The 288,358-nt window shown below is 45.1% G+C and overlaps 6 protein-coding genes across 6 annotated transcripts; 4 read left to right on the top strand and 2 right to left on the bottom strand.

The window, feature by feature from the left end:
• Window positions 1–10,691: 10,691 nt before the first annotated feature.
• On the top strand, window positions 10,692–65,628 carry LOC145358900 (uncharacterized). Its single transcript, XM_080213274.1, has 13 exons — window positions 10,692–12,089; window positions 13,109–13,305; window positions 15,745–15,916; window positions 19,554–19,604; window positions 21,854–21,966; window positions 32,369–32,449; window positions 37,500–38,283; window positions 45,962–46,123; window positions 55,149–55,282; window positions 58,869–59,063; window positions 60,653–60,824; window positions 61,280–61,321; window positions 62,435–65,628. The coding sequence occupies exons 1-13, from the start codon at window positions 10,935–10,937 to the stop codon at window positions 62,540–62,542; spliced, it is 3,366 nt and encodes a 1,121-aa protein (XP_080069400.1). The 5' UTR covers window positions 10,692–10,934; the 3' UTR covers window positions 62,543–65,628.
• Window positions 65,629–67,424: 1,796 nt separating this feature from the next.
• Window positions 67,425–83,726, bottom strand: LOC145358798 (transmembrane 6 superfamily member 2-like). The gene is made up of 10 exons (XM_080213099.1): window positions 83,500–83,726; window positions 80,463–80,566; window positions 79,937–80,034; window positions 78,332–78,435; window positions 78,015–78,097; window positions 77,304–77,428; window positions 76,687–76,788; window positions 73,068–73,160; window positions 71,605–71,724; window positions 67,425–70,174 (listed from the first exon to the last, which is right to left on the bottom strand). Exons 1-10 carry the CDS (start codon window positions 83,589–83,591, stop codon window positions 69,965–69,967), a joined length of 1,131 nt encoding a protein of 376 aa, XP_080069225.1. The 5' UTR covers window positions 83,592–83,726; the 3' UTR covers window positions 67,425–69,964.
• A 2,292-nt stretch (window positions 83,727–86,018) lies between these two features.
• On the bottom strand, window positions 86,019–116,899 carry sugp1 (SURP and G patch domain containing 1). Its single transcript, XM_080213205.1, has 14 exons — window positions 116,843–116,899; window positions 112,691–112,892; window positions 111,596–111,690; window positions 107,389–107,631; window positions 103,417–103,540; window positions 102,752–102,894; window positions 99,017–99,140; window positions 95,301–95,623; window positions 94,087–94,193; window positions 92,486–92,663; window positions 90,337–90,443; window positions 89,319–89,464; window positions 87,695–87,824; window positions 86,019–86,708 (listed from the first exon to the last, which is right to left on the bottom strand). The coding sequence occupies exons 1-14, from the start codon at window positions 116,862–116,864 to the stop codon at window positions 86,682–86,684; spliced, it is 1,971 nt and encodes a 656-aa protein (XP_080069331.1). The 5' UTR covers window positions 116,865–116,899; the 3' UTR covers window positions 86,019–86,681.
• A 287-nt stretch (window positions 116,900–117,186) lies between these two features.
• LOC145358470 (SURP and G-patch domain-containing protein 2-like) lies at window positions 117,187–147,307 on the top strand. The gene is made up of 10 exons (XM_080212550.1): window positions 117,187–117,229; window positions 123,228–125,123; window positions 125,626–125,911; window positions 128,795–129,006; window positions 131,286–131,409; window positions 136,175–136,392; window positions 137,817–137,875; window positions 141,673–141,809; window positions 142,982–143,108; window positions 145,681–147,307. The coding sequence occupies exons 1-9, from the start codon at window positions 117,208–117,210 to the stop codon at window positions 143,106–143,108; spliced, it is 3,081 nt and encodes a 1,026-aa protein (XP_080068676.1). The 5' UTR covers window positions 117,187–117,207; the 3' UTR covers window positions 145,681–147,307.
• A 33,809-nt stretch (window positions 147,308–181,116) lies between these two features.
• LOC145358492 (microtubule-associated protein 1S-like) lies at window positions 181,117–201,787 on the top strand. Its single transcript, XM_080212603.1, has 7 exons — window positions 181,117–181,231; window positions 182,978–183,079; window positions 191,204–191,286; window positions 191,855–191,995; window positions 192,631–196,306; window positions 196,935–197,155; window positions 198,053–201,787. The coding sequence occupies exons 1-7, from the start codon at window positions 181,117–181,119 to the stop codon at window positions 198,206–198,208; spliced, it is 4,494 nt and encodes a 1,497-aa protein (XP_080068729.1). The 3' UTR covers window positions 198,209–201,787.
• A 25,719-nt stretch (window positions 201,788–227,506) lies between these two features.
• LOC145358544 (F-BAR domain only protein 2-like) lies at window positions 227,507–285,359 on the top strand. Its single transcript, XM_080212693.1, has 27 exons — window positions 227,507–227,571; window positions 249,504–249,595; window positions 250,047–250,118; window positions 251,226–251,367; window positions 251,521–251,673; window positions 252,103–252,207; window positions 253,964–254,062; window positions 255,626–255,722; window positions 255,892–255,936; window positions 257,986–258,058; window positions 259,076–259,100; window positions 260,549–260,606; window positions 262,822–263,000; window positions 263,578–263,602; window positions 264,041–264,103; window positions 264,822–264,873; window positions 265,199–265,287; window positions 267,943–268,347; window positions 269,262–269,374; window positions 270,669–270,798; window positions 271,662–271,773; window positions 273,148–273,303; window positions 275,242–275,374; window positions 277,209–277,402; window positions 278,825–278,889; window positions 281,217–281,381; window positions 281,867–285,359. The coding sequence occupies exons 1-27, from the start codon at window positions 227,545–227,547 to the stop codon at window positions 281,887–281,889; spliced, it is 2,892 nt and encodes a 963-aa protein (XP_080068819.1). The 5' UTR covers window positions 227,507–227,544; the 3' UTR covers window positions 281,890–285,359.
• The last annotated feature ends 2,999 nt before the right edge of the window (window positions 285,360–288,358 follow it).

A 288,358-nucleotide genomic window follows, 5' to 3' on the forward strand; every position in this document is an offset into this window, starting at 1 on the left:
GGCCAATGGCAGAGACTGGCCATCATTAGCTGGTACACACTGCCACCTGGTGTTCACTACAGAGACTTCTGTTCCAGTATCCCAGTCTAACAGTCCTGGTACCAGTTGTTAAGAATCATTGAATCCCTACAATGCAGAAGGAGGCCATTCAGTCCATTAAGCCTGCATCAACAACAATCTCACCCAGGCCCTATCCCCACAGTGTTTCGCATTTACCTTGCTAATCCCCCTGACACGAAGAACATTAGAACATAAGAACTAGGAGCAGGAGTGGGCCAACTGGCCCCTCGAGCCTGCTCCGCCATTCAATAAGATCATGGCTGATCTTTTTGTGGACTCAGCTCCACTTACCCTCCTGCTCACCATAACCCTTAATTCCTTTACTGTTCAAAAATTTATCTATACTTGCCTTAAAAACATTCAATAAGGTAGCCTCAACTAAGGGCAATTTAGCATGGCCAATCAACCAAACCAGCACGTCTTTCAGACTGTGGGAGGAAACCCACGCAGACACGAGGAGAATATGCAAATTCCACACAGACAGCGACCCAAGACTGGAATTGAACCCAGGTCCCTGGCGCTGTGAGGCAGCAGTGCTAACAACTGTGTCACTGTGCCACCTGTTAAACTGACACCAGGAACTCCAAGGTGTTTTATGAAGTTAGCCGGGACCCTAACTTTTACATTTGGTTTTGGGATTGGTAAGCATAATATGTTTCGCTCCAGGAATGATTCAAATGACCCACTAGGAAGCTTTTATCAAACAAACTTTCTTTAAGAACACAGTTAAAATATAATAAAAAGAAATGGGCAAAACCTTTACCAATTACAAGATTTAAACATAACACAGTATAAACCTTAACAGTAAGAAGTCTCACAACACCAGGTTAAAGTCCAAAGGTTTATTTGGTAGCGCGAGCTTTCAGAGCACTGCTCCTTCATCAGGTGAGCAGGAATTGGGTTCACAAATAGGGGGCATATATAGCCACAAACTCAATTTGCAAGATAATGGTTGGAATGCATACCTTAACAGGTAAACATATCTTTACAGCTTCTGACAATGTGAGTGGAGAGAGGGTTAAGCACAGGATACAAAGGTGTGAATTGTCTCCAGCCAGGACAGTTAGTGAGATTTTGCAAGCCCAGGCAAGTCGTGGGGGTTACAGATAGCGTGACATGAACTCAAGATCCTGATTGAGGCCATCCTTATGTGTGCGGAACCTGGTTATCAGTTTCTGCTCAGCAATTCTGCATTGTTGTGTGCCTTGAAAGCCGCCTTGGAGAATGCTTACCCAAAGATCAGAGGCTGAATGCCCGTGACTGCTGAAGTGTTCCCCGACTGGAAGGGAACACTCCTACCTGGTGATTGTCAGGCGCTGTTCATTCATCCATTGTCGTAGCGTCTGCATGGTCTTGCCGATGTACCATGCCTTGGGACATTTTTTCCTGCAGCATATCAGGTAGACAACGCTAGCCAAGTCGCAAGAATATGTACCGTGTATCTGGTGGATGGTGTTCTCACCTTAACCTTAACAGCTAGCTATCTCTGCTGTTCCAAGTCAAACATCATCCCAGAGACACACACCTCTCTTCAGACTTGGCACAGAAAGCAAGTATGCTCACCTGATGCTCGATCTTCAGCTTTTTAACACCTGCTGTAACTGCTCCTTCGAATGTTGGCACAATTCTCTGAAGCTTTCCAGTCCTGGATCGTCCAGGAAGCCTCTGGAGAGAGAGAGAGAGAGAGAGAGAGACAGAGACACCACCTGCCTCCAGCAGCTTCTCATAGCAACTGAGAAAATGAAACTAAAACTTGGACCTTTCTGTGGAAAAATAACTGTACCCAGGCATCACCTGACCTGTGAATCATTCCCAAATCAAGCTCCACTTTGGGGCGGCACGGTGGCACAGTGGGTTAGCACAGCAGCCTCACAGCACCAGGGACCCGGGTTCAATTCCCAGCTTGGGTCACTGTCTGTGTGGAGTTTACACATTCTCTTTGTGTCTGCGCATGTTTCCTCCAGGTGCCCCAATTTCCTCTCACACTCCAAAGATGTGCAGGTTAGGTTGATTGGCCATTCTAAATTATCCATTGTCTCAGGTGAGAATAGCAGGGTAAACATGTGGGGTCAGGGGATAGGATGGGCTTGTTGTCGGTGCGGGGTCAATGGGCTGAATGGCCTCCTTCTGTACTGTAGTGATTCTATGATTCACTCAGCAATCCCAAAAAGACCATAAAATCCCAGGACACTGCATTAGGCCAGATTAAAATCAACATGATATTAATTATACTGCCTCAACAGCAATAAAGGTCACTGGTCACAGACATCATGGTGCCAATAACTTTCAGGGCTTGCTAGAAACATCCTGCAAAGGAACATGATTAAAATACATTTCTTAAAGGCACATTGTTGTCACACAATTCAGCGGGAATGCCACACTGTTCGAGGTGCCATCATTCTTTAAAACCAAGCCTGCTCTTTCAGGTAAACTTGAAATTCCAACAAAGGAGGGAGCCAATTGGCTGTTGTCCTGTCCCAATATTTAATCCCTCAACCAACAACACTGAGAAAAGATAGTCTAATCTATTATTTAATGATTGCTTGTGGGAGCTTGCTATGCACAAAAGCCAATGCATTTTCTCTAGAAAGGGTATTGCATGGGACTCGTTGAGATGCAGAAAGGTGTTATAAAAATGCAAGTCTTTCTTCCTGATCACCAGTTATCGATCTCAAGCTGACTCAGGTTTGTAAACGACATCAGACTGAAAATCAATAAAATATTTGGCTGTGAGCTCAATTTTATTTTACACCCTCTAAATAAACACAAGTCAAACTTGTGGTTGATATTACTGGACATAACCCAGAGATTGTGTGAGTTCAAATTCCGTCAATTATTTCTCCTTTATGTTTCAACAGCAAGTTAGAAACTCAAACTCTGACTTATCAGGGCAGGCTCTCAGCTTTAGAATGTGCAAATAAAAAAGCTAACACAGACACAATGGGCCAAATGGCCCTTTTCTGTACTGTAAACTTTGATGATTCTCTAACCCAGTGTTGAGTTTCAACGTTCAACAAACTTATGGTCACCATCTCCACAAAATAAATTCAATATAAATGAAACAAAAAGGCTGGAGGCAATCAAGACCGATACTCACTACCAGAGCCTGGAGAACAGCTTCAAACTGGTTTTGTAATCCAACCGTTCCACATAGCAAATCTGCTGTTAACCTCTTAAAGGGTGGTGACAATCTGTTAACTGCGACTTCTGTTTCTGACAGTCTGCTCCAGTCAGCAATAAAATGTATCTATGTTATCAGAATTAATGTATTAGGAGAATTAGTGTAATGTCCTGACTATGTCAGGGATTGTGGCTTTTAAACAAAAAGAATCAATGTGATTTGCACAAAAGGATACCAGCTCCCACACAGCGGGTTTATTGAAGGACCTGCTACCTGCACAGACCACAATCTGAAACTAAACAGGAGCCTCCGAAAAACCCAATGACATCACCATCAAATCATGTGACTGTTCTTAAAGCAATCATGCAACTGCTTAAATATATAACATTTGGGGCAGGAAAAGAACCGACATTAGGTACTGCACTCAGTCTTTCCAAGATTCTGCTACCTGCCATTTCTGAGCAGTGTTGGGACATTTAACAGATCATAAAACCATAAGACCATAAGATATAAGAGCAGAATTAGGCCACTCGGCCCATCAAGTCTGCTCCGTCATTCAATCATGGCTGATATTTTTATCATCCCCATTCTCCTGCCTTTTCCTCATAACCCCTGATCCCCTTATTGATCAAGAATCTGTCTATCTCTGTCTTAAAGACACTCAATGACCCGGCCTCCACAGCCTTCTGTGGCAAAGAGTTCCACAGATTCACCACTCTCTGACTGAAGAAATTCCTCCTCATCTCTGTTTTAAAGGATCATCCTTTTAGTTGGAAGCTGTGTCCTCCAGTTCTAGTTTTTCCTACTAGTGGAAACATCCTCTCCATGTTCACTCTATCCAGGCCTCGCAGTATCCTGTGAATTTCAATAAGATCTCCCCTCATCCTTCTAAACTCCATCAAGGACAGACCCAGAGTCCTCAACCGTTTCTCTTGGCCAACATCCTATAATGTCCCCTTCAATCACTCATTTCCACAGATCTATTAAGATGAAGGTTGAACACATTTGGATGTTGCTGCTTCACTCTAAGCTTTGTCACAATCTAACGCTCACTGGCAACCATGCAGAGTCAGTCTGTTGTTCACACACCTCCACTGTTCTGTAAAAACTGCCAACTCTCTGGAATTTAGAAGAATGAGGAGAGATCAAATTGAGGTATACAACATGATAAAAGGTGTGGATCAAGAAGACGTGGAGCGGATGCTTTCTCTTGTGGGGCATTCTAGGATGAGAGGTCCTAGTCTTTGGATAAGGGGCAGCAAATTTAAAACAGAGTTGAGGGGAAACTATTTCTCCCAAAGGATTGTGAATGTGTGGAATTCGCTACCCCAAAGTGTGGTGGACACTGGGACAGTGAGTAAATTTACAGAGGGAGTTAAACAGATTTTTAATTGGTAATGGGTTGAAGGGTTATGAGGAGAAGGCAGGAAAATGGGGATGAGGAGCATATCATACATGATCGAATGGCAGAGTGGATTCGATGGGCCGAATGGCCTAATTCTGCTCCTATATCTTATGAACTTATGAACCGACCTCTTAACGAAACAAAGTTCTTCAATCCCCATCTCCTGAGTCACTGGATTCCTCAGGAAGATTTGGAGAGATGTTCTTCCGAAGGCTAGTCCTGCTTTACCAGTGTCTCACACAGCGAGAGCCACAGAGCTAAATGTATCAGTGGTTAGAGGTATCCAGAGGCAACAGCAACAACACAAGTAAGAAACAGCCGACTATTTCTCTTGTGTCATCAAGTAAGCAGCCCTTCCAGATCTCTAGAAACCTGATGACTGAATGAGACACATATAGACAAATTAGAGGGAGCTTAGCCCTCTGAGCTTGGCTCTGCCATTCAATAAGATCATGGATGATCTGATTGTAACCTTCACCCCACAATCCCACATACTCCCGATAACCTTTCACCACCCCCTCCTAATATATTCTAATAAACATGGCTGTGTCTCAATGAAATGTCTGTTGGAGAGAAAATCCTAGTGGTTGAGAGAAATTTCAAATAATCAGGAATTTAAGTCATTAATAAAATATTAGCAATAAGTGAACTGACCTCAGATCAGACAAACAGTCTCGCAGGGAAGCTGCCCGTATAAAGGCACAATAGAATGAGATTTGAACAAGTATTCATGATTTAAACATGTATTTTGATATTTTAAATGTATTAACTGTAAGTAATAGTACACTTTAGCCAAGAGCAGGCAGCTGCAACGAATGATGGGATGAAGGCTTCGCAGACAGAACCACATTCTTTGGAAACAATGAAACCTCAGAATGTGCCAGTTCTTACCAGCGTAAATTCTCGCAGTAAAGTTGTCAGGGCTACTTGTGAATAGTGTTTCCCCCTGTCCCAGATAAGATAGGTTCCTTCTCTGACATGAGAATGTAGAACTGTCTCATTTGGCCAGCAGGAGTTGGTGAGAACTTTAACTTTGCCCTTTGTAGCTAAGCATCAGGGGTTACTAGGCGACAGAGAAAGAAGCATCGGCAATAGGGGGAGGAAGCATCTGGATTCTACGGAGCAATGAAATCCTATGAGGTCAGAGAGTAGAATGCAATTGGCTAAAGTATATGATAGGATTGATTTACTTTGAAGCTGATTTGATTATAACTAATGAAAAGCGGGAAATTTAATTTGAGAAATGTACAATTGACCAGTCCGTGCATTGTAACTTCAGAGTTATTTTGGAAAGTTCAGAGCTTTCTCTGTAGAGAGGCATTGGATGGACTAATGTGATCTGTCCCATCGATCATTGGTTGATGAAGATATGTCTTTAACTGGGATACTGGCTTTCGTGAGTCTATATTGGCTGACGTTTCGCCGATATCTAGCTTCCATAGAATCCCGCAGTACTGTCTACCAGCAAATTGGTTGATTCTTCCTTGATCAATAAGGGACAGAGGACAAGTGGTGATCTCTTGAGTGACACCCACACTCATTGTCATCAGTGAAATTTTAATTCAGTACAATTCACTCTAAAACTAATCATCATTAACTCAGCAAATATCTGGCACATTTGCCACACATGAACAAAGAACAAAGAAACTTACAGCGCAGGAACAGGCCCTTCGGCCCTCCAAGCCTGCACCGACCATGCTGCCCGACTGAACTAAAACCTCCTACCCTTCCAGGGACCATATCCCTCTATTCCCATCCTATTCACATACTTGTCAAGATGCCCCTTAAAAGTCACTACCATATCTGTTTCCACCCTTTCCCCCAGCAGTGAGTTCCAGGCACCCACCACCCTCTGTGTAAATAACCTGCCTGGCCCATTTCCTTTAAACCTTGCCTCTCACATCTTAAACCTGTGCCCCCTAGTAATTGACTCTTCCGTCCTGGGAAAAAAGCTTCTGACTATCCATTCTGTCTATGTTCCTCCTAATCTTATAGACTTCTATCAGTTCACCCCTCAACCTCCGTTGGTCCAGTGACAACAAACCAAGTTTCTCCAACCTCATCTCATTGCTAATGCCCTCCATACCAGGCAACATCCTGGTAAATCATTTCTGTACCCTCTCCAAAGCCTCCACATCCTTCTGGTGGTGTGGCAAGCAGAATTGAACTCTATATTCCAAGTGTGGCCCAACTAAGGTTCTATAAAGCTGCAACATTACTTGCCAATTTTTAAACTCAATGCCCAGCCGATGAAGGCAAGCATGCCGTATGCCTTCTTGACTACCTTCACCACCTGCGTTGCCAATTTTAGTGACCTGTGTACCTGTACATCCAGATCCCTCAATACTCTTAAGGGTTCAGCCATTTACTGCCATTTACCTTGTGCCAAGTGGACTGAGTGACGAGGTTCTAACATGAGAAGGGAATAAACGCACATCAGGCTGAACTTCCCCAGCAGCAGGCCCAGCGGGCCTGGAAGTTGGAGGTTGGAGGGTGGAGGGTGGGGAGTGGAGAGTGGAGGATGGGGAAGGGCAATGGGAAGGGTCAGCTGTGCTCGGAAAGCTCCCAGATGCAGTCCCACTGTGAGGGAGCTTTCTTGGTGTGAGGTATGAACAGGGACTGGTTGCTCAAACAATGGAGGCAGACAGCCAGTTTAATACCTGAAAGAAAGCCCCACCAATACGGAAACAGTCCCTCAGTACTGACCCTCTGACAGTGCAGCACTCCCCCAGTACTGACCCTCTGACAGTGCAGCACTCCCCCAGTACTGACCCTCTGACAATGCAGCACTCCCCCAGTACTGACCCTCTGACAATGCAGCACTCCCTCAGTACTGACCCTCTGACGGTGCAGCATCCCTCAGTGCTGACCCTCTGACAGTGCAGCACTCCCCCAGTACTGACCCTCTGACAATGCAGCACTCCCCCAGTACTGACCCTCTGACAGTGCAGCACTCCCTCAGCACTGACCCTCTGACAGTGCAGCATCCCTCAGTGCTGACCCTCTGACAGTGTGGCACTCCCTCAGTACTGGCCCTCTGACAGTGCAGCACTCCCTCAGTACTGACCCTCTGACAGTTCAGCACTCCCTCAGTACTGACCCTCTGACCGTGTGGCACTCCCTCAGCATTGACCCTCTGACAGTGCAGCACTCCCTCAGTACTGACCCTCTGACAGTGCAGCACTCCCTCAGTACTGACCCTCTGACAGTTCAGCACTCCCTCAGTACTGACCCTCTGACAGTGTGGCACTCCCTCAGCATTGACCCTCTGACAGTGCAGCACTCCCTCAGTACTGACCCTCTGACAGTGCAGCACCCCCTCAGTACTGACCCTCTGACAGTGCGGCACTCCCTCAGTACTGACCCTCTGACAGTGCAGCACTCCCTCAGCACTGACCCTCTGACAGTGCAGCACTCCCTCAGCACTGACCCTCTGACAGTGCAGCACTCCCTCAGCACTGACCCTCTGACAGTGCAGCACTCCTTCAGCACTGACCCACTGACAGTGCAGCACTCCCTCAGTACTGACCCTCTGACAGTGCGGCACTCCCTCAGCACTGACCCTCTGACAGTGCAGCACTCCCTCAATACTGACCCTCTGACAGTGCGGCACTCCCTCAGCACTGACCCACTGACAGTGCAGCACTCCCTCAGTACTGACCCTCTGACAGTGTGGCACTCCCTCAGCACTGACCCTCTGACAGTGCAGCACTCCCTCAGTACTGACCCTCTGACAGTGTGGCACTCCCTCAGCACTGACCCTCTGACAGTGCAGCACTCCCTCAGTACTGACCCTCTGACAGTGCGGCACTCCCTCAGCACTGACCCTCTGACAGTGCAGCACTCCCTCAGCACTGACCCTCTGACAGTGTGGCACTCCCTCAGCACTGACCCTCTGACAGTGTGGCACTCCCTCAGCACTGACCCTCTGACAGTGCAGCACTGAGTGTCTGCTTGGATTACTTACTCAATTATCCCTGAACTAAGCCTTGCTTTTGTAAATTGCTGCTTCCTGGGAGTATTGAAAAGAATCCGTTACTTCCTAACTTTAATAATAATCGATTATTTACACTGCAGTAAACTCTGTAAATCCCTCCTCCTTTCAGAAGCTGCTTAAAATCTCACCCCTTTGCTCACTCGCCCTGAATCTCCTCATGTTCCAGCTCTCAATATTTCTGTCAATGGCTTTGGTTAGCGAGGCTACAGAAATGAAGCTTTTGATTGTAGTTAATGTTTGTTTTCCTCCTGTCTATTTAACTCCAGTTTCTGTCCCTGGTTTAATATTCAGTGATTTCAGTACCCCTGCCCTCTCCCTGCAATAACCGACTCTCTGACTCCCTGGTTAATATCTAACTCGCTTTTATTGATTTTCCTGTGTCACAGTTTCTCTCCCGTTCACTGCACTGACTCACACCCGGGAGATGTTTCTCTAACCCGGGACTACAGGGAGCTCCTGTCCACCTGGGTTAAACCAGTGGGTAAATATCTGCCGTGAGGTTAAGTTTGGCTCAGTTTAATTCTCCTTCGGAATTCCTTATGTCACCAGCTGACCTGTCTGAATCTGGGTGTGAGCAACCTCTCTCTGTCTCTATCTCTCTCTCCGTTTCTCTCTCTCCCTGTCTGTTTCTCTCGCTGTCTCTCTTTCTCTCTGTCCTCTCTCTGTCTCAGTTTCTCTCTCTCACGCTCTATTTCTCTCTTTTTTTCTCTCTCTGTCCTTCTCTCCCACTGTCTCTACCTCTCTCTCCCTTTGGTTCTCTCTGTCTCTCTGTTCCTCTCTCATTCTGTCTCTCTGTGCCTGTCTGGGTGGGAATGGGTTTATTTTTGTCTGGGTTACTGGGTCACTGAGTGTGAATGTTCTTGGCAGTGAATTCAGTTTTGCCAATTGGTTGGGGGTTGGAGCCCACTGTGCCAGACAGAACCCGCAGTGAACCTTGTTATAGAACCGCCAGTAATAGGAGCAAGAGCTCCTGCTGATTAAACCAGGCCAATGAAAAGACACTCCATCCCTCACCATGGGGCACCTGTGTACCCACTCCCTCCCTCACCATCAGGGCACTCACGTACCCACACCCTTCCCTCACCATCAGGGCAGTCACGTACCCACACCCTTCCCTCACCATGGAACCCCCAGGTACCCATTCCCTCGCACCATTACGTGAAACTCAGAGTGGTTGATATTTGGCAGTCTTGGTGATATTAGGATATTAGGTCTTGGGATTCAGTCAGTTGCTCTGCAGTGTGTGTGTGGGTGTGTGTGTGAGTGTGTGTGGGTGTGTGTGTGTGGGTCTCAGTGTGTCTGTGTGTGTGTGTGTGTGTGTGTGGGGGTGTGGGGGTGTGGGGGTGTGTGTGTGCCTCTGTGTGTGTGTGTGGTTCTGTAATACTGTGTGTGTGTGTGTGTGTGTGTGTGTGTGTGTGTGTGTGTGTGTGTGTGTGTGTGTGTGTACGCAAGTGTGTATGGATTTGTTTCGGTGCGTGTCAGTGTGTGTGTCTCAGTGTGTGTATGTCTCAGTGTCCCTATGTATGTGTTTGTATGTGTCTGTCTGTGTGTGTGCGTGTGTGTATGGATTTGTGTCAGCGTGTGTGTGTGTGTCAGCGTGTGTGTGTGTGTGTGCACGCGCAAGTGTGTATGGATTTGTTTCGGTGTGTGTCGGTGTGTGTCTCAGTGTCTCTATGTATGTGTGTGTGTGTTTGTGTGTGTGTGTGTGTATGGATTTGTGTCAGCGTGTGTGTGTGTGTGTGTGTGTGTGTGTCGGTGTGTGTGTCTCTATGTGTGTTTGTGTGTATTACGTGTGTGTGTGCACGCGTTCGCGCATGTATATGGATTTGTGTCAGTGTGTGTCATTGTGTGTATGTGTTTGTGTGTGTCAGTATGTGTATGTGTGTGTGTATGGATTTGTATCAGTTTGTGTGTGTGTGTGTCACAGTGTGTGTGTCTCTATGTGTATCTGTGTGCGAGTGTGTGTATCTCTGTGTGTATCTGTGTATCTGTGTGTGAGTGTGTGTGTACATCTATCTGGTGGGGATACCGATTAGAACAAAACTAAAACATTTTAAAAGTTCTGAAATGAAAGGAATTTTGTTCTGTTTGTGTTTGGTTTAGGATTGTGTTGGAGATCTGGCCCAGCACAAAGGAATTGAAGCCTCTGAGGTCACTATGCCAATCTCGCTCTCAGTCCTGGCATCACAGAAGCAGAAACTCATTGGGTGATGCACTGAAGTGGTTCAGGCAGCCAGCAGATTGTGAGAGTGAATGTGGGACAGGATTGTTCTGATTGAAGCCTGTTACTCCCTTTGGCATTCCCCTTTCCTGCTTTGTGAACTTGCAGTGGTTAACAGGGGAATAGAGTCATGCAGTCTTCACATTGGAACGCTGTAACCGATGGTTACGACAGCTATGGGACAGCCGCCAGTGACGGAGAGGCTGAGTATTCTGGCCCACAGAGACAGACGCTGCCCAGACACTTGATGTCAGACACCGCGATATGCACCAGAGAAGACGATGACACCTACAGGGCCATGGAAAAGCCTCCCCCTTTGCCCCACCTGCCACCAGTGGGTGAACTGGAAATGGAGGTGTCCGCACCCACCATCAAACCCAGGAGAAAATTCATCCCTGATTCTTGGAAGGATTTCTTGAGGGGGCATCGTGGACGTGCAAAGCAGATATTCAACTTCAATTGGGGTTGGGCAGAGGAATGCTCCCCCCCAGTGTCACCTCTTCTGAACCGCCGCAGAGCCACATCGACGGACGGTGATGCCTCTGAGCTGGATTCGCAGCAAGCAGCCAGGTGGAAGGACTCGAGTACGTACAGTGGTGGAACGGGGACAAAACATGAAATGGAAGCAGACACGTTTCCTAGCGAATTCGCAGAGAAACAGCCAGAGTCGGCTCAGAGCTACATGGAGAGGATCCATGTGTACAAGCTGAAACACGCTTACATGAAGTCATGGCCAGGGTTACTTCGGGTACTGGGGGTGATGGAGCTGCTCTTTGGAGCCGTGGTGGTTGCCTGCATATGTGCGTATGTTCAGAAAGACAGCCAGTGGTACAATATCATTGGCGGATCTTTACCGGCTTATGGCTTTGGGGACAATTATTACTACACTGGACCCAAAACCCCCTTTGTCCTGGTGATGGTTAGCCTGGCCTGGGTTGTCACATTGGGGGTCCTGATCTTGGGATTGACACTGTATTATAGAACCATTCTCCTCGACTCGAATTGGTGGCCCCTAACGGAATTCACAATGAACACTTGCCTTTTCTTTCTATACATGGCAGCTGGTATTGTTTACGTCAACAGTTTCAGTCATGGGGGCCTCTGCTATTCCATGATGGTGACCAGCCCCCTGTACTACCAGCTGTGTCGGGTGGACAGTGGGCAGATCGCAGCGGCCGCATTCCTGTTTGTCAACATGCTCCTGTATCTGATCAGTGCGGGTGTGTGTCTCAAAGTCTGGCGTCATGAACAGATCAGGAGGGCAAAGGAAGCCTTTCGGAACAAGGTACATGTTGCTACGTAGTAAATGTGACAACAGTGTCCAGCCTGAAATCATCTGAAGATATCATTTTGTACAGTGTTAGGGACCAGACCAGAAGCTCCAAGGTATATTATGCATTTAGCTTAGACCCCAATGTTTGCATTTGATTTTGGCATTAGAGTGAGCATAAGATGTTTCATTCCAAGTATGATTTGAGTGACCCACTAGGGAGCTTTTATCAAAACAAACAGTATTAAAGAACACAGAATATAACAAGAATAATTAGCATAACATTTCCCAATTAAAATACTTAGACATGACAAAGTGTAATTCTTAACAGCTAGCTATCTCTATTGTTCCAATTTAAAACAATGCCCCATAGACATAAATCCCTTCTGTAGGACCAGTCAGTGCAGAAGCCAAAGATGCCCACATAATCCTAGGCTCTCAGCTCCTCAAACTTCTGGACAGAGATCTAGACAGCAATCGTCAGGGAAAGATATATCCCCAAAGTAGCAAAACCTCCAAGAATAAACCCATCCTCCACCCTCCCACCAAGCCAAGGGAAACACAATATCTACATCCACAATGTCACACTCTAAGAATTTTGTAAAATCCTCTTGAATTTCCTCCTTAAACCTCTCCACCTCCTTCCCTCTGCTCCTCAACTCTACATCATCACCTGTCTCAATATTCTTTGTAACTGTGTCTAATTTGATCTCCTGTGAAACACTTTAGAGAGTCTGGTTACATTAAAGCTTTATAGGTGTCAAGGGGAATCTGGATTGAGATGGAGAGCTGAGTAGGAGAAGGGGTGGATACCAGATATCAGGATATCCTGTTCCTGATATTTACTCGGTGACACCTTGCTGGAAGATATTTCTGGATATAGTGTGGGGACAGGGATTGCCAACATTGTGATCCAATGAATTTTGGGTATGAGGCTTCTTTACCCCAGTCCAGCCCCAAGTCTCCAGTCACCATGTAAAACAATTGCTTTCATCTAATAGGATTTAACTTGGTGGGTTTTTTTTCTCTTGTAGCGTCAAACGGCTGCAGCAATTGGACAGAAACGACCATTCTCGTTCAGGCGTCTGTCATTCCGGAGAAACACTCCAAAGTCCCTGGAGGAAAGGGTCAGTAAAGATGTCCAGCTCAGCTCCAAAGGTCCCAGCACCCTCAACAAATCAATTCCAGCCGGCTATATTCCAAAGCCCCTCATCATTCCTGATTATGTAACGTAAGGACATTTGCCTTGTTCAGTAACACAATGTTATTATTGGCAGTTAACCGAAGCTTCTCCTGTGATCAGTATAACTCTGGATCTCCCCTCGGAAACCTGTGCTTTTCATTGTTCCCATGGACAGGCTATCAACTTCCCGGCTCCAAACTCTGGAATTCCCTCCTTAAACCTTTCGACCTATAACACTATAAGAAATAGGAACAGGGAGTAGGCCATTTGGCCCTTCAAGCCTACTCAGCCATTCAATAGGATCATGGCTGGTCCGATATTCCTAATGCCCACTTTCCTGCCCTTTTCCTGTAACCCTCAGTTCCCTCACTGATCAAAAATCTCTCTCAGCCTTAAATATGCACAAGGAGTCTGCCCCTCCCACAGCTCTCTATGGCAAGGAGCTCCAAGGCTCACAAACCTCTCTCTCCTTAGAGCTTACCGTACTTTTGGATAGAAAACTGGTTGACAGGCAGGTAAAAAAGATTAGGGAAAAAAACGGATCTTTTTCCAAGTGGCAGGTAGTGATTAGTGGGATATCGTAGGGATCAGTGCCGGGACCCTAGCTATTCAGGAAATATATTAATGATTTTGATGAGGGAGCTAAATGTAATATGTCCATATCTGCAGATGACAGAAAGCTGGATGGGAGGGTGAGCTGCGAGGAGGACACAGAGTTCCTTCAGTGGTATTTAGGCAGACTGAGTGAGTGGGCAATTGCATGGAAGATAATGTGGGTGAATGTGAGGTTATCCTCTTTGGTAGCAAAAGAGAAGGGAGATTACTATCTGAATTGCTGTAAATTAGGAGAGGGGAGTGTGCAATGGGACCTGGGTGTTCTCGTACACCAGTCACTGAAGGTAAGCATGCAGGTGCAGCAGGCGATAAAGAGGGCAAATGGCATATTGGCCTTCATAGTCAGCGGTTTCGAGTACAGGAGCAGGGATGTCTTGACGCAATTATATAGGGCACTATTGAGGCCGCACCTAGAGTATTGTGTGCATTTTTGCGCTCCTTATCTGAGGAAGGATGTTCTTGCTTTAGAAGGAGTACAGTATAGGTTCACCAGATTGATTCCTGGGATGGAAGGACTGATGTCTAAGGGAGATTGAGTTGGATGGGTCGTATTCACTGGAGCTCAGAAGAATGAAGGGGGGATCTCATAGAAATCTATAAAATTCTAACAGAACTAGACAGGGTAGATGTAGGGAGGATGTTCCCGGTGTTGGGGATGCCCAGAACCAGAGGTCACAGTCTGAGGATACAGGGTAGACCATTTAACCCAGAGGTGAAGAGACATTTCTTCATCCACTGAATGGTCAGCCTGTGGAATTCGCCCCCACAGAAAGTAGTTGAGATGAAACATTTAATGTTTTTAAGAAGCAGTTAGATATAGCAATTGGGGTGAAGGGTATCAAACAACGTGGGAGGAAGGTGGAATCAGGCTAATGAGTTAGATAATCAGCCATAATCATACTGAAGAGTGGAGCAGGTTTGAAGGGCTGAATGGCCTCCTCCAGCTCCTATTTTCAATATTTTTGTCATCTGACCTAATATTGTCTAATGTGTCAACTAGTCATAGAATCCCTACAGTACAGCACTGACCACAACCCCTCCCAGCCCCTATATCCATAACCCCATGTATTTACCCTGCTTGTCCCCCTGACACTAAGAGGCAATTTAGTATGAAAAATCAACCTAATCCGCATGTCTTTGAACTGTAGGAGGAAACCGAAGCACCCGGAGGAAACCCACACAGAAACGGGGAGAACATGCAAATTCCGCACAGACAGTGACCCAAGCTGGGAATCAAACCTGGGTCCCTGGGGTTGTGAGGCAGCAGTGCTAACTACTGTGTCATAGAAGAATCATAGAAACCCTACAATGCAGAAAAAGGCCATCTGGCCCATCGAGTCGGCACTGACCACAATCACACCCAGACTCTACCCCCATATCCTTATGTATTTACCCACTAGTCCCTCTAACCTACACACCTCAGGACACTAAGGGGCAATTTTACCATGGCCAATCAACCCAACCTGTACATCTTTGGACTGTGGGAGGAAACCGGAACACCCAGAGGAAACCCACACAGACACGAGGAGCATGTGCAAACTCCACACAGACAGTGACCCAAGCTAGGAATCTAACCCACGTCCCTGGAGCTGTGAAGCAGCAGTGCTAATCACTGTGCTACAGTGCCAGCCATGATAGTGTTTGATAATTCCTCCTATTTGATTTGATGATGTTAATGTTGCTACAGAAATATCAGTTATAATTGAGTTTAACTCAGTAATAGCCTCACTTGTCAGTGAGGATAACCCAGTTGAAGCATTGCCAGAGGTATACATATCCCTGCGATGTGACACTGTGAAGGGGAGTAGGCTCACAGACTGCTCCATTCACTGAGCGCCTCTCCACTCTAAACTGTTCTTCATTCTCTTATAGAAAGTACCCAAAGATTGAGTGTGCGGAGGAACGGGAACGGTATAAGGGTGTGTTTAATGACCAGTATGCAGAATACAAACAGCTACACTCCGAAATCCACGCGGCCAACAAAAAGTTCAAAGAGTTGAAGGTTCTGATCGAAAAACTGCCTCGCTACACTGAGAATTCAGAGGTCAGTGAGTAACTGGATCAGTTCAAACGCAGGCTGCTTCCATTTCTGGGATGGGGTAGCCAATCTTCCAGGAATTGGAGATCAATTTCCAGGAGTTTTCTGTGAGAAACCAACAAAAAGAACTATCAAGTTGTTAAAATTGTGGCTTTTTCATTTCCTTTGAACACTTTATTGTTTTTATCCCCTCGCCCCCGATTCACAAAGCTCAGGATGTCTGGCAATGAGGTGAAAACATGAGTAATCTAGAATTCTTCAGTTGCCCACATCTCATTTGGCTATTTATGTTACATTTTCTCTCCCCCTTTCTCTCTCCCCTTCTCATCCTCCTGTGCTCTTTCTTTCTCCTGCGCTCTCTCTCTCTCTCCCATGCTCTCTCTCCCTTTTACTCTCTCTCCCCCTCTTACCCTCTCTTTCCCTTTCTCTCTCCCCCTTTCTCTCTCCCCTCTCTCTCTTCCCCTCTCTCTTTCCCCTCTCGCTTGCCCCACTCTCTGCCCTTTCTCTCACTCCCTCTTCTTCTCTCTCCCCCTTTCTCTCTCCCCCTTTCTCTCCCCCCCTTTCCCCTCTCGCTCCTCCTTTCTCTCCCCCTCTTTCTCTCGCTCCCCCTTTCTGTCCTCTCGTCTCTTCCCCTCTCTTTTCCTCTCTCTCTCTCTCTCTCCCCCTGTTATCAGGGAGGGAAATACAGCAAGATGCCACAAACAATAATGAATAAATAGTCAGATTATCTGTTTTAGGAGGAAAGCAAAATATTGCGAATGCTGGAAGTCTGAAATTAAAAACAGAAAATGGTGGAAATATTCAGCAGCTCAGGCTGTGCTTGTTCAGAAGAGTAACACAGACTCCAAATGTTGGCCGGAATTTTAGTGCAGAATGGAATTCTCTGTTGGCCACTGGTGGGATTTCACGAGCCTCACCCAAGCGAGGTTGTAAAATCCCACCCGTTAACTCTGTTTCTCTCTCCACAGATGTTGCCAAACCTGCTGTGTTCATGCAGCACTTTCTGCTTTTATTCCTGCTTTCAGTGATGTTGGTTATGGAGTAAATATTGTTGGAATATTGGGGGGAACGCCACTGCTCTTCAGCAACTCTCACTAGACTATTCAAAGAACAAAGAAAAGTACAGCACAGGAACAGGCCCTTCGGCCCTCCAAGCCTGCACCGATCATGCTGCCCTAACTAAACTAAAAAAATCCTTCTGCCCTTACTCGGTCCGAATCCCTCTATCCCCTCCCTATTCATGCACCCGTCCAGATGCCTCATAAATGTTGCTAATGTGCCTGCTTCCATCACCCACCACTCTCTGTCTGAAAAACTCCCCCCACACTTTCATTCACAAAATATAGGCAGACAGGAGTGCCACATTGTGAGAGGGTCAGTACTGAGGGAGTGCTGCACTGTCAGAGGGTCAGTACTGAGGGAGTGCTGCACTGTCAGAGGGTCAGTGCTGAGGGAGTGCCGCACTGTCAGAGGGTCAGTGCTGAGGGAGTGCTGCACTGTCAGAGGGTCAGTGCTGAGGGAGTGCTGCACTGTCAGAGGGTCAGTGCTGAGGGAGTGCCGCACTGTCAGAGGGTCAGTGCTGAGGGAGTGCTGCACTGTCAGAGGGTCAGTGCAGAGGGAGTGCCGCACTGTCAGAGGGTCAGTGCTGAGGGAGTGCTGCACTGTCAGAGGATCAGCACTGAGGGAGTGCCGCACTGTCAGAGGGTCAGTACTGAAGGAGTCCCGCACTGGTAGAGAATCAGTACTGAGGGAGTGCCGCACTGTCAGAGGGTCAGTACTGAGGGAGTGCCGCACTGTCGGAGGTTCAGTACTGGGGGAGTGCTGCACTGTCAGGGGGTCAGTACTGAGGGAGTGCCGCACTGTCAGAAGGTCAGTACTGGTGGAGTGCCGCACTGTCGGAGGTTCAGTACTGGTGGAGTGCTGCACTGTCAGAGGGTCAGGACTGAGGCAGTGCTGCACTGTCAGAGGGTCAGTACTGAGGGAGTGCTGCACTGTCAGAGGAACAGCTCTGAGGGAGTGCTGCACTGGTAGAAAATCAGTACTGAGGGAGTGCCGCACTGTCAGAGGATCAGGACTGGGGGAGTGTCGCACCATCACAGGGTCAGTACTGAGGGAATGCTGCCTGTCAGAGGGTCAGTGATGAGGGACATTAAAATCCAATTAGCCCAATGTTTGAAGAAGAGCCGGGGATGTTCCCAAGGGTCTGACTAAAATCTCGGAAACGGATGTGAATATCTCCTTGTTGATTCCGCTGTCTGAAATTGGCCACCCTGCTTCCTAAGTTACTAAAGTAACAACAGTTTATAAAATATTTAATTGGCTGAAATCTACTTTGTGTGACATTTCAAGGTTATTGAAGTTGCATTCGAACGACAAACCAGTCTCCTAGCTCGCCATTGGGAGTGTCTGGTAATACGTCAGGAGCTGATGTTCGAGCGAGGACTCACCAGCACAGACTGTTAGCAGCAAATATTTAACAACTCCAGCTTTTGTTTCTATTCCCCAAGCTGCTGATAAGGAGCTGATAAAGGCAGGAAAGTTTCCACTAAACACTGTGGGTTATGTAAATTCGGGGTTTGTCGAGGAGAGGTCCAGTGTGTTTGCTTGGGTGAATTCATAATCCCTGGCACAGCTGCAGGTGCCAACTCCCACTGGGGAAGGCTTCCAACCTGTGCCAAGAGCCCTCAATCAAGGCAGTGATTGGTGGAACAATGTGAGGCCTTGGCTGTGAGTCAGATTCGGCTCTGTCCCGTTGGGGCTCTCCAGGAAGGTTTACTGGATCAGGGAACCAGGACTGACTTCTTTTGTTCTCCCTTCCCCCACCTCCAGCTCTGCCCCTTTGCAAATTACCAACGTTAACTGTAACAGTCCAGTATCTCTCCCGCAGAGATCAACTACCCCTGGCACCTTAATAACCTTCTTCTTATTCATTTGTGGGACATGGGCATCGCTGGCTGGGCCTGCATTTATTGCCCATCCTTAGTTGCCTGAGGGCAGTTGAGAGTCAACCACATTGCTGTGACTCTGGAGTCACATGTAGGCCAGACTGGATAAGGGCAGCAGATTTCCTTCCCTAAAGGACATTAATGAACCAGATGGGTTTTTCGGACAATCGACAATGGTTCCATGGTCATCAGTTGATTCTTAATTCCAGATTTTTTTTAATGGAATTTAAATTCCACCATTTGCCACGGCGGGATTTGAACCCCGGTCCCCAGAACATTAACTGAGTTTCTGGATTAATAGTCTAGTAATAATACCACTAGGCCATCGACTCCTCTGCGAGGTTCAATATTATGCAACCATTGCATTTATCCATTGAATCCTCCCAGTCACAATCCCTCACTGGGCCATGAAAAGATAGCATGGAGAATCTGAGAGAGGGCGTGGATGAAGGGAGCTTAAGGCACCAAAGATAAAAAGGGTTGCCCTCCAAGGTCACATGTGCTTGGGAATAACATGGGAGAACTGACAACACAGGGATGTCCAGGGCAGGTGCGCTCAGTCGGTACTGAGGATAGTTCAGGTTTGTGAGCAGTTATAGAATGTCCCAGACCAGTGGCATTCCTGGCAATGCTGTTAAATACTGTTCCCATTACATTATCATCCCACTGATTTCCCATTTTATCCTCTCCCTTTCCAGGAACACAAACGGATAATGAAGATCCTAGAAGATTATAAAGAGAAAATCAACGTAAGTATTCACCGTCGCAATGGGTAGACTGAATAAATGAGGCTATGAAGCTGCAGTTCACATAGACCATTACTGATCTTTATCTTATTGAGATACCACCACCTGGAAATTCTCCACCAAGTCACTATCCTGACTTGGAAATTTATTGCCATTCCTTCACTGTCCATGGTGCCCAGGGTGTTGGAAGTAGTTTATTGGCATGGACAGAGAATAGGATAGGCCAATGGGCAGGAAACAGTGAGTGGGGATAAGGGGTTCTTTTTCAGGCTGGTGACCTGTAACCAGTGGGGTTCCACAGGGATCAGTGCTGGGACTGCAACTGTTCTCAAGGTATATCGATGACTTGGTGGAAGGAAGTGAATTTACTGCAGCCAAATTTGCAAACGACACAAAAATAGGTGGAAAGGCAAATTGTGAGAGAGACACAAACCATTTACAGAGGTATTGATTGGTTCAGTAAGTGGGCAAAAAATTGGCAAAAAGAGTATAATGTCAGAAAATGTGAAGTTGTTCATTTTGGGAGGCAGAACAGAAGAACATAGTATTATTTAAGTGGAGAAAAACAGCAGAAAGCTGCAACACAAAGCGGACTTGGAGGGACCTGTGCACAAAACACAGAAAACACAGGTACAGCAGGTAATCAGGAAGGCTAATGGAACGTTGGCCCTTATTTCAAGGGGGTTGGTGTATAAGAGTAGGGAAGTCTTGCTGCAGCTGTACAAGGTACTGATGAGACCACATCTGGAGCGCTGAAAGCAGTTTTGGTTCCCTTATTTAAGGAGAGATATTATTTTGTTGGAGGCAGTTCAAAGAAGGTTCACTAGGATGATCCCCGGTACGGAGGGATTGTCTTATGAGGAGAGGTAAAGAAGACTCTACTCATTGGAGTTTAGAAGAACGAGAGGTGATCTCATTGAAACATATTGGATTCATAAGGGATTTGACAGGGTAAATGCTGAGGGGATGTTTCCCCTCATGGGAGAGTCTACGACCAGAGGACAGAGTCTCAGAATAAAAGGGGCACTAATTTAATACTGAGATGAGGAGGAATTTCTTGTCTGAGAGTTGAGAATCTTTGGAATTTCTGGGCACAAGGAGCCATGGGGGGGAAGAGTCCTTGTTTGTATTTAAGGTTTTTGATCAGTAAGGGAACTAATGGTTATGGGAAAGAGCAGGAAAGTGGATGTGAGGAATGTTGGGATCAGCCATGATCATATTGAATGGTGGAGCAGGCTTGAAGGGCCAAATGGTCTATTCCTGTTCCTATCTCTTATTGCCATTCACGCTGCATTCCTGGATTCTCAGGTATCACTGAGTTTGTTCGAAAATTCAAAGAAATTCACACATTTCTGTTGGACTTTTCATAGCATCTTTAAGTCAATGAAGCATTTTCAAAGAATCATCACTGTCATAATACAGCCAAATTGTGCACAGCGAGATTCTATAAGTAGCAAAATGATAATGCCCAGATAATCTGGTTTAGTGACATTGGTGAGCTATAATAACTGGCAGAGCTCCCCTGCCCATCTTTGAAATAGTGTCATGGGGCTTTTAACACTGGTTGGGTGTCTCCTCTGAAAGACAGCAGGTGAGAGTTTCCAGCCTGCTCGCCCAAAGGCTGGAAATTCCCACCCGAGGCCAATGGACTTTTGCAGGGTCCACCTGCTATGCTTCCTGTGACAGGACTGGCAAGATGGGAAGATCCAGCCCAGCATCTGTGACAATGCAGTACACCCTCAGTGCTGCGCTAAAACTGTTGGCCTAGATCATGGGGTGCGAGCTCAATGTATAACCTTCCGAGTCAGAGGTGAGAAAGTGTTAGCCGACAGCTGGCTCTGTTTTTAGTTCTTAAAATCTCCTTCAGAATCCTTGCTAAATGAGTTAAAAGAATTCTTTTAGCTGAGTTTCCAATCAATGTAATAACAGCTAGAACAAAGAACAGTACAGCACAGGGACAGGCCCTTCGGCCCTCCAAGCCTGCGCCAATCACGTTGTCCTATCTCGACCAACCACTTATACCCCTCTATTCCCCGTCTGTTCATGGGTCTATCCAGATAAGCCTTAAATGTTGTTAATGTATCTGTCTCAACCACCTCACTTGGCAGTGCATTCCAGGCTCCCACCACCCTCTGTGTAGATAAACTTCCCCTGCGCATATCCGCTGAAACCTTTCCCCCTTTACTTGAACTTGTGCCCCCTTTGTAATTGTCATATTCTCTCCTCTAATAAAGGTTTATTTTCTTGAGCAGGATCCAACATTTCTGGAGAAGAAAGAACGGTGTACATATTTGAAGAATAAACTCTCCTACATCAAACAGCGAATCCAGGAATATGATTTGGAATGCAACTCCGTGGACAGTTACTGAGAGTCCGATTTGAATAATGGAAATAAAATATTTGCATTGATATAGCACCTTCCTCAGCCATGAGCCATTCACTTTGCAGCCAATAAATTGCTTTGGAATTCTAGTTACTATTATGTAGCCAAAGGATCAGCAGCATGCTATCAGCAGGTATGAAGTGTATTTAGTTAAATTACTGGGTTAGGAATAAGGCATCATCATACCGAAGGATGGTTAATGATGATGAGAACAATTTGGAATTTAGAGAATAGAGCTATAGAATCCCTGCAGTGCAGAAGGAGGCCATTTGGCCCATCGAGTCTGCACCAACTCTCCAAAAGAGCACCTTATCCAGGCCCACTCCCATAGCCCTCATGCATTTACTGTAGCTCCTCCACATAACCTACATATCCTTGGACGCTAAGGGACAATCTATCATGGCCAATCCACCAAACCTGCACACCTTTGGAGCGTAGAAGGAAACAGGAGCATCTGGAGGAAACCCACGCAGATATGGGGAGAATGTGCAAACTCCACACAGACAGTGACCCAAGGCTGAGAATTGAACCTTGGTCCCTGGCGCTGTGAGGCATGTTTAAACAATTTAAAAGTGGGAAAAGTGACCATGATGAAGGTGGAAAAACTCAACTAAAAGTTCACTTTGGGGGGAAAAAACTTGCTATTTGTCAGCCTGGGCATGTCTGCTTGTCCTAACAGAGGTTGACAGTTTGCCAACTGAGCAAATCCCAGGGCAAGTAGGGCAGCACAGCAACACGTGGTTAGCACTGCTGTCTCACAGCGCCAGGGACCTGGGTTTGATTCCCGGCTTGGGTCACTGTCTGTGCGGAATCTGCACATTCTCCTCATGTCTGCATGGGTTTCCTCCAAGCTCTCCAGTTTCCTCCCACAGCCCAAAAAACTTGCTGGTTCGGTGGATCATCCATGCTAAATTCTCCCTCAGTGTACCCGAACAGGCGCCAGAGTGTGGCGACTAGGGGATTTTTACAGTAACTTCATTGCAGTGTTAATATCAGCCTAGTTGAGCCATTGATACATAAACTTTACCTTGAGATGGAATAAATGCTGGCTTTGTTAAGGTTACCCAGTATGAATGAATCAGAAACGAGGTAAATAATTTGATGTTTTTTTGAGTGGTGTTGGTTGTTGATTCACCAATTACCAAATAGGTGGGGCTTGGATTCAATGTCCGTCCCACCTGATTAATAACATTACACTGCAGTGTTCAACCTCCGTGTTCAGCCTGGAGTGCACAGCTCACAGTTATGTTGGAACTCTGTGTTGAGCTTCAGTTCACTGAGTGTTACCTCCAGCTCTGAGCCACAGGGTTATGGGAACAAGTCCTGCTCCAGGAACTTGGGCCTGGAATTTAGGCTCACGTTCCCAGTGCCAGTACTGAGGGAGTGCTGCAATGTCGTTCAACTGAGATGTTAAACTGAAGTCCAGTCTGTTCTCTCTCAGTGCGCCGGATATAATCGAGTAATCATTGCGGACAAGTCAACCCCAAACTTTCCAAGGACACTGTGCTCTAACCCAGCTGTCTGCACCAATCTGTGATCTGAGTAACAAAGCAAACATTTCACATGGCCTCCACCAGGCATGTTTTTGGATAGAATCTCTTGGAATTCCAATTCACATTTACCCCTTAAAAAAAAATCACCATAGGCAGATTATCTGACCATATACTTCATAGCTAATTATGGGATCTTGCTGTGCACAAACTGGCTGCTACATTTCTAAAAGTGACTGTACTTCAAACTTGGTTCTATTGACTGAGGTTCAGTGCGCATCCTGAGCTTGTGAAAGGTGCGATCGAAATAGTTTCTTTAATGGTTTTTCATTCTGGGTTCATGTACTGTAAATTAAAAATAAACTTTTTGAGATAAATGGTGGTTTCTTCAGAAATTAGGTTAGATTTGTAACAAACTGTCTAATAATGTCTACATCAAACAATACTGCATCAGGTACAGCACGGGGTTAAATACAGAGTAAAGCTTCCTCTACATTGTCCCCCATCAAACACTCCCAGGACAGGTACAGCACAGAGTTAGATACAGAGTAAAGCTCCCTCTACACTATCCCAATCAAACAGTAAGAAGTCTCACAGCACCAGGTTTACTGTGTTTACCCAAGTCCAACGCCGGCATCTCTACATCATGACTCCCATCAAAAAGTCCCAGGACAGGTACAGCATGGGGTTAGATACAGAATAAAACTCACTCTATACTGTCTGCATCAAACACTCCCAGGACAGGTACAGCATGGGGTTAGATACAGAGTAAAACTCCCTCTACACTGACCCCATCAAACACTCCCAGAACAGGTACATCATGGGTTAGATACAGAGTAAAACTCCCTCTATACTGTCCACCTCAAACACTCCCAGAACAGGTACAGCACAGGGTTAGTTACAGACTAAAGCTTTCTCTACACTACCACTCTACACTACAATTAAACACTCATGGGACAGCTCAGCACAGGGTTAGATACAGGACAAAACTCCCTCTACTCTGTCCCCTTCAAACACTACCAGGACAGGTACAGCATGGGATTAGACACAGAGTAAAGCTCCCTCTACACTGTCCCCCATCGAACACTCACAGGGCAGGGACAGGGGAAATAACTCCTAGTTTTCAATTCCAGGTGCTGTGATGAATGAAAGTTATTCATTTTCAATAGCTTTAATGTCCATTTTCTAACGGGACTCTCAACACAGCAGCTTGTCTGTAACTATTAATATTTTATATTAGTGCCTCCCTTCTGTCCACTACATTCCTATTTTTGTAAAATTCTAATTGCTGATGCCCCTTTTCTATGCGTTTATCTGCCCCTCTCTTTCAGGGAATTCTCTTCTGAACCCTTTGGTCCTGTGTATCTTTACCTATCGACACATCCTCACCTTCCTTTTCAGATATAGGTTACCTCACACAAAAAAACACTTTCAATGTTGTTTGTGGGAGTGAGCGCAGAATCGGAATCAGAGGTGGGGTGGTTTTCAAATGGAACCTTCCAGGCTCAATGTTAAGATGCTAACCCAATGGATTGCACCAATCTCATTAATATTCCCAGGCTGAGAGCCACCGAGTGGTGTGTCAATGCTGATCTGTGTTCAGCCACTAGGAGCTGATGATGAGCTGACAGTTGGTGACTCATCCCTCATTGTCTGTGTTGTTCCTTAACATTGAGAGCTTAGTGTGAGCTTACAGGAGACAGGGACACAGAATCAGTGCCACATCTCATCAGACTTTCTATGCTTTGAATTGATTGCTGCCTGATGTTTTTGTTGAACCCCGCATCTCCAACTTCCCCCTCTCCCCAAATGCACTGCCCTTGCTGGCACAGTGATAGTCTTGTGACCCCCTCTAGATGTGTGCGAACTTGGGTAAAGTCACACCCAGGCTTGACCCTGTAGTGATTACCTGGTCATTAACACATTGCTGTTTGAGAGGATGTCGAGGGGCGGTCACAGCGTTTAAAGGCACAGTATGTGGCCCTTTGGCCCATCTGCGCCAACATCGAACTGGGACTGGAGTCACATGTAGGCCTGTAAGGTTTTTTGAAGTAGGGTGATCGTTCCTTGACACAATAGGTACAGATCCCGAATGCTTAGAGCAGCAGCAGAAGTTTATTGAGCTCAATTAACATACACAAAATCGATATTTAAAACAGTGACCTTTACTCTTTGCTCTCCACAGTCACTGGCGGATTATCTCTTGGGTTATGTTCAGTTGACTGACTCTCTGAGGCCAGAATTTCACAGATCCAGGTGCACGCATTGGCCACAGTTTTACCTCCCCGCCTACCCGGGGGATCGGAGTGGGCGAGAGGCGGAACATGGAAAGATCAGTTGACCTTGGGCAGGATTTTATGGTTTCGGGACAGGCGAGACCATAAAATCCTGCCAAATACCGTGGGGCGGCACGGTAGCACAGTGGGTTAGCACCACTGCTTCGCAGCTCCAGGGACCTGGGTTCGATTCCCGGCTCAGGTCACTGCCTGTGTGGAGTTTGCACATTCTCCTCGTGTCTGTGTGTGTTTCCTCCGGGTGCTCCGGTTTCCTCCCACAGTCCAAAGATGTGCGGGTTAGGTTGATTGGCCATGCTAAAATTGCCCTTGGTGTCCTAAGATGCTTAGATTAGAGGGGTTAGTGGGTAATAATATGTAGGGATATGGGGGTAAGGATTGTGGTTGGTGCAGACTCGATGGGCCGAAGGGCCTCTTTCTGCATTGTAGAGTTCTATGATTCTATTATGTGGGAGCGGATGTGAACCCACTTCCCTCAACTTTCCTGAAAAATAGGATATTGTGCTGGAGGACCCTCGCTGTGTGGACTGCGGGTTGGTTCAGTCAGCTCTGTGGCGACAGGGCGCTCGCTGGGTGTGGGGGGTGGGGGGGGTTGGATGGGGGGATGCCGTGTTCAATAGTATCCCCCAGAACTTTGGTAACTTCAATTCAACTTCCATTGGGAAAATAGAGAGCTCCCACAACATGGGGTTAATCATGCAAATTCTGGGCTGTGAACTGATCTTGGCTAAAACCTTCATTGACCCAGTGTATTTGTGTACAGTCGCACTGAAATACACACCTTGAGAGTCTACAGGTCCAGCCCGGCATCTCCCACTGACCCAACTCAATTTTGTGGCAGCAGGGAGGAAGCAGTGAGTGGAGGGGGAGTTGGGAAGGGGGCTTCACTTCACCTATAGGCATCAGTGAACAAAGAAAAAAAGAATGAAGAAGCAATTCCTCGTGACCTTGAGACATCGTAGATTGCCTTCCTGCTTTCTGAAGTGGCCAATCACTTTGTGCACAGCAAGCTCACATGGACAGTGATGTTGGATCTTTTACTGAGAGGGTAGACACGAGGCAGTCTCACTTGACCCCAAAACTGGAAAATCCTGCCTGAGGTCGGAGGACCTTCCCGTTGCCCTTCGCCTGCTCCAGTTCCTGTGCCAGGTGGTGACGATAGAATTCTGGCTATGGTTTCAGATTATCACCTCACATGAGCACTGGCAGTGCAGCACTCTCTCAGGACTGCACACCCATGTTCTCAACTCACTGGAGTGGGACTTGAACCCATGACCTGTTAGAATGTAACCAGTGACAAATTTGTATTGAATGTAATGTGACCAAGATGTAAGGGTCAGCTGATGCAGTAAAACATGGAACCAATCATAGAGTGATGTAATAGTCAGCTGACCAATTGATTCACTATAAATAAGGAACTATTCAGAGTTATGTGAAGTGTGGAGTGGCCTAGGGTGAGGCCCCAAGTTTGGAGTAATGATGTGCCTTTAGAATCATAGAACCCCACAGTGCAGAAAGAGGCCCTTCGGCCCATCGAGTCTGCACTGAACACAATCCCACCCAGGCCCTACCCCCATATCCCTACACATTACACCCACTAATCCCTCTAACTTACACATCCCTGGACACTAAGGGGCAATTTCTTAGCATGGCCAATCAACCTAACCTGCACATCTTTGGACTGTGGGAGGAAACCGGAGTACCCGGAGGAAACCCACGCAGACACGAGGAGAATGTGCAAACTCCACACAGACAGCTACCCGAGCCGGGAATCGAACCCAGGACCCTGGAGCTGTGAAGCAGCTGTGCTAACACTGTGCTACCGTTTATTAAACCCTTTCTTTGATTTATAAGTTGGAGTAAGTTTTTGTTGTTGTTTCATTAGCTGCATTTTGAAGAGTTCCTTCTGAAGAAACATGACCTACTGAATCCCAGAGAGTTGTGGTAGACACCCATTGCCATCCAAGGTGCATCTGGTCCCACAGGAGGGTCATCAAATCGGTGAAGGACACACTTTGGTCCACCCAAAACGTGCTGATTTTCCAGTTGAAAGATTTGTCCTCAACCAAGTGTTGCAGACTGGAACATTCCAAGGTCCAGGACTATGTGCTGAGGGAAGCACTCAAGCTTGAGACAGCCACTGCAAAAGCACAATGGGGAAAGACTACTGTCTAAAGTCTTTCAACCGAGGCAGACCGAGGGCCCAGTAACTGCAGGACACCCTCGGCCTGCGTAACTGTGTGCTAATCTGAAAAAAACAACAGCACACAATGAAATCTGATTAATGTATATAGTTTAAAATACAGATATGTAACAAGTATAATGTCGTGTAAATAAGTACTGTAAAAATAACTTTTTTTCTGCACTGTTTGTAATTGTTTGATATGTCATTTTGCAATGGTTTATTTGAGAGTTTTTTATAAATAAAGTATATTCTTGAAATTAAAAAACTGCTAATGCAGCAGCGCTGGACTGTCCAGCTGAGGTGGCCAGCTAGAGCTAGTGACCAGGGTCGGGGGAGCGCAGAGAATGAGGGAGGAGGTGCTGGGGGCTGCGAACAAATTGTGTTTGTTCCCTTTAGTGGGGGAATCCTTTTCAAAAAGCTGATGTGAATTACGCAGGGGTCGGGTCATATCCAATAGCCACTGCTGAATCAGCTGGGAAACTGCCAATGACAATCCTGCAGTATCTGTAAACAGGTCATAACAAAGGTCTGGCTCATGGGGAGTCTGACATTCAGAGAGCCCCTCCCTCAGCTCAAGATCCCACCACCACCCCCTCCCCACCCACTGCCCTCTGCATCAACCACCTCCCCATAATTACAATGGCAATATCTCAAGTGGCCATGGATTTTCAAGACGGACTTCTTTTGTAAAGGTCATGGTCTGTACAGATTGATCTATTTTGATCGAATTTTGGCGTGGGGGTTTGTTGGTGAACCAGTTTCGAAATGAAATCAAAAAGAATTCTGGTAAAACTCAGAAATATGACAACAGCAAGATCACAATGAACATAACCGTGCTCCAGAACCTTCTATCCCACCCTTGGATAACAAACCAATGAACACATAACACCCGTCTGCCCTGTTTGATCACACGGTCAATGGCAAATCTTGGTCAGTCGGCTTTCTAATGGCCTTACTTGGCCCTTTAACTGTTGGCGGGCCCAGCTTCAACTCCTGTGTGTATATACCAAGGTCAATATTGCACGTGTATCTGCAGATGTTTTCAATGTAAATATAACTCGATACTTATGGTCAAGCCAACGCCCAGAGGATTCAAGGCTGCTCAGAAGGCAAAGGGTTTGGGGTTATAATGTACCCACCCTGAAGGTTTGTGACCACATTCATGAGGTTATTATGCAAGAAATAAGTAAACTTAAAGAAGAATCAAATATTAGAACTTAAGTATGCTTCTACTTGTACAAGTGTCAAACAGATTGAGAACATTTGAGGATTTTTGATCCCCTCATACAGTGAGTGACAGAGTGTCCTTGGAAAAGTTCAGGAAAAGTCCATTCCATTAACATTTAGATGAAAAATAAGTGGGACTGTAAGTTGTGATGTCAAAATAAGGAATTTACAAATGGAAAGGTTAAGTGAATGAGCCAAAATGTGGCAGATGGAGTTTACATGAATAAGTGTGAAGTTTTCCATTTTGATAGGAAAAGTACAAAGACAAATTATTAGTTAAATGGAGAGAAACTTCAGAGCGATTCAGTGCAGAGGGATCTGGGTGTCCTTGTAGATGAATCACAGCAAGCTAGTGTGCAGGTACAGTGGGTAATAAGGAAGGCAAATAGAATCTTGGCATTTATTACTAAAGGAATGGAATATAAAAGTGGTGAAGTGTTTCTGCTGCTGAACAAAGCATTAGTGAGACCACACCTGGAGTGCTGTTGACAGCTTTGGTCTCCTTACTTGAGGAGACAGGGAGTTGCATTGGAGGTGGTTCAGAGAAGGTTCACTAAATTGATTCCAGAGATGAGGGGTTTGTCTTGTGAAGAGAGATTGGGCAGTTTAGGCCAATTCTTGCTGGAGTTTAGAAGAATGACCTGAGATCTCATTGAGGTGTATAAGATGATAAGGGGGATTGCCAAAGTAGATGTGGAGTGGATGTTTCCTCTTCTGGGACAATCTAGAACAAAAGGTCACAGTTTTAGGATAAGGGGTGGCAGATTTGAAACAGAGATGCAGAGAAATTACTTCACTCAAAGGGTTGAAGTTGTTGTGAAAATTCCCTAGTTGCCACACTCCCGGTGCCTGTTCAGGGCACAGTGTTTAGCACTACTGCCTCACAGCGCCAGGGACTTGGGTCACTGTCTGTGTGGAGTTTGCACATTCTCCCTGTGTCTGCATGGGTTTCCTCCCAGTACTCAGTCTGAAAGGCATGCTGGTTAGGCGCACTGGCCATGCTCAATTCTCCCTTAGTGGGATTGGGTAGTGGTGATTAGGATGACTGTAGGCGGATTTTTCTGGTGTTATCACAGTGAGAAAACTAGAGCACAGAACGACACAGTCCATACTGCAATCGGCCCACACTCAATCATTTGTTGGGAGAGTGGTAAGTTGCGTATCGGTTCTGGGGAGCGGGGAGACCTAAACACGCTGGTGAGTGCACTACAAAGTGATCAGGTGCCATTTTGGAAGGGTGCCCTGATCCCACAGTGCACTGGGAAACCCCCTCATTCTCCCCACAGACATTGTGATCCACCCTCCCCCTCATCAGTGACATGTTCTCCCAACCCTCCCCAACACAGGTCTCCAGCATCAGAGCATTGACCCTCCCACTGGCTCCCTCTTCATGACCCCCAACATGCCACCCCTTAATGCCTCATGCTTCATGCCCTGTCCCCTTATGCCCCACCTCACCATGCGCCACTCCTTCACGGCCCCCCCTACATAGACTGCCCTGTGTAGTCCCACCTCAGACCCATCCCCTTGGCTCTGCCAAAGTGCCAGGCAGGCACTGGCCAGATAGATCCCTGACCACCTGGGGGCTTCGATGCCTCTGAGCCGCCCATCACCCCCTCAGCATGGCCACCATGTCCGGTTTCCACTCATGGAGACAAGTAGTGATTCTCACCGGTCTCGCGCCATGCCTGAAGGATGGAACTGGGAATGTCTGGCATTGAACCGGCTATGCATATTTAATGCTACTTTAAATATGCTAATCAGCCTCATGTCCTTACTGCACGCAATCTGGTTTGCGTCATTAGAAAGAGGCTGGGACATTCGCAAACTGTTTGATACCGGATTTGGAGCTGATTTTTAGGATTGCACACAATTTTCCAGGATTGACACGACCTATGCCTGGTGCAGCGAGGCCGGAAAATCTCCCCTAATGTGTGTGTGTGTGTGTGTGTGGAATTTTTGTCTGTGCATCAGTGTAGCTTTCTGTGTGTATGTCTGTGCATATGGAATTTCTGTGTCTGCAGACTTTGTGTGTGTAGCATGTCTGTGTGTGTATAATTTCTGTGCATCAGAGTGTCGAGTTTATATGTGTGTTTGCAGAGTTCTTGTATGTGTATGTGGAGTTTTTGTGTGCCTCTGCATCATTTATGTGTGTTTGTGTATGAAGTTTCTGTGTGTCTGTGTGGAGTTTATGTGTGCTTAGTATATGTTTGTAGATTTTGTCTGTGTCTAGAGTTTATGTGTATTTATGTGCTGAATTCTTGTATATCTTTGTGTGTTTGTGTAGTTTGTGTGTGTGTAGTTTCTATGTGAGTGTGGAATTTCTGTGTGCGCATAGTTTTTGTGTGTGGAATTTGTGTGTGTAGTTTCTGTACAAATGTGGAATTTCTGTGTGTGTGTAGCTTCTGTGTGTGGAATGTGTGTGTAGTTTCTGTATGAATGTGGAATTTCTATGTGTGTGTGCGTAGTTTCTGTGTGTGGAATGTGTGTGTAGTTTCTGTATGAATGTGGAATTTCTGAGTGTGGAATTTCTGTGTGTGTGTATGTGTATGTGTGTGTGTAGCTTCTGTGTGAGTGTGGAATTTCTGTGTGTGCGTGTGTGTGTGTGTAGTTTCTGTGTGCCTGTGTAGTTTCTGTGTGTGTGTGTGTGTGTGTAGTTTCTGTGTGCCTGTGTAGTTTCTGTGTGTGTGTGTGTGTGTGTGTAGTTTCTGTGTGCCAGTGCAGTTTCGGTGTGAGTGTGGAATTTGAGTGTGTAGATAAGTGTCTCTTTGAACTCCTTGTGTATGTCTATGCAATAATGTAAACAACACGGAACCAGCAAATCCTTATCTGTACTGTTTGGTTTATAGATTTATTTTTAGAATTAGTAATTGATCATTTACTCTGGAACTCTGATATACACAAATCAATAAAACCCTGAGTGATTGTGTGTGAGGTTGGTTACTGCAGTTTGTACAGGTGGAGGAGGTGAAATGGCCTTTAAATCCGTTTCTGCCGGATTATTTTGCATTGTTGTAAATACTGGAGGGGGGGGCGGTGGATTTAATCCCTTCCACCGAATTGCTGCAGCAGGAAGGATTTAGGGGAAGTCACAATGAGTGATCCTGAACTTTCGCCTTCTCACAGACTGCCGTGTGTGTTTCTCTCGGGTGAATGATTAACCTTTCCTCGCTGCCATTTTCTTTCAGTAACGGGACCGGAGACCGAGTGTTGGATTCACCCCGAGAGACTGGCTGGGTGCGTGTCAAACTCCTGGGCTTGCAAGAACAGTATTGGATGTGGGATACAGCTGCCTGGATTTAGGGATTCCTGTCCGGGTCAGGAAGAATCAAACGTTGTTTTCCCCGCCCCGAGAACAAGTCGGATTAAAGGACAGCAGATCCCCGCAGGGAGCCCAGCCTGAGAGAGTGGGAAAGGTAAGGACGCTCTCAGAGTGAACGGGAAATCTTCTCTGGGACTTTCGCACCTTTGAAGATTTTTACTTTCGTCTGCTTTTAAATCCCATCTTTTGATAGTTGCCATGGTAATGAAAAGCAAATTTTTAAACTGCGCAAACGAGACTAGAACAGTAAGAAAAAGGTTGAGCAGATGCTTACTGTAGGTGAGTGACTCAGAGAGGGAATAGTTACGCAAATGTTGCAATTTGGGAATTACTGGTAGCAGAGAGACAAAGAATCTTATTCACTGGGAGATTATTAAATGTATAAATGTCATCGCCCTGAAAATGAAACAGTATGTGTGTGTTGGGATTCAGAAATCACATTTAATTTCTGACAATTGATAAAAATCTTACAGAGTGTTTCCATTTAGTTTCAGGATTTGGCGGGGGGGGAGGGATCTCATATATTCTGTGATTTGTTGTATCACTTTTTGCACCCCTCCGTTAGCAGTTGGTGTTAAAAGAATCGGTTAGTTTGTTAATCATTCTGGGAAGGTTAAAATTAAATTGTTTTGACTAACACGAGAAGCTCTAAGGAACAGAATTACTGCAAGTGGTTCAGGGCAGTTATTTTTTAATGTTTTACAAGCCAGAATCAGGAGCTGTATTGGAGTAGATTGGATTGGGAATGTGTGAGAGTTGCAGTCCTGACAGGGGGTTTATATCACAAGGAAAGAGATTTGCAATCTGTTCCTAGTATCTATAATTTAACCGGATTACCATCTGAATGTACCAGGCGCATTCCTCAAGCCTTCAAATCCCAAGGAATTCCTGTGTTTTGTGTTTTCTAATGGGATGAGTTGGAAGTTCAGGAATCTGCCGACCCTGGATTGAGGATGAACGTGTCAGTTGTGATAAAGTGACGGTGATAAAGTCCAAAGATGTGCGGGTTAGGTTGATTGGCCATGCTAAGAAATTGCCCCTTAGTGTCCAGGGATGCATAGGTTAGAGGGATTAGTGGGTATAATATGTAGGGATATGGGGGTAGGGCCTGGATGGGATTGTATTCGGTGCAGACTCAATGGGCCGAAGGGTCTCATTCTGCACTGTAGGGTTCTGTGATTCTATGAATAGTATTCTGGTCCTTTAGATTCAGAAAATCCTTATTTCAAAGTCTGACTCCAGAAACCGGAGTCCATAATAAGAACATAAGAACATAAGAAAATAGGAGCAGGAGTAGGCCATCTAGCCCTTCGAGCCTGCCCCGCCATTCAATAAGATCATGGCTGATCTGTCGTGGCTCAGTTCCACTTTCCCGCCCTCTCCCCATAACCCTTAATCCCCTCTCTTATCAAGAACCCATCAACCCGCTTCTTAAAAATATTTAGCGAGGCAGCCTCCACCACTTCAACGGGCAGAGAATTCCAGAGATTCACCACCCTTTGAGTGAAGAAGTTCCTCCTCAACTCCGTTCTAAACCGCCTCCCCTTTATCTTGAGGCTGTGCCCCCTAGTCCTACTGTCTTTTTTGAGCGGGAAGAGTCTCTCCACCTCTATCCTATCCATCCCATTCATCATCTTATACGTCTCAATGAGATCTCCCCTCATTCTTCTAAACTCTAACGAGTACAAGCCAAACCCTCTCCTCATAGCTCAATCCCCTCAACTCTGGTATCAGCCTAGTAAACCTCCTCTGCACTCCCTCCAGGGCCAAAATATCCTTGCGCAGGTGCGGTGCCCAAAACTGCACACAGTACTCCAGCTGCGGCCTCACCAATGCCCTATACAGCTGCAGCAAGACCTCCCTACTTTTATATTCAATCCCCCTCGCTATGAAGGCCAGCATCCCATTCGCCTTCCTGACCACCTGCTGCACCTGCAAGCTGGGTTTTTGCGACTCATGCACAAGGACCCCGAGGTCCCTCTGCACCGTCGCCTGCTGCAGTTTTTCGCCACGTAAGTAATAGTCATTCCTACCATTCTTCCTACCAAAGTGGACCACCTCACACTTGCCAACATTAAATTCCATTTGCCATTTCCTGGCCCATTCGCCCAGCCTATCTAGATCCTTCTGCAGACTCTCCACACCCTCCGCACAATTTGCCTTTCCCCCAATCTTGGTGATCTTGGTAATCCAGGTTAACATCCCTTAAAAAAACATCTGTGAAGCAGCCAGCATTTATTGTTCATTTCTGCCTCTGTTGAGAAGGTGGTGGCGAGCTGCCTCCTTGAACTGCTGCAGTCTATTTGTGGTGTAGGTACACCCACAGTGTTGTTAGGGAGGGAGTTCCAGGATTTTCATCCAGCGACAGTGAAGGAACGGAGATACATTTCCAAGTCAGGATAGTGAGTGACTTGGAGAGGAACTTCCAGGTGGGGTATTCCCAGGTAGATGGCAGTGTTCATGGATTTGGAAAGTGCTGCCCAAGGAACCTTGGAGAATCCCTTTCAGTGCATCTTGTAAATGGTGCACACGACTGCACTGTTCTTCCACAGTAGAGAATGTGAATGTTTGTAGAATGGGTTGCAATCAAGCGGGCTGCTTTGTCCTGGATGGTTTAAAGTTTAAAGTTTATTTATTAGTGTCACAAGTAGGCTTACATTAACACTGCAATGAAGTTACTGTGAAAATCCCCTAGTCACCACACTTCACACTTAATCCAATAAGGTTGGCCAAACATGACCTCTGGAATCCATATTCCTTTATTGCAGTTTCAGTTTCTTAAATGTACTTAGGGTACACTGAAGGAGAATTTAGCACAGGCAATGCATCTAATCAGCATGTCTTTCAGATTGTGGGAGGAAACCAGAGCACCCGGAGAAAACCCATGCTTACATGGGGAGAATGTGCAAACTCCGCACAGACAGTGACTCAAGCTGGGAATCAAACCCATGTCCCTGGAGCTGTGAGACAGCAGTGCTAACCACTGTGCCACCATGGTTGGTGTTGAACCTCTTGAGTGTTGTTGGAGCTGCCCTCATCAAAACAAGTTTTCCATCACACTCCTGAGTTATGCCACCTGGACGGTAGATGGTCTTTGGGACTCAGGAGGTGCGTTACACACCATGGGATTCCCAGCCTCTGACCTGCTCTTGTAGCCACAGTATTTATACGGCTAGTCCCAGTTGAGTTTCTGGTCAGTAGTAACCCCACAGGATGTTGAGGAAGTTTTTATGCCATGTCAGAACAGAGCCAGCTAGGTTGGTGTGGGATTGCAGTTCATAGAGGTCCAGACTGGGTAAGGGTGATGGGCTTCCTTCCAGAGGAACACTAGTGAAGAGGAAAGCAAAAAAGTGGTCACTCTTTCAATAACTTCAGCAGAAGATGAAATGAAATGATGGATCTCCACTTGAGTGTTTCCAGTGATACTTAATTTGAGGAAACCAATGAACAAGCAGGTTTGAGAAGGAACGTGCAATGTTAAAACTAAACTAGTTTGAAAAAAAGCTACAAGTTCTGAACTAGTTTAAGTTTAGTACATAACCAACAAGCCTAAGCTACACTCTCTACAGATACAGGCTGACTTGGTAAGTGGTCCCAGTCTGTTTCGGCAGTTAAGTTTTGTCAATGACTAGCAACATTAGAAGTATCCTTGATAAATGATTAACAAACAAAGCCACTACTGGTTTAAATCTGACAAACTCACTCAACCATATGGGCAAAATATATTTGATAAAAAATGGTCAAGACTAAATAAACAGCAGGTTTGTTTTGGTAGACAATGACTTGACTTTAAACTCAAATGAAGTTAAATTTGGTAACTAGCACCAAGTCAAAACTAGTAGTCAATTATTTTATTCCATGATTAGTTTGAAAGGTGATGGGGACAGACTAGAGGACTGGAAATAATTGGATATCTTTTTCAAAGAGGCAGCATTTGGGCCGAATGGTTTCTCTCTGTGCTGTGATTTTCTGTGACTTGCATTGAATTCCAATTTAGCTAGTTTGAAAATTCTTCATTGGTTAACTTGTTCAGATCCAATCTCTCACCTGTTGGAGTCAGCCTGTATCCAGGTCTGTGATGCTAAGCTTTCCACTAGTGGACCCTGGGACCATTCACACCCAATATCTTGGATTACTTAGCACCTATGATCGGGAGCAAGTTGAAAGAGAGTGAATGTGAATTCAAGCAGAGTGGATTGCTGAGTAATTTTAATCCAAGTTAATTTAGCTTGGTTATGGGATATGTTTGTACATGAGACATTGTACACCTCTCTGAACACATCTTAACCACTATCACTAAGAAGGCGTACGGTGTCTTGGCGTTTATTGGTAGGGGGATTGAATTTAGGAGTCGCAGCATCATGTTGCAACTGTACACTACTCTGGTGCGGCCGCACTTGGAGTACTGTGTGCAGTTCTGGTCCCCACATTACAAGAAGGATGTGGAGGCTTTGGAGAGAGTGCAGAGGAGGTTTACTAGGATGTTGCCTGGTATGGTGGGGAGGTCCTATGAGGAGAGACTGAGGGATTTAGGGTTGTTTTCGTTGGAAAGAAGGCGGCTAAGAGGGGATCTTATTGAAACGTATAAGATGATTAGAGGTTTAGATAGGGTGGATAGTGATAGCCTTTTTCCTCGGATGGAGAAAGCTAGCACGAGGGGGCATGGCTTTAAATTAAGGGGGGGTAGCTACAGGACGGATGTCAGGGGTAGGTTCTTTACCCAGCGGGTGGTGAGGGATTGGAATGCCCTGCCTGCTGCAGTTGTAAATGCGCCTAGTTTGGGGGCGTTTAAGAGATCTATGGATAGGTTTATGGACGAAAAGGGATTGGTATAGGCTAGTGGGTCATTGTTTTTGTAACTGGTCGGCGCAACATCGTGGGCCGAAGGGCCTGTTCTGCGCTGTAATGTTCTATGTTCTATGTTCTATCACCATCTCTTGATGTGGTATTGTTGACTTTACTGATGCAGTTTTCCTCCTTTTTATATTCATTTACAGATTTCATCAACCACCTTTAAACAATTGCCTGGGATTTACTGTCACGATGTATGAGACCCGGCCATTGGGGAGCCCACCCGCGTATAGCCCAAACCAGTTCAACCAGCCCTTCCTACATAGACCCTCTATGACAAGCTATGAAATTGACATACGTTCCCCCCCTCCAGGGTCTTACTACATTGAGGATAAGCCACAGCACTTCTACAAATGGAGCTCCCCACCAGGGATCATCCGTATTTTAGAGGGCATTGTGGTGATCCTCTGCCTCGCTACTTTTGCCTGCGTGGCATCAACACTGCAATGGCAATATGGTTATGGCTATGGCATGGGCGGAATAATGGGAGGCGGGTTTAACCCCTCTGGGTATGGAGGAGGGTATGGAGGAGGGTACGGAGGAGGGTATGGAGGAGGATATTACCCCGGGATGGGTTTTGGTTATAGCGGCCGCACTGACCCCAGGGCTGCCACTGGCTTCATGATTGCGATGGCAGCCATTTGCTTTATCGTTGCCTTGGCCTTCTTCATTGCCAGTGTCAGCAAGTCCCAGAGCTCCAGGAGCCGGAAGTTCTACCTACTGTTGCTGATATTCAGCGCTATCCTGGGTGGGTTGGAGCTGATTGCCAGTATTGTATACATCATGGGGGTCAACCCCATGGCTGGAAGTGGAGGATCCATGTACTATTCTCAAATCAGGATGTTGTGCAACCAGATCTACACAACTGGAGGTGGCATGATGATGACTAATCAATATCTCTATCACTATTGTATTGTGGATCCACAGGAGGTGAGTCACAGTTTATTATTGGTGTGGTGTGTTTCTTTGTAAGTTTATTGCTAAAACTTGATAAAGTTTATGATTTCGTAATGTCTGAATTATGAACTGTACATTCAAGGGAGGGTCCTGGTTTCGCCTCGCTTTCCAACTCGATCATTGGAGTGGAGTATCAGAAGAAGGCCGTTCTGCCTCTCACTTCTTTTCTATAAATAATTTCACTCTTGGCTAATCTGTAGCTCAACTCTATTTAATCATCTTTGCTGCATTTTGTGTACACCCATACCCAACAGGAGCCTATCAGACTATTCATTTTCAATGGTGTCAGTAATGTTTTATTCATACTTTCAGGGGCTGTAGCTTTGCTGGCTGGGCCAACATATAATGCCCTTCCCAAGGATAATTGGGGATGGACAATAAAAGTTGGCCTAGATATCCAGGGTTTCAGTAGATGTCCAATAATGACCTCAATGTAGTCATGGAGTCATTGAAGTTTACAGCACAGAAACAGACCCTTTTGGCCTAACTTATCTATGCAGCCTTTTTTTAAATCCCTAAGCTAGCCCCAATTGCCCGCATTTGGCCTATATCCCTGTATACGCATCTTACCCATGTACCTGTCTAAATGCTATTTAAATGACAAAATTACACCCGCCTCCACTACTACCTCTGGCAGCTTGTACCAGACACTCACCAGCCTCTGTGTGAAAAAATTGCCTCTCTGGACACTTTGGTATCACTCCCCTCTCACCTTAAACCTATGCCATCTAGTTTTAGACTCTCCTACCTTTAGGAAACTATATTAACTATCTGCTTTGTCTATGCCCCTCATTATTTTATAGAACTCTATAAGATCACCCCTCAGTCTCCTACGCTCCAAAGGAAAAAGTCCCAGTCTATCCAGCCTCTCCTTATAACTCAATCCATCAAGTCCTGGTAGCATCCTAGTAAATCTTTTCTGCACTCTTTCTAGCTTAATAATATCCTTTCCATAATAGGGCGACCAGAATTGCACACAGTATTCCAATTGTAGCCTCACCAATGTCTTGTAGAACTTCAATAAGACATTCCAACTCCTGTATTCAGTTTTCTGACCGATGAAACCAAGCATGCCGAATGCCTTCTTCACCACTCTGTCCACTTTCAAGGAGCTATGAACCTGTACCCCTCGATTTCTTTGTTCTGTAACTTTCCCCAATGCCCTACCATTAACTGAGTAAGTCCTGCCCTAATTCAGTCTACCAAAATGCATCACCTCTCATTTGTCTAAATTAAGCTCCATCTGCCATTCATCAGCCCACTGGCCCAATTGATCAAGATCCCGTTGCAATTGGAGATAACCTTTTTCACTGTCCACTATGCCACCAATCTTACTGTCATCTGCAAACTTACTAACCATGCCTCCTTTATTCTCATCTAAATCATTAATATAAATGACAAATAACAGTTGACCCAGTGCTGATCCCTGAGGCACACCGCTGGTCAAAGGCCTCCAGTTTGGAAAACAACTCTACAACTTCTGCCAAGAAGCCAATTTTGTATCCATTTGGATACCTTGCCCTGGATCCCGTGAGACTTAACCTTATAGAGCAACCTATCGTGCGGAACCTTGTCAAAGGCCTTGCTAAATTCCATGTAGACAATATCAACTTCAGTGTCCTTATCTACCTTCTTAATTACCCCTTTGAAAAACTCAATCAAATTTGTGAGACATGATTTTCCACTCACAAAGCCATGCTGACGGTAGCTAATAAGTACTTGCGTCTCGTGCTAGAGAGAGGTCAACCAGCCTCCCATCTATTCATTCTGTCCACAGTTCCTCAGAAAAGCAGCCAGCGTAATTAAGGACCCCACGCACCCCAGACATTCTCTTTTCCACCTTCTTCCGTGGGGAAAAAGATACAGAAGTCTGGGGTCATGCACCAACCAACTCAAGAACAGTTTCTTCTGTGCTGTTGTCAGACGTTTGAATGGACTTGCCTCACACTAAGTTGATCTTTCTCTTACACCCTAGCTATGACTGTAACACTACATTCTGCACTGTTTTGTTTCCTTCTCTATGAATGGTATGCTTTGTCTGTATAACATACATGAGGATGTGCTGAATGTAATATACTTATGTTTCGAATGGATGCAAACAGGGAAGAGCAATGCCAGGAAGGGTCCGTTCAACATGTGAACATGTAACCTGATGAGTATCAAGCTGGCAGGGCAAGGCGGACAGACAAGCAGGAGTATCTGCAAGGCATTAACAACATGGCAAAGATTCAGTAAATAGATAAGAGTTTTGATAGCACACTTGAATCTGATCTCCAAACCAAAAGCCAAGCACAGGAAACAATACTTTTCATTGTATGTTAATACATGCGACAATAATAAATCAAATCAATAATAAGTGGCACAGGATTTCATGTGAGTGCCTCTAGATTAGGATTGCCCTGAACTCTCCTGGAATTGGCAGTTTATCTCTTCAAAAAATTGCTATGAGCAACCCAGGAGAAAAAAAAAACCAGTGGAACAACTCGCTTTGTTTCTCAAATCATCAAATGTGAGAAGGAAAGACTGACCGGAATCCAATGAATAGTTCTGTTCACTTTTCAATTGGTTGTGTAATGATGAGGTGCCTCCAGGGTGTTGATCAACAACGAGCTCGTGTTGCTGCCTGTGGAGGCATTGGAAAGGGAGCAGAGGAGGTTTACCAGGATGTTGCCTGGTATGGTGGGAAGGTCTTATGAGGAAAGGCTGAGGGTCTTGAGGTTATTTTCATTGGAGAGAAGAAGGTTACGAGGTGACCTGATTGAGGCATACAAGATGATCAAAGGATTGGATAGGGTGGACAGTGAGAGCCTTTTCCCTTGGATGGTGATGGCTAACACAAGGGGACGTAGCTTTAAATTAAGGCGTAGTAATTATAGGACGGATGTCAGAGGTAGGTTCTTTACTCAGAGGGTAGTAAGGTCGTGGAATGCCCTGCCTGCAGCAGTTGTGGACTCACCAACTTTAAGGACATTCAAATGGTCAGTGGATAGGCATATGGATAACATTGGAATAGTTTAGGTTAGAGGGCCATTAGATTGGTTCCACTGGTCGGCGCAACATCGAGGGCCGAAGGGCCTGTACTGCGCTGTAATGTTCTATGTTCTATGAGTAACCCAGAGGCTGATGCTCTGGAGGCAAGACTTCAAATCCCACACGAGGAATTTAAATTCAATTAATGAATAAATCTGGAATAAAGTGCTAGACTCATTGATCATTTTATTATAGGCAGCTTTGGCCTAGTGGTATTATTGCAAGACAGTTAATCCAGAAGCTCAGTTAATGTTCTGGGGACCTAGGTTCGAATCCCACCATGGCAGCTGGTGGAATTTAAATTCAATTTAAAAAATCTGAAATTAAGAATCTACTGATGACCATGAAATCGTTGTCAATTTTCAGAAAAAACCCATCTGGTTCACTAATGTCTTTTAGGGAAGGAAATCTGCTGCCTTTCCCCGGTCTGGCCTACATGTCACTCCAGGACCACTTCAATGTGGTTGACTTCAACTGATTTGATTTGATTTATTATTGTCACATGTATTTACAGTGAAAAGTATTGTTTCTTACGCGCTCTATAGACAAAGCATACCATTCATAGAGAAAGAAATGGGAGGGTGCAGAATGTAGTATTACAGTCATAGCTAGGGAGTAGAGAAAGATCAAAATAATACAAGGTAGGTCCATTCAGAAGTCTGACAGCAGCAGGGAAGAAGATGTTCTTGAGTTGTTTGTTATGTGACCTCAGGCTTTTGTATCTTTTTCCTGACGGAAGAAGGTGGAAGAGAGAATGTCCGGGGTGCATAGGGTCCTTAATTATGCTGGCTGCTTTGCCGAGGCAGCGGGAAGTGTAGACAGAGTCAATGGATGGGAGGCTGATCTGCGTGATGGACTGGCCATTCATGACCTTTTTATGGCCTTGGGCAGAGCAGGAGCCATACCAAGCTGTGACACAACCTGAAAGAATGCTTTCTATGGTGCACCTGTAAAAGTTGGTGAAAGTCGTAGCTGACAGGCCAAATTTCCTTAGCCTTCTGAGAAAGTAGAAGCATTGGTGGGCTTTCTTAACTATAACATCGACATGGGGAGACCAGGACAGGTTGTGGGTGATCTAAAAACTTGAAGCTCTCGCTCCTTTCTACTTCATCCCTGTTGTTGTAGATAGGGGCATGTTCTTCACTACACTTCCTGAAGTGAATGACTATCTTCTTCGTTTTGTTGACACTGAGCGAGAAATCAATTCACCAGATTCTTCGTCTCATTCCTGTACTCTGCCTCTGCTGCCCTCTGAAATGGCTGCACATTTTGCCATCACCATCTCAAGGGCAACTAAGGATGGGCAATAAATGCTGGCCCGTGTCTCATGAATGAATTTGTGAAAAAGCACCATCTCAAAGCCAATTCTTGGTTCACTCTTGTTCCACGTTGGACAGTGCATTGAATCAGCTACTGATGTGCTGGTTACGGAGTGAGTCAAACCTGATAAACATCAGCTTCTAATCAGTAGATTCCGAGATCACTCCTGACACTTCCGTAATCTTAACAGACAAAGGTAGGAATGAATCGAATTCGGTCCTTAGCCTGTCCAGGCCTGTGGGGGAAATGTTTGAGACAGGTTTATGGGAGACACTAAAAACATTCACTGGATGGGAAAGTGTCAGTAGAGTTTGAGAAAGTGGGTCATGCCTCACAGGTCTGTTGGAATGAACTCTCCAAAGTGGATGAGGGGCTCTGTGGTATTTGCATATTCAGCAAGATTATTTTGTAAAACGCTGTGCTTTTATGTTCTTTGGGAAAGGACCAATGGCGAAAATCACAAGAAAAGCACAAAACCTCACATATTTGTAAGGAAACCAAGAGATTTGAGGATTGGAAGGGAAAGTGGAGTTGAGATGGAAGATGTTATTGAAAGGCAGAACCAGGCGGAAGGATATGTGGCCCGTTCTCCTCTATTTTATGTCATTAACAAGAGGAAAGTAAGTTAATAGCCACTGCAAAATAGAAGTGTTTAAGAAAAACACAATCTCCTCAAGTTGCCATGCCAACCTGCACTCTCTCAAGATACTGACTCCTTTCAGCATTTACTGTTTCCATCTGTGGGATCCGTTCAAATTGGTAGCAGCCCCCCGCTCAGTGAGCAAGGTGTGGGCCCTGTTTAACAAACGAGACCTTTATCGGGGAGCAAAGCAATTCTTAAATAGAACAGGAACTCCGTGAAAGCAATTATTCACATGTCAATGAACTCATTTGGAAAAGAAGTAGAGGCATTTCAACGGTGATTCTAAAGATGAAAACAGACTCTGTGATTAACCACGCCTTAGTGGGCAGTGCACTCTCGCTCTTTTTCTCTTTCACCTCTGTGTCAGAGGTCATGGGTTCACTTAGCCCCATTGGGCACACAATCCAGGCTGACACTCCCAGTACCAGATGAAGGGAAGGCTGCACTGTCTCAGATGCCGTGTTTTGGGTGTTTTTTTTCAGTTTTTATTTTTAGCTATTTTCATTTATTAGTTCTAAAGATGTTGGAGATGAGGCGAAATGTGGATTGAACAATTAAGTTTATCGATTAGTGTCACAAGTAGGCTAACATTAACATTGCAATGAAGTTACTGTGAAAATCTCCTAGCCGCCACACTCTATTTGGGTGCACTGAGGGAGAATTTAGCACAGCCAATACACCTAACCAGCTCGTCTTTCAGACTCTGGGAGGAAACCGGAGCACCCGGAGGAAACCCATGCAGACATGGAGAGAATGTGCAGACTCTGCACAGACTGTGACCCAAGCTGGGAATTGAACCCGGGACCCTGGCGCTGTGAGGAAGCAGTGCTAACCACTGTGCCATCGTACTGCCCCTTGACTACTAATTGACTATGGGAAGGTGGTGGGTGGATCATGTTGATAGCCATGTCAGGCAACCAATGGTGGGAGTATGGGGGTAGGACATTTGGAGGGGGGAGAGATCATGCGATGAATTCTCTATGAAATAACCAATCAGAATTGGTAACACTACTCTGGGCCAATCCACATTAAACTGGGCAAAGCGACCCATGTTGAGAGGAGAAAGGTGCCCATGGTGTGTGGGTAACCTAGATATATAATTGGCCAAAATAGACATTGCCAAGAGGGTCTGACCCATGAGCTCCTGTCCCAGGAAGTAGATGAATGGTCTTGATCCTCTCCAAACAAATGCTTGCAGTCAGATTGCTATTAGTGGAGTTGTTCAGCTGTTCAGAGACTGCTTTCTTTAATCCTGAGTCAACTATTGATCAGGTTGAAATGAGGCTCTTGACTTCATAAAACAAATTGTTAGAAGAACGAGGAAAGGAGCAAAGATGTTTTTGACGTGAAGTCCGTACAATGATCACTGACCTACTTTAACTCTATCCAGAAAAACCTCAATGTTGAAAATTTTCATCCTTGTTTTCAAATCCCTTTAAAGCCTCACCTCTCCCTACCTCTGTAACCTCCAGCTCTATAAAGCATCTGGAATCCTCCAATTCTGGCCTCTTCAGCATCCCAATTGTAATCCCTCCCCCCCCCCCCCCCCCATTCTTTCCCATTGCTGGCCTTGAGCTGTCCAACTCTGGAATTCCAACCCTAAACATCAGTGCATCTTTATCTCATTCTTCTCTTTAAACTGAACATTTGACCACCTGTCCGTGATAACTCCCAGGACTTGCATGGGGAATCAGTGACTGACCTCTCTGTCGGACTCAGAGTATCAGCTCCCTGGTGATTGGTAATTACCTTACCAGGTGGAACTCATATCGAGCCCTATATAAAGCAGGCCCCTGAGCGGGTCCATTATTGTATTATCCTGTTTGGGATCTTTTTGTGTTCACCACAGACTTGTGATTTTGCTTTATTTCATTTTGTGCAATAAAGCACTGTCCCTTCACAGCTGACTCCTGGAGCTATTATGTTATACTTATATCTCCTTGTCAAATTTTGAATGATAAGACCCTTGTGATGCACCCTGGAATTCTTTTCAAGGCACAATGAGAAAGAGTGTTCGGGAAAATGTGAGAGAGGGGAAAGACGGAGCAGAGGGAGCAGTGGGAAAAGACAGAGACTGAAAGGCAGAGAGATGTAGACAGAGAGAAGTAGAGTGAGATAAAGCCACAAGCAGAGCAAGATGGAGAGAGATCCAGAGATAGAAATAAAAACAGTCACAAGGATAAATGACAACATTGACACAGAGACAGCGAGGAAGAAGAAAAGATACACAGACACAAATAGGGAAAGGGACAAGAGTCAGGGACTGAGAAACTTGGGAGAGAGAGTGACAGAGAGTAAGGCACAGAGACCGAGAAGAAGAAAGAGACAACGGTTGACAAACAGAGAGATAGAGACAGAAACAAATATAGGGAGAGACATTCAAGACAAAGAGAGAGAATAGATGGAAAGAGTGAGACATCAACAGAAAAGCAGAGACAGATGTGGAGTAACAGTGACTGATGTGGTGTGGGCTGGCGGAGTCAGATGTGGAGTGGCGGAGTCAGACCCCCACACATTCAGACTGCGCAAAAGGCATGGACAGAGAGGTTTAGAGACTGAGAGAATGAAAGGAAATGAAAAGCATCAACAGTTTTGCGAGTAATTGTGTACGTTATGCAGACAATGCTAATCCCATCCCTGTCTGTTTCCTGTCGATAGGCTATAGCGATTGTTTGTGGATTTCTGGTGGCGCTGATGTTTTGTATCATTGCCTTCTTCGCTCAAAGAGTGCGACGGAAAATCTGGAAATACGGCAAACCGAATATCCTCTGGGAAAAAGGCTTTGCTGACGAAGAGGTGGGGCCGAACGTGGAAGAATGGGTAAGCAAGCCCTTGAAGCATTCCTGGTTCAACTATCGGTCAGCCCTGAGTTGGTGAATCTCAGCGAAACCATTTTGATTAAAGGAGAGAGCTGGCTCCCAGAATGAGGAGTTCGCACAGCGACTTGCTGAGGTTGACCTGGGTGTGTAATGTTCAGCCCAGCAAAAATGGATAAATATTGAGATTAGAGGGTGGAGAGATAGATCAGATATCATGGAGGACGTGCTGAGTCTTGCGATTGGGAGCAAGGGACAGCAATGGAATGTTCTCCGTGGCCAGGATCCAATATTTGACAATTGGTGGATTTCTGGAGTCTGCTCTAATCATTTTGGGAATCACAGATCATTTACCCAAACTCTAACACGCAAGACCAATGGCTGGATAGGGTTCATGATAGCACTGAGTATGCACAAGGCCAAGAAGGAGATCTGTTGGATGTAGAGAGTCTATGATAGGGGAGGGTGGACATGGGATTTGGAGGGAAAGGATTGATAAGCCAATTGGACTTTCTCAATCCGTGTTTTCTGAAGTTTTGTGCGTGAGGCTGCTAACTTCTGCCAAATTCTGTTCACCAGTGTTGAGTCGAGGCCATCTTTGACTCAAGACACAATTGATAGGAAGAGAAAAGTTTTCTCTTATAGTGTGATAAATTCACAATTGGTTCCAACAAGAGAGAACACTCCATCTCATTCAAAACCAAAAAAATGCTGGAAAATCTCAGCAGGTCTGACAGCATCTGTGGAGAGAGAATAGAGCCAATGTTTCGCGTCTAGATGACCCTTTGTCAGAGTTGAAGACACAGGGTGACACAGGCTGTTAGACCTGGTGAGGTTTTCCAGCATTTTTCTGGTTTTATGTCTGATACCAACGTCCGCAGTATTTTGCATTATCCCATCATGATCCCCAGAAGGGTAGGAGGTTTTAGTTAAGTTCAGCATTTTGCATCTAGGCACAAAACATTGGCTCTATTCTCTCTCCACAGGTGCTGTCAGACCTGCTGAGATTTTCCAGCATTTTTTTTTGGTTTTGAATGAGATGGGGTGTTCTCTCTTGTTGGACCCAATTCTGAGTTTATCACACAATAAGTTTAACCTTTTCTTCTCCTATCAATTGTGTCCTAAGCTAAAGGCAGCCTCGACTCAACGCTGGTGAACAGAATTTGGCAGAAGTTAGCAGCTTCACGCACAAAACTTCAGAAAACACGAATTGAGAAAGTCCAATTGGCTTATCAATCCCTTCCCTCCAAATCCCATGTCCACCCTCTCCTATCTTAGACTCTCTACATCCATCCAATCTCCTTCTTGGCCTTATATATACTCAGTGCTATTGTGAACCCTATCCAGCCATTGATCTTGTCTCATTCCAGGTCATTGAGTGTCATTAAGACAGAGATAGATAGGTTCTTTATCAATAAGGGCATCAGAGATTATGGGGAAAAGGCAGGAGTATGGCAATGAGAAAAATATCAGCCATGATTGAATGGTGGAGCAGACTCAATGGGCTGAGTGGCCTAATTCTGCTCTTATGTCTTATGGTCATTCCTTGAGACAAAGGAGCCTGGAACTCGTTGCTGGGGGAGGTAGTGGAAGCGGATATGGTAATAACTTTTAAGGGGCGGCTTGACCAATATATAAATAGGGTGGGAATAGAGGGTCCCCGGAAGGGTAGGGGGTTTTAGTTAAGCTGGGCAGCATGGTCGGTGCAAGCTTGGAGAGCCGAAGGACCTGTTCCTGTGCTGTAATTTTTTGTTCTTTTCAACACAAGACCCAATACCAATGTACAGACTTCCAAACAGAAACATTCATTGGTCCTCCCACTTTGCTCGACTTGAGGTCCTGGTAGAAATACTTGGAAGTTGTTTGTTGTTTGTGAATTGGCACAGAGGTCAGTGACTGGATTTATCAGCTGCCTGTACACACACACGCAGGTGAATTGAAATCACACGCAAGGACGTGCTGTCATTTAGGCTCACCTTGCCGATTCCGAGCTTTTCCCCTCCTTGAGGATGAAACTCACACCCCCTGAAACTGCACATTTTATTATGTCAGAGTCTTTATAAAAACAGTAGTGGACCAGTCTCAAATTTTCATTACTCAATTTCCATTATTCAAATCAGAGTGGGAGAATATCATTCCACACCTGCTGATCCTTCAATACCTCACCTAAGAATGGTGGGTGGATTATTCAACCAGCGTACGTTTGTATAGCACCTTTAACATTGGTCAGAAAGTCCCAGGGTATTTTACAGAAGTGTAAAACGGGCAAAGACATTAACAAGAACGGGAAATGTTGAGCAGCTCTGAAGCAGAGTTAACATTTCAGGCCGATGATGATTCGTCACCAGGAGAACTGAGATATTGTTCTACTTAAAGAGATATTGGGACAGGTGAGGTAATCAGAAGTAGATTTGAAGAAGTGTCTTAAAGGAGAAGAGAGATTTAGAGAGGGAATTCCAGAAATGTCACAGTGAGTTTAGATCCTGCTGTCCACAAATGAAAACTTTCCAAGACATGGTTAAAGTGGAAAGGTCAGTTACAACAGCTAGCCTACTGCCCTGCCTGTGATAAACCCATTCAAACTGTGAGTAGAACCTGGGCTCATCTTAATCTGCAAACAAAATATTCGATCAGTGACAATGCCAACTGAGCAATCTGCCAGACCCATTACCCTCCCTGCCTTATTCCTCTGGCAATTCCTCCACTAATCAGGCTGAAACCATCAAGAGGTAAAATAAAGCTTATTTATTAGTCACAAGTAGGTTTACATTGACACTGCAATGAAGTTACTGTGAAAATCCCCCAGTTGCCACACTCCAGCGCCTGTCCGGGTACACTGAGGGAGAATTTAGCATGGCCAATGCACTTAACCAGCACATCTTTCAGACTGTGGGAGGAAACCGGAGCACCCGGAGGAAACCCATGCAAATACAGGGAGAATGTGCAAGCTCCACACAGTGACCCAAGGCAGGAATTGAACCCAGGTCCCTGGTGCTGTGAGGCAGCTGTGCTAACCACTGTGCCACCGTGCCAACAGGCCGGAACTCAGGCCGGATGGCGGTGACTTCCCCTCACCACCAGCTCCTGCTGTTTGCTGCTGGGAGATAATGAACAAGGCCCATGTTGATGGAGTTCACACTCGCCACCTAGTCTTATCAAGGTTGAGCTGGAATGCCTGCCAATTGCCCCATTATAACACTAAACTCTGTTTGTATTTTGATAAGTTTAGTTTCTGCTCAATTACTGATTAACCTGACTGTAACTTTGGTTTCACTCAGTCACGTCACTCATTGTGAGCGATTAAACAGCTCCCACTGTTCACCCAATTCATGCAGTTTTACAATGATGTCAACAAGACCACGGAAACTGAGCTGGAAGGTCAGCAAAGGGTCACTGTTTAATTGCTGCTGTTTCAGGTTGAGTCCAGACCCCCTTTGCCCAGTTTACAGTTCTCCGGTTAACACAAGTCATCTTTATTTTAAAGGGTTAAGGCACTTGAAACATCAACATGGCTAAATAGCAGGAGTGGACACATTAAGTCAGGTAGCAGTGACGGAGGGAAATGGTGGGGGTGAGGAGTGATGTAGCTGGGAGAATCAGAGGCCTGTGCTGTCAGTGCCCTCCCTCTGCAAGGGCACATCATTCCCCCTCCTAACCCCATTGTAAAACTCAACAACAACTTGCATTTATATAACACCTTTTAACTTCATAAAATGTCCCAAGACATTTAACAGGAATGATCATCGAACAAAATCAGATACTGAGACACCGAAGGAGATATAAGGGGAGGGTTCTAAAAGCTTGCCAAACGGATGGATATTAAGGGGTGTCTAAAGGAGGAAAGCAGAATGGAGAGGTTTTGAGGTTGTGGGGAGGGGAGAAGGGCTTCCAGATCTTCGGGCCCAGGCAGTTGACGGAACAGCTGCCAATGGTGTAAGATTAAAATCAGGGATGTTCAAAAGGCCATCGTTGGAAGAGTGCAGAGATCTTGGAGTTTTGGGCTAGAGGAGGTCACAGAGAAAGTAAAGGGTGATTTAACCATATGGATGAGAATTTTAAAACTGAGACATTGTCTAACTGGGAGCCAGTTGTTGTCAGGATGATGGGCGAACAGGATTTGAGGTGATTTTGGATATAAGCAGCAGAGTTTTGGGTGAGTTGAGATTTACAGAGGGTGAGGCATCAGTGAGAGAGTGTGGAACAGCTGAGTTTGGAGATAACAGAAGCATGAATCAGGATTTCAGTAGAAAATGAGGTGAGGCACAGGTGGAGATGGAGAATACTCTAGAATCATAGAATCTCTGCAGTGTAGAACGCAGCCATTTGGCCTATCCAACTCAGGCCCTATCCCTGCAACCCTATGCATATATCCTGCTAATCACCCTGACACTCAGGGGTAATTTACCATGTCCAATCTACCTAACCCACACATCTAGATATAGAAGAAGGTGATTTTTGTGACAGAGAGGTTATGTGGTCAGAGAGCTGGCCGGTGGTGAGTTAACCTGAGGGTCAGTACACCTCAGGCAAGGGGCAAGGTTGAGAAATTGGGGCCTGCGTGAATAACGTCAACTGGTGCGAGAATTGAAGCCATGCTGTTGGTGTCACTCTGCATCACAAACCAGCCATCCTAGGGGGTGGCACAGTGGTTATCCCTGCAGCCTCACAGCGCCAGAGACCTGGGTTCGATTCCCAGCTTGGGTCACTGTCTGTGTGGAGTTTGCACATTCTCCCCATGTCTGCATGGGTTTCCTCCCACGGTCCAAAGATGTGTGGCTTAGGTGGATTGGCCATTGTAAATTGCCCCTTGGTGCCAGGGGACTAGCTGGGGTAAATGCATGGGGTTACGGGTTTAGGGCCTGGATGGGATTGTGTTCGGTGCAGTATCGATGAGCCAAATGGCCTTGTTTTGCACTGTAGGATTCTGTGATCCTGCCAACTGACCTAACCAACTCTCCCAGTGCAGTACTGAGGGAGCTCTACACTGTTAGAGACATGTAAGATAATGAAGGGGCTAGATAGGTTAGAGGTAGAGAGATTCTTTCCACTTAGAAAGGAAACCAGAACTAGAGTGCACAGCCTCAAAGTAAGAGGTGGGGGGGGGGTGCGGTCAGTTTAAAACAGAGTTGAGGAGGAACTTCTTCTCTCAGAGGGTAGTGAATCTCTGGAATTCTCTGCCCATTGAAGTGGTGGAGGCTACCTTGTTGAATATGTTTAAGTCACGGGTAGATAGATTTCTGATCAATAAGGGAATTAAGGGTTATGCGGAGCAGGCAGGTGGAATTGATCCACTTCAGATCAGCCATGATCTTATTGAATGGCGGGGCAGGCTCGAGGGGCTAGATGGCCTACTCCTGCTCCTATTTCTTATGTTCTTATGTTGGAGTTGCTGTCTTTTGGAATGAGATGTTAAGTGAGGTCCCATCTGCCCATACAGGTGGATGTAAAATCTTGTGATAGAGATCTGAAGATGAGCAGGGGAGCTCTGTCCCGTGCCCTGGATAGGATTTATTCCTCAACCATAAACCAGGTGGTGTGGCCATTATCACACCCCTGGTTGTGGGATCTTGCTGTGTGTAAATTGCCTGCCTTACAGCAGTGGCTACATTTCAGAAAATATTTTGTTGGCATTTGGTGACAAGATTATGAAAAACATCATAAAAATGCAAGTCACCTGACAAGACACTTCTACAATTTAAATTTGGTTTCACTTAACCCCTTTGACCTGATCCAGGTTAGATTTTCGAGGATGTTGCCAGGGCTAGTAGGCCTGAGTTATAGGGAGCAGTTGGCCAGGCTAGGACTTTATTCCTTGGAACCTAATAGAATGAGGGTTGATCTTATTGAGGTGAATAAAATCATGGGGGGCAAAGATAGGATGAACGCACATAGTCTTTATCCCAGGGAAGGCGAATTAAAAACTAGAGGGCACAGATTTAAGATGAGAGGGCAAAGATTTAAAACGGACCTGAGGGGCAACTTTTTCACACAGAGGGTGGGGTGTGAATGGAATGAGCTATCAGAGAAAGTGGTTGGGGCAGGTTCAATAGCAACATTTGAAAAACATTTGGATAAGTACATGGAAAGGAAAGGATTAGAGGGATATGGGCCAAACGCGGGCAATTGGGACTAGCTGGGAGGGTACCATGGTCGGCACGGACCGGTTGGGCTGAAGGGCCTGGTCCCAAGCTGTATTGCTCTATGACTCTGCAATACTAAATATAATAACAGTGACACAATCACATTGACCCAGCACCGAGTATCCATCACACGTGAGGAAGCGCCTTGGTCTGTCGTTCTAGGCATTGCCTCTGAGATGAGGTTTTGGATCCGTTCCAGATTCATTCCCTGCTTTCTTTCAATTGGAGTTCCTCAATTCTCTTTGTGATGTTGATGGCCTCTCCTGTAGTGAAGAGTTTGTGTCTCGGGACCAGATCTCCACAATGAGGATGCTGAGGGTCTGAAGATGAATCTTGCGAGACCCTTTCAGACAAATGGAATTTGCATTTGACCCAAGCTGCTGATATCGGAGAGTTTGTGACTGTAATGGGCAATGTTTCTGTTCAGTAAAGGTGGCAAAGGAAATGGGATTTAGATGCAAATCAGTTCTGACCGAATTGATTGGCGGAGCAGAGTCTAGGAGTTAAAAAGCTTCTTCCTGCTCCTCTTGTGTTTGTTGAAACACTTCATCCAAATGGGAATCAAAGAATGATAGGGAACGACCTATGAAATTGACTGTAAGTGATTTACAGGTGGCACAGTGGTTGGCATTACTACCTCACAGCGCAAGGCACCCGGGTTCGATTCCTGGCTTAGGTCACTGTCTGCACATTCTCCCTGTATCTGCATGGGTTTCCTCCGGGTGCTCCAGGTTCCTCCCACAGTCTGAAAGATGTGCTGGTTAGGGTGCATTGGCCATGTTAAATTCTCCCTCAGTGTTCCCAAACAGGTGCCAGAGTGTGGCTAGTCAGGGATTTTCACAGTAACTTCATTGCAGTGTAAACGTTAGCCTACTTGTGACACTAATAAATAAACTTTTAAAAGAGAGATGGTTGGATTGAGGGACATGGGGCAAAAGGTGGGTGGCCTGGGTTTAAGAATGAAGTGAGAATCCAGTTTTGGGATGATATTATGGTTAGAATGTCAGGGAGGGTCAGTATCGCTCTGACTCTCACGCAGAAGTGAGTTACACAACTCATTGAGATCTGTGTTTGGAACAACAATCATTCGTAGGACTGACTCAAGTCCACACACCAATAAACAACAGCTCGATTGTAGAGTGGAAGCTCTGCCACTCCCCTGAATTTGATTAATGGACAATCCCAGGTTTAATTAGCTGATCTTGACTTGATCAAAAGCAGCAGAATTGAGAATGAGAACAGGGCAGGATTAATATTCCTGACTGCTGTCCAGTGACATCAAGCTGATACTCAGCCTGACAACTGGGCTGAGCTGTAAGACATCACAAGGTTGAATAGTCCATTATCACTCACTATTTAGTTTCATTCACAGGAAGGGGCTGCAGTTGGTTGAGGCACAAAGCCAGTAATCCACACTAAAACCAATCCCAGGACAGAGTAAGGAATGTGGCTCATGGAGGTAACACCTTGATTCTAAAATTCAAATGCTTTCAAAGCCCTCCGTACCTCGTCCAGCCTCACTGCCCTCTGAGATATGGAGATCTCCTTTCGCTTTGGCCTCATCCATGTCCCCCTTTACTATCACTGCGCCAGTGGGGGCCGTGCCTTCAGCTCTCTTGGCCCTAAACTCTCCCTAAACATCTCTAACCCTCCACCCCTCACTCCTACTAGAGGAGCTTTTTAAAATCTGCCTCTCTGACCTGTCCAAATATCCCTTTGTAGTGAGATGTTGAGCGATAATTACTCCTCTGAGGCACACTGGAATGTTTTCTCCCATTAAAGGTGCTATAAAAATGCAAGTGCTTGTTTGAGGTAACAGCTAAGTGTTTGTTTAGCTCCGTGGACAGCAATCTCGCTGTTGAATCTGATGGTGGTGAGGTCATATTTCACTCCAGAGAATTGAGTCAATAATCCAGGTCAGCATTGCAGTACCACAGTGAGTGCTGCACAGTCAGAGGTGCCACTTTTCAGATGATATGTTAAACTAGAGCTTCTGCTGCTTGTTCCACTGTTTCAAAGAGTTCTTAAAAGGTACAGGGTCAGCGGAGATGGAGAGCACAGCGTGATCTCCTGATGTCCTGGCCAACGTTCCTTAGTCCAGCAACCCAGTGCCAAACACATTAATTGATCAGTTGCTCTGACTAATACAGGGGTGTGACATGATTTGAATCCTAGACTCCCTACAGCACAGAAGGAGGCTATTCGGCCCATTGAGTCTGTACCGACCACATCCCACCCAGGCCCTACACCCATAATTCCACACATATGTGCTGCTAATTCCCCTGTCACTAAAGGTTAATTTAGCATCACCAATCAACCTAACTCGCACGTCTTTGGACTGTGGGAGGAAACCGGAGCACTCGGATGAAACGCGTGCAGACACGAGGAATACATGCAAACTCCTCACAGACAGTGACCCGAGCCAGGAATTGAACCTGGGACTCAGCTGCTGTGAGGCAGCTGTGTTAACCATTGTGCCACCGATGAGCTATGATGTAAAATACAACTGTCTTTCTTGGTTTAAATTTTGGTGTGAACCACATAATGTTCCAGATTAGAAGCAAGCCATTCAGCCCATCAAATCAGAGCTTACTGTTTTTCTTCACAAGCCACCCAGTCTAATCCCCTTCTTCCCTTCCTCCTCCCCTTGGTTCCACACACACTTCATCGCCCTACCCAGTCTAATCCCCTTCTTCCCTTCCTCCTCCTCCTGGTTCCACACACACTTCGTCGCCCTACCCAGTCTAATCCCACTCGAACCTATTCCCTGACCCTGTTGTCTTTCACAACCCTCTTCCCAATTCATCTCATTAAAATACAGCAGCTCAGTTTATTATGTGTAAGTGATCCATCAAGTTACTCACTTCTTGCCCCTTTCTGCTCATTCAGGTGAAGACTGTTCCAGATGGAGGTCACAATGAAGTGGAGCCAGTCCAGTACTTCGATAAACCAGCCAATGGTATCAGTGTGATGAGCGCCAATGGATATAATTCACCTCCATATAATGTGGAAAATCAAAATCAGTAAGTGTCAAGTGTGACCAAATTATGCAATTAATAATCTTGTAATATAGAAGGAGGCTATTCAGCCCATCATATGGCACAGCGCCAGGGACCCGGGTTCAATTCTGGCCACTGTCTGTGTGGAGTGTGCACATTCTCCCCGTGTCTGCGTAGGTTTCCTCCAGCTGCTCCGGTTTCCTCCCACAGTCTGAAAGATGTGCAGTTTAGGTGGATTGGCCACGCTAAATTGTCCCTTAATGTCAGGGGGATTACGAGGGTAAATACATGGGGTTACAGGGATAGGGCCTGGGTGGGATTGTGGTCGATGTTGGCTCGATGGGCCAAATAGTCTCTTTCTGCATTGTAGGGATACTATGCCTGTACTGACTCTTTGGTAGAACTATCCAGTTAATCCTACTTCGTAGGATCAAATTGTAGAATCTCCACAGAGCAGAAGGAGGCCATTCGACCCATCGAGTCTGCACCATTTCTCCGACAGAGCATCTTACCCAGTCCCAATCCCTGCCCTATCCCTATAGCCCCATGCTTTTATCCTATTAATCCTCATTGTCCCCACATGCTGGGGCCCTAAGGGGCAATCTGAAATGGCCAATCCACCTAACCTCCACATCTTTGTACTGTGGGAGGAAACCCGAGCACCCGAGGCCAGAATTGAACCCAGGTCCTTGGCGCTGTGAGGCAGCCATGCTAACCACTGTGCCCCCCATAATTCTTGTTACTCGATGCTCTTCCTAATACTTCAGAGCTCTTTCCCCATAGCCCTGGACATTATTTCCCCTTCAAGAGTTATTGAAACTGCTTCCACCACCTTTTGAAACTGTAAAAACTCATTACATCAAGAAAGATTCTCCAAATCTCCTCTCTGACCCTTTTACACAAAATGTGGGGTCGGATGATGGGGACAAGACTTTGGTTAGTAATAAGGATGGAATTTTAAACTAAGTTCACCTTGTGGTAAACTGATAGGTAGATGATGCGTCCTGTACCTGCCCAATTTTACACTCCCAATTGAATCAATTTCTCACCATTTTGAACAGATCAACTAAATCTATTAACCTTCTCTGCTCTAAGGAGAACAATCCCAGCTTCTCCAGTCTCCACATTAACTGAAGCCTCTCATCCCTGCTCCTATTCCCGTAAATCGCCTCTGCTCTGTCTCCAAGGCCTCAACATCCATCCTAATGTGCCCAGAATTGGTCTCAATCCTCCAGCTGGGACTCTCACCAACTTTTACAGATGCACCATAGAAAGCATTCTTTCTGGTTGTATCACAACTTGGTATGGCTCCTGCTCTGCCCAAGACCACAAGGAACTACAAAAGGTTGTGAATGTAGCCCAATCCATCACGCAAACCAGCCTCCCATCCATTAACTCTGTCTACACTTCCCGCTGCCTTGGCAAAGCAGCCAGCATAATTAAGGATCCCGTGCACTCCGGACATTCTCTGTCCCACCTTCCGTCAGGAAAAAGATACAAAAGTCTGAGGTCACATACCAACCGACTCAAGAACAGCATCTTCCCTGCTGCCATCAGACTCTTGAGTGGACCTACCTTGCATTAAGTTGATCTTTCTCTACACCCTAGCTATGACTGTAACACTACATTCTGCACTCTCTCCTGTCCTTCTCTATGAATGGTATGCTTTGTCTGTATAAATTGCAAGAAACAATTCTTTTCACTGTATGTTAATACATGTGACAATAATAAATCAAATCAAATCAGTGTTTTCTGAATGTTCAGCATAATTTCTGCACCTTTGTAGTTTTTGCTTTTCTAATGGTGTTCTCAATTTGTTCTGTCGCCTTCAAAGATATGTCTTCATACTCAGCCCTCACCCTCTCTGTTCCTGCCCCCCTACTTCACCCCCCCACCCCCACCACCCCACTGTTAAAATTACTCCATTTGTCCAAACTGTCTGTCCTCATTCTTCCTTCTGAAACCTTTCACTTCACATTTCCCAGAACCGCGATTTTCCCATTTCTCCGGTATGTTTACAGCTTCCTGAAGTTTAATTCCTATCCTTCACACTGTTCTGATTTGAAATGTTGTCCTGTACCCGAGAGTCCACATCATCATCAAACACCAAAAAGAGCAGAGCTCTCGACACTGCCCCCTGGGGGAGGCATGAGTGATTAACCAGATGCAGTTACAATTTGCTGATATAATGGCACTACATTAGAAGGACATGATTAGGATATAAAAAGATTTGATAGCTCCTGGAGACTTTTGAGCTCAGCTTACCGAGGCTAGAATAAACAAAGTGACACACTCGCCAGCTCCTGAAGGAGTATTTGGTTTGTGCGTCTGTTGGTGCTTCTATGTCACATCCGCTTCATATAAAGGTTTATGTTTTATTAACTCACTGATTTCACTTGATAAAAAGGATTAGAAAGATCCTTCAGTGTTTTTTCAAATTAATATTATAGTTAGAGAGTGTCTGACAATAATGTATGTCAGCTAGTTACAATTTATATCAATGACTTGGATAAACTGCAAATATATGATTGCTAAGTTTGCTGGTGTCACAATAGGGTAAGAGAGTAAGTTGTGAGGGGGACATAAAGGATATAAACAGGTTAAGGGATTGGGCAAAAAATTGGCAGGTGGAATATAATGTGGGAAAACGTGAGCTGGTCCATTTTGGCAGGAAGAATGAAAGAGCAGAATATGATTTAAATGGAGAGAGATTTCAGTACTACAGAGGGATCTGGGTGTTCTAGTACATGAATCACAAAGTTAGTACAGCAAGTGATTAGGAAAGCAAATGGAACAAGTCAGGAGGTTTTGTTGCAGTTGTACAGGATCTTGGTGAGTCCATGCCTGGAGTACTGTGTACAGTTATGATCTCCTTCCTCAAGAAGATATATAATTATATTGGAAGTAGTTCAGAGAAGATTCACTCAACTGATTCTTAGGATGAAGTTATTATCTTATGGGGAAAGGTTGGGCCTTTACTGATTTGAGTTGAGAAGAATATAGAGGTGACCTTAATGAAATATATAAGATCCTGAGGAAATTGATAGGCTGAAAGGATGTTTCCTCTTGTGAGAGAGACTAGAATAGGGGACAGAGCTTAAAAATAAAGGTCTCTCATTTAGGAGTGAGATGAGAAATATTTGCCCTGAAGGTCACTAATCTGAGGATTCCATTTTCAGAAATCAGTGGAGGCAGAGCTATTGAATATTTTAAAGCTGAGTTAGATTCTTGATTGAAAAGGAATCGAAGGAACGGAAAGGAAAGAGTTGAGGCCACAATCAGATCAGCCATGACCTTATCAAATGGTGAAGCAGGCTGGAGGGGCCAAATGGCCTACTCCTGCTCCAAATTTGAATGTTTGTATAATACCTCCATTAATGGAAATGGGGATATATAACAATGCTGTAACAGCCTAACCTGCGCCCCCCTAACCAGCAGGGCACAGTTCAGGAGAGGAGAACACTAGGAAGAGTCCCGATGATTATCTTTTTTCAGTAGAGTCTCTGATGGGGTTTTATAGAATAGGGATCGTCACAATCTATACCCTGGGGAAATGTACCTGTGTTTATGAAAAGCAGTGACTGTTTTACTCTTTGTGCTTGATTACCAGGTACCACCCCGACTCAAACCCCTCGAGGAATTTCAGCTCCACTCCATCTGAAGACACAGCAAAGAAGCCTCCAGCCAATCGAAGGAAGAGGAGGAGGAGACGGGGCAAGTCCGAGGTGGAGGAATCTCAATACGAAACTGATTACACAACAGGGGCGGAATCCTGCGATGACATGGATGATGAGGAATGGGAAAGGTGGGTAGCAGATTCCTCGGATATTCCCAGTGTTGCTGTTGTAGCCGTAATGCAGCTTCTTAGACTTAACCTGTCTCAGCCTATTCCATGTCGATTAACTGCAGCAGAGCTTTGCGTTCCCACAGCTGGGCACAGTGGGTAGAACTCCCTCTCCCTCAATCACAGGTTCTGAGTCTGAGTTCAGCTCCAGAAAGCTGAGCTGCTAATCTAGACTAGCGCTCCCAGTACTGGGGGAATGCTGCATTGTTGGAGGTACAGTCTCTCAGAGATATTTCCCAAGGCTCGTCTACTCTCTTCGGTGGATATAAAACATCCCAAAGTATCATTTTGAAGAAAAATTCTCGCTCAAGCATCATCACTAACACCAACAACCTGACCGTTATCACATTGCTGTTTAATGGGATCTTCCTGTGTATAAATTGGCAGCTGCATTTTCTACACGACAACAGTGACCATACTTCAGTAAGCACCTCATTAGCTGTACAACAATCGAGGACCAACTGAGCTCATGAGAGAATAGAAGTTCTTTAGAAAGTGTCGCTCCTTATATGGAGGAGTTCTGACCGATATAAGAAGCTTCATTTCTTTCTAGATGGAAGGTTCCCACCTGTGGCGGTCTGGTCCCTTTAAGGGGCAATCCTTCACATGTCACATGACTGAGCCAAGGCCAATGGAACATGAGCGCACAAACCTGGGCCAATCAGGATTGAATCGCGCATTGCTGGGGCAAGGCTTTAGTTGGAGTCAAGACATTGGAATAGACTGTACGGTTGTGATGTAAACCCCTTCATCGTATATAGTTCTTCTTTTCAATAATTTTCAGTCAGTTATTTGCCACATTGAGTCACCTGGAGTAATTACATTCCCCTTATAAATAACATCATTTCAATATCCAGGATGGAGTTGCCAATTCTGGTCACATTCCTGGAGGAACTCTTGCCTCTAATTTTGAATCATGACTGCGGACAGGTGGGACCTCACTATAATGTCTCATCTGAACAATGGCACCTCCGACAGTGCGGCACCCCTATCAGTACTGACCCTCCGACAGTGCGGCACCCCTATCAGTACTGACCCTCCGACAGTGCGGCACCCCTATCAGTACTGACCCTCCGACAGTGCGGCACCCCTATCAGTACTGACCCTCCGACAGTGCGGCACCCCTATCAGTACCGACCCTCCGACAGTGCAGCACCCCTATCAGTACCGACCCTCCGACAGTGCGGCACCCCCTCAGCGCCGACCCTCCGACAGTGCGGCACCCCCTCAGCGCCGACCCTCCGACAGTGCGGCACCCCCTCAGCGCCGACCCTCCGACGGTGCGGCACCCCTATCAGTACTGACCCTCCGACAGTGCGGCACCCCCTCAGCGCCGACCCTCCGACAATGCGGATTCCTCTGGGACACCCTGGGTTTGTGAAAGGCCATAGATGACAGTAGATTCTACAGCCTAACCTCTCCCTCACTTTGCCTTTGTCTTGTTTGTGGTCAGGGTGCTGACAGATAGATAGGGGTGTGGGTGGCGGGGAGGGGGTGTGGCAACATTCGGGTGGGTCGTGTTCTAACCCCATGTCCTCTTGTCCTATCAGCTTGTACCCGCCCATAACCTCTGACCCCGAACGACAGGAGTACAAGCGGGAATTTGATGCTGACCATCGGGAATACAAACAGCTCTGTGCCGAAATGGATGAAACCAACAATCAGATCAATTTCCTGAGCAAGAGGCTGGACGTTCTGACTGAGGATGACCCCAGCTATCAGGTGCAAAGATTCTCCTCCCTCTGCCCTCCCCCTCCCCATTGCCTTCCCTTGCCCCCCTCCTCCCCACCCTTCCTCTGTCCCCCTCTCCCTCCTCCCCTCTCCCTTGCCCCCATGCACTCTGCCTCTCCCCTTCCCTCACCACTCCCTCCACCGCACCCTCACCCCTTCCCCCTCCCTCCCTCGCCCCTTCCCCCACCTTTCCCTTCGCTCTCCCACACTCCTGTTCCCATTCCCAGTATCAGGTGACGGGGAGGGAGTGCTCCAGTCTGTGTTTTGTGTGCTGTTACTGATCCGCCTGCTTCAGAAATCCAACCCCAAGTCTCTCAGCTCAGCGTTTTCTCAGATTTCTTTCTGTTGCTTTGTTTGTGTTTAAAATTTGTGATTGCTTTGTTATCGCTATAGCGTTTTATAATCACTTTCTAGTCTGTCTCAATGCTTATTTTGCTTTGTTACAGGGAGTCGCTGAGGAATACAACAGATTAAAGGACTTTAAGAAGGTGAGTCTGTCTCTCGCAGGCCCCGTTCTGTCAGTGCAAAACTGCTGCTGATGTTGGAAATCTGAAATTAAAACAGAAAATTCTGGAAACACTCAGCAGGCCTGGCAGTGTCTGTGGAGAGAGAATCCGAGTTAATTTGTCCGAATGCTGACATTTCATCAGAGCTGAGAATGGAATCCTGATAAAAGGTCACAGACCAGAAACATTAGTGCTTGTTTTGCCCTCACAGTGACTGCCTGACCTGCTGAAGGCTTCCAGCATTTTCTGTTTTTATTCCCATTTAATTCACTATTGATTGCTCAGTCTGCATTGAACATCCAATAATATTCCCAACAAACAGTCTCCAAACATCGCCTCTGGTCTGACACGGATGTGGGCAGCGTTCTCACCTTAGACTGGAAAATTGTAATATCGCAGATACTTGAGCACAAAATCCAGGCTGACATTCCTGGAGCAGTATTCCAATAGTCCGGCACTATCTGACACGGTATTCCGAGATCCAGCGCTGTGTGAAGCAGTAGTCCGAGAGTCCGGCACAGAGTAAAACAGTAACTTTTGGATGAGACATTAAACTGAGACTCTATCTGCCCTGAGATTAGACATAAATGTCCCCAGACTACTATTGAAAGTGGAGAAGGTGTGATCTCTGGTGTCCTGGCCAAGACTGATCACAAAACCAATTTCACTAAAAGCAGACAAACTGGTAATTTATCATTGAAGTGCATAACTTGAAGGCTAATAGCAGAGAATGAGATTACCTGGTAATCTAACCCCATTCTGTACCTGTCCTGGGAGTGTTGATGGGGACAGTGTAGGGGGAGCTTTACTCTGTATCTAACCCCATGCTCTCCCTGTCCTGGGAGTATTTGATGGAGGACAGTGTAGAGGGAGCTTTAATCTGTATCTAACCCCGTGCTGTAGCTGTCCTGAGAGTATTTGATGGGGATATTAGGTACCAGAAATATAAATACTCGATTCCCAATCACTGATGTACCTTGTCTTCTTGAATATTAAGCTGGTGTTTTAAAGGAAAAACAGATATTGACAAAGAAATAAGTGCCTGTACGTTGAGTTGGATTTTTCCTGATGTATTGTCTTTCCTGTTGTTTTCAGACCTCTGAATATCAAAGCAAGCGATTGCAGAGCAAGCGACTGAAGCGCAAACTCTCCCACATTAAGCAGATGGTCAGTGACTATGACCGTCAGCGAGAGTACATTTGAGGGGGGAGTACTCTTCATCCTTCAGCCTCTTCTGCCTTTTCCCCTTTCTGCTCCCCCCATCCCACACCCCAAACACAGCCCCACTACATGAAAACCGGGAAAGGTCCTGCAGACTCCAAACTCCAGTCAGGAATTCGAGCTGTGGACCGATTCCCAGCACTGGAATGTTGCAACGTTCATGGTGAGTCTGAACTGAAGCAGACTTTGAGTGGGAGAAGGCTGGTGCTTCCATTCCTACATTAGTTTATGTGAGAATTTTACACTGAATGAGGATCTATAAGTGGTTTTCTGTATGTTGGACAATCAATAAATGGACAGTTGACTCTTGGGTGAATGAAACATAGGGAGAATAAATCCACAACTAGCCACAGCGTTCGGTCCAATCGAAGAATCAATCCACCTCATCCAACACCTGGGAAAAATCAATCGTCATTAAAATACCACGTCATTGACCTCGTTATGATGGCGCCTTTGGTAAAACATCCCCTCCGACTTCACAGTGATGTCATGAGGTAAAGATTGACACCAGACCACATAAGGAGAAACATCACGAAAAGCTGGATCAAATAGAGAGATCTTAAAGAGATTTTTTGAAAGGAGAGAGAAGCAGAAGTTTAGGAAAGGATCCCACAGCTTAGGACCCAGGCAGCTGAAGGCATGGCTGCCAAGATGGAGCGATGGAATTCTGGGATACTGGAGAGGTCAGAGTTAAAGGAGTACAGAGACAGCAGTGGGACATTGCTGGATTGGGAGTCAGTGGAGTTTGGAAGCACAGGATTGACGGGAGACTGGCAGCAGAATTTCGATGAGCTCAGGTTTGTGTGGGGTGGAAGATGAGAGGTGATTCAGGAGAGAATTGGAATAGTTGCATCTGATAGGAGACATAGAATCATACAGTGCAGAAGGAGGCCATTTGGCCCATCGAATCTGCGCCAACCACAATCCCACCCAGGTCCTATCCCCACAACCCCCCTGAATTTACCGAAGCCAGTCCCCCTAACTCTAAGGGGCAATTTAGCACGGCTAATCCATCTAACCTGCACATCTTTGGAGTGTGGGAGGAAACCGGAGCACGCGGAGGAAACCCATGCAGACATGGGGAGAACATGCAAACTCCACACAGACAGTGACCCAAGCCAAGAATTGAACCTGGCACCTTGGCACTGTGAAGCAGCAGTGCTAACCACTGTGCCACCGTGCCACCCATATTAACGAGGGTTTCAGCAGCAGCTGAGCTGAGGCAGGGTGAAGACGAGAAATAGCATGGAGGTGGAAATAGGTGGCCTTGGGAATGGGGAGTAAGTGGAGTCAGTGGTTCAACTTGAGGTTAAATAGGGCATGGACGTTGTGAATGGCAATGGCTCAGACAAGAGACCGGGAAGAGAGGGAATTGAAGGGTGAGGGAACAGAAATTGTAACAGGGACCAAAGACGAGGGCTTTGGTTTTCTCTATATTTAATTATCAGATGTGTTAGTATTCATTCTCTGACATTCAGCCCATGAGGGGCGCCAATCCACATCGAACCCAATACAAATTGGGTTTTGGGTGATGATCATTCAGGTGAAATAGTGTGGACTGTGGCGGGAACAACTCCTGACCAATAGCAAAGTGCGATCATTTTCTGTCTTAACAACCACTCCCCAAATCTTTACAATTACAATAGCTTCACCAAAGCTTCACTGTGCCGTCAGTGATACACCTCTTCAATCTTTCTTATTTCTTTGAATTATTTTTTGCTCTTTACTGATTGCAGTGTGAGTAATCAATGAAATCTAGAATTTTAGAAATAATTACGTGTTTAATCGATTAAAGAAAGTCTTCAGCCAGAAGAGGCAGATTTTGTAGCGCAGGCAGCCAGTCTTGTTTCCATTTATGTACATTCTCTGATTAATTCTGTAAGGTTCCACTGAGCCTGGAGATGTTTTTAAATTGTCTTTTGATGAAAAAAATCTTAAAATCAAAACAGTGAGATCATTTAATATTCGCAACTTGAAATGTACGGGAGTTAACAGGAATTTAAACTAGATGCGTGCGCTGAATTCTACCACCCCGCCCACCACGGAATCAGAGCGGACAATGGGAAGAGCCATCAACCTCAGGCGGGATTTGCCCGTCTTGGGTCCAGCGAGGCCATAAAATCCCACCCATCCCTAAAGGTCTGAGATATTGAGCTGGATTCACAGTCAATAGACAATGGTTGATGGACACAAATTATTCATTGCACTGATTCTAACTGACAACAGGTTTTACACTGGGATCCATTACAGACAGAGAGTCACTGCAGTGCAGTGCCCTGTACAGGGATCCCGGGGCAGGAATGATCAGGGATCCCAGGGAAGGGGACCAATCGGGGATCCCGGGGACAGGAGCGATTGGGGATCCGGGATGGCGCGATCCAGGACGGGAGTGATCGGGGATGGGAGCGTCTGGGGATCTGGGGCAGATCTGAGTAAACAGGGCAACCAACTGTGTGTCTCTTAAACCAGACTTTCAAACATTGTTAATGAACAATCCAGAATCTAAGCAGAAATGTTGGTCAAATTATTTAATACGATGTAAAAATCAGATACAGAAAGCAAAATAAAGGGAAAGTAAAGCAGGATTAAGAGAGTTGAAAAGCTTTAGTAATTAAAAAAGCAATGATTAATATCTGCAGGAATGAGACTGCAGGATTTTGCGGCTTCCAGGATCAATGGACATTTCCGTTGTTCGTCCCTCTCCCGCTCCAATTCCGTGATGGGTGGGGTGGTGGAATTCCGGGTGCACGTGTATAAATTAATTTCCCATGCTGGGATGATTGCTCTTTAATAATAGTTGGCCCAGTTCTGAGATGTTCACTGATTTTGACACTCAGTCCCTGATATTGTTACGCTGTGATTCCAAGGCTTCAGAACTTTACAAGGAGATGTCCAATGTTTTATTGCAATGCTTTCGTTATTCTATTACAGGTTATTTGTACAGCAACTACCCCCAATCACTGTAAAGTTTTGCTTTAATCTGGTTCTGCTTATTATGATTTTTTTTTAAGGAAGACTTTTGTATTTTTGAATGAATTGTATCATAAATATATTTAATATTAAGTTCACTCAGCAGCAGTGACTGTGACTTATTGTGTTAGAGAGGTCAGTCATTATTCCTAATTGAACCAGTGTGTTTATCCAGTCACAAACTGGGTCAAATTATAGAAACATAATGCTGCAACACAGGAGGAGGCTATTCAGCCAGTCATGGTTGTGATAGCCCTTTTAACAAGATATCAAATTAGTTCCACTCTCCCTGCTCTGCAAGTTTTCCTTCTCAAACTCCCTTTTTGAAAGTTATTATTCGATCTGCTTCCACCGCCCTTTCAGGCAGTGCCTTCCAGATAGCAACTGCGTAAAACAAAATTCTCCATTACTACTCATTCCTTGGTCAGTAATCATAAATCCAGCTCCTCTGGTTACTGATTCTTCTGCCAGTGGGAACATTTCCACCTCTATCAAAGTGCCTTGTAATTTTATTAAATCTCTACATCTAATTAAACTTCCCTTTAGCTTCTTTGCTGTAAGCAGAATGATCCCATTCAACATTCTGTCCCTGTAACTGATATCCTTTAATTCAGCCATCGTTCTGGTAAATCTCCGCATCCTATCCAAAGCCTTAACATCTTCCCTACTTGTGCCATCCAGAGTTAGACACATTACTCCAGCTGAGACCTTACCAACATAGAAACTAGAAGCAGGAGTAGCCCATTTGGCCCCTTGAGCCTGCTCCACCATTCATCTTTGATCATGGCTGATCATCCAACTCAATACTCTGATCCTCCCTTCCCCTCATATCCCTTGACCCCTTTAGCCCCAAGAGCTCTATCTTATTTCTTCTTGAAATCACACAACGTTTTGGCCTCAACTACTTTGTGTTAGTGAATTCCACACATTCACCACCCGCTAGGTGAAGAAATTTCTCCTCACTTCAGTTCTAAAAGGTTTACGCATCATCCTCAAACTATGACCCCTAGTTCTGGACTCCTCTACAACTAGGGACATTCTTTCTGAATCTATCCTGTTTAATCCTGTTAGAATTTTTCAAGTTTCTATGAGACTTAGTCTCTCCTCATATGACAGACTTGCCATCCCCAGAATCAGCCTGGCAAACGTTCACTGTACTCCCTCCATAGCAAGGACATCCTTCCTCAATAAGGACACCAAAACAGCACACAATATTCCAGGTGTAGCCTCACTAACACCCTATACAATTGCAGCAAACCATGTAATGAGTACAGGAGAGTCTTGCTTGAGTTCTGAGGGAAGGCCAACATGTCTGTATTCTTCCAACGAGAGAGAATTTCTGCTCCAAAAGAATTCCCGACTCTGGGATCTGCGAGAAAAGCGGTGATTGACACAGAGACACTGAACATCTGTCAGTCGCTCAGCACATGCGGGTGTATCATCAGTCAGTGTGGATGGAGGGCTGTGACTCACGACTTTGTGACACAATGGCCTAACTCGTTCTGTTGGTTGGATTTTGAATTGATAAAACTGATGGGTATTTTTGTACCAAAAGGGAATTTGCAGTTTATTATCTTGTAAAATGAAACATCACCAATCTCAAAGCAGAAGACATCCTGATTAATGTTTAAAAAAAAAGAGCTTTCTTCAAAAAAAAACAAAATTTTTTACAATCTTGTGTACATAATAAAGAGGCAAAATGTGACACTCCCAGGCAAACTCAGCTATTCAACAATTAAAATACAGACAGGCTTAAGGAGAGCTGCAGGGCGTGAGCGGATTCCCCTGGGGTCAGATAGTGATTCTTTTGAGAAAATTCTCTCGCTCACTTTCTGTCGCCTTGTCAACTGTGGCTGAATGTATTCCAGGAGGTTTCACCAGGTAACCTCCTGCCTCTAACAGCCTGACCCCGCCCCCCCCCAACCCTCTGAACCATCGGTTAACCAATTATCCTCATCCTCCTCGTGTCCCAAGACTCTCTGACTCAAGAATCACTCAATTGGTCAAGAAACAATCTTTTCCTCCCATCTTCAAATGTTCAAAGAGAAAGAAAAAGCATTTTGAAAGGTTAATCTTTTTATGACTTGTTTCTCTTTGTGAGTCGCTCACTGTAATAGCCTGGAGATTAATCTTCAATTCCTGTGGACTCCACAGTGCAATCCTGGAGAGTTGGGAACTCTATCCTATTGGAGTGTGGTGTCCACAGGAGAACTTGTGGGTTTCAACATTGATCATCAGGAGACTCTCTTAACTGAGCTGCTTCAGCTCCTCCACTGTTTCAATTTCCCACCAGGTTTAGGTGGACAGTGCTGAAGCATTAAGAGCCCTATACGTGGACTCTCTTTCTTCGCTGTCCCCAGTTCAGAGGCACAGAGCTCATTGTCATATTCTGACCACTCGGCTGTTTGATTCCCCCCCCCGACTGTGAGACAATGGCAAGCTTTAACTCCAAGAGTTCAATACTTTGAACTGTATCAGGATCCCACGGGAATTTCAACTATAGTCTGAAGCTTTGGAAAGGTCTCTCTCTGTCCCAGTGCAGCCCTAACCTTCTCAAGGTTCGTCAACTAGTAAGGCCCAATGGAAGGAGATGCTTCACAAGCTTCATAGGAAGAGGAGGAGACCATTCAGCCCATCAGGCCTGTTCCACCATTCAATTAGATCATTGGCTAATTTGTACCTCCATACCATCTGTCCATCTATAACCCTTATTAATCTTACCTACAACAATCAATCAACCACACGTTGACATTTTTAGTTAACCTCCAGGCCGGAATTTTCCAGCCATTCCCAATGGCTGTCCTACCGATGGCGCTCCCTCGTGGCGTGTTTCCTGGGAGCTGAGGGTGCAAGCCACGCAAAACCCGGAACATCCTGCCGTCGGCCAACGGCAGGCCACCTCCGCCACTGGAAAACTCACTAGGGAGGGACTGGAAAATCCTGTCCTTGGTCTCAATCACTGTTTTAGGGGAAGAGAGTTCTAGATTTCCACTCCCCTTTGCACACCTCCAGGAATGCGTGAACCTGGAGTTGATGACCCTTCCCCTGAATGGCCACACTCAAATTTTGCTCATGCACTGTGAGCTCAGAATCTCAGCCTAGGAGATTCTACAGGGGGGACATTAAAATGCACGTGACGTGTCCATTCGTGACATTAAGACAGCAAAGGTGTGCTTCACAAAGGGTGGGTATGGGTTTGAGTAGAGAAAAAAGCCCTGGTGGGAAATTAAGCTTTGGAGAGAGTGCAAAATGGGTGGTAGTAGGTTGACAAATTGGTTGTATGCCAATGTAAAACAGAACATACATCTGGGTGGTGTATAAAGGAATTAAATGAAGGAATTTGCAATTATGTATTACCATATATAAACACAGGATGTTCCAATTCACTTTCAATGCAGGAGTTGGAGTGTCTTGTTGAAGTTGTACAAGAAATTGGTAAGGCCACACTTGGAATACTGTGTGCAGTTCTGGTCACCCTATTATAGAAAGGATACTATTAAACCAGAAAGAGTGCAGAAAAGATTTACTAGGATGCTACCGAGTCTTGATGGATTGAGTTATAAGGACAGGCTGGATAGACTGGGACTTTTTTCCCTGTAGCGTAGAAGGCTGAGGGGTGATCTTATAGAGGCCTATAAAATAATGAGGGGGCACAGAGCAGCTAGATAGTCAATATCTTTTCCCAAAAGTAGGGGAGTCTAAAACTAGAGGGCATAGCTTTAAGGTGAGAGGGGAGAGATACAAAAAGGTCCAGTTGGGCAATTTTTTCACACAGAGGATGGTGAGTGTCTGGAACAAGCTGCCAGAGGTAGTAGTAGAGGCGGGTGCAACGATGTCTTTTAAAAAGCATTTAGATAGTTACATGGATAAGATGTGTCTAGAGGGATATGGGCCAAATGCAGGCAATTGGGATTAGTTTAGGTGTTTAAAAAAAAGTTGGGCCAAAGGACCTGTTTCCGTGCTGTAAACTTCTATGACTCTTTACAACCAATGAAATACTCTGTTGGTGTGAGGTCACTGTTGTGAAGTAGGAAACTCGGCAGCCAATTAATGAAAGATAAGATCCCACAATGTGCTGAAGACTAAAGCTGTTTTGGCAATGTTGATCGAGGGGTAAATATTAGCCAAAGTCTACCTTCCTTCAAATACCAACCATGGGATCATTAACATCCCCCTGAGTGAGCAGGCAGGCTTTTGGTTGATAGTTTCATCCAAAAAGCAGCATCGCTGACAGTGCAGCACTTACTCAGGACTGCACTGAGGGATCAGCCTGGTGGTGCGCTTCAGAGTCTGGAGTGTGGGGGTTTGAACCTACAACGTTCTGACTCGTGGGTGAGAGTTCTACCCGCTAGGCATTGAAGATCATTTAAATTATTTTAACAGCACGAACATTTCGGGCTGCCCCTCAGCTCTCGCTCCGCTTGGCCTATCCTCTCAGTTTGCTTTCTTCTGCAGCTCCTCGTTCGTCCTGGGCCTGCCTTTCAGAAAGAGGTTGGAGCACATGATGCAGCGAAGTGCCAGGAGCTGGGCACCGACAGCATAGAGGACGTTGGCGTACAGGAAAGATGAGACGATGTCCTGGGGGACACGGTATGTGAAGGCAGTACGTGGGTGTATAGATGCGCCAACGTGGGAAAACTGAGCCTGGAGGTGGGGAGAAGAAGCCAGTTTAAAAAGGTATTATCAGAAATGGGAGGTCTTCCCCACACAACAACAACTTGCATTTATATAGCAGCTTGAACTTAATAAAAATATTCCTTGGCACCCACACAGGAGGATGAGGAAGAATTTCTTCTCTAAAAGAAAGGTGAGCCTTTGAACATAACATAAGAAATAGGAGCAGGAGTAGGCCATCTAGCCCTTCGAGCCTGCCCCTTTGGAATTCATTACCCCAAGATGATGTGGAAGCAGAGTCTTTAAACATAGAAAATAGAAGCAGGAGGAGGCCATTTGGCCCTTCAAGTCTGCTCTGTTATTCATTATGATCATGGCTGATCATCCAACTCAATAGCTTAGTCTTGCTTTTTCCACATAACTTTTGATCCTATTAGCCCAAAGTGCTGTATCCAGACACCTCTTAATTACTTTGAACATGGGTGGCACGGTGGCACAGTGGTTAGTTCTGTTCCTCACAGTACCAGAGACCTGGATTTGATTCCCAGCTTTTTTTTTCAATAATTAATCATAGAATCCTTCAGTGCAGAAGGAGACCATTCAGCCCATCAAATCTGCACTGACCACATTCCCACCCAGGATCTACCCTCATAACCGATGCTCGTCTCCCTGATACTAAGGGACAATTTAGCATTGCCAATCCACCTAACCTATACATCTTTTGGACTGTGGGAGGAAACCGAAGCATCCAGGAGAAACCCACGCAGACACAGGGAGAATGTGCAAACTCCACACAGTCACCCAAGCCGGGTCCCTGGCACTGCGAGGCAGCAGTGCTAACCACTGTGCCACCCTGTCACCCATCAATGATTTGGAACATGGTAAAAGAGAGGGGTAGGTAAACACATTAAGTAAATGGGAAGAGGACAGTCAATGATAGAAGATTCTCCACTTTAGGGTTAATCTGAATTCTCAGGCCTCTTACTGGGGCAGTGACCCTCAGGTGAGAATAATTCTTTCTTCCCTATTGATATCTTAACCACACGATAAAAATTGCATTTGGCTAATGGAGGCTTTCCTCTCCATTCTAGTGGAGAATGCCCCTTCTCTGGCCCCGTTAAACACATTCCTCACCCCCCAACAATCTCAACACCAACCTGCATCACTCTCCATGGCCACGCTTGGGTCACTGTCTGTGTGGAGTTTGCATGTTCTCTCCGCGTCTGCGTTGGTTTCCTCCGGGCGGTCCAGTTTCGTCCCACAGCCCAAAGATGTGCAGGTTAGGTGGATTGGCCATATTAAATTGCCTCTTAGCTAGGGTAAATGCATGGGGTTATGGGGATAGGGCCTGGGTGGGATTGTTGTCAGTGCAGGCTCGATGGGCTGAATGACCTCCTTCTGCACTGTAGAAATTCTATGCTTCTAGTATTGAGTTAGAAACACTAACACCAGTGACTTACCTGGGCTATGGCTCCTGCAAACACCACACTCAGGTCAGGCATCCAGTCACAGCCAGGTACAATCAGGCCATACAGTGCCAGGCTAAAAAAGGGCACCAGGTAGAACATGTTGACCAGTAACTGAAAGAGAGCATGAAACCCCTCTTTAAACCCCTCGTTTAAAGAAACAACAAACACAAGTCCCAGAAACTGACCAACTGGACACCAGTGAGAGATGTGAATGTGTGAATGGGGGAGTGAGAATTGTGTATGGGAGAGAGAATTCATCTGAGTGAATGATGACGTGAACTTGTGTGATTGCATAACTGTGTGTGTGTATTAGTATGTGTGTGAGTGAGTGTATGAGTGTGTGTGTGTGTTCATGTGAGTGTGTGTGTGAGTGTATGTGTATGAGTGTGTGTGTATGTATGTGAGTGTATGTGTGTGAGTGTATGTATGTGTGAGTGTGTATGTGTGTGACAATGTGTGTGTGTGTGTGAGTATGTATCTGTGTGTGTGTGAATGTGTGTGTGTGTGTGTGAGAATGTTTGTGTGTGCGTATGTGTGTGAATGTGTGTGAGTGTGTGTGAGCATGTGTGTGTGTGAGTGTGTTTGTGTGTGAATGTGTGTGTGTGCCTGTGCGTGAGTGCGCGTGTGTGTGTGTGTATGAGTGAGTGTGTGTGCGTGTGAGTGAGTGTATATGAGAGTTTGTATGTGAGTGTGTGTGCATGCACGCATGAGTGAGTTTGTGTGTGTGTGCATGTGCGTGTGTGTGCGTGTGTGTGTTGCGTGTGTATGTGAGTGTGTGTGCGTGTGTATGTGAGTGTATATGAGAGTTTGTATGTGAGTGTGTGTGCATGCACACATGAGTGAGTTTGTGTGTGTGTGCGTGTGTGTGTGCGTGCGTGTGTGTGCGTGTGCGCGTGCGTGTGAGTGAGTGTGTAGCACAAAGTGTCCACCTGGTGGCAGTGTGAAATGCAGAATGAGAGTACAGGAGCAGAAATATAAGTTGCATTTATATAGAATGTTTCAGAAGGAAAATATCCCAAAGTATTTCACAGAAGTGATTATCAAACAGAATTTAACATTGAGCACTATCAGGAGGTATCAGGACAGGTCAAAGAGACAGGTTTTCAGGAGTGTCTTAAAAGGAGAAAGGCAGAGAGGCTTAGGGAGGGATTAGCAGAGTTCAGAGGCCAGGCAGCTGAAGGCACGGCGCCAGGGGTAAAGTGATTAAAGTCAGCAGAGGCGATGCAGGAGAGGCTGGAATCAGAGTTACACAGAGATCTGAAAGGTTACTGGGCTGGAGGACATGTACAGACATAGGGAGGGGCGATCCCTCATGGAGAGATTGAAATATAAGTGTTGAAATTTTAAAATCCTGGTTTTGGCATAGTGTAGAGTTCAGTGTACCAGAGATACCCACCACTCAGCCTTTCCCCACAGCCCAGGTACACTCTACCCCATAGCAGTCAACAACTTGCCTGGATCTTGCCGTACATCACCGGGTCCAACAGGTAGGGCTCCCAGTCATAAGCATAGGTGTCACATGTATCAAAGGGACAATCGAGGACAATCTAAATCAGATAGATCACATTACAGAGTCACAGAATCGCAGAATACTACAGCGCAAAAGAGGCCCTTCAGCCCATCAAGTCTGCACTGACGCATGAAAGACCCTGACCTGCCTACCTAATCCCACTTGCCAGCACTTGGCCCGTAGCCTTGAATGTTATGGTGTGCCAAGAACTCATAAGAACATAAGAAACAGGAGCAGGAGTAGGCCAACTAGCCCTTCGAGCCTGACCCACCATTCAATAAGATCATGGCTGATCTGAAGTGAATCAGTTCCCCTTTCCTCTATGCTCCCCATAACCCTTAATTCCCTTGTCTATCAGAAATCTATCTACCCGTGACTTAAATATATTCAACGAGGTAGCCTCCGCCACCTCAGTGGGCAGAGAATTCCAGAGATTCATCCAAGTCACAATTACAACAAACATGCGCTCATGGTTAGGGGGTGGGAGGGGGTATGTGTGTGTGGGGAAGAGAAGGCAAGGGGGTGAGAGAGTAACATTAAACCTATCTCACAATGCAGGAAACCCATGGGATCAGGTTTCACATTCTGCCCACTATTCCTCTCTGCTGATTTCAATGGAACATGACTTTGAATGGGGTGGAAATCCAACAGTTTGTTTTACACTAAACCCCACCCCCCTCCCCGCACTCTGTCAGTAAATGGAGCTGTGATATAACCAGAGCAAACCCGCACAATCCCCAGACTGTACACAATGTATTGTATTTTTGACAATCCAGACAAACTGCGTCCAGTTCTGGTCGCCACACTAGCAGAAGGACGTGGAGGCTTTGGAGAGAGTACAGAACAGGTTTACCAGGATGTTGCCTGGTATGGAGGGTCTTAGCTATGAGGAGAGATTGGGTAAACTGGGGTTGTTTTCCCTGGAAAGACGGAGGATGAGGGGGTGACCTAATAGAGGTATATAAAATTTTGAAGGGCAAAGATAGGGTGAACCGTGGGAAGCTTTTTCCCAGGTCGGAGGTGATGAACACAAGGGGACACAAGTTCAAGGTGAGGGGGCCAAGGTTCAACACAAATGTCAGGGGCACATATTTTACACAGAGGGTGGTGGGGGCCTGGAATGCACTGCCAAGTAGGGTGGTGGAGGGGGACACGCTGGGATCGTTTAAGACTTATCTAGATAGCCACATGAACAGACTGGAAATAGAGGAATCAAACGAATGACCTAGTTGGTGCATGAGCGGTGCAGGCTTGGAGGGCCGAAGGGCCTGTTCCTGTGCTGTATTGTTCTTTGTTCTGTGTAATGTGGAAAGGAAATCTGCTGTCCTTACCCAGTCTGGCCTACATGTGACTCCAAACCCACAGCAATGTGGTTGGCTCTTAACTGCCCTCTAAAATGGTCAAGTGAGACATTCAGTTAAAGGGCAATTAGGAAAGGGCAACAAATATTGGTGCAGTCAGTGGCTTCCACATCCCATGATTTAAATCCTACCCCTCCTCCCCCTCAAACCCAACCATCCCCATTTAGCCCAATCCTCATGATGTTGATCTTTCTCGAGTGATAACTGCCCAAACATCAGCCTGGACAGTGGGTTTGGTGCATAGACTCCGAGCACATCACCTTCCCACAGAAATCCACTTGCTGGATCACTGGATGATGAGCAGTAGTCAAAGATCCCTCTTACTGAGGCTGCCTGAGCTGAGCTTATTCACGGTAGAATAGCAAGCAAGTCACAAATGAGTCATTGTCCGAACCAGGATAAATACCTCACTGGGAAATAAATCAAACACACAGAGTTATCCCAGAATAGGGACTCAAAGAACAGTACACAAATCTAAAAAAAACAGTTACAGCAGCTTCTCTAAGCTTCAGAGTAGTTGCATTGTTTTTGGTGCCATTGGTACAGAGACGTGTAGGGATAAGACAACCCAGAGAATGGCTCCTGTTCCACTTCCAATAATCTCCTGAAATCTTTAAGATCAACCTCAGGGGGCAGACCAGTCGTCAACTGAATTTTTCATCCAAAGTGTCATAGCTCTGACAGTGCGGCACTCCCTCAGTACTGACCGTCTGACAGTGCAGCACTCCCTCAGTACTGACCGTCTGACAGTGCGGCACTCCCTCAGTACTGACCCTCTGACAGTGCGGCACTCCCTCAGTACTGACCCTCTGACAGTGCGGCACTCCCTCTGTTCTGACCCTCTGACAGTGCAGCACTCCCTCAGTACTGACCCTCTGACAGTGCGGCACTCCCTCCGTTCTGACCCTCTGACAGTGCAGCACTCCCTCAGTACTGACCCTCTGACAGTGCGGCACTCCCTCCATTCTGACCCTCTGACAGTGCAGCACTCCCTCTGTTCTGACCCTCTGACAGTGCAGCACTCCCTCAGTACTGACCCTCTGACAGTGCGGCACTCCCTCAGTACTGACCCTCTGACAGTGCAGCACTCCCTCAGTACTGACCCTCTGACAGTGCGGCACTCCCTCTGTTCTGACCCTCTGACAGTGCAGCACTCCCTCAGTACTGACCCTCTGACAGTGCGGCACTCCCTCCGTTCTGACCCTCTGACAGTGCAGCACTCCCTCAGTACTGACCCTCTGACAGTGCGGCACTCCCTCTGTTCTGACCCTCTGACAGTGCAGCACTCCCTCAGTACTGACCCTCTGACAGTGCGGCACTCCCTCAGTACTGACCATCTGACAGTGCAGCACTCCCTCAGTACTGACCCTCTGACAGTGCGGCACTCCCTCCGTTCTGACCCTCTGACAGTGCAGCACTCCCTCTGTTCTGACCCTCTGACAGTGCAGCACTCCCTCAGTACTGACCCTCTGACAGTGCGGCACTCCCTCAGTACTGACCCTCTGACAGTGCAGCACTCCCTCAGTACTGACCCTCTGACAGTGCGGCACTCCCTCTGTTCTGACCCTCTGACAGTGCGGCACTCCCTCAGTACTGACCGTCTGACAGTGCGGCACTCCCTCAGTACTGACCGTCTGACAGTGCGGCACTCCCTCAGTACTGACCGTCTGACAGTGCGGCACTCCCTCAGTACTGACCCTCTGACAGTGCGGCACTCCCTCAGTACTGACCCTCTGACAGTGCGGCACTCCCTCTGTTCTGACCCTCTGACAGTGCGGCACTCCCTCAGTACTGACCGTCTGACAGTGCGGCACTCCCTCAGTACTGACCGTCTGACAGTGCGGCACTCCCTCAGTACTGACCGTCTGACAGTGCGGCACTCCCTCAGTACTGACCGTCTGACAGTGCGGCACTCCCTCAGTACTGACCCTCTGACAGTGCGGCACTCCCTCAGTATTGACCCTCTGACAGTGCGGCACTCCTCAGTAATGACCCTCTGACAATGCAGCACTCCCTCAGTACTGACCCTCTGACAGTGCAGCACTCCCTCCATGCTGACCCTCTGACAGTGCGGCACTCCCTCCATGCTGACCCTCTGACAGTGCAGCACTCCCTCCATACTGACCCTCTGACAGTGCGGCACTCCCTCCATGCTGACCCTCTGACAGTGCAGCACTCCCTCAGTTAGTGGCTGTTACTTACAAAGCCCCTGTAGAGTGTGTAGGCAGTAGCAAACAGCAAGTACACGATGAAGCAGAGATCCAGGGGCCGCCGGTGTAACCACCTCCTCTGTCCCATGGCACTCTGAGGAAATAGCCACAGCACAGCCCTCAATAAATAATCAATCCAGATTAATTTCATTGTTCTCTTCACACTGAACATAGAAAACCCACCAATCTAATTACTGAAGAACAATAAATAGGTAACAGTCTTTTGGTAATTAAAATAATACAATGAATAATAAAACTATAGCTAATCAAAAACAATATTCACTAATATGTAACCTTTGTGAGTATTCTCTACATGATCAGATAGAGTAAATCTCCCTCTACACTGTCCTTATCAAACATTCCCAGGACAGGTACGGCATGGGGTTAGATATAGAGTAAAGCTCCCTCTACACTGTCCCCATCAAACACTCCCAGGACAGGTACAGTACAGGGTTTGATACAGAGTAAAGTTCCCTCTACACTGTCCTCCTTCAAACACTCCCAGGATAGGTATAGCACGGGGTTAGATACAAAGTAAAGCTCCTTCAGTGTAACTTTGTTACTACCATTAGGGTATGACTTCTCCAGACTATTCCAAAAGTTCCTTACCTGATTTGCCAATGTCTGTGGCAATGCTCTGGGCATCCCATAGATTCTCTTTCCAGCCCAAATCAGGATCAACACATATGGAACATTGAGCAGGAACGCAGGACGGATTTCAGTTCCAAACTTACCTTCAGAATTGAATACAAGAATGAAAATCCAAACTATTAGCTAATCCCAAATCAGTCATGCTTGTTCTCTTTGTATATCATTGCTTTTTGTTTTATAGCTGAAATAATAACCTGATTATACTGAAATAATATTCATGGGAAGTTAGGAGGACAATCCAACCACATTAATCCACTTACTGAATAAAACACTCCCAGGACAGGTACAGCACGGGGCTAGATACAGAGTAAAGCTCCCTCTATACTGTCCCCATCAAACACTCCCAGGACAGGTACAGCACGCAGTTAGATACAAAATAAAGCTTCCTCTACACTGTATCAGTGAATATTTCTATGGTCAGAATGTATCTTCCAGGATGGGGATTATCATTTATCTCTATGTTTCTTTCCTTCTTTTAAAATCTCTTTATAATCCACCTCTTTGACCTTTACATTGACATTAGTGTGGCTCCGTATCAAACTTTGCTGTATAGTGCTCCTGTGAAATGCCTTTGGTGCAATATTCTGGATGTTATTCACAATATCCCGCCCCTGTATCCTCTCTCTCCCAGTTTCCTGGGAATAATCCGAAGCATTGACAGTCACTTACCAACAATGGTTCCAAGTAAGAGGGTGACAAGACTCATGGCAATGGAACCCAGCCAGTAAAGGCCAACAGTCCGGTAACTCCACCTTTGGGTGAAATCATAAGGTTCAGTGATGACATGTGACATCCATCCTCGCCGCGACATGTTTCCGTTCCAATACAAGTGCAGTTCATGCAATCAGTTTAAACCTCGGTGAGGTGCTAGTCAACCTGGGATGTACTTTGTCCAAAGTCAGCACACCGTTCCAGAGATGTGGTGCCCAGAATTAAACACAAGTGCTTCAGATGTGATCAATGTGGGCTAATGCTTGGTGCCTTACCTCAGTGTTATGGCTGCTATCATCATCAGGTAGAGCACATAATGGACTGTCCCATCCCAGTAACAGATCAGTATACCATAGGCACTGCGGAGATATGGTTCCCCCTATCAAAGGAGCAGAGCATGGGCATGAGCCATCGATCTCCATCAATCCATCTCCATTCTAACCACCACCCATCCAACCCCAAACACAGCCAGGTTACAAACATAAAAAGCTGATCAAAATTGATGAATATTTGGGATGGAGGAAATAAATATGCTCAACACTGAGGCAAACACACACTTCATCATGATAAACAGCACTAGCACTTCCCATCCAACCCACCTGGGTCAGCATGGAATTGCTGATTGGAAACACAGACCTTAGCATTCCTGGATTTGGGAAGGGGAGGCCAACCAGGTTTCACATTCCCCATCACTAACCAATGGATTCATACCCCCAGCAGACAGGACCTCACTCTCCAGTTTCATCCTCCCCCCTCCAATCCCATGTCACCTCACACAGAACTGGGTAAACCTTCTCACCAAGGGACAGTCCCCAGGGAAGGGTCGCTAAGGTCTGTGGTGTGATAAGGAGCTGAAATTGCAGCAGGAGGAGGAAGAGTGAAGAAAGAACTTGCACTTGTGTAATGCCTGTCACATCTTCAGGATGTCTCAACGCGTTTGACAGCTGATGAAGGGCAGAGACTATCGTCAGAACCTAGTTAGCTCAACTGGTTGGATGACTGGCACGTGGCTCAGAACATGACCATCAGTGCAGGTTCTATTTCCGTTCCAGCTGTGGGTGATGTGAGAGCTGCATTTCAGAGTGGAAAGTGATGGCTAAACGAACACTGCCAAAAAACTACCCAGTCAATAGCTCTGAGTCAAACATCAGCAGATAATGAACCAAAGACCTGTCATTAGGTAGCGAACTCATGAATGGGATAGGGTCACTGACACTCAGGAAATTGCCATTTGGCCTATCAAATTCACTATTGTCAAGTTTATTTACTAGTTTCACAAGTAGGCTTACATAAACACTGCAATGAAGTTACTGTGAAAATCCCCCAGTTGCCACACTCCAGCGCCTGGTCAGGTACACTGAGCGAGAATTTAGTACAGCCAATGCACTAACCAGCACATCTTTCGGACTGTGGGAGGAAACCGGACCACCCGGAGGAAATCCACGCAGACAAGGGGAGAATCTGCAGACTCTGCACAGACAGTGACCCAAGCCAGGATTGAACCTGGGTCCCTGGCACTATTGTAATGTAGGAAATACAGCGGCCAATTTGTGTATAGCAAGAACCCAAATTATCTCTTTTAGTGATGTTGGTTGTGGGATGAATATTGGTCAGAATTCCTGCACTCTTCGAAATGTTGGCCGTGGGATTCTTATGAGAGGTCAGGTGGTTTAACAACTCACCTAAAAGGTGGCACCTCCAGCAGAAATGCACTGGAATGTTAAAATAGAGTGAGATCTCAAATCTCTGAAGCAGAGGGAAGGCCTGAATTATACATGAGGCCAATGGGAGACTGAGAGAACCACCAGAGAAATGGGCTGAACAACGGCAGAAGATCAAGAAAACACAACAAACGTCTCCCCAACGTCAGAAACAGATACCTCCTTCAAGTAAAATCCCATGAATCCTTCGATATAGCCATCCTGTTCCAGGGAGATAATTAAATCGATGATACTTGTAAAGGAGAACACTGCGAAGACTGAAACAAAAGGTAAGAAGTTACTCAATATTCCCTATCAGATCATTCCCATTCATATTACTCTGCATCAGCCCCCTCCACTTGCCTGTCATGCCACTCATATGTTAACCCCCCCCACCCCGAAATACCCCTCCCCTATCAGACTGCCCCCCTCCACGTCAACATGGATTTGGTTAGCGTGATATTGACTAATCCCGTTATCTATTAGTCAATGGGGAGAACACAGGTGGTTATTCATGTTTCTATGCCCCCCAGTCCAGTGATCACAATTTATATCACCATCGTTCATGGTCCCTCGCTGTGCCTTGCTGTTTCAGTTTTTGAGGTTAAGCAGTTGACTTGGATTCCGTTCTGCAGTCGGTGACACACCTTCAGAAACCCGGAGACCCTCAGCCCCCTCCTCAGGCAATCAGCTCCCTATCACTTACCATAAAATAGGGGATCCTTGGGAGATCTCCCCATGACGAGCAGGTACAACACCAACAACAGGCCAAGGAGAACTCCAACACCAGCAGCAAACACCATCACTGGACTTTAAATGGGAAAAGGAGAAAGGAATTAATCACAAGAGCTGCCAAGGAAGAGATGGTAACCATTGGGAGAGACTGGACAGGCTGAGATTCTGCTTCTGTAGGTCGAGAAAGCTGGGGACTGGCCTTTTTGAGGTTTTCAAGATGATGGAAAGGTTTGATAGGATAGAGAAGACATTGCCATTTTTTGATTTGATTCATTATTGTCTATGTATTGAGATACAGAGGCAGCACGGTGGCACAGTGGTTAGTACTGCTGCCTCATAGTGCCAGGGACCCGGGTTCAATTCCCGGCTTGGGTCAGTCTGTATGGAGTCTGCACATTCTCCCCGTGTCTACATCGGTTTCCTCTGAGTTCTCCAGTTTCCTCCTGCAGTCTGAAAGACATGCTGGTTAGGTGCATTGACCCAAACAGGTGTCAGAACTTGGTGACTAAGGGAATTTCACTGTAACTTCATTGCAGTGTTAATGTAAGCCTTATTTGTGACTAATAAATAAACTTTAAACAGTGGCCAGGATTTTACTGCCCCACCCACCACAGGAATCGGAGCGGGCGAGGGGCGGAACATGGGAAGGTTTGTTGACCTCGGGTGGGATTTTACAGTTTTGGAACAAGCGAGGCTGTAAAACTCCATCCATTGAAAAGTATTGTTTCTTGCGCACCATACAGACAAAGGCATACTGTTCACAGAGTACATAGGGGAAAAGGGAAAGAGAGAGTGCGGAATGTGATGTTACAGTCATAGCTAGGATGCAGAGAAAGATCAGCTCAATATAAGGTAGGACCATTCAAAAGTCTGATGGCAGCAGGGAAGAAGCTGTTCTTGAATTGGTTGGTATGTGACCTCAGACTTTTGTATTTTTTTCCCAACTGGAAAATGTGGAACAGAGAATGTCTGGGGTATGTGGGGTCCCTAATTATGCTGGCTGCTTTGCCGAGGCAGTGGGAAGTGTAGACTGAGTCAATGGATGGGAGGCTGGTTTGCGTAATGGATTGGGCTTTGTTCATGACTCTTTGTAGCGGGCAAGTCTAGAACCAGGGCAACAAGCACAAGATACTCACTAATAAATCAATTTCTTTACCCAGAGAGTGGAGAGAATGTGGAACCTGAGTGGTTGAAGTGAATTGTATTGAGAAGGACACTAGCAAGGAAGAGTTGGGTAAGTGTGTGAGGGAGAAAGGGACAGATAAAAGGATGCAGTGATAGGGTGGGGGGAAGAAGGGGTTAGGAGAAGGCTTATGTAGAGCAGAAACACTGACAATGACCAACAGAACTGAATAGCCTTTATTGCTGTGAATTAAAATTTAATTCTAATCCAAATGACTGCAGTGATCAGCAAAAGAATTGAAGACAGTCAAAAATCATCAATTTAGATTCACATTTCCATCTTTCTCAGGTTTTGGACACATCTTTAACAGTGACTTCCAGACGGTTGACAAAAATCCATGAAATCTTTCAACTGTTAGCCAGAGTGCAATCCCATCCTGACTCCAGATTGGGGTTAATCCACAGCCACAGGAATCTGCCTGTGCCCAACAACAAGATACTCCAACTTGGAGCTCAAAGTTTAAAGTCGAAACTGACATCAGAGTGCAAGGATCAAGTGTGACATTGCAGAGTCTGCTGATCAACAGAACTGGCTGCATGAGTGATCAGAAAACTGTCAGCCTGACCCTAACCGCCCCGACTCTAACCCCTGACCATAACTGACTCAACTTTAACCTCCTTATCCCAGCCCCCTTATCTCAATCCCCTGACCTTAAACCCCAACCCTAACCCCCAACCCTAATCCTAACCCCCGACCCTAACTCCCCGACCCTAACCACCCTGACACTAACCCCCTGACCTTAACCTCCTGACCCTAACTCCCTGACTCTAACCCCAACACCTAAACCCTGACCCTAACCGCCCGACCCTAACCACCCCGACATTAACCCCCTGACCTTAACCCCCCGACCCTAACTCCAACCCCAAACCCCGACACCTAACCCCTGGCCCTAACCCCCAACCCTAACCGCCCCAACCCTGACTGCCCTGACCCTAAAGCGCTGACCCTAAACTGCAACCCTAATCCCCCTGACCCTAACCACCACCTCCCCCTCCTCACCACCCACACAATATGATTCAATCTCTCATCCTGCTCTGTGGAAGCTGTCTTGTCTTTTGTCTGAATTTGATGAAGATATTCTCACTACACTGCATTCCTGAAATCTGATATTAAACGGTGAGTTCACTATGGAGCCTGTGGCTGCCTTAGCAACACCAACAAACTATGAACAAGTTCAAGCACCTCTGACCTCTGAACCTTGACAGACTGCATGCACAAGGGCCTTTTACTCATCTGCCTATTATACACCCTACCTATGACTGTAACACTGTATTCTGCACTGTCTCCTTTCCTTCTCTAGGAACAGTAAGCTTTGTCTATATAGCTAGCAAGAAACAATACTTTTCACTGTATAGTAATACATCTGACAATAATAAGTCAAATATTCTTCTTCCTGCCTCCACCGCACAACCCCTCAAACACCACTACCTCCCCCCCACCACCATTCCCCACTCCAGAACCAATTCTCACTGGGGTACAGGATCTCCCTCCTCTCCAGAAGGTGCTGACTCTCACTGGGGTACAGCGTTCCCTTCCTCTCCTGAAGGTGCTGACTCTCACTGGGGTACAGGATCCCCCTCCTCTCCAGAAGGTGCTGACTCTCACTGGGGTACAGTGTCCCCCTCCTCCCCTGAAGGTGCTGACTCTCACTGGGGTACAGGGTTCCCCTCCTCTCCTGAAGGTGCTGACTCTCACTGGGGTACAGGCTCCCCCTCCTGTATATTTTGCAGGGAGAACTCTGTCTGTCTCCTGTCTGCAGTCAGTGGCTGGATTGCAATCCTCTCCCAGGCTGGCTCCCAGCTCCCTCACTCGGGCTCAGTCTCACCTGTCCATGGCCGACGACCAGTTAAGGAGGAATGAGGTGGGGATTGCGCTCAGCGACAGAAGGAAAGCGGTGACTCCGGCTCCCACCCCCATCCTGGCGGCTGCCGAGAGGCTGGAGACCCGGGGCTGGAGCTCGACTGCTTCCAACTCAGATCCCAGCGCTGTTTGAAAGGCAAAGGTCGCCAATAATCCCCAAGACAGGGAGAGAGAGAGAGAGAGACAGCAACCCGGAACACCACAGGAGGCAGGAACACGCCCCCCGGGAACACACCCCCTCCCGGGGAACACAGCATCCACTCCCCACCCCTCCCCCACAAACCCCGGGAACACTGCACCCTGCACCCACTCCATCCTCAGGAAAACTGCATCCACTGCCCCCGCCCCCCGGGAACACTACACCCATTCCCCCTGGGAACACTGCAGCCACACCACCCCCCCGGAATACTGCACCCACTCCCCCTGGGAACACTGCACCCATCCCCCGCCCCCCACCCAGGAATACAGCATCCAATCCCCTGGGAACACAGCACCTACTCCCTCTGGGAACACAACACCCACACTCCCCCTCCGAGAGTACAGCACCCACTCCTCCCCCACCCTGGGAACACACACCATCCACTCCCCGGGAACAGAGCACCAACGTGTCCCCCCCAGGAACACAGCACCCACTTCATCACCTCCCTTCCCCCCCCTCCCTGGGAACACTGCACCCACTCCCCAGTGAACACGGCACTCTCCCTCCAGAGAACACAACACCAACGCTCCCCCCCACCCCACCGGGGAACAGAGTATCCTCCCCCAAGAACACATTACCCACCCCACACCAGGGGACACAGCACCTCCTCCCAGGAACACCCTACCTCTGTCCCAGAAACACAGCACCCACTCCCCCACTTCCCCAGGAACACAACACCCAACAGTATGCGAGTTTTGTCTATAATTAACCCCATGCTGTCCCTGTCCTGGGAGTGTTTGATGTGGACCATGTGGAGGAAGCTTTACTCTGTATCTAACCCTGTGCTGTACCTGTCCTGGGAGTGGGGAGTGTTTCATGGGGAGTGTAGAATGAACTAGATTTTTGATTATTTAGAGGGTGAAAGGTTATCAGGGATAGAATAAAGAACTAAGAGCAGTACAGCACAGGAACAGGCCCTTCAGCCCACCAAGCCTGCACCAAACATGTACCTATCTACACCAACCACTTACATCCCTCAATTCCATGTTTGTTCATGTCTATCAAGATGTCTTAAATGTGGCTAAATGTATTTGCCCCAACCACCTCACTTAGCAGTACATTCCAGGCCCCACCACCCTCTGTAAAAAATTTCCACCGCACATCTCCACTGAACCTTTCTCCTCTACCTTGGACTTGTGTTCCCTAGTAATTGTCATTTCTGCCCTGGGAAAAATCTTCCAACTGTCACCCTATCCATATGCCTCATAATTTTATAAACTTTTATTAGGTCGCTCCTCAGCCTCCATCTCCCCAGTGAGAGCAATCCCAGTTTATTCAATCTCTCCTCATAGCTAATACCCGCCATACCAGGCAACATCCTGGTAAATCTTTTCTGCATTCTCTCCAAAGCCTCCACGTTCTTCTGGTAGTTTGGCAATCAGAATTGGACACAGTGTTCCAAATATGGCCTAACAAACGTTTTATACAATAATTTGCCAATTTTTATACTCTTTGCCCTGGCCAACGAAGACAAGCATGCTATACGCTTTCTTTACCACCTTTTCCACCTGTGCTGCCACTTTTAAGGATCTGTGGACCGATACTCCCAAATCTCTGTGTGCCTATACTCCTGATGGTTCTGCCATTTGTTATAGCTCCCACCTGGATTCAATCTGCCAAAATGCATCACCTCGCATTTGTCTGAAGTAAATTCCATCTGTCATTTCTCCACCCAATTTTCCAGCCTATGTCCTGTTGTATTCTGACAATCTTCATCATTATCTGCAACTCCGCCAATCTTTGTATCATCTGCAAACTTACTAATCAGATGAGCTACGTTTTCTTCCAAGTCATTTATATATATTACAAACAGCAGAGGTCCCAACACTGATCCCTGCGGGACACTAGTTACAAACCTCTAATCGGAAAAACACCCTTCCACCAGTACCCTCTGTTTTCCATGGCTAAGCCAGTTCTGAATCCATCTAGCTAGTTCATCCCTGATAGGGGTAGGTGGGAATGTGGGGTTAAAGTTACAATAGATCAATCTTGACCTTATTGAATGGCAAAGCAGGCTTGAGGGGCCGAATGGCCTACTCCTGCTCCTAATTCTATTGTTTATATGAACAGTACACCCACCCCCTCCCCAAAACATTGTATCCACCCATTCCCTCCCTGAAATGCAGCACCCACCCATTCCTCCAACCAAAATCTCCAGCAATCCTTGTGGTGCCGTGGTCCTTTAAGGCACAGTCCCCTGAAACCTTGCTCCAATTGGCAGCTGAGTGGGGGACTCACTCAGACTTGCCTGGGCATCCTTAAAACAGAAAGCGTGACTCGCATGATGTTTAGAATAAAATTTATTAAGCACAAACATGCAGCAGTTTCTACATTTTGCAAGAAAATGTTTGAATGACCTTCGTCTAGAGATTAAAACATTACTGAGCAACTATCAGAGATGTCCAAAACAGCTGAGATTTCTCCTGCCGGATGTCTGGGCCTTAGTAACATACCCTCAGGTTTCTCGAATGTTTAGAGCAGCTACAGAGAATTCCTCCCTCAGCCCCAAGGCCAAGATACACGAGGACAGTGTGAGACGCACTGCAGTCTGATTCTGCCCCAGAATCGCTGCAGTGGGTAGATGAGAAAGGAGAGGGTTGGCCGGCAATCTCCAATGTGAGATCTAGCACGATTTTCACTGTGTTGGGAACCAAACAAGGCATTCAAATAAACTCTTCATTTTGGGATTTCCTTTTCGCTGCACAGTACTCATTCCTGCATGGGTAAGGAAAGGGTTACTTTGAGTCCAGAAAGGTAATTGGGAGAAATGTGACCCAATAGCAGTGGCACAGAAAGTTCCGGCATGGCTTTTCAGGGAAATCCAACTTGAGTTCATCCCTCGCAAGCACAATCATCCAATCACTGCATTACTGAAGAACCAAAGTAAACATCACAGCCAAGGACTGAATGGTAAAGTCTCCTTGTGTCTGTGTGTGGAAGTGTAGCAGTCAGTAATAGGGCCTCCTTGGGTTGTTCTGGAACAGAGTAAATTTCAATGTTAATTCACCCAGAAATGTCAGGCAGCAGAGTGAACACACAATCCAGTAGGAACACCAGGATAGCTGGACCATCCACCCCTACCCACCCCACCTACCCCCTATTCCAGCCATCTAACCCCTCGGAAAGACAAAGACAGAAAATCCAAGGGTAATAAGGGGAATAAACAACCTGGAAAATGCTGAAGTCAGCAGCAGTTGGATAACCCTCAAACACTGGACAAGTGCAACCACAATAACAGAGTGGGATAGAGCATTCCACTGGCTTACCCTGTGACCCCATATCCATCCATCAATACCCCTCCTTCACCCCATTCATAGTGTAGCCGCGATGTATGAACTGTCGGATTCACTGCAGCAATTTACTTCAACTGTACTGCTTCCTGTGAGCCTCTCACTGAGGTAAGGACAGCATTGCAATGGGAACACCATCACCTCCCAGTCACACACACACAAAGAGTAATACAGAATAAGGACGTGAAGTGTCTTAATGTCCCATCCAATTAAGAACATACAAACAGGAGGCCAATCAGCCCTCAGACATATTCCATTAACTAACAGGAACGCACTTCTTTTATTTTTAAAGTTAACATCCCAAATCCAGTGATCAAAGGTTTAAAATTTATTCATGAGTCACAAGTAGATTTACATTAACATTGTGACAATCCCCTTGTCGCCACACTCCGGCCTGTTTGGGTACACAGAGGGACAATTTAACATGACCAATTCACCTAACCAGCACGTCATTCAGACTTTGGGAGGACACCCATGCAGACACAGGGAAAATGTACAAACTCCGCACAGTGACCTGATCCGGGAATCGAACCCAAGCTCTTTTATGGACAAGAGGGGGCTCTCCAATGATCTGAATAAATTCCATAAAATTATAACACTGCATACAGCATGCCCAACATAGTAACAACAGTGGGCCCTTTCTCCACCTCACGCTGTGAGCGCCTGCCTACCAGCGGGTTGGGCCTGAACCTGTAGGCCAGCATCATTCGCTTGCGGAATGCCTCATACTCGTCATCATCCTTATTCAGCTCTGCTGGTCGATCGATACCAAAACCAGCTCCGTCCACTGCTGTGGTCCCTCTGGGCAGGGAAAAGATAAAGAGGGAGATGAGTCACATCAACAGGCCGGAGGAGCCAGGCTTTATCCCCTTCAAGCAAAGCCAGTTGAGAAATTTAAAATCAATAATGACTGGGGGATTGAGACTGTGCAGAGACTGCTTCCGGTAGCAGGAGAGTTGGTAGCCAGAGGGACACAGTTTTAAGATAGCTGGCAAAAGAATGAAAGGGGAGAACCTGCCACTGTGCGAGTTCCCCCTCTAGTCTGTTCACCATCTCATTCATCACACCAGGTTCAGATGGACAGCGGAATTGAATAAAATGCAAACGGGGACTAAAATCAGCCTGTGTGCACGTATGTTGTGTGGTTTGGTGTTAAAATAACTAGCCACATTCCTCCCCTGTCAACTTATTAACCACGCACAATGGCAGAGCCAACTCAGCAGCTTCCTCAGGCTGGCTCTCCCCCAGGTCAAACCTGCACCCTAGTTAATACTGGGGCAAAATCCAACTATGTGGGACAAAATATCTTGTGCTTAAACTTGAGGTTGAGGACCCAATGAGCAAGGGGTGGCTGACACAAAAATATTCAAAACAAAACTGAAATGACAGAATTAAAAATGACAGGTAAAGGAAAAGCAAGCAGAAATTCAGAATGGTTCTGCTATATACCACATATTGTGTCCAGTTTTGGTCTCCTTATTTGAGGAAGGATCATCATAGAAGAGATCATAGAATCCCTACAGTGCAGAAGGAGGCCATTCGGTCCATCGCATCCGCGCCAACAACAATCCCATCCAAGCCCTATCCCCATAACCTCACATATTTACCCCACTAATCCCTCTAACCTATGCATCCCGGGACACTAAGGGGCAATTTAGCATGGCCAATCAATCTAATCTGCACACCTTTGGAATATGGGAGGAAACCAGAGCAGCCGAGGAAATCCACGCAGGCATGGGGAGAGTGCAACTCCACCCGAGGCCGGAATTGAACCTAGGTCTCTGGTGCTGTGAGGCAGCAGTGCTGACCACTATGCCACCGTGCCACCCAAAGGATTGGTCCTCAGACCTGACACCTGGATTTTCCCATTTTACAGTTCTGCAGTAAGGGAATTTCCACCCATTCTGTTTAAAAAGAGAATTGTAGGGCTGGCGAATGTAAAACCTGCACATTGAATGGCTATCGGAGCATGATCCATTAATCAAAATGTGCAGCGGACGAATCCTGCTTTTGTTCATGTACATGCTGAACCTGCACTTATTGTGGAGTCTTAGTAAAACTCAGATGTTAAACTGAGAACAGGAATCATAGCAGATAAATTAAGAATCATAACCAGCAGCACTAAGAATGGGAGCCAAGCTAGTGAATGAGAAACTACTAATCATTCTCCATCAACTCCCTTGCTTAAGAAATACCAGTGTATGGGGAAGTCGAAGGGCAGAATGGCCTACTCCTGCTCCTAATTGCTATGGTGTTATACATCAGAGCCTGGCTAGTACACCGCTCTTTCAGTACCTGGGAACGGGAGCTTTGATGCCTTGTCCCTCTGAGCCCAATCCGTCACCCTCCTTCCAGCCCATTTTCATTAGCATCTGGTAACCGATGTTCTCCACTGTAATTTTGAAATCCTTGTAGTCGGAGTAATCAGGCTCTCTCCCTTCCTGTGAGACAGATGAGAAAACGTTGACGCATTCAGACACACTGAACAATGGCAGGGCGTGTACACTACTTTCACTGACGTACGCCAGCTCCTAGCTCAGCAAGCCCTCATGTTTAAAATGCTTATCCTAGGTCTTCAAACCTCCCCATTGCCTCCCCCACTTCTTATTATCTCTGCAATCTCCAGTCCAAGATCGCTGCATTCCCTCACTGTGTTTGCATCAAAGATTTTCACTGTTCCACAATTGGCAGCAACGTACCTATTGTTTTGTGTAGGTGACGATTTGTTTATAGGTACCAGTCCTTGGTTAGGTTCAGCCACACATGTCGTGACATAAAGTTGTGCGCCGCCAGTGTGGAAACCTTTGGGCTGTTATCTTGCCAGCATGGGGGAAACATCGACTGGCAGCTGATCTTTAGCAATCTAGTCCTGAAGCTCTGGAATTCCCTCCACAAGACCATAAGAAATAAATGGAGATGCCAACGTTGGACAGGGGTGGGCATAGTAAGTAGTCTCACAACACCAGGTTAAAATCCAACAGGTTTATTTGGTACCACGAGCTTTCACAGCTTTTTTGGTTAGAGAAGGAGGTAGGGAAGGAAACACTGAAGTAGTGTGTGGGGTTTATCTATCCCCTTATAGCAGCTCCTTCACAAACCACCTTCTGATAGCAGTGACTGCACCTATGCGAATCTTACCTGAAACAACCAATGAGCATCTTCGCTCTGCTGCCCTCACCTGGACCAACTACAAGAACAATTCCAATCCATACCAACTTACCTCATCATTAGAAAAGCCCGGCTACTTTGAATAACTCTTTCCCTGTAACAATAGCAATAACTCATAAGGAGTATTTTTGGATAAGTTACTAACCTTTAGAGCTTTGAATGTCTCCATGAATTTGTCCAGTTCATCAGGGGGCAGGAAATCTCCAATGAAGTGCTTTCCTCGACCCATCTCGGTCAGTTGTTCTGCCCATTCTATCAAAAACAGCACAAACTGTAATGGAATATAGACAACCAGCTGTTTGAAACACTACTAACACTGAGCTCTTCCCAGGACTAGGAGCAGAGGACTTTAACAACAGAAACAAGGATAAGCCAAATTGGCTCCTTGGGCTCTCCCTGCCATCAATAAAATCAGTTGATCTTCTACCATAACTGCCCCTTCCTGTGCAGTCACCACATCCCCTGATAGTAACCAAAAATCTCTATCTTGAGTATATTCAATGACTGAGCATCTGAAGCTTCTGGAATAGAGAATTCCAAACTGAGCATCTATGAGCAGGTCAATGATGAGTAAATGGTGCTTGATAGAACAATTGACGGCCCTTCCCATCACTGTGTGTACAGGACATACCTGGACAATTTTCCAGAGTGTTGGGTAGATGCCAGTGTTGTAACTGTACTGGAACAACTTGGCTAGGGGAGCAGCAAGTTCTGAAACTCACATCTTCAGTACTATTGCTGGAATTTTGTCAGGGCCCATTGCCTTTGCAGCATCCACTGCCTTCAGCTGTTTCTTGATATCATGAGAAGTGAATCGAATTATCTGAACACTGACATTTGTGATGCTGCGGAACTCCAGAGGAAACCAAAATGGTTCATCCACTTGGCACTACTGGCTAAAGATTGTTGCACATGGTTATTTTTGCATTGATGTGCTGGGGTCCTCCATCATTGAGGTTGGGGATATTTCTGGAGCTTCCTTCTCCACTGAATTGTTTAATTCACCATCATTCATAGCTGGATGTGGCAGAATGCAGAGCCTGGATCTGATCCATTGATTGTGGAATTAGTTGATTTGATTTATTATTGTCACATGTATTAGCAGCTTCATGGATGCCCAGTCTTGAGTTGAATTTGAAGTCTATTTCATTTAGCATGGTGATAGTGCCACACAACACAACGGAGGCTATCCTCAATGTGAAGACAGGACTTTATCTCCACAGACATTGTGCAGTGGTCACTCCGACCGATACTGTTATGGACAGATGTATCTGTGACAAGGAGGTTGGTGAGGATGAAGTCAAGTACATTTTCCCTCACCACCTGCTGCAGTCCCAATCTAGCAGCAATGTGGAATCACATGAAGGTCAGACTCAATAAGGATGGTAGTGAACTAGATGAGTTTTTATAACAACAGATAATAGTTCTTTTAGTTCCAGATGTGTTTTTTTTAAATTGAGTTTAATTCCATCATCTACATGGTGGGATTCAAGCTGGGTTCCCAGAACGTTATCCCGAGTCTCTGGATGACTTGACCAACGACAACACCACCACCTCTGCTGAGGCGTATCAGACAGGGGCAACAAATCTCAGCATCTACCTTATTAACCTCCTTATTGCATGAGAATATGATCAGTGCTTCTCAACAAGGAAAGATTCAGTCCCGATTCAGTCTTTAATCCCTTCCCCTGTATTGTCAGAATCAATTATACTAAGTTGGAGGTACTGATGGCCTCAGGACATCCTGAAGCATTTCACATCCAATCAGGGACATCTGAAGCACTGCCTTTCAAATAAACTCAGATCATCAGAAGACTGAGTACATCTTGACATCATCCACAGTCACCCCACTGGTTAAATCCTTAAACAAGAACCATTGCAGACTAATGCATCCCCATGTTTACCTCTGACTTTTGCACATGGGGAGGCAATGGCCTGGTGCTATTATCACTGGACTATTAATCCAGAAACTTAGCTAATCCAAGGACCCGGTTCAAATCCCGCCACAGCAGATAGTGGAATTTGAATTCAAGAAAAAAATATTTGGAGTTAAGAATTGACTGATGGCCATGAAACCATGGTCGGAAAAAACAATCTGGTTCACTGGTGCCCTATAGGGAAGGAAACCTGCTGTCCTTACCTGGTTGGCCTACATGTGACTCCAGAGCCACAGCAATGTGGTTGCCTCTCAGCTACCTTTGGACAACTAGGGATGGGCAATAAATGCTGGCCAGCCAGCGACACCCATGTCCCACGAATGAATGAAGAAAACACTGCAGTGATCCCAGGTTTACCTCGAGTCTTCTCCATCTCCATGTGCCGCAGACGATGTTCCCAGGTGCCAGCATCACCATCGATTTCCTCGTCACTGTCATACTCATGCTTGTGGTCCTGAATGGCTTTCTCCCACATTATCTGCATCTCCTGCATGGCTTGCTTATGCTTCATGATCATGTCATACATTTGCTGCATCTGTAAACCAACCAGAATTCACTTTAGTCATCCTGTCAAATGCCCATAGATTGCTTCAGTTCTCTCTCCCCTTGCTTAGAGCCCACCACTCCCTCCAACCCCACCCCCTGCCTCACTGGATGCTTCAACTCAGTCTTACATTCTCCAAAATGCAGCATAGCTTTCTAGTAACATCTCTGCCTGTGCATCTTAATTCCTCGACAATACCATCACTATTTGTGCCTGAACTACCTCATTTGGACCCACCAATGCTCGTGTACAACCTAGTCAACATTTCTCTCCTTCAATGGTAATCTCTTTCTCTATGCCCCTGCCTATTTTCTCTCTGTTAATGTCCCTTCACAGTTCCCCTTGCTCTCTGTAAACACCCTGACCTAATTCCCCTCTAGCTCTCTCTCAACTTTGCTGGGCTGTTTCCCTATTTTGGTGATATTGCTGCACAGTCCTCAACTCATCCTTGTAAGTGACCTGACCTGGTTTCTGCCCCTTTGTAAATAACGCTGCTTAGCTCTCCTCTCGCCTCCCAACTCTCTCTCTCTCCATAGCTACCATTCCTCAGTGTTAATTTCTCAGTCTGCCTTCCCCAGCATCTCTCAACATCTGTGCTGGTTTCCTTTCTAGTTAATTACCACTAACTAATATCGTCAGATGATGATAGGTCATCTAAACTCGGAATGTTGGCTCTATTCTCTCTCAGTAAGAAGTCTTACAACACCAGGCGTTTGCTACCAAATAAACCTGTTGGACTTTAACATGGTGTTGTAAGACTTCTTACTGTGGTTACCCCAGTCCAACGCCAGCATTTCCACATCTATTCTTTCTCCACAGATGCTGTCAGACCTGCTGAGATTTTCCAGCACTTTCAGTTTTTGTTTCAGATTCCAGCATCTGCAGTATTTTGCTTTACTTTGTATTTTTCTCTCTCTCACTCACTGTGTAGGCCTCATGATTCTCTCTCTGGGAACGCAACCGTACACCCTCTCACTCTCAAAGCATTGCAGTCCACAATCTCCAGTGCACTTCATTCCTCTCATCTCACATTAAATTGGTAGCTTCTCAAAGATGTTTAGGAGATGGACAATAAATGCTGGTCTTGCCAGCAAAGGCTGTGTTCCATGAATGAATTTTTGAAAAGGTTTACTTTTAGGCCGGTTTTGGAGGTTGTCACAAAACAGGCGCATTTTGAAATGTGGAAGAGGCTTCAGTTCTTCAAAGTGCTAATGAGGGAGGAGTGAGCAAAGTGAGAAGAGTCAGAGAGTGTTTAATCAAAGCTGACAAAGCTGCAAGTCAGAAGCAAAGCAGGAGGGAAATCGTCCCTAGAACACAGGCAGCCTTCAAGCCCTGTTGCTGCTGCAGAAATGATGATGTCCTGCATCACTTCAGGGCACCCCCTGCCATTAAAGATCATCTCCATGGAATTTACCTCCTGCTGTTCCTTCAACTGTTTCTTCTGTGCATCACTGAGCTCGTTGACTCCCACCAATCCGATCGGCTTACCTTTCTGATAGCCAAGCCCCTGCAGGTCCTGAGCTGTAATCACACACACACACACAAGAGAGGCATTACTTCAGCATGAGTGAATAGTGTGACAATTATAATAAAGTCCCCAGGAGCCCAGGTACCCCTTCACGTTGACTCTGACTTCCATTTCCATAGCATCTAAGCCAGGCTGCAATTTCAATCACTCCCGTCTCTGTCCCCAGGAAAGGAGTACCTGGGGAAATGTTGTTCAGAAGCCTGGCAACCCCAGCTTCTGCACAGCCATTGACAGGATTGCACTGATGGAAGCCATTTAGCCCTTTGTGACTGTACAAGCTCTTTGAAGGATTAAGCCCATGCTTCCTGCTTTTTAGCCATAGCCCATGCAAGTTTTTTGCCTTATTTATTAGTTTCCTGGTGTCTTTGCTTCTATATTTCTCTGCTATGGAGGAAGCAACAAGCCTGAAACCAGGAACTTGCAATCAACAGCTCACTGTGTACAGCATTCCTTGGGTCAGGTCCGTCTCCCAGTGCCGCTCAATATTCAAAGTATGGCTAACTTTGAGCCCTCTTTGGAGACAATGACCTCTAACACAGAGGTTAGTGACACTGCAGTCAGTCTAACCATCAACCTTACAGCGATACACCACTAACACAGAGTGCAAGAAAATATACTCAGTATAAACCGATTGCGACAGGGTAAGGGCAGAGTCAGGGTTGAGGAAAACACCAATTCAGGCTCCAACAACCATAGCTTTAGAAAGGATGAAGTCCCTGCAATTGGAAGACAGCTACCAATCAGCACAGAAGGCCATGTTCTTTTAGTACCCATGCACCAATGTCGAGTGGATTGTATCCCCACTCTCTGAGTCAAAGCACCACAACTGCTAATAAGAATTTTTAACAATAGGAAAAGATCAGTTACGAATTAGGAATATAAAAATAGAAGTAACAAGCCCATCCCTTTCTGGGCATAATAACTCCACCATCCATGTATCCCTCAAATGCACCACCTCCTTCCAGAAACACATCCACTTTCCCCTTGTCCAGCTACCTTGACCACTCTGATCTGGTCATCCTAGGTTGCACCTCAGCCCAGTCTTACCCGACTTTGTGCCATGCAATTGACGAGATCATTTCCTCATTCACAGAACTTACTTGTTAAGCCAGGAACTTGCATCGATAAAGCCAATTCAGGAGGCGGAAGTTCAATCTTGTCGTCCTCTGGGCCCCAGCGACTTTTCTTTTTCTTTTTAAGTGAAGAATTGGAGGAAGATGAAGACGCTGGTAAGGATGCAGGCTCCGAGGGCGAGTCACCAGAAACGGGCTCAGGAGAACTCTTCCGCTTCTGTGTGGCGGGAGAGGACATGGCCATCAAGCTGGCTTGAACGGCCTTCTGTGCCATGGTCTTGACTTTACAGAAGACTTCAACTGTGTCCCTGTAGTATCGATATGCATCACTGTTCTGATTGTAGAGAAACCTACAGAGACAAAGAGAATATCTGCTGCTAGAAAACTGCATGCTTAGATTCACAAAGTTTAACACTGCAGAAGAAAGAAAATTATTCAGCCCACCAGCTAATGCATGTCCACACAGATTATCCACAGTCCCCTGCCATTTCCCTGCATCCTTTAAATTTTTTATTTTCCAAATATATCTCTACTTCCTTTTACATAGGATAATATTGCACAGAACAAGACAGCCCACTGTTCCTGAGCTAAAACTATCACAGATTCTACCTCCAACATTGCTGCTGATGGGCCTTTCATATCTCAACAACACTTCTCAACAAATAATTCTGCTAAAGTCTGTTCTTGAGTGACAGTGCAAACTATATGCCCTCTGACTTACTGATTCACCAACTAGATTGTTTTACCTTATCAAAACCACTCATACTTCGAGCAATTAAAATAGAAAATCCATAGAATCCTACCGTGCAGGAGATGTAACCTGTAACCCCACATATTTACCTTACCCTTGATAGTTCCTCTGACACTAAGGGGCAATTTAGCATGGCCAATCACCTAACCAGCACGTCACTGTAGTGTGGGCGGGAAACCTATGCAGACATGGTTTAAATTCTTATCAAGTCCCCTCACAATCTCTGTTCACAAGTGTATTGTTGTAACTGAATACTTCCACTCCGCTACCTCAGAAAAGCTCTTCAACACCCTGACCTTCACATCATCCCTAAAGGCTCCCAGACTAACCACAACAATAACCTGAATTTACATAGCATCTTAGAAATAGTAAAGCATTCCAAGCTTCTTTGCGGGTTGGATTACCGAACAATATTTGATGCCAAGGCAATATCAGACCAAGTGACCCAAAGTTTGGTCAATGAGTTAGCTGCATCCTGAGGGAGGGTAGGGGTTTAGGGACAGAATTCCAAAGCTTAGGGCCCAGGAAGCTGAAGGCACGGCCGCCAATGGTAGAGTGATTAAAATCAGGAATGTTCAAGCAGCATAATTATGAAGTCTCACAACATCAGGTCCAACAGGTTTCATATCACTCGCCTGATGAAGGAGTAGCGCTCCAAAAGCTTGTAATTCCAAATAAACCTGTTGGACTTTAACCTGGTGTTGTGAGACTTCTTACTGTGCCTATCCCAGTCCAACGCTGGCAACTCCACATCACAGTATATTATGGGCACCAACTGGCAGCAGGGTAGAAGGCCGCCCGTGGGCCTTATTGGGGTGGAGGTGGCAAAGTGGCAGATCTCATTGATTTACGTAAAATTCTCAAGAACTTGACAGGGCAGATACTGCGTAGTGAGGAATTTCAATTTGTTAGCCGGATTTCTTTAGAAAAGATCAAGTAATTCTGAAAATGCAAAGTAAAATGACTCCGTTTTAAAGTGTAACAGAATTTATTTTGTAAACTAATTTATTGAAAACATAGAAAAATCAAACACGACATCCAAAACGATAGGACAATAACTTTGGCAGAAGGGAGACATCAGTACCACAGAGCTTTCATATAAGATCCTGTCTTTTGTGCCAAAATACAAGACAATTTTGTTATCTATGGTTTCAGCCCATTAAATAATAAATGGAATCACACTTAGTTAATTAATGTGTCAATCTAATCATGATAGTATTTTCAATCAATTAAAATCTGCCACCTTTAATAATGTTATTTCATTAGTTTGTTCCAATTAGCGAAGTCCACCTCTTGGCATTGATTGCTTTTTGTTACCATAGCATCCAAGAAGCTTTATTTAGCTTAAATCAGCACTAGCTAAATGCCAAGACTTGGTCTAACGCCAAACGTGGGCCCAACACTTGGCGTCAGTCCAATCCTGAACAGCTTGATTCATATACAATGTATTATTGAATGTTCTATTAAACAGATATATTTTGAAATTTCTGTTTGCAACCATTGTTTTTCTTACTGCTAGTTACATTAATGTTGCCAAATCTGCATTCTTTCATTAATATTACTGATTTCTTTAGTGAGCGTACTGACAAATTGCACATTTTTGCTTTATAAGCTTAATTAAAACATGCCCCTGTCCACATCAACGGGGAAGAAGTAGCAAGGGTCGAGAGCTTCAAGTTTTTAGGTGTCCAGATTGCCAAGAACCTGTCCTGGTTCCCCCATGCCATCATTATAGTTAAGAAAGTCTACCAATGCCTCTACTTTCTCAGAAGACTAAGGAAATTTGGCATGTCAGCTGTGACTCTCGCCAACGTTTACAGATGCACTATAAAAAGCATTCTTACTGGTTGCATCACAGCTTGGTATGGCTCCTGCTCCACCCAAGACCACAAGAAACTATAAAAGGTTGTGAATGTAACCCAATGCATTACGCAAACCAGCCTCCCATCCACTGACTCTGTCTACACTTCCTGCTGCCTTAGCAAAGCAGCCAGCATAATTAAGGGTCCCACGCACCCCAGACATTCTCTCTTCCACCTTCTTCTGTTGAGAAAAAGACACAAAAGTCTGAAGTCACGTACCAACCGACTCAAGAACAGCTTCTTCCTTGCTGCTGTCAGACTTCTGAATGGACTTACCTCACATTAAGTTGATCTTTTTCTACATCCTAGCCATGACTGTAACCCCACATTCTGCACCTTCTCATTTCCTCCTCTATGAATGCTATGTTTTGTCTGTATAGCGTGCAAGAAATAATACTTTTCACTGTATGTTAATACATGTGAGAATAATAAATCAAATCAAAAGAGTTCAATGGATTATTTTAATGCAATAGATTATTTCAATATTGTTATTATTGATTTCATTTATATGAAGCATACAGATCATGATTCAATTTCACTTCAAATCCTGTCACATATAATCAACTGCTCACAATCCTCATATTGGGTAAGACTGATTATATAACTCTCTCTATCCTAAATGTTAGCTGCTATGTTTATTAACTCTGATTTTAGAGACCCCTTCCACACGCTAACCGGCTGCTTTTCCCTGACTGGATAGTCTAGAACTATGGGAACATCACCTCAAATTAAGGGGTGGGTGAACTAGGACCAAGAATAGAAAACATTTCTTCACTCAGAGGGTTGTGTATCTTTGGAATTCTTCATCCCAGAGAGAATGTTCTGTCAGTAAGCACATTCAAGACTGAGTCTGAAATCTTTTTGGGAAGTAAGCCACATGGGATAGTTCAGGAACGTGAAATTGAGAATGAGGATTGGCCATGATATTGAACAATCAATCAGGCTGAAATGGACAAATGACCTACTCCAGCTTTTATTTCTCAAGTCTCCTACATTGCAATTCCAACTGCAGTTACTGTTCAAAAGTACGTCACCGGCTGAAGGACTCTATGTGAATGCAAGCTTCTCTTATTCTTTCCTAAGTGGCTGTAAGCCGCACAAACCAGGCAGCAGAATAACATTGTGCTCACCAAAATGCTGGATTGTCGCGATTGTCCCGAATGGCCATCTCTTCCACACCTGGACCCCCGTCAGCCACAAACTTCGCCAGCTTCTCAATCACGCTCCGGATCTCCGGGTCGTCTGGGGGTGAAACTTTAAGCAGGCTATCAGTACTTGAGTTCAATTCACACACCCAATAGTCAACAGCAAACAAGGTCTACAAGATTGGATGGGTAAGAGTAGGATACAGCGAGATCATCGGTTAAATAACACTCAAATGGTTTAATGGAGACAGTGTCCCACACAACTGCACTTAGCTCAAATCTTTGGGCATTAACTGGTTATTCTGTAGGCAGTGTTAAAATATCTACTTCACTGAGACAATGTAGAGGGAACTTTACTCTATATCTAACCCTGTACTGTATCTGTCCCAGGAGTGTTTGATGGGGGACAGTGTAGAGGGAGCTTTACTCTGAATCTAACCCTGTGTTGTACCTGTCCTGGGAGTGTTTGACTGGGGACAGCGTAAAGGGAGCTTTACTTTGTATCTAACCTGTGTTGTACCTGTCCTGGGAGTGTTTGATGGCGACAGTGTAGAAGGGGCTTTACTCTGTATCTAACCCTGTGTTGTACCTGTCCTGGGAGTGTTTGATGGGAACAGAGGGAGCTTTTCTCTGTATCTAACCCTGTGCTGACACTGCCCTGGGAGTGTTTGATGGGGACAGTGTAGAGGGAGCTTTACTTTTTGGCTAACCCTGTGCTGTACCTGCTGTGGGGGCGCTTGATGGGAACAGTGCAAGGAAAGATTTATTCTGTATCTAACCCAGTGTTGTGCCTGTCCTGGGAGTGTTTAATGGGAACAGGGTAGAGGGAGCTTTTCTCTGTATCTAACCCCGGGCTGTCCCTGCCCTGGGAGTATTTGATGGAGACAGTGTAAAGGGAGCTTTACTTTGTATCTAACCCCGTGCTGTATCTGCCATGGGAGCGCTTGATGGGAACAGCATAAAGAAAGTTTTATTTTGTTATCTAACCCCATGTTGTAGCTGTGCATCCAATCTATGGCTAGTTACTAATTCCTCCCCTATAATATGAATTTCTCCCTTCCAACAGAAACAATGTGACATGAAAGAGTCACTAATAAATTGAATGAAGAATTCAGGAGACATCTCCTTACCCAGTGAGTGGAATTTGCTATTTTAAGGAGCGGTTGAGGTAAATAACATTGGTGTATTTAACTGGAAAATAGAAAACTCCTTGTGGGAAAAAGGGCTGGGATCTGCTGACATGGTGAGAGCAAGAGAAATGGGGAGAGGCAGATGAGGAGAATAAACATCAGCACAGATCTCTTAGGCTTATTGGCTAATTTTTCTTCACAGACTCTATAATAACAGGAAAAAAATAACAAAAAGTGGTAAAAAAAATTCACAATTTCCTCCCATTGATAGGCCATCTGTCTGACATCCCTTCCACACACCACCCATAACTCTCCACTAACTCTAAGCTGTGGATCACTGACAGTCTACCATCTTCCATCTTCATTATCCTGAATGCTAATAAATCGCCAGATTAACTATCAGCAAAAATGTTTTAAGTTGTAATTACAAATGTAATCAGGTCAAAATAAAGAACTATTAGCGTCTTAACCAGTGACACTAATCACAGTTAGTCAACTAGTTTGCTACTTTGAGGATAAACTTAATGTGTATTCCATTAGCTTAGACAGTTGAGAGGGTGATCTAATTGAGGTCTTCAAAATAATGGAGACTTGAGATGACAGATGCAGATTAACTCCAGAACAAGGGGGGAGAATTTAATTTAAAATTAGAACTCGGTCATTCAAGACTGGAATCATAGAATCTACAGTGCAGGAGGCTATTTGGCCCATTGAGTCTGCACTGACAACAATCCCACCCAGGTCCCATCCCGTACCCTCCTAATCCCTCTGACTCTAAGGAGCAATTTAGGATGGCCAATCCACTTAACCTATAAATCTTCGGACAGGGAAGAAGCCAAAGCACCCGGAGGAAACCCACTCAGATATGGGGAGAACGAGCAACCTTCACATACACTGTCACCCAAGACCGGAATTGAACCTGAGTCCCTGACACTGTGAGACAGTGCTAACTACTGTGCCGCCCCTGGAAGCACATTTTCATACAAATGATTACAAAAGATGGTCAAAATCTGCCACTGTCACTGCTGTGAATCTGCTGAAATCTGGGACCGAGATCAATAGATTTTTGTTGGGTGAGTGGTATCAAAGATTAACAATCAAAGATGGGTAAGTGGAGTGAGGATGCATATCTGCAACAATCTACCTGAATGAAGGAACAGGCTTAAAGGTTGAATAAACTCCTCCTGTCCCAATTTAAAACTGGATTTCTCCAACTGTATCTTGGTCTCAACAAATTAGAAACTTCAGTGAAAATATCAAGAAATAGCAAACTAAGTCTTTGAAGGTAAAAGACAGTTAAGAAAGCTGTGCAAAAAGCATAGGAGGTCTTTGCTTTTACAAAGAGATGCACAGAGAGTCAATGGGCCTTCTGTGTTGCGATGGTCTTTGATTCTACGGGACACAAAAGCAAGGAAGTTATGCTAAATAATGGGTAAATGCCTCAGTTAGACCATTATATCCAATCCTGAGAAAAACACTCTAGGAGGATGTCGCGGCCTTGAGGAGGGTGCAGAGATTTACTAGAATGTTTCCAGAAATGAGCGACTTCGGTTAAGATGAAAGACTGGAGAGGCTGGTGTTTATTCTCCAGAGGAAGAGGTTTACGAGAGGCGAGTAAATCAGATAGATTTTGATAAGAGTGAATCAGAGAAACTGTTTTCACCGGTAGAAGCCAGTGGACGTAAACATAAAATGATTCGCAGAAGGATTGCAGAGGACGTGAGGAAACATTTTTACAATGCTGGTATAACCTGGAACACGCTGCCTGTGAGGGTGCTGGAAGTAGTTTCAATAACATCCAAAACAGAATTGGACAAATACTTGCAGGCAAAATTTTACAGGCTATAGTGAAAGTGCAGAAAGAGTGGAATTAGTTGGATAGCTCTTTCAAAGAGCTGACACAGGCAGAATGGGCTGACTGGCCTCCTCTAGAACAATTTGATGATTCTAGCTCAGACTAAAAAGCAAAAAGAGGCCTTGATCTAATTTTGTCTACATAATTTCTCCTGCTCCAGAGGGAAGTTAATGTAACTACTAAAAGAAACTTAGCTTCTGTGCATAAATAAAGAAGCACAGCGTGTGTGTGTTTGCGAGGAACAGGAAGAGTCGTGGAGAGGGGGATTTGGTTGGAGTTATATGTGGTGGGGGTGGTTTTGTGAATTGTGTGCATGGAGTCGAGAGTACATTTTTCATAGTTCAATAGACATAACTAAAATTTACACAGGATTACACCATGCTGAAACCAACATCAGCCCACTACTATATCAAACAGATACAGTGCACGGATGCTCCAGAGAGCTCCCCCAACAAGACCCTGAGAGTGGTCTTCCACTGTGGATTCAATCTCAGACAACATGTGTGCATATGGCACCGTTACATAGCTGAGAGTAAAACAATCACATTTTCAAATTAAAGGGAAAAGCTACTAGTTGTATTGGCTGGGTTTCACTCCAGTCCAAGAGAGGAAAGGTCAACAGAACAACCCGCCTGGTGTTGGCATCAGCACTGCCCTCTGAACTTTGTGTAGTTTTGAACGTTGATGCACAAGATGGTCTTAAAGACAGAGACTATCCCCTTCCGATTCTCCTACCTTTTGGTAATGACGAAGCAGGTGTGGTGGAGGATGGCACGGGTGACTTGGGCACTGATGCAGCAGACTGTTTCTCTCGTTTGATTTCAGCTACCTTTTTTTTGTAATAAAGAAAAGCTCGGCTGTTGCGATCATACAAAAACCTGCCAAAAAAAGGCGGAAATGATTTTTGCTGTTTTTCTCCTGGTGAGGAAATCGCAGCGTTCTACAAAATACTGCAAGCTTCTTACAGGGGATTTATTCACCCGCATCCTCATTTGTCCCATGGCCCTCAGAACAAATAAATCAGCTTTCTCACTTTGCATTTTCCTGACTGTATAGGTCTGGAGAGTACCGAAGGGACTGGATGTGGTAACCAAAAGAGAAGACGCTGGAAAATCTCAGCAGGTCTGGCAGCATCTGTAAGGAGGGAAAAGAGCTGACGTTTGGAGTCCAAATGACCCTTTGTCAAAGACAAAGACTCCAAACATCAGCTTTTTTCTCTTCTTACAGATGCTTCCAGGCCTGCTGAAATTTTCCAGCACTTTCTCTATTGCTTTCAGATTCCAGCATCCGTAGTATTTGCTTTTATCCTGAATCTTGTAAATACTGGCACCAATGCAGATCATGTGCCTGTTTTATATGAGGTACACTATTGACTAATGGAGTAGAACAATGATACTCACGAGAAGGCAGGGTTGTCCCTGTTGTTCTGAATGGCGAGCTTTTCAACCTCATGGCCCCCATCCGCTACATATTTTGCCAACTTCTCAGCGACGCTCCGGACTTCCGGCTCCTCTGGGGGTGAAACTTTAAGCAGGCTATCAGTACTTGAGTTCAACTCACACACCCAATAGTCAACAGCAAACAAGGTCTACAAGCATGGTTGGTGATAAAGAGCAGGATACAGGAAAAGGATGGGTTAAATGAAAGATGAAGCCAATATGGAGAACATTTACTGTGTAAAACACTCCATACTGGCACTGGATTTGTTAATGAGAGGAGACGACAAAGTATTCTCTCCTCCAAGCCACCCCTATACACTTAACACGCTGCTCCCCCAATGACTTAGTGTAGACAGAGTCAAAGCTTGTTGTGTTCGAGATTCATGGAAATCTGAATTCTCAGGTTTGATTTGCGGGCTGTGATTAGCTGATCTGAGCCAGGATAGCTGCTGAGGCGGTAGATGGCCTCCAATGTTTAGGGTGGAAAATAGAAATCAGCTATGGTTTCCTCTCTCAGGAACTAACGATGGATCATTGCCGGGGAGTGCGTATGTAAAGAGAGGATCACACTCGGCTGTGATGTTCTGAAAGGCTCAATTCCCGGCTACAACTCACTGTCCAGCACATATATGTTATGTGACTAAGTTATCAGAGGGTGTTTGTGGGGCTGAATCCCCAACAAGAATCTCCCGCTGCGATGTCAGGAATGGGGGCATGGGGGCAAAAGTGGATAGAAATAATTAAATCTACTTGCTCCTAACTTTAGGGGAATTCTTTGCCAGCGCGTGCAGGCAGCTGTCTCCTTCCACTGAAGCTGTTCCCTTGATATCAGCTCCACTGGCAATCACTGGAGAAGTGCACTTTCCTGACACCGCCATTAATCTGGGACATCCAATTCAAAATAATTCTACATTGGATTTCTCCTAACACAAAATCCATTTCAAAACACTCCCAACTTTCCATTTGACACTACATTATTATAGTCCCTTTCAGAACTTCAGAATGTCCCAAAACACTTCCAGTTCAACTGAAGACTTCTGAAGTGTAGTCACTCTGTAAGGGAGGGAAGGTGGCAGCCACAAACTCCCACAATCCGTAATACGATAACGATGAGATCATTGGTTTTAATGATGTTGATTAAAAGACAGAAGTTCCAGGACGTAGAGGAGAACTCCCTTCCTCTTCTTTGAATAATTAAATCCGAAACTATGGGAAGGATTCTTAGTTTTAAATCTTAGTTTCTGAACCTGTGGAGATTTGTCATTCATGGTCCCTTTCCTCCATAATGGAAATGGGAGCTTCAATGGTCCTCAATCATTTTGGGTTTAGTGGGTAGCATTCTCACCTCGTAGTCAGAAGGTGTAGGGAAGCCTATCTTTAATAACTAGTTTTAGTTATCTGCAATCATCAAAGAACTGGTGTGTGTTAATAATTAACTCAATGTGTAAGACACGAGCATCACAACATGAGAGCCTCCTCTTTTTAGGTACAATCATCCTTGACAAGTTAAGTGTGCCATATTGCCTTAGGCCAAAGTAAGGTTATGTTTTATGGTTTTACTACAGGGAAAATGTTGGAGGAAACCCACTGTTATATTCTCTGACTTGATTACAGGACAACTGTGAAGTCAGCTGCTGTTTAATTATCAAAGCAAATGCAGTAAGAAGTCTCACAACACCAGGTTAAAGTCCAACAGGTTTATTTGATAGCAAACACCACTAGCTTTCGGAGCACTGCTCCTTCAATAGGCACTCACCTGATGGAGGAGCAGCACTCCAAAAGCTCATGCTACCAAATAAGCCTGTTGGACTTCAACCTGATGTTGTGATATTAGTTACTGTGCCTACCCCAGTCCAACACCAGCAACTCCACATCAAAGCAAATGCTGCAGAGATTGGACTCTGGGAAGTGGTTCGACATTCATCTTTTCAAAAGCATACTGTGCAAAATAAAATTATTTGAACCACAGAATCCCTACAGTGCAGAAGGTTGCCATTCAGCCTATCGAGTCCACACTGACCATAATCCCACCTAGGCCCTATTCCTTAACCGCAAATATTTACCCTGCTAATCCCTGGGGTTAATTTAGCATGGCCAATCCATCTGACATGCACATCTTTAGACCTGAGAGGAAACCAGAGCATCCAGAGGAAACCCATGCAGCCACAGGGAGAACGTGCAAATTCCACACAGACAGTGGCCCGAGTCCCTGGCACTGTGAAGCAGCAGTGCTAACCACTGTGCCACCGCCTTAAGCTACAGTTCAATGTCTTCAATTGCCTTAGCGTTGTAATTTAAAATGCCTTAAAGAGAAACAGTCACTTTTCTTCAAAGTATATACTGTGGTTTTGTAACTTTGGACTTGGATTCTGTAATCAAGGTTGTAGCTCTGTCATTTTAATTTCTTTTGAACAGTTACATATATCTTGCTATCTCAACTTAAACACATTAATCATCATCATACATGGATTTTAAACATACTGTAATTTTATAATTGCTGTATTAGTTTAAGATTGTGTACCTCTTGGATTCTTTGGTTATTTTTTAAGTAACTTGTTCCGGGCACCAGCAGTCACTAGGAAGTCACAAAGACATTTTGTACTCATTGCAATTAACTTCATAAATTTTGTGAAACTTGTTGCAACATACTCATATCCAGAGTGGTCTGAACAAGTCAAAAAAGCAGATTTCTTTTCGATAAGCACCCCCAACTCATTCTAACAATTATAATCGATTAAAATCTTACAGTTTAAGCTAATGAACTTCAGATCTTAATGCCCCATTTCCAGTCCCATACTACTGCCATACTTCCTGATGAGATATTGAAATTGAGGCTTTGTCTGTCCTCTCAGGTGGTGTAAGAGATCCAGAGATGAGAAGAAGAGGAATTCCACAAATGTCCCGGCCATTATTTATCACTCAATCAACACTGAAAAATCAGATGATCCAGGTATGACATTGTTGTTTGTGGGAAGATTGTTTGCATGAATTACCTGCTGTGTTAGCTACATTATAACAGTGACTACACTGTAAAATCATTCACTGTAAAGCACTTTGGAAAGTTGCAAATTACATAAACATAAATCCTTTGCATTTACTGATTGCAGTTTGTGATTTCCTCAAGAGAATCTGTCTGATTTTCTACAACAATCTGGTTACTGGTGCAGAAAACAGTGGGATGGCACAGTGGCAAGCACTGCTGTCTCTCAGCGCCAGGGACCTGGGTTCGATACCTGACCTTAGGTCACTGTCTGTGTGGAGTTTGCACATTCTCCCCGCGTCTGCATGGGTTTCCTTCGGGTGCTCTGGTTTCCTCCCACAGTGCAAAAGATGTGCAGGTTAGGTGCATTAGCCATGATAAATTCTCCCTCAGTGTGCCCAAACAGGCGCCGGAGTGTGACAACTAGGGGATTTTCACACTAACTTAATTGCAGTGTTAATGTAAGCCTACTTGTAACATTCAAAGATAAATAAATCATAAAAATAAACAGCACCAATGACAAATGATCTAATCACTGATCAACTACAAAATAAAACTTTGCCCTATCTCCCCAGTTCCCTCCTCCACAGTAAGTTTTTCTCAGCTATAATGGAACAGCAGCATGAAACTTCCCCAATGTCTTTCCCAACTTTCCAGGCTTTATCCTTTTGAAGTGCAGTTAATACTGTAATGTAGAAATGCCAATTTGTGTATGATAAGGTACCAGTGTGGAAAAACAAACTATGGAAAAACCAGACTGGATAGCAATCAGGTAGGACCCCAGCTGATTCTTTTCTCTTCTGCTGCAGGGAGCCAAAGGACTGGATTCCAGGGCGAGACAGCGCCTTCAGAAGAAATGGGGTAAAACAAATACCCTCTCAGCAAACGTCTTAGTACAGCAGAAACTGCTAAACAGGAAGACACATTCGTGCAGATTAAGCAATGCAAGTTACCTTTCACTTCTGCCCACTGTTCAAGGTCCTCATCCTCCTCCTCTTCATCATCCGGAGACTGGAAAACACTCGGGCGGGCTGCGATTGGCGTCTGTTTGGCGTGGGTGTAGTTCTTCATCTGACCTAACGTGCTTCCCAAAGACGCCACTCCCAGGCCAGGTCGCTTCCCAATTAGAATCTGCCTCTTCTGTACCTGGGTTCCTGAGGGGCTGGTGGAGTTACTGCTGTTGCTTGTTGGCACCCCTTCAGGGGAAGAAGAATATCGAGTATCGGTGATTCGCACATTGCAATCAAAGACAAACGTCCTTCAGTCAAAAGTATAAAACAGGAAGTTGCATTGAAATCCCATCCAATACAGACCAATCCCCCAACCCTGTTCAAGTTAAACATTAGAGCAATTAACTTATTGGAATTCCAGAAATAAAAGTTTTGAGTCCCACCCACACACTGAAGTTGATGCCCAGCTAACTGAATATGTCCTGAAACTATAGAATATTACAATAACTAATGCGCCCTCAGTTAATCTTCCATGGCTTTCAACACTGACACTGAGGAGCAAGTGCAGACTTTACATGAAGTACACTGAGATAGTGAGGAGAAGGGGCCTAGGATTGTAACCCTATCTCAGAACCCACCTTACATATTCTGCCTTTATTTTCATATTTCCACCTTAAGTTGCTAGATTTGTATTCATAATGCAAGCTCATCATTATTTAATTTAAGCCTTTTGCCAGTAGTAATGCTGCAATGCTTTGATATATGAATAGGATAAAGCCATTCAACCCATTCAATTAGACCATGAAAGATCTGCATCTTTTAGAAAAAATTTATGTTTATTATCTTTTAGGATTGTTCTTAAAAGTTAACAATACAGCAATAATTTTTAAGCCCACATTTGGAAAACAAAGAGAAAATAAAAGAGAAGAGGGATGAAAAAAGAGAAAATGAAAAGGGAAAATCTCCCTTTCCCCAAAATGATAAAAAAGACAATCAACAGTGATCATAGAGTGGCATGTGGTGACACAATGGTTAGCACTGCTGCCTCAGCGCTAGGGATTCGGGTTTGATTCTGGGAGTTTGCATGTAACCACCATGTTTCCTCTGGGTACTCTGGTTTCCTCCCACAGATATGCAGGTTAGGTGGATTGGCCATGGTAAATGCATGGTGTTACAGGGATAAAGTGGGAGAGGTGCACTTGGATTCTGGTGTTCTTTTGAAAAGTCAGTGCAGACTCGAAGGGCTGAATGTCCTCCTTCTGCACTGTAGAGATTCTATGGTTCTTAGCAGATATAGTTTCACAAAATATAACATATAGAATCCAATTAGGGTCAGTTATATAAAAGCAGAGAGCTTTCTCAAAATAATCTAGGGAAGATTGCCAAGCGACATAAAAATCTGTCAGTCGAGCATCTTATAGTGTACTTTATTTTCTCTTCCCTGCAATAATATCACGCATGCAATTAATAAACTGGAGTGCATCAGTCTGAATTTTGGTAAGAGGAACATCACTTGGTCCCATTCCAAAGATTGCTGTAATAGAAGATTCAATGTTACCACTAAAGATATGCTAGAGTGATGCAAGATCTCACTGAACTTTCAATCATAAGCAGATTCAATTCTAACTGTGGATATGGGACTTCTTAGCTGGAACACAAACTGATGACTTCTAATATATAATGGGCGGCACGGTAACACAGTGATTAGCACTACTGCCTCATAGCACCAGGGACACGGGTTCAATTTCTGGCTTTGGTCACTGTCTGTGCAGAGTCTGCACGTTCTTCCTGTGTCTCCGTGGGTTTCCTCCAGATGGTCCGCTTTCCTCCCACAGATCAAAAGACATACTGGTTAGGTAGATTGACTATGCTAAATTTGCCCTTAGTGTATCCGAACAGGCGCCGAAGTGTGACGACTAGGGGATTTTCACAGAAACTTCATTGCAGTGTTAACGTAAGCCTGCTTGTGACTAATGAATAAACCTTAACTGAATATTTTACTCCTGCTTTTAATCCCCCCAATTTTCTGCCTATCTCACCTGATGGCACTCAGGAGCACAGATTCTGAAACAAAAACAGAAAATACTTGAAATCTTTGCAGATCTGACAGCATTTGTGGAGAGAGAATAGAGCCAACGTTTAGAGTCTGGTAGACCCTTTGAAAGTTTCGGAGCTATTAGCTGCCCTCCAATACCTCATTCAAGTGGACATTCATAGAGTCATAAAGGTTTGCAGCATGGAAACAGACCCTTTGGCCCAACTTGTCCATGCCGCCCTTTATTTTAAATTCCTAAACTAGTCCCAACTGCCTGCATTTGGCACATATCCTTCCAGACCCATCTTACCCATGTAACTGTTTAAACGCCTTTTAAAAGACAAAATTGCATCCGCCTCTACTACTACCTCTGGCAGCTTGTTCCACCCTCCGTATGAAAAAATTGCCCCTCTGGACCCTTTTGTATCTCTCACCTTAAACCTATGCCCTCTAGTTTTAGACGGCTTTATCTTTGGGAAAAGATATTGACTAGCTAGCTGATCTGTGCCCCTCATTATTTTATAGACCTCTATAAGATCACCCCTCAGCCTTCTAGCTCCAGAGAAAAAAATCCCAGTCTATCCAGCCTCTCCTTATAACTCATAGAATCATAGAAATCCTACAGTGCAGAAAGAGGCCATTTGGCCCATCGAGTCTGCACCGACTACAATCCCAGCCAGGCCTTACCCCCATATCCACCCACTAATCCCTCTAACCTACGCATCTCAGGACACTATGGGGCAATTTTAGCGTAGCCAATCAACCTAACCCACACATCTCTGGACTGTGGGAGGAAACTACAGCACCTGGAGGAAACCCAAGCAGACACAAGGAAGACAGTGACCCAAGCCAGTAATTGAACCCAGGTCCCTGGAGCTGTGAAGCAGCAGTGCTAACCACTACGCTACCGTGCCACCCGTCAACCATCAAGTCCTAGTAGCATCCTAGTAAATCCCTTCTGCACTCTTTCAAGTTTAATAATATCCTTCCTATAATAGGGTGACCAGAACTGTACACAGTATTCCTAGTGCGGCCTTACCAATGTCTTGTACGACTTCAGTAAGATGTCCCAACTTCTATATTCAATGTTCTGACCAATGAAACCAGGTATGCTGAATGCCTTCTTCACCACTTTGTCCACCTGTGGCTCCATTTTCAAGCAGCTATGAACCTGTACCCCTAGACCTCTTTATTCTGTAATTCTCCTCAATGTCCTACCATGGTTTAATCTTCCAAAATGCATCACTTCACATTTATCTAAATTAAACTCCATCTGACATTTGTCGGCCCACTGGCCCAATTAGTCAAGATCCCGTTGCAATCCGAGATAATCTACTTCACTGTCGATTATGCCACCAATCTTGGTGTCATCTGCAAACTTACTAATATCCTCTTACTTTCTTATCCAAATCATTGATATAAATGACAAATAACAATGGACCCAGCACCAATCCCTGAATCACACCACTGGTCACAGGTCTCCAGTTTGAAAAACAACCTTCCACAACCACCCTCTGGCTCTGTCATCAAGCCAATTTTGTATCCATTTAGCTACCTCACTCTGGATCCTGTGAGATTTAACTTTATGCAACGACCTACCATGCAATACCTTGTCAAAGGCCTTGCTAAAGTCCATGTAGGCAACATCAGCTGCACTGCCCTCATCTACCTTCTTGGTTATCCTTTCAAGAAACTCAATCAAATTTGTGAGACATGATTTTTCACTCACAAAGCCATGCTGACTGTCCCTAATCAGCCCTTGCATCTCTAAATGCCTATGGATCCTGTCTCTCAAAATACCTTGCAATAACTTACCCACTACCGATGTGAGGCTCACTGGCCTCTAAGTTCCCAGGCTTTCCCCTGCAGTCCTTTTTAAACAAAGGCACAACATTTGCCACTCTCCAATCTTCAGGCACCTCCCCTGTGGCTATCAATGATTCATTGTATAAGAGACCAGGTCAGTGCATGGAAAGTGAGGTGGGGGAGAAATTGCACTGGAGGCCGAACCTGCACATAAATTCAGCAGTCATGTGCAGGAAGCCCATTTGATCCAGCACAAGGGCACTCAGATGAACAGGTATACTTCTTACTATTGATCATTCTGAGGTCTGCTGTGTATAACTGACGTCCCTACAGTAAGTTAAGTCCATCTGGGCTCCACAATCTCCTTACCTGGACTTGCTTTCTCCTTCTGCATCTTCAGGAACTGCTGCAGGAAACTCCCGTCATTGGCAAACTTATTGGATGTGTTCTTTTGGTCGTTATCTCTGTAGAATAATTAGAATGAGGGTGATTTCTAGACAAACCATCAAAAACAAAGCCAGGCTCAACATCAGTCTTAGAATTCAACTTAGAAAACGTACTTCACACACAACAAATACAGTGTCTTCTCAAAATTAACTCAACCCAACCAGAAAAGTGATTAAAAATTATGTCTGAATGGGGAATACATTAGGGTAACTTCTTGCGCAGTGGGTTAAATACGACCCAGTCAACAAGTTGATTTCAAGGATCCTTTGTGAAATGAGCTTGGCGAATTTAGCCTAGATTTCAGCAGTGAAAAGACAATAGTAATAAATAATACACCTAACTCAGCTGATGGACTGTGTGGAACAACTGAAATTGTTAACTCTGGTGCATTGCAATGCACGTGTTTGGTTCAACTGCATTAATGGGACAGCGTAGAAAGAGATTTACTCGATATCTAACCCTGTGCTGTACCTGTCCTGGGTGTGTTTGATGGGGACAGTTTAGAGGGAGATTTACTCTGTATCTAACCCTGCGCTGTACCTGTCCTGGGAGTGTTTGATGTGGAATATTGTAGAGGGAGCTTTATTCTGCACCTAACCTCATGCTGTACCTGACCTGTGAGTGTTTGATGGGGACAGTATAGAGAGAGCTTTACTCTGTATCTAACCCCATGCTATACTTGTCCTGGGGTGTTTGATGTGATAGTGTAGAGGGAGCTTTATTCTGTATCTAACCCCATGCTGTACCTGTCCTGGGAGTGTTTGATAGGGGACAGTGTTGAGGGAGCTTTACTCTGTATCTAACTCCGTGCTGCACCCGACCTGGGAGTGTTTGCTGGGGACAATATATAGGGAGCTTTACTCTGTATCTACCCCTGTGCTGTATCTGATGTATTATCAATCGGAGCCTAAAATGAAATGTATTCCATCCATGGTACTAGCATTGCTCCACTCAATAAGCTCAAATTATAAGTGAAACGAAGGGCATACTTGTCGGAGGTAAATAAGCACCACATACTGAGCAGACGTCACTTGCAGTTTTGTGAAGCTGTCCTTTTTGGCTCTCTCCATTTTGGCTTCAATTTCCTTTTTCTTCTGTGCTATCAGCTCCTCTTGTTTCATTAGATTTACGTACAATTTATTGGGTCTGTTTGAGGAGCCCAGACGCTCAAGACTGAAGGATCGCTCACTGCTGGACTTGGTGGCCCCACCAGCCTTCCCTACAATAAAGTACAATCAAAACATGCAAACGTATCAATCTAGGAAACATTTAGATAAAGGAAAAATGGCAAAGATAATCCCGCTTCATTGCAGCGTTAATGTAAGCCTTACTTTTAAATGCTGCTCCACAAAAAAAAATCCTCAGGTCTACTTCATGGAAGTTCTTAGTAATAGCAAGTGTGGTCTGAGTATCAGGAACTGCGTATCAGGAACTGGCCAGATCAGTATTGCCCTTCTCCCACATGGTCCCACATCACTGGCTCCAACGCAACCCTCCCTGATGAGCTCAATGCATGCTACACTTGTTTTGAGCAAGAGATCAGCGACAGCACACCCTTCACCCTGGAAGCATCAGATGAAGGTGCATCTGAGGTCACCACTATAGATGTCAGAGGAGCTTTCCTGAAGGTCAACCCCCAGAAAGTGACTGGCCTGGATGGGGTACTCGAACAAGCACTCAGATCCTGCGTAGACCAGCTGGCGAGGGTATTTGGCAACATCTTCAATCTCTCTTTACAACAAGCTGAGGTCCCTCTCTGCTTCAAGAAGACGACCATCAAGCCAGTATCAAAGGAAAGCCAAACAATGTACTTTAATGAATATCAGCCGATGGCTCTGACAGCCATCATTATGAAGTGCTTCGAAAGATTAGTCACAGCACAAATCAATTCCAGCCTCCAGGATTGATTGGATCCACTACAGTTCACCTATCAACGCAACAGGTCCACAGCAGACACCATCTCCCTGGCCCTGCACTCAACCCTGGAACATGTAGATAAAGACAACTATGTCAGACTCCTATTTATTGACTACAGCTTAGCCTTCAACACCATTATTCCAACAAAACTCATCTCCAAACTCCATGGTTGGGCCTCAGCCCCTCCTTCTGTGAATGGATTCTGAACTTCCTAACCCACAGTCCACAATCAGTAAGGATAGGCAACAATAGCTCCTCTACAATCATCCTCAATACTGGTGCCCCACAAGGGTGTGTCCTCAGCCCCCTACTATAACTCCTTATACACCTATGATTGTGCGGCCAAATTCCCCTCCAATTCAATTTTCAAGTTTGCTGATGACACCACCGTAGTGGTTTGGATCTCAAACAATGAAGAGACAGAGTACAGGAATAAGATACAGAATCTGGTGAACTGGTGTGATGACAATAATTCCTCCCTCAATGTCAACAAAATGAAGGAGATTGTCAACGACCTCAAGAAGCATAGTGGAGAACATGCACCCATCTACATCTATGGGGACGAAGTAGAATGGGTTGAAAGCTTTAAAGTTTTTAGGTGTCCAGATCACCAACAGCCTGTCCTGGTCCCTCCATGCTAACACTATGGTTAAGAAAGTCCTCTACTTTCTCAGGAGACTAAGGAAATTTTGCACAACAGCTGTGACTCTCACCAACTAGATGGTGATCAGTGACTAGTGGTGTCCCTCAGGGATCAGTATTGGGACCACAATTGTTTACGATTTACATAGATGATTTGGAGTTGGGGACCAAGTGTAGCATGTAAAAATTCACAGATGACATTAAGATGGGTGGCAGAGCAAGAGTGTAGAGGACGCTGAAAGTCTGCAAAGAGATATAGATAGTTTAAGTGAGTGGGCGAGGGTAAATGTGAGATTATCTATTTTGGTAAGAATAACAGCAAAATGGACTATTATTTAAATGGTAAAAAAGTTGCAGCATGCCGCTGTGCAGAGGGACCTGGGTGTCCTTCTGCAGGAAGCTTTAGGAGTTGGTTTGCAGGTGCAGCAGGTAATTAAGGCAAATAGAATTTTGTCCTTCATTGCTAGAGGGATGGAATTTAAAAACAGTGAGGTTATGCTGTAACTGTGCAAGGTGCTGGTGAGGCCATACCTGGAGCACTGTGCACAGTTTTGGTCTCCTTACTTCAGAAAGGATATACTGGCACTGCAGGGGGTGCAGAGGAGATTCACTAGGTTGATTCCAGAGTTGAGAGGGTTGGCTTATGAGGAGAGACTGAGTAGACTGGGCTATACTCATTGGAATTCAGAAGAATGAGGGGAGATCTTATAGAAACATATAAGATTATGAAGGGAATAGATAAGATAGAAGCAGGGAAGTTGTTTCCACTAGCGGGTAAAACTAGAACTAGGAGGCATAGCCTCAAAATGAGGGGAAACAGATTTAAGACTGAGTTGAGGAGGAACTTCTTCACACAAAGGGTTGCGAATCTGTGGAATTCCCTGCCCAGTGAAGCAGTTGAGGTTACCTCTTTGAATGTTTTTAAGGCAAGGACAGATTAATTTTTGAACTGTAAAGGAAGGGTTATGGTGAGCGGGGTGGGGGTAAGTAGAGCTGAGTCCACAAAAAGATCAGCCATGATCTTATTGAATGGCGGAGCAGGCTCAAGAGGCCAGATAGCCTACTCTTGCTCCTAGTTCTTATGTTCTTAACTTTTACAGATGCACCATAGAAAGCATTCTTTCTGCTTGTATCACAATTTGGTATGGCTCTTGCTCTGCCCAAGACGACAAGGAATTACAAAAGGTCGTGAATGTAGCCCCAGTCGTCATGCAAACCAGCCTCCCATCCATTGACTCTGTCTACACTTCCCGCTGCCTTAGCAAAGTAGCCAACCTAATTAAGGACCCCACACACCCTGGACATACTCTCTTCCACCTTTTTCCGTCGGGCGAAAGATACAAAAGTCTGAGGTCACGTACCAACTGACTCAAGAACAGCTTCTTCCCTGCTGCCATCAGACTTTTGAATGGAACTGTCTCCCATTAAGTTGATCTTTCACTACACCCTAGCTATGACTGTAAGCCTACATTCTGCGCTCTCTCATTTCCTTCTCAATGAATGGTATGCTTTGTCTGTACAGCACGCAAGAAACAATACTTTTCACTATAAGTTAATACACGTGACAATAATAAACTCAAATTGACTAGTCAGTAGTTGCAAAAGTAAAGACATTTCAGGCATGTAACTCTTCTTCAGAACATAACATCAACAGAGTCAATGTATCATTCTGTGCTGCAGCAAATGCAACAAGCAGCATGTATAATCCTGGTCAACATGTAAACAATAATAATATTATTTTTAAAAAGCTTGACATGTGCACCTCTGACATCCAAATATGTAACAATGTTCGTGAGGGGAATGGTAGGATCTTCAAAGTGCACAGAACGAACAGCAGTTGCATTTAGAAACACAAAAGCACGGAGTGCTTACAGATCAAAAAGTCATATTTTCATGAGGTGACAACAATTCCTGAAGTCTGGACAAGGTTGCAACAGGAAAACAAATGCCAGATTAACCAAGAATTGAAACTTTGGTTAACCAGTGACAGATAAGAGTATCTACAAACAATAATTAATCATAGAATCCTTCAGTGCAGAAGGAGACCATTCAGCCCATCGAATCTGCACTGACCACATTCCCACCCAGGATCTACCCTCATAACCGATGCTCGTCTCCCTGATACTAAGGGACAATTTAGCATTGCCAATCCACCTAACCTATACATCTTTTGGACTGTGGGAGGAAACCGAAGCATCCAGGAGAAACCCATGCAGACACAGGGAAAATGTGCAAACTCCACACAGTCACCCAAGCCGGGTCCCTGGCACTGCGAGGCAGCAGTGCTAACCACTGTGCCACCCTGTCACCCATCAATGATTTGGAACATGGTAAAAGAGAGGGGTAGGTAAACACATTAAGTAAATGGGAAGAGGACAGTCAATGATAGAAGATTCTCCACTTTAACTGGGGTTAATCTGAATTCTCAGGCCTCTTACTGGGGCAGTGACCCTCAGGTGAGAATAATTCTTTCTTCCCTATTGATATCTTAACCACACGATAAAAATTGCATTTGGCTAATGGAGGCTTTCCTCTCCATTCTAGTGGAGAATGCCCCTTCTCTGGCCCCATTAAACACGTTCCTCACCCCCCAACAATCTCAACACCAACCTGCATCACTCTCCATGGCCATGGCTTCATGTCCCAGTGCCGTCACTTCCGGCTGAATGGACAAGCGTCACTTCCGATTAACCGTCATCCCGCTTGAAGGCTTCCCTTCGCGCGGAGCATGCCGGGAGTTGTAGTTTCCGGTCCCATTCATCTCAATAGCAAGAGCCGGAAGAAAACTACAAATTTGTGTCTGAACTTATAAAATGCATCAAACTAATCTTTAGTTCCAGATTTATTGATTCACACACACCTCTGTGTGAGGAATATATATTTATTCATTGAAATAATGGATTTGCTGGACGGTTTTGTTATTCAGAAGTTTCGGGTTACTTCCGGTGGAGACAGGAAGTGACGTGAAGGCAGCAATGGAGGAGAGGTTTTGTCCAGGTTTGTGGGGCTGAAGCGGGGAAAGAGGAGGGAGAGCGGGGATGGTGAGAGAGAGAGAGAAAGAGAGAGACACTCGCGGGTGGGGAGACCGGAGATCAGGCCTGGGCCCGCCGCAGCTGGAGGCGGGACTGGAAAACCTCCGTCCTCCAGCAGGCTCCGAACCCCGGCCGGGCCTGTGAGCGGTAACCAGGGGCAACCGGGGTTGGGGCAGAGAGCGGGCCGATTCCCCCGCCTTGGCCTTGTCTCAGGGGACAGTCCCACCACACCACACCGCCCCCCTCCTCAGCCCAGCAAGGACTGGATGCCTTCCTGGAAGTTTCATCCTGCCGCTTCGAGCAACCCTGCCCCATTTTCACTCTCTTTGGAACTAAATCATAAATGTTCAAGGAAAATGACCGAAAACATAATTTTCTAAATTCCCGATAATTTTTGTGCTGGGTCGCAGTCCCCAGGAATTTAAGCTTAAAATTTCTCGAGACTCCAGATTCATCCTGGAGCACTGGCAACACTAACCCCGGGCATCTGGCCCCTGCTGGGGGATTGGGGTTGATTTCCCCCCCCCCCCCCCCCGGCCTGGGGTAACTGGGAGAAGCAGCAAGGCCCTGTTTTGGGAAAGGGGGTAGACAACTCTATCCCAGGGCCAAAATGCACTGTTTTGGTGATACTCTGTCTCCTATGCCTGACACAAGGCCCTGTATGAGGAGGGACTATATAATCCCACTTGGTAATGAGGGATAGCACTTGTGAAATGGATAAAGAATCTGACACCCAAACACACTATCTGCCTTCCAAAAGCAACAACCTTCTGACATTTCAGGGAACCCAGCTCTTGATCAGATTAAACAAATCACTAAAATAAAAGCAGAAAGTCCTGGGAACGCAAAAATGCCAGTATCAGACTGATTAGTCTTTTAGCTGAGGCCGAAATGGGAGTCCTCACTTGTTCTCCCATGCTGACAAGTCTGTTGTTTATTTCCAAAATGTACTGTTGTTTCTTGATATAATTTATTGTCTACATGTAGATGTTGGTTCTCTTTAGGTTTGAGTCTTCCTCCCTGTGGCTCTTTTCAACAATTATCTTATTGACTTTTGTTAGAAATGGGTTAGAGTTATATGTAAATAAAAATCCACTATGGTCTCTGCTGTCAAACTGCACGTTCACCACTGCAGTAAAAGGTTCCTTCTGCTAAAATAGTTTCTATCATCTGCTGCTGTTAATAATACCCAGTCCCTTGTAGTAGTTTTTCAAAGTGGAAGCCATATTATCAACAAGTTTATTTCTTTTGGAACCATTGTATGACATGCATTACTTGTATTAATCTCTTTAAATTATGCCCAGTGATCATCTTCCATGGACAGATGCAGATGTGCAGAATTTCCCATGTTCCAATGTACTGTTTGAATTGTAAGCCTTTGGAATACTGATAAAAATAGCAGACTTTTAGCTGTTGCTGATAGTGCTGACCTATTCTTCACTGTGTGTTTGTACAGTTGTAAATTGTTTCTCCAGGCACCATACAAATTTGGCAAGACAGAGTCAATAACTTTTGCTGCTGAATAACTTTTACACTTCAGATGGACACAGCTTGAAAATTTAGGCAGTTTTCTATTTGCTACCACAGAGCAGTTGAGTAGATAACCTTGTTGCATTTAAGGAAAAGCTGGATAAATACAAGTGGGGGAAAGGAATAGAAGGATGTGGTGATAGGGTGAGATTAGGAGGGGTGAGAGGCTCATTCTGGTATGGACCTATTTGGGCTGAGTGACTCATTTCTGTGCTGTACTTGCTATGTAATAAAAAAGAAAACCATGTCACTAAACAACCAACTGATTTTGTTTGTCCCTGTGGAACATCTTACTGGGTCAGTGATCCAAACTGGTTTCTGATTTTAAATGGCAACAGTAGTGAAGGAGGAAATGACCTGCTGTACTTATAGCTAATGTAAATTAAAAGGTAGGGAGCTGGAATTGTATATATCACATTATTGGATTTAGAAATTGAATCTCTATAATTAGTGCTTTAATTTGAATAAATGAAATCCATCCGAGGCCCACAAATTTTTCATTTGGAGTGGATGTAGTAATATGGGGGAAGTATGGTAGCCGATTTGTGTTGATGTATTCAGATGGAGGGTGATAGAGTCATGTAGTTTTACAACATGGAAACAGGCCCATTAGCCTAACTATCCATGCCGCCCTTTTTTTTACACCCCTAAGCTAGTCCCAATTGCCCACATTTGGCCCATATACCCATCTTACACATGTAACCATCTAAACGCTTTTTAAAAGACAAAATTGTATCCACCTCTACTACTACCTCTCACAGCTTGTTCCAGATACTCAACACAGAAATTGTGAAGAAATTGTCCTGCTGACACTTTTGTATCACTCCCTTCTCATCTTAAACCTATTCCCTCGAGTTTTAGACTCCCCTACCTTTGGGAGAAGATTTGACTTTCTAGCTGATCTACCCAGTATCTCATTTTAATGAAATTGTTGATGCCAATGATTCATTTTCAACCAAGAATGTGTTTTTTTTAATCTTTCATGGGATTTGGGGATTATTGATGAGACCTGTATGTGTTGCCATCTGTTGCAAAATTTTGTGCACAGTAAAGGATCTCATAGGATAAAACTGCTTCATAGCTACCTGCTAGTTCTATTTTTTACAAGTTCAAAAATATTATCCTTTCGTCAAACAAAAATCAAACCTTCATCTGAACTGGCCCAAATTGATCATCCCTCGAACTCCATCAGGCATTTTAATGTTGCTAACTCCAGGGAACAGTCTGCAAGCAATGGGACTACGTGTTTTGAAGGGCTGCATGGTAAAGATTCCAATTTCTTTTAAAAACAAATATAGCTTCTCTTAGACTTTTTTTTGTCTACAAATAATGGGTATAATTTAAATGGAAAGCAGCCCTAAGATTTGGCTTTTCCCGCTTTACATCTAAGGGAAGAAGTGGTTGCAGATTTCTTCTTAGATCAGCAAAGGCTAGGAGGAGATTTGATAGAAGTGCTAAAATTATGAATGGTTTATTCAAGTGACCTTCTAATAGCTGAACGGTTGATAACCAGAGAGCACAGGCCTTATGATGATTGGCAAAAGTACCAGACATTTCATGAGGAAATTCCTATTTGTGCAACGGGTGGCTAGGATAGTGCTTCAGGGTGATGGGAACTGGTTCAGTAATAATGGGATTACTCTTTAAAGGAACTGACACAGACTCAATGGGCTGACTGGCCTATTTCTGTGTTGTACTGTTCTATGATATTCGGTTGACCACATTACCTTTAGTCGCCAGTCACTAAAAGAAGATGTGTACTAAATGATCTTCCAAAAGAATCATACCTGTACAAGGGCAAATGTGAAGTTTTATGCCTTGAATGCTGTTGTTCCTTCCCTTTTTCATTCCTAGTTTAAGAATGTTCCAGGCTGTTGGAATGCATCTATAGTATGGTTTATTCTTATTAAATTTTGAATAGAGAAGTGATAATAGAATTTGTCTTGAAAGCGAAGTACAAATACTCACTGCTCCTTGCTTTTCTGGTGCATCCGTTCACCACGGAACTTGACTAACTGCTCTTTGATCTTATCAGGTGAGTATGAAATGGAGCAGTGAGGCGTGGGAGGCTGGTGGGGAAGAGAACCTCACTGACTCTCTGCTTGACTTTAGGAGGCCAAACCCAAACATGGGACATTCTATTCTCATACCCTTCAGGGGTTTTGTGAGGAGGGATGTTGGAATGGAGCCCACTCTTAATGAATCGCAGGGAACCAAGATGCTTCCACATATGAGATGACCGTGATGCTTTTTCATAAATTGCATCTTAAGATGCTCATTTTGAATTTGCAAATCTTTGTCATCACTTCCAGTCCTGGTACTGGTATTGTTCCTCTCCTGTTTAGCTGAGGTTTTAGCCAAAGCTCTCGTCCTTTCTTCAGCTGTGGGGGCGGTCATATGGCAGCTTCGTTTGATTTTATTTCACATTCATTTCTTTGCACAGTCTTGCGTCTCTCCACTTTCTTTCTCAGACATCATTATGGGTGCAGCAGTCGTCTTCAGACAGTCCTCTTTGCAAAATAGTGCACTTTACTTCATACTGTAAAATGATTTTGTTTTTTGAATTCTGATTCAAACAGACTACATTTATAAATTGGACTTGCTGTGGGTAATTCATTCTTCCTTTGCCCTTGAGAACAGTGACACTTATCGAATGATCACAGCTTCTCCTTTGTGGTACTAAGTTTTAATCCCTTCGATGAATCATTCCTCTATTATTTTCCTGTTCCTACACCATGCACTATTCTTCAGGCCTCCACTTTTCTTCCACTGGGAGGCTGAACTTGGCTGTTCTGATTCTGCTGTGTCCAACTACTCCATATCTAAGAAGGTTCCCCAACTCTAGCAAGAGAATTGGCAGCTTCCGAATCTGTGACTCCCTGTAAAGCTGGTGGGGTTACAAGGGGTCACTCCAGAAATGTTTCAAAGCATACACATGACTCCCTTGGAAAAATACCAAGGGACATTTTGCAGTTATGAGAGCAACGATTGGGATTACACAAATAGGGGATGCAAGCAGTTGTTACAGTAGAAGTCTCCATGTAGATACACTCGCGTTATTATGGATGTCTGTTTGTATCATTGATACTATACACAGATTGAATGCCATGTTACCCAGATTATAATGACTGCTCATCAAAAATACTTCACTTGCTGCAAAATGCTATGGGATGCCCTGAAGTCCTAAATAGGTGTTATAGAAATGAATCTTTCTTTAATTGCCAATGATATATGCAAAACAATTCATCTCTCATAGTCATCTCTAAGGAGAATAAATCCACTTATCCACATATTCTCACTGAACGTTCTACCTGCACACCACCAGTATATTTTTTCAAAGGGCTACATTGGAGATCATCAACACAGCCTCACAAGCATTCATTGGAGCTGCCATTTTGAAAATGAGATTTACAAATGGTGAAAAATTCAATTCACCTTTTTGTCTTGGTGCCAACCAGAATATATTGCTGAAGTGGTGAAAGGCATAAAATAAATGCACCTTCATTGGTACCAGTCCACGTAGGACATTTCCTACTGGAGTTTTATGTTTTGAACTTGTCTTGCACAGTGCACATTTTGTTTATATTTCCATGTGGTATTGAAAGCGTTATCTGAATTTTCTTGTGGAGTCACCAAAAACTTCAAGACGACCAGAGACATCATTGGAGATAACAAGTTTTGGAATATTTCGCAAGATCATGAACCATTCTGAAATTCTTATCATTGGTTTACCTGTGTAAGGGCTGGTGTGGATGGTAACTCTTTATCATCAGCTACACATTCAGCTTTTAGCCAAAGGATAAATTAAGCCGCATTAATGTGTTGGACATGAAGCCACATGAACTTGCACCTCTGGATATAAATCTGCAAGGTGCTATCATTTGTGAGTAACAAAGGAGAAAATAGTTAGCTATGGAATTTGCACTGCTGAATTTGGTTCTAGGTGAGTGGACTACAAATGGCCAGCATATCTTGGCTAATATGATCCAATGTACCTTTGTCTAAAATTGGCTTTTTTCAAGCTGTTTTCCTCTACCTGAGCAAATGGGTTCATGTCAGGGCATTTCATACCTCCATTCACCATACATCCTCAAGCCTAGTGGACAAAAAAATGTGAGGCTCTCTCATTGTTTAATATCTTGAGGAGGACAATGCATGTCCCCATTGATAGGACAAATGTTTCCTGTTTTTCTTACTTGCATCTCTTGGATTATGTTGGATTTCCCAACAGCAGTTGGTCAGGTCCATTTTATGGTTTAAAACCCATCGTGTCTTTCCGATCTTTGTGGCGTTATCAGCATGCCCAAGTGATCTCTAATACATTAGCTTTTACATGAAATATAGATTACAACTTTTTAAAAACATTGTTTTAATTTTAATAAAAGAAAAGCTAAACACTTTTTTTCTTCCTTTTTCCCCCTCTACCATTGAAGAAATGCTCAACTATGCACCCAGGCGATACCCCAGGGAATCTTATGAAGAAAATACACAATATGATGGCCTACCCTATGATGACTATGAATCTCCATCTCACAGATCGGAGAGATGGAGGAATATGTCCAGTCAGGCAGAAATGTCTTCCGGAGATAATAGAAGATATTATGACGATTCTTCCTATTCTGCTTCAGCAAGAGAGAATTTCTTAGAGCATCACGAGAGAGATGGTCGTCATTCACAGTATAACGAACCTAGCGGGGATCGAGGGTTGTTTGGAAGGCAAGCAAACTCCAATGGCAGCCCTACCAGGAGAGGATCCGGAATGTACAGAAGATCAGTGAGCCCTGTTGAGTCTAGAGATCGATCAGGATCGTACAGAAGGCAAACAAACCCAAATGATTGGCAGTCTCGGAGTTCAGTTAATGACTCAAGAGGTTACCAATTCTATAGGAGATCCCAAAGTCCCAATGGTAGAGATGGTCAAAGTTTATACAATAGATCCCAAAATCCTGTTGATAATGCAGGACGTTCAGAATCTCACAGGCGATGCTGGAGCCCTGGTCATGAGCCCAGGGATCAAGGATCAAATTCAAGATCTAGGAGTCCTGTTAAGGCACCTGATGCAGAGTTATACAAGTTATTAAGTAATGTTATTGATAATGCTCGGCGTATGGCAGCTAGTAAGAATGATCCCTCACACGCATCCTGGAGAGACCCCTCAAGGGATTGCTCTCAAATGGATTCATCCATTTACCAGACCACTACACCCACAGAAGAGTTCCATTCAGCTGAGGATTATAACCCTCGCTTGAACCAGCATAGTTCCATTCATAAAAACACCGAAGCTTCCAGAAGAGGTCATCATAAAGTGCCTCCTAAAAATGCACGAGGGCCTTTGCTCAAGCGTCCAAAGGTTCAAGGGCGTCATGGCCTTTTAGGCAGAGCGCCTGGCCTCCTGGGGGCGGCGCCTGGCCTCCTAGGGGCAGCGCCTGGTCTCCTAGGGGCTGCACCTGGTCTCCTAGGGGCTGCACCTGGCCTCCTAGGAACAGCCCCAGCTGGTTTAGTGGGGTCTTCTGTGTCCAACATGCCAGTAACTACCTACAAAAATGTTTCTACAGACTCTTCTGCTCATTTGCATTCATTGGGGAATATATCTGCTCTAGGTAGTCAAATGGAACTGGGACAGCAGATAATAAAATGGGCTGGATTTCATAGTGTTGCTGCTGACCATTCCATAGAACAGAATTTTGATCCCAACACAGATACCTATTCTAAGGTAGCAACAGCCTTCCAGTGCTTGATGGCAAAGCAGCATCAGGATATCTGTGATTCCACAGTAACAGCACATTTAGGCCTCACATACCCTGTGATAGATAACTCTTTTGTGTCTCTGTTGATAAGGAAGAATGTCATTACGAGTAGGTTAGAGTTGGATGATATTATGCATAAAGAAGAATCTCTTTTGCAAGAGATACAGAGCAAGCTGCTGGAATGCATAGGTCCACTTCTTGCAGTAAGCAGTAACCATGAGCTGAGCTCTAAGTCACAAAGCTCACAGACCTCTGACAAACATGCCAGTGCGCTAGAGCAGGCGATCAGAGCTTGCCGCCAATCTATGGTGCTCATTGGGCAAATCTTTGCTTTTGTCAGCGAAGAAAGAAGGAAAAATTTGTTGCAGAACACCGGGCTGATCTCAGTGGCTCCAAAATACGATTATTTCATGAACCTGGAAAGCAATCAGCTGTTTGGGAACAAATACATAAATGAGCTGAAGAACCGAGTGGAGCAAATCTACCTTCCCCCGTTACATAGCCAGGTTTCTTGTTCCAGTAAGTTCATAACAAAAGCGGAGGAACAATCAAAGAATGATGCAACAATCAAGCCCTCAAAAAGTAAGCACTTAAATTAATTTCTGATAGTTTGTAATGTTTTAGAACAAATGCATTGTTTGAATTAAATTTGCGATTATAATATATTGCAGCTATTATTAAAAGTCTCAATTGCTAATATTTTGATTGTGCCATAATTGGAAGGTTAAGTATGACTTTATTAAAACTTCATTGATCAGACAACACTGTGAAGCCATTGATGACAATGATTGAGGCTTCATCCCTCTTTAGCCCAGGTGCTAGCCTGGCTGGTACCTGGTGCCTCTAGCAGTTGGCTACATCGATGCTTTTTCACCTGTCCAGGAGTGAGCCTTGCACCTGCTGTCTTAGGAGCAGAAACCTGAGTGCCTTGGCAAGGAGCAAAGTTTGCCTCCAACCAGAAGAAGCTTGGACATTTCCCTTCCAATTTCTATTGTCTTGTTTTGCTGTTTTGAGATTCCATTGTGACTTCCTATTAGCTCATCATTTTCCACAGAGATGGCTTGAAGTGTTGTGTTTTTTTAAGTTTCCCCTTTGGCAGATGCCAAAGTCAGCAAGCAGACCGAGAAAGGTTCCTCGACAGCAGACAGCAGCAATAGATCGAAGACGGACAAAGGCTCAACACCCACTGATGGCAGTGGCAAGAGCATGGGAGAGATAGATCCGCCATCAGCAGCTGGTGAAAGCATCCACCCCCCAGAAGACACAGAGGTCAAGACCATTATTGATAAACTGGCTATGTTTGTAGCAGAGAAGGGTGAAGCAGCAGAGAAAGCAGTCATCCAGTTCAAGAAAGAGGACCCCAAATATCGGTAAGGACAACTACAGAATGTAAGACGAAAGCAGAATACCACAGCCATTGGAAATCCACAAATAATGCTGAAAATACTCAGCAGGTGAAGCACCAGCTGTGGTAGAAAAACAGAATGAACATTTCAGATTGTGACCTATTATCAGAACAGTTCAAATGTTGAATGTTACCTCTTTCTCCACAGATGCTGGCTATTTCTAGTATTTTGTTCTGATTGATTATTGAATACAGGAAATAGCAGGTGTAAGCTGCATGGTCCCTTGCATCTGCTATTGTCATTCAGTAAGATCAGGCTGAACTTTGACATCACTTCACTTTCCTGCCCTACCCTTGTACGCATTGATTCTCTTAGTGCCCGAAGATTAATTGATCTGAATCTTGAAGAAATGCCATGAGTGGAGGTGCCAGTGTTGGACTGGGGTGAGCACACTAAGAAATCTCTCAGGTTAAAGTCCAACAGGTTTATTTGGAATCGTGAGCTTTCAGGGCACTGGTGCTTCATCAGGTGAGTGGAGGTAGATTCGCAAACACGGCATATATAGGCAAAAACACAATTGCAAGATAATTACAGATTGGGATGTGAAGAAAAGTTGGAATTAAAGAGAGAACCTGTGATTATTCCTCTCTTTCCAGTCACACTGTTTGTACCTGTAAAGACGTGCATTCCAATCTGTAATTATCTTGCAGTTGTGACTTTGCCTATACGTGTCGTGTTTGCGAATCTACCTCCACTCACCTGAAGGGCCAGTGCCCCAAAAGCTCGTGATTCCAAATAAACCTGTTGGACTTTAACCTGATGTTGTAAGACTTCTGATTGATGAAATGCAACCTAGCATCCATGGAGCCCCTGAGACAGAATTTCAAAGATTCAAAACCCTCTGAGACAAGGAATCGCATAAAGAAACTGACCACGTTATGTGGGCTAATTTGTCCAAAGCATTGCCCACTTTTAAAATGAAAAAATCAGAACCCTCTTAAAAGAAACTGTCTTGCTCATTTAATTCTTTCCAAGCTGGGCTACTCTACTCTGTCAGATAGAAATCATGCATTGAAAATACATTCTTATAGAATATTCTTCATGATTGAATAGCCGAATGACACCCACATTCGAGAAATATAACAGCTGTTTGGGCAAAGTCCTGGAGGTCTGTGGGTGCTCAGGAGATCTGCCACAATGAGAATTATTAGCAGTTTCAGAACGGGAAGATTGAATTAATGATGTTAGCTGTACTCTGGGTGTGGCATTGATTGATGTCTGCCCTCTCATCGAGTCATACGGTGCAGAAAAGATCCTTTAGCCCATCAGGTCTGCACCAAACAATAACTATACTAAAGTCATGCTAATCCCATTTTCCAGCACTTGTTCCATATCCTTGAATATTATGATATTTCAAGTGCTCATCCAAACATTTTTTAAAGGTTGCAAATTTTCTGGCCTCCACAACCTTCCAAGGGAAGTTCATTCCAAATTCTTAACACCCTCAGTGATTTTACTTTCTCTCAAATTCCCTCTGAATCTCCTGTCCCTCACCCTAAAACTATGCCCCTTCATGATTGATCCCTCAACCAAGGGAAACAGCTGCATGCTATTTACTCTGTCCATATCCCTCATAATCTTATACACCTCAATCTTGTCCCCCCTTAGCCTTCTCTGCTCTAAAGAAAACAATCCAAGTCTATCCAGTCTCTCCTTATCGCTGAAATGCTCCATTCCAGGCAACAACCTGTTGAATCTCCTCTGCACCCCCTCTAGTGCAATCGCATCCTTTCTATAGTGAGGTGACCAGAACTGTACACAGTACTTCAGCTGTGTAGCCTAACCAACATTCTGTACAGCTCCAGTACAACTTCCTTCCTCTTGTACTCTATGCTGTGACTAATAAAAGCAAGTGTCCCATATGCCTTCTAACTACCCTATTCACCTGCTCTGCTACCTTCAGGGATCTGTGAATAAGTACCCCAAGATCCATCTGTTCCTTTGAGTTTTCTAGTGTCCTACCATTCATTAAATACTTGTTACTACTTCCAAAGTTTATCACTTCACACTTATCATCTGCCACTGCTCTGCCCATCTGACCAACCCATCTATATCTTCCTGTAACTTATGACCTTCTTCATTATCAAGCTTGGTGTCATCTACAAACTTGCTTATCATTCTCCCCACACTATCATCTATATCATTCAACTATTTAACAAATAATAAGGGACCGACACTGAAGCTTGTGATATGCCACTGAAGACCAGCCTCCAGTCATTCAAGCAACCTTCTGCCACCACCTTTTGTGTCCTATTACTAAGCTAGTTGCTGATCCATCTCACTAAGTTCCTCTGAATTCCATGTGCTTTAATCTTTTCAATCAGTCTCCCATGTGGGACATTATCAAAATATTTGCTAAACTCCATGTAAACTACATCAACCGCACTTCCCTCATCTATACACACACTTTTTTGAAAAATGCTATCAAATTTGTTAGGCATAACCTCCCTCTGATAAACCCACGTCTTTCCAAGTGAGGATTAATTCTCTGTTTCAGAATTTTCTCCAATAGTTTCCCTACCACTGGCAATCTATAATTTATCTCTAATACCCTTGAAAAGCGGAACTACATTAGCCATCTTCCAGTCCTCTGGCATTTCCCCCGTGGCCAGAGAGGAATTAAAAATTTGCATCAGAGCCTCTGCGATTTCTTGCCTTGCTTCTGATGCAGTTTGTCCAGGCCTGAGGATTTGTCCATTTTTAAACCTGTCAAAGCCTGCAATACCTCCCCACTTTCTATGTCAAACTGCTCTTGATTCTAGACAATGCCTGGCCCAGGAGATGGTGAGGAAAGTAGAAAGGAGTGACCTGTTGACTGACGTTTGTTAAAACATGTTTATTTTAAAGGTTTTTGCTTAACACGAAAAGTGACGAATACAGGTATTACAAGCATAAAGTGGCACAGTTCTCTAGAGAAATCATCTGCCAATCAAGTAAGCCCAGTGATGCTAAAAACCAAGAGTCAGGGAGCAAAACATCCACAGACGAAACACCAAGTGCACTCCAAAAAGAGTTCCTGATGAAAGTTGAGAGTTCAAAAACTTGTCCAACTACAGAAGGTAGGGAAAGCATAACTGTTGTAAGAGAAGTGTTAATCAGACTTTTGTTGAACCTGTGAAAAAAAAAGACTTACGTTTATTTAGCAAGTACAGTCATTGTTGTAATATGGGAAAGGTGGCAGCTAATTGTGCAGAGTAAACTCCCACAAAGAGCAATATGATATTGACCAGATAATCTTTTTTTTAGTGAAGAATATTGTTAGGACACTACAGGGAACGCCCTATTCTTTTCCAAGTAGTACCCTGGGATCTTTTGCATTCCACCCAAGAGGAGACAGAGCTTCAGTTTAATGTCTCATCTCTCCCAGTACTGAACTGAAATATCAGCCTTGAACTTTGTGCTCTTAATCTTTTGAACCCACAACCTTTTGATTCAAAGACGAGAATACTAATCACTTGAAATCACAGCTAACACAGCATTGTGTTATACTATATTGATTTGTCTTTACATTGTAGTAATGTTTGATGATAGATCCCTTGAAGGACCATGAGGTGTTTTACTATGTTAAAAGCATTGTACGAATTCAAGTTATTGCTGTTGGCCATTAGTTTTTGCCTGTTATTTTTGGTACCTGTTGGTACTTTATTTCTAGTTAAAAAAGCCAATTCAGATTGAGTCCAGTCATGGTCTCCACATGAGGGACGAACCCAATCCAAGCTGACAAGATATTGCATCCCATCTTAGCTCGATCAAACCTGATCCAAGCTGATAGGATGAGACATTGCACCCCATCCTGGGCTCGATCTAACACTTCGCCTGAGCTAAAAGACTGAGATGGCTTTGAAAAATTTCAGCAGGTAAAGCCTCATTGGCTACCCTGATCCTTTACTCTAACCTAGCTTAGGCAAACCACCATCGCAGGATTCAGCACACCCCCAGTGCAATCCCCTACCTGATCATGGTTTCACCCCTGCCAGGTCATCAAATCAATTAAACTCCGCTGGCGTATTGAGCCCGTACTGACCTGCAGCAAGAGTAGGCTTAATCTCCTAATTAAAAGGTCGATTATTGCACAGTGATTATCTATTTAATCAGTTGATTATAATTGCAGAACAAAATGAGGGAGAATAAGTTTTCTGTAAAGGCAGGATATTGGTACCAAATCAAATACATAATTATAATTTGCTACCTGGTGGGAGTGAAACTACCTACAAAGATAAAGTAGAATCATCATACTGCTGCATCGGTAAAAGAGCTCATTTAGTGAGAAAACCAAAGCTATCGATTAGGAATAAGTCAATTCTATTCTTATTATTGAAGTTGTATTAAAACAATGATATAATGATATACAATGGTGCAGATTATTATGTAGCAGCAGTAAAGACACTTGCCTGTTTGCAAATGTTTGGGTTTGTAATTTTCTAAGAAGCTAAGCTCAGAATTTAATCAGCAAGGAGATGTTGCAAGTACTGACTGTTAAGTGTAGGCATAAGCACTGCTACATATGCTGTATGCTTAATAAATCTTTAATATCTATGTTTAATAATCATATTGTTCTGAGAAATAAATTATAAATAAGAACCCTGTTCTCTAATGCTGACATTACAGAACTGTAGGTTGTAGTCTTTGTTTACCATTGTCTACACTCTCCAGAAAGTGCTGGGGTACAGTTCCTGTAAAGTTATATGATATCTGTGACCTTACTCTGTGACCATTCTTTGTGTATTAGCTTAAACGGTGAATGCCAACAGGGTGATAAACTGAAAGGCATTTCATGACCAAGACTAATTCACTCTCTGCCTTCTGCCCATTTGTGGGCAGCACCATAGCACAGTGGTTAGCACTGCTGCTTCACAGCTCCAGGGACCTAGGTTCGATTCCTGGCTTGGGTCACTGTCTGTGTGGAGTTTGCACATTCTCCTCGTGTCTGCATGGGTTGCCTCCCACAGTCCAAAGATGTGCGGGTAAGGTTGATTGGCCATGCTATATTGACCGTAGATGCATAGGTTAAAGAGGATTTGTGGGTGAATATGTACGGATTGGGGGTAGGGCCTAGGTGGGATTGTGGTTGGTGCAGACTCCATGGGCCGAAGGGCCTCTTTCTGTACTGTAGGGATTCTATGATTCTATGCAGAGTTTGGATTAATGGCCCAGAACGTTTGTGTCTACTTACCTATTTTTGATTTGGGGTAAAATCGGCTAAGGCCTGGGAGTCGGTTGGCTTTCCTTAGTGAGCGAGGGGATCAATGATGAGTTAGCTGAGGAACTACAGTGAGAATCAACAGCAGGTTGCTGTATCTGAGTGATTTGTCCTTTCTGGAACTTGTTTTTCTTGCAGTTGACCCTCTCAGTGATGCAAAGACGAGAACCACTGTAGAGAAACTGGCCAAGTTTGTGGCTGAATGTGGCCCAGAGCTGGAAGAGATTGCCATTGAAAACAATCGGGATAATCCAACCTTCTGGTAAGGGCACAGAGACTGACTGCTTGCTAGCATGTCAGGGATGTAAGGGTCCCAGGTTTCTTTCCTGCAGATCCCAAGAGTGCTTTGGATCGGTTAATCCCACAGTTAATGTTTACTGTTTCCTGGATCAGTTACACTATTTGGGAAGAGGAGATGGTGGCAAGGGGCGCTGTATTTTGTTTGCTCCTATCACACAAGCAGATCAAACGACCGGCCAACTAATTCTTCAAAGTGGGATTTACTCTGTTTTTTATCTGGAATCCCTTTGGGACATCCTGAAGTTGTGAAAAATGGTTAACAAATGTTAGATTCATTTTTGATTTGGGTCAGAGTGAATGATTGTAATGTAAGGCCTTTGACAAGTACTACATGGTAGATTGTTGCATAAGGTTAAATCTCATGGGATCCAGGATGCGGTATCTAAATGGATACAAAACTGACTTTTGACAGAAGCCGGAGGGTGGCCGTAGAGAGTTGTTTTTCAAGCTGGAGATCTGTGACCAGCGTCTGCCTCCATGATCACTACTGGGCCCACTGTTATTTGTTGTTTATATTAACAATTTGGATGAGAATATAGGGGACATGGTTAGTCAGTTTGCAGATGACATCAAGATTGGTGGCATGGTGGACAGTGAGAAAGCTTATCTCCAATTGCAGCGGGATCTTGGATCATTTGGGCCAGTGGGCTGACAAATGGCAGATGGAATTTAATTTAGACAAATGCAAGGTGATGCATTTTGGTAGATTGAACCAGGGCAGGACTTACTCAGTTAATGGTAGGGCATTGGGGAGAGTTACAGAACAAAGAGATCTAGGGGTACATGTTCATAGCTCCTTGAAAGTGGACTCACAGGTGGGCAGAATGGTGAAGAAGACATTCGGCATGCTTGGTTTCATCAGTCAGAACATTGAATACAGGAGTTGGGGCGTCTTGTTAAAGTTGTACAGGCTATTGGTAAGGTCACACTTGGAATACTATGTGCAATTCTGGTCACCCTATTATAGAAAGGATATTATTAAACTGGAAAGAGTGCAGAAAAGATCTAGGATGCTATAGGGACTTGGTGGATTGAGTTATAAGGAAAGGCTGAGTAGACTGGTACTTTTTTCTTTGGAGTGTAGGAGGCTGACGGGTGATCTTATAGAGGTCTACAAAATAATGAGGGGCAAAGACGAGGTAGAAAGTCAATACCTTTTCCCCAAGGTAGGGAAGTCTAAAACTAGGAGGCATGGGTTTAAGGTGAGAGGGGAGAGATACAAAAGTGTCCAGAGGGGCAATTTTTTCTCTAAGGTGGGTGGTGAGTGTCTGGAACAAGCTGCCAGAGGTGTTAGAGGCGGGTACAATTTTATCTTTTAAAAAGCATTTGGATAGTTACATGGGTATGATGGGTATAGAGGGGTGTGGACCAAATGCAGCAATTGGGATTAGGGGTTTTAAAAAAAAGGCGGCATGGACATGTTGGGCCGAAGGGCCTGTTTCCATGCTGTAAACCTCTTATGACTATGACACTCCCCCAAAATAGATCAGAGAGGGGTACTCTGTTTAGAGAAAATATATATATGTATACAAAATACTTGCATTCATAATTGTGGGAAGTTCCAAAGCACTTTACAGGCAACAAACCATTCTTGTAATGTAATTACTGCTGTAATGTATGAAATGGTGTGGCAACCATTGGCACAACGAGGTCCCAAAAACAGCAATGTGGTGCCTAGCCATAGTAACACCGGCAAGTTTCTGCTCCCCGGACCTAGAATACCTGACACTAAAATGCTACCCCTACTACCTTCGTGGGAGTTCACCTCCATTATCCTGATGGCAGTTTACATCCCACCCCATGCATACATGAAGACCCTGCTAGACAAAATATGCACCACTCCAAATAGCCTTAAGACGAAACAGCCTGAGGCCTTGTTCATCATGGCCAGGGACTTCAATCATGCAAAACATAACAGGCTACAAGATGAAGGCATGTAAAATTGCCAGCTCCAAAGCAACCCTCCCTGATGAGCTCAACGCAGTCTATGTCCGTTTTGAGCAAGAGGTCTGCACAAGCACACCCTCCACCCTGGAAGCCTTGGATGAGCCTGTATCTGAGATCACCATTGCAGATGTTCGAGCGGCCTTCTCGAAAGACAACACACAGAAAGCAACTGGCCTGGATGACCCCTCAAATCCTGTGCAGACCAGCCAGCGGGGATATTCACAGACGTCTTCAACCCCTTTTTACAACAATCTGAGGTCTCTATCTGTTTCAAGAAGACGACCATCATCTGGGTACTGAATAAAAGCCAGGCAGCATGCCTTAATGACTATCAGCCAGTGGCTCTGACATCCATCATGAAGTGCTTCAAAACGCTAGTCATGGCACGAATCAATTCTAGCCTCCCGGACTGCTTGGATCCACTACAGTTTGTCTACCACCACAACAGGTCCACAGCAGACACCGTCTCCCTGGCCCTGCATGCAACCCTGGAACACATAGATAACACATGTCAAATTCCTATTTATTGATTACAGCTCAACCTTCAACACCTCAACACTCAACATTCCAACAAAACCTATCTCCAAACTCCATGTCCTGAGCCTCGGCCTCCTCCTCTGCGACTGGATCCTAAGCTTCCTAATCCACGGACCACAATCAGTAAGAATAAGCAACAACACCTTCTCCACGATCATCATCAACGTCGATGCCCTACTAGGCTGTGTCCTTAGTCTCCTACTATGCTCCTTTACGTATCTATGACTCTCCAACTTGATCTTCAAGTTTGCTGATGACACCACCATAGAGGGTCGAATCTCAAACAATGACAAGACAGAGTACAGGAATGAGATAGAGAATCTGGTGAACTGGTGTGGTAGCAATCATCTGTCCCTCAATGTCAGCAAAACACATTGTACCGTAGGGTGGCATGGTGGGACAGTGGTCAGCACTGTTGCCTCTCAGTGCCAAGGACCGGATTCGATTCCCGGCTTGGGTCTCTGTCAGTGTGGAGTTTGCACGTTCTCCCCTTGTCTACGTGGGTTTCCTCCGGGTGCTCCGGTTTCCTCCCACAGTCTGAAAGACCTGCTGCTTAGGTGCACTGACCCGAACAGGTGCTGGAGTGTGACGACTAGGGGAATTTCACAATAACTTCATTGCAGTGTTATTGCAAGCCTTATTTGTGACTAATAAGTAAACTTTATTTTACTAGCAAAGGAGATTGTCATTGACTTCAGGAAGCATAATGGACTTCATGCTCCTGTACACATCAACGGGGATGAAGTAGAAATGGTTGAAAGCTTCAAATTTTTTGGTGTCCAGATCACCAACAAATTGTCCTGCCCCCCCATGTTGACATTATAGTTAAGAAAGCCCATCAATGCCTCTACTTTCTCGGAAGGCTAAGGAAATTTGGCATGCCAGCTAGAAAGCATCCTTTCTGGTTGTATCACAGCATAGTATGGCTCCTGCTCTATCCAAGACTGCAAGAAACTACAAAAGGTCATGAATATATCCCAATCTATCATGCAAACCAGCCTCCCATCCATTTGTTGTCGTCTACACTTCCCAGTACCTCGGCAATGCAGCCAGCATAATTAAGGACTCCATGCACCTCAGACATTCTCTCTTCCACCTTCTGCCAGGAAAAAGATAGAAAATTCTGAGGTCACGCACCAACCAACACACGAACAGCTTCTTCCCTGCTGCATTCAGACATTTGAATACGCAGACCTTGCATTAAGTTGATCTGTCTCTACACTCTAGCTATGACTAACACTACGTTCTTAAGTCTGCCATTTCTTTCTCTGAATGGAATGCTTTTTCTGTATAGCATGCAAGAAACAATACTTTTCACTGTATACTAATACATGTGACAATAAAAAATCAAATCAAATGACCAAATGATCCATTTTTAAGCTATTGTTTTTATTCATTCATGGGACACGGGTGTTGCTGGCTAGCCAGCATTTATTGCCCTTCCCTTGTTATCCTTGAGAAGATGCTGGTGAGCTGCCTTCATGAATCACTGATACAACTGAGGGGCTTGCTAAGCCATTTCATGGTGCATTTTAGAGTCAACCACACTGCTGTGGCTCTGGAGTCACATATACGCCAGACCAAATAAGGACAGCAGATTTCCTTCCCTAAAGGACATTAGTGAACCAGGTGGGTTTTTCTGACGAGGGTTTTATGGTCATCAGTAGAGTCTTAATTCCAGATATTTTTCATTGAATTCAAATTCCATCAGCTGCCATGGCGGGATTTGAACCCGGGTCCCCAGAGCATGAGCTGAGTTTCTGGATTAATAGTCTCGCAATAATACCACTAAACCATTGCCTCCCCATCGTTACAGATGCCATCTTTCCGGTGAAACGTTAAACCGAGGCCCTTTTTGTCTTTATGTGACCATTAAATGTTCTATGGCCAAACTTCAGAAGAACAGCATAGAGGTTCTCCCCAGTATCGTGAGCAATATTTATCCCTCAACCAATATCACTAAAGCAAATGAACTGGACATTATCTCATTGTTGATTGGGGGATCTTGTTATGTGCAAATTGGCTGCTGAGTCTCCTACACCACAACAGGTGACAATTTCATAGGTTGTGAAGCACTTTGGCACATCCTGAGCTTCAGATAGGTATGATGCATTGCTGTCCTCCCACAATGAGCATTTGAGTGCACAATGACTGCAGTTTTTCACCACCTCCTGCTCCTAAACAGATCTGTATTTGTGAGGACGGTTAATCACAGTGGTTCCCTTTTTTTTGCCTCTTTGCAGGTTTCTCTACGATGAAACCAGTTCCTACTACAAATATTACAAGGAGAAGGTGAAGGAATACATTGGAATGGCAGAGAAATCCGATAGTGCCACAGATCCTGCGCAGGAGTCGGCATCCTCAGCACGTACAGTTCTTCCCAGAAAACGGAAGGGGCTGACACTGAAAGTGGGCATGCTGCCACCCAAAAAACTCCGCCCAAAGTCAACCTCATCACCAGGTATGCAGTGACAAAGTGAAGCTAAACCTGTTCCGTTTCATGAGAGATGTATAGATGGTTACTCCACCTGCCTCTTATTATCTTCCTTAATAGAGGGGCTCTGTCCATCACAGGTGGATATTAATTAGAAAATTATGAAATTAAGCTGTAGTGTGACGTATTGGCTTTTATCTCACAATTGATCTCTTTAGTTTTTTTGCAAGTTCCCAGCTCAGACCCACAGCCTTTCATAGCAAGAATGAAAAATTCTGGGAAAGTTGCTAACAATTGCTGAGTCTTAGACTCCACATGGTTGCACTGAAGTGTTAGCCTCAGTTATGCTGACAAATCCTGGAATAGAAGTTTGAAACAACCACCTCTGGCCCAGATACATTAATATTACCCAAGTCAAATTGTCACACCAAAGCTGATCCAAATGTATTTAGGGTTTGAATGAACAAAGAAAATTACAGCACAGGAATAGGCCCTTCAGCCTTCCAAGCCTGCACCGACCATGCTGCCTTACTGAACTAAAACCCCAAAAAATGGAGGCCCCTCAAATGTTTATTCACCAAATAGTGTTGGCACTTCAATGTACTTGCTGCCCATTTAAGTCTGCAAGCAGCAACAATCCCTTACTCTTATTGAAGTTGATTCACCAAAAGTTATATCTGCTTGGCAAGTGTGAAGCCCAGAGATTTAATAATGAAACCTCTGTGATCTGGACCACATCTCATGTCTTTTGTATCTTTGTTTCCTCAATCTCCCCAAAGACGCCAGTTTTGCACGAAACAAAGTGATGCTTGGTGTGAATCATTAAAAAGCTTCGTAACAGTTTGGTGACTGTATAGAGGAACGCGTACAACCAGATTCACTTAAAATAGTTTACAAGACTTCATTTCATGGAATGTTATCAAAGTAATGAATGCATTATGCTATTTGCCCTGTAGTAGATTCATTGCTTTTGACAGTTTAGCCTCTTGTGCATTCTATCCTACATTTAAGAACCTGCTCTTTTTGCTGTCCTGCTCCTTGTGCAATGTCTTATTTAAAGGATTTTTCTCTGTCTGCCTCAAAAGACGGTGGATCTTCCAGTCCCTTCTCTCAGACAGACAGATTAAAAGTTTTCCAGCACATTGGTGAGAGATGTTTACTGATAACTTAATAGTCATTGTGGCATCTTTATGATAAACAACTTGTGATTAGTATGTTTAACCAGTCTAACCTGCATTCCTTTAATACAACTGTCCTGAGAAAATTATCCCTTCTGAATTGAGCCCAAAACTTAAAAGCATTTTTTAAATAATTTGCATCTTCAACCTCTGAAAAATTATCCAAAAAATAAAATAATAATCAGAAATGTGACTTGTCATTATGGCTGCATTGCTGTTGTTGATTTTTCAGTGGCTTATGAAATCACTAATAAATGTATGCTGTTATTTCAGTACGAGAGCTGAAGAGAATCGGCTATGACAAGCCAACTTACAAACCGAAGAAAAAGACGGTAAGATTAGGAACTATCATGTAGTTTAACGTTAAGTTAACTTATTTATTAGTGTCACAAGTAAGGGTTACATTAACACTGCCATGAAGTTAGTGTAAAAATCCCTGAGTCGCCACACTCCGGTGTCTGTTTGGGTACTCTGAAGGAGAATTTAGCATGGCCAATGCACCTAACCAGCACATCTTTCAGACTGTGGGAGGAAACTGGAGCCCTTGGAGGAAACCCACGCAGACACAGGGAGAATGTGCAACACAGCACTGGGGTCATTTCCACTGCTACTTACCCTTCCTAATTATCAGTCCTGTTCCAACCAGATATTCATTCTGCTGCTTGATTAAACAACATCATTTCATATATTAGTAGTTGTTTTCTCTGGGCATCCATTCTATGCGTCACCGTTAGTGTGCATATTTAAATTCCTGCTGGTTAAATGCAGGCAAATAGTTTTTTAAAAGTTCCCATTTTTCTCCAAAATTCAGCCATGTCTGAGTAGGCAGCATGCTGTTGCCTCTGAAGGCCACACACTCTAGCCCCATTCCAGAGATTTGAGCCCCATAATTCGGCAATCACAGTGCTGTACGTTTGAAGGTGCTGTTTTTCAGTTGAGACATTAAACCAAGGCCTTGTCTGCCCCCTTGTACTGCAAAAGATCCCACAGCCGATTTTTTTGAAGAAAAGAGCAGAGGAGTTCTCTGTAGTATATTAATATTGGTCATTGATCTATTGGCGGGTCTGAGTCAACAACTCCACAGTAAAAAGTCTGACAACACCAGGTTTTAGTCCAACCTATTTATTTGATAATATACTCACAAGCTTTCGGGGTTAGCCCCTTCGTCAGGTGAATGGAGAGTTCTGGCCTCAGACAGAGCATATAAAGCACAGACAGTTTAGAGATTACTGATTAGAATGCAAATCCTTACACCTAACCTGCTGTTCAAGACCTGAAGTGGCTGATAATGTGAGTGGAAGGAGCACTGATCACAGTTTAAAGAGATGTGTATTGTCTCCAGACAGTACAGTAAGTGAGGTTTTGCAAACCCAGGCAAGTCACGGGGGTTACAGATAGTGCGACCTGAACCCAAGATTCCTGTTGAGACCGTCCTCATGTGTGCGGAACTTGGCTATCAGTCTCTGTTCAGCGACTCTGCGCTGTCGTGTGTCGTGAAGGCCACCTTGGAGAATGCTTACCCGAAGGTCAGAGGCTGAATGCCCGTGACCACTGAAGTGTTCGCCAACAGGAAGGGAACAGTCTTGCCTGGTGACTGTTGAGCGATGTTCATTCATCCGTTGTCGTAGCGTCTGCGTGGTCTCCCCAATGTACCATGCTTCGGGACATCCTTTCTTGCAACGTATCAGGTAGACAATGTTGGCCGAGTTGCAAGAGTATTTACCATGTACCTGGTGGATGGTATTCTCACGTGTGATGATAGTATCCATGTCGATGATCCGGCATGTCTTGCAGAGGTTGCTGTGGCAGGGTTGTGTGGTATTGTGGTCACTGTTCTCCTGAAGGCTGGGTAGTTTGCTGCGAACAATGGTCTGTCTGAGGTTGTGTGGTTGTCTGAAAGCAAGAAGTGGGGGTGTGGGGATAGCCCTGGCAAGATGTTCGTCTTCATCAATGATATGTTGAAGACTCCGGAGAAGATGTCGTAGCTTCTCCGCTCCGGGGAAGTACTGGACGACGAAGGGTACTCTGTCCACTGTGTCCTGTGTTTGCCTTCTGAGGAGATCGGTGCGGTTTTTCGCTGTGGCGCATCGGAACTGCCGATCTATGAGTCGAGCACCATATCCTGTTCTTATGAGGGCATCTTTCAGGGTCTGGAGGTGTCTGTCACGATCCTCCTCATCTGAGCAAATCCTGTGTATACGGAGGGCTTGTCCATAGGGAATGGCTTCTTTAACATGTTTAGGGTGGAAACTGGAGAAGTGGAGCATTGTGAGATTGTCTGTGGGCTTGCGGTACAGTGAGGTGCTGAGGTGACCGTCCTTAATGGAGATGCGTGTGTCCAAGAATGCAACTGATTCTGGGGAATAGTCCATGGTGGTGGGGTGGAATTTGTTGATATCATCATATAGTTGTTTCAGTGATTGTTCACCATGAGGCCAGAGGAAGAAAATGTCATCGATGTATCTAGTGTACAGCATCGGTTGAAGGTCAACAACTCCACACCAGAGGCTTGAGCCCATAGTCCAAGCTGACATTCGGAGTACTGTACTCGGAATTCTAGGTATCCTGATCCATATGCATCCCTCAACCAACGTGACCAATAATAGAAGGAAGGCAATGGTCTAGTGGTATTATTGCAAGATATTAACTCAGAAACTCAGCTAACGTTCTGGGGACCCCAGGTTCAAATCCCGCCATGGCAGCTGGTGGAATTTGAATTTGATAAAAAAAAATCTGGAATTAAGAATCTGCTGATGACCATGAAATCATTGTCGATCGTTGGAAAAACCCATCTGATTCTCTAATGTGCTTTAGGGAAAGAATTCTGCTATCCTTACTTAGGCTGGCTTACATGTGGCTCCAGAGCCATAGCAATGTGGGTGACTCTCAACTGCCCTCCAAGGGCAACAAGGGATGGGCCATAAATGTTGGGCACAGCCAACGACATACGTGTCCCATGAATGAGTAGAAAAAAATAATCTGGTCATCGTATTGCTGTTGGTAGGATCTTGCTGTGTCTAGATTTGTTGCCATCTTTCCCTATGTTTCAACAGTGTCTATACTTCAAAAAGTACTTCAGTGATTGGAAAGTGCTTTGTGATATCCTAGGATGCCAAAAGGCCATATAAAAATCCAAGTTTTCCCTCTTTTGACAGGTGCTCAGTCTTATGGGTGCATTTCCTCTGGAGTCAGGCATCCTCCAGTAGTCACCCACTGACTGTCCTTCGTAACTAAGCATCAGAGCCAAGCCTGATTCTGCCCTTGCCTGAGTCACTGGATGGTGGCCAGGGGAGCACAGGCCCTTTGATCCTCCCAGATGAGGAAACCTGAGAGAGCATACCACTCCACAGAGATTGTGGCGGGGTCAGTGGCATAATCTCACTGAATCAGTAACCCAGAGGCCCAGCATAACACTCTGGGGACATGGGTTCAAATCCCACCACAGCCACTATTTAAATTCAATTCATAAAACCCAAAATATAAAAACTAGTCTTAGTGATGGTGACCTTGATTATTGTAAAAACTCGCCTGGTTCTCTAAAGTCCTTTGGGGAGGAAATCTGCCATCTTTACTTGTTCTGGCCTTCATGTAACTTCAGACCCACAGCAATCTGGTTAGCTCTTAATTGCATTCTGAAATGGCCTAGCCAGCCACTCAAATGAAGGGTAATTAATGATGGGCAACAAATGCTGCCTTTGCCAGCCACACTATTATTCCATGAAATAACTAAGATATCAGCTAACTCAGCACAGCCCAGAGACCAAACCACAAACATATGCACAGGAGTAAGCCATTCAGTCCCTCGAGCCTTTTCCATTCAATGAGATCATGGCTGATCTGTGGCCTAACTCCATATATCTGCTTTTGGTCCATATCCCTTAATATCTTTGCTGAACAAAAATTTATCTACCTCAGATTTAAATTAGCAATTGATCTCCAAATCAGTTGTGGAAGAGAATCCCAAACCCTTCTGTCCCTTTGTGTGTATCAGTGCTTCCTCACAGCTCTCTTGAAAGACTCAGGTTTGAGTCAAATAGTTTCTTTACTCCACTGGCCCACTGACACTGGTTAAATCGATCCACTCTTGAGAATATAAAAGGTTTAATCTGATTAAATGTTTCTCTTTCAGAAAAGTGAGGATATAAATTACACTAAGAACAGGTTGGCGGTGGACAACGTTGGGTACAAGATGCTGCAAAGGATGGGCTGGAAGGATGGAGAGGGGCTAGGCTTGGAGAAACAGGGCATCAGAGACCCTATCAACAGGTACGAAACAGCTCGGAGAGGGATTGGGCTGGATTGGATAACAGCTCTTTCATGGTTGGTCCAAGTTTCAAACCCAGACAAAACTCCTGGCATGCAGCGTTGTCTCTCTTTTAGCCCTAAGGAACCCAGCACAATCATCACTCTTGTTAATGAGATCAAAATATTTGTTGTCATTCAGTGCCTCTCTGTGAAATAGGAGCCTAGTATCTTGCACTTCAGTAATGCATGATGGAAGACAACAACAAACACTGGAGCTGTGAAATCACCCTGCAATTTGAATTGTGTAACACTGGGTGCAATACTGGGTTAAGTATCTGTCACTGTATAACATGGGGTACAGTACTGGTGGGGATAGGTCTGTCACTGTGTAACACTGGGTACAGTACTGGTGGGGACGGGTCTGTCACTGTATAACACTGGGTACTGTTCTGATGGGGATAGGTCTCACTGTAACACTTGGGTACAGCACTGGTGGGGATGGGTCTGTCACTATATAACACTGGGATATAGTACTGGTGGGGACAGGTCTGTCGCTGTATAACACTGGAGTACTGTTCTGGTGGGGACAGATCTGTCACTGTATAACACTAGGGTATGGTGCTGGTGAGGATGGGCCTGTCACTATAAACTGCGGTACATCACTGGTGGGGATGGGTCTGTCACTATAACACTGGGGTACAGAACTGGTGGGTAAACAGGTCTGTCACTGTAACACTGGGATACAGTACTAGTGGGGTTGGGTCTGTCACTGCATAACACTGGGGTATGGTGCTGGTGAGGACGGGTCTCACTATAACACTGGGGTACAGCACTGGTGGGGATGGTTCTGTCACTATAACACTGGGCTACAGTACTGATGGTTATACAGGTCTGTCACTGTATAACCCTGGGGTACAGTACTGGTGGGGACGGGTCTGTCACTGTATAACACTGGGATACAGTACTGTGGGGATGGGTTTGTCACTGTATAACACTGGGGTACAGTACTGGTGGGCATAGCTCTGTCTCTGAATGGTACCAGCGGAAGCAACATAAAAGAATATATTCAGCATCTTGCACCTTAATCTACATTAGCTCCAATGTTTTTTTTCTTGGTGCATTGGTATCAATATACTAATTAAACCATGTAATATACCTGCACATCTCACAGAGTAAAACTCTCTCCTCCATAGGGGTGTTACATCGACAGACAGGTCTGGGCTAGGAGTTGCAGAAATGGAAGAGACGGATAATGAGTTTGCAACTTTCCGTAAACGGATGATGGTGGCGTTCAGAACCAAGCTGCTGTCTAAATCCTAGGTAGATATGTCATACACTCGCAGAGCTGACCTCCTGTAACTTGTTTACATGCTGAAAAACATCTGAGGTTTGTTCGTGGGAACTTGAGAGGTTCAGAATGACTTGTATTTATCAAACTGATCACAGTTCTTCAAAAAGTTCCCAGTGCTTGATATACGATCATTTACATTAAATGTATAGCACAGCACACACACTCAGATGGAGGTGTAGTAATAATGTTACTGGATTAGTAATCCAGAGACCCAGGCTAATGCTCTGCAGACATGGGTTCAATTCCCACCACAGCAGCTGGTAGAATTTAAATTTAATAAATCTGGAATATAAAGCTAGTTTCAGTAATGATGACCATGAGAACGATCATCGATTGTTATAAAAACCCACCTGGTTCATGAATGTCCTTTTGGGGAGGAAATCTGCTTTGCTTACTTGGTCTCCATGTGACTCCAGACTCTCAGCACTGTGGTTGACTCTTAACTGCCCTCTGCAAAAATTGAAAGAAACAGGCCAATGGCTTCACCACTGATGTCAGATCAGCCTTCTCAAATGTCAACTTCTGAAAGCAACTGGCCTGAAGGGTGTACTCGGACGAGCACTCAGATCCTGTGCGGATCAGCTGGCGGGGGTATTCACAGTAAGAAGTCTCACAACAGCAGGGTATTCACAGACACATTTAACTGCTCTTTACACCAATCTGATGTCTCTATCTGTTTCGAGAGGACAACCGTCATTGCTGTACCAAAGAAAAGCCAGGCAGTGTGCCTTCATGACTATCACTCGGTGGCTCTGACATTCCTCATGGTTAATCATGGCATGAATCAATTCTGCCCTCCCAGTTTGCTGGGTCCACTACAATTCACCTGACACCACAACAGATCCATTGCAGACGGCATCTCCCTGGCCATAGACACAATTCTGGACATCTGGATAAAAAGACACTGAAGTCAGATTCTTATTCATAAACTACAGCTCAGCCTTCAATACCATTATTCCTACAAAACCCATTTCCAAACTCTGTGGCCTAGGGCTCAGTTCCTCTCTCTGTGACTGAATCCTAGACTTCCTAATCCACAGACCGCAATCAGTAAGGATAGGCAACAACACCTCCATGATCATCTTCAGCACCAGTGCCCTAGAAGGCTTTGTCCTCAGCCCCTAACTATAACTCCTCATACATCTATGAATATATGGCCAAAGTACTTTCCAATTCGATTTTCAAGTTTGTTGATGACACCACTGTACTGGGTCGGATCTCAAACAATGATGAGACGGAGTACAGGAAAGAGAGAATCTGGTGAACTGGTGTGACGACAATAATCTCTCCATCAGTGTATAAAATGAAGGAGATAGTTATCGACTTCAGGGAACGTAGTGGAGAACGTGCCGCTGTCTACATCAATGGCGATGAAGTGAAAATGATTGAGAGCTTTGAGTTTCTAGATATCTAGATCACCAGCAACCTGTCTTGGTCCCTCCATGCCGATGCTATAGTTAAGAAAGGCCACCTCTACTTTATCAGGAGGCTAAGGAAATTTGGCATGCTATGACTCTTCAATTTTTACAGATGCACCATAGAAAGCATCCTTTCTGGTTGTATCACAGCTTGGTATGGCTCTTGCTCTGTCCAAGACCACAATAAACAACAAAGGATCATGAATGAAACCCAATCCATCTACACTTTCTGCAGCCTTGGAAAAGCAGCCAGCATAATCAAGGACTCCACGCACACCGGACATATTCTCTTCCACCTTCCTTTGGGAGAAAGATACAAAAGTTTGAGGTCATGTACCAGCCAACTCAAGAACACCTTCTTCCCTGCTGCCATCAGATTTTTGAATGGACCTACCTCGCATTAAGTTGATCTTTCTCTACATCCTAGCTACCTCTCCTTTCCTTCTCTATAATGATATTCTTTGTATAGTGTGCAAGAGACAATACTTTTCAATGTATACCAACACATGTGACAATAAATCACATCAAATGCTCCACATGGGTCCGCTCTCAACCCTTGTCACCTAGTCCTGTCAACAGAACTTTTTATTCATTTCCCCCTCACATTTTCCTTTTAAATATGCCTGTTTGCTTCAGCTACTCTCTGTGAGAGTGAGTTCCACATTCACTCTCTGGGTAAAGAGTTTTCTTGTGCATTATCTATTCGATTGATTAGTAGTTGTAGTGACTATTGTGAAGAAGTTAGTCTAACCTAGTGTTTGTCCCTTGGACTGAGAAGAGGAAAACCATAACAGAGTTCCCATTCCCGACCACTTTCCCAGCAATTCACTGCATGAAGGTATACTTGTGTATGGATGTCAGGTGAGCACAGGATCAAGCTGAGCTGCAATGTTCTGTATGTTTGTGTAGTCTGCCAACTAGTCACTGGGTGAGACACTGGGGGCAGGTAATTCTTCCCAGAGGGACCTGTTACCCTAGTGAGAGCACCTTCAGGAGAGGTAGGGATCTGCACCTCACTGAGAGTCAGCAGCTTCAGGGCAAGAGGACAACAAACTGGGGTGGGTTGGGATGTGGAATTGATAAATTCACAGGCAATAATTCCGTTTGATTATTTTTGTTTCAGATTAATGTTGGGCTGATGATGCTGGGAGTTGCTGGAAAATGGAGGATGGTCTTCATGGCACAAGCTGAGAGAATTTGAGGCCACAGGAAGTGAAGTGACCTGAAAATGCAAAATATTTAAAATGGAATCTATCCAGAGGGCTGAATATATGATGGAGCCCATTATACCGAGCGACTTGCTGTACCTAGTAACCTAGTAATTCACTCTACTTGGTAACTCACTGTACGTGGTATCCTCACCACAACACAACAACATCCAGTGCTCCGATTGGATATTTCAAGTTATCCAATCATTCAGCTGGAAGCAAATGTTAGTGTGTCTGGTTGGCTAACCCAGGTGTATACACTTTGCCCTTTTAATGTCAGAGGATGAATCGTCATAGGAAATGTATAATGCACTTGCTTTAATTTTTTTTTTACGATGTGTCTTAACAGATTCTCCATTTTAGATGTTATTGTTTTTTTATAGACTAGTCAGGCTGCCTCTGTCCCCATTACCCAGTGTTTTCTCTCTCTGTACAATCCAATTTCAGGTATATTTTGCTGTCGCACGCCCTGGTCTTAGGTAAGTATTTGTCTCGACCACACAGAAGTTGACGGTTGCATTTTCAGTGAGTTGCAGGTGGAGTGTGGGCATCTACCCAAACATCCAGATGGAGGCACAGCAAGCTTTCAGGCTGCAAGTGGGGACTCTTCCTTGCTCCTTGATGTTCGGTATACTGCAGCCAGTCATAACCAAACCAAGTATTAACATAGTGACAGTCTACATCACTTATTTTTATTTGTGGGCAGAGTCTCACAACACCACAGGCAAAATGCAGAATGAAGAACACGGAAAGGAAATTATTCCATTGTTTAAATAGCCAGAAGAAGCAGTATCAAGTGCAGGATCTTACAGAGGATAACAGACTGTTGATATTCACACCACAGGGACAGATTTGTGGTGAAACTGTAAACAGATTTATAGAACGTACATTTAGAGGCTCGCCACAGGTTATAGTCGCACCTTCACAATGCCAACAATTCCCCAAGATAGCGTTGACCTTCAAATTGTACTGGCCCCATTGCCATAAGGTGCGTCAACATCCTATTGGCACAGACATGAGGGTGCTTCAAGCACCGAGGGTGTACGGTGGGGATAGAGAGGGATTTAACCACAAGCATAGCTTTATGGTTTTGGTCAGATAGGAATGGACAAGAGGTGACAGTTCTAGACTGAATATGCATCAAGAATCTGGTAGGGAGACAAGTGGCCCAAATGAAAAATTCTTATAGAGCTATGAGTTGTAAAAAGTATTGTAGCGAAAGTGCTTGTTCAGATTCCTGTGTTCTGTGCCGTTCTCCTTACTTAGATACCGTGTTTGTCATGTTATTTATATCAATAGTCAAACATTGTGAGATTTTGCTGAATTCTTTACTCTTGCTTTTACTTGGTCACCGTGCATGCAGTACATAGCGTGGTGGCACCATTCACCACTGGCCTCACCTACCCTCCACAACTGTACTAAAGATGCCAGCTGAACACTGTCACTTTTGGTAGTCAATGAGTTAAAGAGAGTGATGGTTTCTTACAAATGAGAATTTATAATCTGGATATACTGAAATAAAATAACGCGTGTGTGCATCAACCTGTCTCACTGACGCACTTTGTAATCTGATGAATTCATTCTACAGGTGTTCTGTGCAAAAACAAACAGCAGTGAGATGAAGGAGCAGTCACTTGATGTTGTAGGTTGTTGACCTAGCCATTGGGAGTGCTCCCTGCTCACTGTGATGTTTATAATCCATCCGAACTCTGGAACATGCAGATGGGACCTCAGTGTGACGTACCATGAGCTAGACAATCCATCAACTGTGCAACAGCCCCTCAGTAAAGCACTGGATTAAGTTGTTTGCATCCCTGGAGTGGAGCTTCAACACAGAACCAGGGAAGAAGCTCCAGTTGAAGGGTTGGGGGAAGGCAGCTGAGGAGTTTGATGTTCAGATTTAGCTAACTCTTTTCTCATCATAGAATCCCTACATTGCAGAAAGAGGCTATAGTCAGTCCATTGAATGCAACTTATCCCCAAAACCTCATGTTTTAACCCTGCTCATCCCCTGACACTAAGGTGCAATTTAGCATGACCAATCAACCTAACCTGCACATCTTTGGAGTGTGGAAGGAAACAGGAGTATCCGGAAGAAACCCACATAGACGTGAGGGTGAACGTGCAAACTCCACACGGACAGTGACCCAAGGCCAGAATTAATCCTGGATTCCTGGCGCTGTGAGGCAGTAGGGCTAATCAAAATCACAGTGGAGAATGTGGGTCATCTTGCAATTAGGAGGTTGGAGTGAGAAGATTGAGCCGGGAAGTCACGTCTGCGCAGAAAATGAGAGTACTTCATAATGTGGAACTGAACAGACTGAGAGTTGAAAGCTTAATGTGTGAACATTAATAATTAAATATTGAAGGTCACACTGTTTTATTTTGGTGATCGACATTGCAGTCAGTAACTGAAGGCCAGCCACCCCACCCTTCCCATGCCTTCAACATCTCATTCCCCACAAACTTTCACTCAGGTAACCATAAGACACAAGTAGAATTAGGCCACTCGGCCCTTGGGGTCTGCTCTGCCATTCAATCATGCCTGATATTTTCCTCATTCACATTCTCCTTTTCCCCATAACCCCGATCCCCTTATTAATCAAGAACCTATCTATCTCTGTCTTAAAGCCAGTCAATGAAGTGGCCTCTGCAGCCTTCTGTGGCCAACAGTTCCACAGATTCACCACTCTGGCTGAAGGAATTCGTCCTCATCTCTGTTTTAAAGGACCGTCCATTTAGCCTGAGGTTGTGCCCTCTGGTACTAGTTTTTCCTACTAGTGGAAACATCCTCTCCACGTCCACTCTATCCAGGTGTCGCAGTATCCTGTAAGTTTCAACAAGATCTCCCCCTCACCCTTCTAAACTCCAATGAGTTCAGACCCAGAGTCCTCATGCAACAAGCTCTTCATTCCAGGGATCATTCTTGTCACACAGTCTGAGGCATTAAAATGTGACTCCTGGAATGGGAAGCACTGCAGTAGAATGTAACAAGTGCTTGACAAAATCTAACTGGACAAAAATTGACAGAAAAGCGTACAGAAGGAAATAACACAGTAGTGACTAAAAGTTTGATCAAACATAGGTTTTTGAAAATTATCTGAAAGGAGGAGGCAGAGAGGTTTAGGACCAGACAGATGAAGATGCAGTTTCCAACAGTGAAGTGTAGAAAAGGGGAATCAGTAAAATTCTCAACATTCTGCGATTGTTTTGGACTTTTCAGGTATTCTAGATTATTCTGAAGATTGCTGTGTGAAAACTGGAAAGATATCATGACTTTTTTTCATTCTCAATGAACACTTTTTCCTTGTTATTCCAGCAAGTATGAATATTAATGACCTAAGCATTGATTACCAAGACTGGTTGGTCAGGGTAGATGGTGAAATAGGAGTGCATCAGACACCAGAATTGCCCAACCTACTATTTCTAACGGCAGCATCTTCATGTTTTTATTCCAGACGCTGCATCCATAGTATTCTGTACAATATTAGTCTCCTTGTATAAAGAAGGATCTAAATGCATTGGAAAAAGTTTGGAGAAGGTTTGCTGGACTAATACCAGGAATGGGTGTGTTATCTTGTGAGGGAATGTTGGACAGGCTAAGCTTGTATCCATTGGGGTTTAGAAGAGTAAGAGGCAAGTTGATTGAAATGTAAGATTTGGTGACGTATTGACAGGGTGGGATGTGGAGAGGATGTTTCCTCTTGTGGGAGAATCTGAAAGCGGGAGAGGCACAGTTTAAAATTAAGGTGGCACCCATTTAAAACAAATGGAGAGGGGTGCAGGCACCCACACTCTACCTGCAAACTGGAGTCTTCGCAGGAAAAAGTTTTCAACAGAGTGAGACAATTACTGCATTCCTCAAACCTGCTAGTACAATTCGACCTATGTGAAGTACTGATCTTGACCTGTGGTGCCTCTCCAGACGGTATTGATGCGGTGTAGTCCAACGAGATGGACAATGGCTCTGAAAGGCTTTAAGGGTTTGTGTCAAAAATCTAGAGGTCGAAGAAGGTTACTCACAAATTGAGAAAGAAGGGCTTCCAATAACCTTTGGCGTCAAGAGATTTCATTGGTACTTACCCAGTGGACATTTTACCATCATTTCTGGCCACAAATTACCGTTGGACCTCTTCGAAGAGGACAAGACTGTCTAGCCGATCACCTTGGCAAGAATTCAACAATGGGCATTAATTCTGTCCGTCTAGTAGACGTGGAGGGATGGATCATTCCTGAACATACAGACCACTTGAAGTGTAGAGAAATCTTCCAGCATTGTCACCATCAAGGCACATTTTTGAACTTCAGTGCTTACTGATATCTGCTTGACTGGGTTTTCTATGTAATTGGTGTCCCCATGGAAGCAAATAGTGATGAATCGCCTGTGCCAGAAGAGGTACCCACTATTGCAGTTCCTGTTACTGTCAATCCTGTGGAAGTATCCCAGACTACAGAAATACACAGCTTGACAAGAAACAGAAAACCCCCTCAACGACTTGATTTATAATTGTCCAACTTGTATGCATCATGATTAATTAATCTTTAGGACTCAGTGAATTGTTATTGAAGATTGTGTCAAGGCGTTAAAGGGGGAGGGATGTGGTGATTGTGCCTTTAAGGGAAGCACAGCAGAATAAGTGTTACTTGGCCCGAGTTAGCAATCGAGACTCGGTGTGAAATCACCCCACAGGGGGAAAGGCACTAGACAGTGATATTTTGAGAATTAGCTATAGCCATGTGATTGCTATACAATTCTTATTAATAAATACCTTTTGTGTTGACTAATAAAGTCTGTGAAAGTGCATCATTATAGTAGGCCACTCAGCCCATTGAACTTGTTCCACCATTCAATAAGGTCATAGCTGATCTGATTGCAATCTCAATCCCACATTCCTGCTGACCCCTGATAACCTTTCACTCTCTTGTTCATCAAGAATCTATCTAGCTCTGCCGTATTTGAAGATTCTGCTTCCAGTGCCTTTTGAGGAAGAGAGCTCCAGAGACACTCAACCTTTTCTATTCTGTACCTTTTTGTTTTGTTGAAATTATTTCCTGCTTTGTGGCGGTTTTGGCATTACAGCTGGTTACAGTTTTCTGCTCTAACTGGTGAAAGCCACCATTTTGTGCACTTTGCAGCTCTTCTACACCTTTCGATGGTCAACAGTGTCTGCACTGAATAGCATTCACACCACAGATGAATCTATCCCATAACATTGTTTAGGGTGACTCCAAAATCATAATACTCTGACAATTGCTTCAATTTAGCCATGTAATTCATGATTGATTTCCCTGGGGCTCTCACCATTCAATTAAATCTGAATCTCTGGAATATGCCTGATAGTTACGGTTGCAATTAAGCCTTCACTAAATCCATGAGCTCACTCAATCGTTTGGAGTCAGTCCAGTTGGATTGTAAATAAGGTTATGTCTCTGAGTTACACAAACCCAGGAGAATTGCTTTGCGTTTCACTTCCTCCACTATCTCGTTTGCTTGGAAATAGTATCCAAGGCACTCAGCATATCATGTCCAGTCCTTTATTGAGAAGTCAAATGGATCTATTCATGCATAGGGAGACATTCTCGTGAGTACTTTTTTTCGGACTTTGATTAAACCAGGATATTCACAGGTATTGGGCCAGAAGCAATATCAGGGTAATTTATCCTTGTCACCAGATATAAAAATAGACTTTCACAGACTTCATTGAATTGTACAGCGGCTTCATGGCTGTATCTAGCTCCCAAAATACCTCTGACTAGGAACCTCTCATGCTAGAGGATGGGGGTGGAGGATGAGGTGATTCCACACTTGTTAGTCCCAACTAGTCAACCAGGCAACCCTTACTCTGCTGTGCTCCCCTTAAATGAACAATCACTACACCTGCTCCTATATATGTAGTTGGAAGAACTCACTTCACCGCAGCAATAGGTGACCCACTTTGGGAACAAGGTTGTGAGCTGGTAAATAATTACGACCCAACCCAGATGCTTACTTTGCATTAAGCAACTGCTCACCATTATTTATTTTCCCCCAAAATAATGATTGTATGTTGAATATTTGTTTAGAGTTACATGCTAAAGCAAGGTCACAGAATTGGAAGCGCAGCCCATATTGAATAAAACACCAAAGAGCATTAGGTGTGGATGAGTGAAGTTTACAGGCAGTGGATTATGGAAGATTAGCCAAATAAACATTGAAATGGTAAAAGAAGAACTGTCTGTAATGTGAGGGAAATTGTTGTAGTTCGAGGATGGATCCCTCTGTGAAGGGGGTTAGGGGTTTATGGATTTATCTTGGATCTTGCTAACACTGTGTGTGGTTATTTCTCTATACACTGAAGAGGAAGTTGTGGAGACTTTGGTCTCAGTGCAAGTCTGTGTAGTCAGCAGATGGTATTGTGACGATACTCTGCCTTTAAGAAATGTACTTGGGTCATTTTTTTGGGCAGGATTTTACTTTAGTGTTTTATTATTGGTGCCATTTTGTTTGGATCTGGCATCTCCTGCTATTACTCAGCAGCATAACTAATCTTAATTGCTGAAATGTTTATTTTGATCTGGACTAATGCAGCATTGTTATTTTAGTGTTTTCCTCTGGGGTTTTTCAGAGTGCACCTCGATTTGGTTGATTGAGTGTTAAGGTCATTTGACTGGGAGAGCTAAGGCTTACAGAAAGAAAATAAGCTCACAGTTAGTGACTGAGTATGGGTAACTCTTTCACTTTCTCTGGGGTTCTGCTGCTTGGAAATAGATTTCAATCTGGAGTTTGGGAAGTAAAAGAGCAAAAATATCTCTGTGTCTCTCTCAAGCCAGGAGATTGGGATCTGCCAGAAACTAGGTTCGTTTCTATGAAGTTCTGCGGTTTGAAGATATATCCTTTTTGGAAATTGCTGTATGGGAGACAGAAGGCAGGTGTTTTTCTGCATCTGTCCAGAGAGTTTAAAAAGCATTCATGTGAGTATATCTTACTTTGTGTTAACCAATTCTGAAGCAGGATGTAAGTCTATGAGGATATTGCTTTAAATTGGAACAATAGAGATAGCTAGCTGTTAAGAATTATACTTTGACATGATTAAGTATTTTAATTGGTAAAAGTTATGTTAACTCTTTTTGTTACATTCTAACCATGTTCTTAAATAAAGTAGGTTTTAATAAAAACTCCCCAGTGAGTCATTTGAATCATACCTGAAGCAAAATATCTTCTGCTTGCCATAATGCCAAAATCAAAAACAGTTGGGGTCTAAGCTAACTCCACAATATACCTTGGAGTTTTTGATCTGGTCCCTAACAGTACCTGCCACCCAGCTGTTATACATTCAATAGACACAGTCAAAGGGACATCTGTTGTACACTCTGTGGGTTATGGGAAAGAGGAAGAGAAGAAACTCTGGGAACTCCAGTGGGAGGTATCAGATGAAAGACTGAAAGAGCAGGTAAGGAAGTCTAGTTCAGGGTCAGTGCGTGAGTGATACCAGAGCCAGAGCTGTAAGTACAAGATAGTCACCAATAAATACAGTAAGGAATTCAGAAACTCTAAGGTGTTTTCTGAAGTCAGCCTAGACCATAAGTTTTGAACTTTGGCATGGGTAAGCATGATATGTTTCACTCCAGATATGATTCAATGACCCACTAGGGAGCTTTTATCAAACAAAGTTTAAGAATACAGTTAACATATAATAAGATAATTAGCAATAACTTTTACCAATTACAAACAAGAAAAAAACAACCATGATATTGTATAAGCCTTAACAGCTAAATGTACTGTTCCAACTAAACAAACCCCTACACGCACATCCCCTGTCTTAGGTTTAGCAGAGAAATTGGGTATGCTCACATGATGCTGGATCTTGCAGCTTTCCAACCCCTTTTGATTTGATTTGGTTTATTATTGTCACGTATATTAACATACAGTGAAAAGTATTGTTTGTTGTGCGCTATATAGACAAAACATACCATTCATAGAGAAGGAAACCAGAGAGTGCAGAATGTAGTGTTACGGTCATAGCTAGGCTGTAGAGAAAGATCAACTTAATGCAAGGTAAGTCCATTCAAAAGTCTGACAGCATTAGGGAAGAAGCTGTTCTTGAGTCAATTCATACATGACCTCAGGCTTCTGTATCCTTTTCCCAAGTGAAGAAAGTGGAAAAGAGAATGTCCGGGGTGCGTGGAATCCTTAATTATACTGGTTGCTTTGCCGAGGCAGCAGGAAGTGTGGACAGAGTCAATGGGTGGGAGGCTGATTTGTGTGATGGATTGTGCTACATTCACGACCCTTTATAGATTCTTGCAGTCTTGGGCAGAGCAGGAGCCATACTAAGCTGTGATACAACCAGAAAGAATGCTTTCTATGATTTACTCCTTTGTGATTCTGTGTTTACTCCTATAGATGTTGAGTTGAAGACACTCAGGCCTTCCGACTCTGGAACTTTCATCACACTTCCAGAGACAGAGCCACTCCTTGCCTCTAGTTACCAGCTAGCCAGCCACCAAGAGTCAAACCTCCTATACCAGGGAGAGAGAGACACACAAACATTGTTTTCAGCCTGGATTCCAAATAACTTTTAACGAACCAAATTGAAAGTAACTCTGGGTTTTCCCATGAAGGAACCAGCTGACCTTGACCTTTCAATCCATCACAAACCAGACAATTCAAAAGGGATCGTAAAACTCCAGGACATTGCATTAGGCCCAGATTAATAATAAACAAAAGGCTCATCACATGACTTTAGTAATACTAAAATGACATCTTTTCAGACATCTCAATGCCACAATGGAAGTAAATAGGGCTGTTTATAACTGCAGAGACAATGCTTAAGATACCTTTCTTAAAGGCACGGTGGTGTCACATCAGGTATTGGGAAGAATGTGGAACTTGAAATGGTTGAGGTAAACAACAGGAGAAGCTGGATAATCACACAAGAGATAAAGGAATAGAAGGGTGTGGGTAGCACAGTAACACAGTGGTTAGCACTGCTGTTTCACAGCACCAAGGACCTGGGTTCGATTCCCGGCTCATAAGAACATAAGAAATAGGAGCAGAAGTAGGCCATCTAGCCCTTCGAGCCTGCCCTGCCATTCAATAAGATCATGGCTGATCTGTCGTGGCTCAGTTCCACTTTCTCGCCCTCTCCCCATAACCCTTAATCCCCTCTCTTATCAAAAACCCATCAACCCGCGTCTTAAAAATATTGAGCGAGGCAGCCTCCGCCACTTCAACAGGCAGAGAATTCCAGAGATTCACCACCCTTTGAGTGATGAAGTTCCTCCTCAACTCCGTTCTAAACCGCCCCCCCTTTATCTTGAGGCTGTGCCCCCTAGTCCTACTATCCTTTCTGAGCGGGAAGAGTCTCTCCACCTCTATCCTATCCATCCCATTCATCATCTTATACATCTCAATGAGATCTCCCCTCATTCTTCTAAACTCTAACGAGTACAAGCCTAGTTTATTCAGCCTCTCCTCATAGCTCAACCCTCTCAACTCCGGTATCAGCCTAGTAAACCTTCTCTGCACTCCCTCCAAGGCCAAAATATCCTTGCGTAAGTACGGCGCCCAAAACTCCACACAGTACTCCAGCTGCGGCCTCACCAATGCCCTATACAGCCACAGCAAGACCTCCCTACTTTTATATTCAATCCCCCTCGCTATGAAGGCCAGCATCCCATTCGCCTTCCTGACCACCTGCTGCACCTGCAAGCTGGGTTTTTGCGACTCATGCACAAGGACCCCGAGGTCCCTCTGCACCGTCGCCTGCTGCAGTTTTTCGCCACGTAAGTAATAATCCTTCCTACCATTATTCCTACCAAAGTGGACCACCTCGCACTTGCCAACATTAAATTCCATTTGCCATTTCCTGGCCCATTCGCCCAGCCTATCTAGATCCTTCTGTAGACTCTCCACACCCTCCGCACAATTTGCCATTCCACCAATCTTGGTGTCATCAGCAAATTTCGACACCCTACACTCGGTTCCCTCCTCCAGATCATCTATATAAATGGTAAATAGCTGAGGCCCCAGCACCGACCCCTGGGGCACTCCACTAGTCACCATCCGCCAATCCGAATAGCACCCATTAACCCCCACTCTCTGCCTCCTATTTGACAACCAATCCTCTATCCACACTAACACCCTACTCCCAACTCCATGTCCCCTGACCTTCTGCAATAACCTCTTGTGAGGTACCTTGTCAAACGCCTTCTGAAAATCAAGAAAGACCACATCCACTGGCTCTCCTCTATCCACCGCCCTGTGTGTGTGGAGTTTGCACATTCTCCTCGTGTCTGCGTGGGTTTATTCTGGGTGCTCCAGTTTCCTTCTACAGTCCAAAGATGTGCGGGTTAGGTTGATCGGCCATGATAAAATTGCCCCTTAGTGTCCTGAGATGTTTAGGTTAGAGGGATTAGCAGGTAAAATATGTAGGGATATGGGGGTAGGGCCTGGGTGGGATTGTGGTGGGTGCAGACTCGATAGACCGAATGGCCTCTTTCTGCACTGTAGGGTTCTATGTTGATATGTTATTCGGGGGAGATGTAGAGGGATATATGTGACCTGTACAGACAGCTTATCTGCACAGATAGCAAAGTGAAATGGAGACCACGACAAGGCTATAACGGTATTGAATGGGGAGGGCAGGTTCAAAGGGCTGAACAAGCAACTTACGTTCCTCAATCCTGTATGCCAAATACCAGAAAGAATGAACTTTATTAATGAGTTGGGAATCTCTTGCCTGAGGTACAGGTTTGTCCGTGTGCTGTAACATACATGAGTGCAGCATCTAAGAGATTGTCCAGTTACCAAATTTAAAACTAAGTGACAGCACGGTGTGTCAGCCTTGGATTTATGTGCTAATTCTTTCTCTGTCACAGGTTCCGGTGATGCTGATATCCTGGAACATCAGCAGATATCGCATGGGCTGCTGCCTGCTATGTGAGGGTTTTTTTTTGGTGTTCGAGTGACTGCAATAATCTGCCTTCCCTTCCTCAGGAGATGGAGAGATTTACCTCCTCACTGGCTGGATGCACTGTTAAACAGGACGGCACTGAGTCTCTGCAGCTCTCTCGCTCTTCCACTTGATGCAACTAAATAATTTTGGTCTCTCTTATTCCCAGACGTGTGTAGGACACATGTGTGAATAAACTAGGCTTGTACTCATTAGAGTTTAGAAGAATGAGGGGAGATCTCATTGAGACATATAAGATGATGAATGGGATGGATAGGATAGAGGTGGAGAGGCTCTTCCTGCTCAGAAAAGATGGTAGGACTAGAGGGCACAGCCTCAAGATAAAGGGGGGGGGGGCGCGGTTTAGAATGGAGTTGAGGAGGAACTTCTTCACTCAAAGAGTGGTGAATCTCTGGAATTCTCTGCCCGTTGAAGTGGCGGAGGCTGCCTCGCTAAATATATTTAAGACGCGGGTTGATAGGTTTTTGATAGGCAAGGGGATTAAGGGTTATGGGGAGAAGGCGGGAATGTGGAACTGAGACACAACAGATCAGCCATGATCTTACTGAATGGCAGGGCAGGCTCGAAGGGCTAGATGGCCTACTCCTGCTCCTATTTCTTATGTTCTTATGTTCTTAGGACACAGGAGCCGAGGATGGGGTTGGGGTGGGAATCTGCTCCCGCCTCTCAAGGAATTGTTTGGAAAAATCCTCCTCTCCCTCCAAAAAACAATCCATCCCCACCACCCCAGAGTCAGTTCCACACAACTCTGTGCTGAGCCCGTGTGATGGGCTATTTCACAGTGTGTGTGTGTGTGTGTGTGTGTGTGTGTGTGTGTGTGTGTGTGTGTGTGTGTATGAATGTGTCTGTGTGTTTGGGGGTGGGGTCCTGCTATATTCTCACACTGCACATGTGTGTTCACTCGCAAACATGTGACTGACCTTCCCCTCTCTAATCCAAAGGGACCCATTACAGTCCCTAACACGGTGAAATATGAATCGTAGAAACCCTACATTGCAGAAAGAGGCCATTCGCCCATTGAGTCTGCACCGACCACAACCCCACCCAGGCCCTATCCCTGCATATTTACCCCACTAATCCCTCTAACCTATGCACCCAGGCACTAAGGGGCAATTTAGCACGGCCAATCAACCTAACCCGCACATCTTTGAAATGTGGGAGGAAACCCATGCACACACAGGGAGAATGTGCAAATTCTACATAGACAGTGACCCAAGCTGGGAATTGAACCCAGGTTCCTGGCACTGTGAGGCAGCAGTGCTAACTACTGTGCCACCATGCTGCCCAGATTAGCCAAGTGAACATTGAAATAGCAAAAGAGGATTGGAGATGAGGGTGAGATTGTGGAACAGACTGAGTGCTGCCGGAACCCAGTCCCCAGCAACTGTATCTTGGGAAGTAGAAGAGAATTTTTGACGTGGAGCTTTACTCATTTTATCATTTGTCCCTTTAAGGCTCTGCAGCAGCGAGAGCGAGACAGCTTCAGATAGTAGCAAAGACAGCAACACAGATGATGCGTTTAGTAACCGTCTGCTGTCTGTCTCCCAGCCTCAGTGTGCTGTTACAGTAACTGTCTGCTGTCTGCGTCCCCACCCTCACTCTGCTGTTCTTGTAACTGTCTGTCTCACAGCCCCACTCTGTGGTTACAGTAACTGTCTGCTGTCTGTCTCACAGCCTCATTCTGCCGTTCCAGTAACTGTCTGCTGTCTGTGTCCCCAGTCTCACTCTGCTGTTCTAGAACTTCAAACGTAAACACTTAACAAATTGATCAATTTTACAAGCTGTAATTAACAGGTTTCTAATGTTGTTGAGTTTGTCTGCAGATTGGGAGAATGTGTGCTTCATATAAAACGTGGAAGCTGTGGCTCAGATTTTGTGTCTCTGATGTGTAGCGAAGCTGGGTTTGTTCTGTGCAACATTGAAACAAAGAGACTTTCAGGTGTATTGGCAACAATACTCATTTGTAATCAGATAACATCCCAAAGCGTTTCATTGAGGCATTATCAAATTCAACTTGACATTGAGCCACAGAAGGGGATATCAGGGCCAGCAACTAAAAGCTTAGACAAGAAGGTAGATTTTAAGGTGCGTCTTGAAAGAGGGGAGAGAGGTTTTTCTTTTGGGTTAGAGGAGGCGGTAGGGTGGAGTGGTTAAAATCGGGACATGTCGGAGACCAGAATCAGAGGAGTGCAAAGATCTCAGAGGATTGTAGGGCTGGAGGAGGTTACAGAGATAGGGAGGGACAAGGCCAGTGAACAAAGATCAAAGAAAAGTACAGCACAGGAACAAGCTCTTCGGCCCTCTAAACCTGTGCTGATTATGATGCTCTAACTAAACTTCTGCCCTTACTCAGTCCATACCCCTCTATTCCCTCCTTATTCATGTACCCATCCAGATGCCTCTTAAATGTTGCTAATGTGCCTGCTTCCACCACCTCCTCTGGCAGCACGTTCCAGGACCCACCACTCTCCGCATGAAAAATTTCCCCTGCACATTTCCCTTAAACTTTCCCCCTCTCACCTTGAACCTGTGCCCCCTTATAATTAACACTTCCACCCTGGGGAAAAAGCTTCTGACTATCCATCTTGTTGATGCCTCTCATAATTTTGTAGACTTCCATCAGGTCTCTCCTCAGCCTCTGTCTTTCCAGTGAAAACAATCCTACTTTACTCAACCTCTCCTACTGTGTGACCAAATTCCCCCCCAACTTAATTTTCAAGTTTGCTGATGACATCACCACAGTGGGTCGGATCTCAAACAATGATGAGAGAGAGTACAGGAATGAGATAGAGAATCTGGTGAACTAGTATGGCAACAATAATCTCTCCCTCAATGTTAACAAAACGAAGGAGATTGTCATCGACTTCAGAAAGCGTAAAGGAGAACATGCCCCTGTCTACATCAATGGGGACAAAGTAGGAATGGTCGAGAGCTTCAGGTTTTTAGGTGTCCAGATCACCAGCAACCTGTCCTGGTCCCCCCATGCTGATACTATAGTTAAGAAAGCCCACCAATACCTCTACTTTCTCAGAAGATTAAGGAAATTTGGCATGTCAGCTACGACTCTCACTAACCTTTACAGATGCACCATAAAAAACATTAGTTCTGATTGTATCAGAGTTCGGTGTGGCTCCTGCTCTGCCCAAGACACAAGAAACTACAAAGGGTTGTGCATGAAGCCCAATACATCATTTAAACCAGCCTCCCATCCATTAACTCTGTCTACACTTCCGGCTATCTTGGAAAAGCAGCCAGAATAATGAAGGACTGCCCCACGCACCCCAGACATTCTCTCTTCCACCTTCTTCATTCCGGAAAAAGATACAAAAGTCTGAGGTTATGTACCAACTGACTCAAGAACAGTTTCTTCTCTGCTTCTGTCAGACTTTTGAATGTACCTACCTCGCTTTAAGTTGATCTTTCTCTACATCCTTGCTATAATGTAACACTACATTCTGCACTCTCTCCTTTCACTCTATATGAGCGATATGCTTTGTCTCTATAGCGCACAAGAAACAATACTTTTCACTGTATACTAATACATATGACAATAATAAATCAAATCAAATCATAGCCAATATCCTCAAGACCAGGCAACATCCTAGTGAACCTTCTTTGAACTCTTTCCAAAGCTTCCATGTCCTTCTGATAGTGTGATGACCAGAACTGCATGCAATACTCCAAATGCGGCCTAACCAAGGTTTATATAGCTGCAATGTGTTTCCCCATTCTCTTGTACTTAGTCCGTGGCCGATGAAGGTAAGCATGCCATGTGCCTTCTTAACCACTTGGCCACCTGTGTTACCATTTTTAGAGAACTTTGGAAGGGTTGAGAAATTTAAAAGGTGTAGTTGGGCCAGGAGGCAGTGTAGGTCAGCAAGCACGGGGTGATACATAACAGACTATGGTTTGAGTCGGGATACAAGTTTACCATTGAACCCCTACAGCACAAAAGGAGGCTGATTGGCCCATTAAGTCTGCACTGACTGTCCAACAGAGCGTCTCACCCAAGCTCTATCCATCAACCCCTCATACCCACCCTGCTAATCTTCCTAATCTACACATCTTTGGAGTGTGGGAGGGAACTCACACAGACGTGGGTATGCCGGCGTTGGACTGGCGTAAACACAGTAAAAAGTCTGACAACACCAGGTTTTAGTCCAACCTATTTATTTGATAATATACTCACAAGCCCTCGAAAGCTTGTGAGTATATTATCAAATAAATAGGTTGGACTAAAACCTGGTGTTGTCAGACTTTTTACTGAACTCACACAGACACAGGGAGAACTGTAAACACCACAGAGGCTGTAAGGTGGGAGGCCAGGGCCTTTTATAGAATCATGGTGCAGGCTTATTTATATTTAACAGTTCCCAAGGTACAAACTACTCGTTCCAGAGCAGCAAAATTATTCACTCCTCCTGTTGCAGGCTGTCTAATTTTCTGATTGCTCACACATTTGTAAAAATGAGCTGAGCTTTAGCTGCAGTACTGCCAGATACCAGCGGGTGGTGCCATTGTATAATTATACTGACCAGCAGAGTAAGCAGTGTCTTGTTCTTTACAACGCCTTTTATAACCTCAGGCTAGACAACTTGTCTATATGGTGCTGTTAGCATGATAAAACATCCCGTGCTGCTTCTCAGGATTATTATAAACCTAAATTTGACAGAGCCACAGCAGGTGACCAAAAGCTTGGACAAAGGGTTTAGTTTTAAGGAGCGCCTTAAAGGAAAGAGAGGTGGAAGGGTTTAGGGAGGGATTTCCAGAGTTTAGGTTCCAGACAGCTGAAAGCACGGCCGCCAGTGGTGAAGCGATTAGAATCAGGGAATCAGGCTAGAATTAGATAAGTTCAGAGATCTTGAAGGATTGTAGTGCTGGAGAGGTTATCGAGATCAGAGCAAATCCCTAGAGAGATTGGAAAATGAGGATATGAGTTTCAAGATCTAAGAATTTCCTCACCAGGAGCTGGTGTAGATCAACAAGAAGGGGGCGGGGGGGGGGTGGTGATGTGATAGATGTATAATATTTGGAGCAAGTTAGCAGATGAGCAGTGTGGTGGAGACGGAATTTTGAATGACTTCAGGTTAGGGTTAGAAGGTACAACACGGAGACTGCCCATGAACGCTTGGCTGTTGGCTGCTCTGGAGATAATAACACTATGCATAAGGCAGCAAAGGAGCTGAGCAGAGTGTGATGTTCGTGTACCTTTAAGAAATTTTTTTTTAATCATGTTCTCTGCAGCTGTAAAAGCTTTGGTTTTTTATTATTGCCGGGCTGTCTGCTAGAAGTCCTTTTATGGCTGCTTCAATGGCTTAAATGGGGTTTTGTTTATTTTTCCTCTGGGCCTCAGGTACTTTCTGGGATTTTTTATGACCTTGTATTGTGAGAGGGAAGATTGATTGACAAGTCAAAGTCAGGTGGCTCCTCTCCAGAAAAATGTAAGGATTCACTTTTAGTTTTAGTTTAGAAGGAGTGTGGACAACAAATTGAAAACCAGTGTTTTTCTCTCTCTCTCTCTTCCTGGTATTATAGATTCTGCTGGTGAGCTGGAAGCAAAGCTTCCTGGCCTTTCTGCAGTGAAAATTCTGCTATTGGTGAGTTTTGTAGTTTTAAGCTAGAAACATCTCTCTCTCTCTCTCTCCCTGGTGTTTTGGGAAGGTGTTCTGACTTCAAGCTGGCCTGTGGAAGTTACAAGACTGGGAAGCCAGGGTTTCAATTCTCCAACTAAAGAACTAAGTTCCAGCATCATGTGAGCATTCGTATTTTCTGTGCCAATGGGTTTTGTATAAAGAAGTTTGTTTGATTGAAACATTTTGTATGCTCATTAAGGGTTATATAATATCATGATTGTTTTTGTTTGTAATTGATAAAATATATTGCTAATTTTCTTATTATGCATGTTAACTGTATTCTTAAATAAACTTTGTTTGATAAAAGCCCCCTATTGGGTCATTTGAATCATAACCTGAAGTGAAACATCTCATGCTCACCCCAGCCAAATTCAAGATGCAAAATTAATGATTCAGGTGGACTTTATAAAACACTTTGAAGTTTCTGACCTAAATTACAACAAAAGCTGGGCAGTGTTATGGAGGGAGAAATTGGTGATCTTGGTGATGGTGCAGATAAACAAGCTGAAGCTCACCTTGGGGTCAGACATACACTGAGGTTGCAAACCATGTGATTGTGCCTCAGACAGCTGTTAGCGCGAGGGAGGGGAGAGGTGTCGGGTCACCAACTCCCATTATCCCCACCTTTCTCCTTAGCCCCATGAATCCTTTCTCTCCAGATAGTTATCCAATTCCCCTTGGAAAGCCACAATTGAATCTGTCTCTGTCACACTCTCAGGGAGTACATTCCCAATTTTTAAGATTCATTTGTGGGACATAGGCATCGCCGGCTGGCCAGTATTTACTGACCATCCCCAGTTGCCCGAGGACAGTTGAGAGTCAACCATATTGCTGTGGCTCTGGAGCCGCATGTCAGCCAGACCAGGTAAGGACGGCAGATTTCCTTCCCTAAAGGACATTGGTGACCCAGATGGATTTTTCCAACAATCGAGCGTGGTTTCACCAGTAAATTCTTAATTCCAGATATTTTTTATTAAATTCAAATTCTACCATCTGCCGTGGCGGGATTCGAACCCAGGTCCCCAGAACATTAGCTGAGTCTTTGGATTAGTAGTCTAGCAGTATTACCATAGGCCATCGCCTCCCCTGATCCCAACCACTCGCTGCTGAAAGGGTTATCCTCATGCATTGTTTCTGTTTATCCCCTGGTGTCCTCTGGCACTGCACCCTTTAACCAGTGGGAACAGTTTCTCGCAGCTTCTTGTGGTTTGGCCGCTCCTGATTTTGAATATCTCTATCAAATCTCTCAATCTTCTGTAAGGAGAACACGCCCAGTTTCTCCAATCTCTCCATGTAACTGAAGCCACTTACCCCTGCAATATTCTCAGAAATATTTCCGGCACTCTTTCCAATGTCATTAGATGTTTCCTATAATGTGGTGTCCAGAAAAGGCCACAATGCTAACTAAAGCTAAAGCAGTGTTTGATAAGGGTTCATCAAATCCTCTTTCCTTCTGTACTCAGTCACTCTGTTCATAAAGCCCAGGGTCCTGTACACCTTACTAACTACTTTCTCAACCTGCCCTACCTCCTGCAATGACTTCTGTGCTTATATCCCTGCTCCTGCACCTCCTTTCGAGTTGTGTGCTTTATTTTGTTTTACTTTTCCATATTCTATCCAAGAAAATGAATAATTTACAAAGAACAAAGAAAATTACAGCACAGTAACAGGCCCTTCAGCCCTCCAAGCCTGCACTGACCATGCTGCCCCACTTAATTAAAACCCTCTACCCTTCCAGGGACCATATTCCTCTATTCCCACCCTATTCATGTATTTGTCCGGACTCACTATGGTATCCGCTTCCACTACTTCTCCCAATAGTGAATTCCAGGCGCCTACCACCCTCTGGGTAAAAAAACTCGCTCATTCCTTTTTCTGCATTAAACTTTATTGAAAATTTTATCATAAGAACCAGGAGTCAGGAGGATGCCATTCAGCCCCTCAAGCTGCTCCACCATCTGATACCATCACGGCTAATCTCATCTCAGCCTCAACTCCATTTTCCTGCCCATTCACCATCACCCTTCAACCCCATTACTCATTAAAAATCTGTCCACCTCTTCCCTAAATTTACTCAATGTCCCGATTTCCACCGCGCTCTGGGGGAGTGAATGCCACAGACTGGTGCCACTCTGAGGGAAGTAATTTCACCGCATCTCTGTTTTAAATCTGCCCCCCATTATCCTAAAAGAATGACCTCTTGTTCTAGATTGTCCCACAAGAGGAAACATCCTCTCCTCGTCTACTTTGTCAATCTCCCTTATCACCCCATACACCTCAATGAGATCTCAGCTCATTCTTCTAAATTCCAGCGAGTATCAGCCTAAACTACCCAATCTCTCTTCGTAAGACAAACCCCTCATTTCTGGAATCAATCTAGTGAACCTCCTCTGAACTGCCTCCAATGCCACTCCATCCCTCCTCAAGTAAGGAGACCAAAACTGTTCACAGTACTCCAGATGTGATCTCACTAATGCTTTGTACAGCAGCAGAAACACTTCACCACTTTTATATTCCATTCCTTCAGCAATAAATGCCAAGATTCCATTTGCCTTCTTTATTACCCGCTGTACCTGTACACCAGCTTTCTGTGATTCATGCACAAGGACACCCAGATCCCTCTGCACCAAAACACTCCACAGTTTCTCTCCATTTAACTAATAATTTGCCTTTGTATTTTTCCTACGAAATGGATAACCTCACACTTATCCCCGTTAAACTCCATTTGCAATGAATAAGTTGATCCATGCAAATAACAACCTTGCAAAAACTGAGTTTGAACTCCAACCAAAGCTGAGTTTGGTGATTTCAGTGAAGATGACACTTAGAGAATGTGAATTGGACTCAGTGTTGTTTTGTGATGTATGCTCTGTAAATCTCACAAAGGGGTTCAGGGTCTTTTATGGTCGAACACTAAGTATGTATTTTTACTGAATAATGTATATGTATATGGGGTATATCTCAAACTATGAGCTAACTCCATGTTTGCTTTTACACAAGTCTCTGTCCCATTCACAAAGGATATCTCAAGTTATGTGTCTCTTTTCATCACACTTTATTAACCCTTACAATGCCAAATACCCTTATACCACTTTGGCTACCGATTGGAAATGTAGCCAGACTCTTGATAACTCTTGATAACTGTCCACTGGGAAGTGGCTATGCGGGAGACCTTTACATGTTAACTTTACAAACATTCCCTTAAATAAACTCAGAGCTAAATTCCTTTTTGATTGCAATATCTTCACAGATTTTTAATCTGTAGCAAATTCCAATAACATTCCCAGACAATGTCCTGCTGTTCTGAGGGGAAATCTCATATGAATTCTCCCTGATGGTGACAGCAAACTGGTGTTCATAGGTCTGGCTTCAACTCTCACACACTGCCTTGTTCCTTATCCCAGAATTGATCACATTTTTATTACTTTATAAAGTAAAATTACTTCTTTTATGATCTCCCATTTGTATAAGTTCCTTTTGAAATACAATCATTAGTTCCAAGTCACTTCCCTTTTCTTAATACAAATGTCCACTCCTGCTGCTTCTCTGACACTCCATCTCAGTTCTGCTCATATCCACTTTAAACCACTTGCCTTCACATCTCCTTTATTGACTCACCTGATGAAGGAGCAGTGCTCCGAAAGCTCGTGATAGCAAATAAACTCATTGGACTTTAACCTGGTGTTGTGAGACTTCTTACTGTGCCCACCCCATTACAACGCTGGCATCTCCATATCATGGCTCCTTTGTCCACATTTAGACCCTTGCAGTATACCATCTCTGATGAAATTAGTCACACCCAAACTCACCGATACAGGCCTGTTTCCTAATAAATGACAATGATATTACCAAAGTAGTACAGTGGTTAGTACTGCTGATTCACAGCGCCAGGGACCTGGGTTCGATTCCCAGCTTGGGCCACTGTCCATATGGAGTTTACACATTCTCCCCAGGTCTGCGTGGGTTTTCTGTGGATACTCCAGTTTCCTCCCGCAGTCTGAAAGATGTGCAGGTTAGGTGCATTGACCTGAACAGATGCTGGACTGTGGCAACTGGGGGAATTTCACAGTAACTTCACTGCAGTGTTAATGTAAGCCTTACTTGTGACTAATAAATAAACTTTACTTTTCTTTTTATTTTTAAAACAAGAAATATTAAGACTGTAATTTTCTTCACAAATGCATCCAGTTCCCCAGAAGATGGGGCAGTTGTAACAGTAATGGTGACTGCTCAGTGGCACTATCTGCAGGAGGCAGCTGGTACTGCAGCCACATTCAGGCAACAATAAACACTTTGTACTATGAAATCCCACAGATTTTCCAGCATCAGACCTAAGGTTATTCATAGAATTCTTTAATACTTTGCAATAATTTTCCCTTGCTAATTAAGCACATTTCACAGCTCGACATTTTATTTAAAATTTACATTTATATTGGCAGCTGGTGAATTATTTAAATATAGACACCCCAGTAATCATAGAGTCATCAAATCTCTTCAGTGCAGAAGGAGGCCATTTGGCCCATTCAGTCTGCACTGACAGCACTCTCACCCAGGCCCTATCCCCGTAATTCCGTGTATTTCCCCTGCTAACCCCAAACCCAATCTACCGAACCCACACATCTTTGAAAGCAGATGGAAACATTAAAGAATCCCTCAATTGGGGTGATAATTCGGGTTTTGTTTTATTTTGATTCATGAAGTAATTATAGTACAGAAGTAGACCACTTGCTGTGCTGGAAGAATGCTAGTCCCAGGACACCTTATAGATGTAAAGTGTGAGGGGCAAGGTTTAACAGGGATGTATGAGGCAGATTTTTTACACAGAGGGTGGTGGGTGCCTGGAACTCGTTGCCGGGGGAGATAGTGGAAGCAGATACAAAAGTGGGTTTTAAGAGGCCTCTTGACAAATACATGAATAAGATGGGAATAGAGGGATATGGTACCCAGAAGGATAGGGGCTTTAGTTCAATCGGGCAGCATGGTCAGTGCTTGCTTGGAGCACCTGTTCCTGTGCTGTAATTTTTTTTGTCCTTTGACACCAGGAGAATTTGACATTGAGCTCCAGGGTCCATAATGGGGAGACGATAGCTCACTTTCAACTGTTGAGTGGCACATTTGACCATGCAGCACTCCCTCAGCACCGCACCAAAGTCCTCGCATCAATTATGGGTTGAGATCTCCCAAGCGGGCCTGTAACTCCTGGAGTTTCACTCACTGAGCCTGTCATTCTGCCACAGGGTTCTGGCTAAAGCTAAGAAGCATTTCAATCCTGTGTGTTAACGCTTTGCATCTGTCTACAAGCTGCATTCCTGACAAGTTACTAACACAGTTCACCACTCAGTATTGACAGGAGAGAATAAGATGGAGTAAATTGTGTAACTTTAATTTGAATGAATTACAGGTTGAGAGGGAGGAAAGATTATATTTAAACATCGCCTTTCACAACCTGGGGTGTGACAAGCAAAGTGGTTTTGAAATGTAGCCACCGATGGAAATCATCCTGATATTTGCCTGATCCAATGTGCTTCATCGTAGCGATCTATCTCGATCAGTGAATCTACAACAGACACAGACACCAGATGGTATATGCACTGGAGCTCAGAAGAGTGAGAGGGGATCTCATAGAAACCTATAAAATTCTAACAGGGTTAGACAGAGTAGATTCGGAAAGAACGTTCCCATTGGTGGGGGAAGTCCAGAATTAGGGAGAGGATAAGGGGTAAACCTTTTAGAACTGAGGTGAGGCGAATTCTTCACCCAGAGGGTGGTGAATGTGTGGACTTCACTACCACAGAATGTAGTTGAGGCCAAAACGCTGTCTGAAGAAGAAATTAGATATAGCTCTTGGGGCTAAATGGATCAAGGGATGGGGGGAAAGGGGGGATCGGGATATTGGATTTGAGGATCCGCCATGAAAGAAATGAATGGCAGAGCAGACTCAAAGGGCCGAATGGCCGACTCCCGCTTCTAGTTTCTATGTGAAAGTGCCTCAGTGATAGAGATAGAGAATCTGGTGAACTAGTGCAGTGACAATGATCTCTCCCTCAATGTCAACAAGTGGAAGGAGATTGTCAACGACTTCAGGAAGCGTAAAGGAAAACATACCCCTGTCTACATCAATGGGGATGAAGATGAATTTCAAGTTTTTAGGTGTCCAGATTACCAACAATCTGTCCTGGTCCTCTCATGCCAACACTACAGTTAAGAAAGCCCACCAATATCTCTACTTTCTCAGAAGACTAAAGAAATTTGACATGTCAGCTACAACTCTCACCAAGTTTTACAGATGCACCATAGAAAGCATTCTTTCTGGTTGTATCACAGCTTGGTATGGCTCCTGCTCTGCCAAGACCGCAAGGAACTACAAAAGTTTGTGAATGAAGTCCAATCCATCACACAAACCAGCCTCCCATCCACTGAGTCTGTCTACACTTCCTGCTGCCTCGGCAAAGCAGCCAGCATAATTAAGGACCCCACACACCCCAGACATCCTCTCTGCTGCCTTCTTCCTTCAGGAAAAAGATGTAAAAGCCTGAGGTCACGTGCCAAACAACTCAAGAACAATTTGTTTCCTGCTGCTGTCAGACTTTTGAATGGAGCTACCCCACATTAAGTTGATATTTCTCTGCACCCTAGCTATGATTGTAATATTGCATTCTGCGCTCACTCGTTTCCTTCACTATGAACAGTATGCTCTGTCTATAGCGCAAGAAACAATACTTTTCACAATATGTTAATACATGTGACAAAAATAAATCAAATCAAATCAAATCAATGGTGAAGAGTTTTGGGAACCATATGTTCAGAGTCATCTGTTCCTCCCAAGCTCACCACAGTGGCCGCCTGTCATGTCTCAAGTTACAGATACTGTTTCCAAATGATGTGGTTCATGACTCAACATTAATTTTTGCCCATTTGTAAATTAGTTTTGAATTTTCTCCTTCGATCACAGACTGTGCCCCTGTGGGTTTTCTGTCCTGGACGTGCTGAGAGAGCTGGAAATGGTCAATGTTACCCAGTCTCAGAAACAGTAACTGCATCACCTCTCCACATGTCCTTTCCAATTAGACCTTGTCCCATTGGTATGAGGGGGTTCCGGGGAGAGGCAACAGCAGAGGGACAGGGTGAGCACTGCACTGACCCACTGGGTTAATGTGCAGTTAGATGGAGAACTCATTCTCAATATGGATTCCACAATAAAGTAAGTTTCTTTTAAAAAAAAACCTTAACTTTATCATTCTGACAACAAGCTCTGGCAGTCACTGTAAGGAGCTGCTGGTTTAGCCGCTGAGGGTTGGTGGAGACAGAAGACAGCTACACACACCATATCTGACAGCCAATCACAACTGCGGCTTTGGAAATGATCTGAATCAGGGTCATAGAATCACTTGGAGCACATAAGGAGGCCATTCAGCCCATTGAGTCCATTCTAGCTTCCCTAGATCAATCCAGTTAGTCCCACTCCCTTGCCCTATCCTCGTACCCCTATGAATATTTTTCCCTTAAATTGTCTTTTCAATTTCCTTAAGAATCATGGATCCCCCTTGCCCCAGTCACCCTCCCATACACCGAGTTCCAGGTCACTCACTGCAGGAAAAGGTTCTTCCTTACATTCCCCCCCTCCCGCCCACTCCCGTATCTATTACTCAAAACCTTAACCCTCCAATCCTTGTGTCATCAGGAAAAGGCTTTTCTTTCTCCACCTCACCTAAACCTGACATCATCTTGTACAACTCTCGACCAAATCTCCCCTTTGCTGAGTCTCAGCCTCTCCAACTTTCCAACTTACCCCTGTGGCTACAGCTGCTCTGCTTGTCTCTCTCTGAGAACATTCTGGTTACTGATCTCTACCCATTCATCCCTGTTTTCTCAACCCCAGTAATTGATTTCCTGTCCTCTGAGAGAGAAGGAGCGGGACATAGAAACATGGAAGATAGGGGTAGGAGGAGGCTATTTGGTCCTTTGAGCCTGCTCTGCCATTCATTACGATCATGGCTGATCATCCAACTCAATAGCTTAATCCTGCTTTCTCCCCATAACCTTCAATCCCATTTGTCCCAAGTGCTATATCCAGCCGCCTCTTGAGTACATTCAATGTTTTGACATCAACTACTTCCTGTGGTAATGAATTCCACAGGCTCACCACTCTTTGGGTGAAGAAATGTCTCCTCACCTCTGACCTAAATGGTCTACCCCAAATCTTCAGGCTATGACCCTGGTCTAGACTCCCCCACCATCGAGACCATCCTCCCCGCATTTACCCTGTCTAGACCTGTTAGAATTTTATAAGTCTCTATGAGATCCCCCCCTCATTCATCTGAACTCCAGCGAAAACAATCCCAACCTAGTCAATGTCTCCTCATACAACCCCGGAATCATCCTGGGCAAACTGGTCTTAGGTCTTGGAGGTGGGAGGGGGTGGGCGGGTGTGATGGGGCATGGGAGGGCGGGGGGGGGGGGGGGGGGGGTGGGTAGGGGGGTGGGGGGGGTCTGAGGGTGTGCAGGGGGAAATATTAAAATTAGAGCCAGGAAATGTGGGACATATCCCGAAAAAACTGTGGATGCTGGAATTTCAGCTCAGGGGCTGATAGGTTTTTGTTGGATGAGGGATACATGGCAAAGGCAGGTAAATGGGGTTGAGATACAGATCATCCAGGATCTTGCTGAATGCAGGAACAAGCTTGAGGGGCTAACTGACCTTTCTCTGTTACTATGGTCTGAATATCAGCAATGCTCGGGGTGAGAAAGGAAGAGGAGATACATGGGCTGGAGGTGAGTGTCAGGGAATGAGTGACAGATATGTCCGAAAATGTATTTAGATTATCTGATAGAAATGCAGAACGTGAAGCAACTATTGAACTAAGCAGCTCAGTATATATTCAAAGGGCTAAACATCAGCGGAGAATATAAAACTGTTGTTTGATTGCGAGGTTCCGGGGATTAATAACTGGAATTTACCAGGAAACAGCCTAACCTGTACCAGGATGTGCTAATGAATGAGTTAAATTCTGCTGACATGGGCAGTCGACGAGTTCCTCCCTGATGGTATGGGGCAGTGAACGGGTTAATCTCCGCTGAAGAGGGTTACTGAATGGGTTGATATCTGCTTAGGTGAGGCAAGGAATGGGTTAATCTTTGTCAGGGAGGGGTGATGAATGGGTTAATTTCTGTTGTGGTGAGAACATAAGGATATAATAACTAGGAGCAGGAGTATTCATCTGGCCCCCTCAAGCCTGCTCCGCCATTCAATAAGATCATGGCTGATCTTTTTCTGGATTCAGGTCCACTTACCCGCCTGTTCACTATAACCCTTAATTCCTTTACTGTGCAACCATTTATCTTTCTTTGCCTTGAAAACGTTCAATGAGGCAGCCTCAACTGTTTCACTGGGCAGGGAGTTCCACAGATCCACAACCCTTTGTGTAAAAAAGTTCCTCCTCAACTCAGTCCTAAATCTGCTTCCCCTTATTTTGAGGCCACGCCCCCGAGTTTTAGTTTCACCCATCAGTGGAAACAACTTCCCTGCTTCTATCTTGTCTATTCCCTTCATAATCTTAAATATTTCTATAAGATTTCCCCTCATTCTTCCGAATTCCAATGAGTATAGCCTCAGTCTACTCAATCTCTCCTCATAAGACAACCTTCTCAACTCTGAAATCAACCTAGAGATTCACTGCATCCCCTCCAGTGCCAGTATTTCCTTTCTCAAGTAAAAACTGTACACAGTACTCCAGGGGTGACCTCAGCAGCATCTTATACAACTGCAATATAACCTCACTGTTTTTAAACTCCATCCCTATAGCAATGAAGGACAAAATTCCATTTGCCTTTTTAATTACCTGCTGCACCTGCAAACCAAATCTTTGTGATTCATGCACAAGGACACCCAGGTCCCTCTGCACAGCAGCATGCTGCAATTTTTTACCATTTAGATAATAGTCCATTTTGCTGTTATTCCTACCAAAATGGATGACCTCACATTTACCAACATTGTACTCCATCTGCCTCACCCACTCACTCAAACTATTTATATCGCTTTGCAGACTTTCAGCTCCTCTGCACACTTTGCTCTGCCACCAATCTTAGTGTCATCTGCAAATTTTGACACACAATACTTGGTCCCCAACTCCAAATCATCTATGTAAATCATAAACAATTGTGGTCACAACACTGATCCCTGAGGCACACCACTAGTCACTGATCGCCAACCAGATAAACACCCATTTACCTCCATTCTTTGCTTTCTGTTAGTTAACCAATCCTCTAACCATAAGAACATAAGAACATAAGAAATAGGAGCAGGAGTAGGCCATCTAGCCCTTCGAGCCTGCCTCACCATTCAATAAGATCATGGCTGATCTGTCGCTGCTCAGTTCCACTTTCCCGCCCTCTCCCCATAACCCTTAATCCCCTCTCTTATCAAAAACCCATCAACCCGCGTCTTAAAAATATTTAGCGAGGCAGCCTCCACCACTTCAACGGGCAGAGAATTCCAGAGATTCACCACCCTTTGAGTGAAGAAGTTCCTCCTCAACTCCGTTCTAAACCGCCCCCCCTTTATCTTGAGGCTGTGCCCCCTAGTCCTACTGTCTTTTTTGAGCGGGAAGAGTCTCTCCACCTCTATCCTATCCATCCCATTCAACATCTTATACGTCTCAATGAGATCTCCCCTCATTCTTCTAAACTCTAACGAGTACAAGCCCAGTTTATTCAGCCTCTCCTCATAGCTCAACCCCCTCAACTCCGGTATCAGCCTAGTAAACCTCCTCTGCACTCCCTCCAAGGCCAAAATATCTTTGCGCAGGTGCGGCGCCCAAAACTGCACACAGTACTCCAGCTGCGGCCTCACCAATGCCCTATACAGCTGCAGCAAGACCTCCCTACTTTTATATTCAATCCCCCTCGTGATGAAGGCCAGCATCCCATTCGCCTTCCTGACCACCTGCTGCACCTGCAAGCTGGGTTTTTGCGACTCATGCACAAGGACCCCGAGGTCCCTCTGCACTGTCGCCTGCTGCAGTTTTTCGCCCCGTAAGTAATAGTCCTTCCTACCATTATTCCTACCAAAGTGGACCACCTCACACTTGCCAACATTACTGTAACACTGTGCACCTTTATCTTACGTAGCAGCCTTTGGTGCAGCACCTTGTCAAGTGCCTTCTGGAAATCCAGATACACCATACCTACAGGTTCCCCATTGTCCACTGCGCATGTAATGTTCTCAAAGAATTCCACCAAATTAGTCAAACATGACCTGCCCTTCAGGAACTCATGCTGCATCTTTCCAATGGGACAATTTATATCCAGATGTTTCGCTATTTCTTCCTTTATGATAGATTCAGGCATTTCCCCTACTACAGAAGTAAGGCTAACCAGCCTACAGTTACCCACTATTTGTCTACCTCCATTTTTAATCAGTGAGACAGTGAATGGGTTAATCTCTGTGGGGTGGGGCAGTGAATGGGTTAATCTCTGTGGGGCGGGGCAGTGAATGGGTTAATCTCTGTGGGGTGGGGCAGTGAATGGATTAATCTCTGTGGGGTGGGGCAGTGAATGGGTTAATCTCTGTGGGGGAGGGTCAGTGAATGGGTTAATCTCTGTGGGGACGGGCAATGAATAGGTTAATGTCTGTTGGAGAGGGCAGTGAATGGGTTAATCTCTGTGGGGTGAGGCAGTGAATGGGTTAATCTCTGTGGGGTGGGGCAGTGAATGGGTTAATCTCTGTGAGGGGGGCAGTGAATGGGTTAATCTCTGTGGGGTGGGGCAATGAATGGGTTAATCTCTGTGGGCTGGGGCAGTGAATGGGTTAATCTCTGACGGGGTGGGGCAGTGAATGGGTTAATCTCTGTGGGGTGGCAGTGAATGGGTTAATCTCTGTGGGTGGGGCAGCGAATGGGTTAATCTCTGTGGGATGAGGCAGTGAATGGGTTAATCTCTGTGGGATGGGGCAGCGAACGGGTTAATCTCTGTGGGATGAGGCAGTGAATGGGTTAATCTCTGTGGGATGGGGCAGTGAATGGGTTAATCTCTGTGGGATGGGGCAGTGAATGGGTTAATCTCTGTTTGGGCAGGGTAGTGAATGGGTTAATCTCTGTGGGGTGGGGCAGTGAATGGGTTAATCTCTGTGGGATGGGGCAGTGAATGGGTTAATCTCTGTGGGATGGGGCAGTGAATGGGTTAATCTCTGTGGGGTGGGGCAGTGAATGGGTTAATCTCTGTGGGGTGGGACAGTGAATGGGTTAATCTCTGTGGGGTGGGGCAGTGAATGGGTTAATCTCTGTGGGGTGGGACAGTGAATGGGTTAATCTCTGTGGGGTGGGACAGTGAATGGGTTAATCTCTGTGGGGTGGGGCAGTGAATGGGTTAATCTCTGTGGGGTGGGGCAGTGAATGGGTTAATCTCTGTGGGTTGGGACAGTGAATCTTCTGCCCCATTCATTCTGCATTATTTCACTCCACCTGCACAGGGCTGGTCAGTGGCAGTAATTGATGGCAATCTCCTTAGTGAGCTCACATCCCGAGAATATTTGTTTAATTGGAATGATTAACTCTTATTCTTCCAACTGAACAGCACAAACGGCCAGCCACATTGCCGCTAACCTGCCCAAACTGAACAGTCTAAGATTCAAGAACACCACAAACGTTTAACAAACTAAACCAACCATTCTAATCTGTTTTCTCTGAATTTGTCAAACCTGTAACCCAATCCTCCCCCAGTAAAAGTTTAATATGTCTTCTTTGGAATCCCGACAGTGCAAAAGAGGCCATTCATCCCGTTGCACCAACCCTCCAGAGAGCATCTTACTCAGGTCCTCCCCCTCATCCTATCCCCATGATCCATGCATTTCCATGGCTAAACCACCTAACCTGCACATTATTGGAACGTGGGAGGAAACCAGAGCACCTGAAGGAAACCCATGCAGACACAGCGAGAATGTGCAAACTCCGCACAGACAGTGATCCAAGCAAGAATTGATCGCGGGTCCCTGGCGCTGTGAGGCAGCAGTGCTAACCACTGTGGCACCGTGACGCCCTGTGATATGGTAAATAACACTGGAACAATATTCAGACGAACATCTGCAGACATTCTAAAAACACCTTTCATTTTATTGCAATAACCTCAGGCACTAATCTGGGAGATTTGCTGGGGGATAATATTTACTTTGGGCTCCAAACTGAAACTTCCCACTTTGGAATGTTTGTCTTGTACAGGATTATTCTGTAACAACCTGTTAGAACCAGGAAACATCTGTCTGGACAGCTGCTTTCCGCCAACAGGTCAAATTCCAAACTTAGGGAATAATGTTGGTTCTAATTTCTGGTAATTAAGAATTTTTTTTATTGTACAATTGATGCCATGTTCTGGATCCAACACTAACCTGCATTCTTGATGTAGCAGTGACATTGTAAAGTGCTATTCCACAGGGATCAGTGCTGGAACCTCTGCAGTTTGTAATATATATAAATAACTTGGAAGAAAACATAACTGATCCGATTAGTAAGTTTGTGGATGATACAAAGATTGCTGGAGTTGCGGATCGTGATGAACATTGTCAGAGAATACAGCAGGATATAGAGAACCGTTAGGAGCATAGACGCACAGAGAGATCGGACAGTACGGGTCTACAGATCCTTAAAAGTGACAGCACAGGTGGAAAAGGGATGAGGTCATGGAATGACGTGAAAAGAAGGGGGAATGTTACAATGGGGGTGTTGTTGGACTGGGAGCCAGTGTATGTCAGTGAGTGCATGGGACCAAGAGACATAGCTGTCTCAAAATGGTGGAAAATCCAGTCTGGGTGACTCTTTGTCAGATTTTTCTCTGTTTGTTCCCGTTTCTCATCCTTGGCAACTGCCCTGAACAGAAAAGATTGTAACTTTGATCTCTTTGTATTCAATCAATTGCTGCTCTTTATCAATTGAAAGAAATAATAAGCACCCTGGGTGCAGGAAGGTGGGATTAAAGAGGGCACCGGGGTGTCCTCGGGCTGGCAAAGGCAAGTGGGTCAAATGGCCTTCTTCTGCGCTGTAACCCTTCTTTGTTTCTGTGGGTTCTGAGCATCTCTTAAAGATCAGGACCAGGTGATGTTGGCCTTTATCTAAGGAAAGAGATAGTGGCATTGGAGGCAGTCCAGAGAAGGTTCACTGGGCTGATTCTGGGTTTGGAAGGATATTCCTATGAGGAGAGGTTGAGTAGGTTGGGTCTGTACTCATTGGAGTTTAGAACAATGAGAGTCGACTTTATTGAGATATATGGGATTCTCGGGGGCTTGATAGGGTAGATGCTGAGAGGTTGTTTCCCCATGCGGAAGAATCTAGGACCAGAGGGCATAATCTCAGAGTAAGGAGGTCACCCATTTAAGACAGAGATGAGGAGGAATTTCTTCTCTCGGGGATAGTGAGTCTGTGGAATTCTTTACCGCAGAGGGCTGTGGAGGCTGGGTTGTTAAGTATTCAAGGCTCAGGTAGACAGAATTTTAATCAATAAGGGAATCGAGGGTTATGGGGATAAGGCAGAGAGTGGAGTTGAGGATTATATAAGATATGTCATGAATAGCAGAGCAGAGTTGATGGGCTGAATGACCTACTTCTGTTCTTACATCTTATCGTCCCTACACGTAGTTAGCACTGCTGCCTCACAGGGCCCAGTTTGGCTCTGGTCTTGGGTCACTGTGTGGAGTTTGCATGTCCTCCCCATGTATATGTGGATTTCCTCCGAGTGCTCCAGTTTCCTTCCACAGTCCGAAAATGTGAGGGTTAGGTTGATTGACCATGTTAAGTTACCCCTCAGTGTCAAGAGGACCAGGAGGGTAGATATGTGGGATTACACGGATAGGACCTGGGTAGGATTATTGTCTGTGCAGGCTTGATGGGCCAAATGGCCTCCTTCTGCACTGTAGGTCTATGATTCTATTATTATTTGATTTATTATTGTCACATGTATTAATATACAGTGGAAAGTATTGTTTCTTGCATGCATAAAGCATACTGTTCATAGAGAAGGAAAGCAGAGTGCAGATTGTAGTGTTACAATCAAAACTAGGGTGTAGAGAACAATCAATTTAATGTGAGGTAGGTCTATTCAAAAGTCTGATGACAGCAGGGAAGAAGCTATTCTTGAGTCGGCTGGGAACTTTTGTATCTTTCTCCTGATGGAAGAACATAGAACATAGAACATTACAGCGCAGAACAGGCCCTTCGGCCCACGATGTTGCGCCGACCAGTTAAAAAACAATGACCCTCTAACCTAAACCAATCCCTTTCCATCCATAAACCTATCCACGGATCTCTTAAACGCCTCCAAACTAGGCGCATTTATAACTGCAGCAGGCAGGGCATTCCAATCCCTCACCACCCTCTGGGTAAAGAACCTACCCCTGACATCCGTCCTATAACTACCCCCCCTTAATTTAAAGCCATGCCCCCTCGTGCTAGCTTTCTCCATCCGAGGAAAAAGGCTATCACTGTCCACCCTATCTAAACCTCTAATCATCTTATATGTTTCAATAAGATCCCCTCTTAGCCGCCTTCTTTCCAACGAAAACAACCCCAAATCCCTCAGTCTCTCCTCATAGGACCTCCCCTCCATACCAGGCAACATCCTGGTAAACCTCCTCTGCACCCTCTCCAAAGCCTCCACATCCTTCCTATAATGTGGGGACCAGAACTGCACACAATACTCCAAGTGCGGCCGCACCAGAGTTGTGTACAGTTGCAACATGACGCTGCGACTCCTAAATTCAATCCCCCTACCAATAAACGCCAAGACACTGTATGCCTTCTTAACAACCTTATCTACTTGATTCCCAACTTTCAGGGATCTATGTACACATACACCTAGATCCCTCTGTTCATCCACACTATTCAGAATCCTCCCATTAGCCCTATACTCGACACATCTGTTATTCCTGCCAAAGTGAATTACCTCACACTTCTCCGCATTAAACTCCATCCGCCACCTCTTGGCCCAGCTCTGCAACCTGTCCAAGTCTCCCTGCAAACTATGACACCCTTCCTCACTATCTACCACACCTCCGACTTTGGTGTCATCAGCAAATTTACTAATCCACCCAACTATACCTTCATCCAGATCATTAATAAAAATTACAAACAGCAGTGGCCCCAAAACAGATCCCTGAGGCACACCACTCGTAACTGAACTCCATGACGAATACTTACCATCAACCACCACCCTCTGTCTCCCATCTGCTAGCCAATTCCTGATCCAATTACCTAGATTACCCCCAATCCCATACATCTGCATTTTCTGCAGAAGCCTTCCATGATGAACCTTATCAAACGCCTTACTAAAATCCATATATACCACGTCAACTGCCTTACCCCCATCCACCTCTTTGGTCACTTTCTCAAAAAACTCAATAAGGTTAGTAAAGCACGACCTACCCGCTACAAAACCATGCTGACTATCTCCAATCAATTCATTACTCTCCAAATAACTATAAATCCTATCCCTAATAATTTTTTCTAAAACCTTGCCCACAACAGAAGTAAGACTCACCGGTCTATAATTCCTGGGGAAGTCTCTGTTCCCCTTCTTAAACAATGGGACAACATTCGCTATCCTCCAATCTTCCAGCACTATACCTGAGACCAACGACGACCTGAAGATCAGAGCCAGAGGCTCTGCAATCGCCTCTCTTGCCTCCCAGAGAATCCTAGGATAAATCCCGTCCGGCCCAGGGGACTTATCTATTTCAAACCCTCAAGAATATCCAGCACATCCCCCCTATCAACTGCAATACTGTCTAGTTTACACCCCTGTAACCCAGTGTTCCCCTCAGCTACATTTATGTCCCCCTGCTTGAACACCAAAGAGAAATATTGGTTCAATGCCTCTCCAATCTCTTCTGGCTCCACACACAACTTCCCTCTGCTGTCTGTAACTGGCCCTAATCTTGCCCTAACCAACCTTCTGTTCTTAACATATCTATAGAACGCCTTAGGATTCTCCTTAATCCTATCAGCCAAAGTCTTCTCATGTCCTCTTTTAGCCCTTCTTAACTCACTCTTCAACTCCCTCCTAGCCAATCTAAAGAAGAAGGTGGAAGAGAGAATGTCCAGGGTGCATGAGATCCTTAATTGTGCTGGCTGCTTTTCCGAGACAGTGGGAAGTGTAGACAGAGTCAATAGATGGGAGGCTGGTTTGTGTGTTGGATTGCTTCGTAGCACCAAGGACCTGGGTCCAATTCCTAGCTTGGGTCACTATCTGTGTGGAGTCTGTACATTCTCCTTGTGTCTGCATGGGTTTCCTCAAGGTGCGCTGGTTTCCTCCTACAGTTTGAAAGAGTGTTGGTCAGATGCATTGCAATGCTAAATTCTCCCTCAGTGTACCCGAACATGCATCAGAGTGTGGCGACTAGGAAATTTTCACAGTGATTTCATTGCAGTGTTAATGTAAGCCTACTTGTGACTAATAAATAAACTTAAACTTAAAGGAATTCCCTCCTGAACAGCATTGTGGGTCAATCCAAAGCACATGGACTGCAGTGTTTCAAGAAGGCTCACCATCACCATCTCAAGGGCAACTAGGGTTGGGCAATAAATGCTGGCCAACCAGCAACACCCATGACCCACAAATGGATTGAGAAAAATACAAATCCTGTCTTCATCTTCTTCAAGTCAGCTCAGTACTGAGGGAGTGCTGCACTGTCAGACGGTCAGTGCTGAGGGAGACCCACACTGTCAGAGGCTCTGTACTGAGGGAACACCGCACTGTCAGGGGGCCAGTACTGAGGAAGTGCTGCACTGTCAGAGGGTCAGTACTGAGGGAGTGCCACACTGTCTGAGGTAGTGCCGCCCTGCCATAGGGTCAGTATTGAGGGAGTGCAGCACTGCCAGAGGGTGAGTGCTGAGGGAGTGCTGCATTGTTGTGGGAGCCATCTTTCAGGCGGGAAATTAAACATCTGCCCTTCCAGATGTGAAAGATACATCGTTTGTGATTTGAAAGTGAGCTGGGGAGTTTCCCCACGTCCAGAATTGCGATCAATATCACATTGCTGTTTCTGGGATCTTGCTGTGTGTATATTGGCTGCTGCAACATTACTTCTCGAAGTGCAGTTCACTGTTGTATTCTCTTGGCTGTAAAACATCTTTGGGCTGTGCTGAGGATGAGAAAGGGACTACAGAAATGCAGTTGTTTTTTATTTGGAGTATGTACTTCGGAGCAAGAATCAAAGGACTCTGCCCAGGGTTTCCACTCTATGTCTCCTTCAGTCCCACCCCCCCATCCCTATCCTCCCTTCCTCACTCATCCCTCCCTATCCTTCCTCCCTCTGAAAGTCTCCCTATCCCCATTCACCAACCCTCCCTCCTCTCTCTCCCTCCTGGATTTGGATCTGATTTGAATCTTTCAGCCAATGGCGCCTTTGTCCATTGGATACAAATCAGTGATGGGTTTCCTGCTCTGCGCTGATTGGCCGCCGCTTTCCGTGCTGCGCGATGATTGGCCGCTGCTTTTCTGCTGCGCACTGATTGGCTGCCGCTTTCCCTGCTGCGCGATGATTAGTTGCTGCTTTCCCTGCTGCGCGTTGATTGGCTCCTCCTTTCCCTGCTGCGCGCCGGTTGTGTCCCACTTTCCTGCTGTGTGCTGATTGGCCGCCGCTTTCCTGCTTTGCGCCGATTGGCCACCCGCTTCCCTGCTCTGCACTGATTGGCCGCCGCTTTCCCTGCTGTGCGATGATTGGCCGCCGGTGAGGTCATGCTACATATTAATGAGGTGTGACGGGGTGGGCGGGGTTTGGGCGATGGCGGCTCCGCAGCGAGGAAGCGGCTCCGGGAGCGGTGCCTCCGCCCTGGTGGTGCTCGGAGAGGCCGGGAGAGCCGAGCTGCTGCAGCGTGTGATCGCTCACATCCAGCAGGGTGAGGCCTTTCATCAGACTGGGCGAGCGAGCCACAGCCCCGGGGAGGGGAGGCCAGGCCAGGCCAGGCCAGGGTGGCGGGGGGGCAGTGGGTCACTGCAGCCCGGTTCCTGGGGTATCGGGAGTTCGCTCCATAAACCCCGGTCCTGGTGGCTGAATACCCCGCCCAGGGACACGGGGAGCCGCTCACCAGTTGAATGGACAGCCCGGGGTGCTGGGATTCCCGCTGCCGGGATTGTAATTCCCCCCGGGGGTCTGAGTCTCTGTAACCACCCCCCGGGGGGGTCACTCCTGCCACTGGGTTTTTATTTGGGGTGAATATTTTGGGGGTGAAATTTCCCCCTTTTGTTCCTGATCTAAAGCCTTGCAGGGAAGAGGTGTCCCGGGCTCAGATACCCCAGGGTGGGGGGCTCGGTCCCCTCTCTGCCCGGGAGGGAATCCCAAACACAGCCCCGGGAAAGAGGGGAGGTGTCCTTTTCCTTGTGGTTTTCTCGGGATTGATTCCCCAATCTTTCCCAGCCCCATTCCCGGGAGCAGCAGCAAGAAAACCCAGCCAGCCGCAGCACAAAGGGCCGCTTGTGATTTGGGGGTGGAGGGGGAAAACCCATTCCGTATCCTGGGGGCAGTTGTGATCCGAGCGGGATTCCCGCCGGTCTCTGCAGTAGTTTGAATTTTTTTTAATGCATTCCCGCAGAAACGCCTCCTTGCGGGATATCCTGTTCCTGTAGGATCCGAAAAACGTGGGGAGGGAGGGAAGAGATTGCCATCTGGATCCTGATCTCCCTGTAATAATAATCCCGGATGATCAGCGCTTCGCCGGCCCAGCGCATCTCCCGCGGTCCCTGTCTGCTGTCAGAGAGCTGGACACAGTGTATCTCAGCTTCAGGCGCTGTGGATACAGTGTGTGTCCGCTTCAGGCCCTGTATGGCTACAGTGTGTCCACAGGGCCTGAAGCTGAGATACAATGTATCAGCTTCATGTTGTATTTGGAGTGGGCGGATACAATGAGTTAGTTTCATCTTCCGACACAATGTACCTTGTGTCAATTTCCTGCTCCTACAGTCGCCACTGCCCTTGGGAGTGTACTTAAAGGCACTAAATCAATGCAAGTTATGGGTCCCTCTCCACCTCCAAGTTGTCCCAATGTGCTATTACACATTATAGTCCTTTTAAAGAAATCCATTTCTGTGGGGTATCCGTTGTCTTAGAGTCTGATTTCACCTCCCCCTCCCCCCTTACTGTCATTGCCATCTACCTGGGTAGGTGTTCCCATTGGTAATTAAAATAATTGTACAGTGAATGGTGAAATAACATCAGCAATGTAAGGAATGCTGAGTCTCAGTCAGAACTGACCATTTACCTGAAGCATTAACCATTTCTCAATCAATTGGAGCAAGGAGTTATCCAGAGTCACCACAATGATATTGGGGCTGAAATGGTTAAATGTTGAGGTCATATTTGATAAACTTGGCCTGTGTGCACGGTGGGAGTTGATGAAGGCTGATTAACAACTGAAGCATCACTTTCCCATCTGTGCAGTTCAAACTGCCCCATCGCTAGCCTCCCATGATAAAAAGCCAATATTCCATAAGACTTCTGAATTGTTTCTTTTTCTACCTGTTTGCTGACTGAGGTCTGTGTGTCTGGACACCTGTATCTCACTGTTGCCCCTTTGTTCCTTCTCCCCCACCTCTCCCCCAATGCCCATGTTGCTGCCTCTCCCTCATGGTCGGTGTTTCTTCTCCAGGGATTCTCTCCTGGGACATTGACGCTGCTGCTTTCAACCTTGATGAACAACTGAAACTCTTTGTGTCCAGACACTCTGCTACGTTTCCTGATGAGGGGAAAGGTAAGACCTTAATTTCATTTGTTGCTGTGACTTGTGCAAACGTCTGGGACTGCAGATCCACCCAATGGGCCTTTACAATCCTTGGCAGCAGGTTTTGAGTGAGGTTCAAACACTGACAGTTTGGGGACTTTTTGGTGATGTTTTCATTGGTGAAACTTGAGGCAAGCTTGGTTTGAATAGTGTTGATTATATAACCCTGCAGGGACCGTTCCCTATCAGCCCCAATTCCTACAATTCTCGTTGAGTTTGTGGAATATCCAGTTGAAAAAAAAATGAACTGATATCTATTCAATGTAGCAGCTTCGGAGAATCTGAACGTCCTCAAACACTTGGTGATAGTGAAGTACTTTTTGCAACATCATCAGTGCTACAGTAGCCAATCCAGCAAGTTCTCTTGCAGCAAAAGCAGAAATGCTGGAATATCTCTGCAGGCCTGACAGCCTCTGTGAAGAGAGAACAGAGCCAACGTTTTGAGTCAGCTCTGACAAAGGGTCATCCAAACTCAATATGGTGGTGTTTTTAAAAAAAAACATACAGATGCTGTTAGATCTGCTGAGATTTTCCAGCACCCACAGTATTTTGATTTGATCTGAAATTCTCTCGTGTTGCTCAGGGGATTAATATTGGCAGGAAACTGAGGGGACCTCCCTCCTTCAGATAATCAATCTTCAGTTAAAGGAGCTCAAATGTGTTTTATTTTTGGGGGGGGGCTGTTCAGGTTCCATCCCAGTGTCTTTGGGTCAGCAGCAGCAGTGCAAGACTGATTAAATGTCTATTTCGAAAGGCTGCGTTCCTCAAGATGAGTTGAGTGAACTGGTCTCTGCCTCTATCATTCCCACAATTGGTTTCTGTATCCTGGGACTGCAGTGTGGTCAGGGCTCTCACTCGCATTTTGTCCATGTATCAGTGTTGGAACGTGGGGATGATGCCTGAGTGAGTGTTAATTCTGTTTGGGAGGAGTGTGGTGGAACGGTGCTCTGGTATGATGTCCCCTAAAGGTGAATATCTTGCTGTGATTGGCTGGCCAGCTTCATACATGAATAGTTGTATTGGAGGGAAGATCTCTCTGAGATGGCATCTTCTGCTGAGGAACTTGCCATTGATGGACAGGAAAGTGCAGTGATTCCTGTTGCGTCACCCCTGTCCAGCACTGTCACTTGTGACTTGCTGCCGACTGAATTAGGGGGTGGGGAGGGGTGCTCTCTAAGAATGAATGAGCATCACGGATTGCTCAGTCATTGCCCTGAGATATCTGCCAACTCTCAGCCCTCTGTAGTATGGGGTCTTGTGGCTAAGTCACAGCTTTCTCTGCTTCAATGAGAAGGAGCGACACTCTGAAAGCTTGTGCTACCAAATAAACCTGTTAGATTTTAACCTAGTGTTGTGAGACTTCTCAGTGGGATGAAACCGGTGATTGTTTGAACAAGCAGAATCTGTCAAACTTGCTGCAGTCTTTTAGTTGGTTTGTGCGGCACAAATCCCAGCAGTGCTGTTGGTCACTAGGGACTCTGTCTCCATGTCAGGCCTTGCAATCCTTTTTCCATCTCCCTTTTCCACACCCTTGTTCAAATCTGTGTAGGCGGCGTATGATTCACCCAGGGTAAAGACTTGCATTTATTTGAGCAGTGCCAAATAAATGCAATATCAGGAAGTCCAAAATCACTCATCAATCCCCAGCAACAGACTCTGCTCCTTAGTGATTCCGTCCCCCTCTCTCGTTGCCAGAGTGTTTGTATCCTTGTATTAAACAAGGTTCTGCCACAGATCTCAGTCTACCCAATTTCCCCTTGTTGCTCAACTTCACCCTGTCTCCAATCATCTGCTGAAATCTTCACCCATACCTTGACCAACCTCATTCCCACACAGACCTGAGGCCATCCAATGTTCCAAAGACTGATGTATGAGGAGAGATTGACTAGGTTAGGATTGTTTTTGCTGGAGTTCGGACAAATGAGGGGGGATCTCATAGAGACTTTTAAAATCCTAACCAGACTAGACAAGAGAGATGCAGGGAGGATGTCCCTGATGGTGGGGGGAGTCCAGAACCTGGAGTCACAGTCTGAGGATTCAGGGTAGATTATTTAGAATGGAGATGAGACATTTCTTCACCTAAAGAGTGGTGAGCTTGTGGAATTCATTACCACAGGAAGTAATTGATGCCAAAGCATTGAATGCATTCAAGAGGTGGCTGGATATAGCACTTGGTGGAGGGGGGGGAATGGGATCAAAGGGAAAAGCAGGATTAGGCTATTTAGTTGGACAATCAGCCATAATCATAATGACTGATTTAGCAGGCTTGAAGGACTGAATGACCGCCTATCTTTCTACGTTCTGCTGACTTGTGTCAAAATCCCAGCTGATCATCAGTTGTGCTCAGTGGTTCCCAACCCCAGTGCTTCATTTTTAGAATTCTCATTCTTGTTTGCAAATCTGCAACCCCCTCCTCTAACTCTAATCACCCCTAGCCCTTAAATCCTCATCTATGCGCTGCTCCAATTTTGGCCCCTTGAACCTTGCTGATTTTAATGGCACCACCATGGGCTGTGCTTTTTGGGCACCCATCCCTAATCTTCCTTTGTGGCTTGGCATCAAGCATCTGTTTGGTAATTGCTGCTGTTTAAGTGCCTTGATGTTTTGTGTGACAGGCGCTATAAAATGGAAGCTGTAGTCCACAGCCTTAGTTAAGAGCAAGTTATTTCAGTATCTTGTCTGCTTTCTGGCATCTTTGTAGAAATTTGTCTATGTCGATACTTGTGCTTAATGCTCTCTCCACTCACATTGTCTGTACCTTTGAGACTTGATTACCTATAAAGACTTGCATTCCAACCATTATTTTGTAAATTGAGTTTGTCTTTATATGCCCAATTTGTGAACAGAACTCCCACTCACCTGACGAAGGAGTAGCAAGCGCTCTGAAAGCTAGTGGCTTTTGCCACAAAATAAACCTGTTGGACTTTAACCTGGTGTCGAGAGACTTCTTACTGTGTGGGATCTTTAACATTCACCCGAGAGTGGGTGAATGGTGCCTCAGTTTAACATATCACAAAGTTGGCTCCTTCAACAATGATGCAACCTTTCAGTAACACACTGAAATACATATTTTGCAGATGACTGGGATCGTTGCAAACCCTTTAATCACGGATGTTGTGTGAGTGACTTTCATTTGGGAAGTGTAAAAGAATTCCATAGTCTTGTAGGCACTCGGAATCAAGGGCTGGGAAGGCAAGTCAGCATCTTATTGAGGGACTGCATGGCCACTGCCAGCTCCTTATTCTCATTTCAGTATTAGATTCCCGTTCCTTTCTGGATGAGTGGTAGATGTCTGTTTTGTGCTTTGATTATGGGTGTGGGGTGGTTTGACCGTACTGGGTTTGTTATCCTGTCTGGATTTCCACGCTTCCAGGATTCTTCCTCCTCTGTCTCTCCTTACAAAGCTTTCCCTGTCTCTGGGGAGGTTGGCGAGGAAAAGGTTAAGCCCTGGATTCCTTCTGACTGTTGGGAACAGGTGTTCTTGCTATGGGAAGGGTGTGAATGTTGGGAATCTTGGTCAGCTGTGTCCATGTATATTGAGTCCAGTTTCTGTTCCTCCTCTCTGCCTCAGAAGCAGAGCTTGGTGATTGAGCACTGAGCTGTATGTGTTTTGAGACAAACTCAGGGAGGGGTGCACATACTTTTAATGACTGCACACATCTCATCTACACTTATAGACACCAGGAATTCATACTGATGCCAAGTACAGTTATCATGCTGATGGCCAATCAACTTGCTCAAAAATAGCAATGAAATAAATAATAAATATTGGGGGTTTTTGAACAACATATTCATTTTGATTGCATCAGTTGATAACTGTGCAAAGGAGGGTGTGTGATGTGCTTTTAGTCCAAATAGGTTAACACCTCCCCTTGACTCTTGATGTTCAATCGCAGAATCCCTGACCATCAACATCCTGGGGTTTGCATTTGACTGTCACTAGCCACAGAAACATTGCTTACCATTACAAGTCAGAGGCTGGGAATTCTGCAGAGAGTAACTCAACTCCTGACTCCTCACCCAAAACTTGTCCACTATCTACAAGGCACAGCCTTGTGGCCTGGATGGGTGCAGCTTCAGAAGCTCAATGCCATCCAGAGCAACCTCTTGATTGCACCCCCACCTTCCACCACTTTCAACATTGCCATTCAGTCCCTGCAGCAGCAAGGCACAATGCGTATCCTCTACAGAATACACTGCAATAATTTGCCAGTGTGCCTTTTGACCAGAAGGACAAGGGTAGCAGATGCTTGAATGTCCCTCCCTGTCCCCCCCCACACCTGCAAGCATTCACCCCTTCGCCCTACAAAGTCTCGCCTCCATCCTGACTTAGAAATAAATCATGTTCCTTCACTGACTGAGTCAAAATCTGAGAACTGTCTGCTCACCATGGCAGGGCTTTCTCCACATGAACTGCTTCACAAAGGTGGCTCAGCCCCACTCCAAGGACAATTTGGAATGGTCAATAAATGCCAGTGACAGCCTCATTCTTAAACAGACACAAATGCAGCAATGATCTGTGTGAAGCCATATCAAAAATAGTGGATGATGAAACTCATCGAATTGTATATGTCCCCCGGTGATCTCTTCCAGTAATGCTGCCAGAGGAACTGCGGGAGCTTTTTTGAATCAACTGAGCGTTTATTTTCTTAACCCGCTTTAGTAATGTTGGTTATCTGGTTTTACTGGCTTTAATAGGGTCTTGCTGTGCACAAACTGGCTGCTGTATTTCCTATTGCAGTAGCAACTGGACATTCTTGCAGTACCTCATTGGCTGAGAAGCGCTTGAGGGCACCCTGCCGATTGCTGACTGGTACAGAGTGTGAATATTGTTTAAAAAGTGAGGCTGAGGCATGTGACTGAATCACTCACATCAGAGTCTGTTTGTGAGTTGGTGTGATGCGCAGAGACTGATCAGGGTAGCCACAGGGTAGCTTTGATATGCTCTGTTTTGCTGCCGTTTGCTTTTCTCATTTGAAGGGCAGCATTGTTCACGCAGCACTCGCTGCAGTCAGTCCCACTACTGCAGACTAACAATTCATAGAGGAATAGTAACTTGTTGTCCCAAGAAGTGACTTTGTTCTGACCTGCAGGGTTTGTGAGAGAGAGGGGGGAGGTGAATTGAGCTGCTGTGAAACACAACACTTCTATTTTTTCTGTTGAAAGTCTTTACATTGATTTTTTTGGTGGGTTTTAAAATATCTCCCGGCCTCTCCTGCAATTTGACCCAGAGCTTGCACTTTGCAGTCTTTTTTTAGTTTTAGCTTCTTGCCATGAATTGACCTGGCTGCTTCTCACTTGTTTGTGTTGCCATGATCCTGTGGTACCTCCATATGCAAAGTGGTGCCAGTCTAAACCCTCTTTCACAGCTCAATAAATCTGGCAGCCCCGACTCATCGACATTGGTGAAAATGTCCTGTGTGAGCCTCCTCCCACTTTCTATAGAATCGTAGAATCCCTACAGTGCCAAAGGAGGCCATTTGGCCCTTCGAGTCTGCACCGACCACAATCCCACCCAGATCCTATCCTCATAGCCCCATGTGTTTACCCCAGCTAGTCCCCTTAACACTAAGGGGCAATTTAGCATGGCCAATCTACCTAACCTGCGCACTTTTGGACTGTAGGAGGAAACCCACACAGGCATAGGGAGAATGTGCAGACTCCACATAGACAGTGACCTGAGATCAGAATTGAACTGGGGTCCCTGGTGCTGTGAGGCAGCAGTGCTAACCACTGTGCCACCGTGCCGTGAAAGAGCACCTCATTGAAACTTGCAGAAAACTGAAAGGCCTGGATAGAGTGGATGTGGAAAAGATGTTTCCATTTGTAGGAGAGACTCCAATCCAGGGGTGCAGTGAGTAAAGGGACAACCCTTTAGAACTGAGATGAGGAGGAATTTCTTCAGCCAGAAGGTGGTGAATCTATAGAATTCCCTGCCACAGAAGGCTGTGGAGGCCGGATCATTGAGTGTATTTACTGAGAGGTTACAGGGAAAAGGCAGGAGAATGGGGTCAAGAAACTTATCAGCAATGATTGAATGGTGGATCAGACTCGATGGGCCAAATGGCCTAATTCTGCTCCTATATCTTATGGTCTTTATGTTTTATCCCATCAATAGACCCTTCTATTTCTCTCCTTCTCATGTTTATCCAATTTCCTCTCGTATACATTTTCTACAATCCGCTTTCTCCAGTCCCTGTAGAGAGATCCACACTCTGGGTAAAGACATTTTTCCTGAATTCCCAATTGGAATTATTGGTGACTGTCTTATTGCTGTTAATGGACTCTTCCTCCTGCAGACTAGGATAAAGCAGGTCAGAATGTCAGCACTCCAGGGGCATCAGATAGCCACCAAACAATGGCAGGAATCCCAACCCTGCAACTTGATACTCAGTCCAATTAGTGCATTATGGAGGGGAGTATGTTTGGATAATGTTCCAGGCAGACTTCTCGTCCAATAGGAGAGAGGCCCATCTTATGCAAGAGGAAGATTGCGGTAAAATTAATCTGTGTCCAATATATTATTGATGCATAAAGACTCTCCCTTGAGATGGTGCATTCCATTCTATGGTGAGAAAGCCAGCTGTGTAGAAAAATTCATTTGCTTATAATTTGTATAATCTGCAGTCAGATTTGAATTTTAGCTGCTTGAGATGGATTTGCTTCTTGCTTATACTTACTGCTGTCCCCATCAAACACTCCCAGGGCAGATACAGCATGGAGTTAGATAGAGTGTAAAGCTCCCTCTACACTGTCCCCATCAAACATTTCCAGATGTACAATGCTAGTGATGTTTGTGCTGTAGGAACTGTGTTGGATCCTGAGCGCGTACACATTGTGATTAGCTTGGGTTTGCTTGGGGAACCCAGGGTGTTGGTGAAAATACAGGTTTAAGGTGCTGGGGAGTAGGTACAGAGGAGATGTCGGGGTAAGTTTTTCACTTGGAGGGTGGTGGGTGAGTGGAATCGGCTGCCGTTGGTGGTGGTAGAGGCAAATTCGATAGGGTCTTTTAAGATGAGTACATGGGACTTAATAGGATTGAGGGTTATAGGTAAGCCTAGTAGGTAGCGATGTGATCGGCGCAACTTGTGGGCCAAAGGGCCTGTTTGTGCTGTAGTTTTTCTATGTTCTATCTTCTAAATCCTGATGTTTAACCCACTGTATTTCTGGCTGAGGAAGTGGATATTTTTGGTTTGGATTGACGTTATTGATTGGCCCTGCCTCTGTAATATCACTTTGTGATTTGTTTGTTAATGCTCTGATGAAGCATCTTGGGAGGATTTACTATGTTAAAGGTGCTACATTAATGCAAGTTGTTGTTACATTGTTTGTTTGTCTGATCCGGTCAGCTTTGTTGCTGTTTGCTGCACTGTTAGTGGAGGGTTTAGCTAACTGCAGTGAGATTGGGGTAATGTTTCAATACTGTCAAGTTGGGAGGAGGAAGGAAATGCTGTCCTTGTGAGTCTCTAATCTCTCTTCCTCATTCAGGCAGAGGATTAGCCATGGTGTGTGTGTGCTGACGGATGTCGGTATCTTCCGGCTACACAAAGGCCTCTCTGCTGTCCTCATGGACTCGTTGAGAAACCAAGGGATTGAGCCGTTTTCATTCCGACTTGACAGAATAGTGCATTGGTTTGAGAGACTTTTAATTTTCACTGCTGATCAGTGCATTGATGGCTGAAGAGCCAGACTAGAAAACTAGGATCATGAGGTGGGAAGCTGAGATCCAGAGTGTTCCTTAATATCCTTCAGCCGTCCCCACCAGTGCTGTGCCCCGGTGTTATGCAGTGACAGACCCGTCCCCACCAGTGCTGTGCCCCGGTGTTATGCAGTGACAGACCCGTCCCCACCAGTGCTGTGCCCCGGTGTTATGCAGTGACAGACCCGTCCCCACCAGTGCTGTGCCCCAGTGTTATGCAGTGACAGACCCGTCCCCACCAGTGCTGTGCCCCAGTGTTATGCAGTGACAGACCCGTCCCCACCAGTGCTGTGCCCCAGTGTTATGCAGTGACAGATGTATCTGCTCGTGTGTGGTTGGGTCTTCGCGGGATTGGTGTTTCATTATTCAACGTGTACTTGTCTTTTCTCTCTCAGGCCAGAAGATTCTCCATCACCGCGGTGAGGCTTTGGAAACATTGGTTCTGATAAATCCCTCCAATGAGTGCCTGTGTCATGAGGTGAGGCATCAGCTTGTCCTCTTTGACCTTGTGACCTTTATCCTCCAATCTGCCCCCTCCCCGTTTCAGCCCCCGGCCCTGAGCTCATTCTCTGGGTGCCGCCTGTTATATTGAGCAGCTTTCATCAATAACTCTGAAATGGGGGTGATAGGCAGCTTGGTGCCAGGGGATAGGGGCGCAGTGCATGTGTCCTCGCCAGTATTTATCTCTCAACCAACATTATAATGCAGGTTCGGATTATTTTTCGCATTGCTGTTTGTGGGATCTTGCTATGCAGAAGCGGATTGTCATTGCTGATGATTAGCTGTGATGTATTGGGTGTGTCCCCGTGTACTGCAGGGTTTTATATAAAGCTGTTATTTGACTGGACCAGTTGGCCAGGGGATCCCCTTAAAGGGGCTTTTGTGGCTCTGATTCTGAGTTGACGCTGAGCTTGGTGCCACCTCATTCATTCCCTTTTAAACTCAGTCCAGTGCAGCAACTGGAGTCAGGAGGCTGACAGCGCAGTGCAATGCAACACACTGAGCCCTGTTTCCACAGCTAATTCCTGTGGCTGTTTCCATTCTAGGTACGGACTCTGATTTCAGCACCATCCCGGCACAAGCTCTTGGTATTGGCTGGACTGTGTCTGGAGGAATCGGGTGATCTACTGTTGCAGAAAGGATCCTTCACGTTCCAGGATTTCATCCAGATCTTCACAGACAAGGAGGTTGTTTCCAGCACTGCTGTCTCCTCTCTCTCACTCTCTCTGTTAACCCTGTTGCTGCTTCGCTGTCCCTTACAATCAGTGATTTCAAAATTGAGCTACAGCTCGTTCATACTCAGGCTGCTGGCAGTTTCCACCCAGAATCTAACCTTGTGCTGTATTCTGTGCTGGGAATGTTTGAGAATGGTTTAAAATGAGGATAAAATTTTTGAAGTTGAGGTGTTGCCAGACCAGGAGCCAATCTAGGTCAGGCAGCAGTGGTGGTTAGCAGGACCCAGGTTCGATTCCCATCTTCAGTCGCTGTTCCACCATGAATTTCCTCTGGGTGCTCTGGTTTCTTACCGTAGTCCAAAAGGCATGCTGGTTAGGTGTATTGGCTGCGTTAAATTCTCCCTCAGTGTACCCGACCAGTGCCAGAATGTGGTGACTAGGGGATTTTCACATTAACTTCATTGCAGTGTTGGTGTAAGCCTACTTGTGACCCTAATAATAAACTTTAGGTTAGCGAGCCTGGAGATGAAAGGATACCAGGACTGTGTGCAAGCTAGAACAAGCAGTAGGATTTTGAATGAAGTGAAACTTATTCTGATGTCTAAAGGATGGTGTATTGATAAGTTGCCCTTTTGATTTCCTCTTAGATTGGAGAGCTGTTGAGTTTCACACCTCCTGCTAACAAGGCCAGCCTCACCCTCGTCTGCCCTGACTTTGGGGAATGGAAGAAATCCAGCTTGGAGAAGCACAGCCTCCAGGAGTTCATTGAGATCAGGCTGAATCCTCCGGTCGTTCTGCCGCAGATGGAAGGACTCCAGGAATTCCTGGAATATCTCTCTGAAACCATGGAATCATCATCGCCCTTTGACCTGCTGGAGCCCCCGGCCACTGTGGGCTTCCTGAAGCTTTCCAAACCCTGCTGCTACATCTTCCCTGGGGGACGGGGAGATTCCGCCTTCTTTGCCGTCAATGGCTTCAATATTCTGGTGGATGGAGGTTCAGATCAGAAATCTTCCTTCTGGAAGCTCGTCCGTCACTTGGACAGGATCGACTCCGTCCTGTTGACTCACATTGGAACTGACAACTTGCCCGGGATTAACAGCCTGTTGCACAGGAAGCTAGCGGAACTGGACGAGGATCAGTCTCTCAGCTCAGAAATGAACGGCGATTGGATGAAACATCTCATTTCTCCCGAGATTGGCGTCATGTTTCTCAATGCACCTGAACGGCTCCAACATATCGAGAGAAATAATGTCCGGCGTAGCATCGATGAGGTTAGCTTGACACTTCAATATCTGAACCTGCTGCGGATTGAACCCCTGCCACTCTGCAGAACTGTTGGCACTGCTTTAGAACCAATCATTCTCTTTCAAAAGATGGGAGTTGGACGTCTGGAGATGTATGTCCTCAACCCAAGTAAAGGCAGTAAAGACCTGGACTACTTGATGCAACAGTGGACAGGCAATGGCTGGCCCAAAGGTGCAGAGGTTCCCATTCCATGCCTGGTGAGCATTTGTGCTCTTATTGTTTGGCACCCGGCGAGTAAGATTGAGAAGATAATCAGAGTGCTGTTTCCTGGTTGCACTCCTCAAAACAAAATATTGGAGGGATTAGACCGGCTGAAGCACCTGGAATTCTTGAAGCAGCCCTCCGCTACCAAAAGCGAGCTGGAAGCTCTTCAAAAAGAGAAGGGCTCCAAGCCGAAACGAGCAGAAAGTCGGGAGAGTCTGAAAAGCCTCAAGGGGTCGTCTGTCAAAACGGGATGTGACTCTGAGTCTAACCTGGTGGGGGTGAGGCCAGGGTCTGCCAGGGATAAGCATCGGGTGGAGAGGAGGGACAAGGTGGGAAAACCCAAAGCTGACGCGGCAACACCGAGCGAGGGGGCGAGAGACTCTCATTCGAGAGAACCAGTTGGCGACAAACTGAAAACGGACACAAAGCCTAAACTGTCTGCGGAGAAACTGCAAAAGAAAGAGGTGAAATCAGCAAAATCAGAGGAGAGCAAAGATGTGAAAGCTTCTAAAAAGGAGGAAAGAAAAGAAACTGAGGAGAAGAAAACGGTGAGAAAAGATGTGGCAAAGCCGGTTAAGAAGGAGTCTAAAAAGGATGAAGGAACAGGAGCAAAGACTTCGGTTAAAAAAGTGGCTGCGTCTTCTCTCAGCAGAAAAACATCAGCAAAAGGCCCTGTGCAGAATAAAGAGGTGAAAAAGGATCCAATTCCTTTGGCTAAAGGACAAGTCAAACCCAAAGTTCAGAAAAAGGGCTCTGCGTCAGAATGCAAGCAAGATCCTGGCAGTGGATCCCTCTCGGAGAAGGGAGTTGAACTGGGGGCTTCCAAGCTCTCCACGCCGGAGGACATGACGGCAGATTTTGAGAAGCTGGAGGAAGCAGAGCAGGCCGGCGGCGCTGAGATGGTGTCAGAGGGGACAGTGGTGCTGCCAGATGAACCGTCACCTGATGAGGGTTTCACCACGATGGAGAACGGAAGCGAGGTTGAATCTTCTCCCCAAGCTGACGATCGAGTTGTCAACACGGACGCCCCTGCCAGCGAGGAAGCAGTGATCTTGGCATGGCCTGAGACGCATAAAGGAGACAAGAACACGGAGGAGAAAGGGGAAGCCAGAGGTGATGCTGAGGCTGAATCTGATCAAGGTATGATTAGAATTAATCATATTAATGGTCTGATCTGTGGTACTGAAAATGAAGATGGTTTTGAGATGGAAAGTCCTGATAAGTTCAGGTATTTTGATGAAAAGTTGAGTCCCAGTAGGAACATGGCAGCCCTTTCACCTCTTGCTAAAACCCCTCGGAGTGATCGTAGTGTTAATTTTGATCTAACGCCGACCGAGCTCGGGCCACCAGATGAATTGAAAGGGCAGATGTTTGTCAACAACCAGGAGATTGTGGAGGACCATTGTGCAAGCTCTGAGGAGAGGACCCTCGAGATGGTCTCTCCGCCAGGATCTGGCCCTGCCAGTGCTGGCCACACTCCCTTCCATCAATCACCAATTGATGAGATCATTCCCAGGAGTGAAGATGGTTTAATAGAGAGAGTTTCCAGCCTCCTCAATGAGGAAAACCAGCTGAATAATGCTCATAATAATAGGCCTGTAGATGGAGCACCCCAGTCAAACACACGGCCACTATTTGAAAATGCCAATACCCCATTGGACAGACACACTGGCTTTCTGACCCTGAGTCCGTTCAAGGAAATTGTCCCCGATGTTTCGCCAACTCTGACAACCCCTTCATTACCAGCAGAAGTTGGCTCTCCCCATTCCACAGAAGTTGATGAGTCTCTGTCCGTCTCCTTTGAGCAGGTACTTCCACCTCTGAGTGAAGCTCTGACGTCTCCACGAGAGGACAATCAGAGGGGACCTCTCAATGGTCTTTCTCCTGAACATGAAGCCTTCTCCGGGAAGGGGGACCCCCATGGCATGAGCCTGCCCTTGAAGTCAATGCAAGACACCTTCCGGCCTCCCCAGGCATCGCTAGCCCGTTCCTCAGCGGATGGGGATCATGCATTAATTCACAATGATGGAGTTGATGGGCATTTGCCACGAGTAGCGGGTCTCCCATCTGAATCCCCTCACGATGTTGACTTGTGTCTTGTATCGCCTTGTGAATTTAAGCACCCAAAGACTGAACTCTCCCCCTCCTTCATTAACCCCAGTCCACGCGAATTGTCAGACGAGAGTGATCTTTCCCAGGAATTTGCTAAGCCCATTGTGCAAAGGAGAGGTCACAAGTCTCCTTCCAGTAGAAAGGCAGCACTGGACGAAAGAACCCCAACTTCTGCTAGCGAGTCCCTCCCAACCCTCTCGGGTTCTGATGCCCAACATGGGACTGAGGACTGTCCGTCCATCACCGCAGATGGGGGCATTGACTCCGAGGAAGACTCAGAGAGCCTTCCTGCCGATAGGTCTCATCCAGCCCTGTCCTCCAGACCGCATGATCCTCTTCCTGCCCCAATGAAAGACCCTCACCCACCTCCACCCCAGCCTGGCACCTGCATGGTAGACCCTGAGGTGCTGACCCAGAACTCTACCAAAACCAGCTCAGAGAGGACGAAAGGCAAAAAATTGGGTTCCAAGCCGACTTTGGGCTCAGCAGCACGGAAAACCGAAAACACTAAACAATCGACTCTCTCCAAACCAAAAGGTCCTCAACTGACGTCTAAAGAAGTGGATAAATTGGCCACAAGCAGCAAGAGTAGCAACCAACCTGGCAAAGTTTCCCGTGTGAATTCCAACCAGTCGATAAATTCGGAGAAGGGAAGGAATCCTCAAACCACAAGCTCCAAACCACCTCGCACAGTCACAGGTCAGTTACACAACACAGGTGAGATTTACAGCACAGGAGGCCACTCTGCCTCCTGTCACCTCACTGGGGTCCTGCACAAAGTCCTTCCAATTGGATTGAGGTCTCCTGGCATATACATCATAAAATGTAGTCATCAGCTACAAAAACCAATCCAGGTGAATGTAACTAAAGGGTGAGAATGTAAAGAGGTGGGAAGGTTGCTGCAAACACCTGGTTAAACCACAGCTGGAGCATTGTTCTGGCCACTACACCTTGGGATATATTGGCTTTTTGAAGGGGTGCAGTGTAGATTCACCAGAATGTCAACAGGGTTAGACTATAAAGACAAAACTTCCCTGAAATGTAGAAGATTTAAGGAGGTGGGGAAGATTTGGATCATCCTCATCCTCATCCTCATCCTCATCCTCATCCTCATCCTCCCCCCGGAATTTATTTTTAGCTAGATGGAGATTACCTTTTCTGTAGTTGTGTCCAGGTCAAAGGGACATGGGCCATTCAGGAAAAATTTTACGAAAATGCAAAGTGCAAGTCTCAAGAAGCAGCAGATGTAAGCTCAGTTAATCATCTGAAACCCGAGGTTTAGATTTCTGCTGGGCAACCTACTATGAATGAATTGTTGCTGTTGCAGGTTCAGTGGGTAAATGTCCTCCTATGGCTCCACCCGTCTATGTTGATCTTGCCTACATCCCCAACAACTACAGCGCCAGAACAATCAACGCAGACTTCTTTAGACGGCTGAGATCTTCAATCTATGTCATAAGTGGCGATGACCCACAGAAAGAGGGGTCCATGAGGAGTATTTTGGATTCGCTCTTAGAAGGCAAAATGGTGTGGGGGAATAATATCCAGGTGAGGGGAATTTTCCATTCGTATAATCTATCACCAACCTCTACCCACATTCTTTATAACCCCTCCGAGATCTCTGCACTCATCTCATTCCAGCTTCTTGTGTGTCTCTGGTTCTAATTGTTACATCGTGGCAGCCATGTCTTTCTCTCCAGTTGTCTTTGTCACAGTGCTGGTGGGCTGTTGCCTTGAACTGCTGCAGTCCGCCTGGAACAGGTGCACAAGTGCAATGCTGAGGGAATGCTGCATTGTCAGCAGTGCTGTCTCTTAGATGAAATGTTAAACCAAGGTCCTTTCTGCCTTGAGGTGAATGTAAAAGATCCCAGGACACTCTGAAGAGCAGGGGAGTCCTCCCAGGTATCTAGGTCAATTTTAATCAATAGACAGCACAAAAACCAGGTGATTTGGTCATAAACACACTGCTGTTTATTCTGCTGAACTTTTCTGCTGTTTTTTCAATATTACTAGAGTAACTACTCTTTTTTGACATTAAAGCTTCATGGGCCTTCCCGAGTTTGTAAATGTAAGTTGCCTGTCTACTCTGAGGAACTAGGGGAAGCTTAGTAATTCGCACCATGGCATTTTGTACAGACTGTCTCTTGACCTTGTTCTGCTTTTTCCACACTGGGGTTGAGTAATGGGAAGATTTTTTAACATAAATGGGAAGTGGCTGTAAGGCCCAACAAACATGTTCTCTTTTCATGGAACTACACAGCCCTCCCGTGACCTCTTACATTCCTCCAATCCTGCACTCTAGGCTGCACTAACAGTTCCATGAACCACTTGTGTCCCATTCCATGTCCTCCCCGAGAAATTCCACAGGGTTTTCTGATATTCTGGAACATTTCTCACTGGCTGTCGTTGAAAGTTGTTCGTAACGCTGTCCCTTTGCTTTCAAAGGTCACCATAATCCCAACCTTTGACTCTCCAATCATGCATGAGTGGTACCAGGAGACCCACGAGAGGCAGCAGTCACTGAACATTACCGTACTGGGGAGTAACAGTACGGTCGTCATGCAAGAGGAGACCTTCCCGGCATGCAAAGTTGAATTTTAAACAGGAGTATGTGTAATAGACTGAACTTCTGAGTGCTTTTGCTGTGGGCAGGAGTTGAAGCCCATATTGGTTTTATCCCCCGATTGCCCTAGGCAAATACGTAGACCCTTCCCTGGAGTGTGTTTCTAGTGATGCATCAAGTCATGTGCAAAAACCCTGAAAAACATTTGCCCAGCTCATGCGATGCTTCAAAAGTTGCACAATTGTGCCAAGCCCCAGGCACAGAATTCCTCAAATACCAGGGAGCTGGGTGAGAAGTCAAGCTGTGACGAGTGGGCAAATGGGGGTGGTGGGGATGGGGGTCCAAGAGTCAGTTGGGACCAAGGGTTGAAAATATTGCCTGGTGGCACCAAATCCTTTCAAGTGGTGGCCAGTTAACCCTCAAAATGGCAAAAGGGTTTTTGATCTTATCCCCAATTTGCCAATCATTTGGAACAAAGTAAAAGAAGCCAAGAGGAGTTGCACCGTTGGTTTCTCTGGGAATGGGATGATTTTTCTTATGGTCTTTGGGCTGCTAGCTTATTAAATCCTGCCCATGCTGGTGGCCCATTGGTCTGAAAGTCTACGGTAAATGAAATGTGTGATTTAAGTATTTGTGTTTTTTGTTCACATGGCAAGTCAATGTTGTAGCTTAGAATTACAACTCGTCACCTGTAGGTGCCCAAGTCATCCTGGTTGAATCCTAGGAGTTGATCTTCCTCATTCTATACAAGCTTGATCATGCTGGGACACGGGTTCCATAGATGCTGAGTGACTCGTTCTTCATGCAAGTTTATACAATGTCAGCAGGTGATTGATTTGCCTCATTGGCTAGGCTGGCTTAGACCAAGTCCCTTATCAAAGCCCAGCAATTATTTTGAGTTCCTGGACTAGGCCTAGGAATTCAATTACCTGCTCCAAGAAGCCTCTGCTTCAGCCTAACCGTGTAATTGAATTAGTTCTTGGACTGGGACCTGTGATAGAATAAGCCCAAATCTGGATAAATTCTCCCACAGGTCAGTAAGAGTCCTGTGTGGCTTTCCTCCACTGTAAATGATTTCACTTGGTCATGTTCCATTTCCAAGGAGGGTAGTGCTTGCTCGCATTGATTTGGGGGAAATCTTGTAACTCTCTGGATCCTGGTCTAGTTATCCCACCAATGACCACGCATGTCTTGTTGCCAAGTTTATTTGGAGTGTTAGACTATTTATTTACACGCACTGAGGCAAATAGCAAACTGACTGATGCGCTGACACAGCAGCACTTTTTCCGTCCAGTGGAAAATTCGCAGTGAAAATCATCAATTAAAACCCAGTTCTGAAAGGGAAGCTACGATTAACGGCTACTTGTTGTCAGGCAGGTTTTGAGTTTGTATTTTTATGGATGCTAGAATTCCACACCACTTAGACTTGGGAGAGAACAAATAAGCTCAATTAACCTGTAAAATCACTGCTTCTAGAATGTTCCACCGTAAACAGAAGGAGCTTTGATAGTTCTTTATAAAATATATATACTGCATGCTAATCAGCTTCAATTAAATATTGTGGATGAGGAAAATTGGGAGGATTGTATTCCATCTTCCCAATCCTGAGGCCTAGAGGGTACAAGGTAAGGGATTTGTAAACTGCAGTGATGGTGATGGATGTTTCAGTTCAGTTGAGATTTGATTTTGAATTCCAGCAGGATATGAGGAACACCTCATCTCAACTCACTCACACTTTTGTTTATGCTATCAAACCAACGCAATAGGAAGCGGCGGAGACAAAAGGCAATTAAAACCAAGACAGTTTTAGTCTTAGTTTTAATGTAAATCTCCATCCTTCCAACAAGTGCCAGCAGGGACATTGTGACTTGCTTTGTCTCCATGGCAACACGACTTTAACTTGATTATCTGGTGATTGTAAAATGCTTTGAAGTGTTCCAGCCAACCAGTAAGGGTTGTGTTTCTTGAGGTGGATATAGGTATGAGGAGAATGAGGGTATAGTTTGCTGTCTGGTGAAGCCTCATTCGGTGAGGAACTGTGTGCTGTGAGGCTTCACCTATTTGTGTTATCTGGGAGTGTGGTGTTCCCCAAGACTGCAGTGTCTCCATGTTGGCATCCCAACTGTGACTTAATTACCAGTTGGGGAAGGAACCCTGACCATTGTCCAAACTCACCATCAACCTGATGGTGATTTGCTCGAATAGCTAATACTGGTATGGTCGATAATTAAAGGGCACCGTTTAACCTCCAGAGACTTGAGTGACTGATGGTTTATGGAAGTAGTTGAAAGGACAAGCGGATGTGTTTTGAAGACAAGCTATTGGTGATATCCAGGCTACACAGAGGGTTAGCGAGGTGGTAGTAGAAAAACTGGGATATGTATTAAGAGTGCACAGAAACTCTACTGGACAGTCAGACTGAGTGTGGTTATATTATTTGAGTTGGCCCTGCTGCAACTTGAATGAACTATTGATACAAATGACTTTAGCCAATGAAGTTGGGGGGGTGGGAGGTAATTTGGGGAAGGGGTGTAGGTGTGAGTTGGGGGTGCAGAGGATAGATATGGAGGGGGGTGGCTTGTGAAATCAAACAAGGCAGTCTGAGTGTTAATGAGGCTAGTTATTCCAGACCCTCCCCAGACGTGTGACAACCTGGGGCACGCGCTTTCTCTCTCTCTCTCTCTCTCTCTCTCTCGTTGTTGTTTACACAGAACTCATCTTGTGTTCTGATGCCAGCTGATTGAATCCAATATACTCCATTGAGGAGCAATAAAGAGAGCTCGTGACACGCAAGCATGTAACTAAAAAGCTGCGACTTCAATCCAGTTATTTATTCTCAAAATTAATATATAATAAGCTGTTTATGGTTTACACTATTTTGTAATTGCTGCTGTTTGGGCAGCACCGTTCAATGTTGATCTTATGTCAAACCTTCTATTAGGTATTTTTTAATGTGAGGTTTAATCAGTATTAAACACTAATTGGAGAATTATTTTCAGGTTAGGTCAATGGAGGATACAAACTGTCCTGGTTGCATTTCATTGAGAATTGTACTGTACTCCTGAACATGTATGTAAAACTGCTGATTATGCCATACATCGACAGGATATTTGTGTTTTAAAGGGCGTGAATTTACACATCAGTAAGTGGGGACTGCGTGCCTCAAAGGAGGCGATATCAGACAACTTGGTTTAAAAAAAAACCATACGGCTTCAGGTGATTTTTAACCTAAGATTTGCTGATAGATGCAGAGTTTTATCCCCCAAGGAAGAGGTGATCAATTCTCTGCTCTGTTGGGACTCTAACCCCACTCAATTAGTAAACACCATGTTTATATTCTTAATCCTGGTTCATGGGCAAGGGTGTAGGAGCCATGTTTTGGGTGAATCTGTATTCAATGTTTTACTTTAAGTGGGGAGGTGTCTGCACGGACTTGCTCAAGTCACTCCCTGTTACTGTGCAGAAGTCCAGGCTGCTAGTTATTCTCACTTGCTTTTAAAGATTGTTCTCTGTGTGTATATATACACAGACTGGGTCTGTCTGTTGGCACTACTGTTAGAATTTCTGGCTTTATGATGGAATTAAACAATAAAATTTCAATAAAGGGATTGATATTCCTTGTGTTTTCTTCCTGGATCCCACTTCATCCAAACTTGCCAACTGTCTCCTCTCGAATCAGCTGCTGTATTGAATTATTCTGAGGTGTTCTGGTAATTGTTTATGCACATGTGGTCTTGTAAAAACCTGTACAGCTAAGGCAAGTATTATTCTGCTGTCCAAACTCCCCATTGTCATTGAATGAACATTTAATACTGCAAAAATTGTTACTATTTCAGGCTACAGGATGCAGGTGGTTAGCACTGCTGCCTCAGTGCCAGGGATTCAATTCTGGCCTCTGACAGTCATTGTGTTGAGTTTGCACGTTCTCCCTGTGCCTGTGTGGGTTTCCTCCCACACTCCATCCAAAGATCTGCAGTTAGATGGATTGCCCATGCTAATAGTGTCCTAAGATGTGTAGATTAAGTGGCTTGGCCATGGTAAATGTGGGGTTATAGGGATAGGGCAGACAGAGGGCTGGAGTAAGATGCTTTACTGTTGAGTCAGTGTAAACTTGATGGGCCAGACAGCCTCCTGCACTGTAGGAACTCTCTGGGTCATGGGATGCAAGTGTATCTGACAAGCTAGCATTTCTTGACCATCCAAAATTGTCCTTCAGAAGGTGATGAGCCACCTGCATTTTGAACCACTGCAAAGAACAAGGAACAGTACAGCACAGAAGCAGGCCCTTCAGCCCTCCAAGCCTGTGACAACACAAAACACCTTCCTAAATGAAAGTCCTTTTGCCTCTGTGGCCTTTAACCCTCTATTTCCTCCCTATCCATGTATCTGTCAAGATGCCTCCCAAACATTGCTATTGTATCTGCTTCCACCACCACCTCTTGTAGAAAATTCCAGGTACTTACTACCTTGTGTTTTTAAAAAAAACCTGCTTCTTGCATCTCCTTCAAATTTTCCTCTTGATATTTCTATTCTGGGGGAAAAAGATTCCAACTATCCATTCTATCCATGCCTCAACCTTTTAAACTTCTATCAGTTGTTAGCACTGCTGCCTCATGGTGCCAGGGACCCAGGTTCAAATCCTGGCTTGGGTCACTGTCTGCGTGGAGTCAGACACTTGCTGACTATGGCGAGGTCTGCAAGACATAACAGGCATGTAACATTGCCAGCTCCAACACACCCCTCCCTGCTGAGCTCAGTGCATTCTACACTTGTTTTGAGCAAGAGGTCTGCAAGAACAAACCCTGGAAGTTTCAGACAAACCTGTATTTGGGGTCACCATTGCAGATGTCAGAGCAGCTTTCTCAAAGTTCAGCCTATGGAAAAAGACTGGCCTGGATAGGTTACCCAGATGAGCACTTGGATCCTGTGTTCATTCAGACAGGTATTCACGGACATCTTCAACCTCTCTTTATAACAATGAGGTCCCTATCTGCTTTAAGATGATGACCATAATCTCAGTACCAAAGAAACCCAAGCAGCATGTCTCGATGACTATCTGCCAGTGACTCTGACATCCATCATTATGAAGTGCTTCCAAAGATTCACCATAACACGAATCGATTCCAGCCTACCAGATTACTTGGATCCACTACAAATTCGCTGACTGTTGCAACAGGTCCACAACAGACACCATTTCCCTGGCCCTGCACTCAACCGTGGAACACCTAGATAACAAGGACACCTATGTCAGACTCCTATTTATTGACTACAGCTCAGACTTCAACACTATTGTTCCCATGAAACTCATCTCCAAACTCTGTGGCCTGGGTCTTGGCATCTTCCTCTGACTGGATCCTGAACTTCCTAACTCTCAGACCACAATCGGTCAGGCAACAACACCTCCTCCACGATCATCCTCAACACTGGTGCCCCACAAGGCTGTGTTCTCAGTTCCCTACTATACACCTATGACTGTGGCCAAATTCCCCACCACCTCAAATTTGCTGATGATACCACTGTAGTGGGTCAGATTTCAAATTGAGATAGAGAACCTGGTGAACTGGTGCAGCAACAATAACCTCAATGAAGGAGATTGTCACCGACTTCAGTAAGCGTAGTGGAGAAGGTGCCTATATCTACATCAACAGATGAAATAGAAATGGTCGGAACCTTCAAGCTTTTGGGTGTCCAGATCACCAACAACCTGTCCCAGTTCCCCCCACCCCCTGCCGACACTGTAGTTAAGAAAGCCCACCAACGTCTCTTTCTCAGAAGACTAAGGAAACTTGGCATGTCAGCTACAACTCTCTCCAACTTTTACAAGATGCACCATAGAAAGCATTCTTTCTAGTTGTATCATAGCTTGGTATGGCTCCTGCTCTGCCCAAGACCACAAGGAGATACAAAAAGTCATTAAAGTAGCCCAATCTATCACGCAAACCAGCCTCCCATCCATTGACTCCGTCTACATTTCCTGCTGCCTCGGCAAAGTAGCCAGCATAATTAAGGACCTTGCACATCCTGCACATTCTCTCTCCCACTTTCTTGCATCGGGAAAAAGATACAAGAGCCTGAGGTCACATAACAAACAACTCAAGGACAGCTTCTTCCCTGCTGCCATCAGACTTTTGTATGGACCTACCTTGCATAAAGTCAATCTTTCTCTACACCCTAACTACATTCTGCATGCTCTCCTTTCCTTCTCTATGAATGGTAAGCTTTGTCTGTACAGTGCGCCAGAAGCAATACTTTTCACTATGTTAATGCAGATTTTAAGTCGGTCCACCTCGTGTCCAATGAGGGGCATACAGACGATGGGTCGTACTGGGGCTGCTCTTGGTTGATCGAGATTGGCCTAGTGCTTCATGTCATTAGTGTGTGTCTAAACTGGACAAGATACTGGGCAAGACGACAGCTCAGTGACTATCGCTGATTGCTGTGCGGACACGTGGATTTGGGCCGGTGTCTGTGGGAGTTTGCGCATTCTCCCCGTGCTTGCATGGGTTTTCTCTGGGTGCTCTGGTTTTCTCCCACACCCCAAAGGTGTGCTGTTAGGCTGATTGGCTGGAATCAGTTTGGCTTAAATCAGTTTCCCTCAATCTGGATGACCATAAAACATTAGATAGGGGTCACGAGTAGAGAGGGGGACTGGTGGTGTTGAGATGGCGGCGTGGGCTCGTTGGGCCGAAGGGCCTGTTTCCCGGGCTGATTTTGTTCTTCTAAATCAAATAGAGGAGGGAATGAATGTTTAAGGTGTTGGGTGGCACACAATCCGCAGGACTGTTTTGTCCTGGGTGATGACAGGCTCAGTGCTGTTGGTGTTGCTCCCATCCAGGCAAGTGAAAAGTATTCTACTGCACTCCTGTCCTGTGCCTTGGATGGTGAGCAGGAATGATGTTTATTTATGTAAAGGTCATTTAACCCCTTGAGCTGTTCTGTCTGTGGCAGAAGTGACTTTTAAATCCTGTGGGTCAAAAGGTTTTTCCATATGTCCCTGTCCTCATAAATTAACCCTTTTTAGCCCAGAGATCTCCATATTCTGGTCCCCTGGGTATATAAGCTGCTTTGCGGGTGGGGGCAACTATTCATTGTCCACCCTTAAATCCATGGGATAATGGAGAGAGAAGAGAGTTGCGTTTGAATTTGCTTTGTTAGGTGGAAAGAGAAAAATGAGCCTTTGCAAAGTTCATTCCCAGAGGATGTCAGCTGACCGTGTCTCTTGATTTATGATTGGATTTTGCCTTTGGTGTGTCAGGAATGGGGTGAGCTGCTGCTATGGTAACAGTTGATAATGAGCGCCCTGTGCTGCTGTGAGAATTTCAGTGAAAAATATCCTGCTTTAACCAGAGGTGGTTTGTGAGAGTGAGTTTCATGTTAAAGGCTGAAGCAATGCTGCAGTCTGGAAGGATTAGAGTTTAAATCAGCTTTCCGATAATAAATATTCTAGATTTTATTTTGGTAACAGCTGGGCTGATGCTCTGTGTTCTCAGCATGTGTTATCCAGTCATACCCATGCCCCAATTAGAATCAGGCACTCTCACTGGGGTACGGGTCCCACACACACTGACTCTCACTGGGGTACGGGTCCCACACACACTGACTCTCCCTGGGGTACGGGTTCCACACACACTGACTCTCACTGGGGTACGGGTTCCACACACACTGACTCTCACTGGGGTACGGGTTCCACACACACTGACTCTCACTGGGGTACGGGTTCCACACACACTGACTCTCACTGGGGTATGGATCCTACACACACTGACTCTCCCTGGGGTACGGGTCCCACACACACTGACTCTCACTGGGGTACAGTCCTACGTACACACTGACTCTCACTGGGGTACGGGTTCCACACACACTGACTCTCACTAGGGTATGGGTCCCACGCACACTGACTCTACAATGTCGCTGGTAGAGTCCATGCCAAATGGTTTGAATTGTTGAGTTCCCTGGCATCACAAAGGCTGGTGACCGTTTGTGATAAGGGAATTTGCCAATATCCTCAGCAAATCAATTCTGATAGTCCACTTTCTCAATACAATCATCCAATAATTGAATCGGATATGAATCTGCTTTTGTTACTGTATTTACTTTGCAATAATCAATACACATCTTTATGATTCATTGGTACCGATTGGTAAGATCCATTGACTGTAACTGGCCTCTGAAATCTCATCCTGAAATCTACATTCAATTTCCTCTTGCACCTCAGCTAATTTTTCTGGATTCAGTCCATAGGGATGTTGCCTTCTTGAAACTGAATTCTCCACATCCACATCTTGTGCAGCTAAATCTGTTTTTCCTGGAGTATTTGTACAAACTGCTCTGTGTGAGTGGGAACTACAGGCCAGTGAGCCTCACGTCTGGTGGGTGAATTGTCGGAAGGTATTTTGAGAGACAGGATCTACAGGCATTTGGAGATGCAAGGACTGATTAGTCAGCATAGCTTTGTGAGTGGAAAATTACGTCTCTCAAATTTGATCGAGTTTTTTTGAAGGGGTAACCAAGAAGGTAGCTGAAGGCAGTGCAGTTGATGTTGTCTACATAGACTTCAGCAAGGCTTTGACAAGGTACCGCATGGTAGGTTGTTGCATAAGGTTAAATCTCACGGGATCCAGGGTGAGGTAGCTAAATGGATACAAAATTGACAGAAGACAGAGGGTGGTTGTAGAGGGTTGCTTTTCAAACTGGAGGCCTGTGACCAGTGGTGTGCCTCAAGGATCAGTGCAGGGTCCACTGTTATTTGTCATTTATATTAATGATTTGAATGAGAATATAGGAGGCATCGTTAGTAAGTTTGCAGATGACACTAAGATTGGTGGCATAGTGGACAGTGAAGAAAGTTTTATCTGCAATTGCAATGGAATCTTGATCAGTTGGCTGATGGGTGGTAGATGGATTTAATTTAGACAAATGTGAGGTGATGCATTTTGGTACATTGAACCAGGGCTGGACTTACTCAGTTAATGGTAGGGCACTGGGGAGAGTACAGAACAAAGAGATCTAGGGGTACATGTTCATAGCTCCTTGAAAGTGGAATCACAGGTGGACAGAGTGATAAAGAAGGCATTCTGCATGCCTGGTTTCATTGGTCAGAACATTGAACACAGGAGTTGGAATGTCTTGTTGAAGTTGTACAAGACATTGGTAAAGCCACACCTGAAATACGGTGTGCAGTTCTGGTCACCCTGTTATAGAAAGGATATTATTAAACTAGAAAGAGTGCAGAAAAGATTTAATAGGATGCCACTGGGACTTGATGGATTGAGTTAAAAGGAGAAACTGGATAGACTGCTTTTTTATCTGGAGTGTAGGAGGCTGAGGGGTGATCTTATAGAGGTCTATAAAATAATGAGGGGCACAGATCAACTAGATAGTCAATGTCTTTTCCCGAAGGTAGGGGAGTCTAAAGCCAGAGGGCAGAGGTTTAAGTGAGATGGGAGAGATACAAAAGTGTCCAGAGGGACAATTTTTTTCAGTGTGGTGTTTGGAACAAGCTGCCAGAGGTAGTAATAGAGGCAGGTACAATTTTGTCCTTTAAAAAGCATTTAGATAGTTACATGGGTATGATGGGTATAGAGGGATTTGGGCCAAATGTGGGCAATTGGGATTAGCTTAGGGGTTTTTAAAAAATAGGGTGGTATGGACAAGTTGAGCTGAAGGGCCTGTTTCCATGCTGTAAACCTCTACGACTCTAAGAACTTTTCCAAATCACCTTGATACTTTCCTGGAAGATAACCCCATATCACTTAAGTACTTCATTACTGTCTAATTTAATTCAAGGAAATTAACTGTCAGAATGCTTCATTTCTGTTCCCTTATCCTTATTTACTATCATCAATACTTCTGGGGAAAACCCACACCGTCACGGGGAGAACGTGCTGACTCCACACAGACAGTGACCCAAGCCAGCAATTGAATCCTTGTGATCCTGGAGTATTGTTTCCGAGCTCTGACTGACAAATTTCTCCTGAATGAACTGGAGTGGTCCAGTTAATTCATGACAATAAACTAATTCAAAAGTACCATTTTCTGTTGCTTCTTCAGGGATGTTTCCAAGTAGCAAACAACAAGAATGGAACCTCTCACTGCCAATCCTGTGGGAAGTCTTGGCTATTTGCTCTCATAGTATTTAAAGTCTGATTCTACCTCTGTAAGCACCTTGTGATTCAGAGCAATTGGCTGATAGCCAGGATGTTCATTACTGCTTTAAACAGCTGTGAGATGAAATGTGAAACCAGATGCGACTGTATTTCATCCGGTGAACCATATCCTGTAAACAATTTGGTAACTCCTCTCCAATCACCTATGCTGAGGTTTTCCTTAAATGTGTTGTTCCTGGAAATCTCTCAGACACATTCATGATTGTCAGTAAGTGCTGACTTCCACTTTTAGTCTTAGGAAGAGTTCCTACACAATCAGGTGGCACTCTACTCAAAGGTTCCTCAAATGCTGCAATTGCAATTTAAGCTGCAGGTTCGGTGGGCCTGGGTAAGACATCCTTTCAGGCAGTCGACGCAGGCTCGATGGGCTGAATGGCCTCTTTCTGCATGGTAAGGATTCTATGGATCTATGGAATTTGTGGCTCCAGGCATAAGTACACATATATTCTCGCAGTAAAATACAAAGTAGCTGTGATAATTTGTCAACTTCCTCTTTGGGATTGGTTTTGTATGGTACTTACCACCTGCCAGATCGTAACAAACTCTGCAGGATCAAAAATTCCCTGTTTGGCTTGGAGACAGTGAATCTAAGATAATGGATACAATAGAATACTGATTGGGTCAGTGTTTTCCTATCAGTTGACATGTTTGATAAGTTTGACTACACCTTGATGTAGTTCAGATCAATACAAAGTATTTTTGTATCTAAGTTTTCCTAATTTACTAATGTCCAGGATTTCTCTCAATATTCCATCCCAGTGCTAAGGTGATCTCACTTCTTGATACACTATCACCCACTTCCCATCTTCTGAAGTCTCCTCATTAACACATTATTTTGAAGGTATTAACATTCTGGAATGTATTCTATCTCTATTTCAGACTTAGAATCTTAGTTAGGCTGCACTTGGAATATAGAGTTCAATTCTGGTCGCCACACAACCAGAAGGATGTGGAGGCTTTGGAAAAGATTTACCCAGGATGTTGCCTGGTATGGAGGGCATTAGTTATGAGGAGAAGTTGGGGAAACTTGATTATTCTCACTGGAGTGACAGAGGTTGAGGGGTGACCTGATAGAAGTCTACAAAATTATGAGTGTCATGGATAGAGTGGATAGTCAAACTTTTTCCCAAGGTGGAAGAGTCAATTACTAGGGGGCATAGGTTTAAAGGCGATGTACGAGGCAAGTTTTTTTACACTGAGGGTGATAGATGCCTGGAATTCGCTGTCAGGAAAGTTAGTGGAAGTAGATACAATTGTGAGTTTTAAGGGGCATCTGGACAAATACATGAATAGGATGGGAATAGAGGGATATGGTCCCCAGAAGGGACCATTTAGTTCAGTCAGGCAGCATGGTTGGTGCAGGCTTGGAGGGCCGAAGGGCCTGTTCCTGTGTTGTAATTTTCTTTGTTCTTTGTTAAACTGTCTGGTATGACTGCCTGATGTGATCTTTCTGCTGTAATTCTTACTAATTTCACTGAACTAAACACTTCAATCTAATTGTCTCTAATCTCCTGAGTAATCTTTTGGCAGGCCAATGCAGCTAACTGAATTTCACATTCTCACCTGTCTCTTAGATTCTTCCTCTTCCTATTTAAACTTTGAGTCTGTGGCTCCACTGCCACACAGTCTGGAAATAATCCAGGATGCTGCTTCTGCAAACTCTCTGTTGATTGCATCTCATCAGGCTGCTTGACTACAGTAGGCATCATCACTGTCTGTGACCCAGTGTTCTCATGTATCCATTACCTTTAGATTCACTGTCTCCAAGCCAAGCAGTGAATTTTTGATCCCACAGAGTTTGTTACGATCTGGCAGGTGGTAAATGCCGTACAAACCCAATCCCAAAGAGAAAGTTGGGAAATTATCACAGCTATTTTGTATTTTACCACGAGAAGATATGTGTACTTATGGCAGGAGCCACAAATTCCATAGAACCATGAAACCCCTACGATGCGGAAGGAGGCCATTCAGCCCATTGAGTCTGTGTTGACTCTCCAAAAGAGCATCTTACCCAGGCCCACCAACCCACTAAAAACACCATAATCCCATGCATTTACCATGGCTAATTCACCAAACCTGCACATCTTTGGAGAAAGGGTAATTTATCATGGTCAATCCGCCTAAATGTGTGGACTGTGGGAGGAAACGGAAGCACCCGGAGGAAACTTACACACACACACACACACACACACACACAGAACATACAAACTCCACACAGACAGTGACCCAAGCCAGGAATCAAACCCAGGTCCCTAGCACTGTGAGGCAGCAGTGCTAACCATTGTACTGCACAGACACACTTTTAAAGATTTTAAAGATTACATTAAAACGTTTGTTAAGAAAAGGAAACTTAAACACGCAAGATTACTTCAAAACAGTTAAAATTAGACTTCAGAACAGTTTAATTAAATTAGCTTTGCACACACACACACACACACACACACACACACACACACACATGTATATGCACAGACACCAAACTCTTGCTTCACCCAAATATCACAGTAGACCACAGAAGTGTTTCGAAAGTACACTTTTCTTCACATCCCAAAATGCCAATCGTGCAAATTCAGAGAGTGATTTGGAGGCAAACGGAATAATGGACTTTATTGCAGAGAGAGTGGAGTATAAAATTTGGGAACAGAAACCAAAAATGCTGGAAAATTTCAGCAGGTCTGACAGCATCTGTGAGGAGAGAGAGCAGAGACAATGTTTCGATTCAGGATGACCAGCCTGACAAAGGATTATTCAGACTTGAAATGTCAGCTCTTTTCTCTCCTCACAGGTGCTGTCAGACCTGCTGAGACTTGCCAGCATTTTCTGTTTTGGTTTCAGATTCCAGCAGCTGCAGTATTTTATTTTTATAAAAGTTGGGAAGTTTTGCTACGAGCTGTACCGGACTTTGGTGAGGGTACACCTGCAGTAGTTTGGTCTGTTTGTCGAAGGAGGGATTTACTTGCATCAGAAAGAGTTCAGAGAAGGTTCACTCTGCACATCCCTGGGAGGAAGTGGATTGCCGAATGAGGAAAGGTTAAACAGGTTTTTTTTTAGGCGAATGAGAGATGATTTTATTGAAAGTTCAAAAGGGAGTTGACAGGGTGGGTGCCAAGAGGATGGTTCTGCAGCTGGAGGGGTTTAGAATGAGGGAAGGCACCCTTCAAAGATCAGGTGTCTCCTACTTGAGGTGAGTTTGAGGAGGAATTTCTTCTCATAGGGTCGTGAATCTTTGCTTGGCTAACACTGGAACCTGGGCCATTAAATAGATACAAAACCATGTTATTGATCAACAAGGAGGTTGAGGGTTACAGTGTATGGGGGAGGTGTTGGGGGGGCAGTGGGGATGGATGGGAGGTGTGGGTAAAGCAGGAAAAGGGAGTGAAGGACATAATCAGATCAGCCATGATGCTGACGGTGCTTGATTCATTATTATCACATGTATTAACATACAGCGAAAAGTATTGTTTCTTGCGCATTATAAAGACAAAAGATACTGTTCATAGAGAAGGAAATGAGACAGTGCAGAAAGTAGTGTTACAGTCATAGCTAGGTGTAGAGAAAGATCAAATCAATGCAAGGTAAGTCCATTCAAAGTATGATGGCAACAGGGAAGAAGCTGTTCTTGAGTCAGTTGGTACATGATCTCAGAACTTTGTATCCTTTTCCCAAAGGAAGAAAGTGGACGAGAGAATGTCTGGTGTGTGTGGGGTCTTTAATTATACTGGCTGCTTTTCTGAGGCAGTAGGAAGTGTAGACAGAGTCAATGGATGGGAGGCTGGTTTGTGTGATGGATTGGGCTACATTCACAACACTTTGTAGGTTCTTGTGGTCTTGGACAGAGCAGAACATAAGAATTAGGAGCAGGAGTAGGCCATCTGGCCCCTCGAGCCTGCTCCGCCATTCAATAAGATCATGGCTGATCTTTTCATGGACTCAGTTCCACTTACCCGCCCACTCACCATGACCCTTAATTCCTTTACTGGTCAAAAATTTATTCTATCTTTGCCTTAACAACATTCAGTGAGGAAGCCTCAACTGCTCCACTGGGCAGGGAATTCCACAGATTCACAACCCTTTGTGTGAAGAAGTTCCTCCTCAACTCAGTCCTAAATCTGCTTCCTCTTATTTTGAGGCTATACCCCTAGTTCTAGTTTCACCCGCCATTGGAAACAGCTTCCCTCCTTCTCTCTAATCTATTCCCCTCATAATTTTATATGTTCCTATAAGATCTCCCCCTCATTCTTCTAAATTCCAGTGAGTATAGCGCCAGTCTACTCAGGAGCTGTGATAGATCCAAAAAGAACCCCAATGTCACTGGGAAAACCCTTCTGTATTTGGCAAGGTCTTTTCAGTCATTTAAAATCAGATTACTGGCGTTTGACACTGATTCATTCTTTTTTTAAATATAATTTTGGGCTTTGCTACTCAAACTGCAGCAAGTCACCAGAAATAATTTTCAATCAACTTTTGAAATGACCTTTTAACCAGATGGCCAACTGCACTGTTGCAGAGCAGATTTTGATGATATGTAAATGAGTTTGTGTGAGCACACGCAAGACAAAAATCTTCTGAAAACGAGAACGATTTTAAGGCTAATTTGCAGCCGGTTTGGTAACTGGGTGTTTGTTCGGCTGAAGGTTTTGCTGCAATGTCGCCGCCTGCTGGTAGTTTAGGACAGCGTCAGGCGCCTGCTCAGATATGATCCAGTTAGGGATGAGTAATGTTCTGCTTAAAGTTGACAAAAGTTTGAGCCCCAAGACATTCACTGCTAGAATAAATGTCACAAGATTCCACAGGTTTTGAGCAAACCAAATTAACTTCAGCGTACAAGGTCAGAAAGATTGAACAATTTACAATATCCATTTTATACTCTTAACATTCAGGGTTAATATGGGCGACCGACCTCCTCACTCACCCTTGTTATTGCTGTGCCCGCAGCAGACCTTCATAGAGCAAATATTTTACTGGCTGGTTTTTACCTGCCTCCAACAAGGTCACTTCCTCGCCTGTCGCCCGGATACACCTTGGCGGGCCTTGTTGCCATTGGGTCCCTTTACAGAGGGATCTCCCCCAATTACATTGGGGACCTGGGGTGGAGGGTGACGCATGCAGCAGTTCCGCACAATCGCAGGATTCACTGGTTCACGGGCTCCGAAGCTTGCCCCTTCTGTGGAGTCCATGGACCATGTCTCTGTTTCGTGTCTTAGGTTGCCCTCCCTTTTCGTTTTCCTGAAGAACCTTTTATTGATGTTTTGTTTGCACTTCAGTCCCACGCTCCTGATCTACGGGTACCTGGTGCAGAGAGGGGAGGGGAGGGATGGTGACCTCATCGTGAACCTGCTCCTGGGCCTGGCGAAATGTGCCATTTACAGGTCCAGGCAGCGGGCAATCGAGGGGGCCGTCCATCCTGGCTATCTGCCCTTCTACCGCGGCTACGATGATGGCCAGGTGTCCCTGGAGAGGGAGCATGCGGGCTCCACAGGCGCAGTTGACGCCTTCCGTGCCCGTTGGGCACCGCAGGGCCTGGAGTGTATTATTGACCTGAATAATCACATTTTAATTTGATGTTTTTAAGTTCCCTTTGTACTTTGATTTTATTCAGGCTGTTCCCCTTCCTTTTGGGGAGCTGCTCCTTTTATTTTGTCCTGATTTAACTTGAGTTTGTCTATTTGATTTGGCCTTAAAAGAGGCCAAAAAGGGTCGCTAAGGTAAATGAGATGGGACGGTTGGGAGATTATCGTGTTAATTACATTGAGAAACCTGCAAAAGCGTGCAGATTGATATCTCGCTCATTTTGGGTGATCTCCACATCACGTCCGGTTTTTTTTTGTAACCAGAACCCTGTCAGATGTGGAAAGTGGATCTACCCAGATGGAAAAGGCAGGCCCCGCTGTTATCTTCAGCATCAAGAAGTTTCACCAATACTTCACCGGGAAACATTTTACTGATATCACAGAACACAAGCCACTTTTAGGCCTTTACAGAGAACACAAAGCAGTTCCCCCAATTACATCTATAATATGATCATAGAAATCCTACAGTGCAGAAAGAGGCCATTTGGCCCATGGAGTCTGCACCAACCACAATCCCATCCAGGCCCTACCCCCACATCCCTACATATTTACCCACTAATCCCTCTAACCTACTCATCTCCAGACACTAAAGGCAATTTTTAACAGAGTCAATCAACCTAACCTGCACATCTTTGGACTGTGGAAGGAAACTGAAGCACCCAAAGGAAACCCACGCGGGCACGAGGAGAATGTACAAACTCTACACAGACAGCGACCCAAGCCGGGAATCGAACCCAGGTCTCTAGAGCTGTGAAGCCGTAGTGCTAACCACTGTGCTACTGTGCCATCCCTGATGATGGGTGTTGTTCTTGTTGGCTTACAAATTTACCTTCGAACATCAGTCAGGGGCTCACATAACCAATGCAGACACCTTAAGATGCCTCCCATTACCCGAAAGCATGCCATCCCCTCTCATTAGTGAATCAGGCGATAATCGACAATGCTTTCATGGTCATCATTTGACTTTTTAATTCCAGGTTTTTATTGAATTCAATATTTCACTATTTGCTGTAGTGCAATTTGGACATTATCCCAGGTCTCTGTGTGCCTCCTAGTTCTGTAAGAGATTATAATAGCTTTAAACTGACTTGACACTTGGCCTGTAACAATACAACAGATTGAATGCTGAACTAATACAGACTCACTGTTATTGTGCCTATAAGAAATGTATTTTTATCACATTTCTTGCATGTTTAAAACTCAGATCTGTTTTCACGATGCTGATTTGTCCGCACCGGGCAGTTCACATGCTGAGATTGCAGGCTAACAATAGATTTTAGATAATGCAGTGTTGGTTTTAATCAGAGTAGGGTTTTGATTATGTTGATTGACAGTCACATGTTAATGGGCAGAGATAAACTTACAGGGAAAAATCAAGAGCAGTTTCTACCTGGTCCTGAAAGAAGCAAAAGGTCTCTCTCTCTCTCTCTCTCTCTCTCTCTCTCCCCCCCCCCCTCCCTCTCCCACTGGAGGCTGCTGTTTGAGACCCAAGAGAAATATATTGTTCCTTCTTTCCCTCTCTCCAGAGGTGATCTGAAGACTTTAGAACTAGCAGTCTGCATAACAGCACATAAACCCATGTGTCGCTAACTGAGTTTGAAGAGGAGTTTAAGTCTATGAGAGGAATATTGCTCAAATTGGAACTAATAGAGATAGGTTAGCAGTTAAGAATTGTATCTTGTCATGTTTAAATATTTCAATTGGTAAAAGTTAAGATTTTTTTATTGTTAAAACTATTGTTAAATAAAATCTCTTTTGATTTAAACTTCCTGATGTGTCAATAGGATCACACTTGCAGCAAAACACTTTATCCTCACACTAATGCCAATTTTTTTTAAAAACTGTTGTGATCTAGTCGGACTTTATAACATTTTATTGGCCTGGACTCAATAAAGATGCAGTAGAAGCTTGCCATACATTTCACACATGTCAGAAATAGGAAACCTCAAGCAGTAATTAAATCAGCAGCCTTAATATCCATTCCGACATTTGAGGAATCTTTTATGAGGGTCCTAGTTGGGACCCCTGCCTAAAATGCAAAGTGGGAACCAGTACTTGTTGACTATAGTGGATGTGTTTACTAGATTTCCAGAGGCCATTCCATTATGCATTGTTAGAGCTAAAAGGATTGTAGAGGAGTTATTTAATTTTGTTTTACCAGATACAGACTGCCCACAGAAATCCAATCAGATCAAGGATCAAATTTTACATCAAAATTATTCAGGAAAGTTATGGATAGCTGAGAAATAAAACAATTTAAATCAACTGCGTACCATCCAGAATCACAGGGAGCATTAGGGCGATGGCATCAAACTTTAGAGACCGTGTTGAGTGCTGATAGTCAGGAATATCCCGAGGATTGGGATAAAGGAATTCCATTTGCACCTTTTGCAATTATACGTGCACCTAACGAATCAACTAAATTCAGTCCATTTGAATTGATTTTTGGGCATGAGGTAAGGGGACCACTTATCAAAAACTGGAAAATCTCAGCAGGTCTGGCAGCATCTGTAAGGAGAGAAAAGAGCTTTGACAAAGGGTCATCTGGACTCAAAACGTCAGCTCTTTTCTCTCCGTACAGATGCTGCCAGACCTGCTGAGATCTTCCAGTGTTTTCTCTTTTGGTTTCAGATTCCAGCATCCGCAGTAATTTGCTTTTATTGAGGGGACCATTTAAATTGATGAAGGAGGAATTGGTGAGTCTGTGTCCTGAGGCTACAGTATTGGACCATGTGTCAAATTTTAGTGAAAGCTGGGGCTGGTGAATTGGCTACAAAACATTTAAAAGTGGCATAGTATGTGATGAAACAGGACGCGGATAAGAAATCAAAATGTCAGAGTTTTGTTAATGGGGATAAAGCATTAGTATTATTGTGGATGAAGCAAGGTTTAGTGGGTCTTGTCAAACTGAAAGAAAATTAAGTGAGGTGAATTATTTGCTGAGAACGCCATATAGAAGGAAAACTCACAGTATGTGTCATGTGAATCTGCTCGAAAGGTATTTTGATAGGGAAGGAGAGCAGAAGGAGGATGCATTAGTTGTTATAACTCAGAGTGAAGAAACAGATCCAGGTGATTCTGAATTTGACGTTCCTCAAATTAGATTGGACAATGAGGAAATACAATAAATTGGATAAATTACTTTCTGGAGGAAAATCACAATGACCTGAAAGAGTTATTACAATCACCTAGAGCTTTATGTGGGAATAAACTGGGAAGTATTACAATAAGAACATAAGAACATAAGAAATAGGAGCAGGAGTAGGCCATCTGGCCCTTCGAGCCTGCCCCGCCATTCAATAAGATCATGGCTGATCTGTCGTGGCTCAGTTCCACTTTCCCGCCCTCTCCCCATAACCCTTAATCCCCTCTCTTATCAAAAACCCATCAACCCGCGTCTTAAAAATATTTAGCGAGGCAGCCTCCACCACTTCAACGGGCAGAGAATTCCAGAGATTCACCACCCTTTGAGTGAAGAAGTTCCTCCTCAACTCCGTTCTAAACCGCCCCCCCTTTTATCTTGAGGCTGTGCCCCCTAGTCCTACTGTCTTTTTTGAGCGGGAAGAGTCTCTCCACCTCTATCCTGTCCATCCCATTCATCATCTTATACGTCTCAATGAGATCTCCCCTCATTCTTCTAAACTCTAACGAGTACAAGGCCAGTTTATTCAGCCTCTCCTCATAGCTCAACCCCCTCAACTCCGGTATCAGCCTAGTAAACCTCCTCTGCACTCCCTCCAAGGCCAAAATATCTTTGCGCAGGTGCGGCGCCCAAAACTGCACACAGTACTCCAGCTGCGGCCTCACCAATGCCCTATACAGCTGCAGCAAGACCTCCCTACTTTTATATTCAATCCCCCTCGCTATGAAGGCCAGCATCCCATTCGCCTTCCTGACCACCTGCTGCACCTGCAAGCTGGGTTTTTGCGACTCATGCACAAGGACCCCGAGGTCCCTCTGCACCGTCGCCTGCTGCAGTTTATCGCCCCGTAAGTAATAGTCCTTCCTACCATTCTTCCTACCAAAGTGGACCACCTCACACTTGCCAACATTAAATTCCATTTGCCATTTCCTGGCCCATTCGCCCAGCCTATCTAGATCCTTCTGCAGACTCTCCACACCCTCCGCACAATTTGCCGTTCCCCCAATCTTGGTGTCATCAGCAAATTTTATGCATGGTGTAGGAAATGCTGTTCCAAATAAACAATTGAGCTCACCATCACCTTCTCAAGGGAAACTAGGGTTGGGCAATAAATGCTGGCCAATCAGTGATGGCCATGTCCCATGAATGAATTAAAACAAAATCTGGATAGACTTACTCCACTAAATTTGCCACAGAAGTCACCAATTGTGATGGTATCAAAATCAGATGGTACACAATGATTGTGTGTGGACTGTAAGAAAATCAATGCAGTTACAAAGTCAGAGTTACGTTCTATTCCTCGATTGGAAAACTACATTGAGAAAATGGGACAAGCGAATTTCATTTCTAAACTTGACTTATGTAAAGGTTACTGGCAGCTATTTTTACCTGAAAAAGCAAAGGAGATTTCAGCTTTTGTGATGCCAAATGGTCTGTACCGGATTGAAGTCATTCCTTTTGGAATGGAGAATAGGAAACATAGAAACTAGGAGCAGAAGAAGCCCATTCAGCCTTCGAGCCTACTCCACCATTCATTTTGATCATGGCTAATCATCAAATTCAATATCCTGATCCCCATTTCCTTCCGTATCCCTTGATCTCTTTAGTTCCCAAGAGCTATATCTAATTTCTTCTTGAAATCAGACAGTGTTTGGCTTCAACTACTTTCTGTGGGAGTGAATTCCACACATTCACCACCCTCAGGGTGAAGAAATTTCTCCTCATCTCACTTCTAAAACGTTTACCCCTTATTCACAAACTATGACCCCTAGTTCTGGACTCCCCACCATTGGGAACATTCTTTCTGAATCTACCCTGTCTAACCCTGTTAGAATTTTATAAGTTTCTGTGAGATCCCCTCTCACTCTTCTAAACTCCAGTGAATATAATCCTAACTGACTTAGTCTCTCCTCGTATGACAGGCCTGCCATCCCAGGAATCAGCCTGGTAAACCTTCACTGCACTCCCTCCAAAGCAAGGACATCTTTCCACAGATAAGGACACCAAAACAGCACACAATACTCCAGGTGTGGTGTCACCAACTCCGTGTATCATTGCAGCTAAACATCTCTATCTCGATTTCAAACCCTCTCGCTATGAAGGCTATTTGCCTTCTTTACTGCCTGCTGTCTCTGAGTGCTTACCTTCAGTGACTGATGTAACTGGTAACAAGATTGTAACTGGTTTGATTATTAAGTTTGCGAACGACACAAAGGTTGGTGGATTTGCGGATAACAATGAGGACCATCAGAGAATACGGCAGAATGTAGATCAGTTGGAGACGTGGGCCAAGAGATGGCAGATGGAGTCTAATCCAGACAAATGTGAGGTAATGCATATTGGAAGGTCTAAAACAGATAGGAAATATACAGTAAATGGCAGAGCCCTTAAGAGTATCGATAGGCAAAGGGGTCTGGGTGTACAGGTCACTGAAAGTGGCAATGCAGGTGGAGGAGGTAGTCAAAAAGGCATACAGCATGCTTGCCTTCATCGGCCAGGGTATTGAGTTTAAAAATTGGCAAATCATGTTGCAGCTTTATACAACCTCAGTTAGGCCGCACTTGGAATTTGTTCAATTCTGGTCGCCACACTACCAGAAGGACGTGGAGACTTTGGAAAGGGTACAGAAAAGATTTACCAGGATGTTGCGTGGTATGGAGGGCATTAGCTATGAGAAGTTGGAGAAGCTTGATTTGTTCTTACTGGAAAGACAGAGGTTAGGGGTGACCTGATAGAAGTTTACAAGATTATAAGAGGCATGGACAGAGTGGATAGTAAGAAGCTTTTTCCCAGGGTGGAAGAGTCAATTACTAGGGGGCATCGGTTTAAGGTGCAAGGGGCAAGGTTTAAAGGAGATGTACGAGGCAGATTTTATACACAGAGGGTGGTGGGTGCCTGGAACTCGTTGCCAGGAGAGGTAGTGGAAGCGGATACGATAGTGACTTTTAAGGGGTGTCTTGACAAGTACATGAATAGGATGGGAATAGAGGGATAGGGCCCCGGATGGGTAGGAGATTTTAGTTAGGTCGGCAGCATGGTTGGTGCAGGCTTGGAGGGCTGAAGGGCCTGTTCCTCTGCTGCAATTTTCTTTGTTCTTTGTAAGATACCAAGATCTCGCTGAGTATCCACCTTTCTTAATTTACACCTATTCAAATAATAATCTGTCTTCCTTTTATTGCTACCAAATTGGATAACCTCACATTTATCCACTTTATACTGCATTTGCCATGCAGATGCTCACACACTCAGCCTGTCCAAATCACATTGAAACATCTCTGCATCCTCTTCACAGCTCACCCTCCCACCCAACTTTGTATCATCTGTCAGTTTGGAGATAATAAATTCAGTTCCTGCTTCTAAATCATTAATATATGATGTGAACAGTTGGGGTCCTAGCACAGATCCCTGTGGAACCCCATCAGGCATTGACTGCCAATCAGGAAAAGACCCATTAATGCCAACTCTTTGCTGCTAACCAGTTTTCTATCCATCTCAAGACATTACCCGCAATCCCATGTGCTTTAACTTTGCACAGCAGTCTGTTATGTGAGGCCTTGTCGAAAGCCTTCTGAAACTCTAAATAAACCACATCCACTGGTTCTCCTTGGTCAATTCTACTAGTTATTTCCAGATAGTGGACAGGCAATGGCAAATATTAAAACAACAAACAGGTGAACTCCAGAAGTTATTTATTCCTGTTTGGCGCAAGAATGGTCAGAGAACTGAGGCCAAACCATGGCTTACAAGGGAAATTAGAGACAGTATCAGATTCAAGGAAGAAGTATACAAACTGGCAACACAAAGCAATAGGCCTGAGGATTGGGAGCAGTTTAAAATTCAGCAAAGGAGGACCAAGGGATTGATTAAGAAGGGAAAAATAGAGTATGAAAGCAAGCTAGCGGGTAACATAAAAACTGACTGTAAAAGTTTCTATAGATATGTAAAGAGAAAAAGATTAACAAAAACGAATGTAGGCCCCTTGTAGTCAGAAACAGGAGAATTCACAATGGGGAATAAAGAACTAGCTGAAGAATTAAATTTGTACTTTGCTTCAGTCTTCACAAAGGAAGACATGAATAGTGCCAGAAGTGCTGAGAGAAACATGTTTTAGTGAGGAGCTGAAGGAAATCAGCATTAGTAAAGAAATGGTTTTGGGGAAATTGATGGGATTGAAGGTGAATAAATATCCAGGTTCTGATAATCTTCATGCCAATGTATTTAAGAAGTGACCCTGGAAATAGTAGATCCATTGGTGATTATTTTCCAAAATTCCTTAGATTCTGGAATAGTTCCTACAGATTGGAGGGTAGGTAATGTAAGCCCACTATTCAAAAAGGGAGGTAGAGAGAAAACAGGGAACTATAGACCAGTGAGCCTAACGTTGATACTGGGGAAGTTGCCAGAGTCTATTATGAAGGATTTCATAACTCGGCATTTGGAAGGCAGTGGTATAATTGGACAAAGTCAACATGGATTTACAAAGGGGAAATCGTGCTTGATGAATCTGTGGAATCTTTGAGGATGTGACTAGTAGAGGTGAACAAGGAGAACCAGTGGATGTGATTTATTTAGACTTTCAGAAGGCTTTCGGCAAGGTCTCACATAATAGACTGCTGTGTAAAGTTAAAGCACATGGGATTGCGGGTAGTGTGTTGAGATGGATAGAAAGCTGGTTAGCAGATAGGAAGCAAAGAGTTGGCATAAAGGGTCTTTTTCCAATCCCTAGGACACAAAGTTTGGAGATGAATTTTGTCGGAATAATGGTGTGGAAGGCTGAGTTGTAGCAGTCTGTCCAGCACTCTCAGTATTTTATACATTTCAATTAAATCCCTTCTCATTCTTTGAAATTCCAGCGAATACAGGCCCAGTCGCCCCAATCTTTCCTCATATAACACTACCGTACCAAGAACCAGTCTGGTGAACCCTTGTTACACTTCCTGTATGGCAAGTACATCCTTTCTCATATAAGAAAACCAAAACTGCACATAATACTCCAGGTATGGCCTCACCAAGGCCCTGTATACCTGCAGAAAGATATCCTTGCTCCTGTACTCCTTTTGCAATGAAAATCAACATACCATTTGCCTTCCTAACTGTTTACTGTTCTGCAATGGTTGCTGTGAGTGACTGGTGTAGAAGGACACCCAGGTCTCTTTTGTACATCAACATTTCCCAATCTGCCATTCTGTTTCTCCATCCAAACTGTATGACCTCACATTTATCTACTTCATACGTATCTGCCATTTACTCAATCTAAGTCACATTTGAATCCTCTTAACATCCACCTCACACTCACATTCCCACCTAGTTTTGTGTTGTTAGCAAACTTGCAAATATTAGACTTGGTTCCCTCAGCCAAATCATTGATTTATATTGTGAATAGTTAGAGCCCTGCGGGACCCCACTAATCACTTTGAAAAAGACCCATTTATTTCTACTCTCTGTTTCCTGTCTGCTAACCAATTCTCAATCCATGCCAATATATTGACCTCTGTTTGCACACTAACCTCTTATGTGGGACTTGGGTCCATTGAGTCCACGCTGATACATTAGAAACACCTCACCTCCCACTTAATCCCATCTGCCAGCACTTGGCCCATAGCCCTGAATGTTATGATGTGCCAAGTGCTCATCCAGGTACTTTTTAAAGGGTGTGAGGCATCCTGCCTCCACTACTCTCCCAGGCAGCGCATTCCAGACTGTCACAACACTCTGGGTAAAATGGTTCTTCCTCACATCCCCCCAAACCTTCTGCCCCTCACCTTGAACCTATGTACCCTTGTGACTGGCTCTTCAACTAAGGGGAACAGCTGCTCCCTATTCATTCTGTCCATGCCCCTCATAATCTTGTACACCTCAATCGGGTCACCCTTTAGTCTTCTCTGCTCCAACAAAAACAACCCAAGCCTATCCAACCTCTCTTCATAACTTAAATGTTCCATCCCAGGCAGCATCCTGGTGAATCTCCTCTGTACACCCTCCAGTATAATCACATCCTTCCTATAATGTAGTGACCAGAACTGCACACAGTACTCTAGCTATTGTTATAAAGCAGAGGCAGATCCCCCTCTCTGAGAACAAACACTGAAACCCTCAAAGAGGAGTACCTTGCCCTATAATCTGTAAAAAGTGTGTGTGAAGTGGTGTGACCTGCTCTTCAGCAACCCCTAGAGGTTAAATAGAAAATAAACCCCTGACACTCTCTCTAAAATCAATGCATAACTATTTATTTATCTAACTAACAATGAACAAATTAACTAAACTATTAACAAACTGAATAAATCCTTTCTAACTATTAACTATTCCCGAATAAAACAAGATTCTAAGGGGCAGCTGTTCCAATAAATACATTTGCCACTCATTAACAAAAATGGAATTCAGTCACTCTCTAAATTACAACCAGGTTTTGTATCTTCAGGGATATTCTGGGCTTTCTCTGTTGATTCTTCTGTCTGGAACTTCTTTCTCCTTTATTACCTTTGCTATCTAGATGGTGCTTTCTTCAAGACATAGATGAAGCTATGAGACCCAGCGATTCTCCCTCTCTTCAGATTTGAGAGCTGTGGCAAGCGACAGTTGCTCTCTCTTTTTGTCCCACTCCCCCCTTCTTTTATACCCGTGATGACATATCAGTATTTCCCCCAATAGGATTGGCCCTAGATTGTCAAAACCATCGACTTTAAATTTAATATGTTCTTGGTATCTATGAGCTTGATTCAAATTGATTGGCTGAATTCAAAAGCCTGTTATCTTGGTAAAAACTGCTGCTTGGCATTTTGATAGAAATGTTTCAGTTTGGAATCTCTGTGTACTTGCATTTTTTTTACTTTCTAAGCAAAAAAGCACCATCTTTTAATGGGACTATGCAATATTTCACCCCCCCCCCCCCCCAACCACGCTGCCCCCCCCCCCCCCCCCCCGAGCACTTTACAATTTTACCATTCTTACAAACACCAAATTCTAACTTCCTGCTTCCCAATCTACAATTACTCTCCCCAACTTCACAACGCTATGGCCTCACCAATGTTCTATACAAGTCCAACATGGCATCCTTGCTTTTGTAATCTACACCTCAACTTATAAAGGCGAGTGTCCCAAATGCCTTTTTCACCAGCCTACTAACATGCCCTTCCGCCTTCAGAGAATTGTGGACAAACACACCAACGTCCTTTTGTCCCATTGAACTTCCTGGTGTCCTACCATTCATTGAATATTTCCTTGTCAAATTACTCCTTCCAAAGTGTATCACCTCACACTTTCCAGGGTTAAATTCCATTTGCCACTTATCTGCACTTTTGACCATTTTGTCTATATCTTCTTGTAGCTCAAGACTCTCCGCCTTACTGTTAACAACCCAGCCAATCTTTGTGTCATCTGCAAACTTATTAATCCTACCCCCCACATAATCATTAATGTCATTTCTATAAATGATGAATAATAGGGTACCCAACACAGATCCCTGTGACACGCCATTGGACACTGGCTTCCAATCACTAGAGCAGCCTTCTGGTCATCACGCTCTGTCTTCTACAACTGAGCCAGTTTTGAATCCACTTTATCAAATTACCCTGTATTCCATGTGAATTTACCCTCTTTACAAGTGTCCCATGTGGGACCTTGTCAAAGGATTTGATAAAATCCATATAAACTACATCGACTGCACTACCCGCATCTACACACCTGGTCACCTGCTTAAAAAGATAATCTTCATCCTGGAGTATTTAAGGAAGTGGCTCTGGAAATAGTAGATCTATTGGTGGTTATTTTCTAGAATTCTTTGAACTCGGGTATTGTTCCTACAGATTGGAGAGTAAGCCTACTATTCAAAAAGGGAGGGAAGGAGAAAACATGGAACTATCGACCACTGAGCTTAACGTCAGTACTGGGGAAATTGCTAGAGTCCATTATCAAGGATTTGACCGAGGAGAACCAGTAGATGTAGTTTGTTTAAACTTTCAGAAATCCTACGAAAAGGTCTCATTTAATAGACAACTATGAAAAATTGAAGCACATGGGATTGCAGGTAATGTCTTGAGATGGATAGAAAGCTGGTTAGCAGATAGGAAGCAAAGAGTTGACATAAATGTATCCTTTCTGATTGGCAGTCAGTGACTAGTGGGGTTCTGCAGAGATCTATGCAAGGACCACAACTGTTCACATTATATATTAATGATTTGAAAGAGGGAACAGAATGTATTATCTCCAAATTTGCAGATGGTACAAAGTTGGGTGGGAGGGTGAGCTGTGAGGAGGATGCAGAGATACTTCAGTGTGATTTGGACAGGCTGAGTGTGTGGGTATCTGCATGGCAGATGCAGTATAATGTGAATAAATGTGAGGTTATCCACTTTGGTAGTGATAAAAGGAAGGCAGATTGTTGCTTGAATGGGTGTAAATTGAGACAGGTGGATATTCACAAGACCTTGGTGTCCTCATGCCTCAGTCACTGAAAGTAAGCATGCAGGTACAGCAGACAGTAAAGATGGCAAATGGCATGTTGGCCTTCATAGCAAGAGGTTTTGAGTATAGAGGTAGGGATGTTTTGCTGCAATTGTATAGTGTGTTGGTGAGGCCACACCTGCAGTATTGTCTGCAGTTTTGGTATCCTTATCTGAGGAAGAATGCCCTTGCTATAGTGGGAGTACAGCGAAGGTTTGCCAGGCTGATTTCTGGGATGGCAGGTCAGTCATATGAGGAGAGACTAAGTCGGTTAGGATTATATTCACTGGAGTTTAGAAGAGTGAGAGGGGATCTCATAGAAACTTTAAAAATTCTAACAGGGTTAGACAGGGTGGATTCAGAAAGAATGTTCCCAATGGTGGGGAGTCCAGAACTGGGGGTCATAGTTTGAGGATAAGGGGTAAACCTTTTAGAGCTGAGGTAAGTAGAAATTTCTTCACCCAGAGGGTGGTGAATGTGTGGAATTCACTCCCACAGAATATAGTTAAGATCAAAACATGCTCTGATTAAAAAAGTAATTAGATATAGCTTTTGGGATGAAGGGATATGGCGAAGGCGGGATCAGGATATTGAATTCGATGATTAACTATGATCATAATGAATGGCAGAGCAGGCTTGAAGGGCTGAATGGCCTACTCCTTCTTCTAGTTTCTATATTAACCTAAGTCAAAGCAAGTATGCCTGTGCATTGCTAATTAATTATAAAGAAGGCTTTAAGAGAAATATTGTTTGATTGAACTAATAGTGATAGGTTCGCAGTTAAGAATTTTATCTGATCATATTTAAGGATTTTTTAGTTGTTAAAGATTAAGTTAATTTATTTGCTTTGGTTAAACTGAATTGTTAAATGAAGTTTGTTTTGATTAAAACAAAACTCACTGATTTGTCAGTAGAATCACACCTGGAGCAAAACACCTTTTCCTCACATTAATGCCAAAATAGAAAAGTAGTTGGGTCTAGTCTGACTTCATAATAGAAATTGGAGTTTCTGATCTGGTACCCAAACACTAATGACATAGACCTGGGTGTCCAGAACACAATTTCACAATGTGCTGATGACCCAAAACCTAGGGGTATTGCGAACTGTGAAGAGATAGACTGATGGAATGGACAGATGCAATTTAGTGCAGACAAAGTGAAGTGATGACTGCTTGCAGGAAAGTGGGGAAAAGGGTATTAGCGTGTAGTGTCCAGTTTTGGCACCGCACTTTGGCAAGGAAGTGAAGATATAAAATAGGCTTTGTTCCTCCCAAAGAATAGTCATGTCCGATTTGAAGCATTAACTTTGTTTTTCTCTTCACAGATGCTGTCAGACCTGGTGGGCTTTTCGCCCCCCCCCCCACCCCGCTCCCCCCGCTCCCATTCCCATTCTCCTTTATCTCACCCTAACAAAGTATTATTTTCTTTCTCCCTTGGTGGTTATCGAGCTTCCCCTTACGATCCACTTCAACCACTACCTGTAATAGTGAGTTCCACATTGTCACCACTCTCTGGGTAAAGAATTCCCTATTTGATTTCTTGGTGACTATTTTAACAGATGATCTCTCGTTTTCCTTTCCCCAAAGGTAGAAACTTCTTCCCTGTGCCTGTTTCTAAAACTCTATTAATTGACTGAGAGACACTCCCAACACTCTATCCTCATCATTGACTTCACTTTACTCTGCTGTAAATGTTGTCAACTTCGATAAATAAAATTGTTCTATTTAAATAAGCAAAAAGGGGGAGGGGGTTGGCCATGATAGGCGTTCTGCCAACCAATTAAAATTGGCTGAGTGAAAATTACCCAATTAGCACTCGATGTGTTATCGAGGACATTCTGAGTAGCCAATGGGATTGGCAGAACCTCCCCTCATTAAGGGGAGGTGGGCGGGTTGATGTTTGATTGACTGGTGATTCAGCCTATAGGGAGTAAGGGTGTGTCCCATTGCGTTGGATTGACATATCATGCAGCCTATAGAGAAGCTGGGGGCGTGTCTCGCTGTGTGTCAATTTCATGAAGCTGTGTCAGTTTCAGGAGCTGCTCCGGGGGGTTCGCGATGCAACATTTTGGGAGCAATTTCTGGGTAAGTGGGGAGTTGCATTGTTGGGCCGGGGGCAAGTCGGGGTCTGCAGGCATCTTGTACAAGCTGCCTGAGCTGGGGCAGCGGCTGCAGCTGCAGCGCACAGCGAGTGTGTAATAGCGAAACCTGCAGTAGGTGAGAAGCAGGAACCGTCCGCACCCCCCACAGATACACTGTAACCCACTTTGATGTTCAGCTCGACACCGCGTGTCTGGAATGCGGGGATGGAAATCCGGTTTCACTGCTGTAAATAATATACCTTACCATTTCTTCTTGCACAGCTTTAGTGAGTGAGTGTGTGTCTCCCTGTGTGGTGCTGGGTAATTGGGGCTGAATAATATCTGCAGCAGATATCATTATAGATAGTGAAGGGTTTTTTTTAAAAATTCCAATGAAATATTTGATAATGCATCTTCCTTCATTCTATGGGGGAGGGACAGGCTTTTTAATGATGGCGGGAGAGGGTAGAGCACCCTTGGGTGCAGTGACTGTTTTGCATTTGAAGCGGGGGTTGGTGGATATACAGTTACCTTGTGTCACACGCACACACACACACCGGGATAATGGGCTGGCTTAAATTGCTGACAATAAGTAGTTATGTGCTTTTTTTTACCCTACCTAATTGTAGGTTTCTATCCCCTCCATTAAAAGGGTAACTTAATTGAGGTGTTTAAGATTTAAAGGATTTAATAAATATAGATAAACTATTTCCTCTGGGTGATGGTGGATGCACAACAGGGGGTCATGATAACATTTCAGCCAGTTTAACAGGGGTCAGGGAGCACCTCACGCACTGGAGATCTGGAACTCTCCACCCACACTCCCCTAGCCCAGAAAAAGGAACTGTGAGACGGATGGGGTGGGGGGGAGAATTCAAAATTTCAGAACTGAGATTTGTTTTTTTTTGTTGGATTTGGGGTTTAAGAGTTATGGAGGGAAGGTGGTTAGATAGAGTTAAAAGACAGACCAGCCATGGTCTAGTTGAAAGGGTGACATGGCCACTTCCTGTTCCTATGTTTGGTTGGCAGCTAAGTTTATTGTTTAGAAACTGATATTTTCATCTCCCTGAGACTCTGTCGATGAAAAGTTCTGGTCCTGGGGCAGTTGATCTGGTTGATGTGGCATGTTTTGGAAATGTGACAGGTCACTCTCACTTTGAAAACTGCCTCCCTTTACCTCTCAGGAACATGTGGTCACCTATCTTGGCCTCCACATCTGCACTGCCTGACTGTGTCATGCTGTGCTTTGTATCTTGGGCTATGTTAATTGGCACTTACCCAATTCCTAGCTCAAGTGTTTGCCCCTCCCTCCCCACGATCACCTCCACTGCCCCCCCCCCCCCACCCCATCCCACAATGCTCCTTCAGCCTTCCTCAACTCCTCCACTAACTCCAGTACAGTTCGCAGGAAGTACAATGATTTGTCGAAGATGTCAAACTGATGCCTGACCTGCTCTCTGGAGTGGCAGTAAAAGATTCACCAGGTGACTATATGGAGATGAGCTGGGGAATTCTCCCCAGTGACCAGCCAATATTCCTACCCCAGTCAACATGACGAACCCAGATGATCCAGCCATGATCACATTGTCACATGTGGGAGTTTACTGTGCACAAATTGGCTGCCGCTAGTGTTACACTTCAAAAAGAATTGCTTTAGGACATTGAGGTCAATGAAGGCTCTATATAAAAACAAATCTTTCATTTTTTTTTGCTGTTTCTGTAGAGAGAAGTGAAATCAGTGGCTGCACCCCCTCCCACCCCACCCCCATCGCAACGAGTAACGATTGGCTTCAGTGCCAAGAGGGTGAAATCAGCCAAGGTTTGTGTTCTCAATCACTACCTAGCAACTCCGTGCATGACGAGAGCATTCTGCTAAGCTGTGCTGCCCTCTGTAGTAGAATAGCTGGGCTCATTACAGCAACAATTTGTATAGTGCCTTTTGATGTTGAAAAATATCAACGGTCAGAAATATAAATTAAGTACTATAATTTTAAAGGGGCTCAGGAGGCGAGACGCATGGGGGTGTCTGGGCAAGTTGATAAACCTGTTTTCTTAATATAAAAATAAAAGTATGCGGGATCCTGAGCTTTCTAAATAGTGGTCTGGAACATAAGCAGCAAATTATTCTTAACATTTAGGAAAAACAGGCCAGGTCTCATCCAGAATCTGGTGTTAATTTTTGGGGCAAAGATGTCAAGATCTTGGAGAGGGTGCAGTAGACATTTGGTACCAGGTTTGAGGGAATTTACATAATGGAGAAAGACTGGAGAAGCTGGGATTGTTTCCTTTTAAGAGTGGAAAGATTAAGGGGAGATTTAATTGACGTATTCAAAGTGGTGAGTGGTTTTAACTGAGTAAACACACAGAAACTTTCTTCAGTGACAGGAGGGGTGTTCACCACAGGGACACAGATTTAAAGTGATTAGCTCAACAATCAAAAGGGAAGATGAGAATATTTTGACAGGGCAAGTCGTTGTGGTCTGGTATGCACTTCCTGATCAGATATCAGAAACCGGTTCAATAATAACCGTTTCTGAAGCAAATTGTATAAATTCTTAAAAAGGGAAATTTGAGGAGTGATGGGGAGGAGCCAGGGGCATGGGAATAATTAAACAACTCTTTCAAAGATAGACCAAATTTTTCATCTGTGAAAAATGTAACCCTGAACAAAGAAAGAGACACTGGGTGAGTAACCTAACACATGACCTAAGAAACGGTGATAAGAGTGAATGTCCTTGACATTGAAGCAGCATATGACTGACTGTCTTATCAAGGAGCCTGGCAAAACTGGAGTCAATGGGAACCAGGAAAAAACTCTCCATTGGTTGGAGACATATCTGGCAAAAAGGAAGCTGGTTATGGTAGTTGGAGGTCATTCACCTCAGCTCCAGGACATCATTGCAGGAGTCCCTCAAAATAGTGTCCTAGGCCCAACCGATTTCAGCTGCTTCATCAATGACCTTCCCTCCATCATAAGATCAGAAGTGGGGATGTGTAGTCACTAGCGAACAATGTTCAGCACCATTCGCGACAGCTCAGGTATTGAAACAGTCCATTTCCAAATGCAGCAAGACCTGGACAATGTCCAGACTTGGGCTGACAAGTAACAGGTAATATTTGTGCCACACAAATGCCAAGCAATGACCACCTCCAACAAGAGAGGATCTAACCATCGCCCCTTGACATTCAATGGCATTACCAGCACTGAATCCCCTGCTATCAACATTCTGGGGGTTGCTATTGACCAGAAACTGAAGTGGACCAGCCATTTAAAAACTATGGCTACAAGAGCAGGTCGTGGGCTAGGAATCCTGTGGCGAGTAACTCACTTCCTGACTCCCCAAAGCTTGTCCACAATCTACAAGGCCCAAGTTAGGAGTGTGATGGAATATTCCCCACTTGCCTGGATGGATGCAACTCCAACAAAACTCGAAGCTTGATACCATCCAGCACAAAGCAACCCACTTGATTGTTTGTGGATGGGGTGCCAATCAGTCCTTCCACCACTGAGAGAACGATCAACAAGAAGCACTGCAGGAACTCACCAAGACTCCTTTGGCAACACCTTCCAAACTCATGACCATTACCATCTAAAGGAACAAGGACAGTAGATACATGGGAACACCACAACCTGGAAAATCTCTTTTCCCTCCCTCCCTTCCATCCATCTCCCCCTCCAAGTCAATTAAATCCTGGAATTCCCTCCCTAACAGCACTGTGGGTGTACCTACACTACATGGAGTGCAGCAGTACAAACAGGCAGCTCACCATCACCTTCTCGAGGGCAATTAGGGATGGCCAATAAATGCTGGCCCAGCCATCAACGCCTGCGTTACTTGAATGAGAAAAATAAAATGGGCTTTCAGGACCATCTGAGGTGGGGAGGCTTCCCAGGGATGAATTTCCAGAGTCAAACACAAGTGCAATGCTTTTAGACTCTTGTGGAGTATATTGAAATTAAGAATTCCTTTAAGGACTGAGTGGTTATTGACAGCTCAGTTGTGGGACAGATGTGGGGGTCAAATGAGATGTCCCCAGGTTACATTCTTGTCCTGAAGTCTAGATGCCTGTTATAAGTGATTTGGTAATGTCATGTAAGTCTCTCAGTTGAAAGGTGAGAAGAGAAGTTGCGCTGGTGGAGGGTAGTGGGGTGTCATTGGCTGGGTCATCATGGGGTGTCATTGGCCGGGCAGCATGATAGCAGTGGTTAGCACTGCTGCCCCACAGCTCCAGGCACCTGGATTCAAATCCCGGCTTGGGTCACTGGCGTGGAGTTTGCACATTCTCCCTGCATCTGCGTGGGTTTTCGCCGGGTGCTCCGGTTTCCTCCATCCTTCGAAGATGTGCGGCCATGCTAAATTGCTCCTTGGTGTCCCAGGATGTATAATTTTAGAGGGATTAACGGGATAAATATGAGGGGTTGTGGGGATAGGGCCTGGGGTGGAATTGTTGTCGGTGCAGAGTCAATGGGCTGAATGGCCCCTTCTGCACTGTCAGGATTCTATGATTTTTATAATGATATCCGATGAGGTGACTACTACTCGGTGTTTTAATAGCTGCTCAATGCTGCTTCACTTAATGGCCATTTTGGAATAAGCCCAGCCAATCTGTACTGGCGCACCATGTTCCCAGTCAGTGACAATGTACACCCCTGTAGCACAGGATCATGATCAAGAGCAGGGATTAAAGACCTGAATTTCTATAGCACCTTTCACACCTTGAAGACATTACAACAGCGACTCTAAAAACACAGTCATAAAGTGTGTAGTAATGTGAGAAACGCAACGGTTAATTTGCGCTCAACAAGATTGCACAAATGGTAGTTATGATCGTGCTTTGATAATAGATTTTAGTGATGTTGTCTCAGGGCAGTTTGGTTGGGGGGTGGGGGACGGAAATGGTGGTTGAATAACAGTGTTGGAATCTTTTACTGAACCTTAGAGGGAACCCAAAAATGAAATAAATGCACCCTTGGGCATTGGAGAAGTTTCACTGCAGGTTTACCAGAACGATACCAGGGATTGAAGGGTTAACTCACAAGGACCGTTTGCATCAACTTGCTCTGTATTTCTTCACTGTTTAGAAGCTTCAGGGATGATCTAATCGAGATGATTAAAATGATAAAAGGGGCCCATTAGAGGAACTATTTCATCCCCTGGGGAGTTAGAACAGGGGGACAGAATCTTAAAATGAGCCAGGCTGTGATGTCTGGATGCTTTCCTCACACACTGGGATGTGAAAACACTCCCTCAAAAAGCTGTGATGGATGAGAGTCAGTGACAATTTCAAAAATGATGTTGATAGATCTTTGGGTAAGAATTCTTTTTAATTCGTGGGACATGGGCATCGCTGGCTGGCCAGCATTTATTGCCCATCTCTAGTCGTCTGAGGGCAGTTGAAGGTCAACCACAATGCTGTGGCTCTGGAGTCACATGTAGGCCAGACCAGATAAGGATGGCAGATTTCCTTCCCTGATGGACATGAGTGAATCAGATGGGTTTTTCCGACAATTGACAATAGTTTTGTGGTCGTCAGTAGATTCTTAATTCCAGATTTTTTTTTTTATTGAATTGAAATTCCTCCATCTGCCTTGGCAGGGTTTGAACCCAGGTCCCGAGACCCTTAGTTTCTGGATTAATAGTCTGGCGATAATTCCACTAGGTCATCGCTTCCCTTAAAAGAGTTACAGAACCAAGGTGAGTAAGTGGAGTCAGGGTATTAGCCAGAAGCTGGTAGAATATGAGGCAAGCTAAAGGGACTGAATGGCCTCCTCTCATTCATTCCAGTTTTCTTGGGTTCTGAGATCCCCAGTGGCTTAAATGTCAGACTGAGAATGGTCTTCGACCTGATCCTGCCCGCTCCTCCGCCGCCTCCCCCTTACACTGCTGCCTAGTGTCTCAAAAGACATGTTTTTGCGAGGCCACTGTTGCTGCAGTGATTATTTGAATGTTTCAGTCTGTTCCCTAACTCTGGGCATGCAACAACACAGGCATGTAATTAACAGGATGGAAATTACAACGCTGAGAAATCACCAGCCTGTTCTTCAGTATTTAAGGAGCTGTGAATGATTTCAGCCACAGCTCCCTGTATACTTGCCCTTATTTCCTTAAATAATCTTCAATATATTCAGCAGGGTGCAATTCCCTGTCAACATTCAACGCTGTTACCAGCTTCTGAAAAAGGAGAACTACTCTCTCTTTTAAACAGAGAATCCTCCCTCGCTGCCTTCTGATCGCTTTCCTTCTGCTCTCTGGGTTTCTATCGGATTTCTTTTTTATTGCAGTTTTTGCCAATTTTCTTCCCGCCTCCCTCAAATTCCCAAATGTCCCTTTTCAAATGTGACTATAGAAACACAAAAATAATTGCATTTCTGTAGCACCTTTTACTTGGTGTAAAGCTCTTTGGGGAAACACAATGAAATACTTAAAGTGTAGTGACTTTTGTGATGTTGGAAACATGGCAACCAATTTGTGCACAGCAAGATCCCACAGGTGCATAAAACAGTCCATCCCCAGGCTCCTGTATGTCTAATCTGTTATTTTTATTCACGGCTGTTGTTCACCGGGTTACGGAGAACTCTCCAGCTGCTCTTTAAACAGTGGCCATCAGATCACTTACATCCACCTGACAGTTTAACATCTTGTCCAAACCACACTGCCTCTGGCAGTACAGCACTCCCTCGGCATTGCATGAGTAATGTTGGCTGAGACCTTGTGCTTAAGTCTCTGAAGTGGCACTGGTATAAACTGCTGACTGTCAGATGAGCGTGCTACTCTTTAAGCCAGGTTAGTTTTGGGCACATGGGAAGAGAATGGAACATAAGAACATAAGAAATAGGAGCAGGAGTAGCCCTTCGAGCCTGCCCCGCCATTCAATAAGATCATGGCTGATCTGAAGTGGATGAGTTCCACTTTCCCACTTTCTCCCCATAATTCTTAATTCCCCTTGTCTACCAGAAACCTATCTACCCGTGACTTAAATATATTCAGCGAGGTAGCCTCCGCCACTTCAACAGGCAGAGAATTCCACAGATTCACCACCATTTGAGTGAAGAAGTTCCTCCTCAACTCTGATCTAAACTTGGACCCCCCCTTATCTTGAGGCTATGCCCTCTAGTCCTGCTATCCTTTCTAAGCGGGAAGAATCTCTCTACCTCTACCCTATCTATCCCCTTCATTATCTTATACGACTCTATAAGATCCCCCCTCAGCCTTCTAAACTCCAACGAGTAGTCTATTTAGCCTCTCTTCATAGGCTAACCCCCTCATCTCCAGTATCAGCCTAGTGAACCTTCTCTGCACTCCCTCCAAGGCCAATATATCCTTCAGCAAGTGCGGCGACCAAAACTGCACACACTACTCCAGCTGCGGCCTCACTAGTACCCTGTACAGTTGCAGCAAGTTGGAGAAACAGTTACATTTGAATGAAGAGTGGAGGTAGAATTATTTGAGGAGATTGTAGATGCGTGTTTGCCAAAACAAACAGCAGAACTTCAAAATACTTTTCCCCTCAAACAGGGATTTCTCCCTGAAAGGAGAATTTACATTTATTTAGCCCCCTTCCTAATCTTGGGACTTGCAAGGAAATTACAGAGAAATGTAAAAATCATATACTAGTCACGATGAAGGATTTTAATTACCAAATGTAGACTGGGATAGTAGGGGTGTGAAGAGCAGAGAGGGACAATAATTAGTGTTTTCAAGAGAATTTTCGAAAGTGATACGTTTCCCATCCAACAAGGAACATAATTCAACTCTGTTGGAACAGGTTCTTGGGAATGAGGTGGCTCCAACATCAGCAGGAGAACATTTAGGCAACAGTGATTGTTGCATTATCAAGTTTAGATTATATGGAGAAGGATAAGGAACAAGCCAGGGTAAGAATAATGAACTGTGGGAAAGTCAACTTTAATGGGGTGAGAGTGGATCTGACCCAGAAACTGGAATCAACTGGAAAAAACTAATGGAACAATGAGCTGCCTTGAAAGAAGAGAGAGGGGAAAGGTAGGTTTTATTTAAGTTTATTTATTTATTAGTCACAAGTAAGGCTTACGTTAACATAGTAATGAAGTTACTGTGAAATTTCTCTAGTCACCACACTCCAGCACCTGTTTGGCCAATGCACCTAACCAGCACATCTTTCAGACTCTGGAAGGGAACTGGAGCACCCAGAGGAAACCCATGCAGACACGGGGAGAACATACAAATTCCACACAAACAGTGGCAAGCTGGGAATCAAACCCAGCCCCCTGCCTCTGTGAGGTAGCAGTGCTAACCACTGTGCCACTGTGCTGCAGGGTTGTACCAGATGCATCCAAGGATAATGCAGGAGTGAGAATGGAAATTAGGGAGGCACTGGGCATAATTTTCCAGTCTTCTTTAGACTTGGGGTGGTGCCAGAGGACTGGAGAACTGCAGGTGTTACATCCTTGTTCAAAGAAAGGGTGTAAGGAGAAGCCTGGCAACTGGAGGCAGTTTAACCTCAGTGGTGGGGAAGCTTCCAGGAATAATAATGGGCAAAATTAATAACTGGGCAGATGTGAGTTAAGATAAACCCACACAGGATGGTTAAGAGCAAATGGTGTTTAACTAATGTACTTGAGCTTTTTCACAAGGTAGCTGACAGGGTTGATGGGAGTAATGCTATTGATGTGGCGTATGTGGGACTGCTATACAACAGACTTGTGAGCAAAGTCCAAGCTCGTGGAATAAAACGGACAAAGCAACAGGTATACAAAATTGGTTAAGTGACAGGAAGCAGAGAGTAGTGGTGAATAGTTACTTTTTGGGCTGAAGGGAGGTTGATAGTGGAGTTCTCCAGGGGTGGTTGTTCTGTCCTGACCCCTACTCTCCCTGATGTATATTAATGATCTAGACTTCAGTGTACGGGCCACAATTTCAAAATTTGCAGGTGATACAAAAGATGAAATATTCAGTCCTGGGCCCAATGATCATAATGATAGAGGCGACCTGATAGAGGTTTATAAGATGTTGAGAGGCATAGATAGGGTGGATTCTCAGAGGCTATTTCCCAGGGCTGAAATGGTTGCTACGAGAGGACACAAGTTTAAGGTGCTGGGGAGTAGGTACAGAGGAGATGTCAGGGGTAAGTTTTTCGCTCAGAGGGTGGTGAGTGAGTGGAATCGGCTGCCGTCGGTGGTGGTAGAGGCGAACTCGCTGGGGTCTTTTAAGAAACTTCTGGATGAGTACATGGGATTTAATGGGATTGAGAGTTCTAGATAGGCCTGGAAGGTATGGATATGATCGGTGCAACTTGTGGGCCGAAGGTTCTGTTTGTACTTTAATGTTCTATGTTCTATAACATTAAATATATTAAAATCAGGATTTAAATAATTTATGCAGCTCCATGTCGATTTCTGGCACGGAGATAACTTCACTGGCAATCTGGTCGCGGAGGCCGTGACACCAGCGGGGAACCCGTGAAACTGCCTCCGCTTGAGAGAGTTGTTCCCTTGCTTTTCGTACTCGAGGGGTCGGGACAGCATAGATCGGGAGAAACCCTTCCCGCTGAAGGAAGGACTAAGAATCCGAGGCAACGGATTTAAGGTCGTTGACAAGACGAGCAATGGTGACGGCGGGGAGAATTGCCTTCACACGTCGAGTGATTAGGATGTGTGTGTGTGTGTGTGTGTGTGTGTGGTGGAGGTGGGGTGAGCCTTTCAAAAGCAAATTGGTTCATTATCTAAGAAGGAAAAAAAATGTGGGGAACAGGCAGAAGGGTGGCTCTGGGTGAATAGTTCCTGCAGGGGGCCAGCACAGACAGTCGACAAAGAGGCCTGAATGGCCGTCTTTGTGCTGTAACAACCCTGATTTTAAGTTGCAAATGTTTTGCAGCCTCTGTATAGTCACATGCATTAGATAGCCATTGGATTGCAAATAAAAACATAACTTCCTAATCTAACAATTCAATAAAAGTAAATTAAAAGCAGCAGTTGCAGTAACTGGTTATTTGTTGCAAGTCAGTTGATAACTTCACCACACACTACAACATCTGAGAAAACATTTGGAATCCTGAGGGCAAATGACAGATTTTCATTGGTGAAAGTGCAAAACTGATCCTCTGTGTTTAATTGATTTGATTGAAGGCATGTGCTTTTGAAAGAAGGAACAGCCTGATTTTTAAAAAGAACTTAAATTTACTCTGTATCTAAGCCCATGCTGTACCTGTCCTGGGAGTATTTGATAGGGACAGTGTAGAGAGAACTTCACTCTGTGTCTAACCCTGTGTTGTCCCTGTCCTGGGAGTGTTTGATGGTGGACAGTGTCGAGGGAGCTTTACTCTGTATCTAACCCCGAGTTGTACCTGTCCTGGGAGCGTCTGATAGGGACAGTGTAGAAAGAACTTCACTCTGTACCTAACCGTGCTGTACCTGTGCTGGGAGTGTTTGATGGGGGACGGTGTAGAGGGAGCTTTACTCTGTATCTAACCCCATGCTGTACCTGTGCCAGGAGAGTTTGATGGGGACAGTGTAGAGGGAGCTTTACTCTGTATCTAACCCTGAGCTGTACCTGTCCTGGGAGAGTTTGATAGGGACAATGTAGAGGGAAATCCTGCCTTCTGACTGCGGGCATGTCTACATCTTAAATAATAATTTTTTATTTTCTGCAAAAGTAAAAAGGAAACCGAATTTAGCCAATTAATTATTGGAAACCAGAGATTTCTCAGTTGTTGTAGTGTTGAGGTGAGGGTGGGGTTGGGTGAGGCTGTTGTGAGAGGGTTTGTGAGGAGCTGGGGTGGGGTGGGGGTTTGTGAGGGTGGAATTGGATGGGGCTGTTGTGAGAGTGAGTTTGGGGATGGGGTGAGGGTTGGTGGGTGGGGCTGTTGTAAGAGGGTTTGTGAGGGAGCTGTTCTGGCCAAAACAGATTCCTGAAAAGTATTTGAATTATTCTTGAGTTTGATTTTTAAATATTCACTAATTAAGAGAATTTTTATTCATAGATTGAGAACTACATCTGACACTGCTTTCCTCTTCTGGGCCTGAGCAAATCATTTGAGTCTTGAGGTTTTTAAAAGCAGCTGAATCTTTGAGTCGGACTTTTTTATTTAAGAGCAGCTTAAAATATCACAGCTAAGACCCCAGTTGCTCTCGCTAACTCAGATTAAAAGTGGGAAGGAAGCGTTTGCTCGTTCCTGTGTGATAGCAGCTAGTCCAGCCATCGCAGTTTGCTGCTGTACTTCTGCCTCTGATACCAATCGAACCTCCCAGCTGGCAGCAGATACCCTTCATTGCCTGTGTTTCCTCGAGCCCTAAACCTCTCCGCTCCCCCACCTCAACAACCCTGTCCAGGCACTACTTAATGTTTCACGGTGTAAAAGGTGCTATATAAATGTAAAGTAAATTTATTAGTCCCACGTTTCCAAAATGTAAGCTGTTGTTTGATGTTTTGGAATACTGTTGACCAGACCCTGTGAGCGAGGGAGATTGGAGCAAGACCCTCCTAGTTAGTAAATACTCCATAACCACAGCTTGCATTTATATTGCACTCTTTAACATGGTAAACAACCTGATCTGCTTCAGGGGAATGAGGTTCTAGGAGATGAGAGGGTCCGTTGAAGTAAGTCCATGAAGCAGGCCCATCAGAAACCTTTTTTATCTCTTTCCAAACAGAGGAAGAAGAGGAGGCCATTCACTCCCTTGAACACGTTCTATCATTGAGTTAACTCATGACCTAACTCTAGCTCAACTCCCCTGGCTGACCTTTACTCCTTACTCCACAAAAAAATGGATTCACTGATGTCCTTTAAGGAAGGAATCCTGCTTTCCTTACCCAAGGGCAGCACAGTGCTTAGCACTGCTGCTTCACAGCGCCAGGGACCTGGGTTCGATTCTTGGCTTGGGTCACTGTCTTGCGGAGTGTGCACATACTCCCCATGTCTGTGTGGATTTCCTCTGGGTGCTCCGGTTTCCTCCCACAGTCTGAAAGACGTGCTGGTTAGGTGCATTGACCCGAACAGGCGCCAGACTGTGGCGACTAAGGGAATTTTCACAGTAACTTCATTGCAGTGTTAATGTAAGCCTCACTTGTGACTAATAAATACAGCAGACTTAAAGTTTAAAGTTTATGTCCAATAACAAATGTTTAGGATTACCCAGGAAAGGATCCCTGTCCAACTTTTAACAGTTGGAGCTTTAGAAGTGTCTCTCAGTGGCTTGAACACTTGCCAGGATGCGTCCTGCTGGCCTGCGGAGATTAAGGCTGTATCTTTCTGATAAGAATAGTGGGAGCGCCCTGTACACCCACTGTAGGCTCAGGCTCCTGCTCCTGCTCCTGCTAGCTGCCCTGGCATGTTGCTCATAGTGGGTAGGATTGGGCACTTGTGTTTCCCGCAGCAAGGCGGGGTGGAGAAAGGAAAGACTTGCATTGATATAGCACCACGGTGCATCCCAAAGTGCCTCACAGCCAATGAAGTTGATTCGAAATGTAGCAAGTACAGCAGCTAATATTTGTAAAGCAAGATCTCACGGATAACGGCGTGATGGTGAGCAGATAATCTGTTTTGATGAAGTTGTTTGAGGAATAAATATTCAGGAGACCAGGCATAATCGCATCCCCCTCCAACCCCCACTGCTTTTTTTCCAAATAGTGCATGTCACTATTTACTTTCTATGTCCAACTGAAAATGTATCTGAGAGACAGCAGCTCTGACAGTGCAGCCCTCCCTCAGTAATCCACTGCAGTGTCAGGCTGGACATTTGGTCAAATCCTACAGGGGACTTGACCCTTCTGACTTTGAGGCAGCATTGTTAAAACAGAGTCAAGCTGACACCTCAGTGATGGCCTGTCCACTCTCAGCTCTGCCTGTGCTGAGATTGGACCCTTCCAGCAATGGGCCTTGGCACACTCTCTTTATCTAGGCACTCGCAAAAGGAGTTGAATCCAGTCCCATAAGAGATCCACGTGTCTTGGAGGTGACCATTGTTTCTGAGGGAGCTCCCTGTACGAGTATTCTGCCCTGTTTAAAATCCCCTGCTGGGAATGCCAGAGGTTAAAATGATGGTGAAGAGATTAGTCTGAGAAATGAAAGCACTGGGAAGATGAGGAAAGGGGGACAGACAGATACACCAAGCTGAGATAGAGCAGGGATAAACAGTCACTTGTTCTGCACCTGCCACTTCTGGACTGGTTACAACTCTCGCTGCCTCAGTCTGATCCGACTTCATTCACTCCTGTCAAACTTCTGACATCATCAGATATTGTCCTTTTTCTTACTGAAGAAATTACCATAATAGTTAACTCTTTCCCTCCCCACTGAATAAATAGTGACCCTGTACAGTTTGGAAATGGGAATTTCGAACAGGTTACTATGCGCTGGAGCCATGATTCTGTTCCCCAGCTGGTATCTAGCGCACAGAAAGATGCAAAAGGCGCGCATTAACCCGTTCCCAGCACTCGGTGAGAGATTGGACAGGCTGTGACGTCGTTCTGCATTGTTTTGTAGGGCTGAAAAAGACAACAAGAATTTAAAATCTTCCCTTGTGCCCCCCCCCCACCCCACCAATCAGCTGGATACTGGTTCCTGTGGGTTGTTTGGAGGTATGGCTGGAGGGTCAGTATGAGCTCAGTTGTAATGTCCAGGGCCACACTCGCTGCTCAAAGCCAGCAGTGTGAAGATTGGCACTGGGCAAAATATTGAGCCCATTTCAGTTTCCATCAAATCTGTGCCTCCGTGCAGAGAAATGTAAAGTGATGCATTTTGGTGGGAAAAGTGAGAGGAAAGGGATACAAAATAAAAGATACAATCCTGAACCAGGGTAGACGTACACTCGTTATTGAAGGAGGCAGGGCAGGTTGAGAAAGCGATTAATAAACCGCCTCCTGGCTTTTATAACGAGTGGCATCGAGTACAGGGCAAGGAATTATGATCAAACTTCTATGAAACACTGGTTCAGCCTCAGCATTGCATCCAGCTCCAGGTGCCGTCCTTTAGGAAAGATGTGGGGGCGTTAGAGACAGCGCAGTCCAGATTGATGCAAATGATTCCAGGAATAAAGAACTTGTCTGCGTAGACTGGAGGAATTGGGCCTGAGAGGAGATTTGGTGGAGGTGCTGAAAATCAGGAGGGGTCAGGACAGAGTAGATGATGAGAAGCTGTCCCCAGTAGTGGAACGGCCAAGAATCTCAGACCACTGACCGCAGAAGCGGAGACAACAAGAGGGAAAGGGATTTTAGACAGTGGGTGGTTTGAATGTGATGGGGGAAAGGGTGAAGAGGGGATGGGGGGAAAGGCTGGGTGGGTGGGGGAGGGTGAAGTAGGGCGGATGGAATGTGGAAGTGTATGGGGGAAAGGTAGGGCAGGGGAATGGCAAGTATGGCAGGGACGGAATGGAATTAGCTTAGTTGCTCTTGCAGAAGAATAGCACAGGGTGGGATGGGCTGAATGGCCTGCGTGCTGTTGCCTTTCTGCTTCTAGCAGGATGGGGTGCCCTCGGGAAAGAAGCGAGCAGGTTTGGAGAATAAGCAAAGCCAGATTACAACCACGGTGGTGTTTGAGGGAATGCTGGAGTTTTGAGTGTTGTAGGGGGAATACTGTGCCAGGGCCCTGTTAATGCCACTCGCTGCCGTGAACTCGGAGTGTGGGTGGGTTTCCTTCACTCTCCTGTGATGCATTTCTCCCAGTGACGAGCAGAGAGCGGCTTCATGTTTTACTGGCTCGCCTTGCATCCAGTAGGATAATACCAGTCGCTAGGCAACTGAGCTGCTTGGCAACCAGGCCCGGTAGAATAGCTGTGTTGTGTTGGAGTGTGCCAGCCCCCCTCTCCCTCCGCCCACCCCTTGCCCCACTGTCACTGCAGCCACTGTTCATGGGGCACAATGGAGGGCCTGTCGCGAGCTGCTGCTCCCCCCACAATGCCCACCCACCCCTGCCACCGCACGCCAATCGCCTCCTTAAAGCTCATTCCCTTTTTCAGGGTTGTGTCGGAACGATGAGCCGTTTTCAGAACTTTCCCGATTCCGATCTGTATCCTCCTTGCTCCAGCAGTGTCGGAGATGCTTTCTTCAGATCAGACGCTAAACCAAGACCCTGCCTGTCCATTCATCGATTCAAGTGGACATTAAGGGGTCGGCCATTTAAGACTGAGATGAGGAGAAATTTCTTCACTCAAAGGGCTGTGAATCTTTGGAATTCTCTCCCGCAGAGAGCTGTGGATGCTCCATCGTTGAATATATTCAAGACAGAGGTTGATAGATTTTTGGATACTAAGGGGTATGAGGAGAGTGTGGGATGGTAAAAGTAGGTAAAGACCAGCCTTGAATGGTGGAGCAGGCTTGTAGGGTTGAATGGCTGTCACCTCCTTCTTTTGCTGATGTCCTCATAACTAACTGAAGATGTTCTCCCATTGCCCTGACATTTCAACCTTTGGAAACACCAACAACAGTGGTAGTTTATGGGATCTTGCTGTTCAGTTGAAGAGATTTACTGTGTAACAGGGACACCTGTAAAAATGTGAGAAAGAAAAGCTGGCCTTTCTGTACAGCCCTTCACAACCTCTGGACACCCAGAGCACACTGTAATTAGGCACCTTGTGAAGTGTGGTCTCCGAAATGTTTTTTTAAAAAAAACTCATCGTGTACACAGCAAGATCCCGCAAACAACAATGTGAAAAATGACCAAATCATCTTTATTGGGGTGAGATTGGTTGAGATAATTAGGAGTTTGGGGGCGAGTTCCTCTGCTGTTTGGAAATGGGGGGGGGCCTTGGGATGGCTTACCTCTGCCCGAAAGGATAGGCAGGGCCTTAATTTAACATCTCATCCAAACAATGATTCCTTTGGCAGCGCAGCACTCCCTCAGTATCGCGTCAATTTTTAAGTGTCTGGAGTGGAGTTTGAACCCACCCCCTCCTGACTCGGTGGCGAGGTTCCTACTCCCCAGAACCACAGCTTGACATGACGGTTGCTGAGGTGGAAGTTGCAGGGCAAGATCTTCCATTTCACTCAGGTGGGTGCGAGCCTACCTCCCTCCACCCTCACACATTGGTTGGGTGGGCGAAGGCTATCAGAACATGTGCACCCCCTGATTCTGATTTGTATTAGATGATGGGGTAGAGTTACAGGGGGAAGATTAGCCAAACAGCATCTTTCAGGGAGGAAGAGGTTCTGCTATCGCAATAAGTGTTTGGAAAAGTTCATAGTGCAAAATATTGGAGTCATTCAAGGTGCGTCTGTGTATTGGAGAGGGAATGAAATGTAAGCTACATTTTGAGGACTGAGTGGATGGGGCTTAGAAACAGCTATTTTGTCTTTTCCTTTGCCATTATGAAGTCCTGGCTAGTGGGATTTACCACTGCCATTTATTGACAAGATACTGCTAGTAAGTGAATATTGGAATCCAGTATCAAATTCCCAAAATTGAATGTTTGGGAAGACCCTTAGTTTGCTGTTGGAATCGAGTTTGGATCAGCGCTCCATCAATCTTGTTTCTTTGCCTTGTTCACTCTATTGGGCGGAGAGCATTGCAAGTTTTGGCACCAGAGGAAACGAACTTCCAGGCTGTGTCTGAACTATGCCCAGCTACTGGGAGGGGTACTGCACTGGACTTCAGAGTCACCTGGAACAGGGCTCCTATCCTGCCCAAACCCCTAGAAATGGTGCTTCCTGACCCAGATTGCAAACAGCTCAATGCCTGTGTTTGGGGAAGGTGAGGTTTAGTTTCCAGGCCCAAACTAACCCCTGAGAAACTTGTCCACTTTGAAGTTTCTTTCTCCTCAGTTAATGACGTGTCCAGTGATGCTCGATACAAGCCAGGGTAGATTGTCATTAATGAGTGTATGTTTCAGCAAAGGCTGCATCAAGGGAAGGCCAAGGGAATGTATAGTTTTTTTTTGGTTCAGTGCTGACAGTGGGGGGGTGGTGGTGGTGAGTGAGGTGGGGTCTGTGGAGGGATGTTCCGACAGGATCTTGGGTTCTGCGCAGGTTTTGAACTGCATGTGGCCTGTGTGCTGAAGGTGATACTTTCTCTACGGTTGGGAGGCAGCTGTTACTGTGAGTCTCGACTTGATTTCAGGGTTAGCGTTTCAGTCTCATTAAATGTTGATGCCAGTGGATTGTGTGGCAGTCAGAGTTTGCACTGATGGGGGTTCGGTTTACAGCCTCTGATTAATTAATGGGGGAGAGAAAAAACTTGAAATTGATCAAGAGATTGACAGCGCTCGAGTCAAAATCGATCCCAGTGTTACATCCCAAATAATAACACAGCCTATTTCAATGGCCCCTGCTCTCACTTCAGATCCCACCCACCCCCCACCAAAACTCTCCCATCTCTCACTGTGGCAACAGCAGGTTTGTGTTCCTGGAAGATTGTGGAATTTCATAGCGACATAGATCCTTCTAAAAAAAATCTTCACTTATGGATGTGGACGTCGCTGTCTAGGCCAGCATTATTACCCTTGAGAAGGTGGTGATGAGATGTCGTCTTGAACCGCTGCACTCCATGTGGAGTAGGTACACCCACTGTGCTGTTAGGGAAGGAATCCCAGGATTTTAACCCAGCGAGAGCGAAGGAATGGCGATATATTTCCAAGTCAGGATGGTGAGTGACTCGGAGGGGAACGTCTGGGTGCTGATGATCCCATATATCTGCTGCCCTTGTCCTTCTAGATGATGGAGTCTGTGTGTTTGGGAGGTATTATCGAAGGAGCTTTAGTGAGAACCTGCAGTGCATCTTGTAGATGGTACACACGGCTGCCACTGACTGGTGGTGGAAGGAGTGAATGTTTTACAGTCTGATCAGACAGGCTTGGAGCAGGAAGAGAAATGGTCGAATGTTTCAGCGAGATAACTAGTGGAGGTATTTGAGGAGGGTACACGTGGATAACTGTAGGGGAAGGGGGGACTTGGAAGGGAAGCATAGGAATGTAAGGAGACCATTCAGCCCCTCCAACCTGTTCTACCATTCAATGCGATCATTGCTAATCTGGTCATTACTTCTGTTTATTCGCCTTTACCATAACTCTTAATCCTCTTCCCAACAACAATCTATCAATCTCAGATTAACTCTAGTCGACCCCCAGACTCAATGGCAGAGTTCCAGATTTCTACTTTGTGTAATGAAGTGCTTCCTGATGCCACCCCTGAACAGTCAAACTCCGATTTAGGATTATGCTCCCTTGTGATGGACTCTCTGACCAAAGGAGAAAGATTTTTCTCTCTCTATACCCCATGAATTCCTTTGATCATCTTCAACACCTGTATTTGATCTCAGTCTAATGTTCAATGCTCCAGGAAATAAACAAGACTAGTCTATATAGCCTGCCCTCATAGATTAACTCTTGTGGCTTTAGTAAATTTAGTCTGGCTATTAATTGCCACTAATGACCAGTGGAGGGAGGGAAAGATTAAGGAATTGTGGAACTGGATTATGGCGTAGCATCTGTTCTTGATTCTTGTCCACTTTTCTCTGCATATGGCTCTCCGTCTGTGTTGAGAAAACTTTTAGCTTGCAAGCAAGACATTCCTGATGACACGATCATTGTTTGATGTACTGTTTACAGGAATGTGCTAACTACTCCCAACTGTGGATATCAAGCCAGCAGGGCTAAAAGAAGAGGTGACAAGTTGTGAGAAATCACAATTCATGTCTTTATTCTTCACTCTCCTCCCTACGTTCCTCCCGATGAGTCTCGGAGATGAGTGGGAGCACAGAGTGCTGCTTCCTCAGGGTTTGATGCTGGGATCACTGCTTATGATGAATTTGCATCAAAGGTCTTGATTCAGACACTCAGTACAGAACGGTCAGATGATACCAAATGAGGACAGAAGTAAAATCAGAAATGTAATTGTACGATCTTGGACAAATTGTGTTAATAGGTGGAATAGTATCTGAGAATCAAACTCGAGCAGTATAAGGCATGGGAGGGAGGCGTGAGAAGTACACTGAGTGTGACCAGTATCGAAATATCAAACCTGGTAAAGTCTCTGAGCCATGAGCTGGTGATGTCCAACGAACGCAGAATATCACACGACAAAAATCAGTCTAATCTGGATCTCCGGTTAGAACAGGAGAATACAAACTCTGCGCAAACTGAACACCGTTCTGCTCAGATCCACCTTGAGAACCATATCCAGCTCTGATCTCTCGTTTCTGGCAACATTCAATTGCTGGAGTCAGTGCAGAGAGGAGCCATGAGACTAATTTAATGTTGTAGGTCTGTGTGATACCCTGGTCACTGTCTGAGGCTGAACCAATCTTTGTGTCCTATCTGACCTGGAGATGAAATCCTCCCATTCAGGAAGAATGCCTTCTTTCTAACATTGGCAGTCCCTGTCCATGCCTCAGCACATTTTTATTTCAGGAGATGTTGGGCATCATTGGATTGGCCAACATCTGTTGTCCATCCCTAATTGCCCTTGAGAAGATTCACTGCCTTGAACTGTTGCAGTCTGTGGTGCAGGTACACTCTCAATGCTGTTGGGAAGAGAGCCTGTTTGTCCATTACTGCTTGACTTGACTATTCCAATGGGCTCTTGGCCCCCTTCCACCCTCCGTAAACTTCAACTTATCTTCTGCCCACGTCCTGACATGTCCAAGTCCCATTCATTGGTCACCGCTGTGCTCATTAACTTGGGGCACAGCAATGCTTCAACATTTTAATCTTCTCACATGTTCACATTCTTCCATCTTCTCTGTGCTCCAGCCCACAACCCTCTGAGATCTTTGTGCTCCTCCAATTCTGGTCTCTTGTGTGTCTCCATTGTTAGTGGCTGTGCCCTCATCTCCCTGGGCCCTATGTCCTGGAATTTCCCCCCCCCCCCCTACCTTCTCTACTTCCATGACCTCAAAGACACTTCTTAAAACCTACTTCCTCAACTAAGCTTTTAGTTACCTGTCACAGTGTCTCCGTACGTGCATCCATGTAACATTTTGCTTGACAATTGTTCCTGTGAAACACTTTAGGTTTTTTTTACTGTGTTAAAGGTACTATATAAATACGAGTTTTTATTTGATATTTAATCACTTCATTATCAAAGAGATTATGGCAGTAAACTTAGTTGAAAGCTTCATCCATGCACAATGTATCTGTAAATCTGAGATTGGTGGGAAGGAAGCCATAGACATGGACCTTCAGCCTTTGGGGAAGAGGTGGGGGAAAGGAGAGAAGCTCAAGTATCATGAGGCAGAAGTTGGCTCCACCACCAATTTGTCCCTGTTTTCCACACACTGCTGTCCTGCCTACAGCCTTGAGCTCCCTGCCAACCCAGGCTGCAACCCGTTGTAATCCGAGAGCTCGAGGTTAAAGGAGAGGCCTTGCCGCAGAACAGAGTTCAAATCTAATCTGGGCAATACATCACAATGGATTTAGTTTAATTGGCCCATTGAAGGGTTAAAGAGGAGGCGTTCACAGTTACTGATTTCCTTTAATTTGGGTTTCTGCACCTGGGAGGAAGTGAGGTTTGTGGTTCATTTCTCTCTCGTTTTAAACTTCTGTTACAGTTCTTGTTTTGATTGGAACTAAAAGCTGGGATCAGTAAAGGATGTCAGATAGTCTGGCCTGTCCCACACCAATGTAAGAAGTCTGATAACACCAGGTTTAAGTCCAACCGATTTTATTTGATAGTAAACTCAATATAAATCGGTTGGACTTAGACCTGGTGTTGTGAGACTTCTTACTGTGTTTACCCCAGTCCGACGCCGGCATCTCCACATCATGTCTACACCAATGTAACAGATTCTGCCTCTAAAGTGACCTCGCAAGTCGCTTTCCTATATTAAACCCACTGCTAGTGGGTTCAAGAAGGTGACCCACCAACACCATCACAGGGTGACTTCTAATGCATCTTGTCAAGGATGTCCACGTCAAAGAGTTCATTTAAAAAAAAAATAAATCTTGTTGGGGAGTTGGTACTAAAATTGAATTTGGAAATGCTCGAGCAGAAAGCGGCTCCCAAGAAGGTGTCAAGATTTCTTTGAATAAGAAGTCAGCAAAGGCTAGCAGGAGAGGAGAGGGAGAAATGTTACTTCATCTACATCAACAAAGTTCACCCAGACACAACCAGCATCTCTTCCAGGGCTCTGACTCCAATGGTAGCTGTGACTCAGTGGGTCAAAGTCCAACTCTAGAGACTGGTGACAGTCTAGGCTGGTACTCCCAGTGTCAGGACTGAGGGGCTGCTGCACTGTCAAGGTGCTGTCTTTAGGGTGAGATGTTTGTCTGACGCCATGTCTCCCACCGGGGTGAATGTTAAAGATCCTGTGCCCACTATTCTGAGGAAAAGCAGGACAGTTCTACTTATTGGCCTGGTCAACATTCACCCCTCGACCAACATCACTGAAATCGGAACTGGTCAGTACCTCAGTACCTTTTCCCGGGATCTTGCTATGCACAACATGGCAGCTGCATCTCCCGCACTCCAACAGTGACTATACTTTGAGTGTATTTTCATCGGCTGGAAATGCTCTGGGACATCCTGAGGTTGAGAAATGTTGGTCTGTTTTCAGAAGCATCTTGATATAGTATTTGCATCCAGCCTGACCCAGTCCAATAGGCATCACATGATCAGCTCCCGAGAGACACCCCCGGTGCTGCTTGTGGTGGGAGCCGGGAGAACCAGATTGGAAAACGGGCCACGGAGCAGTGAAAGTGCCACAGTTCTGAATGCAGACCCAAACGCCCTGTCTCCAACACAGCAGAGTTTACTCCCTTGCTGACAATCTCTTCCCACCTCTCTGCCTGTATCCTGATCCCTGTTCCTTTTTCTTCCCCTGAATCTGTGGAGAAATGCAAATTTACTTCCTGCCCTCCAACCAGATGACACTGTTCAAGAGCTGAATCTCTGGATATTTAATCACTGACCCTCACCTTGAATCGTTTCTTCCAGTTTGTTTTGTTGGTTTGCTTGTCTCGGCCTGTTCAGAGTAGGTGTAGGTCTGTGTAATCTGGGGTTCCGTTAACACTCCTCTATTTACCATTAACAGGGCGAGAAAAACAATGGTTTTGACATCCTTTATCACAACATGAAACATGGGCAAATCTCCGTCAAAGAGCTGGCTGACTTTGTGAGGGAAAGGTAAGACGTGGTCATTAGTCCCTGAGAGATTCCACACTGGCTCACCTGATGAAGGGGCAGCGCTCTGAAAGCTAGTGGCATTTGCTACCAAATAAATCTGTTGGACTTTAACCTGGTGTTGTGAGACTTCTCAGTGTGCCACTCCCTATGTCAGTGTTACCAGTAAATCTGGTCCATTATTGGATGGATTGCTTGTCAAGGTTTCTCCTCAGAAGGTGCATCATGAGGATCCCACAGTGCTTTCACTTCAAATATCCTGTAAATGCTGGAAGATCATCTACCCCAGTGAGAGTCAGTGTGTGCGTGTGGGACCCGTACCCCAGTGAGAGTCAGCGTGTGCGTGTGTGGGACTTGGATTCCTATAGCATGATGCTCTTAACCAATTAAATGTCCAGTATTTTTATTTAGCAATTTATTTTCCCAGGATTTAAATGTTGCTGTCTTCTTGCAGAGCACTGATTGAGGAATCTTACTCAAAATCCATGTCCAAGTTGGCCAAGATGGTGACCAACAGCTCACTGGGGTAAGTTCCATGTTGACAATGCCAGTTTCTCTGTCTAATATAGGGTAAGACAGAAGCCTTATCTCAGGCACATAGGCTGAGGACTCAGTGTTGTATTTACTTGGCCTCTCCCTTTCCCAGATGTGTAAAACTCTCAGACAGACTGGCTGCTGGTCACATTAACTTATCAGGTTCTCCCACCTTTTGTTTTCCAGACCTTTTTGTCTCCTACACTCCAAAGAACAAAGTCCTAGGCTGTCCAAACTCTCCCTATAACTCAGTCCCTTGAGCGCTGGCAGCTTCCTTGTAAATCTCTTCTGCACACTCTCCAGTTTAATGACATCTTTCTAATAGCAAGGCGTGAACTAGAAAGGCGACCAAAACTGAACACAATACTCTGGGTGTGGCCTCACCAATGTCCTGTACAAGTGCGACATAACTTCCCGACTTCTATACTTAGTGCCCTGACTGATGAAGGCCAAAAGCCGCCTTCACCGCCCTATCATCCTGTGACTCTACCTTTAGAGATTGATTCAGAGATGAGAGTGTCGCTGGGGCAGCATTTGTTGCCTGTCCCTAATTCCCTTTGAGTCAGTGGCTTCTACAGATGTTTCATTTTTGATAGTCACATATAGGCCAGACTGGGTAAGGACAGTAGATTTCCTTCCCTAAAGGACACTCGTGAACCAGATGGGTTTTTACAACAATCGACAATAGTTTTGTGGTCCCCATTAAACTTTTAATTCAGAGTAGCAGAAGTTCAAATTTCACTATCTGCCTTGGTGGGATTTGAACCCATGTCCCAGGTAGGTACCCTGGATCTCTGGATTAGGTCTTGTGACAATGCTACAACACCACTGCTTCCAAGTGAGTTGTCTGTGGATTCATTCAACTGGAAACTGAGTTGTGTGTGGCTGTAGCGCTGTGGTCAGCATGTGAACTGAGTGCCATGGCTTAAGCACCGTGGCTTGACTGCTGTGGGTCCGTGTGTGGACCATGGGTCAGCGCCGCAGGTCAGTGCCCTGAATCGTGGCAACGTTAAGGCAGGACGTGTTTCCGAACTGTTGAATTTAGATTCTAGCTGCAGCCAATCAGATGCAGAAGTTTAACAGCACAACTCTTTTTCAGGACCTTTGCTCCGATGTGGGAGGTGTTCCGGAGCTCCGCGGATAAATTGGCACTTTGTCATTTTGAGCTGGTGAAGAAACTCCATGATTTGATCAAAGAAATAAATCGCTTCAATGAGGAACAAATCAAAATGCATCGCAAGGTAACTGTCTGTGTCTGTGTCTGTGTCCTATTGGGAATTATGAATGATGTGCCTGCAGTTTGTCCCTTGGGGATATTTTGTATAAATCGGTTGGAATGTGACCCATTAAATATCTTCTTTTTTTTTTGTGTCTCTCTCTCCTGTCGTGCCCAGACAAAGGAAGAGGTGTCGGGCACTCTGGAAGCTGTCCAGAATGTACAATCCAGCGTCCAACTCCTGCAGAAATGCAAAGACAATTATCACGGCAAGTGGCAGGAGTGGGACAGGCTGAAAAAGGATGGAGCTTCTCAGAAAGAGATCGATAAGGTAACTGACGAGGATCCCCAGCATTTCAATGGTTAACGTATCTGACTTCCTCAGGCATTGGCTCTCACTGGGGCAGGGTTAAACTGAGGCCTGGTTCGCAGATGAGCTACAAAAAACAAAGTGCTGGAAAATCTCACCAGGTCTGACAGCATCTGTGGGGAGAGAACAGAGCCAACAATTCGAGTCTAGATGACCCAATGTCAGAGCTCTATTCTCTCCCCACAGACGCTGTCAGACCTGCTGTGATTTTCCAGCACGTTCTGTTTTTGTTTCAGATTCCCGCATCCGCAGTATTTTGCTCTTTATTTTATTGTAGAGGAGCTAACTTTATCCAGGCCAGTGAATGCTCCGATTCTCACCTCCGGGATGGTGCATCTTTCCTTTGCTGTCTTGCTGCCATCACTGATTAATCCTACCCCTTACTCACAGGCTGAACTCAAATCGAAGAAAGCGGCAGAGAGTTACAAGGCCAGCATCGAGAAATATCGCGGCGCTCGTTCGGACTATCAACACAAGATGGCAGAGGCTGCACAGGTTGGAGTGAATGACACCAAATTTGTTGGTGGGGGGGGGGGGGGAGTGGAGAGGTGCGAGGGGTGATCATTAGACAGACAGGAGACCTGTAACAAAATCCAAGGAGGGCATTAATGAATTTGCAGAAGGGGCAACTTATTGATAAATTAATTTCAACACCGATAAATGTGAGGTGGTACATTTTGTTCAGAAAAATAGCACGGTCACTTATTACTTGAAAAGTGAGTGATTGGGGTAAGGGTGGAGAAACAAAGGGATCGCTCAATACAAATACATCAGTTACAAAAGGTTAGCAATGTCACTAGAACACAGAGCAAACCAAGCACAAGGCTTCATTTCCAGAGGGATAGAGCTGGAAAGTTGGGAAGTGATCGTAAACCTGTTAGACACAGAATACTAATCAATGTGCACTTGTTGTCATAGATTCATGGACTCCTACAGCACAGAAGAAGGCCATTCAGCCCATCGAGTCTGCACTGACTACAGTCCCACCCAAGCCATATCCCCTTAATCCCGTGCATTTACCCTAGCCGCTCCCCCTGACACTAAGGGGCAATTTAACATGGCCAATCCACCTAACCTGCGCAACTCTGGACTGTGGGAGGAAACCGGAGCACCCGGAGGAAACCCACATACACACAGGGAGAACGTGCAGACTCCACACAAACAGTAACCCAAGCTGGGAATTGAACCCAGGTCCCTGGCACTCTGAGGCAGCAATGGTTGCCACCGAGCCGTCCCACTTCTGGTTGTGATATTATAAAAAGGACATTGAGGGACTGGGAGAGGGTGCAGAGATTTACGAGGATGATATCAGAAATGCCTGGGTTTCCATATCGGGAAAGGATTGGCAGGTTGTGTCTCTTTTTGGAAAGAAGAGGCTGGGGAGTGAGCAGTAGAGCTCACTAAAATTCTGAATAGTTTTGATGGAGTAAACACAGAGAGAATGTTTCCTCATGTGGAGAAGAGCAGAACTTGAGACCATCAATATAAAATAGTCACCAAGAAATCCAGTCGGAAATTCAGGGGAATCTTCTTTACCCAAAGAGTGAAGAGAATGTGGAAGTTGCTCCAGTGTCGAAGGAACCAGTCACTTAGATTGGGATCACACTCTCTAACCATGCAGATGCAGGAAATTTGGCTGAACGTTGAAAATATACAGATCGAAATGTAATTTTACTTTGGGTGTGGAGTGAGATGGATTTGGGAAAAACAGTAATGGCTTGAGCCTCCAGGGATGAAACAAAGTTTGGAAAATGCAGAAGAAAATTAACTGACTTCAGTGAGAGAGGAAAACACCTGGGGGAGAGGACCCTGGCAGAACGAGGCTTGGCGTGCAAAGCCCTGCACTTGGTCCTGAAAGGATTATCCAGGATCTGGACAGGGTGGCACAGTGGTTAGCACTGCTGCCTCATAGCACCAGGGACCTGGGTTCGATTCCAGCCTTGGATCACTGGAGTTTGCACATTCTCCCCATGTCTGTGTGGGTTTCCTCCAGGTGCTCCAGTTTCCTCCCACAGCCCAAAGACGTGTGGGTTAGGTGGATTAGCCATCGTAAATTGTCCTTTTTAGTGGATTAGCCATGGGGAATGCGTGGGGCTGTGGAGTAAAGGTCCTGGGAGTCGATGTAGATTTGATGGGCTGAATGGTCTCCTTCTGCACTGTAAGGATTCTGTGATTCTGATTCTCTAGAACTATTCCTAATCCTCGTTTTGGTTGCTCCAAAATTTCAATCACCTGATCTGTGACTCTGCAGAAATTCCAGCAAGTTGAAGAGATTCACCTGAGACACATGAAGGGGTTAATCAAGTCGTACTCCCACTCCATTGAAGATACGCATGTCCAAGTGGGCCAGGTGGGTGCTCGGTGCTGCTGAGACTGAGCTAGAATTTACAAGTGTGAGGAAATGTTATTGAGAATAAAAGTTGGAACTAGAACAAAGAAAATTACAGCACAGGAACAGGCCCTTCGGCCCTCCAAGCCTGCACTGACCATGCTGCCCAACTGAACTAAAACCCCCTACACTTGTGGGGATCATATCCCTCTATTCCCATCCTATTCATGTATTTGTTAAGATGCCCCTTAAAAGTCACTACCATATCCACTTCTACTACCTCCCCCAGCAACGAGTTCCAGGCACCCACCACCTTCTGTGTTTAAAACAAAAACTTGCCTCGTATATCTCCTTTAAACCTTGCCTCTTGCACCTTTAAACCTGTGCCCCCTTAGTAATTGACTCTTCCACCCTGGAAAAAAGTTTCTGACTACCCACTCTGTCCGTGCCTCTCATAATCTTATAGACTTCTATCAGGTCACCCCTCAACCTCCATCATTCCAGTGAAGACAAACCAAGCTTCTCCAACCTCTCCTCACAGCTAATGCTCTCCATACCAGGCAACATCCTGCTGAATCTTTTCTGTACCCTCTCCAAAGCTTCCACATGCTTCTAGCAGTGTGGCAACCAGAATTGAACACTATATTCCAAGTGTGGCCTAACTAAGGTTCTATAAAGCTGCAACGCGACTTGACAACTTTTAAACTCGATGCCCTCGATTGTTAGAAGGAAAGTTTGCGCCTAATAGAGTTTGGAAGATTAAAGAATGATCTGACTGAAGGTGGATCGAGAGAAACTGTTTCCTCTGTCTGGGGTGTGGGTGGGGGAGGGAGAGAGAGAGAGAGAAACCAGAACAAGGAGATGAGAACAAGCCTGTTCAATGATGATAACAGGAAGCATTTTTTAAACAACACTGTCTTTGAAATGTGGAACTCTCCTGCTGCCCCCACCCCGCCCAAGCTGCTTGAGGCTGGGGTTCCATTGAAAATGTCAATGTTGATATTGTTAGATTTGTGTTGAGTAAGGGGACTATGGGTTACAAAACCAAACCAGTTGGATGGGGTTAAGGTACAGATCAGCCGTGATCTAATTGAATGATGGAGAGGTTTGTGGGGCTGAATGGCCTCCTGATCCTAATCTTCAACTGCATGGCCACTATCTCCTCTTCCCATTCACACTTGTTTTAGGAAAATCCAGAGAAACGAGTAAATTTATAAAGGAGAATGAATGTGGACTCAGGGGATGCAGTGAAAGGAACACAGACTCTGGTAGAGGTGATGTGCAATTTGATATTATAAATGGAAGTTTGGGGTATTTGATGGGAGAGTTAGGCTAAGAGGTAGTGAGCCACGGGAACATCCACAGTGCTGTTGGGGAGGAAGTTCCAGGATCGATCCAGAACAGTGAAGGAACAGTCGAAATATTTTCAAATCGGGGTGCCGAGTGAGTTGGAGGGAAACCTCCAGCTGGCGGTGTCTCCATATATTTGCTGCCCTGGTGCTCCTAGATGGTAGAGGTCACTGGCTTGGAAGGTGCTGCCGAAGGAACCTTGGTGAGTTCCTGATGTGTTCTTTCTTTATTCAGGTTCATGAAGAGTTCAAACAAAACGTGGAGAATATTCGTGTGCAAGATCTGATCCAGAGATACGCTCTGACCAAAGGGACTGGCAAAGAGAAGCCAGGTAATGGGAGTATATTCCCAGAGGAGAGGTGGGTGATGGGGTGTGTGTTCCCTCTCTGGAGGGAGGGTAAGTTCTCTCTGCCTCGGAGGGTGTAGTAAGTGAGGTGAATAAGTGTTGGAGTGAGAGTCTGGCTTCAGTCTGACTCCTGCCTCTGTGCTCTCATTTCCAGGAGCCATCGAGTTTGAGGAATGTAGCCCTGAGCTGGTGTTGGAAGGTGAGCTGCTTCTTGCTGTGTTGCTGTTCTCGGGATGCCGACAGTCTGGGTCCATTTCCACTGCCAGGGACCGAGCTACACACAAGGATGCTGTGCTGTATCACAGCTCACTGTCACCGAGGCATAGAAACAAAGAACGTTGGAGCTGGAGTAGGCCTTTCAAGCCTGCTGCACCATTCAGTATGACCATGGCTGATCCTTTATCTCAATGCCATACACCTGTCCTCTCCCCCGTAGCCCCGACACCTTTAAAGTCTAGAAATCTATCTACTTCCTTCTGAAATATATTTTTGACCTCCGCAGCTTTCTGCGTTAAAGAATTCCATAGGTTCACCACCCTCTGAGTGAAGATGTTCCTCCTCATCTCTATCACAAATAGCCTATCCCATGTTCTGAGACTGTGACACCTCATTCTGGACCCTCCAGCCAGAGGAACCAATGTCCCTGCATCCAGTCTGCCCAGTACTCAGAATTTTACACATTTCAATTAGATCCCCTCTTATTCTTTGAAATTTCAATGAATACAGGCCCAGTCGCCCCAGTCTTTCCTCATGGTGAACCTTTGTTACACTCCCTCTCTGGCCAGTGTATCCTTTCTTGGATAAGGAGACCAAAACTGCACACGATACTCCAGGTGTGGTCTCCCCAAGGCCCTGTACACCTGCAGTAAGACATCCTTGCTTCTGTACTCGAGTCCTTTTGTGATGAAGGCCAACATACCATCTGCCTTCCTAACTGCTTGCTGTCAGTGACTGGTGTAGAAGGACACCCAGGCCTCTTTGTACATCAACATTTCCCAATCTGCCATTCTGTCTCTCCATCCAAAGTGCGTGACCTCACATTTATCCACATTATGCTGTATCTGCTATTTACTCAATCTGTCTAAATCAGCTCGAAGGCTCTTAACATCCACCTCACCACTCAATTCCCAATGAGTTTTGTGTTGTCAGCAAACTTGGAAATATTAGACTTGGTTCCCTCAGCCAAATCATTGATTTATATTGTAAATAGTTACAGCCCAATCACTGATCCCTGCGGGATCCCACTAGTCACTTTGAAAAAGGCCCATTTATTCCTACTCTCTGTTTCCTGTCTGTTAAATAGTTCTCAGTCCATGCCAATATCTTAATCCTTTTTGCACACTAACCTCTTATGTGGGACTTCTTCAATACCTGGAGTATGTTAACAATACTTTTATCTTTTCATAGAATCACAGATTGATACAGTGCAGAAGAGGCCCTTCAGCCCATCGAGTTTGCACTGATCTCCCTCTCTGCTCCACTCCCTCTCTCAAGCACTGCTTTTCACTGGAGAACAGAATCCCATGGACAGGCCTCTGCATGTTGAATATTAGCTGAATATTTAATCACAGGGGATTCACTTGGCCTGTCAGCAACCCTCCAGACCTCCCACTCCCTCTCCCTCTTCCCCTCCCACAGTTCCAGCAGCTGTTGGCAAGTGACCTGGACCAGGAATTCTCAGGAGATATATCAGCGATTTGTACCTCAGTCTCCCTAACCCAGGGAGCTGGAACCGTTTCAGCCTTTGTTTCCCTGCTGCAGTTATCAGCAGAGGCTGACAATGAACTGACCTCCGAGCTGGTCTGTGAGGCAGGGCCACACAGTCATGGGGTGAAGTGGGAGTTTGAATACCGTTTAACTGTGATGTGAGGCAGAACTTTGGGGCAGCTGATTGTGAGATTATCAAGGATCCAGAGCGCACAGTGGTTAGCACTGCTGCCTCACAGTGCCAGGGACCCTGGTTCAATTCCAACCTTTGGTCATTGTCTGTGTGGAGTTTACACATTCTGCATGGGTTTCCTCCCACAGGCCAAAGATGGGCGATTTAAGGTGGATTGGCCATCCTAAATTGCCCCTTGGTGTCAGGGGGATTAGCAGGGTAAATATGCGCGGTTGCAGGAAGAGGATCTGGGTGGGATTGTGGTTGGTGCAGAGTCTATGGGCCTCCTGCACTGTAGGGATTCTATGATTCTGCTCAGTCTGAAAGTTGCGTATGAAGAATTATGACTTCCCCCCTCTTGTGAAACAGCTCCAAAGAAAAGCAAAAGGAAATCATTTGTGATCCCGGGACTCAGCAAGCGGGAAAAGGATTCTGATTCCACGTGAGTTCCCTGTTGGTGTCATTTTGTTCAGTATCGATGGCTGGGAGTCTGGGACACTGGGCCCTGCAGTTAATAATAAAACTCCAAGTGAGGACAGGCCACTCGGCCCATCGGCCTCATTCTATCCAGGGACTGACCTGCTCGCATCTCACTTGTAATTTTCATTTGCACCCTCATGCGTTCCTGATTAAAAATCAATCTAAATGTTAATATCTCGAATATCTCAATTTCCATCCTATTCTAAAAGGAATTTTGCTCTGCTTCCTTCTTCACCTTGAGCTTGGAGAGAAGTGCGAGAGTACAATGTGAGATGGATGCAGTTGGTTTTTGTGACAGGAGAGTTATAGGACAAGGAGGGGTAGCTCCTTTAATCTTCCAATTATACTTCATTAGTATCCCAGTCCCACTCAGGAGATCCATAGAAGCACTATCAGAATTAGCTTGCTCTATGCTCAAAGACAGCTCCTCCTACAGCCCATGTAGTATCTATCCTACCACAAACTCTCTTCACCCATTTCATCATCTCTGACAGTTAGATCCTAATCTGTATCTCAGCAAACTTTGCTTCGTATACTTTCATCAGTTTTTGTTGGGTGACAGATATCAATCTGGAGCGTCAAAGTTCCTATTGACCCTCAATGTTGACAGTCTTTTCATGGAGAGATCCAGATTTCCATTTCCCTGAATCAATTCTTCACTCAAAGCCTTTTCTGCCTTATTCTGGATTCCTCCTTTAGAGGAAAAGGTTTCTCTGTTCCCTGTCAAATCCACCAGATAGTGAGTCAATTATGTATTTGTGACCAGACAGGTAAAGGCCACTGGGTAGGGGGTAGGGGGTGGGGAAGGGGGTTGGGCGAAGAGGCTGTGTAAACTGGGGAGCATGAGGTGATGATGCATGGGCAGTGGGGGAGGGGTGTGGGAGATCATGAGGAGATAGAGGAAAGTTGGGAGCATTTGTGGTGCCATTTGACTGAGTGTTGATATAATTAGTAACTCTCGTATTTTCTGCTGTTTCAGGGGCTCCCCAGATGCTGACTCCATTGTGAGTATAGACACACTCTCCACTAACACAGTGTGACACTCTCCTCATTTTGCTCCCATCTCCCTTTGTAAAATTGGGTTTAGTTAACTATGTTGCCATTGCATGTCAATGTGTAACAGCAACCATTGGGTAGTGAGCTCCATCATTTCTGTGCCATCGTTGAAGGTTGGAGATGCTGGCTCTGGTATCTTATTCAAGTGGCTATTCTTCCTATTAGAGTCTAAGTATTAAGAATTATTGTGATATTCAGCTGCCATGATTTACCAAAGCCGTTATTTATGTCAGTTACTGCTGTAGCCTCTCCCACTACTGAGTTCCATCATTGCCTCTGGTCTCTTGTTTAGAGTACTGATCAGAAACCCCAAAGTATATTTTGAAGCCCGACAAGACAGCTTTCCTACTTTGGCGTTAGTGTGAGGATAAGATGTTTCACTCCAATGTGATTCTACTGACACACTAGCAAGCTTTTGTCAAAACAAACTTGATTTAACAATACAGTTTAACTATAACAAATGAATTAGCTTAATGTGTACCAATTAAAATACTTGAAACGTGACAAGATACAATTCTTAACTGCTAACCTGTCTCTATTAGTTCCAATCAAGCAATATTCCTCTTATAGACTTATACTCTTCAAAATCAGTTAGCAACACAAAGCTTATGTGCTGGTATATGGGCTACCGGTCCTTGAGCTCCCTCTGGGGAGAGACCTATTTCTCTTAGCAGATCTCAAACAGCAGCCTCCAAGGAGAGTGTGTCTTGGTCCTCTTGGAACTCAGCAGTAACTGCCTGCTTTTCCCTGTAAGCTTAGCTCTTCCCCTTAAGCACATGACTCTGTCAATCAACCTAATCAAAACCTTGCTCCTAAATCCCCAGGGGAAAACCCAAACTGAAAAATGCATGAATTCAAATTAAAACAAACACATCCCTATCATTAGCCTGCATTCTCAGCATGTGAGCTGCCTGTTGCCCAGACAAATTGGCACCATGTAAAACAGAGTTGAGTTTTAAACATATCCTTTACAAGAAACCATGATATAGATATCCTTCCTTTAAGAAATATATTATCACACTTGGTTAATGTTGCAGATTTTAATACCATGATGTACAAAGATGTGTGAGATTAAGTGGATTGACAATGCTAAAATTGCCCCTTAGCTGACACTAGGGTAAATACATGGGGTTACAGAGGATAGGGCCTGGGTGGGATTCTGGTCAGTGTATACACGATGGGCCAAATGGCCGCTTCCTGCATTGTAGGATTCTATGATGATTGTTTAATTGTCAGGGAAGAGGTTTCAGTACCTGTAGTTTGTGCAAGGGCTTCACATGTTACTTTAGGCCCAACAGTGCAGGATACGGCCTGGTTTAGATACCAGACCGGGAAGTTTGAGTAACGGGATCAGACTCACGTTTGCAACTGTTTCTAAAGGTGTTCTGTTTTCCAGAATTCTCCTGAAGTGGATGAAGAAGGTTATAGCATCAGGCCTGACATTGTCCAGAATGATATCCTTGCCTCTGTCTGTCCTTCCCAAGTGAACGATTCCATTGTGCTCCGGTGTTCCGAGGGGCCCGCTTTCCTGATCTCCAGCTGGCTTCAGAGACGGGAAGGGGAAGTTTCTCCCATAGGGTCTCTATCTGAAGATTGTAACCAGTATCAATACCTACTGCCTGAGGAATGGAGTATAAAATGCAATATAGGAAAGGCAGCAGCCAATTTATGCACAACAAGATCCCACAAGAAAAGATTTAAATAATCAGGGAATATTTTAGCATGAACTGAGGGATAGATATTGATCTGAGGACAGGAGAGCGAACTCTTTGAAATGGTGTCATGGGATTGTTTACACCCTGAGAGGATGGACAAGGCCTCAATTTAATCTTTCATCTCAAAGATGGCACCTCTGGCAGTGCAGGGCGTCCTCAGTACTGCACTGGAATGTTAGTCTAGATTTGGATGTCTTGAGTGGGGCTTGAACCTACAAACATCTGTCAATTAAGCTGAAGCTTAAAGCATGAGGTAAACTTTGCACACCTTGGACAAGCAGGATATTATTTAATAACCAGTCAAATTCTCTGGTAGCCAGGAGATAACTTGGTGGCAAAATACCAGTGTGAGGGAGGATGGCCTGTCCAATGGAGTGTAGTCATCTGAATGGTGCTACATGGGCCAATGACAGCAAGGCTGCACTACCAACACTTCCAACTCCAAAACGATCCCTGGGCTGGACTTTATGGGGCGCCATCGTCCACCCCTGACCCCAGATAAAGAGTTGGTGAGGAACCCACTGAGGAGAAAGTGGCTGTCCTGCTCAACGTGGTCAATTGGCCATTAATAGGCTGAGGGGGGCAGGATTTCCACCCCTCACAGACGTGAGGGTCAGCAACCAATGATAAAATAGTGGCTGCGGCAGGATGAGGTCCTGAAGTGGTGGTTAATTCATTTACAGGCCTCACTAGGCCCAAGGGTGGGGGGGCTGATCATCACCTCCCCCTTGTAAAATTTTGTACAGGTGAGCGGTGGGTTGGTCTGCACCAGGAAGGTCCCATTGAACCCATTCACCTTCAAACCTGTCACCAGGTCCACATCCACCATGTTGGGTGGCACCAAAGGCTTGGCTGTTATGGGGGGAGTGGGGAAGTGAATTGAAAGAATTGACTTTGACAGCTAAATAATAGCCAATAGAGAATGACTTTGTCAAAGAGTTAATGTTCACTGCTGGGGGTGATGGGGGCAGGAGGAGAGGATGGACAGATGTGGAGAGGAGGAGAGGTTGGGCAGGTGGTGGGTGTGGGGAGGATAGAGGTTGGGCAAGTGGTGGGTGTGGGGAGGATAGAGGTTGGGCAAGTGGTGGGTGTGGGGAGGATAGAGGTTGGGCAAGTGGTGGGTGTGGGGAGGATAGAGGTTGGGCAAGTGGTGGGTGTGGGGAGGATAGAGGTTGGGCAGGTGGTGGGTGTGGGGAGGATAGAGGTTGGGCAGGTGGGGTGTGTGGAGGAGGAGAGGTTGGGCAGGTGGGGGGTGTGGGGAGGATGGAGGTTGGGCAGGTGGGGGGTGTGGGGAGGAGGAGAGGTTGGGCAGGTGGGGGGTGTGGGGAGGAGGAGAGGTTGGGCAGGTGGGGGGTGTGGGGAGGAGGAGAGGTTGGGCAGGTGGGGGGTGTGGGGAGGATAGAGGTTGGGCAGGTGGTGGGTGTGGGGAGGATAGAGGTTGGGCAGGTGGGGGGTGTGGGGAGGATAGAGGTTGGGCAGGTGGAGTGTGTGGAGAGGAGGAGAGGTTGGGCAGGTGGGGGGTGTGGGGAGGATAGAGGTTGGGCAGGTGGGGGGTGTGGGGAGGAGGAGAGGTTGGGCAGGTGGGGGGTGTGGGGAGGAGGAGAGGTTGGGCAGGTGGTGGGTGTGGGGAGGAGGAGAGGTTGGGCAGGTGGTGGGTGTGGGGAGGAGGAGAGGTTGGGCAGGTGGTGGGTGTGGGGAGGATAGAGGTTGGGCAGGTGGTGGGTGTGGGGAGGATAGAGGTTGGGCAGGTGGGGGGTGTGGGGAGGATAGAGGTTGGGCAGGTGTGGGGAGGAGGAGAGGTTGGGCAGGTGGGTGTGGTAATAACAGTGAAAGAAGCAAAGTGTGTGTGAGGGGAGTTATTGGGATCAGCGCACTCAGTATTAGCCAATCCACTCTGGTGTTGCTGCCCAGCCTGTTGCCCAGTTCCATTGGGAATTCCTTGACTTCTCCGAACATGAGAGGGAGAACCAGCCTTGTTCCTCCAGTGATTCTGACTTTGATGATGACGAACCCCGAAAATTCCATATTGAGATCAAGCCAGTGACAGTGAAAGACTGGAGCCACGACCCAGTGACCTCTGTGGAGCAACTAAGGGCGTCGATTGGGAATATCGTCCTTTCTTCTCAACCAATGGTAAGCATCTTGCTGCCCTTTTGGATGGAGTGTCATTGAGAGGGTATGGCAGCCAACATGACTAACAGTGGTGGGGGCAGAGGCTTGGGAGGCAGGGCATGGTCGGGGGGAGGTGGGATTTCTGGGGGCAGCAGAAGGATAAATGTGAATTGGAGAAAAGAGTTTGCTAATAACCATCTAGTCCTGAAGCATGCTCTCAGGTTGGAGTTAACTAGTCAGTAGTGAACAAAATAAACATTAGTTTTTATTTAAAGTAAGATGTTGTGTTCTGGGTGGGGTTGGAGAAGAGCAAACACAACACCTGACATCACTGTTCATTCAAATATTGAACCATTCCCAAGGTTCCATGTGATGAGACGCAGAATGCTTTATGGGAATCCTGAACTCCCCACTTTTCTCCACTTGAGTCAGGAATTTTCTTATGAGAATTGGAATGTTCTTCGGGGGGGGTTCCTGGGGTATGAGGCCTGTTGGGGAGATCGACCAACCTTGGAGTTTGCAGCAAGGAAGGTTCTAGTAAGTAGGATGGACTCGTTCCTTGTCCAAACTCACTCGTTGCTTCCCTTTTGTTTTACAGATTCCATCCAAAAGAAATTCCACGAGTAAGTGTTTGTCAACCTAGCACTAAGATTTGGCATCTGTGATAAAGGGAAAATGTGTGCAGGAGAGTAGAACCAATTGGATAGCTCCTTCAAAGAGCTAGCACAGATATGATGGGCTAATGGCCACCTGTGCTGTGTGTGTGGGCCTTTTTGGTTATAGCGCCTATGCATGTCATTGTGTTGTAGGGATCCAGGTGTTGGGATAGACAGTGGATAAGGGTCACAGGAGCATGGGATGGGGTCAGTCCCAGCTGTTTCTGGGAACAGGAACAGTAGAGAGATAGTTCCCTGTTCAAACAAGAAGCTGTGATGAAGGACTCTAATGATAATCCTCGGCGCCTCTGCCCAGTACCAGCAATTGCTGTTTCCATCGTTCTGTATTATTATTATCTGGCATTCCCCACACGTCCTTTTATCTCTGACTGTCTCTCTGTGTAGGGCACACGATCCAATTGGCTCCCTTGTCAGTGGATGGAAACTCTGAGGCGATTTGCCCAAGAGGTAAGGTGATGTCTTGTTAACAAATTCTCAGCGTTTCCGCAGCCATCCTGACCCCAAATCTCCAGCCTGAATCGTTGAAATGTTAAACTATTCCACAAAACCTCTAACTAGAAACAAGATTGGTCACAAGGTCGCTATTCTGTTCCTTTATCAAGCTGGATCCCGCAGTTCTCCAGACATGATCTTGTCCGGCAGTTACTGGGGGAGGGGGGGGTGTTTTGCTCTTTCCTGATCTGAGTAACGAAACTTAAATGGCACTATTAACGTATCTTCCTAATGCCCTGTTTTGTACAGCCAATTCCAGACCTTCCCCTTTGTTATTTATTGGGCTTCATCAACATCCTGGCACAATATTTCACTTTAAAACAGGCTCCTGTACAGCTTTTTGAAAGAGTTGGCACAAGGACGATGGACCGAATGGCCGCTTTCCATGTTGAGAGCCTCTGTGGATTTTTCCAGTGTTATACTGTGGGGGTGTGCATGCATGTGCCTCTTCAATCCATCTCTCTGCACTGCTGTCAGGTAGCTGACTGGCTGCACACTCACCGCTCTGCTGAATGACCTGTTCAAATCCCCCCAGAACCAACTATTCAGTCAGTGGTTTTTATCCTCAACTTTAAGACTGTTGTATGTTGGTGAGCAGACTTGGCTGTAATTCTGTTGCTCTCTGCTTCTCGAATGGACACTTGCTGATTTGGGGTTTCTGTGTTTGCTCCAGGTGTGGAAGCAGCACCATTCCGATTCACCGCTCCGAGCTCCGAGTCAGGCAGGTATGTGACCTGCGAGGGGGATATCTTGAGTTGGAGCTTTATTCTCGCAGTTTGTGTTAATGATTTCAGGAGACAAACTCGTAAGTCACTTCCCCATCCCGAAATTCTTTCCCTGGATCTGTTCTCGGCAATGTCCTGATCTCTCATTCCTGGAGTCTCCAGGGCAATCCTGGAGCGTTGGTAACCTTTTCCTGCCCCCCACACGTAATGGTCCTCTACTCACTCTAACCCCTGGGGTTTCGGTTGTTGTTTGTGGGTACTAGAATTTTCTGGTCCTCGTTTGCTATGTCATTTTCACCCCTTTTCTCCCGTCCTCTTCCAGCAGAACCACTGTCTCCCAGAATGGTGTTGGCTTTCTGGATCCGCTCTTTGGGCCATCATTAGACTCCATGTTTGAGAAGCCAGGACCCACAGGTAATGGGGTTAACTCTGTCTGAGCTTGCTCTCGCTCTCTCTCATTCATTCTCTCCTCTTCCTGTTTGTTTGTGCAGGCGTATGGGGGGGGAGGGAGATAGGCAGGGGAACGGCACTAAGCCAGATGCTTGTTTGGAGAGCTGGTGCAGACATGATGGGCCAAATGGCCACCTCCTGTGTTGTAACAGTTCTGTGATGTTACCAGTTGTAGAGAAGACCAAATCAGGGGCCATAAATAGAAGATAAATTACTAATAAATCCAACAGCAGAACCTTCTTTACCCAGAGAGGGGTGTGAATGTGGAACTCTGTCCCACAGGGAGTGATGATGCCAATAACCTATTTAAGAGGAAGCTGGACAAATCCATGAGAGAGAAAGGAATAAAAGGTTTGCTGATTGGGTGAGATGAAGAAATGGAGGAACATAAGCACTGACAGAGTTGAGCTGCATGGCCTGTTCCTGCAGCTTAAACCACAGCACTGGTGTGGATTCCAAGATCTCATTTTGTGACGTTTAGAATCATAGAATTCCTATGGTGGAGAAGGGAGCCATTCAGCCCATCGAGACTGCACCAACCAAAATCCCACCCAAGCCCTATTCCTGTACCCCCCATGTTTACCCTGCTAATCCCCCTGACACTGAGGGGCAATTTAGTATGGCCAATCAACCTAATCTGCACATCTTTGGACTGTGGGAGGAAACTGGAGTTTCTGGAGGAAACCCATGCAGACATGGGGAGAATGTGCAGACTCCACATAGACAGTGACCCAAGCTAGGAATCGAACCCAGATCCCTGAAGCAGTGAGGCAGCAGTGCTAACCCACTGTGTCGCCTTTGAATTAATGGCTAGCAGACTGAAGTAATCATTATAAATGTAAATTATAAATGATAAAATCCTATCTGTCTCTGGTCCAGTTTTTCTCCCAGTGGAATCGAATACAAATTTATTGAATTGTTAAAGAATTAGTGTGAATTTTATAATGGTAGCATCCCTGCCTCCTGACTAGATCCCAGCTTCGAACCCCTCTCAGGGCAGCCCTGGTTAGAGAAGAGCCGGGCTCCAGCTGGGAATTCTGCCTCTGATTACAATAGGAATCTCGTGTCTGGGTGCGAGAGACACCTCCGAGCTGCACCTCATGGCTGAGCTACAGTAGCCCAGGCAACCTTTCCACCATCTCCGACTAACCCATGTTATTGGCTGTGGTAAAGATGGTCACAGCCCGATGAGGTGTGTTTGCGCCTGTTCATCAGTCTGAAAATCCATGCTCTACTTTGCAATGATCACCCAGGAAAAAGCATGAAGATACAAAAACTCTGCACCCATACTGACACAAACTCTTCCATTTTATTTATAAAAAAACCCTTCTATATTTTTGTCAGACGCAGTAGTCAGTCTGCCTTGTTATCACAATGGAAGTTGAGTAGAATGGCGTCATCTGGGACTGGGACACACACTCTCTATATCGGTGACATTGTCCAAAATACTGGCTAAGAGACTTATTTCTTCTACCCAATGACAATTCCAGTTTTACAATGTTTTTTCTCTATTTTGATGTGGAGCAAATAATGCAATTAAACTCTCAAAATCATTGTTTGTACCTTTTTTATGCTCCATCTATTTGATTCCCTCCCCAAATATTTTTCTCAGTATAGAATCCCTACAGTGCAGAAGGAGGTCATTTGGCCCATTGAGTCTGCACCGACCACAATCCCACCTGGCCCCATAACCCCATGTACTTATCCTGCTAATCTCCCTGACGCTAGGGTCAATTTAGCATGGCCCATAAGCCTAACCCGCACATCTTCAGAGTGCCGGAGGAAACCCATGCAGACATGGGGAGAAATGTGCAAACTCCACACAGTGACCAAGTCAGGAATCGAAACCAAAAGAGAGAATGCTGGAAAATCTCACCCAGGAATCAAACCCAGGTCCCTGGCGCTGTGAGGCAGCAGTGCTAACCACTGTGCCGCCAGTAATTCTCTGAAATACACAACATCTGACCAAGATGAGTTGGTTCAAAGTTGTATTTTGTTCTGCTCCTGAATAGAGTTCGGCCAGATCTTAACGTCACCAGAGAGAAGTTGTTTCGAATTCGGGTTCAATGCTGGGAACTTCGAAGATCTTAAAGCCTGGATTGGAACTTGCAAAATGTCTGTTATCGTGCAATGTTGGGAGGGTTGACAAATCTCACTAAGGCAGTTAACAAATAACAAGTAATTTTAAATATTCATTATCAGGATTGGGCCACAGTGGCATTTACTGCCCATTCCTAATTGCCCTTGAGAAGGTGGTGGCGAGCTGCCTTCTTGAACTGCTGCAGTCCATGTGGTGTAGGTACGCCCACAGTTCTGTGAGGGAGGGAGTTCCAGCATTTTGACCCAGCAACTGTGAAGGAACAGTGATATATTTCAAAGTCTGGTTGGTGAGTATCCTGGAGGGAAGCTTGCAGGTGGTGGTGTTCCCATGTGTCTGTTGCCCTTGTCCTCCCAGGTGGTAGAGGTGACGGGTTTGGAAGGTTCTGTTGACAGAAGCTTGCAGAGTCGCTGCAGTGCATTGTGTAGATTGTGCGTTGGTAAAATGAATGTTTAAGCTGGTGTCTACTTTTTTAGTACCAATGGCTTGTTCTTACTAAAAGACTTCCCTCCTTTTTCCAGGCCAATGTGACCAAGTCAATGTGAACCCTCTGTCTTTGGGCGCTCCAACTGGCTCCAACGGACTCGAAATTGTTGAAGATTCGGGTCTTGATTCTCCTTCTTTCCCAACCACTGACGGTTCCTCGCCGTCTCCGGAATCCAGGCCTTGGACCCCCCAGACTGTTACACCTCCGATTTCCCTCCCACTCAGCAACACCTTCTGCCCAGCCTGCAATGAAACTTCCTTCCAGCCTGTTTGTAACCAAAAGACAAATGAGCAAATCTTCTCTGTGGATCATCTCGATGGAGACCGAGGCCATAATACTACTGTGACTGACAGTGAGCTGTCTCCTGTGGACTCACAATCAGAAGCTAATCTCCCTGTTCCAGGTCTCCATGCGTTAGCTGCTGCCACGACTACCACAGGTCTTTGCATTTTATTTCTTGCTTTCGTTTTCCTTGATCAACAAAAAAAACACGCTCTTCCATTGTCACCCAGGGTAATGTTCAGTTATAGGCTGGTTCCAATCTGTTAGTGGCCAATGATGAGGAACAAGAACCCCACTGCCTCGTTCAGAGGTCAGTGGCCATTGTTGTACCCCAGATGGTAAACCTCACCTCCAGCCATCCAGTCTGGTTAGTTTAGGGATTTGTGAAGGGGAAGAAATCTAGTTTCCTTTGCAGTGCCTCTTCCATGACGGAATGGGTGAGATACTATCCCCTCACCTCTGCTCAAATTCATCCACGTTTTTGAATACAATCACTGCAGGCATCATCTTGTCAATCTCTCTCTGCCCAGAGAAGGTGGCAGTGAACTGTCTTCCTGCCTTAATCCAAGTCCCTGTTGTGTGGAATCCCAGTGGATCAGGTTTGACACTGAGGAGTTTGCAACATGAAAGGACAGTGAGGAGGTGACCATGTTGATTGGGATTGGATCCACAAGGGGAGAAATGACCGATGTTTGAGTCTGTGTTAGTCTGTTGCAAGTACCTGATCTAAAGGAGAAGGGCTTACTCAATAAAGTGTTGTGACTTCAGGCACCCAGTGTTTCATCACATTTTCAAGACAGGTACAGCACGGGGTTAGATACAGAGTAAAGCTCCCTCTACACTGTCCCCCATCAAACACTCCCAGGACAGGTACAGCACGGGGTTAGATACAGAGTAAAGCTCCCTCTAAACTGTCCCCATCAAACACTCCCAGGACAGGGACAGGACAGGGACAACACAGGGTTAGATACAGAGTAAAGCTCCCTCCCACACTGTCTCCATCCAACACAGTATATTGTTATATCAAGGTATTCAGTTGGGTTGAATGAATGTATCTGGTTGTGTCCACAGGAATTGCCAGTGTTCAGGCTGAGAGCTCAGTCAGAGAGACGGCCTTCGTTCCTCCTCCACGCCGCCACTCAAAAAAGAAACTTTTCCACATTCCATTGGAAGGAACGGACGCAGTACGTCTGATCTCTGCTGTTCACTCATTTCCACTCTGCAAACAGCTGATCAAAGTTTAGAAACTCGATGAGTCAAATCCTTTCTCTTTCTACAGAATCCCAATGCTCAAAATCCCTTCCTATCCATCTTTGTGCAAATTCCCAATGCTGACCCTTTGTCCAAGGACACTCCTGTTGCCACAGAGACAACAAATTGTGACCTCCTGGGTTTGAGGGCACTATTACAAGGCAATGTCTGTGGTCGTTGATTCCAAGCCCTCCAATTTGTACTGAACTGTTCAGCTGCTTGATGGGGATTAAAGGAGAGAAACTGTCTGAGGAACCTTTTGATGAATCTCAGCTCAAGTTGGTTTGTCATCCACTGCCTTAGCTCCCATTTTAAAAAAAAAATGAACTAATTCCATGTGCAGGACAGCTTGATTCTTGTCTCTTCTTCACAAGGTCGTGGGTTCATGTCATAATTCAGAGATTTGAGCCCATAATCCAGGCTGACGCACCCAGTGCAAGACTGAGGGGAGTGCTGCAGTGTTGGAGGGGACATTAAACTGGAGTCCCGGCTGCTTGTCAGGTGGATGTAAATGATCCCCTGGCTATTATTTGCCAAACAGCAGACTTTCCCCCAGTGTCCTGAAGTTAATATTGATCCCATTGCCAATATATCTGAAATATAGATTAGCCGGTCATTTATCTCATTAATGGGATCTTGCTGTGCATCAATTGGATCCTGCAAATCCCACACTGAAATGCTGACGATAATTCAGAAGCACTTCATTGGCTAGGATCTATGGCACAGAGATAGGGCCTTTGGCCCAAACTGGTCCATGCCGACCAAAATGTCCATCTAGGCGAACCCAAATTGCCTGCATTTGGCCCATACCCTTCTAAACCTTTCTTATCCATGTATCTGTCCAAATAACTTTTTAAATGCTGTCAATGTCCCTGCCTCAACCGCTTCCTCTGGCAGCTCATTCCACGATACTCCCTAAGACCCTGCCATTCATCATGAAAGTCCTATCTTGATTTGACTTCCTAAAATGCAACACCTCACACTTGCCTATATTGAACTCTGTTTGCCATTCCTCAGCCCACTTCCCCAGCTGATCAAAGTCCTTTGGGATATCCTGAGCGTCTGAATGACGTTCTAGAAATAAAGCTTTTATCCCCTTTTATTGAAGGCCCATTTGTGGTAATTACTCAAACTTAACTCAGCTTTTGGTGGGAAAGTTCAGCTTGTGATCAGCTGTAATGATCTGTGTGTATTTGTATAAAGTAATGAATTCCTTTTTCCCTTCAGCCCAGGTCTGTCAGTCCACCGACTGTCGCGCCGCTGAGCCCTCCCCCTACAGCCACTCCGAGTCAAGTTGATGAAGCAGCCGCAACGCGCTCTTGTCGGAATCGAGCCTCTACTCCAGCCTTCAGTGCGTGTAAGTGTTCTCCATTACTCTCAATCACACAGGGGGCCTGTGATGTTGCCAAATTTCAGTTGTGGTTTGGGGGGGGAGGTGGCGTTCTCTGTGCCAGAAGCTTCCAGTCCAAATTGAAGCCATAATCCAGGATGACCCTCCCAGTACTGGCTGCATTGTTGAAGATTCCTTTTTTTTTTGGAAGAAACATTAAACCTTCTTGAGTATCTCACAGCCACTGTTCAAAGAGCAGCGGGGAAGTTCTGATTTTCTAGCCAATGTATTTCCCTTGTCCAACATCTAAAACAGATTACCTGATCATTATAATATTGTTGTTGCTGGGATACTACAGTGAACAAATTTCCTCCTACGTTACAACAGTAAATTACTTGTTTATCTCAAAGCATTTAGGGCATTCTGAGGTCATCTGAGGTGCTTTTGAAAATACAACCCTTCTTCGCAGTACTTGCTGTTAGATAGCTGCAGTTGATGAGCTGCTGACTGGAGACTTGTGTTGTCTCTTAGCTCCCCCCAGTCAGGAGTTCCAGCTTCCTCCTGAGTTTGTTGCTCATCACTTTGAGAATTGTGTGTCTCACTGTACTGAGAACTGAGCACTAACTGTTCAATCATCATCATTGGATGTGACAATACCAAGGTCCATTCAGCACTAAGCTTCCAGCCACACTTTTGCAATATCCACCAGATTGAATTATGAAGTTTGAGGTGTGCTAACAGGATTAATAAGATGGAAATATCCTCATTGTGATCACAGTGCATTGGGTTGATTGGATGTTGCATGGTTAGTAGTTTTGTTGTTGTTCCTGGATTCCTTCAGAAAATCTTCCTGAATGTGGCGACATTGATTTTATTTTTTTAATGCCCAGGTATTTCCCGAGGTCCGAGTCCAGTGACAGCAGGAAGCCATGAGGCTTTGCCTATTGCAGCTGCATTCACAGAGTGTATCGATGCGTACTTCCGGGGTGGAGACTTTGCAAAGTAAGTGTGGGTATCGATACCCAAAGCTTGGGTAACTGTCATCATGAATTTATTACAGAGTCCAGACTTGGACAGATCTGACAAAAGGTGATGTTTCCATCCTGGTATTAAGTGTTGATGGTGACTCAGTGGGCAGCGCTCCCCCTTCCTTCTCTCAAACAGGAGATGGTGGTTTGAGTTTTACTCCAGGGACTCGAGCCCCATAAGCTACTCCCTAGTGCCAGCACAGAGAGTGTCATCGTTCATCTGAAGCGTTAAACTGAAACTCTGTCTGTCATCTCCAGAGGATAAAAAATATTCCCCCAGGCCTATTTTGAAAAAGAGCAGCGATGTTCTTTCCAGGATTATGGCCAATGTTTATTCCTCGACTAACACCTAAAGCAGATATCCTGTTTGTTGTCACGTTGTTTGTGGAATCTTGCTGTGCACAAGTTGCCTGCTTGGTTTACAACATTACAATGGTGTCTACATTCGCGGAGAAACTTAAATTGGGACATCCTGAGAACATGTAGGATGACAGGAGTTTTTAATCTTTCCCTCTAAGGACAGGTTTGCAATAGAGCAGCATCACATTAACATCTTAGAGTTGTAGAGAGAGGCATTGCTTCATGTTGAGAAGTATATTTGCAAAATCTTTCAGATTCCAGCAGCATCCACAGTAATTTGCATAATCTTAAATTGTTTTGATTACATGATCAAGTGTCTCCCATTCAATGGATAACTTTATTTTGACAAATCAGAACTAGAAAAGGAACTTGCATTTATAAAGCACCTTTTGTCCAGTGAAACATTCCATGGCACCTCATGAGATTATTTTTTTAAAAATGGACTCTGAGCCATTTTGGGAGATATCGGATCATAAACATCCGGTAAGGTTTAAGGAGGAGAGAGAAGCCGAGAGGTTTAGGGAGGGAATTCCAGAGCTCAAGGACCCAGGCAACTGGAAGCACGGACACCAGAGGTGGAGCAATGTTAAGAGGCCAGAATTCCAAGGAGTACAGAGAGCTCCAGGACTGGAGAAGGTTTTAGAATTAGCAGAGATTTGATAACCATGCTGAGAATGTTAAAATCAAGGCATTGTCAGATTGGGTGCTGGTGAAAGTCAGCGAGCATGAGGGGTGATGGGTGAACAGAATTAGATTATGGACAAGACAGTTTTGCATCAACTGAAATTTGGGGGTAACGCACTGAGGGGTACTGCCCGGGAGAGTGTTGAAATAGTCTAATCTAGAGATAACAAAAAATCCTGGCGAGGGTTTCGGTAACGACTGAGCTGAAATGGGGCAGAGAGAGGTGAGGTTGTTAAGACATGCAGCCAGTGTTTCTGCTTGTGTGTGTTCTCTGAATTTGGTGAAACTTCCCTCCTTTTTGCAGTGTAATTGTAAAGTTGACTGGAGATGTTACCATGTCCTTCCCAGCGGGAATAATTCGGATCTTCAGTGGGAATCCGTCGCCTGCTGTCATCAGCTTCAGGCTGTTAAACGCCAACAGGATTGCACAGTTTCTGCCCAACGCCCAGTTTCTATACAGGTGAGGATGGAGAGGCCTGGACCGCAGCAACAGCTCAGTGTCTGGGTGGTTCAATTCACTTCCACCTTCTGACAGCCTTTGTTGAAACAAAAATAAAGTGTAATACCCACACGCAGCAAAGAGACAGGCCTGTGAGACATCTGCCTCACAGCGCCAGGGACCCAGGTTCGATTCCCGGCTTGGGTCAGGGTCTGTACAGAGTCTGCACGTTCTTCCCATGTCTGCATGGGTTTCCTCTGGGTGCTGTGGTTTCCTCCCAGAGTCGGAAAGACAAGCTGGTTAGGTGCATTGGCTGTGCTAAATTCTCCCTCCATGTACCTGAACAGGTGCCAGAGTGGCAACTGGGGGATTTTTCACAGTAACTTCATTGCAATATTAGTGTAAGCCTACTTGTGACGATAACACACAAAAAAAACTTAAATGATGAGTGGTTAGCAACTATGCTGAAGGTTTAGCTATTGAGACACAAAAATTCCTAAACATTGCTGGATAGATACAAACTGGAGAACCCTGTATGGTTCTGGCCTCTTTTAGGATCTTGGCAAAAGTGCAATAATGATTTACACGGACAACCGTAGAACCATTGGGAAAGATTAACAGGCTGGGGCCTCCTTAAGAAAAAGAATTCTGAGGAGTGACCAGTTGCATCATTTAAATTATGAAAGGGTTCAGCAAAACCGACATGGGAGAAACTGCTTCCGGGGCTCGGGGCTATCGATTATGTAATAGTTACTAATAAATTCAATCAGTAATTCAGGGGAAACTCCTTCAGCCAGGATGCTGAGAACGTGGAAGTCGCTACCATTGGGACTGGAAAGACGTTAATGTGCAACGCAAACTCGAGCATAGACCGTTGGGCTGAATGGCCTGATTCTCTGCTGTAAATTTTCTGTTAAATAATCAAAAAAGGCCAGTAGCACAGTGGTTAGCACTGCTGCTTCACAGCTCCCAGGTCCTGGGTTCGATTCCTGGCTTGGGTTATTGTCTGTGTGGATAGTTTGCACATTCTCCATGTGTCTGCGTGGGTTTCCTCTGGATGCCCCAGTTTCCTCCCACAATCCAAAGATGTGTGGGTTAGGTTGATTGGCCATGCTAAAATTGCCCCTTGGTGTCCTGAGTTGCGTAGCTTAGAGAGATTGGCGGGTAAACATGTAGGGATAAGGGCCTGGATGGGATTGTGGTTGGTACAGAATCGATGGGCCAAATGGCCTCTTTCTGCACTGTAGAGTTTCTACGATTCTATGAATGTTGGCCTTTTATCTTGAGCCAGTTGGAAGGCAAGGTGGAGAAATGAGCTTTAATTGTAGATGTTTGGTCTGATCCCCCAATGAATTTCAACAAGAAATTGGATATAGCTTTTGAGGCTAAAGAGACCAAAGGATATGGGAGAATAGGTGGGGGGGCAGATCAGGATATTGAATTTGATGATTGGCCATGATCAAAATGAATGGTGGAGCAGGCTCGAAGGGCCGAATGGCTGCCTCCTCCTCCCAGCTTCTATAAATTCTGGGCCCTGTATCTTGGAGATGAAATGGTCACGATGGGGGAGGGGGGGCGGGGGTATTTCTGGGTATTATGGTATCAGGCTCTAGTTAAAGTGACAAAGGAGTCAATGGGGTAAATAATGAGAAAGTATTTCTTCAAAGCGGAGTCCAGAACAAAGGATCAGATTCTTTAATTTTGAGCCGGATTGTTCAGGGGTGATATTAGAAAGTGCTTCCTTTATGGAGGATTGGAAGTCCAGAACTCTTCTGAGAAGTTTGAGGCTGAGATTGATTTTTATAGAGAGGATGGGAATAGTCTCCAGAAGTGAAGATCTAGAGATTGGGAAGTGGTAGATTCTGCTGCCGCTTTCAAGCGGGCGGAAGATTCCACTGAAAAACTGATTGAATCTCCGTTTCCGCTCGCCTGTAATCTAACTCTTGTATCTCCGTGCAGTGACCCGTCACAGAGTGACTGCGATGTGAAAGATTTCTGGTTGAACATGCCCTCCCTCACAGCTCAGCTACAGAAACAAGCCCAACAGAACCCCAGCGCCTCTTACTTCAACATCAGTCTCCTCAAGTACCAGGTACAGATCAGGGAAATTCTCTGGCAATGGACTTTGATTTATGTAGCACCTATCATTTTACATATCTCTTCATACATAAAAACTACTTTGTGGAAGATGTGACGCTACTGTGCCTTAAAGAAATGTATTTTAATCATGTTTCCCTGCAGCTTTTTTAAAGAGGGTCTTTTGCGTTTGTTGCCGACCAGTCTGAGTCGATGTCCTTTTGTTGTTGTTAGAGTCTGTAATAGGCTTTTTCTTCATTTTTAATCTGGGCCTAATGCAATGTCCTGGAGTTTGAGTTTTATGACCCTTTTGAACTGTTGGAGGAGAATGTCCCACCTGATCTGTCAGTCAGTCAGATTATTTTTTTCTCACTGGAGTTTTCTACTTTGTTTTTGGTTGCTGGTTAGTCTGTTATGTTTGGACTCCAGGCTAGATGCAGTGTGTTGCGCCTCTCTCTCTCTCTCTCTGGTATTAGAAATGCTGCAGGCTAGTTGGAAGCAGGTTTCCTTACCTTTCTGAAGTGAAAGTTTGCTGTTGGTGGTTTGCTAGCTAGAGGCAGCAGTGGCCGTGCCCCTACCTCGAGGGTGGGCTGGAACCGTTATGGCTGGGAAGTCAGGGTTTCAATTCTCCACCCAAAAGACTAATTCAGAGCTGGAAAATCGGGCATCGTGAGCATTTTTTTCTGTGTTAAACCTGGGGTGGGTGTGTATATGTAGGAAGGTTTGTTTGGTTGGCACAGTATTCAAAGCTGTTAAGTTTATACAATGTCATTTTTTTCCTTGTAATTGGTAAAAGTTATTATCAATTGTCTTATTTTAACTGTATTCTTAAATAACTGTGCTTAATGAAAGCTCCCTAGCATGTCATTTGAATCATACCTGGGGTGAAATATCTTATGCTTACCTGTGCCGAAATTCAAATTGCAAAACTTTTATAATCAAGGCTAACTCCATAAAACACCTTGGAGCTTCTGACCTGTTTATAACTAAGGGCTGAGGGACAGTTCAGCCACAATCTGTTGGAATTATGGAGCAGACTAGAGGGGCTGAATGTCCTCCTGTTCCCATGCTTGTTACATAGCTAAGCGCAACACAATTCCAGTAATATTGATGGGCTGAGTGATCTGTTTGTTTTTAGTCTTGGGATTGAGTGTCACTGACCTGGCTGCCATTCATTCCTGATCGTTATGGTATAACTCGGGAAATACCACACTGCTCACGAGAAGATTTAAAAACAAGCCACATTGATGAGAGATACCCAGACTGGGTCAGGATGGCAGGCTTCCTCACTAAAGGACAGTAGTAAACTGCTCTGGATTTTCAATCTGGCAGCTTCCTGATCGCCCTTAACTGAGACCAGTGTTTTCTGTAGATTTTCTGGTGTCGGTATTTCCCCTGCCTGCACTAACCGCTCACCCTGCCCCCAACACTGCCCTTTGCTCACTGTTTTCCCCCATCTCACCCCAATGCCACCTCAATCCATTCCGTTACCAGAAATAATTGCTTGATAACAGAAAACAACAGAGATTCCACATGTGCATCCATTCCAGGACAATGGGCTGAATGGCCTCCTTGTTAACTGTGAACGTTTGTAGCATTTACAACACCTGTAAATCCCAGAGTGAAGGGAGGGGGGAGAGGGAGGAAGAAGGGGAGGTATTAGCAGGAAGGGAGGGGGAAGGAGGGAGGTATTAGGAGGAAAGGAGGGGGAGGCATTAGGATGAAGGGATGAGGAACAGGCGTTGCCAGAGTGGTTGTGTGTGTAGCATGGGGCAGAACAACACCAATTGTGAAGTGAGGTTCTAGCGACATGCTCACTGTGGTGTGGTGTGTGTGTTTTTTTTTTGCAGGTTGCTACGCTGGACTGTCCGGCTGTTCCCCTGAAAGTTGCTGCTCACTGGAAATGTGAGTCCAATTACACAGAGGTCACCATGGATTATGAGTATGACACACAAACCACAGCAACACCACTGAGAAACCTCCATGCTTTGGTACCACTGGAAGGAGACGTCAGTAACATCCAGTCTCAGCCCAACGCTGTCTGGTGAGATGTCAGGAACAGACTGGGTGGGGGAGAGTGAGGCGAGGGATGGCATGGGTGCTGGGCAGGGGGTTGCTGGGTGAGCAGCCAATGTAATTCCTCCGGTTAGTATGTTGGAAGAATTAATTTTTGATTTGATTTATTATTGTCATGTATATTGGCATACAGTGAAAAGTATTAGTTCTTGCGTGCTATACAGACATAGCACACTGCTCATAGAGAAGGAAATGAAAGAGTGCAGAATGTAGTGTTACAATCATAGCTCGGGTGTAGAGAAAGATCAACTTAATGCAAAGTAGGTCCATTCAAAAGTCTGATGGTGGCAGGGAAGAAGCTGTCCTCGAGTCAGTTGGTACGTGACCTCAGACTTTGGTATCTCTTTCCTGACAGAAGAAGGTGGAAGAGAGAATGCCCAGGCTGAGTGGGGGTCTTTGATTACGCTGGCTACTTTGCCGAGGCAGTGGGAAGTGTAGACAGAGTCAATGGATGGGAGGCTGGTTTGCGTGATGGATTGGGCTACACTTACAACCTTTTGTAGTTTCTTGCAGTCTTGGGCAGAGCAAGGGCCATACCAAGCTGTGATACAACCAGAAAGGATGCTTTCTATGGTGCATCTGTAAAAGATGGTGAATGCCAAATTTATTTAGTCTTCTGAGAAATTAGAGGCGACTGTGGGCTTTTTCTTAACTATAGTGTTGGCATGGGGGGTGGTGGGGTGGGGTACCAGGATAGGTTATTGGTGATCTGAATACCTAAAACCTTGAAGCTCTTGACCCTTTTTACTTTGCTCAGTTGATTTAGACAGGGGCGTGTTCTCCTTTATGCTTCCTGAAGTCAATGACACTCTCTTTTGTTTTGTTGACGTTGAGGGAGAGATTATTGCTGCCGCACCAATTCACCAGATTCTCTCTATCTCATTCCTGTACTCTGTCTCCTCGTTGTTTGAAATCCGACCCACTACAGCGGTGTCATCAGCAAACTTGAAAATCAAATTGGAGTGGAATTTGGCCACAGTCATAGGTGTATAAGGAGTATAGTGGGGGAGCTGACTGAGCTCCTCCCCAAAGAGGGTACTTCCCACTGCTGTTCCTCCTCCTCTCTTCACCACACCCACCCCCCCACCAACCCAAAAAAATACAACGATAATTCAGGCTGGGGCCATACCTATCCTCAGTATCATCTTGGTAACTTGTATTTTATATAGCACCTTTTTTAATTAATAAAACATCCAAAATCAGACACAATTTGACACTCTGCCACTGGAAGGGATATTAAGATGATGATGATGATGATGAAAGGTTTGGTTGGTGAGGCTGAGTGAATTGCAGAGGGAATCCTGGAGATTGGGGCCCAGGCACAGCAGTCAGTGATGGAGGAAGCTTTGACATCCAGTCAGGGGCTGACTCTCCGTTTCTCTTCCTGAAGGAATTCCAAACAGAAGAGGCTGTGGTGGAAGCTTCCGGATATCTGCAACCAGTCAGGAACCGAAGGTAAATTGTGTTGGAATGGAGGGTGCAAACACGTTCCTCTCACCATTCCCATTGTCTGGGAGCTCCTCGGGTGGCAGGCTGGGGACAGATACTGGCATTGATATTAATCCCTCTGTCCGACTGTCACTCTGACTCCAGGCAGCAGGCAGAAGGGATGGAAGATGGTAAAATTGGACAGGGTGGCTACAAACCAACTCCACTGGGCTCGTCTCCCACCTGATGCCTAACTGGAAAGTAAAAGTTGATTTATTATTGTCACATGTATTAACATTAGTGAAAAGTATTGTTTCCCACACGCTATATAGACAAAACATACCGTTCATAGCAAAGGAAACGAGAGTGTGTGGAATGTAGTGTTACAGTCATAGCTAGGGTGTAGAGAAAGATCAGCTTAATGCGAGGTAGGTCCATTCAAAAGTCTGGCAGCAGGGAAGAAGCTGTTCTTAAGTCGATTGGTACATGACCTAAGACTTTTGTATCTTTTTCCCGAAGGACAGAGGTGGAAGAGAGAATGTCCGGGGTGCATGGCATCCTTGATTATGCTGGCAGCTTTGCTGAGGCAGTGGAAAGTGTAGACAGAGTCAATGGATGGGAGGCTGGTTTGCGTGATGGATTGGGCTACATTCACGACCTTTTGTAGTTCCTTGTGATCCTCCGGACTCCTTGGTGCCACCAAGTGATTTTAACCCCATTTCAGAGTGGATTATGGAGGGAGCGGCTGATGGGTCAGTGACAGAGACAGAGGTTGTTCAATTATTTAAACTTTAGAGGGGGTTCCATTCCAGACCCTGAGGCACTAGAACCTCATCAGGAGCCCTGCAAATCCATTCCCTCTAGCCCCTTCCACACTCATCCCCTGATCACCCTTAAACACACCCCTCCCCTCTCTGCCCTGCAGGGATGTGTGTTAGGAACAAAGGTATAATGATGTTTTTTTGTGTTAAGAAAGGTGAAAATCTAGGTTTGGTTTTGGGTTAGTGAGTTGAGTATGGGCCCTGTTTATATACGATGAGCATTTATGACCATTGAAGTGAGGAGATGGGTTATCCAGAGGTCAGTAGCTTTGGGAAATTGTGAAAAAAAAACACAAACTACAGAAACTGCTGTTGCCCAGCAACAGGGGATCAGAGAGATGCATAGAGAGCCAGGGAGAGATGGATTTTAGTTCCGTTGTAGAGGGTGAAGATAAAAGTCTAAGGCTCTCGCTAGCTGGAAATGATATTGAGGAATATAGTCATATCATAGAATCCCTACAATGCAGAAGAAGCCATTTGGCCCATCTTGTCTGCACTGACTCTGACTGAGAATCTTACCCAGGCCCACTTCCCCTGCCTTATCTCTGTAACCCCACACATTTTATCATGGCTAATCCACCTAACCTACAGATCGTCAGACACTAAGACAATTTAGCATGGGCAATCCAACTAACCTGCGCATCTTTGGACTGTGGGAGGAAACCGGAGCACCCAGAGGAAACCCATATTGCTCTAAGGTTAGAATAATAGGGAATTTGGTGAGTTTTCTGGATATCTTTGGGGAGTATCTTTGGAATTCTCTGCCCGTTGAAGTTGTGGAGGCTGCCTCGCTAAATATTTTTAAGACGCGGGTTGATGGGTTTTTGATAGGAGAGGGGATTAAGGGTTATGGGGAGAGGGCGGGAAAGTGGAACTGAGCAGCGACAGATCAGCCATGATCTTATTGAATGGCGGGGCAGGCTCGAAGGGCTGGATGGCCTACTCCTGCTCCTATTTCTTATGTTCTTATTATGTTCTTATGTACCAATTGTGGTGGGGCTTCTGAACCAGCCCTTGGTCTGTTTCTAACAGCAACTCTTTTCTGGCGTGTTGAGTCCGTATTGTCTAAATCTGAATCGTTTTTCTTAATGTCTGTGTTGAAAACTTTCCAACATTTTCTTGTCTGGACAATGTATCTCTTTGTTAAAAAATTAACAGCAGACTCCTGTGAATCTCTTCAGTAAATACCCTCCACCATTTAAAAAAATAATGATCTAGCAAGGGAGATCTGGGGGTCAGACTTGTCTATCAACCAGGATCATGACAAGGGAAAGAAAGCCCACCATTCCAGGGCTGAGGCTGTCACTGGCAAGGCAGAATTTATTGCCCATCCCTTGCTGCCCTGAGAAGGCTCCCTCCCCTTGTGCCATTTGAACTAGGGTTGCTGCTCCTTTGCACCAGTGAACTCTCTCGATCTGGTGCCCATGACCTGAGACTGAAGTGTGCGGGATGTAGCTTGTTCACAATAAAATTCTCCTGCTCTCTCTCTCTTCTTGGAAATCTGTAGCTAACTTGTCCGTCTGGCTCCTGCAGGCAAAGGTTTGCTCCGTGCAAGCTGGGATGTAGCTGATGGCCCCAATAAGCCTTCACCCCTGGCTCTGCAGTTTACCAGCGAGGGCAGTACGATGTCTGGCACTGATATATGTCTGGTTGGAGGTGGATACAGACTCTCACTGGTAAAGAAGAAATTAGTTACAGGTAAGAGTTCCAGATGTTCAGTTATTGAAATTGAGGAATATGTTTATATTGGGTATGGGTGGCACAGTGCTTAGCACTGCTACCTCCCAGAGCCAGGTTCCTGGGTTTGATTCCCAGCTTGGATCACTGACTGTGTGGAGTTTGCATGTTCTCCCTGTGTCTCTGTGGGTTTTCTCTGGGTGCTCCTGTTTTCTCCCACAGTCTGAAAGACACGCTGGTTAGATGCATTGGCCATGCTAAAGTCTCTCTGTGTACCCCAACAGGCCCCGGAGTGTGGCGACTAAAGGATTTTCGCAGTGACTTCTTTGCAGTGTTAATGTAAGCCTGCTTGTGACACTAATAAATAAACTTTAATGAATCTTCACTGAGTAAATCTGTGACGCCGTACACTGGGTCGAACAACTGGGTAATGCTGATTTACTTTCTATTTTGTCACTACCAGTTGGCAATGTCGCTAATTTTTGCATTTTGATTTCTCCGTCTAGGCAAGTACTTTGCCGGATGCTAGTGAGGAATCCTCCCACTGGATGAAGATGTGTGTATGTGTGTGTGTGTGTGTGTGTGTGTGTAGTCGATTCACTGTGTCCATCTGGGAATTGTTTGAGAGATTCCACTGTTTTGAGTGGTTACGGACTCTGGCATATCTAACAGTTTACCTCAATCACTCTGATTTGGTCTGTAATGTTTTGAAAAGCTCCCTATTGAGCAGTTTTCTCCTGCCGTACCCACAAACGGGAAAATCTTTCAACCAAACTCCACCCGGATTTGAAGGTTTTTGAATTTGTTTCCATTCCGACTTTGTTCTAAGCTGCTGCCCCGTGAAACTTGCAAACAGGTATAAAGAGAAGCAGTAAATGCTCTTACTCACGATCAATTATGCAAAGTTTCTCCCTTGTCTTATTGCACTTGGAATGAGTTCTTGGTTCAGCATATGTTTCTGATCCTTTTTTATCTGTTGGCTATCCCAACAGAATTCCAGATAATGGGAGTCTCTGCAATCTTTTTGTTATGTGGAAGTTACAACTTTGGGATTTTTGTTATTGCCATTTTGGAGTTGAGTACAGTTTATGTAAACCTGACTGATCCCAGCTCAGCCTCCCTGCCGAATACTGGTGACTTGAAGAATGTGACTGAGACTCGGACACACCTTCCCCCCCCACATTCCTTTGGGTTGCCAACTGAAGCCACATTGCCTGTCCTGAACTCTCCCTAGGAAAGGGTTTTGAGAACTGACCAAGATGTTTTAAAACATTGAGGAATTGTAGAGTCTCCAGGGATGTCTGAAACTAACAGGCTGATCAGACAAATCTGATTTGCCATTAATGTTTAATTTTTAGAATTCTTGTGATTTTTCTCCTTTTTTTTTATTTTATCTGCTGGGAGATTTAATTTTTAATTGCTGAAGGCTCCGGGTGAATTGTGGAGAGTTGGCAACCCTTGCTACCTCTCTGACGGAGAGTTTGGGGAAGAGTTATTCTGGGTTTCAAGGAGCCAGGAATTCTGGATGTATTGAACTGGATTCTGTGTATCAGTTGTGGACTTTTCTTTTTGGTTTTTTTTTGTTTAATCAGTGTTATATTTCCATGTTTGCACAATTGTATCCAAATGGATGGAGTTAAAATTCATTGAAACTTTAACTATTCAATGTGCGGCTAGAGTCCAGTTTGTTTGATTACCTGGCCAGGTAGGTACTGAGTGCTGGAAAATGATTCCTTCCTTAATCCAAAGACGCACTTACTGGGTTTCATCATCCCGACACAGTTAATTGATCCCTTCCTAAAAGTCTCCCTGAATGTACAGTGCCTTTTGGACAGCGTTTAGTGCAATGTCTCTGTAGATAAGTCTTGTTCCTATTCACTCCTTTGATCCCTGGTTGACCAATAGACATTGGGGCAAAATACAAGGATAGCAAGTTTGTATCTGTACCCCAGTGAGAGTCAGCACCTTCAGGGGAGGAGGAAGAACCTGCACCCCAGTGAGAGTCAGCACCTTCAGGAGAGGAGGGGACCCTGTACCCCAGTGAGAGTCAGCACCTTCAGGAGAGGAGGGGACCCTGTACCCCAGTGAGAGTCAGCACCTTCAGGAGAGGAAGTGAAAGATGGATTGTTTTCTAAAGAAAACCTGTCTCAGTAGAAACTCAGGCTCTTTGGCCTAGGTATTGTCACTCCTGTAGACGTGATTTTAACTTTGATGTAAAAATCTCTGCTTTCTAAATTGTTTAAAAAAAAAAGAATGTATAGCTGAGTGAGACGCTGGATTTCTGACGTGTTCATTTAGGGGAAGAGTTTGTTAATGAAGAAGATTTGTAGATTCCTGTGGTCTGTGAAGGGAATGGTTGAAGTATTTAAATCATTAACTAATCAGACTGAATGGGACAGACAGTGTGGATTGCCAACTCTCTAAAATTGAAGCTTGATATCTTGGCACTTAGTTTTCACCAGATTGGCTAGAAACTAGCAAAGAATGTTCTTCATGTGAACTCTACAGATATTGGAGAAAGCGTTATGGTTTCCAGAACTATCCAACAGATTAAGGAATAGTCTGCTTGCTTTCCAAGTGAGGAAGGCAGCATATCCATTGGCAGCTCTCTGGTAACCAGTGATGGGAGTGGGAGGGGTGATTGAAAGGTCAACCAGTGTTGTCATTCCTAGTTTGGGCTCATGCTGAACATTGGCCAGAGGCTGCCTCACATTATTGAAAAAAAATCTCTGCATGTCAAAATGTTAATTTTCTGGTTTATTGATAAGGTGACAATTGGGATTTGAGGCAGGGTATCTGATGGAGTTTAAAGGTCAGAGGCAAACATTTCAGGCCTATAAACCCTTGCTCTGCCACCCAATGTTTGCTCAGGCCTCCTGATGCTAGGGTTGCCAACTCTTACCTGACCTTTCACCTTGAACCACCCAACCTGTACTCTGCCCATTGGCTCTGGGAATGTCTGGTGGCCGGACAAATTAGAAAGCAGACAGACTATTCGTTATCCAATTGGACGAATCTTCACCCTAACAGCCATCTTCCCCAATCTCCAGTATTTTTATAACAAACAATTTTGATCAAAACAAACTTTTTCCAATCGTCACGTTTTTGATTCCTTGGTTTTTATTCCTACCTGTGTCCTCAGCTAATCTTCCATTCCTGCGGACTCCAGGCCAGTTTTGGAGAGTTGGTAACTTTGCCAGTGATAGAGATTGTCTAATCCCCCAGGAGGGCTTATTTATACTTTGCACTGTTATTTGGATTTGCTGCATTGCCTGAAAGGGCATTTGTGAGAAACTGGGAATGAAAGTTGCACTTAATCCTGACTGTGTTTTCCTGCTGTGACGCGGGGGGGGATGAAGGTTGTGTTTTGGGGGTTGTTGCGCCGGGTTTGGGGATTTCACCCAGTTTACAGGACAGATTGGGACCAAATTTGTTGTGGATTTGGGGCTGCTTTCACTTTCAGACCTGTGTCTTTGGCTCCAACGCTGAATGTTTGTGTTGTGCAGGCCCTTTTGATTGCTCTTGGATCTCGAACATACTAAGCGAGGGTACAGCGTTGTGCTGTCTCTTTGCGTGTATTAATCCAGATGTCTGTTCGGAAGTTGGAACAACACCGCTGGGCACTGTATTATGCCCCTTGCCTGAGGCACACTGGTTTTGGAAAGAGAATTTAAATGAAAGCAATTCTTTCTTTCAATTTCCACAATGGAAACATGGCTTTGTTGTGATATTAAAACCAGAGAGTTTGTGATGTAACCAGGAAACTGATACAATTGCTGTGTATGGCTATTCCCTGCTCCCCCCCGTGCTTTTATATTATTGGATGGTCTGGAACCTAAGAAAGATTTTTGATTTATATTATTAAATGTATAAATACCTGAAAACTAGCCAGGACTACTTTTTTTCTGAAGTAGCTTTCACTTGTTGATGTGTTTATTTTTTGTTTTTGCTTCCCCATTTCTATGACTCTGTTCCAACTGGCCTCTTTCTCTTCAACCATCCCCCTCCATCTCCCCCCCCCCCCCACCCCCCCACCCCCAGTTCTCTGATCCCCTCAGAGGTCCAGGTCAGTTTGGAGATTTGCAATGCTGGGGGGAGTGCGGCGGGGGGGGGGTTCCCTGTGCATTGAGTTGTTTGTGTCTGAATACTGATGGTGGTCAGTGTCCTGTGGTGAAGTCCAGGCTGTACACTGAACCAAGCAATAAAAACTGGCACCAAATAACACCGGCTCAGTGCTTTTCATTCTGGATACGGAGCCTCCCTGAGGAGGGAAAATTAGAGAATCTTCTGGAAGAGTTGAAAAACCATTTGGTTGCATATAGCTCTTTCAAAGTTCTCTCCATTTTTATTAGCGTCACAAGGAGGCTGACATTAATACTGCAATGAAGTTACTGTGAAAATCCCCAAGTCATCACACTCCAGTGTCTGTTCGGGTATGCTGAGGGAGAATTTAGCATGGCCAATGCACCTAAACAGCACCTCTTTCAGACCATGGGAGAAAACCAGAGAACCTGGAGGAAACCCATGCAGACACAAGGAGAATGTGTAGACTCTGCACAGTGACCCAAGCCGGGAATCGAACCCGGGTCCCTGGTGCTGTGAGACAGAAGTTAGTCCCACTCCCTGTTTTCTTACCCTAGCTGTGATATGAGTCTCTTCATGTAGGTGTACAATGCTGGTTTTGAAAATTCCAATGGAATAAAATTCCATCCTGCCTTCGGGTTCTGTCTAGATTATAACCCTCGGTGATCAACCTTCTCCCCTCTCCATCTAAAAAGTCCTTGTGACCCCTTACTCTGAAGCTGAGCTGTAATTCTCGAATTCCTGGCAGCTACATCCTGCCCTGCAATAAATTTACATTCGTGAGATACACTCTGGGGAATAAAGGACAAAGTCTATTTGCCTCTCCTCATCCGTGGTATCAATCTGGTTTGCTTTGAGCTGCTAGTGCGATCTCGCTCAGCTTTCCCTATGCATACTTTATAGCAAATTAAATACTCTTAATTTTGTGATAGCGTAACTGTCTTTGTCAGCAGGTGTCTGGATTTGAATCACATATTGTATATTTTTCTGGGCTGTTTGAGATTTGCAGCAGCTGCAACATGAAGCAAATACTAAAGCAAGAAAGCCAGTGATTAAAAGAGCCATCATTCTGATCCCCGCTGTTTGAAAGAATTAATTATGTTGAAAGACTGAAGAAACTATAACTCATCTTAAATGGCGACTGAGAGGAGCGAGCTTCTTAAGAGGAGATGGAGGGAGGGATGGCCAGAGATCAGGACAAAGCTGCCAATAAAATGAGTTTAGGAAATCCAGGGTGTGCAAAAGACTAATGTTGGAGTATTGATATCACCCAGATATAGAATTGTTAAGGTGCAGGTGGAAGCCATTTGGTCCATCAAGCTCCTCCTTGTTCATTGTAGTGCAATCTAATCTGTCCTATTCCACACCAACCCCCCTCCCCACAGGCTCTGTACCTGAACCCTACATGTTTATTACCCTTGAGTGCCCATCCAATTTCTTCTTGGCAGAGATCAGTGTTTCAGCAGCAAGCAGAAACTGGAGATAAATAAAACAAACAGGGCAGAGTTCATAAAATCATAGCAGTTACAGCACAGAAGAGAATCACTTCCCTATCATTGCCCCTCTGCAAGAGCCACATGACTGTTCCCACAAGATATAGGAGCAGATTTAGACCATTCAGCCCATCGAGTCTGCTTTGACATTCATTCGTGGTTGACAAATTTCTCAACCCCATTCTCTTGCCTTTTCCATGTAACCTCAGATTGATCCCTTTACCAATCAATAATCTACGTCTTAAGTACACTCAATGGCCTCCACAACCTTCAGCGGTAATGAGTTACACAGATCCACCATCGTCTGTTACAGTTATATAAAACGTTGGTTAGGAATAGTGTCTACATCACACTACCAGAAGGATGTGGAGGCTTTGAAGGTACAACAGAAAAGGTTTACTACAATGTTGCCTGGTATGGAGGGGATTACCTACGAGGAAAGATTGAATAAACTGGGATTATTCTCCCTGGAAAGATTGAGCGGTGACCTGATAAGAGTTTATAGATAAGGTGAACAATTAGAAGCTTTTCCCAGGGCAGAAATGACAATTACAAGGGGGCACAAGTTCAAGGTTACGGCGGGGGGGGAAAGTTCACTGGAGATGTGCGGGGTGAGTTTTTTTTAAATACAGAAGGTAGTGGGGGCCTGGAATGCACTGTCAAGTGAGGTGGTTGAGGCAGATACATTAGTGACACTTAAGACTTATTTGGGTAGACACATGAACAGATAAGGAACAGAGGGATACAAGCAGTTGGTTTAGATAGGACAGCGTGATCACGGTGGGCTGAAGGGCCTGTTCCTGTGCTGTACACTTCTTGGATCTTGAAGAAATTCCTCTTCATCTCGGTTCTAAATGGTCGTCCCTTTATTCTGAAGCTGTGCCCTCGGATCTTAGGCTCGCCTACCCTGACCATTTTCCTCTGCCATTTGTTTTCTCTTTAGATAACTTTCAATTCCCCCTTTAGAAACTACAATTGAACCTGCCCCCACCATTCAGGCAGTGCGTTCCAGATCATAACCCCATCACCTGAACAAAAGCAAAATACCAGGGATGCTTGAGTGGGGGTCAATGGGTGCTATTCGGATTGGCGGATGGTGACTAGTGGAGTGCCCCAGGGGTCGGTGCTGGGGCCTCAGCTTTTTACCATTTATATAGATGATCTGGAGGAGGGAACCGAGTGTAGGGTGTCAAAATTTGCGGATGACACCAAGATTGGGGGAACGGCAAATTGTGCGGAGGGTGTGGAGAGTCTGCAGAAGGATCTAGATAGGCTGGGCGAATGGGCCAGGAAATGGCAAATGGAATTTAATGTTGGCAAGTGTGAGGTGGTCCACTTTGGAAGGAAGAATGGTAGGAAGGACTATTACTTACGTGGCGAAAAACTGCAGCAGGCGACGGTGCAGAGGGACCTCGGGGTCCT

The sequence above is a fragment of the Carcharhinus amblyrhynchos genome, chromosome 26 (assembly GCF_965287045.1).
Source record: "Carcharhinus amblyrhynchos chromosome 26, sCarAmb.v2.hapA, whole genome shotgun sequence".
NCBI classification, from domain to species: Eukaryota; Metazoa; Chordata; class Chondrichthyes; order Carcharhiniformes; family Carcharhinidae; genus Carcharhinus; species Carcharhinus amblyrhynchos.

Coding starts and splice junctions, on each gene's coding strand:
- LOC145358544 (XM_080212693.1), top strand. CDS start 227,545: ATGCAACATTTTGGGAGCAATTTCTGG. Junction 263,001..263,577: donor TCCTTTCTTCTCAACCAATG/GTAAGCATCTTG, acceptor TTTGTTTTACAG/ATTCCATCCAAAAGAAATTC. Junction 277,403..278,824: donor TCTCAGCCCAACGCTGTCTG/GTGAGATGTCAG, acceptor CTCTTCCTGAAG/GAATTCCAAACAGAAGAGGC.
- LOC145358492 (XM_080212603.1), top strand. CDS start 181,117: ATGGCGGCTCCGCAGCGAGGAAGCGGCTCCGGGAGCGGTGCCTCCGCC. Junction 191,287..191,854: donor ATGAGTGCCTGTGTCATGAG/GTGAGGCATCAG, acceptor TTTCCATTCTAG/GTACGGACTCTGATTTCAGC. Junction 196,307..196,934: donor ACCACCTCGCACAGTCACAG/GTCAGTTACACA, acceptor TTGCTGTTGCAG/GTTCAGTGGGTAAATGTCCT.
- LOC145358470 (XM_080212550.1), top strand. CDS start 117,208: ATGGAGGAGAGGTTTTGTCCAG. Junction 125,912..128,794: donor AAAGAGGACCCCAAATATCG/GTAAGGACAACT, acceptor TTTATTTTAAAG/GTTTTTGCTTAACACGAAAA. Junction 129,007..131,285: donor AACTTGTCCAACTACAGAAG/GTAGGGAAAGCA, acceptor TTTTTCTTGCAG/TTGACCCTCTCAGTGATGCA.
- sugp1 (XM_080213205.1), bottom strand. CDS start 116,864: ATGGCCATGGAGAGTGATGCAG. Junction 112,893..116,842: donor GGCCATGGAGAGTGATGCAG/GTTGGTGTTGAG, acceptor ACTTTATTGTAG/GGAAGGCTGGTGGGGCCACC. Junction 90,444..92,485: donor GGAGATGGAGAAGACTCGAG/GTAAACCTGGGA, acceptor TGTTTTTGATAG/AATGGGCAGAACAACTGACC.
- LOC145358900 (XM_080213274.1), top strand. CDS start 10,935: ATGCAGTCTTCACATTGGAACGCTGTAACCGATGGTTACGACAGCTAT. Junction 32,450..37,499: donor CTCCTGGGCTTGCAAGAACA/GTATTGGATGTG, acceptor ATTCATTTACAG/ATTTCATCAACCACCTTTAA. Junction 61,322..62,434: donor GATTAAAGGACTTTAAGAAG/GTGAGTCTGTCT, acceptor TGTTGTTTTCAG/ACCTCTGAATATCAAAGCAA.
- LOC145358798 (XM_080213099.1), bottom strand. CDS start 83,591: ATGGGGGTGGGAGCCGGAGTCACCGCTTTCCTTCTGTCGCTGAGCGCA. Junction 80,035..80,462: donor CAAGGATCCCCTATTTTATG/GTAAGTGATAGG, acceptor CTTTTGTTTCAG/TCTTCGCAGTGTTCTCCTTT. Junction 70,175..71,604: donor TTGCAGGAGCCATAGCCCAG/GTAAGTCACTGG, acceptor CCCCACCTCCAG/GCTCAGTTTTCCCACGTTGG.